The following is a 280,233-nucleotide window of genomic DNA, read 5'->3' as shown; positions in this document are numbered from 1 at the left end:
CCCCGGCCCCAGAGCCCCGCTCCCAGCCCAGCCCAGCCCGAGCCTAGCCCCGCCCCAGACGTCCTAGCCACGCCCCCACTCACCCGAGCCCCGCCCCCGGCCCCAGAGCCCCGCTCCCAGCCCAGCCCAGCCCGAGCCTAGCCCCGCCCCAGACGTCCGAGCCACGCCCCCACATACCCTAGCCCCGCCTTAGCCCCGCCCCCTAGCCCTAGCCCCGCCCCCGGCCCCACTCACGCTGGGCTCCCGTCCCCGTGGTGCTGCGGCCGCGTGCCCGGGAACCTGGGGTAGTTCCTCACGGGGCGAGCGCAGGTGCATCCGCGGCTTGGCGACCCCGGCATCCAAGCCCTGCGGTCCCGCGGGGCCCAGCTGTCCGGGGGCGCCCCCTCCCCTCCAGACCTGCGTGGGGGAAGGCCTGGGGCCCAGGGGAAGCCCCGCGAGTCCAGCCCAGCCCCCCCTCTCCCGGGACCAAGTTCCTCACTCTCCTAAAGCGCCAGGTGTCCGCGGGAGAGAAAGCCGCGTCGGTATCTACGTGGTCACGGGCTCCAGGAGCTGTGCTGCTCCTGACAGCTCCCGCGCCCAAGGTGCACGCCCGGGTGCGCTGGGGAGGACCCCAAAGGGCCGGCTCGCAGCACGACTTCCACACCTCCCCCCCAACACACACACACACACACACACACACACACACACACACACACACACACACACACCACTCGCCTGGCCTGGCCTCTAGGTTTTTTACTATATGGTTTGGGGAGTTTTCCTTTGTTATTTTTCTACCATGATTCTGATTTGGGCAGCAGCAAACTTGCCTTTTTTTGAATAAGCAAAAACCAAAAAAAAAATTTAAAAAGAGAGAGAAAAGCAATCATTTGAGGTGGGAAAATGTATAAAACAGTTCACTCTTTATAGTAAAGTACATTAAAGAATGACTTGCTGGGGAGCCTGGGTGGCTGGGGTCATGATCTCAGGATCCTGCGATGGAGGCCACATCGGGCTCCCTGTTCAGGGGGGAGTCTGCTTTCCTCCTTCTTCGCCCCCTCCTAGTCTCAAATAAATAAAGTCCTTAACAAAAAAAAAAAAAAAAGACTTGCTTTTCATAAAAAGTTAAATCTCCAAGGGAAGATAGGAATAAATGGTGCTCTATATTTCATCAAACAATGATGCAAATAACTAGCAGCCAGTAGTCAAAAAGTAAATCCAGAATTTTTGTGAAGTAAATGAAATGTACACATTTTAACATATAATTTTGACTAAGAAACAACCGCTTTTAAGAACAAAGTTATTTCACTGACTCCTTTTCAGCATCATAATGGATGGGAGTATTCCGGTTATATTTACAGCTTTTGACTTGCTGCTGTCATCAGTGAACACTCTGAGAGACCTCATGCCTCATGATGAGGAAAGGGAAAATAAATGCTTATTTCATCCATCGCAAGATAGACAAATTTATGTGAGTTGAAGGTTAAACCAGGACACAAAATATCCAATATGTCAGAACAAACCACACCTGGACTTTGCTTGGACCTGAAGAAAAAAAGAACCACTTCCCTTGTCCAATAACGTGTTGGCATAAGGCTTCTACATGGCAAAAAGACATTTGTTTTTAATTGCGCACTTACACTTTTAATACATATATCACTCTAGGAGAAAATATAAATAGAAAAAGATACTTAAAATCCCACTCTGGACCACATAATAATTATCAACATATTTTCTTCAATGCTTTTGGTGTTTCCTTTTTCACATTTAAATATTTTAATCTACTTCCAACTTACTTAGGTGTAAAGTGTGATGTAGAGATTTAACTTTATATTTCCTAAATGGCTAGCCAATATTCTAAAATATCATTTAATCAAGGCACCTGGGTGGCTCAGTGGGTGTCTGCCTTTGGATCTGGTCATGATTCCAGGGTCCTGGGATGGAGCCCCCATCGGGCTCCTTGCTCAGTGGGGAGTCTGCTTCTCCCCCTGTCTCTGCCTGCCACTCTGCCTGCTTGTGCTCCCTCTCTCTGTCAAATAAGTAAATAAAATCTCTGAAAAATAAAATAAAATAACACTTAATTAACAATCGATAGGGATCCCTGGGTGGCTCAGCGGTTTAGCGCCTGCCTTCCGCCCAGGGCATGATCCCTGAGTTCTGGGATCGAGTCCTGCAACAGACTCCCTGTGAGCAGCCTCCTTTTCCCTCTGCCTGTCTCTTCCTCTCTCTCTGTGTCTCTCATGAATAAATAAATAAAATCTTTTTAAAAATCAACAATCAATAATAGTCCATCTTTTCTCTATTGGTTTGAAATGTCATCATTCTACACTTGCCTGTCAACCATCAAGATTTTGATAGAGTTTGCATCTGAATTATAGAATAAGTTAGAATATTATTTTCCTTTGTGTTTTCAAAAAAGTTTCTACATTTAGGTCCTACATTTTTATTAAGTCTCAGATGCTTTATAATTTTGTTTCTGGGGTCATTAGGATAGTTCTCCCTTGATATATTTTAATTCATTGTTTTTGCTATGTCATAAAATTATTTTTCTTTATTTTGAAACCAGCAACCTTAACTGACCTTTACCAAAATTATTTCTAATAGTTTTTCTGTTAAAAAATCTCTGCTTTCAGCAATGTAATCATAGTACTACACAAAATTATTAATTTCTTCCTTCTTCTTTAAGAGGTATGAAGCATTGATGTCTAATTACCTTGACTAAAAATTCCAGAACATAATATGTAAAAGTGTTGATTATCATGATGCCTAGTGTGGTTTTGCCTTTATAAGAATATTTTTAGCATTTTACTCTTTAAAAAAATTGATTTATTTATTTGAAAGAGACAGAGAGCACACCCACAAGCAGTGGATAGACAGAGAGAGAGGGATAGAATCCTCAAGCAGACTCCTCTGCTGAGCGCAGAGCCTGCCATGGGTCCATCCCAGGACCCTGAGATCAGGCCCTGAACTGAAATCAAGGGTCAAACACTCAACATACTGAGCTATGCAGGCACCCTAGTATTTTACTCTTAAGCATGGTGCCAACTGTTGGTTTGATAGAAATGTTTGATTCAAGTTAAGGAAGCTTCCGTTTATTCCTATTTTACCAGGTTTTTTTAATATTAAAAATTGGAATGACTATTTTATGAAAGGCTCTCTTGTTTTTATAGAAATAATGATATTTTTCCTTTTAATTTTTCCTACTAACATGATGAGCTATATTAATAAGTTACCTTAATGGTTACTGAATAAACTCTTCTTGATTATGGTAATTGCCTCCTTTCATATACTATTGGACCCTAGCTAATATTTTATTTTAAATTTTTACATTAAAATTTTTTGCATTGTATTAAAAGGCAAAACTTGTAGTTTGTGAAAGGGTTTTTTAAATACTAATTGTTGGTGTTTTTAATATACTCCAAGTCTTTTGGTATCACTGGATTGTTAAGAAGGCATCTGAAAAGAACTAAAGATTCTTCTTTTTGAGAATTCATTGCTTTGCTGGTTTTCCCAAACAGGAATCTTGAATCAAAGTTTATGAATCAAAGGGCAGCAACTGCTTTTACAAAGTAAGTTCCAGTTTTCATTTTTAGCTAAATCACAAGGTCTCACTTAAGTGAGGCTATAAAAAAAAAACTGCACAAAGATAAAGCAAAGCAAATAATTGGGAAAATATTATGGACAGTTCAGGCCAAATTAACTTGGAACATGAGCTATGAATGCCCAGGAGGCCGTCCACTCTACTGCTTGACATCAGGCTCTAATTTGGGCTCAAATCCTGACTCCATCACTTACTAGTTGAATGGACTCAACTGAGTTTTTTTGAACCTTATTGAACCCCAATTTTAACATCTATACAATCAGAATAGTAGTATCTCTTTTATATCAAATAGCAGAAAAGATATGCTGTGCACCCCCAGTTGCAAATCCACACATACAAACATAATGAACTATGCAGTGATGGTTCAGCGAATTTAGGGAAAGATACCTATGAAACTTGTTTAAGATGCAGATACCAGGGCCCTGCTCTCAGAGTATAAATGAAGTATGACTGGGCACATGACTCTACAATTTTATCAAGCAGTGTAAGTAATTCTGTTTCAAGTGATTCCTGAATCACCTTAAAGAAATATGGGGTGCACTACCCCAGCCATATTTTGAATACAGTAGTGGGAGAGAGAAAATAACTGTCAGGAGCCTTTGCCCAAGGTTGATGTTACCTCTCTGACATTTCAGATCTACAAATCTGAAACCTTTAGAATCAATTCCCGAAGACAAAATCCACAAACAACTAAGATAACAAAAAGCCAATTTCATAGCTGAGGGAGTACAGACTTTAATTTGAAAACCAGTCTGTAAAATTCACTATATTGATAAGGAAAAAGATGAGAAAAGTCATATGATCGTTTCAACAGACAAAGAAAGGGTGTTTGACAAAATTCAACATCGAATCATAACACGAAACTTTAGCAAATTAGGAATAGAAAGTAACTTCCTCAGCACAATAAAAAAAATATGTACAAAAAAACCTGTTGCAAACAACATGCTTAATAATGAAAGACTGAACATGTTCCCCCTAATGTCAAGAACAAGACAAGGATATTTTAGAGGCATTCAAAATTGTCCTAGCTCTCTTGCACTAAGCCCCAGAAGTATTTTAAAACAAAGAATAAAAGGCATCCATATTGTGAAGAAATAAAACTAATCTTTATTTGCAGATGACATGATAGTGTATTAGACAATCCTAAAGACTCTACAAAAAAAATTAGAATAGGTAAGTTAACTTGGCAAGGTCTCAGGACAAAAATCAATGTAAAAATTTCATTTTCTTTCTTTTCATATGTTAGCAGTGAATAATTAGAAAATGAAATAAACATGAAAATAAACAGAGCAAGCAATTAATGTCTGTGTCCATTTCAATAAATAAATCCTACAAAGTTCTCTAATAGATGCTATAAGAAGGAAACACCAAGATGAGTATGGTTCTAAAGAGCTTACAACCAGTAGCAGGGAAGAAGACAAGATGACCACACTACACACATGGTTTGGACCCATGAAGGGAACTCAAGTAAGTATTCATAATTGTCGATCACCTCTTCAATGTCCAAGATTATTTCTTCTTTGTTTCAAAAACAGTAGACATTTTAACAGTGTTATAAGAAAAAAAAATGATAGCTGGAATAACAGATATTTTTTAAACTCGGGGGGAGGGGGTGTTTAAAACAGAAACAACAAGAAAAAACCCTTTCAACTAGAATATGAAGAGGTTCATGAGGAAGATGGTGTGGTACAGGACCACGGCCTACAATCAGTGTCCGGTCAGAAAAATGGTGAAATTGGATGGTTAATAAAGAGAAATAACATCAAGGCATTAGAAAACCTAAACAGGGAAACCAAGAAAACCCAGAGATGCGCAGTCGCAGGGCCCTGCTACCTGTCCTAGAGCAGGAGACATGCAGGGAAGAGGGAGATACTAGAGCCTAGAGCCAGGGCAACCAAGCTGGAAGACAGACCCAGTGGGAGACGCCTCGAGAGGCAAAGAATGAGTGGGAGAAGTGACTTCACCTCTGACTTCACCCCTCCTCTACCCTCCATCTTTCACAAGTGCCTCCCAGTGGCTGAATCCAAAACAAAGCAGTGCAGCCTGGTTGCAGGGAGGAGGAGGCAAGGATCTAAGTCCCAAACCAGAAATGAGTGCGTGAGTAGGTAGAATTGAGCAGGTGCAAGTGGGCTAGTGAAAACACCTTTCTTTCTGGGTAACAGGGAATTCATGAGAAAAGTCATGGGGGTGGGAAAGATGCTGTCAGGAGAGGATAGATTCATCTAGTTTAACTAGAGGACACAGAGAACCTGGGGGAAGTAAAAGGATTTTGGCAAACAGGTGCTCATTCTTCATTCCATGAGAAATAGTCATTGAAGATTTTAAGGCTTGGAATGACACTGTCCCAAAGTACTTTAGCACGATTAATCTGGTCCCAAAGTACAGGATAAATGGGATTAGATGCCATGGAGTCTCAGCTTGGCCCTTAATATGGCCCATCAATCCTCCTCCTATATCCACAGAAGCTGTTCAGAGCCTCCGCCGTTAGTCTAATGCTCTACTTCCACCTGCACCCCCAACAGACATCCCCTACTTTACTGAACTCTGGCCACGTTGGTCCATTCTCTGATAAAAACTGCTAGAGGAATGATCCACATTTTAATTACCAGCACCCCCACCCCCGCCCCCACCCAGCACCTAGTGAAGGTGTCAGCACTGAGCAAGCGCACAGAGAACGGCTATAGAGTTGACTCAGAGTCTGGGAGAAGAAACTGAGGCTGTCAGAAAACTAAAGGAAGATGAAAAAGCCACTTGGTGTCTACAGTCCTTCCAATGCTCCTTCCCTCCCACCAAACATGTTTATTCAGCACCTACCAGCAGCAGGAAATGCGCTATGATACAGAGATGAACGAAGCAGGGGACACGCCTAAAGAAATGCACCCAATAGTCAATAAAACAAGTAAGAGGACGCCCGCGTGACTCAGTGGTTGAGCATCTGCCTTCGGCTCAGGGCCTGATCCTGGAGACCTGGGATCGATTGAGTCCCATATCGGGCTCCCTGCATGGAGCCTGCTTCTCCCTCTGCCTGTCTCTGTGTGTCTCTCATGAATAAATAAAAATAAAAATCTTTTAAAAAATAAAATAAAGCAGATAAGATACCTAAAGCGGGGTAATTCCTTAAGAGGTTTATTTCCCAATGGATTGTCCACAAAGGTGTTCATGGAAGGGAAGCACAAAGCATAGTGCAGTAACGGGGGTGGGGGGTAAGAGGGGCCAGTTACCACCCTTAGGCTCCAAACACAGGCAGAGGGAACACTCCTCAGCCCTGGAAGGAGAGGGAGTTGTTCAGAGTAGTGAGTCATGAGGCACCGCCTTACCACTGAAGGACATCGCCCAAGGCAAGCCCACAGGAAGGATGCCTCCAGGGCACTCAATACTCTGACCTCAGGTCGCCCTGCTGCCCCATCCCCACCCCCGCCCAATTTCCTGCTGGGATTCTACACTGGGTGCCCTTCAACAGCATGTAGACGCTTCCAGAAAGGGCAGTTCTCTCCTCCAGGATATGGAATGGAGAAAGGATGTGCTATGGATTGAATAGTGTCCTCCAAAAGTCCTAACCCCCAGTACCTTAGAATGTGACCTTATTTGGAGATTGGGTCTGTCTAATTAGGTCAGTCCTAATCCAGTGTTACTGGTGCCTATATAAAAAGGAGAAATTCAGACACAGACACACACACACACAGAGACACACACTCTCCTCGTATCTGGAGATACATAGAGAAAACATTGAGGGGGTGGAGGGTTGGAGTGATGCATCTACAAGCCAAGGAATGCCTGTGGCTACCAGAAAGTGGGAAAGGGGCCTGGAAGCTTCCCTAGTGCCTTCAGAGGGAGCATGGCCCTAATAATACCTCGATTGGGTACTCCTGGCTTTAGATACTACATTTCTGCTGTTCTAAGCCACCGCATTTGGGTTAGCTCATTTCAGCAGTCCTGGGAAATCCATACAGGGTAGAAAGGGATCTGAGGGTCAAACAGCCAATTACCCCGCACGTAGAGGTAGGTCAGGGTCAGAGATGCTGTGGCACCTAACCCTCTGCAGGGGCCTGAGGTAAAGCTTCCCCCAAAAGACAAGGCCAGGGCAGTCTAGGACACAGAGCAGACATCTGCCAAGCCTGTGATGACATGGAACAAGCTTCTAGGCAGAACCAGGAGCAAGTACAAAAAAACCAAGCATGTGAGCGAGCACAGTGCCTTCAGGTAACTCCAGCAGGGCAAACGACTTTTTCACACCCTGGTGTGACAGATTGGGGCAGGATGACAACAGGCAGGTGAGAAAGAACTGTGTGTTGTCCGCCCTCCATATCCCTGGACCGCTGTCAGGTCGTAGGGACTCAGAGAGAGAAAGAAGTGTGTACTGGGTGTCTGCTATGGGTCAGGCCTTATGTCGGGTCAGCACAGTTGTTCCACGTAAGAATCCGAGGCTTGGCTTTCCCTTCTTCATTTTATAGGGGAGGCTATGAAGCTCACAGAGGTTAAAGGATTTGCTCGAGGTCGATGACTTTAATTGTAGAGGTGTCCACATCTCAGAAAAGATGTGAGGGCACCTGGGTGGCTCAGCGGTTGAGCGTCTGCTTTCAGCTCAGGGTGTGATCCTGGGGTCCCGGGATCGAGTCCCGCATCGGGCTCCCTGCAGGGAGCCTGCTTCTACCTCTGCCTGTGTCTCTGCCTGTGTCTCTGTGTCTCTCATGAATAAAGAAATAAAATCTTAAAAAAAAAAAAAGAGGCATGATATGGGTACTCGGTCACCAGTTGCCCCCAAGTGATCCTTGTTTGGCCCGCATCACTCCCATCAGTGTGGTCTCCTCCGTGAGCCCTGTGGATGCAGGGCACCAATTCTTTATGATGGAATTGACATAAATTCAAAAAGCATGTCTTAAAATATCAACTTAAGCAAAGAGGTTGCTTGGAGGGTTTTATCTTCCAATGATATCCCTTAGGAGCCCCAATCCACCCCCAAATAATACCTTTTAAAGAACACTAGATTGGATAAATAAATGTACCTTTAAAATAAGTGTCTGGCCCCCACTTCTCACCAGATGGTTGCTCCTAAGCCCCTTCTATATGGAACATCTGAATCCTGGGATGCCTGGGTGGCTCAAGTGGTTGAGCCTCTGCCTTCAGCTCAGGGCCTAATCCTGGAGTCCCAGGATAGAATCCCACATCGGGCTCCCTGCATGGAACCTGCTTCCCCCTCTTTGTGTTTCTCATGAATGAATAAATAAAATCTTAAAAAAAAAAAAAATCTGAATCCACTACTGTCCTTGGGAAAAATACCAGAAAGGAATTTCCTATAATTTCCCTCAACTGAGCTCCTTAAGGGAAGGAATAGTTTTTGTTTGTCTGTGTTTCATCTCTATATCCGCAGCACGTAGAGCCGTACTGAGCAAGTACCCCAGGATGTCCGTGGAAAGAAGGGCTGAGTAAATGAATAGATAAAGGCCAGAGGCTGCAGAGCGGAAAATGGTGATGGAATGGATCCGATCATCTTCTTTGCTTTGCCAGGACACCAAACTCTTTTTATTTTTAAGACTTTATTTATTTATTCATGAAAGACACAGAGAGAGGCAGAGACATAGGCAGAGGGAGAGGCAGGCTCCCTGCTTAGCTGATGCGGGACTCGATCCCAGGACCCTGGGATCAGGCCCTGAGCCAAAGGCAGACGCTCAACCACTGAGCTGCCCAGGCGTCCCCTCCAACTCTTTATTGAGTCCCCTTCTCTGTCTTCTCTCTCTATCTCTCCCTCCTGATGCACACAATCCTGGTGCCATGAGTTAGAGTTAAAAGGACACTTGGGTACCAGGATCCTGTGGCCATTAAAAAGATGCTGGGAGTGTGGATCTCATTTTTTCATCAATCCATAAGTTCTGAGCCCCCAAAGCTCCTGTGTGAACCAGACAAATACCATCTTGGACAAATTTGCCACGTTGACTGTTCTGTGACCTAAAAGCCTTCTTGTGCAGGCCCCTCAGCCCACATTCCTTCTTTGTGTTTAGCCACACCCTTGGCATAACGCCCATGATCTGCTCTGGAGATAGGACTATGACACACACTTATTCTTAAACATTCTCTTCCCAGTAGTCCTCCCAGCCTCCCAGCCTCCGGGGCTGTAAAAGCAGGTCTTAGGGGAGGTGGGGTTGTGGAGATGTGCTCGTCTTGCAACCACCCACGACACACTTCTGTCCCTAAGTCCCTGAAATAAGCCATCTCTTGTCAACCTGGGCTTGTCAGCCTTCTTCTTTTCTTGGTTTTATGGCTCCTTCTGCCTTTGGAAGTCATTTCGCAAGCAATTGTTTTCACTGTGTCCTTCCATCTGGGGTAATAGTGCCACATACAATACGTATCGCATATTATACATAGAAATTAGTGTCGTGTGCAGCCTCACACTCAGCACCCTGCACTGCCAAGGGGCAGAGGTGCTCAGACTTTCCTCCGTTGTCTTGCGTAGAGGTTCAACCTCACCTCTAGGTCAATGTCTCCCCATGCACCCGTCCAGCTCTGACCACCCTCCCTAGTTCCTCTGCTACTCCTCCTTCATTAACTCATTCTGAAGCTTTTGAACCCCTCCCCTTCGCCACACTCCTTTCATTTAAATTCGGAAGCATCCACTTCAGAGCCCTGTGTCCAGGCTACCTCCACATGGATTTTTGCTTCTTTCCCTATCAAACCAGCTCTTCTTCCTGACTTTTCCTAGTTCTGCTCGCAGAATTGCTGTTTGGAATTCCATTCACTCAAATTCACTTAGAACTCAGAGTTAGTTATCTGGGATTCTCTCCTTCCCATCAAGCACTTGATGGAGTCCTACGTACAGTATTTTGCCATTGTCCTTGCCTGCACTCCCACTGCTTCCTTCTAATTGCCACCAGGGTTTGTCAGGTGCTTGTTACCCCTTGTCTCAGACTAGTCTTTTAGCTGGTTTGTTCAACTCTAGCTTCGCCCTCCCTCCAATCCATCCTGCAAAGTACTGCCAAATTAATCCTATCCTATTCCATTCTAGAACCTTCCAGATTTCACCATTGTCTACTGGATTAATACCCTTTCTTTTGCAACAGCATCCCAATCTCCTTCTCCCTTCTTCTCCCTTCCTTCCTATCCTTTTATTCCTTCCAAAAATATGTCTTGTAGGATAAAATACTGTGCTGTCATTAAAATAAGAAATAAGTATTGAAAGTCTTCAATAAAAAAAGTCTTTAATATAATATACTGCTAGGTTCAAGAAAAAAAGGATATATGTATTCATGTTCGTGTGTGCAGAGAGAGAGGGAGATGTGCCACAAGAACGTGGTACCAGGGATTACCTGCCTCTAAGAAGGGGAACTATGGATGGGGCTGGGCAATAGGAGTGGAAGAGGTAATATTTTAGACTTTTTGAGTTTTGTGTCATGGAAATTAATTACTTAGTGGGTATGCATAGGGACCCTTATTTCAAAATGCAGAACTGTGTAAAAATTGCATCACCCCCCTAGTTCTACCACCAAAGTTAATTGTGACCTTTTATCTTTTGTCAAATTTGCATCCACACTCTCTATGGCATATGAAAAACAATAAAACTTTACATCTAAAGCTAATGCCCTGTAAGAAACCATCACATCCCAGTCACGTTCTTATTGTCACCTTCCCTCCCTCCCAGAAGCAACAACCACTGTAAATTTGGTGTATATTTTCCAGATCATCCCCGCTCCTTTCACGTGGCTACATAAGCATCCATAATTAGCGTGTAGGTTGGGACGTGGTGTTTGAGCCTATAGAGCAGTGTCTTCATCTGTGCGTAATTTTGCAGCTTGCTTTTTCCACTCAAAATTATGTTCTAAAAATTATTTATGTTAACATACATAGAGCCATTTCATCCTATTGTAATGTTTGTAAATATTGCAACCTATATATATATGTATATATAAATATATTTTGTTCCTTTTTTTCATATGTATTTCCTCTTTCTATTAATGAAAGATTGGTTCTTTGCAGCTTTTTGCTATTGTGAACAGTGTTGTAATAAAAATCCATTGCATGTCTCCTTAGACACATGGGCAAGAGTGATTCTTAGGTTTACATGCAGAAGTGGAATTGCTAATTCTAGTTCCAGGTGAGTGGAGCGGCAGCCAAACTGCCACCCAAAGTTGAACATCATTTTATACATTTTCCCATCTCTAGACAAACATGCCATATCCCCAACATCCTGGCCAACCCTTCCAACTGCCAAATTATAAGGCTTAACCCAATTTGATGAGTGAAAACTTATTTGCACTATGGCTTTTGATTTGCATTTACTAATAAAGTTGCAAAACTCTCATGTGCTTATTGGTCATTGGGATTTCTTTGTAAATTATATGTTTATATTCTTGGCTAATTTTTATCAGTTGGGTTCTTTCCTCATTCAACACGTAACATATATTTTAAAAATGCCTGCCAGGCATCGGGCACTATTACGATTCCCAAAGTGAATATGCACCCTAGGTTCTCTGACTATTCGTTGTATTTTATTTTTACCTTGCCGAAATCAAGATAAAATTCTGTCGTCTACTAATATTATTTATGTGCTTTAGTAATTTGTAAGTCCCTTAAATCACATGGCAACAAATATGTGTTTACCAGTTTATGGTTTACAAAGCAATCTGACTACTACTGTAATCTCATTTAACTACCATCACTACTGTGTTGTGATCTATAATAGGTTGTTATGTCACCCAAGCAGGGAACTGCTTCTGAATAAGACTGAAAACTGAATCGAGAAATTCATTTTGCAAGGCTGACATAGACTATAAAGCATCATCTTTTTTTTTAAAAGATTTTATTTATTTATTTATTTATTTATTTATTTATTTATTTATGAAAGAGACAGAGAGGCAGAGACACAGGCAGAGGGAGAAGCAGGCTCCATGCAGGGAGCCTGATGAGAGACTCAATTCCTGGACCCCAGGATCACATCCTGGGCCAAAGGCAGGCGCTAAACCCCTGAGCCACCCCGGGATCCTCTAAAGCATCATCTTTAAACAAGGATGGTTACGTAATACACAGAGTGGAGCACCCACACCACCTAATTATTCAAAGATGGCCAAAGATGGTTTTGCATGTATAAAGATTCTTCTATGTTGGTGATTTCTAGGGTGGAATTCTATATGAAGTCTCCAAAAGATTATTATAAATGACGTACTTGGCTTTTATATGTTATTTGTTATATTGACTTTAATAAGTAAAATAGGCTCCTTTTTAAATAAATGATGCTCTCTTCTCCACCAGGGCAAAACTTTTCTAAAGAAGGCGCTCTAATCTGCCAATGCAACTAGTAAAAATTCAGACTTCATAGAAAAGTGCAGAACTATATGGACTAAACTGTAAACAACAGTTACCTCTACAGTACTCTGTGTTGTTCTCTGTATTGTTCGAATTTTATACAAGAACATGTATTACTTTTCTAATAAAAGGATAAATTTTGATATTTTTTTCTCAACAGAACATTACTTAGCAGCTTGTAGAAATGTTCATGATACAGTCTTAAGCAGAAAAAGCAGATGGTTAAGCAATACTTATAGTATCATCTCATCTTATTAAAAATTGTGTCTATGCATAGAGAGGATAACCTTAATATGAAACATGTTTTTGGTGGAGAGATTATTAGCATTTGTACTTCCTTCTTTGTGTTCTTCTGTATTTTCCTCTAATTTATTTTTTTCCAGGGGAAAAAATGGTAGCATTTTTAAATGGGATTTTGTTCAATAGCAAAAGTAATTGATGTCAGCACTTTCTTTTTAAAATAATGTTTTCCAGGGGTGCCTGGGTGGCTCAGTTGGTTAAGCAGCCAACTCTTGATTTCAACTCAGGTCAAGATCTCAGGCTCCTGGCATCAAGTCCCACATCAGGCTCCATGCTCAGCAGGGAATCTCTCTCTCCTCCCCCTGCCCTTACCCCTGTGTGCTCTCTCTCGCTCTCTCTCTCTCTCAAATAAATAAATACATCCTTAAAAATAAATAAAGAAAAGAAAAATCATGTTTTCCAGCCCTTGCCCAATCTCACTGTTCAGTTGCAGAGCTAAGTTTCTGTCTTCACACTTAATGACGTTGTGTAACCATCCAGAACAGGCTTTGCTGGCTATGCCACAGCGAGGCAGCCAGTGCCTGGAAACAGCCACCTCCTGCTTGGCAAAGACACAGGTTCTAGCCACAGCTCTTCACTAAATTGCCAATGAGACCCGGGCAGAGATCTTTCTGAGCTTCAACTCCCTCTGCTGCGAAGTGGAGATGATAAAGCCTGCTCTGTTCATTGTAATGATTCTCTACAGGGAGCTGGTGAAACAACCTATCAATATACATAAAGCAATAAAAATGATAAAATATATACAAAGAAATATTGAAGGGTTGTACAAATGCAAGTTGATGATATTTATTATATAATCACCAAGCTCAGAGAGGCAACCATCAACTGTCTCATGGAGACAAAGAGAGTTAAATGATTAAAATAATCTTTCTTTAACCCGTACCCCCTTGAACTATCACTTTGAGAAATCAAATTGGTCAGAGCAACTATTTAATAATTATCTTTTAGGATTATAAGCAAACTGTAATTCCCATGAAAATGGAAACAGAGCTGACTCAACATTGTTGCTGTATCTGCCCTTAGCGTACGTGGGGACCTGTCAGGCTTGCTAAGTCACTTGTTATCAACTCATGAAAAAAACCACAATCTTTTCTCAGGGAGAAACAGTTTCACCAAGGAGAACATAATTGTCATCATCACCATATTCACAATCCACAGACAATTTATAAAGTAGCCATCATAAATAAAATCTCAATTGATCAAAAACTAAGAACAAAACTACTGAATAATCAAATACATCTTCCAGTACTTCTTTTCTTTAGCCAAAACATTTTACAAGAAAATAGTGATATAACAGTGATTTAAATACCAGAAAATGTAAGCATATAAGAGCAAAAAATTCTGTTTTATCCACTACTACATTCCCACCGGCTAGAAATGTTTTTCAAATAAACTTAAAGAATTCATTTTAACTATAAAATCATATATATTATTATGTTGAGGCATTGCAAGACTCTAGATCATTGAAGAAAGTTTTCCTTAAAGTCAATACTTTTACGGCACCTGGGTGGCTCAGATGGTTAAGTACCTGACTTGATTTTGGCTCAGGTCATGATCTCAGGGTCATAAGATCAAGCCTCACATCTGGCTTAGGATTCTCTCTCTCCCTCTCCCTCTGCGCCTTCTCTCTCTCACTCTCTCTCCTAAATAAATAGATGAAAGAAGAAAGAAAGAAAGAAAGAAAGAAAGAAAGAAGAAAGAAGAAAGAAAGAAAGAAAGAAAGAAAAAGAAAATCAGCTTTCTATTGATCGAGAGTAAGAACTAAGACTTTCTGTGATGGGTGAGGGCTTTAATGTGTTATCTTTCCACTTTCTTCTTTGAATCAGAAACTATTCAGAATTCTAAAAATTTACCTGCCCCAGATTAATAAATTCTGATTAACCAACGGTTTGCTTGCCTCTTCTGTTAGGATGTCTCACCCCAATATCTTTCACAGTGGAATTCCTCAGGAAATGCAGACTGATGAGAGGTATTATCTAAGTTATCTTAGATAATTATCTAAGATCATTATCTAAGTCTGACTTAGACTTCCATCTTCCACAAAATACATGTGTGTATATATACACACACTATATCTTAAGTCATTCCTTTAGTCCTAAGCACCTACTTCTTTGTACATAAATCTATGTTTACACGTGAATCTCCCACTTTCCCAGTGTTCTCTAAACTTCTTAAGGACAGAGAACTTCCTTTTCCTCTGTATATGTCCTGGGACAACATAAATACAAACACTTTATAGAAATCATAAAGGTGAGTAAACATATGTAAAGGTGAATAAATACTTAGAACCCAGCACTTGAGGTCTCCTGGACTCTAATCACATAGAGATTTTGTCAGTAACAATGAGTATTTGAAATTTAGGATGATTTTTTTCCTGTTTCTTACAAATTTACACCTTATACCCAAAGGGAACACATTAAGAGTAGCGAAGTTTTTACTTGCCAACAACTTGCGGATAACAATCTAATCTGTGCTTAATATTTTTGCTTCTCAACATTTGTTGAGCTCGTGCTATGTAAACAACAGCACCATGTAGCTTGCTGAAGGGTAAAGGGGAGAAAGAGAAGAAAAAGGATTGTTGAGTAAGACAGGGTTCCAGCCCTGAAGAAGTTAGTAAGAGAATTCTGTAAGTAATAAAAATCCAACAGGACAAGTTTGTGTGTGCACAGGCCAACTCTATACAGTTGGGAGATTTACAAAAAGCTTTCCAAAACAAGGGATATGTAAGGATGGATCTTGAAGGATGACTAGGAGTTTGACAGGCAGTAAAGGAAATGAGCATTCTTGGCAAAAGAAACAGTATGTGAAAAAGTTAAAGAAGAAAAAGAGCAAATATTTCTAATGACTGGAATTAGAATGGCTTGGTACTTTTGGTTCCCCTTAGCACTCACACAATATGGAGCACTTAGCATCAGTACACTGACCCAGCGTTTATTATAATCCACTAATAGATCCAATAATTCTTTTATTTTGATCTTTTATTATCCATTTATCTCAAGTCCCACCAGACTTGAAAACAGGTATCAATGAGCCCTGATTTTCATGTCTCCAACACTTTGTATAATATCTAGCTCATAATAAACAATGCAATATTTTTGTTACTTATTGCACAAACACTAGATCTCCACCAGTGTAGAAGTAATAAACATCTACACTCCATCATCATTTTAATGATATATTTAAATAACTATTTCTATGACAGTACAATGTGTACCTTTATTATTCTCAGATGCCTTTAGAATAATTTTATCATGTGTCCTAGAATACAATGTGCTTAAAAAAATAGATTTCACTAGATGTATGAATTAATTTGGGGAGAGTTAACATGCTTAATATATTAAAACTTTTAAAATCACATGGCAAGAGACACTTCATTTATTGATGGCTTTTAAAAATCTACTTTGTAAATCTGTAATTTTCTTTAAATGAGCTATGAACATTTCCTATTAAATACATTCCACATATTTGAATTTTGTATTTGTAAATAAGACCTATTTTTATTGTATTGACTAGTTATTACTGGATTGTAGGAGAATTATTAATTTACATATTTATTTTTATAGCCTATTAGTTACTGAACTTTTTATTAGTTTTAACAGTTTTTAATGAATCCATTGAGGTTTTTTGAGTAGATAATCATCTTATCCACAGGTAATACTAATTTTATCTCAGCTGTCTATTACTTCTTTTTCCTGTCTTACTATGTTGAATAGAAATCATAGAAAAATGTTAGGTAATAGATAGATCAGGACTCTTTGTCTTGATTTGGTTTCTATAATTCCTCCTATTTTTGCCCAGTGATTTCAGATAAAAAGGTTTTTTTTAAAAAAAACTAATTTCCTATATTATCAAAAATAGTTGTTGGATTTTATCAATTACCTTCTCATCCATGAAAGCCATATGAATTAAAGCTAAATTGATTTGTACTTTGGAACATTTGTACAATTAAGAACCATTAGGTATAATTATAATCACTTGTCCTACATATAGAGTGGCCAGAGAACATGGGCTGTGTTCTTTTTTGCCTATATTAGCATAGTTTGTAGCATAAATCAAAATCTTCACACAGAGGTTGTCTGCTGAAGGGGAGTTACATTATTACTTCTTTAAGGGGATGAAGCACCAGCTGTGGAAAGTTTGGTTAGTGCTACAGCCAAAATATAAAATATGGCAGCTCAATTCCCATGTGCTCTTACCCAAGGGTAAAGGTCCTGGCGTTATGCAGATTTATTCCCTGGACCTATGGATGGGGACACAATGCAACAATTCCTGGCATACAATAGGTACTAAATAAATATTTGTTGAATAAATAATAAGTAAAAAAAATATTTAAGTTACAAATGTTCCTTTTTTGGAAAAATCTCCAGGATCCTCCTTTCAATTTTGCCCATAATTTCTCATCAATTTAATTTTTACTTGTAAAATTAAATTCAGACATTTGTTCTTGTAGAAAATAATCTATTTTATCCAGACTTTTTACACATATTAACTTCACAGCCTAAAAAATTACCTCCCTGAAAAAGAGAAAGATATGTAACCTGTTTTGCTATCTTCACTTAAAGATGGATTTGATGATCCTTCCCTGTCAACCCTACCGCTGCTTTTTTTTTTTTCTTCCATTTCTAAGGGGGTAGGGTCTTTAATTTAATCTTTACTTAATATTTCTAACTTTGACTGTAGGTAGAGAATGTAGCCGGTATACTTTTTTTGCCTTACTGAGATTATTGTGTGATTAGGGTTTATAAATATTTCAAGTGTAGAGCAAAGTGAGTGTATCCTCTATGGCATATAATCAATAACTATCAGGTCTTTTATTTATGGTTACTCTGTGATGCTCCCCCTCTCCTTATCCTCTTGTTTGCCTGCTTGATCTAACAAAGATGTGAGTGAAAGATGTTTATGGAAAGAATACTAAGCAAAGGAATGAATGTAATTGAACAAATTAAGGGGTATATGAACAGAAAGATCAAAATCTAAAAAGCCAATTGTAAGACATGTGTTTATTGATAGAAACATTTTAAAAATGGTTTAATGATGTCTAACTTTCTAATATGAATGAAATAACAAGTATTTATAATCCTGTAGTCTTGGCACAATGAAAAATGATGAAGAGTAGGATTTTTAAAATATTTTATTTATTTATTTGAGAGAGAGAACATGAGCAAGGTGAGGGATAGAGAGAGAAGCAAACTCCCTGAAGAGCAGGGAGTCCCATATGAAGGGGTTGGTGGCCTCTACCCCTAGACTCCAGGATCATGGCCCAAACCAAAGCAGATGCTTAATGGACTAAGCCACCCACGAGCCCCTGAAAGGTACTTTTAAAATTTGTAAAAATAAAACGATAGTAATTACAATCTCATTTTTAAAAACCTGCCTATCATGGAGAATTAAAAGAAGGCAAGTGATTTCAATTCTGGCTCGGTTACGCAGCAGTAATATTTTGTCTTCTGGAACCCATTTACTCTCTTCAGACCACTTATTTATCTCTAAAAGGGAGTGTGTAAGTTACAATAATAATGCTTATAAAATACCTAACACTTAAGAAGTTCTCAGTAGGCTCATATTTTCAGGAGTTAATTTTTCATTGAGATTTATATAAATGTAATGGTTTTCAATCCTCAAACATTTTAAGGAGAAAAAAACAGTATATGATACTTCCATCTGCCAAGGTTATTATTTCTGACTTCTAAAAATCACCTTGGAAGTTTGCAAAAAGGAGGCAGTATTTATTGTGTTGTGGTATTCAGATTAGTAGAATCGTGTTACCAGGCCTTTACTTATTATTATTTTTAACTAAAAACATATTTTATTTTATTTTATTCTAAAAACATATTTTAGTAGAATAGTCATTTGTCTTTGAAAAATACAAGCACTCATCGGCTGTAAAGAGAAAGCATGTGTACCATAGAAAACAAAGGCAATGTTGATACTTTAATTAATCAAAACAGAGGTATAAGTATATATGAAAATACAACACTGATTACTACTGGCTTCTTACCTTTGGTTGCTTAGGCAATATCTGTGTCTTCTAGGAACGGAAGTCAGTGGTGTATCCAAAATAAACAGGGATATAGTGTAAATCTTGACATTGTGAAAATCCAGTCCTGACTTTTTTAAATAATAAATACGTTGATCTTTTTCCTTTCTTTAGACATGTGCAAATGGCTAGTTTTCCGAATCATTCCCAAGGAAAGAAACAGTTCTGTGGCATTGTCAAAGGAGGATTTTCATGTGTCAGTATTGGATTTGCGGATTTAAATATGGATGAAAATAACAGCAACCAAATCACCGTTATCCTTAGTTTGACCCCAGAGCTTATTAATATGCATAAGAGTTAGGGATAAAAGGAGGTTGCTCAGAACTACACCTCTCAACAAATCTGAAAATAAAGTCTGCTGGATTTTATTAAAGTTACACTATCATTCACCCAGTGTTATAAAGTTGAAAGAATTTTTACAAAGTATGATTAAATTTCTAAATACAGAACCATCATATTAAAAGCTATTAAAGTACAAATAGGGTGCATTTGTTTATTCATTGATCTGTTTATTGTGTATTTTGTGAAAGAACTGCATGTGTGAAACATACCTGGTCAAGAGATAAAATAGGATGAATCTGAGCCTGCCTGAAAGAATAATTCATACTTTAGCCATGCAAAAAAATTAAGATATGCTAGTTAGCACCTAAATGTTATTCTGATGGGCTAAAAATAATTTTCCCTATGAATTTTCAGTGCAATATTTGACAATTTACGTAGTCACAAAACTTTGGCTTATGACTGAACATTCATGAACAGCATGAGATAAATACTGTCTCCATTTAGCAAAACTGCTTTCATTTCAATCTATCAGTTCCAAAAATACATCATTCTTTCTCCAGGACTTGGGGTATTTGTTCTGCTGACTAATTAGTCATTAAACAACCCAAGAATGTTTACTGCTTCAGTTAAATGGCCTCAGCACCCAGTGGGCTCTGAGGCTCTCAAAAGGGGAGATACCCTCAGTGCCTGGCAGAGAGAATTAGCTAACTACTGAGTACTCTCTTCTTTTGGAAAGTTGGCTTTTGGTTTCTAGAATTTTAAAAGTAATATTTAATTTCTAATTATAAAAGAAAACATGTTTCATAAAATTTAGATATTATAGAAAGGAACAAAGCAAAACTGAAACATGTTTACCTTACTCATATTCTTATCATAATCAAGATGAACATTTTGGTTTATACTCTCCTACATATAGTTTTTATACACAATCATTCTGGTTTTATTTGATATTATATTATTATTTTTATATTACTAAACATGTACTTAAAATGTCCTTTTGAAGACTGCGTCATATTCTATCATATTCCACTATTACATAATTTATGGGTTGATTTCTCTTTCACTGAACATTTTCCTCTGGTCTAAATTTTTCAAAAGGAATGTTCTTATTTTTAAATTTTAGTGTACACCTGTGATTTTCTTAGTGAATGAGATTACTAGATTAAAGTGTATTACCATTTTTATTACTTCAAATTTGGATAGCCAGTATAATTTCCAGAAAATCTGGTCACCTATTTGACCCCATAACATTACGTAAATGACTATCATTTATAATTTGTTGACTTCTTTCAATTTTTCAATCAGTATGTTACCAAATATACTATTTTAATTTACTTTTCTGCAACTTAGCTAGTTAAACATATACCCTCTAAACTATTAGAATGAATGTTTTTGATAAATCCACCGTGTTACAAACTTTCTTCAAACTAACCCATGTAACCACTTGGGTCACAATTGAGTTTCATGCTAAAATGTTATTGTGTCAGTCTCTTTAAGCAGTGTTACATAATCTACTTAGGAAAATCAGCCCCTTGCTTTGCAAGACACTGGAAGTATCTTAAACCCATCTTTATGAAATTAATTATAAATAAAAGCATGAAATGGTAGTAAATGTTAAAATCACCCACATAAAGGACAATAAGTAATGATGAGATGCCCAGAGAGAAATCCTCAAGACAGGAATTCAACTTTTCTCAGCCCTATATAAATGTTTGAAATCCTCACAGTCCTATGAGGTAGAAACTATACCCACTTCATTTTACAGAAGAGGACATGAAGACTTGGAGATGAAGTAATTTCCCTGGGGACACAATGGCTAGCATCGTATCCGAGTTAGCTGGGATTTATACTGATAGGGCTCCCACAGTTAGCAAATAAAAACACGGTATAAGTATATCCCAAATATTGCATGAGACAAACTCACTAAACTAAAAACTATTTGATGTTCATCAGAAATCCAAATTTAACTAGATGTTCTGTTTGGGTTTTTTTGTTTCTTTTTAAATCTGGCAACCTGGCACCAAGTCCTATCTGACTCCAGAGCACCACACTGCCCTAGTGTCTGGAAGGTAAAAGCATGAAAAATCAGTGTAGATCACCCATTTTATCAATGTGTCTCTAACAGCAACAGCAAAAAGCATTGTATATAGGAAAGAAAACATGCATCTGTAAATCCCTTAGCATATTACCTGCACATAAATAGTGTTTTTAATTATCACTGTTTGTAGGCTTACTATGCTCTTCACATCTAAGAAATTTTCTCCTTGAAACATTTTGGTGGGTTTTTTTTTTTAAGATTTTTTAAGATTTGTTTTTTTAAAGATTTTATTTATTTATTTGACAGAGAGAGAGAAAGCACAAGCAGAGGGAGTGGCAGGCAAAGGGAGAGGGAGAAGCAGGCTTCCCGCAGAGCAGGGGACCTCAGGATCATGACCTGAACCTAACAGCAGATGCTTAACTGCTTAACCAACTGAGCCACCAGGGGTAGGGTGGGGGGGCCCTCCTTGAAATATTTTAAATGTTTTTAATCATCCAATGTAGAGCTATCATTGAGGAAGTTTCTCAGACCCTCTGTGGACCTTCTTAACATTCTCACTAGATACTACTTCTTGGGAGTAAGGGTTTTCAGAAAATTGCTACTAACGTAGAAGACTCTTTTGTTCTTAAATCTAGTGTTCACTTTGCCTCTGCCTTTTTTTATGTCAATTATTGCTACCCACTTTTGGGGGGAGGCGGTTTCTGTGACACCATGCTAGATTTAAATGCAGAGGTTTCGGATCACTGGCCTGAGTTTGAATCTCAGCTCCACCATTCACTGGCTCCGTGAGTGAAACATCTGAGCTTCAGTTTCAGTTTTCATGGAACAGACATGATAATATCTTGAAGATTTGTCACGAGCATAAAAATGAGCTCTAGTAATATGTAGAATTTATTTTAGACCCAAGGCATAATAAACACTTGATAAGGGGCTGGTATTATACTTTTTAAAAGACAAGTAGCAGAATTAGGGTTTATTTTATAATAGTTTGTTGTCATGAAGAATTAGGATTTATTTTATAACAGTTTGTTGTCATGAAGTTGCCTGGTTTCTCTTAAAAGTCAAAAAGACATTTTTCTGGGTAAGAAATATACTTGGTCTAATTAGAGCAATCTTTTTCTAGCCCTATGTCTGACGTGAAAGACAAAACTAAAACAAATACACCTAAAAATAAAACAAGATGACAAGATTAGGAATCTGTTCCCATATAGAGCCATGAAATATTCATTTCCTCATGGATTGTTTCTTATTTGAAACTTTCTTACATGATTTAATGAGTTAAATAGTCAGAGCAATAATTCTAATAAACCCTTCTTCCTCTTGCCAACTTGACTTCCCGGTTGACATCATGGAACTTCAGAGAACTTGTAATTATAAAATAGCTCTTGCCCCAGTGAATTTTAATGTGAGGTCGTCGAGCGCAACGGCCAAGCAAGAATTCTTGAGACATTTACGTGCCATTTCCTGAGTTTATGTAAGAGGTTGGGGGACAGGACCCTTGGACGTATTTTGCTGTGTGAGGCTGGTGGTTATGGACTCAGTAACCATAGGGAAGGTGGCCTCCAGGAGTATCAGATTACAGAAGTTTCTTCGAATTTCTTTGAATTTCTACTCCTAAAACGACTTTTGCAAGATTCCTCTGGTGCTTATCATTCGGTTCAATATTAACTATTGGTGAGATACAGAGGCAGTGGTGAGACCCTTAAAGAATGTAGCAAACAGCACATATTTGATCCTCATCCAAACTATGCAGGCCTTGGGTCAGCCCTCTAGGCTGAGATTAAACATCATCCTGCTTCTGTTCCTCATCAAAGCCCTCAGTCTCACCCCCTCTCTTTCTCTATCTCTTTCTCTCTCTATCTCTTTCTCTCTATATCACACACACACACACACACACACACACACACACACACTTGCACATGAAATTCTTTACCTCTTTGCAATGACTCATTTGTTTTATTTCAAACGCACCTCTCTTTACTGGCTCTCATACTTCTTTCTTGTGCTTTTCCCATTCCACAGCCATAATTAAGGGTAACTGAGTTATTACTGGTTCTCGGGATAATGCCCATTAGCTGTGTTGTCTAGAGAAAATGACTTAATCCCTCTGAGCTTCGGTTTCCTTATCTGTAAAATGAAAACGTAATGCCTACTTCGTTAGGTTTTTGTGAAGGTCAATGGAGCAAGGCTCTAGCGCATCACACACTTCTGATGCACATGGTAAATGTGCTCTCACTCTCCTTCACTTTCCTCTAAGCTCTTGGATTGCATCTAAACAGGAGCTTTGCAGCACATGGCTGAGGCCTCCCGTCATCCCTATGCTGTCACAGGACCCCTGGTAGCCAGGTACATGCAGCCAGTAAACAGCTAACTTGTGTAAAGCTGTAGAACCATTATTTACACCTTGTTTCTATTTTATTTTATTTTTATTTTTTATTTTTTTTATGATAGTCACACACAGAGAGAGAGAGAGAGGGGCAGAGACATAGGCAGAGGGAGAAGCAGGCTCCATGCACCGGGAGCCTGACGTGGGACCCGATCCCGGGTCTCCAGGATCGCGCCCTGGGCCAAAGGCAAGCGCCAAACCGCTGCGCCACCCAGGGATCCCTACACCTTGTTTCTAAATAATGTATCATATAATTCTAGGAAAGCAAGTGAAATAATTCATTGGTTTTATTTTTTAATGAAAATCTGTATTTTATGTATAGAGCTCCTAACACTGTGAAATGATAATCCTTTATAAAGGCATAGAAATTGTTCGAGTTTTGATTCGTTCATTCAACACATGAACGGCCCACACTGTGCTGGGTGCTGTTCGAAGGTCTGGAAGCACACGCAAGGCTTTCCCTTGAAGGCAGTACACAGGGAGGTGGGCCAGAGAAGGGATGTTTACAATACAAGGTGATCAAGAGCTGAGGAGGCACTTACAAGGAGCCCTAAGATTTAAGGAGAAAAGGAGCTGGACCAGAAGGCTGCCAGGGGAAATTATCTCTGCTGAAATTGAAGGTATGTGGGAATGTTATTTTTGCACCTAAAACATACATCCTAGGATATTTTTTTCTGATTTATTCAAGCTGGAAAGGGTTAAGAGTCTGTTTTATTTTGTTTGGTTTGGTTTCCCCCTCCAAAGTGTGATTAGCCTGACCTAGTCTATCTATCAATGGATTTCTTTTCCTGGGACCTGCAGTAACCTTGACTGGTGGAAAGAACATAGCCACATTGGATTATCTGTTTAGTAGGCTACTTTTAGTCTGGTTCTGGGAGTTGCTTTGTCAGCTCCCTCTAATCTTTATAATCCTATTTAAACTGCCTCTAACTATAAATGCTCATTTGCATGACATTGACTCCTGTATTTTCATTTCAAAAATCATGTGATTTGAGGGATTCTGAATCTCGACTTTAAATTACTAAATATTTGATATCCCTCTTCCAAACCACCAAGACTTTTAGCCAGAGTGGTCAGTGATGTCTCGTCAACATTTATAATCATAATAATCAGATGTTATGCAATTAACTGTTTAATGTTCACCTTCCCTGGAAGAACTGTACACTCCATGGAGGCAGCGACTGTGTCCATGCTGTTCATTCCTGTATCTCTACTCTCTACCGTCATTCTGTAGTAACTGAAATTATAAGGCCCCCTCATAAATTATTATGCAATTTAAAATAAATAAAATATCTATTATTATGTCCAAATTTAACTGGCCTCAAAAACTTATAGAATTTTGATTAATCCTCTTATGTATAAGAAGGTGAGTAAAAGAACTTTAACATCTATTGTTAATAGTTGCTTAGAATATCGGAAATAATAGACTTTGCAGTCAGACTAATGTAGACTTGCATCCTTGGTCTTGGGCAAATTATTTAACTTCCCTATGCCTCTGTTTTTTCATCAGCATAATGGGAAGATTTCTTTTTATTAGGTTATGGTAGTTAGAGATAATCTACATTAAACTTCTTCCCATAGTGTCTGACACAAATCAGGTCCTCAATCATGTAACTATTAAGATTACTACCATTTTACTGAGAAATAGTTCCTGGAGCTTACTATTAATTAATAATTTACTGTTAAAGGATCGAATATCTAGGAAAACAACATAATTAGATAAAGAAAGACTCAAAGGGATTCAGAGTAGGAATGAATTTCTCATGGAGAAGTGGATGGTTGTACCAGAAGATTTTAAGTCTTTTAGGCAAATATTAAAGCATTTCAAATATTGTAACTTTGTGCCTTCCATATGCTGGGATTTTTGCAGAGTCTACAGTGGAAATATTGTTTATCGCCCTTCCCAAAACTGGCTTTGGATTCAGCTTTCTCAGATAAGCCAAATAATCTATATGATACGTAACTTTTTAAATTTTTTTTTTAATTTTTTATTTATTTATGATAGTCAGAGAGAGAGAGAGAGAGGCAGAGACATAGGCAGAGGGAGAAGCAGGCTCCATGCACCGGGAGCCCGATGTGGGATTCGATCCTGGGTCTCCAGGATCGCGCCCTGGGCCAAAGGCAGGCACTAAACCGCTGCGCCACCCAGGGATCCCTAACTTTTTAAATTTTGTTGCTGTGCCACTTCTTCCACAGACCTACCCCTAACATCAGGACTGAGGCAAGAGAACAAATAGAGGCCTACATACCACATGCCTAAATACTTAAAATTGAGTTAATAAAGTACTAAATAAAATGTGTTTTGTTTTTACCTTGAAAAATGTAACTTTGGGGACGCCTGGGTGGCTCAGCAGTTGAGTGTCTGCCTTCGGCTCAGGGTCCCAGGGTCCTGGGATCGAGTTCCACATCGGGCTCCCTGCAGGGAGCCTGCTTCTCCCTCTACCTGTGTCTCTGCCTCCCTCTGTGTGTCTCTCATGAATAAATAAATAAAAATCATTTTTTAAAAAAAGGAAATAAAAATGGAGCAATGTAACAAAAAATAATGATCAAATCTGTAAGATGATTGTTTCAATGTGACTGAAACCTGGCAAAAAGTTGAAGACAACTAGATTTAATTATTGCACAGGTCTGGGTGGGTCTGTTGATGGGTCAGTTCATATTAGTAATAAGATAGAGATGTACATAAATGATAAGTTATTATATATTATATATAATTTTTCTGTCTTTTCAGAAAAATTACTAAATGTCATATAATAATCAAAAGTTTACATTATTAGTGTTCTATTGACAGGAGGGCCGAGTTAGATAATACTTCTTTTCTTTCCTTCTTTCTTAAAGCATTTACTTTGAGACATGATGGAAAAATCTTACAAGTACACATGGAAAAGTAAAACATGATTACAGTTAATAGTGAAGACGATCTAACCAGGAAGCTTTAACGTCTGTCGGCTAATGTGGAAACTAAAATTTTGAGTGTGACATGCTGCAGGGCTGAAAGGAATGGTAATTCATATTCCTCTCCTTCTTCTTCTCCCTCTCCTTCAACAGAATCCACACAACCTCCTCATAACCTTCTCAAGGGCAGCCATGCCCTCATGGGCCTCAGAAAACTTTCCTTCTTCCATGCTCTCACCCACATACCAGTGAACAAAGGCATGCGTGGCACACATCAGGTCAAACTTGTGGTCCAGGCAAGCCCAGGCCTCAGCAATGGCTGTGGTGTTGCTCAGCATGCACACAGCTCACCGTACTTTAGCCAGGTCTCCACCAGACACCACAGTGGGAGGCTGGTAATGAATGCCAACTTTGAAGCCCATGGGGCACTGGTCCACAAACTGGATGGTACAGTTGATCTTGATGGTGGCAATGGCAGCATTGACATCTTTGGGAACCACATCACCACAGTGCAACAGGCAACAAGCCATGTGTCTACTGTGGTGAGGGTCACATTTCACCATCTGATGGGCTCTCTCAAAGCATGCATCGGTGATCTATACTACTGAAAGCTGTGCAGGGTAGCTTTCTCAGCAGAGATGACAGGTGCATATATGGCCAGAGGGAAGTGGATATGGGGATAGGGCACCAGGTGGGTCTAGAATGCCATCAGATCAACATCCAGGGTTCCGTCACACCTGAGGGAAGCAGTGGTGGAAGAAATATCTGGCTAATAAGGTGGTTAAGGTCATTGTAGGTTGGGCATTCAACATCAAGGTTTCTATGACAGATGCCATAGATGCCTTCATTCCTACCAGGAAGGCTCAATCAGTGTTGCAGGGTGGGCAGTAAGGAGTTGCAGGGCTCAACTACAGCTGTGCAAATCTGGGGGGCTGGGTAAATGGATACCTCCAGCTTGGACTTCTTGCCATAATCGATAGAGAGATGTTCTATCAGCAGGGAGATGAACCTGGAACCAGTGTCCCCTCCAAAGCTGTGTAAAACCAAGAAGCCTTGAAGACCCACACACTGGTCAGCCAGTTTCTGAATTTGGTCCAAGACAAGGTCAATGGTCTCCTTGCCAATGGTGCAGTGCCTTCAGACATAGTTATTGGCAGCATCTTCCTTGCCTGTGATGAGATGCTCAGTGTGGAAAAGCTGGCAATCGGTGCTGGTGTGAACTTATCAATGACTGTGGGTTCCAGGTCTATAAACACTGAAGAAGGCATTGAAGGTGTGCTTGCCACCACCCATCTCACTGAAGAAGGTGTTGAAGGAGTCATCTCTTCCTTCAGTGGTCTTGTCACTTGGCATCTGGCCATTGGGTTGGATGTGTTCCAGGTACTAGAGTTCCCAATGGGCACTGCTTATCTGGAAACCAGCCTGGCCAATGTAGATGGAGATGTGTTCATGTATAGTAGCTGCTTCATAGCAGGTGTCGTGACAGGAGCAGACACCAATCCCAGTTATCATCTCTGACAAGATAAGAGTCACAGTAAGTAACACACTCAAGTTAGATCGTACTTCTTGAGTCATTGTAGAGTTTATATCATGTTATTAATTTCTGTGTGGGCAATATTTGTGCTGTTTGTCAATACAACTCATAAAATGATACTTATATTCAGAAATGAATCATAAATTTTAAATATCATGTTCAAACATTGCATTTGGCTCCTATAAATCACCTATACTATGGACTTAGCTTTGGTTCCTGACAATGTAGCTTGACTCCAGACTGGACAAAAGATATGAAACAACTGTCTTCAAAATACTAAACAACAAACAGCACAGACATGTGATACTTGAGAGAAGGAGAGAAAAATGAGTTGAACCCTGTCCAGAGGCAATTTCTGAACTGTGATGGAAGAAAAAGGAAATCAGGCAGAGCCTAATGGTCTTGCTTAGTTGAGGAGACTGAAATATGGTCTTGGAGACAAAACTGACTAGAATTTGCAGAACGGAGTTCCAGTGAGGAGGAAGCTATGCAGAGAAAGAGCTCCAGAAATCTGCAGAGGGGTCTTCTCAAGTCTTTGATGGAATAAAATAAAACATCTTTATGTCATTTATAAGAAATGGTTTTTTTAAAAGATTTATTTTTTTAAAAGATATTATTTATTTATTAAAGAGAGAGAGTGTGTGATTTGAAGAGAGAGAGAGAGAGAGAGAGAGAGAGAGAGAGAGAGAAACTAAAGCAGACTCTGCCCCATTTATAAGAAAGGTTTTAAATATAAAGATAAGTTAAAGGTAACGGGATAGAAAAGGCATAACATGTAAACTCTAGTAATAAAAGAGCTGGTTTTGCTATATTAATATCAGAAAAAGTAAATTCAAATAAAAAAGTATTACTAAAAATAAACAAGAACATTTAATAATGATTAAAGTCTCAATTCATGAAGAACATCTAACAATCCTACTTGTTTATGCACCTAATGACAAATCTTCAAAAATTCATTAATCGAAAACTGACATCATTGTATTTACAGACAAAGTCACAATTATAGGTGATTTTAACACTTCTTTCTCAGCAACTGATAGAACAAATGTAAAAAAAAATAATAAAGTAGATTTTGAGCAACAAATTTAACCTGACTTTTATGTAACACTATACCCAACAATGGCAGAATATAAATTCTTTTAAATTTTACTTGGGGATCCCTGGGTGGTGCAGCGGTTTTGCGCCTGCCTTTGGCCCAGGGCGCGATCCTGGAGATCCTGGATCGAATCCCACGTCGGGCTTCTGGTGCATGGAGCCTGCTTCTCCCTCTGCCTGTGTCTCTGCCTCTCTCTCTCTCTGTGACTATCATAAATAAATAAAAAATTAAAAAAAAATTTAAAATAAATAAATAAATAAATTTTACTTGGAACAAAAATAAATGAATAATTTAAATAAATAAATAAATTTTACTTGGAACATTCACCAAGATAGGCCATATGCTGCGCCAAAAGCCAAATCTCAATAAATTTCAGAGGACTATCAGTATAAAAAAAATATTCTGTGTTCAAAACAGAATTAAATTTAAAAAAAAAAACGAATTAAATCATAAATCAAAAGAAGGATATCTGGAAAATATCTCCAAATATTTGGAAATCAAGAAACATACTCCTAAATTGTCCATGATCAAAGAAGAAATCACTAGGAAAGTTTTAAAAATACTTTGAACTAAATGATAAAAACATAACATATCAAAATTTGTTGTATACAGCTAAAACAGTATTTGAAGGCAAATTAGTTTTCAATGTTTGAATTAGAAGGAATAAAGATTTAAAATCAATGATCTATGTTTCCACCCTAGAAACTAGAAGAGTAGCAGTTAAAGTCAGTGTAAAAAGGAAAGAAGTAAAAATAAAATAATAAATATATATATTAAATACAATAAGAATACACCATCATAATAATAGCAGAAGCCAATGAAATTTTTAAAAATCCATAAAGAAAATTAATAAAGGTAAGAGTTGGTTCTTAGAATAATTAATAAAATTGAAAATCTCCTAGGGGCCAAACTGGCTCAGTAGATAGAACATGTGACTCTTGATCTTAGGGTTATAAGTTTGAGACTCACACTGGGTACAGAGATTACTTAAAAATAAAATCTTTAAAGAAAATTTAAAAATTATTGAAAATCTTCCAAATAGACTTGGAAGAGTCTCCAAATTGAAAAAAAATAAGGGATCACAAATTCTCAGCCTTAGACTTGGCCTAGCCCACCAGTGGGCCAGTTGGGGATTTTTCAATGTTTTTTTGTGTGTGGGGGGGTTACATAAACACCATGCTTTTTCTTGGGAATAAAAATCCCCCAAATTAATGTCACTCAACACAGTCTATGGTGCTGTAATAGCATAATATCCAAAATCATCTAGAAATAGGCCATATAAAGTTCTGCTAGGCAACATTTAAACTGAGAAAACAAGGATCCTAAATCAGTTTAAGTATTTTTTCCTGAGTGTTTTTCTCCTTATTTTCAGAAATGAAAAACAAGAATTACAGCAAAGTGCCTCCTACCTAAAATAGACCCAAGTAAGAAACTGGAATTCAATTCTTAGAAGAAATGATCTGGGTGGTACGTTTTTAGTGTTGTTGTTTTTGTTTTGTTTTGTTTTGTTTTTTTAAAATGCAATCAGCAAATGGGTTAATGGCATTAGTTAGCATCCCAGCTCCACCACTTGCCAGCTAGGTGTCCATAAACAAGTTAATTTTTATGTGCCTCTCTTTCCTTATCTCTAAAGTAGGGATTAATATTCGTATTGTATCAATCCATAATGATGATTCAAAAAGCAAATATTTATAAGTGCTTAGAATAGTGCTTGCTCACATAAATGCTCTATCGCTGCTAAATCATAAATAATATTTTAGATCACATTTACTATCATCAACAATCATTTTTAATAAAGGCAAAATTTTCAAGCTTGATGTTCAAACAAAACGTTTAAATAGAAATCCAAGTTTTAAGGCTTATTATCCAAATTTGGCATAAATCTCCCTCCCTTCCAACTTTCACCCATTCTCCCTATGCTATTTCTTCCCCATCAAGCCATCCACATGCAAAAGCGTGTGCCTTGTTTTGTTGAACTGACTGTTCTTAACTCTTCGTTCATCAGCCTAGGAACAAGAAAAGCAAGATTGAGGCCGCTGCTATGAAACTCTTAGGTAATAAAGTTAATAGCACTGTTTATACCTAGAGCAAAGGCAAGGTGAGCCGAGGAGAGACTTTTTTCTCCTTTGTTGAAGTCCCAGAGCACAGAGGCACCTCCTTCCTGCCAGGAAGGTTTTAGCAGGAATGATACCCATTTCGCTTTGCATAAGGACCTACTGCTTAAACTAACTAGTTGGTTAAGTTACTTAACCTTCCCTTTGCCTCTGATCCCTCATCTGCAAAAAGTAGCCATTTATAGACTAGATTGTGAGATTTAGGGTTAATACAAAGTGCCTACGTATGCATGGCAAGGCAAGAATACCAGAAATGTGAGCTATTACTGCTTTGTGGGAATAAGCCGTTTGAACTTGAGCATTGCCTCTGCTTCAGGATTTATTGCAAATAACTGCATGACTTCAAAAAAGGGAGTGGGGGGAGGTGTTGGGGGACGAGGAGTTTGAAGCTGAGGGATCGCGGGGAGAATCTGATTGCACCAGGCGTGCAAAATCTGTCAAAAATAATGATAATCAATTTTAGCATGGTACCCAGAGCAAAAGCCAAAGGCCAGCCACGTCCCTAACGTCCGCAGCAGGGCCTCGGCAAAACTTTTTTGGACCGCGGGAGAAGCTAGAAAGGGGGCGGGGCCCAGCCGGGGCCGCCCTAGAGGGCGGGAGAGTTGGCCCCAGGACCTCCGCGGCCCCAGCGCGTCTCCCGCCGGCCCCGCCCCCGCAGCCCTGCAGCCCCGCCCCGGAGCCCGGCCCCACCTCCCAGCCTCGGCCTCGGGGGCGGGGCTAGCGCGGAGGCCACACCCCATTGGCTGAGGCTGCCCGGGGGCGGGGCCAGCGCGCCCCAGGCGGGGCCCCTGCAGCTCCGCCCCCTCGCGGGGCCGCGGGCCGAGCAGCCCCGGGAGGAGGAGGCGGAGGAGGCGGAGGAGGCGGAGGAGGAGGGAGCGCTGGCTGGGAGAAGCCCCGACCGGGGGCCATGGGGGGACAGGTGAGGCTGCCGCCTGGAGAGCCCTGCCGAGAGGGTGAGTGTCTGCCCTGCCCCGAGCCCGGGGAGCCTGCATCTGGGTGGCGATGAGCCCGGGGGGGGGCGTCCCGGTACCTGCAGGGAAGGGAACGACTCCCCCGACTCCCCCGACTCGTAGCGCATCACCCGGCGGTGCCCACACGCAGGTGCCCTGCGCGGACAAGACTGACTTCCGCGGCTCCCGCTCTGGCCCGGGGGGTGGACCCTTCTAAATGACAGCGTGCTGAGTGTCAGACGGGGAGACTTCAGGGTGCTGAGGCGGATCCCCGAGACACGCCTGCCAAGGACGCTGGCTCCGGCCCCCCGCCCCCCGCCCCCCGCCTCCCGCGGCGAGAAGTCACCGGCCGGCAGCGCGCGAGCCCCGGGGTGGGGTGGGGGGAATGGTCCCCGGGGGGGGGGCGGCGTGGGACCCGCATCCCTCCTGCGCCTCCAGACGCAAACTTTTGCGGCCCTGCTGGCCTCGCGTCTGACTCGCCGCGGGGTCACTTCTTGGCTCCTTAGGGCGAGGGACCTAGCGGCGGGGGGATGGGGACGGGGAATGGGGACGGGGGACGGCGGAGCAGGACGGGGGAGGGGTTCGGGGGATGGGGGACGGGGGAGGAGGACGGGGGATGGGGGACGGGGGAGGAGGACGGTTCGGGGGAGGGCAGCTCCGTTCCTGCCCGCGCGGCCCCGGCCGGGTCCTGAGAACTCGCTGGGCGAGGCCACCTGCCCTGCGCCAGGTGTTTACAGCCCAGGCGGACTTTCTGGAGTCCCAGGGCAGCAGGCGCGCGGGGGCCAGAAGGAGCAGGGGCGGGAACCCCTCCCGGGGAGCCAGGAAGGGTGTGTCTCAGCCGAGGTGACAGTTTTCGCCGAGCCCGGGCGGGGGCTGGATCTCAGATTTACCTAGTGCAGGACCAGGAGCGGGAGGGGTGAGGGGCGTGGCGAGAATGCTGGCAACTTCCCGGGTTTCCTCCCTTCTTGGGCTTCCCCAGATTGTTCTTTTTTAAAAAAAAAAAAGATTTTATTTATTTGTTCATAAGAGACATAGAGAGAGAGAGGTAGAGACCCAGGCAGAGGGAGAAGCAGGCTCCACGCAGGGAGCACCAGGCGGGACTCGATTCCGGGTCTCCGGGGTCACGCCCTGGACTGCAGGCGGCGCTAGACCGCTGGGCCACCCGGGCTGCCCCAATTGTTCTTTGATGCCTAAAAAAAAAGGAGGCCAGAGAGTTGGGGGGCAGGGTGGCAGTGACCTAGTCAAAACTTTGGCAGCAAGGGGGGGTGGTGGGGGTGGGGGGGACGCAAGGAGAAAATGCCTGGACAATTCAGGTGCCGCTCAAAAGCTGAGGTTTGGGAACTGGTTACTAAAGCGGCTGGATCTGGAATTATTTCCTAGATAGGTTGCATGACCTTTGTCTAAATAATTCCTAAAGCAGCAAGTCAGACTGTGGTAGCCGTCCACCCTGTTTACCCAGGGATCTGTCAGTAAGGAGGGTTTGTGAATTACAATTCACTCGCTTATTCCAACTTCAGTGTTTTTCCTGCTTTACTCAATGCATTTAGTTCCAACAAGATAGGCTCAGTGCTTAATACCTGTGATTAATTATAATTAATTGTGTGGGAAAGACGAGAGTCCTTATCAACAGTGGGAAGAGATTAGGCTTTGGCATCGATCTTCTCAGCTATGACTTAACCTTGGGCCTTCATCGAGATACGGGAGTAATTTGTACAGTTGTCAAATGACATGAAGCACATAGTTCAGAGCCTGACGTGGAGTAAAGCCTCGATTTTTTCATTTATTCGTTTGTTCAGATGACAGGAGTCTATGTGCCAGGCACTGACGAGCGTGCGGCTGTGGAGGGATCCTCAAGATAGTCTAGGCCTGGGATCCCTGGGTGGTGCAGCGGTTTGGCACCTGCCTTTGGCCCAGGGCGCGATCCTGGAGACCCGGGATCGAGTCCCACGTCGGGCTCCCGGTGCATGGAGCCTGCTTCTCCCTCTGCCTGTGTCTCTGCCTCTCTCTCTCTCTCTCTCTCTCTCTCTCTGTAGGACTATCGTAAAAAAAAAAAAAGAGAGAGAGAGATAGTCTAGGCCTAGGCTCTAGTAAGCTTCCCATGCAGCTTACTGTGTAGAAGGCAGGTAATATGCAACCAACGAATGAATAAAAAAGGATATTACAAGAGTGGTAAGTGTCATGGATAGTGTATTGAGAGAGTTGAGGTTGTTTGGATTGGGTACTCAGGGAAAGATCCCTTAGAAAAAGTTATGTTTGAGCTGATATCCAGATGGCAAGGAGTCCATCATGAAATCTAAGAACAGAGCATTCCAGTTGGGCTTCCATAAAGACAAAGTTAACCCCATCCTTTGGTTTTCAGTCTTAAAACCATAGATGCTTCAAAAGACCTAATCCAAAATTTTCTATAAAAAAGAAAAAAAATGTAACACATATAGAAGGTTTTTTTCATTTAGGTTTTTGATATTATGTCACATATTTCACAAATCTCATTTTGATCCAACAGCCAGTAGAGGCTTATTAATATGAAACTATGACACCATGAAAATACGATGTAAGAAATACACCCATCACCCATGAGGTACCTACTGCATGAAGATCATGTGCATGGGGACTGTACGGGGTTATGAAGGAAATGAGGGACGGGAAGACTAGGCTGTAAGGAGGACAAACCATATATCCCAGTGCATCTGCTTGAGAATTCTCACCTGGTGTGGCAGTAGGGAGAATAAAGTGGCAGTGGGGAGGGATCCAATCACTGGTTTTCAAAGCTTTCTTTGACCATGGGGACCACTTTTCCAGGGTGCAGCCCAGCCAGAAGAGCAAAAAATGACATAGATGGTTTTTAGAGTGGATCCAGCCTGTCATGGTTTTGGGAGGAAGAAATTGAGGAACTTCATTCTTTGAGAATTGGCTGTATCTCTCTTGTACTGATTATGATATGTCCCATACTCGTGTATATAATCTTAAATTTTCAAAATGGGTTCGCATAAAAATGTAAAAGCTTACCGTCACACATAATTAAATTCTGTGAGTTTTATTAGGTAGTCATTATCTCCTTTTTACAGAAAAACCAAGGCCCAAAAAATGGAATAATGTTTCATAATTTGTGATCAAACCAGAGACAAAATTACTTGTTTTTCAGCAGGTGCCCATCCCCATTCTCTGGCTTTCCTGTATGCAGGAGTATTCATTTTAATGATTCTGAGATTTTACTCTTAAAAACATCTGTGTCATAAACATTTCTCAAAATTCCATCAAATGAACACAACTTGTATTATCAGGAAAAACTTCATTTTTATGCATGATATATGGCTGCTTATCTATTGCACTAAAAAAAAAAAAAATCCTCCAGATTTTTACCAGTTGCTTTTCCAACTGTCCATAGATTTCCTAAGTGCTGAAGAGTTAAGGGTAGTTAGAATTCTCCACTAAAGGTTGTTCAAAAACCGGTATGCTAAAAGTAGTTTAGTCTAATATTTAATATGAACTGTACATAATTTTTTAAATTTATTATTTTTATTCTGGTTAGTTAGCATACAGTGTCATATTAATTTCAGGTGTACAGTATAGTGATTCAGCACGTCCATACATCACCCAGTGCTCTTTAATCTCATCCCCTATGTCACCCATGTTCCTCCCTACTCTGATAACCATCAGTTTGTTCTCTATATAGTTAAGAGTCTGTTTCTCTCTCTCTCTCTCTCTTTTAAGATTTCTTAATTTATTTGAAAGAAAGAGAGAGAAAGCATGAGTGGGGGGTGGAGGGAGCAGAGGGAGAGGTAGAAGCAGATCCTCACTGAGTGAGAAGCCCCACAAGGGGGCTCGATCCCACAACCCCATGATCGTGACCTGAGCCAGAGAGATGCTTAACCGACTGAGCCCCCCGGCCCAGGCACTCCAAAAGTCTGTTTCTTGGTGTATCTCTCTTTCTCTTTTTACCCTCCTTTGCTTGTTTGTTTTGTTGCTTAAATTCTACATATGAGTGAAACCATATGCTATTTGCCTTTCTGCAACTGACTTATTTTGCTTAGCATTATGCTCTCTAGATCCATCTATGTCATTGGAAATGGCAAGATTGCATTCTTTGTTACGGCTGAGTAATATCCCATACACACACACACACACACACATATATACCATACGTATATATATAATATCTATATATGCTCCTTTTCTATCCATTCATCAGTCAGTGGACACTCGTGCTGCTTCCATAATTTGGCTATTGTAAATAATGCTGCTATAAATATAGGGGTGTCCGTATCCCTTTGAATTAGTGTATTTATATTCTGGATTGTAGGGTAGCTCTATTTTTTACATTTTGAGGAACTTCCGTACTGTGTTCCGCAGTGGCTGCACCAGTTTGCATTCCCACCAACAGTGCAAGAGGGTTCCCCTTTCTCCACATCCTGGCCAACACCTGTTGTTTCTTACATTGTTAATTTCAGCCATTCTGACTGGTGTGTTATCTCGTAGTTTTGATTTGCATTTCCCTGATAAGTGATAATGAACATCTTTTCATGTGTCTGCTGATGATCTCGATGTCCTCTTCAGAGAAATGTCTGCTCATGTCTTCTGCCTGTTTTTAACTGGATTATTTGTTTTGCAGGTGTTGAGTTTTAAAATTTCTTATCTATTTTATCTTTAACAATTGAATAACTTTAGTGATATTCAGGTTGTAAAGTATGAAAAGAGCAGCAGTTTATGTAGGAAGTCTGATGGTCAGTAGTCCTAGAATACTTGGCTTCCAAACATGCTGATAGTGGTAAGACCTTGTTTATTTATTTTTTAAGATTTATTTGTTTGAGAGAGAGTGCAAGTGGGGGCAGGGAGAGGCAACGGGAGAAGGAGAGAGAGAATCCTCAAGCAGACTCCGCTTTGAGTGTGGAGCCTGACAGGGGGCTCAATACTAGGACCCTGAGATCATGACCTGAGCTAAAATCAACAGTCGGTTGTTTAGCCAACTGAGCCACCCAGGTGCCTCAGGAAGTGACATTTTAAAGTGAGACTCATGGGACACCTGGGTGGCTCAGTATGTTAAGCATCTGCCTTTAGTTCAGGTCATGATCCTAGGGTCCTGGGATCGAGCCCCACTTTGGGTTCCCTGCTCAGTGGGGAGTCTCCTTTCCCTCTCCCTCTGCTGTTCCTCCTGCTTGTGCTCTCTGGCTCACGCACACGCGCGCTCTCTCTCTCTCTCTTAAATAAGTAAAATCTTTAAAAATAAATAAATAGAGACTCAATGAGGAGGGGTTAGCTCTGCCTGCAACAACCAAGGCTTTGAGGTGAGAAGGAATTTGGCCTATGAAAGGAACAGGGCAAATTAAAAAAAGAAAAACCCACAATTGTAGGGAATGTGGTTAGAGAGATACCTGGAGGCAGGATTCTGTAGGCCCTTTTTGATTGTGGTGGGGATTTTAGATTTTTCCTAAATGAGAAGGGAAGCCACTGTAGAATTTTAGAGGGAGAAATGACAAGATTAGACCTACTAATCTAAAGATTCATTTCACCTGATCTTACCTCCTGTTATACTTTGACCTCATCTCAGGCTATCACCCCAGTCAGCCTCAAGCACATTCCTGCCTTAAGGTGTTTGCATTTACACATAGCACTGAGTTTGTCCACTTAATTTAAAAAAAGGGGGATCCCTGGGTGGCTCAGTGGTTTAGCGCCTGCCTTTGGCCCAGGGCGCGATCCTTGAGTCCTGGGATTGAGTCCCACGTCGGGCTCCCGGCATGGAGCCTCCTTCTCCCTCCTCCTGTTCTCTGCCTCTCTCTCTCTCTCTTTCTCTGTCTATCATAAATAAGTAAATAAGTCTTAAAATAAAAAAAATCTTTTATGCTACTTTTACTGCTTTCCATGGCACTCAAACGTTTTATATAGTTATTAGTTCACTTGTTTATTTTGTTCCCCTCATTAGAATAAATATGAGAGCAGGAATTCTATTTTATTTACCATTGTATTCTCAGTTTCTAGAAAATGCCAGACAGTACATACTCAATAATGGTTGAACCAGTGAGTAAGAAGACAGCTAATGTTATTTCAGAGAATGAGTGAGAAAGAGGTATCAATATGATGTCAGAGGTGAGCAAGCGTCAGTGCATGGAAAGCTTTTATTTATTTATTTATTTTTCATGGAAAGCTTTTAAAGAGGCCAGGATTAGTTTAGATTTTCTTATCATTGCAATGAAAAGAAACTAAGCAGAGGAGTGACATAATCTGATTCACACTGGCTGATGTTTGGAGAATACATTTCAGGAGATGTAAAGAGAGTCATTCATTTTTTTTTTCTATGCTAATAGGAATAGGCAGGTGTGTCAGTCAGCTATGGCTCCGTAATACACAGGCCCCAACTCAGTAGCTGAAAACAACAATCATATATTCTTGCCTATGTGTCTGTAGGTCAGCTGGTGGTTTAATGATCTAGCCTGGGTTCACCTGGGTGTCTCTGCATCGGGCTCCTTCGTGTGGGGTGAGCTTGGATCTGCTCCATGTGTTTCATTCTGGAGCTCGGGCTGAAGGGGCAGCAGCTCCTTAGGGAAGCTCTATTCCACAGGAGGGGTAAGGGAGTAACTATTTGCTGAATAACAAATTAAACAAACACATAAAATAGATGATGAGACAATGGTTTCCTCAAACTGGAAATATCTTGCAGTGATTAAAAATGCAGGTTTGTGCCATCATTGACTTCTTAGGAGTCGGCTTTCCTACCGTATGTAATAAACTGAAAAAAATTATTATTCTCTCTATATAGGCAAATCGTACTTGAAAAAAATTATTCAAAGTATTTCATCTTTGTATAAACATTAGTAATAACTTTTAACTGATTTTATTTGTACTTTATGTTTTTACCTTTCTGAAATAAAAAGAATACTGGCCTGGGAATTGGGTTGCTGCTTGGCTGTGATTTTGACAATTATAAGGGCTTAGGCATGTCACTTAATATCTTGGCATCAGTTTCTTTAAAACGTCTTTCAACTACAAGTGCCCATGAGTTTAAATCTGGTGTATCAGCAACATTTATGAGCCACTGGGATTGTAAGTAAATTACTCTGGGAACAGAGATAGCACATGATCAAATCACAGAATTATAGAAGGCATCTATGGAATCACTGAGTTACATTCCCTTATTTCAGAGATGAGGAAACTGAAATCAAGAAGAAATATTCAACTTGTCCATGATTATAGATAGTAACAGAGCTCAAGGTGAGGCAAGGCCTTTTATATGGACGATATGTATTAAGTTCAAACGAAGCTACTGTTTTTATGGAGTCAAAAACTGTCATGTATCATTAGTGCATGTGTTTCATCATAACGAAGAATGTTAGCAGTACTCCTTGTGAGAATAAAAACGTACATTACTCAGATGTCCACCAATCGTAAAATAGGAAAATCAGTTGTGAGATCATCATCCAGTGGAGCTCTGTAGAACAGTGGGCAAAAACAAATCCTACAGCCACATGCATCAATAGTGATAAATCTCAAAAACAAGCAAGCCCCCCCCCCAAAGAATACATACTGTATAATTTACATTTTATAAAGTGCAGGAGCAAAACTAAACAATTATTTAAAGATATAGCCGTAAAAGGGAAATAATTTTTTTTTAAGAAAAGGGATCTTATGCAGGAAATCAGGATAGTTATCACTTCTGAAAGGTAATATTTTATTTCTTAAGTTAGGTGGTTGACACATTGGTGTATATTGAATTATGTTTCTTTATAACTGACACATACTTCCTAAATATTAATTACTCAATATTTAGAAAAACTAATAATAACTATACCAAAGAAGTCTTACTTGCTCCCTGGTGGCAGGAGTATAAGTTGGGACAGCCACTTGGAGGGCTATTATAGTGTCTATTAAAATAAAATATAATGAATGTAAAAATATATATATAATGAATGTAATAGATTTTCTCTATGTTGAATAAAGTTTAAACTCCCTGGATAATAACTTTGCTTACTAGAATCTTAAGAAGCCAACTCCACTATCTCCTGATTCCTCTGAAACCCTGTGCACACATTCTACTTCACCCATCGGTTTGTACCTGGCCTCCCATTCCACAGGCCCAACCCATCCTTGTCTCCCCCACTCCCTCCTTCAGTCACATCTGCTGTAGCACCACTCCTCAACAGTCACCCAGAACATAAAACAATTTAAGTTCTAAGGTCAAAAACTCTATACAATTTTTATTATTTTTCCAGCCATAAAACTTGCAGCATTAATAGCTACTATTTGCAATAGGAACTTGCAAAATCCAACAAAGATTATTTGCTTTCCCTTATCACCCTCTGCCCCCACACCCCCTAAAAGGTTGGAAATAGTTTGCTATGTCAACAGCTTAGAAAGAATATTGTTCCACTGGAATGAGACCTGCCCACACTGTTTTCAGAGATGGAGTTTTGGAATGGTTATGTTAAATACATAATAAGTAACACCAGTGCAGTCATAGAATTCACTAGCAGGTCAAGTCAGATGTTTTCTCAGGAATGAATGTAATGGAAATTCTTACTATGAAAATCCATTCTTGGGTTTAGATAAGCTGGGCTAAGGGAACACGATTGCTAAGGGCTGGCTTATTTGAAAATTTGCAGCAATTCTTATTTTTTTTAAAGATTTATTTATTTATTTTTATTTGTGATAGAGAGAGAGAAAGAGGCAGAGACACAGGAGGAGGGAGAAGCAGGCTCCGTGCCGGGAGCCTGACGTGGGACTCGATCCCGGGACTCCAGGATCACACCCTGGGCCAAAGGCAGGCGCCAAACTGCTGAGCCACCCAGGATCCCCTGCAGCAATTCTTATTAAAACAACATGCCTGGAGATCCCTCAATGTTACTGAATATCCCTAAAGTCACATAATTCTCCTTGGAATATTTAGAAGTTTTGACTTAGAGTTTATTCTGTACCTTTGAAACAAAGTTGATTCATTTTCAACTAATTGAAATAAGTGAAATAATAATCATGAAAAGCTTGAATTCAATTATTTTACCTTTTTAGGGACCTGAACTTTATCATTGTTTCTTAACTTTGTAAGTGGTAAATTCAGATAACTGCATAATATTTTGCCAGGGAGGCATAGGTCCAGTTACCAAAACTTTGTCCCTAAGATATCATTTGATCAAACTATCTTTTGTTGATCATATGCCTTCTTAAGATTTTTGAGGTGTAAAACTATTTTTTTCATTGCATTCTAAAATTGGAGTTGATTCATTTTTCTTTGCCTTTTTTGTTTAGAATAATTCAGAATGGGAAAATGTGCTTTTTCAAGGAAAAAACAAAACTAAAAAGAAAAAGAAAAAATGAATTAATGTAACACTGTATGTTAATTATACTTGAAATAAAATAATGGGACCCCCAGGTAGTGCAGTTGGTTGAGCATCCAACAATCGATTTTGGCTCAGGTCATGATCTCAGGATCATGAGATTGAGCCTTGTGTTGGGCTTCATGCTGAGCTCAGAGTCTGCTTGAGAGTCTCTCTTCCTCTCCCTCTGCCCCTCCCACTCATGCTCTTTCTCTCTCTGTAAAATAAGTAAAAGCTTCCTTCAAAGGAAACACTTGATAAAGCCAAAAGAAAACCTACAGAATAGAAGAAGACATTTGCAAATGTCTTATCAGATAAAGGGTCAGTATCCAGATCTATAAAGCACTTATCAAGCTCAACCCCCCAAAAACAAATAATCCAGTCAAGAAATGGACAGAAGACATGAATAGACACTTCTCCAAAGAAGACATACAAATGGCCAACAGATACATGAAAATATGCTCAGCATCAGGGAAATATAGATCAAAACCAGAATGAGATACCACCTCACACCAGTGAGAATGGCTAAAATTAGCAAGTCAGGAAGCAACAAATGTTGGAGAGGATGCAAAGAAAGGGGAACCCTCTTACACTATTGGTGGGAATACAAACTGGTGCAGCCACTGTGGAAAACAGTATGGCCATTCCCCCAAAGAGTTAAAAATAAATACCCTATGACCTAGCAATTGCACTACTAGGTATTTATCTAAATGATACAAATGTAGTGATCTGAAGGGTCACCTGCACCCCAATGTTCATAGCAGCAGTGTCCACAGTAGCCAGACTATGGAAGGACCCCAGATGTCCATCAACAGATGAATGGGTAAAAAAGATGTGGTGTCTATATATATACAAAGGAATATTAGCCACTAAGAAGAATGAAATCTTACCATTGGCAACAACATGAATAGAACTAGAAAGTATTTGCTAAGTGAAATAAGTCAGAGAAAGACAATTATCATATGATCTCACTCATATGTGGAGTTTAAGAAACAAAACAAAGGATCATAGGGGAAGGGAGGGAAAAATGAAATAAGACAAAACCAGAGAGAGAGACAAACCATAAGAGACTCTTAGCTATAGGAAACAAACTGGGGGTTGCTGGAGGGGAGGTAGAGGGAGGGATGGAGTAATTGGGTGATGGGCTTTAAGGAGGGCACTCGATGAAATGAGCACGGGGTGTTATATGCAACTGATGCATCACTAAACTCTATCTCCAGAACCCATGATACACTATATGTTAATTAATTGAATTTAAACAAAACTTTAAAAAATAAAAGGGATAAAAAAAATGGTGAGAAGAGGGTCAGAAAATCTAGTCACAATATCACCTTGTTGACAGCTACCTTTTCAAGTGGAGAACAGATTTAAAAGTTCCTTATATTGTCTACAGTGGGTTCATTTTGCGTTTTAGGGGTTTAGATGTAAAATTCCAAGGCCTTTATAATAATGGGTCTGGTTCAGCAGATTTATATGTTTATTTGAGTCTTAGTCTAAGAAAAGCCTACCGATGTTTAATTCCTTTTTTTTTTTTTTTTTGCTGGATTTTATTTTGTTTAGGAGAAGGCAGATTAGGAAAGCTAAAAAAAATCATTCTTTTCAGGGAAAGTGGTATGGAAACCAAACCCACTTTTTCCCCCCCAAACCCCCTTTTAAACACATCTTCTGAAATGCACTATCACCCCACCAGATGGGTTAGCTAAATCTTCTGTTACATGCCCACCGGTGGATTCCCGTGCCTGGCCCTACACTCAGGCATCACGAACACTACTTTCCTGGAGCTGTGCTGATCATGTGAAGGCCGGAGGTGGGTCTCGGGGGCCGTGATGAATTAGCTGAGCCCACTTCAGGTGTAGACAGCTACATGCTACTCTTGCTATTCTCATACGTTGCTGTTTTGCTGGAACAAAGGGTCAAGCAAGTAAGGCCAGATTCTCCAATTTATAAGAGGAAGGGAGACTTTCAGGTGAAATCTCTCATTTTGAAATGATGACAACTGAACAATTTCTCAAACACTTTTAAGAACCTGTGTGAGCCAAACTGGATGTGTCCACAGGCGTGTGAACTGCTGGCTGAGAACTTTCCTCCACGTGGTTAAGCGGTGTCAGTACTGTCCACTCAGGTTTCTTTCTTGCAGAAAAGGAGTACATTCAGTGTATCTTTTTTTTGTGTTTGTTGATGTTTCCTTCTTTCCCTTTTTCCCAGGCTACGTGCTGTCTCTGGTCTGCCCCAACTCCTCCCAGGCCTGGTGTGAGATCACCAATGTGTCACAGCCGGTGGATTCTCCCATCCTCTACGAGGACCTGAACTCCAGCATAAGCAACTTGGGCATTTCTGCAAAAGTAGAAAACAAGTACAGTCTGTATGTAGGCCTGGGGCTGGCAGTAAGTTCCAGTATTTTTATTGGCTCCAGCTTCATACTGAAAAAGAAGGGCCTCTTGCAACTGGCCAAGAAGGGCGTTACCAGAGCCGGTAAGAAACGGATGCAACTAGCCAAGTCAGAGCTCGGCAGCAACTGCACAAATAATCCTGTTGTGAGACCTCAGTGCTACCATAATAATGCTTTACTGTCTCTCTCTCAGGCCTGTCTCTGTGCTTAGCAAATCTGCCCTGCAGCTTCCAGGATTGAGCCAGCTGGGGCTCCTTTCGGGTGAAACTGAAGTTCCTGTTTCCAGAGGTTTAGAGTGTGGTATGAGTTCTTCTTTCAGAGCTTTTGCGTGCAGTTTTCAGTGTTCAAGGCCAGACGCTGCCTTCCTGCTTAAAACGTCGGTGGCTTTTCTTTGCACTCAGAATAAAACCTTAACAGCCTTCAACAGTCTGTGCAGCATGGCCCTTGCAACCTCTCCAGCTGTGTCCTCTGCTACCCTCCCTGTCACCTCCTTTTCTGTGGTTCCTGGAGTAGACTGAGTTCTTTGTCGCCTCAAGGTCCTTTCCCTTTGCCTGGAACTCTCTTCTCCCTGCCTTCCTTTGGCTAACTCATCCTTCAGACTTCAGCTTAGGTATCATCACCTTCGCTGGTCTTCCTCTCTGGGGAGGTGCCCCTCACCACCATCCCCATTACTCTCTATCATGGCTCTAGGGGTTTCCTTCATGGTACCCGAAATAACCTGTCACTGTACATTTATTATTTGTTTATTGATAGTAGATGCACAAGAGCAAGAACCTTCTCCATGGGACCCAATAAATATTTGTTAAATCAATAAATGGATAGCAATAGAATTAGGTTGCTATTTATAGTGACATTTCACCTGCTGCTGAGTAACTCAGCTTGACTCCCTTTCATTAGCCATAAATTTCTACTCATTCTTTTTTTCCCATTTTATTAATGTATAGTCATAAATACTTCACATGTTTAACATATACGATTTGAGGAGCTTGGACATAAGAACATACCTATGATACCATCACCATAATCAAGATAATAAACACATATAACCTCTAAAAGTTTCCTTATCTCCCTTTTTTATTTTTTGTTCATGAGAATACTTAACATGAGGGCTACCCTCCTGTATTTTTTTCTCTTTCAGACATTTCTTTTTATTTACAGCTTATGTTCAATGCAAATCAATTGTATAACATGAAACATGAGAAGTTACAATGAATCATAGCATAAATACACAAACACAATATACAATCCAAGATAGATATCCAGCATCCAGGTGTGAAACGAAACAGAATTCACACACACAGTAGCTTGACATCTCTCGATAGGGTTGTTTCGGTGTGGATTCCTAAGGTGGGAAAAAAATGACTTTGGCTATCAAGACCACTGTGGCCATATTAGATATTAGAACATCTAAGCATCAGTGCATGACCATGTAAACAAAAGTCCTTACTGTGTCTATTTTTTTAAAAGATTTTATTTATTTATTCATGAGAGACACAGAGAGAGGCAGAGACACCGGCAGAGGGAGAAGCAGTCCCCCCCACCGCCCCCCCCCCCCCCGCCCCGCCGTCCCATGCAGTACTCGATCCCAGGATCCCAGGATCATGACCGGAGCCAAAGGCAGATGCTCAACCACTGAGCCACCCAAGCACCCCCAGTGTCTATTTTTTAAAAACTTTCTGTGCATCAAGGTAAACATTCAAGAATAGTTAAGAGATGATTTCTTTAAACGTGGCTTAAGAAGTATGGACGTGTAAAGTTCCACCTTGAAAATGAGAATAGATTTTATCTTACCTAGATAGAAAGGATGGGATGTGAACAGATTCATCAGTTTTCATTTGGTTCGTTAAATCCTTAAGGCCATGAAACAGGTAATACAAAAATCTTCCATGATTGTATTTATATGCACATTAGAAGGAACTTCCAGGTGTCACTGTAAATCTTCAATGCGTTGTTTCCACAGTCCCACCTTAATGCATATGTATTCCAGATAAAGGTTTACTTTGTTAAGCTCTCACTGTTTCTGGGGAACTGAACTCTTTCCTCTGAGATTCTGTTCATTCTTATCAAGAATATCATGAAAGAGCTAAGTATTATTCAAAGGTTCACATGGAAAAATAACTACAAGTTGCAAATTTATAAAAGTTCTATTGGAGGAGATTTGCACTATCAGAAATAAAACTTACTATAATGCTATCTTAATTGAAACAGTTTGGTACTGGCACTAAAAAAGATAAACAAAATAGTGAAAGACAATTGCCAAGTACATATAACAATTTAATATGCAATTTTTGAAAGCGGCATTTCAATCCACTGGAGAAAGGATGGAGTATTCAATCACAAGTGTTAAGACAATTGGCAAAAATTAGAGGAAAAAAATGTTAGGAGTTCTACTTCTTACCATTCAGGAACTTAAAATGAAATGACTTTTCCCAAAAAACCTAAAAGAAGGTCTTTCTAAGCATTCAGATAAAGGAAGAATCTGTTCTGTATAAAGGAAGAGACTACCTGGATTGATTAAAAAAAAATCCTACATGGAAACACCTTAACTGAAACCAAAAAGCAAATGACATATGATATATATGGGGGGGTGTTTCCAAAATATATGACAAAGGATATTAAGACCCACGGCACAGCATATAAAGAGTGACCATAGTTGATAAGAAAAAGATTAGTACCCTAAGATAAAACAGGCAAATACATAAACAAGAAACCCACAAAATAAGAAATACAGGTGGCCAATAAACATATATAAATAATTGTTATTTTACTAGTACCAAAAAGACATACTATCATATAACAATGAGCTCCTGGGGATGTTGTGACATACTATCATATAACAATGAGCTCCTGGGGATGTTGTCTACTATTTTTTTCTTTTTTTCCTTTTTTCTTTTTCTTTTTTTTTTAGGGAAAGTGAGGGCAGGGACAGAGGGAGAGAGAGAGAATCTTAAGCAGGCTTCACACCCAGCACAGAGCCGATCATGATCCTGAGATCATGACCCCAGCTGAAATCAAGAGTCAGATGCTTGTACGCTTAACCAGCTCAGCCACTCAGGCGCCCCTGTGGCCTACCATTTTCATAAGTTTTGCTTTTTCTTTAAAAGGCTCTATATTGGTAAGGGCCTTTGGGAAATAATTAGCCTTCCCAAACATTGCTGAAGGCAGTATAAATGGGTACAAACTTTCCTAAGAGCAATATGGTAAAGCTTAAAAATGTCAATGTCTTATAACTTAATAATGCCACTTCTGGTAATTTATCTTAAGATGTGAACAAGGATGCCACCTATAGTTGCATACCAGAATATTTATTTAAGGTTTTTATATAACGAGAACAAATGTAGACACTCAGTGTGCATGTGTGTGTATGTGTGTAGTTGCACACAGGTTAACTAAATAATGATATACCAGATTTTGAAATAATATTCAACCATTAAGGACATGAGAAACTATTTATGATACATCAAGTTTTTTATTTTTTATTTTTTTATTTATGATAGTCACACAGAGAGAGAGAGAGGCAGAGGGAGAAGCAGACTCCAGGCAGGGAGCCCAACATGGGACTCAATCCCGGGTCTCCAGGATCGCACCCTGGGCCAAAGGCAGGCGCTAAACCGCTGCGCCACCCAGGGATCCCACATCAGGTTTTTTAAAGACAGATTGTGAAATTGTAATACTCAAACTCCATTTTAATCATTTGCACATTCTGTAAGAAGAAAATCCTAAATAAACACTTTGCAAGATAATCTTCACCGCTAATACATCCTGTTTAGTTTAATTATAACAAAATCAGAGAGGTCAAATACATAGGATTAAGCGTATTAAAATTGGTGCGAAAATTCCATTTCCTATGGCAAACATAACAATGACTTTAGGTCACAGATTACAGTCCAGAGAAGATAACTCTTTAAATGCCTCAGGAAACCTTTTTGTCCTTGTCAGTGGACTAGAGAGAAACTCAATTTCATAATGCCAACCAAGGTAAGGAATAAGGAGAGTCCAGCTGGCTAAAGCTTGTTATTCTCCGGTTGACTATCCAAAATCTCAAGAGCTCTTATGTCAACTATCTTCTTCCTCCCTTTGAGGTCCTCATTAGGTACCGATATAATTTACAATTTATGGGTTTCTGTATTTAATTTTAACCATAGCTGAAATAAAGTATGATATTCTGTGTCCACACCTGTGGCTGGCATAAATACGGTAAGCCTAGTGATTAAATAAAATTTTCTTGCAAATGAAAAAACTTACTTTCTGTAGAAAGCAGTCCAAGATCTTTAGAAATGGCCAAGTAAGTAAGCTGAAGACTAGCTTTACTGAGTTGGCCTTACTGTGGGGGTCTGAATGGCGTGTCTCTCAATCAGATGGGGGCCCCCAGATGTGGGGCAATGATAGGGTGGAAGCCAATGGTGTGGGAGGTGAAAGGATCCACCTGAAGCTGAACAAAGGAGACAGAAGTTTATTAAATACACCTCAAGGGAGCAGCGGGCAGGACAGCAGAGGAGAGGCTGTCTGCCATGGCGGGGGGGGGGGGGGCTGTTTTTAAAGGGGGAAGATGAGATATGGGGACGTGTGGAATTCTCTCATTTTTGGTTAACTGTGCTTAGTTGTAAGTAGCCCAATGGTCACATGGGGCCTGTGGATGTCCTGAGGTGGGTCACCTGATGGGCCTTTTCAGGCTCAAGACTGCCTGAAAGTGGCTCCACATTAAAGTCTTGGCTTCTCCAACCATATTCCACGCCCTCTCCTAGCGATCAGTTCTGCGAGCATTCTCCCTCCAGTTTAGAACTTAATTGTAATTTTTATTATTTTCTTAGGACAAGGTGGACATTCTTACCTCAAGGAATGGCTCTGGTGGGCAGGATTACTCTCAAGTAAGTCCTTACTGGTGAGAATAGCGTGTGCTTGGAAAATTGATACATAAATCACCCTGGATTGTTCAAGATTGATTATCTTCCTAGGAAGGATGGCATGAAAGTCTAGAAATTTTTGTGTGGGCATAATATCTTACATATAAAATAAGTCATATATTTTTAGAATTAATTCCTCCTCTTTTCTCGCTGCATCTCCATGTTCTCAACACTGCCTTGGAATGCAAGGGGAAAAGTTAACATTTAAAATATCTTATCACCCACTTCTCCTTCAGTCTTCCTCCCCAGAGCAATTAAGGAAAATGCCTTCTTCCCACATTTCCCTGCTCCTAATTCGAATCTGTGACTGTTCTTGCTGCATGTCTTCTGAGGAATGGGTACATTTTCCTGGTCAGGACCAAAACATGGGTATATTAAAGTCCCCTCTGGCTGCTTAGCTCCGAACAAATGGAGAGAAGATGAAGGTTGTCAGCACTCCCTCCTCCCAGACTTGCCCTGAGGACTACATGAGACTGTTGGATGGAGACCACTCTACGAATGCTCAGATGGGGTGCAAAGGGAAGACAGTGTTCTCTCTCTCCCAGGCACTTTTGCAGATTTCTGTCCCTCCCCTAACTCCCCTGATTTCTCTTAAATCCCAAAGACAGGAGCTCATAAACTATAGTTTAACCTCACCACCCACTAGCCGACTCCCTCTGCAGCAAGAAGCCTTCCGACTCCCATTGATTCCCACACCAACTGACACAGTTCAGGACTTGTGTGGTCCTCTTATGCAACAGAATTGGATGACTTTAATGTTAGAATCTAAAAAGATGATAAATAAAAATATTTAGATTTAAACCTGTATAGCCCTTTCAGTTGTTTAGGTGTTTTCTGTTTTCTTACTTCATCGGGATAAAAGTTGACAGGAAATGTACTGAGAAGATTCCCGATAGATATTTTGGATGATTTCTTTTTTTCTCCTTTTCTCTCTCTCCTTCTTGTGTCTCCCCACCCTCTACCCGCACAATAGGATGAAGATCTAAGGAGAATGTTATGTGGCTACATTTACAGTTTTATTCTCATCATGTACAAAGTTCATGCTAGTATTGAAGAGAGAAATAGCAGAAGTCTACGACATTAGAGATTTTGCCTAGTGACAAACATACAGCACTTCAATCCTGAAATTAATATTTTCCTGGAAAGCTGTCTGTAGAGATAAAAATATAAATACTATCAAGTATTCAAGATAGGTTCATATTTGAAGAAAATTTGCCATGACTCCTCTTAGAAGAGCAGTCTCCCAATTGTTCTGTTCTGGAAGCTTCTATCTGTTTCATGATATTTTCCCTAAACCTGACTACTCCTGCAGATTTGGCCGGGGGAGAGGGAAGGCTGGGAGCATAGCAACCAGAGGGAAAAAGAAAAAGTATTCTGGTGTCTTTTATCTGTCCCAGAAGCTCTCTCTACAATGCTAGTGTCTTCTTGGCATAGGTTGCCCTCATGAAATACTACATTCTGTGGGCATATGTACAGTTGTGACCCATAAGAATAATTTAGCTCCAAGACAAGAGTCCTGTCCTTGGAGTTTCCCTCTAGAAATCATCTCACCAAAGTCTAGAGTTCCTCAGAAAAGACAAAGATCGCAGGAGCTCATCCCTATGACTTTAAAACAGCCCTTTGGATCTCCTTGATACTTCTAAGCACACTAAGGTGCTTCTGGATCATCTACAGTTCAGAGACGCCCGGCCGCCTGGGCCTGTGGTAGGCATTTCTCGCTATCCCCTGCCAGGTCAGTAGATCTGTGCAAAGCATTCTAATTTGCCAGCAGGTATGCTTGAGCAAATAGAATAGTTCTTTGCTTAGGCCCAAACTACCTCTAATTAGATTCTGTAGAAGTGACCAAATACGGTTTTGGTTGTGACATAACTAAAATCTCTACTGCAAGTCGCTTACAGCGTGTATTCATCCGTCACCCCTTTTTGCATCAGCTGAGTTCCTATCACCAGGTAATCACCATTTAGCTACATCCCTTAGTGCCAATCCTCCCCCACCCTCCATGACAAACAACGTCAAATGGTTCCTTTTAGTGGCCCCGTCAGTATCTCTGGGACAGAAGTCCACCACTTTGCCTATCATTCATTTTTCTCTCCTGACAAGTCCGTCTCTCACATGACTACCATGGCTTGCTTTCCAGTGGGAGCCGGAGAGGCGGTGAATTTTGCAGCTTATGCTTTTGCACCTGCCACCTTGGTCACCCCGCTGGGGGCTCTGAGTGTGCTCATAAGGTACGTGAGAAAAGAGCTCGGCTTCTGCAGAGGCGTCAGGGCCATGATGAATTTAAACCACAAGAAATACGTTGCTGAGCGTATCTCAAAATATCATGCAACTCATTTGAGAAGACACAAGAAAGAGCGGTAGGAGCGGGGAATAAATTGTGTTATTGTTATTTAGAAAACCAGTGAGAGTGGGCCTGGCTTCCTGCTAACATAAAGTAATCATGTGTTACGTTTGTGTTTATTCAACTAAGTCTAGTGGGTTTTTCTCTCTCTCTCTCATCTGAACACATGACCACAGTCCATTCAGTCCTTTCTGTCGTCATAGTGGTTAACGACCATAGTGATCAGAGGACTTTGAAAAGCATAGTGTTTGGGTTAAATTTCAACTTTCACTTAAAGTCTTTCATTATTTGCTGGATAGTTATGTTTGGAGACCTTTTCGTTTCTTTTAGCCCTGGAAACAGGAATAATTCTCATATTCATAGAGTGCAGATCCCATTTTTTTTAGTTGTCTTTATTATGATCCCAAATGAATGTGTTCAATGGGCACATGAACGCTTAGAGCTGAGCGACTGTGTTATTCGTTGTATTTTTCTCTTTTGTCTTCATTCATTATCCACCTGTAGTAGAAAGCCTATGACCAGGCCAACCCTCTTCACCTTCTTTGTAGGACTCTTGTGAGAAGTAAATGAGTCAGCACACCTAGAGCACTGACAGACAGAACCCTGTCTATGCGTGGAACCAGAACTCTTAGTAATAGCAGTGTTTTGCCTAAGGCTAGTGTCCTCACAAGTGGCCACATGAGGATGACTCTAAGAAGGTCCCAGGTAACGGACCACGGTCTCAGGTGCACATTGGTGTAGGTAATACCCTGGTGGGAGTGCCAGGGCATCAAGGGAAGGAGGCTGGTGTGCAGGAGCCACAGCAGATCTATTTGGAAGAACAGCAGGATAGCATAGTCTGGAGTCCATGGTGCTGCCAACAGAACTTCCTGGGGCCATGGCACAGTAGTGGGGACTATTGGATAAATGTAGGGATCAGGGCAGTAGCAGCTGGTAAGGAAATACTTCAATATTTTGACAACCTGCATGGTAGTGCCTTACATACTAGCTAAAGATCAGCCCTGAGCTGAGTGACTCTTCTTTAGACATGTATCTTCCTTTGAAGCTTTCACGAGCACACAGATTCTCAGTCGTGCCAGTAAAATGTAAAAGATCTTCCATTTTGCTTGGGTTTATGGGAGAAGATGGGGAAACTGGAAGTTAATTGAGTGGGACCTCTCTTGCGAAGATGCCATGGGTACAGAATGTCTGTTAAAACTCTTTTGATAGAAAAGCAATTAAGCAGATTTGATTGACCATCTCTGAGTATTAAGACTAATCAGGTTTTTCGGCGTCCTGGAGCATATTCTGATCAGTTGATTGGCAACTGGGGTAGAGTGGCCAGTACCACAGTGTGACTTCCGAGCTGCTATGGAATCCAATGTTGATTAAATGAGTGATTTTTTTTTCTTCTCCCAACAGTGCAATATTGTCTTCCTACTTTTTAAATGAGCACTTGAACATTCATGGGAAAATAGGCTGCATACTAAGTATATTGGGGTCAACTGTGATGGTTATCCATGCCCCACAAGAAGAGGAAGTCACTTCTTTGCATGAAATGGAAATGAAATTGAGAGACCCAGGTCTGTGATTCAACCAAAAGAAACACTCTGATTCTATTTCACTTTCTCTCCTCATCAAATGAATTTGTAATAATACTATAAAAGGCTCTCTTCAGGCCCTGTTGTGGGTTGTGAGATGCAGTAAGGTTTGACTGGATTACAAGTCTTGTGTAAAGGTGACACACAACTTAGCATTCCATCCATGTGCGTCCTCTACACAATAAAAGGAGATGGGAATAGGAGAGGCAAAAGCATGTACTCCAACCCAAACTTTGGCCACTTTCCCCCACTGAAAATAAAGTCATTCAGGGACACCTGGGTGGCTCAGTGGTTGAGCATCTGCCTTTGGCTCAGGTGGTGATCCCAGGGTCCTGGGATCCACCTGATGGGGTCCACATCAGGTTCCTCATGGGAAGCCTGCTTCTCCCTCTGCCTGTGCCTCTGCCTCTCTCTCTTTCTCTGGATCTCTCATAAATAAATAAATAAATAAATAAATAAATAAATAAATAAATAAATAAATAAAATCTTTAAAAAAAGTCATTCGGATGATACCTGCCATGGTGTTATCTGTGAAATTCAAATGATACGTTTGTAAAAGTCCTTGTAAAATACAGAGAGCCATGCAGTAAAATGTTTTGTTTTTGTTGTTCTAATTTAATCTCACTTCCCTTCCTGAAACACCTACGCTTCTAAACTCATGACTAACAAGATTTCTCAAAGATAGGATCCTATTAGCATTTTCTGAAGTCTAATTCTTTTCTCTTCCAAACAGGATTTATTTCCTTTGCTGTGATCATAACTGTGATCTCGTTGGTGCTGATTTTGATCGTGGCTCCCAAGAAGGGACAGACCAATATATTGGTCTACATTTCAATCTGTTCATTGATTGGAGCATTTTCAGTTTCTTCTGTCAAGGGCCTGGGAATTGCCATTAAGGAACTATTGGAATGGAAGCCAATTTACAAGCATCCTCTGGTCTTTGTTTTGCTGGCCGTACTTGTGCTTTCAGTGATGACACAGATTAACTATCTCAACAAGGCACTGGACACCTTTAATACAGCTCTCGTGACTCCCATTTATTACGTATTTTTCACATCCATGGTAGTAACTTGCTCCGTCATCTTATTCCAAGAATGGTATGGCATGAAAGCCGGAGATATCATCGGGACCCTGAGTGGATTCTTCACCATTATCAATGGCATCTTCCTTCTACATGCTTTTAAACACTCTGACATTACCTGGAGTGACCTGACATCCACTACTCAGAAAGAAGTCCTTTCTCTGAATGGTAATGAAGACAAATATGTCTTACTAGAGAACACAGAATGTTCGACCCTAGGATTCAGTGATGACATTACCTTGTTTAGTAGGACTGATGATCAAAGTCTCTAGAAACCTTGAATTTGAACCAATATAAGATACTTGGAGAGAACAAGGAATATCTGATTTCTTGAAGAAATATTAGGAGAGCTGGCATTTTTAAAGTTCTAACTAATAATCTAGATGTGAACCCCCACCCCTACCCCCAAAAATGCCTTCCTTTTTGGCCATCAAATTTCAAAATCAAGGTTTGGATCCTTCTCCAGAAGACCTCTACTGTTTCGCATGTCTACAAACCTGAAATATTCCCTAAGCACAAAAGAAGTTAAAGAGTTACATGAGTCTCTGAGTAATCTCTTCTGGTCATAATATTTTAGCCTCTGCCAGGTGGCTCTTCATTTCTTTGGCTGCTATTCTTAGTAATTCATAGATAAACTTAACTGTGTGCTGATAAGTAGAGCATCAACCATCATTCTCCGATGAGTCATCGTCTCAAATTATTAAAACTGAGAAGCAAGATTATTGATGCTTCCCCCCCCAACCTTCTATAATGTCCTTCTTTCTAAACTAGATAGCTAAAGAGTAGAGCATTAAAAAAAAAAAAATAGGCCTGCCTTGGAAATCTGCTCCTTGGTGGGCTAGAATGTGCAGGACACACAGCCCATGAAGGACTTATGAATTGTAATTTATTGCCATGTGAGAAAAGTTTATTACCAATTCAAAAGAGAAGAGTGGAGGAGGGAGAGAAATAGTTAAATGAAACACAGTGGGGTTTTTTGTTGTTTTCACAAAAACAAAGGCAAATGATTACATTCAAGGCTTCTTTTAACTCAAACCTGAGCAATGTAAGACAAAATTGAGTTTCTGGAGAAGTCCAAGTGATTTCATGTTTGGAGTTCCTTATATTCACTTTGTCCCTTTCTCTGTTATCCCAAAGGCCATTTTTCCTGTTGACAGAGAGACTTTTGTAAAAATAACTGGCACATTTACTTTAGGATTATATTGTACACTTCAATTTTTCTCAAATGTCTAATCCCCAAAGGGTTAAGTTTTTCACAGACTGTTTGGAAACAGAAAAATCTTTGCCAAAACCTGAATGAGTTATCATAATTGTTCTCTTGAAATTTGGCACTTTTCACATTTATTAAGGAGATTCTAGTTAGTCACTAACCTTTTTAAAATTATACATATCCTACCACAATAAGTGGCAGATTGTCTTTTTCTGTTGAATTTCATCCTGACTATATTCTCCATATGTTTTATTGATAAGCATTTTGGGAGAATAAGAAGGAACGTTTACTTCCTAGAATACAAAATATTGAGGCCTCAGGGAATGCTACAGGAAAATACCTTTCACATATAATTTTACCATCTCCAAGTGCAGCAGGAATAACATTGTTGGCGGGCTTTAATGTTTGTGGACACTTATCACTCACTGATTTCATGAGAAAGAAATTACATATTTCCAGGCCAAACTTATTTCTGCTAAAACAAAAATCCTAGCCAAAAAGTTACAACATTAAGGCAAAAACAAAAACAAAAAACTCTTCAAGTTGATTCAATGTTTCTGTTCCAGTATCAGATGTTATTAGTTTTGCTTGTTTGTAATCTAGGTAATAATAGTAAATTCTATTATCAAGAATCCTGTTAAACTGACTTTAGCATTTCCCAGTTCTGTTGAGCTCTGACTGATGTTCCCAGAGATGTCCTGAGATGACCGTGAAGTTGCAAAGGGCTGTCAACGTCTCTTCCAGCACAGCTCAGTGTTGAGTGCACTTCAGTGCGTTCTCATTTTTGAAAATTGATAATCCATGAAAGATACATGGGTTGATACCTCAGGTCAAGTACGTGTTTACTCTGCTGATTGCCGTTTCACTTTAATTGTATATCAGATATATAAGCTATGAACTCAAGTTTGTAGGAAAAGTGTTTTTGGAAAAGGTAGTGTTTAAAAATGATAGGAATTCTTTTAAGATTTTTTTTTTTCTATTGAAAACTTCTACTGATTCCTCCAGGACACTTTCATAGTGAGGAAATTAATGGCATCCAACCTGAGACTGTGGTGGTTCTCCACTCCAGGGAGATCCAGTGTCAGGTATTTCTTAAATGTCACCTATTACAAAGCTTTGCCCTTGGTATATTGAGCCCAGGCTAAAGGTTCGTGGAACACAAGAACTCATGTGTATCCTGGATTGGAAAATGAACCGGTGTTGACATATATGCCCAGGAGAAAGGCTGAGAAAGATTTAACAAGTTGAAACATGTTAGAGAAACAATGAAATATTTTTAAAAATCTAAAAATCCCTACTGGGTATATGCATTGAAAAGCCAAAGTGTTATCGTAAATCTAAAACTCACAATAAAAAAATAATAATAATAAAAAATAAAACAATAATTTTTCCCAAATAGGAAGATATGATCTAAGGAGGAAGAAAATGCTGGATCCCTGTATTTCAGACTATGTTAGTCTTGACTCACATAGATACGTCTTTGTCTCACATAGATATCTTAAGATTTATTATGTGAATATCTGCATATGGGCTATTAGGGGTTACAAAGCTGTCTTCACACAGCCAGATTGAAAGCGTTCCCTAATTCTGCGAATATCATGGTTTTATTTTAATTTTCAACATTAGGTCAATGGTCATAATTTTATTCTTAGGTCAATGGTCACTTTTAGTTCAGATTGCAGAGAATGTTCTTAAAAGTCTTTAGATTTAGCAGCATGCAGTTAACACCTTTAAGAGTACTTAGTGACATACATGGAAGGTATCCTGTATCATGCTTGATGTGTGAGGCACTTAATAGAATTTAGTTCTCTTTGAATCAACATTTTGATTCTTATAGTCTTATTACTAGATAAACACCGTTAGTTGCCAATTTTCATACAGTCTTCATCTTAAGTCGTGTCACATTAGCTTGTTTTAAATAATCCAGGAGAATATGAACTCCATCATTGTAACTGTCTCAACACCAAAACAAAATGAATCCAACAAAAATATTTTTTCTTACAGCCCATAAAACTGAACTGAAAATGCAATTGTCACCTTCTAACAAAACTTTGTGGAAACGTGATTTGTAGGAATACATATGAAGAAGATACGTACTTAAGAACACTTGACTGTTTTGAATAAACTCTATAGTCTTGCGATTTTCTATTTTTCAAATGTTTATACGTACTGTTCATTTTTAAAAGTTTATGAATTTTAAATAAATGTTTCTGTATATTTTTATTTGCAATAAAATGTGGTTTAATTATGCTTGTTGGAGTTCAAGGTTTCATTTATTGAAGTTAAGTATATGTAATGGCAAAAATATCCCCATTCGGATTTGAGATTCTTTTTAAGTTTTGAGGTTAAAAAAATAATCTGCACTTAGGTTAATTTTGCTGTCATTTTCCTTGAAATTGAAATCTGTCTTTTAGAGGAAGGTTCTCCACAAAACCATTTCCTGTATAATTGATTTGGCACCTGAACCAAAGGTAGGAGAAACGGTCTTATCTTTACATGATTATATTGAACAAGACAGGTGTTCAAAGCAGTCAGTATAACGAAATCTCTCAGTTCAGAAATTTAAAAGGAGAAAGCGTTATAAAACTACTTGGCACCATTGCATTTATATTAAAGTCATATTTGCAAACTCAGCAAATTGAAGAAGCAGAGGAAGAGGGAGAAGGCATTATAAAAATATTTGGTAGCATTGCATTACTTTAAAATTTACATTTACAAACCCTCAGTGAATTTCCTCCTAGCCCCGCCCTATGGAATGGGACACCCCCCCCCCCCCCCCCGCCCCAGGGGATGGCGTGTGGCTGGCTCAGTCCCAAGAACATGTGACTCTTGATCTCTGTGCTGTGAGTTTGGACCCTGGGTTGGGGGTAGAGTTTACTCAAACATAAAAAAAAATAAATAAAAACCACCTTCACGTATTGACCACATCACTATGACTATCAATTTTCCCTATTTTGATTTGAGCTCATGTTTAAGAACACCTCTCAGTTGTTTCTATGGAAATGAATGGTCTGGGGTACAAAAGGCCTCTTCCTCTGTCCCACCATGGTATAAATAAAGAAGTAACACGCAATTCCTTAAATCACACAGTTCCTTAGGGCCAGAATGAGGACCAAAATGCAGGCTTGCCAACACCTCGACCAACTCCATCTACTGAATGTAAGCATCTCTAAGGAGGGCTTGCTGGAGTTGGCTGTGTGTAGAAACACTGCTCTCAGCAAAGGGTTCATCAAATCTTCATCAAACATTTCAGTACCTGGCTTCGGTGTACAGGAAGCCTCTCAGAAGTAAGCAGAGGTCACAAAGAGTCTTAAATGTTATGTATTCCACCGGCCAATGTATTTTTCTCAACTGAAAGCTCTGATTGGTCGCAAAAAAAAAAAAAAAAAAAAACAGAAAGCCTTTTGCGAGAGTTGGCAGCTTGAACCACCCTTTTACCTCTTTAGCTACAAATCATGAAAGACCTCGCTTCTGGAGGGAAAAGTGCATCTCTGTAAATGCCACGCGTATGGGAGAAAACCTTTGAGTGGGAAGGCAGTTTAGTTTCCATCTGTAGAACTGCCCCTGTGGCCCAGGGGAGAGTAGGGCCTCTGCAGGCCAACCTCTCCCAGCCCTGGAAGACAAGTGTCACACCAGTTGTCTGTACTGGGGCACTCGGAAGACCTCGTCCTCCCTGCCACCCAGGCATGAGTAGATCCCAGCAACTACTTGACTAGCGGGGAAGCCGATGCACAGGGTTGGCAGCAGAGGTAAGGGAGCCGCGCTCTGACTGCTGTGTCCCTAGAATCCGCTCCCATTTTCTGCTTCTGTGATCCAGCCAGGAACTCCTGAGTGCCAGTAAACAGCACCCATGCACCCTGGCTGGGGAACTCGTGCACTGCTTTGCGTGGCTTCTCCAAGGACTCAGGGACCACAGAAAGCATATCCGAGGCCCTAGTCTCTAGGGAGAAAGCCTGTGGATCTTCCCTAGAATGGATTCTAGGGGAATCCTAGAATTGAGGCTACTCCTTATGACATGAGGCTACTCCTTGAGTTCATTGCACCTAATAAACGTCCAGACGGTACAGTCAAGGACATGCATGGTCTAAGTCCAACGAAACAGATTATTTCATAGACCGCGAACGGGCAAAAGAGCCCTCTGTCTGGCCCAGGAAGCCCTCCCTGTCTCTCAATGAGCTTCTGTCTTTGTTTTCACCATTCACATCTCATCATATCACTAGAGGAGTTTTAAACAAAATACACTTGGATAAAGGAGATTTCTCTTCTCCTTAACTCACGGAACCAGAAAGCTGGGTTATAATGGGTGAGCCTTGGCGGAAGCAGACACAAAAATCCCTATCAGTAGAATCAGATTTTATTTACCCCGTTACCTGGCTTGAACTTAATTCCTTCTGAGTAGTCTTGCGTGCACAGGGGCAAAAGGACAAGGCTTTCTACCAGTTTGGAGTCTAAGTTCAGGATCACAGGGTGCAGGCTTCGTAACGCAGCCGCTCAATCTTTCCAGCAGCGCTGAGGTGCACGGGCAGGACGGGGAACCAGCGTCTCCAGCTCCACGACCTGGTCTTACTGGGAGAACTGGGCCGGCTTAAGGAATCCAGTGCCATTCCAGGCTCACGGAGCAGGTCCGCTGCTGGGCAGGTGCCTGCAGATTGAAGATTAGCCCACGGCCAGAGGACAAATAAAAAGCGTGGAGGAACTGGTCAAACAAGGTCAAGTGGCACAGACGCCGCGGGAGTGGCCGGGCCGCGCGTGACCGGCCTGCGGGCAGCCGGCGAGCCCGGGAGCCGAGAGCCCACTCGCGCCCGACACACCCGTGGGGCCCGCGCCTCGGACGGGCCGTGACTTAGAAGCGTCGAGAAACACCAAGGATGAGCTCTGATACCTGTAGCTACGCAGAAACATGTTCGATTTTGTCACCGAGCGCACAAGACAGCGAGGCGTCCTTCGGAGTCCCAGGTGAGCTCAGCTCGCTTGCACCTGCGCCAGCAGGACTGCACAGCGCACGGTGTCCTGTGAAAAGAGCTGTCCTCGGGTCCCCCGGAGCTCACATGCAGCGGGCTCCCCCAATGGGACAGAGGAGAGCCCACCCCTAACCTGCTTCTTTCAGTTCTCCTGCAGAGCCCCCGACAGCAACGGGATCCTGTCCCCAGTGAGGGGACCCTGCAAGCTCCCCGCCTCTGGGTCTCGGGCTCTTTGCAGAAACGCACTGGGTTTCCTGGACCCCCAGCCCCGGTTGCACAGCTGCTCAGTGAGCGGACGCCGGCGCAGGTGAGCGAAGGCCCATGTCACATCGGCAAGGGGACAGCCTGTGGAACAGCCGTCCGCCAGCAGGCATCGAGGGGACCCCTCTCGTTCATTGCTCCACCCCTCAAAAGCCTTCGTAACAAGGCTTGACTCCGAGGAAACGCGTGCACCCACACATGAAGTATCTTACCCAGTGCGATGATTTTGGGGCCCGGCCTGCATAATTACTGACACTGAGGAGGCTTTTAAAGATTACCCGGGGCCTGGGCCCAGCCCCAGACCAATTAAATAAAACTTCTGGGGGAGGACACAGGCCACAGTGTTTGTTAAATGCTCCCCAGATTGTTTTAATAAGCAACCAGGGTGGGGAACCACTTAGATTGAAATCTAAGACCTCACCTATTATTATTATAAGTCACGTCCTGATTTCAAAGTTGTTGGGTTTTTTATTATTTATTTATTTATTCTTCAAAGATTTTATCTATTTATACATGAGAGACACACACACAGAGAGAGAGAGAGAGAGGCAGAGACACAGGCAGAGGGAGAAGCAGGCTCCATGCAGGAGCCCGATGCAGGACTCGATCCCAGGACCCCGGGGTCACGACCTGAGCAGAAGGCAGACGCTCAACCATTGAGCCCCCCAGGTGTCCCCAAAGTTTTTTTTAAATGCTGAAATAGACCCCTATTCTATGGTTGTTTTCGATGTCTTGGGCTGATTTCAACAGTCTTTGGAGTCGGTACCTGTAGCAGGTGCGCAATCCGCACGGAGTCGGAGCGCGGAGGAGGAGCTGCCCACGGAGCAGCTGAGCTGACCTTTCGGAATGCGCTCGGCTTCGGGTAACTGAGCACCAGGCTAGTCGTGGCTTAAAGAAATAAGGGTTCATTCGTGTCATCTAAGAAGTCTGGAGGTGGACAAATCAGAGCTGGAGCAGGGGTTCCTCCAACCCTAGGAGGGACCCAGGCTTTTCTTTCTGTGCCCCGGAAGGGATTGCCAGATTTAACACAAACAACAAAAATGCAAAGACGAGCAGTTAAATTCGACTTCCAGACAAACAACAAACAAATTTAAGATGCATATGTCTCGCATGAAATATTCGGGAGGACTTGTTGGGATGGTCTGACTGCGTTTTCTGATGTCTGCTGACAGCTCTCGAGCCCCCTTACTTCCCTGGCCTCTTACCCCCCTCACCTGAGCAGGCTGACAGGCCAGGCTGGCTGCTCCCCAGCTTGGTACCAGCCGGAGGTTCAACCCACAGCACCTCCAAGCCCTTCAGCTCAGCCGCACCCCCATCACCAGGAAACTCCAAGGAGTTGCCCCATCCTGCGCCCCCAAGCTGGTCTTGGAGCTGCTGGGGATGTCCCAGCAGATGTCCCCGGCAACCTTCATCATGGGAGTCTTTCGCCTTTCATACCCTCTGGGTACGGGTATGGTGTCAACGGCCTCAACATCTGAACCGAATTTGGGATGGGAGGGGCCCACCCATGTCTGGGGCTGACCGTGACAGGAGAGGTAATCCCAGCGTTCAGGGTTCAAAATTATCTGTTGTTGATCTGAAATTTAAGTTGGGCCGGACATCCTGTGTTTTATCAGGCAACCCCATCCACGGGCCCTCACCTTCACGCCTGTTTCCTCAGAGTCACTGTACCTTCAGGTCTCAAAGCCGTGCTCCAACAGAAAGGGACAAAGTCTTTTCTTTCTGATGAGCCTTGGCTTTCTGTTTGGTAAGGGAGGGTCTCCTCGCGCTCCTGGCTGCATTTCATTATGTGAAGCTTGCCCATGTGTGTAGGAACACCAGCTGCCGGAGAGCCTCGGAAGCTGCGTAATGTCCCTAACGGGGACAGTAAAGGGTTGAGGCTGGCTTTTGGAAGATAAGCCCACAGCACTACTGGGAAGTTGTCTGTTGCCATGTGTAATGGGTATATTGTCAAGACATCTTTACTTTTCCGTAAGTCAGTGTCCCTCTCCCTGACTCCTGTTAGCCTGCAGGCTAGGGGGGTGCAGAAGGATATGATCCAAGGAACTGTACCTCTGACATTGGCTAGGAGCTTGTAAAAATGCAGGATTCAGGACACCCGGGTGGCTCAGCAGTTGAGCGTCTGCCTTCTGCTCAGGGCGTGACCCCGGGGTCCTGGGATCGAGTCCCGCATCGGGCTCCCGCAGGGAGCCTGCTTCTCCCTCTGCCTGTGTCTCTGCCTCTCTCTGTGTGTCTCTCGTGAATAAATGTCTTTTAAATCTGAGGTCCCACTGAATCAGAACCTGCATTTTAACAAAGTCTCCAGGCCGTTGTCTATAAAGTATAAAAACAGAGACAGAAGAACACTGCAGAAGTGAGGAAGAATGTTTTCTGAGCTATTCTCAGTCCCCCCGAGATGTGGATGGGACCCAGAAGCTTCCCTATGTGCTCCAGGTGGGACTTGGAAAGCTCCTGAATTAAGACCCAGAAATGCTGTCATGGCACCTGCCATTCAAGAAGGGAGACGACCAGCAGCCTCCGCTGCGGGCCCAGCAGCCCAGGCCCTGGGACCAGTGGAAGCCACGGTGGAGCCCACAAGAGGCCACTGAGGCAGCAAGGCCAGGGGGAGGTCGAGTCAGCCAGGAAGGGATTCTGGGCCCTGACCGCTCAGGAGAGACCACCCCGCAGAGCCGCCAGCTTGGTCGCCAATGCCAGCAGGGCGAGCAGCCAGGAGGCTGATGAGAAAGATTGTGGAGACCAGAGGGACCAGGGGGCCCTGCTCCGATCCAAACAGGCCTCGCACCCACAGCACCAGCACAAGGGCACCTTCCCGGGCTGAGAGCCCCAGTCTGCACCCAGTGGGCCGGATGGCTGACTGGCGGACAGGCACCCTGACCAGCCTGGGCCTGGGCCAAATCAGTCGTTGAGTACTTTGCATATCGCCCCTGGACAAAGCCACCCCTCTGCCTTCTACACCCAGATACCACCTGGGCAGACCCAGAGAGAGGGAAAGGCAAAATCTGAGCCGCTACCCGATTCACTTATGGAGACTATTTCCATTGGCATACCGGGCTGAAGCTAGGCGATGGAGCTGGATTGAATTTCCCCAGCATAACCCAGCACGCGGGGGAAACTGAGGCAAACCAGGGAGTTGCAGACACAATAAAGTAGCTACACATGTCTGCATTTGGCAGTAGAGGGGGGAAATTTCCATCGCCGCCAGGGACATGAGGATAATCGACTTCCTCTATTAAATACGTCTCTATCTCTATGGGTTTCTATTTTTCCGTGGACTTATTCACAGGTGTCCTTTTTCTCGAATAATCAGATGTCAATCCCTAACATAACGTATTTTGTGTTTTTCTGTACGTAAGGAGGGGGAAGGGGAGGTAGAGAATTGTGTGCAAGGTAGATTGTTCTGGAGAAGGACACAAGAAGAACTGGTGACTCCCTGAGGTTACCCGGTACAACCAGAGGGGAAAGCAGTCCCGGGCCGTGGGGAAATGTCCCCGAGCCCCCAGCCACCCTGCCCGTCACGGGAAGAGCAATACGCCAAAGACAGGCTTTGATTAGAAAGGCACTTAGCAAAAAATAAATAAATAAAAATTAAAAAAAAAAAAGAAAGAAAGAAAGGCACTTAGCTGTGTTGGGGAGGCCACCTGGGGGAGAGGTGCAGCGCAGAGGGCGGTGCCAGCCCAGAGGACTTTAAAGGGGTGTAGTCAGTTAGGGGAGGACAGTGGTCCCCGATGCTTCTGGCTGCTGAGTGACTCGATGGCACCAGCTGCGGAGCCTGCTCGGAGCCCTGAGGCCGGGCAAGGAGGCCTGGGCCCCCGGCCCCCGGGGCTGCGCACACCACTGAGTTCTGCGGAGGAGGGCAAGGGCTGCCTGGGCAGGGGGCGGTCCGTAAAGTCGTCTGTGTGACCTGCGACAGGAGAAGCATGTTGCTGGGGGGATGGCCGGGCTCATCAGAAAGCTGCCGAGGTGGCTCGCAGGCCTCCGTGGCCTGGGAATGTTCAGGTCCTTTCCTCCCCAGGACCAGTGGTGTGCAGATCCCAAAGAAAGCAAACGAGTTCCCTTACAGATCGAGGGCCTTAGGTCATGGAGCAAGGAGGGTGCTTGAAGCGAGTGAGCCCTCCAGACCACGACGGGGCTCCTGCGGAGGGGCCGGGCTCTTCCAGAAGCCCCGAGGCCAGCGGCTTGTCAGACTCACCTCCATCTCTGGCAGATGAAGCTTCTGGAGAGGCAAGCTACTCTCCCCCCCCACCCCGGGTCATTCCATGAATATTTATTTAGCTTAACTCTGTGCTGGTCCCTGTTCTGGGACCCAGGGATGAAGCAGTGAACAAAACAGACAGAAACACCTGACCCGGGCAGCCCCGTGGCTCAGTCGTCTAGTGTCGCCTTCGGCCCGGGCCTGATCCTGGAGACCTGGGATCGAGTCCCACGTCGGGCTCCCTGCATGGAGCCTGCTTCTCCCTCTGCCTGTGTCTCTGCCTCTGTGTGTGTGTCTCTCATGAATAAATAAATAAAATCTTAAAAAAAAAAAAGAAACACCTGACCCCTGTTACCGCTGCCGAGGGTGGGGGGGGGGGAGGAACAGACAATAGGCTAATTAAATAAGTAGAAATATATGGTTTGTTATGTAGTGTTCAGAGGAATAGAGAACAATTGTGCAGAAAAGGGGGACAGGGAATGTCCACAGTGGGGTTATGATGTCAAATGGGGTGATTTGAGAAAGACTTGAAGGGAGGATAGCATTTGAGCAACAGCCTGCAGGCCTCGAGGACACGAGGCAGGTGCACGTGCGGAAGGAGCACCCCCAGTAACGGGGCTAGTAGGTGCAACGCCCGGGGGAAGCCAGGCCGGGTGCAGGTAGGGGGCCAGGTCGGGGGGCCCCAACCAAGCAGCGCCTTCGCCCACACTCTCCACCTTCCAGGCGACTGGTGGGACAGCAGAGGTCCCCGCCCGGCACCTGGCCCCACAGGAAAGCATCTGCGTGGGCTCTCCAGCTTCTTCCCGGGAGCGCCCCGTGTTGCTAAGCTCTGTCTCTAACCGTGAGAAAGCTTACTCGGGATCATTTCTAGAGGTTCAAGGCCTGGGGAAAACTCTTAGCATCAGCAAATTCCCCAGTTTTCTTTTCTTTTAAAGGATGTTATTTATTTATTCATGAGAGACACACAGAGAGAGGCAGAGGGAGAAGCAGGCCCCATGCAGGAGCCCGACGTGGGACTCGATCCCGGGACCCCAGGATCAGGCCCTGGGCTGGAGGCAGGTGCTCAACCACTGAGCGCCCCCAGGCATCCCTCCCCAGTTTTCTAACCACGTGGGAGCTGCTCTAGGTCTAAGAAACCCGGATCGTGGCAGGACGGCTCCAGGTGGCGACCGAGGCCAGCGGGCCACGCGGTGCACAGCAGGAAGCAGAGCCTGGGCCATGCGCGACTTTCGTGCCAGCTCTGTCTGCAGCCCGGCCGCCCTGCCCACTCCAGAGCCCACAACGGCCACCTCCGAGTGGTGGCGGGCGAACACATCCGTCCCTGGCCCTTGTGGGAGGCTGAGCCACGAAGCATTCCACGCCTCGAGCTGCAGGGATTTGTTCCAGGAGGCGTGTGGCCCTGAGCCGGTGCGAGAGACCATCGGGCTCTGGTACGAATGCTGGGACGAGGATGTGTTCTCCCTTTGGATGCTCTTGGGGGTCAAGGCGAAGCATGTGGGTACAGCCGCCACTTTTCATCCGGGGGTGGAGAAGGGAGGCAGCCTAAAGACCAAGCAGGAGAGCTGGAAGTATGATGACGTGATGACTTCTGCACCCCTGGACCTCACGTCAGATGGTCCGCTAACCCCCCACTCAACCCAGCACTATTGACCTGGGGCTGCATGATTCCTCTTTGTAAGGGAAGGTGCTGTGCCCTGGCGGATGCTCAGCAGCATCCCTGGTCTCTAGACGCCAGATGCCAGGAGCGCCTCCCTACCAGGGCTGATAGTCAAAAATGCCTATCTCTCTGGGATTGGGCTTTTATTTTCCCCCTCTTGTTTTGGAAGTAGAACGGAGCCACCCTGGCCTCCCGGGAGATGTAAGGCATTGACCTCTCTCCCTCCAGCTAGCGAGGTGTGGGAGCTCTGGAGGGGAAGAGAGCCTGAAATGCTCGCCTGGAGTTGGAGCCCATGGAGGTTGGAGGGGCCCGTTGCTGTCCAGTTTCCCTTTCTGTGGCCAAATGTGGGAGCGGTTGAGACTCCACTCATCGGCCCCCATCACACTCATCATAGGAGTAGAAGGCAGGTGGAAGAGAGGTCGTGCAAACCAGAACTGAGGACCAGCCCTGACAATGCCTGGGGGAGGGGGACAGAGACGGCTCTGAGGACGGAAGGCGCGGGGGGGGGGGGGGGGGGGGGAGGTGCACACTGGGGAATCAGCCCACAGCACCCGCCAAACTGAATCCTCAAGAGGCTTCTGTTAAAGCAACGATAAGCCGCTGGTCAGTTGTGTGTGGTCCAGCAAAGACCTTTCCAGATTCAGAGACTCAGTTCAATACAGGGGTTCTTAGCTTTTTTATGCTGCAGATCACTGTGGAAGTCTGGTGAAGCCTTTATACTCCTTGTCTGAATAAGGTCTCTAAATGCATAAAATAAAATTACATGAAACTAATAAGGGAACCAATTATATTGGAAACATTATGAAAATATTTCCAAAACACACTTGTCCCTTAGTAATATGTCTTTTTTACTGTGTTAATTCACCAAAAGACATGTAGAACGATGGTCATAGCAGCACCTACCCTATTAGCCAAAGACTGGAAATAACCCAAATGTCCACCAAGAGTAGAACAGATAAGTGATCCGTGGTGTAATTATACAGTGGAAGACTAAACAGACATGGGATTGGTAAGATATAACTATATGCAACATGGATGGATTAAACAAACATATCAAGTGAAAGAAGCCAGGCACTAAAGGGTGCATACCACAGGATTCCACTCACAGAAAGTTCAAAAAAGCCCACACCAATTAATCCGTGGTGTTGGAAATTAGGATATTGATTACTGTTGGATTAATGACTTGAAGAGGAAATGAGAATGGATTCTGAAACTCTGGAATGTACCATTTCCAGATCTGAGTGCTAGTTACGCCCATCTATTCGCTTTATGACAACTACGCCACATCCATGTGATTCGTGTACCTTATTACGAGCAAAGTGTTTGCAGCTGACCTGTATTCTTTTTCTCCCAGACCTAGGTCCACCCGGGAGGGTTTAAGGTTTGTCTTCTCCCAGCATTTGAATAGCACAGTCCCTTGACTATGTCCCAAGGTCAATCGGGAATGTTGGGTCCCAGGGCCAGGCACGTGTGTTGAACACCGTGAAGATGTCTGATCTGTGAAACGGCACGTGGGCTGGGAGACCTGTGAATTGCAGGCCTGCACGACGGGTGGGAAAGCAAGAGAGAAGCTTCCTTGGTTAAAGATGAACTGCACACACCATCGCCTCGCACCAGCAGTCGTACACACTCTCGCAGGTGAGGAGGGACCCAAGCCTCTAGGCACATGGACAACTGGGTGGCTTCTTTGAATCTGAAGGGTGTGCATGCTCTTTCCTGTCCTGAACCCCTCTAACGAGCTGAGCAAACAGTGCTGGATCAGATGCTATCGTGTCATGTGAGTCAAATGTGTTGCCAGCGCGACAGAGGGACCATGCATTGTACTGATAAAAAGTCTACTAAGGGAAAAAAAAATCCTATGACTGTTCTTGCCAAGTGGGTATTTACACTGAACATAGTTCATGCTTGGCTCCAAATCCTTTCCATTTTTCTGGGCTTCCCCTCTCTCCTTTGACCCCCCTGTCTTCTCTATTTCGTGGCTCTCACTCACAATCAACCCCTAAGCTTCCTGCCCATTTCTTTTTTTTTTCTTTTAAGATTTTATTTATTTATTCATGAGAGACACACACACACACAGAGAGAGAGAGAGAGAGAGAGAGGCAGAGACACAGGCAGAGGGAGAAGAAGGCTCCACGCAGGGAGCCCGACATGGGACTCGATCCCGGGTCTCCAGGATCACGCCCTGGGCCGAAGGCGGCGCTAAACCTCTGAGCCACCCAGGGATCCCTTCCTGCCCATTTCTTATGCAGAGCTGTGTCTTGCACTCTTTCACCCCAAACCATGTAAACTATCCACAGAGAACGCCAGCTGATCAATAACTAATACGAAGATTGGTTGCAAAACATAGTTCCCTCCCAGGAGAAGCTGTGTGAGTGCTTCTTTAAAAAATTTTTTTTCTCATTTCCTCTTTAGTCTTTAAGAGATTTTTGTATTTTGCCAAAGAATGCTGAATGTCTGTCTAGACAAAGACATTCCAAATTCACACATCATCTGGAGCCTCAGTTACGTACATGATGGCTCCAGTTACTCCTGTTTCTTGGTACCTCAAACTTTCTAGAAGTGTTACAACAGAAGGAAGAGAGCTTGCCTACCGCCACCAACGTACGTGCGTGGACTTGCCAGCGGCTGCCACTGACCTTCAGGAGTGACTCATCTCTGGACTCATTCTTGGCCTGTACTTTGTCTCCCTGCATTGCCTTGATGGCAGATGCTCTCTAGTTGACCCTAAGTTTCCAGTGTTTGGGTTCTCCGATTGTCATAGCATTTACCCTCCCCCGGCCTTGGCTTTTGCTGTTTGATAGTCCCATGCCCTCTTGCAATAAACTTCTGCATATCTTACTCGATCTAAGGTCTCAGTCATAGGAGCCTTGTCTCACCTCCCGTAGTCATGAGAGAAAGGGATATGATAGTCTCAGAAACACCACAGGGTCTCGTACAAATATTTCTGAGACCACTACTTGAATTACCAAAAAGCTGAACATTCTCGTGCCTGGTGCTCATTATTTCAGTGTACATTGCCCAAGTACCACTGATAGTCAACGATCTCATTTTTGGAGTGTGGAAATATGACTTAAAAGCCACAACTACTACCGGCCAGCGACTTAGACCATGATGCTGGGTGGATGGCATACAAACACGAGGCCGCCGTTGTGAGACCTTATAGTGAAAACATTTCTACTTTCTGCCACAACCTTCTTCCTCCGGCAATCCTGAAGCACTCTCAACGATAGAGATAAATTTCCAGTCAGTCCTACAAACGATGCATGAGAAGTTAAGATTGAGTTATGACGACTGGGTATTTTATCTTGAATTCAAAACCCTGGACTTCAGAAATAATGGAATGTAGGTGACATTTGGATTTCTCGGTTTTTCTCTCACTTGTTCTTATGGGAAAAAAAACAAGTCATCTTCTAGAAAGTTACTGGACATACTTTCTACAAGAAAAATGAGGTTTCTAAAAAAAAAAAAAGAAAAATGAGGTTTCTTACAAAATCAGACGCATAAATACAGAGAATGAACTGATGGTTTCCATAGGGAAGGGGAGGAAGGGATGGGCAAAAAATAGGTGAAGGGGAGTGGGAGATATAGGCTTCCAGTCTGGGAATAAATAAATCACGAGAATAAAAGGCACAGCATAGAGAACACAGACCATGATATTGTAACAGCATTCGTGGTACAGGGACAGCCGGTAGCTGCACTTGTGCTGAGCACAGCATAACATGGAGAGATGTTGAGTCACTACGTTGTACACCCAAAACTAATATCACATGTGTGTCAACTATACCCAAGAAAATTTTTTAAGAATTTAACTTAAAAAAGAGGACACCTCCAAAATGTAGAACATTTCTTTGCCTAACTGTGCAATAAGCATTCTTTTACACCATGAGAAAAACAAAAGATACACGACAGATGCTTTTTAAAAGGCTTCTGAAATTGTTCACCTCCACGGAACAGATTTTAGACTGAAATTCAGGTTCTGAACCAACCCTGACAATGGATATTACTGCAAATAGAAATGTCACCAGGGCCTGTTCAAAGAACTTTGCCTTCGCAATGCTTAAAACTGGAATGTGGTGGGGGCGCCTGGGTGGCTCAGCCCGCTAAGCGTCCAACTCTCGATCTCAGCTCAGGCCTTGATCTCAGGGTGAGGAGTTCAAGCCCCACGATGGGCTGGCTCCATGCCTACCTAAAAAACAAAAACAAAAACAAAAAACCTGCAATACAAGAAGCTATTTCCAAAGGAATCCGGTATGGGTAAAACTGATTAGTTAAATAACATAGAGAAGATTATAAAAGACAGTTTAAGAATGTTCACATTCATGTGGTTTGTAAAGGTGCATTTTCCATAAGGATCTGTACAGCTCAAAAGCATTATCTTCTGCAGGGGAGGCTCCTTTATTTCAAGAATTAGCTGAATTTCTTTATTTCAGCAAGTCGCTGAAGTAGCGAATATCACTCCTCTTCAAAAAAGAAATGTCCTCAGCCCTGTAATGGGTCAGGTCTTCATTTACCCTCAGGGACTCTCTGGGCTATTGTCACGAAGAGCACTGAAGACTGTGATGGAGCATTTTTCCATTCTTCGCGTATGGGACATGAAGAACATTACAGAAAAATCAGAGTTTAGAAGCCCCTCTCAAACACCTGTGCGGAAAAATTACTGCCAGACTCTTCTTAAGCCTTAAAGTTTGAAAAGTCTGTGATCTCTGCACTGTTTCCAAGAGTCAGCAGCTCTAAAGGAAGGTGTTCACCATCAGTGACCCCACACAGGATTTCCTCTTGTGATAATTTTGCAAGATGATCCTCCGGGTGGGCATTCCATTCAGGTCACCAGGTTTCTGCGATCTCCGTGAGAACCTGCAGTAGCTCAGCAAATGTGGGGCGGCTTTTAGGTTTCTGGAAAAGGGAAACAGAGATGGTCAGCTCAGCCTGAAGCTCACTCAGGAATCAGCTCTGCAATTTGCAGGCAGGGACCTGGATCAGGCTGGTTCTCCACAAAGGGAAGAGGAAGAAACCTGGGCTGACCCATGGGGTGTGATTGGTAGTTGAGTGAAAAATTCTAAGAGCAGAGAGTGCTGCCAAAATAAAATAACTTGAGCTGCAAACCCAAGCCACCTGTGGCCATTTAAATTTAAATTAATGAAAATCACATACATTTTTAAGTTCAGTTTTCAGTCACACTAGGCACTTTTCAAATCTTCAGTAGCCAGGCGTGAGCACCATAATGGATGCCACATTTCCATCATCACAGAACATTCCATTGGACCACACTGCCCTAGGGATCTAGGTGGGTGACTTGATATGCATGGGGTAAAAAGGAAGAGCTGGGAGAGAATGGGCCCCCAGAGTTCCAGGCTCTCAGGCTCTGCCCACTTATTTGCTAGACTTGATCTCCTGTAGAAAGAAGGATTTCGGTCAGAAAGCAAAAGGTGTGTTTTCATAAGGGACTTTGCAGGTCCTGGAGCACACACTGTGCTGTCTTAAAGGCTCAGTCAACAAAATCCCTGGTCACGGAGACGGAGACAAGGTTTGGAACATTTTTCCTATTTCACCATGGGATGTGGTTTGGCTTTGGCTCCATGAGGAAGAAAAGATGACACTGTTGGCATCTTTAAAATCCATGGGAAATAGGGCACCTGGGTGGCTCAGTGGTCGTGATCCCAGAGCCCTGGGATCGAGTCCCACGTGGGGCTCCCCGCAGGGAGCCTGCTTCTTCCTCTGCCTGTGTCTCTCCCTCTCTCTCTCTGTCTCCATTAATAAATAAAACAAGATAAAAAATAAATAAAATCCTCAGGAAATAGAACCACTTTCGTAGCCACATTCTCACAAAGATTACTGGCAGCAGGGTTTGTGGGGAAACACCACCCCCAGTGGTTTATAAACAGAGGGCATCACAGTGAAACGCCGGGACACCTGCACCCTGATGTTCATAGCAGCAATGTCCACAACAGCCAAACTGTGGAAGGAGCCTCGGTGCCCATAGACAGATGTGGTCTATGTGTACAGTGGGATATTCCTCAGCCATTAGAAGCAATACCCACCATTTGCTTCAATGTGGGTGGACCTGGAGGGTATTGTGCTGAGTGAAATAAGTCAATTGGAAAAGAACAAACTTATATGGTTTCATTCGTTTGCGGAATAGAAAAATTAGTGAAAGGGAATAAAGGGAAAGGAGACAAAATGAGTGAAAATATCAATGAGGGTGACAAAGCATGAGCGACACCTAACTCTGGGAAATGAACAAGGAGTGGTGGAAAGGGAGGTGGGTGGGGGGTTGGCACTGGATGACGGGCACTGAGGGGGGCACTTGGCGGGATGAGCACTGGGTGTTATGTTAAATGTTGGCAAGTTGAACTCCAATAAAAAAAATAAAAATAAATAAAAATAAAATAAACCAAAAATAAAAATAAAAAATAAACAGAGGGCATCAATAAAAAGGTCCGAGCAGAAGGGTGTGTAACACATTGGAGTTCTTGAGATGCCAGGAATAATTTCTGGAATTTTTTGAGGAGGCTCACGTTCTGCAGGTAGTAGAGCCTATGAGACACTATGTGTGTATCAGTGTGAGTGTGTGTGTGTGTGTGTGTGAGAGAGAGAGAGAGATAATATAATCACATTTGAATGTAAAGGTGCTTAAGCACCTAGGGTATTTAGATCACCTTCAAAAGTTGTAGGCAAATCACCTTTTGCAAACAAATATATCAGCATAACCAAAAACAATGTTTTAGTCAATGCTCTGACTACAATTTGAGACTCGACATCATTTACTCTACCCTCCTGCCAGCCACCCATTTGCTCCCTTTTCTGTTTCCTCTCCACAGATAAATAAAATCTCAAAAAGTATTGTGTTTTATGCACATGGACATGGATGCTGTTCCACATGCAATATATATTTCTGAGCCACTGCGTTGTTATTGCGGAGAAGCTCTCCCGTTTGCTACTAATGGCTCACTTGACACTTGCCTATGTTTTCCAAGGCCCCTTGCAGAGCAGTTCATCACACGTAAGATATTTTCATACATCAAGGATCTTTATAAGATTAATACTTCTCCGGAATGTGAACAACTACATTGTTCCTGAAATATTGAGGTTTTCAGGGTTCATGGGTTGCGGATCAAGTGACTTCTTTTTCAGCCAGGAGGAAACTCCTCACCCAGGTGTGGGTTTTCTGGACAGATACTGTCAGCTAGAAAGAGAAAGCTGTCAGAAATCACAGAGGAGTCTGATACGAAGGGGAGAGGTGTGTTGAGTCTGCGCCCAGAAAAGACAGGACGCATCTGACTTTATTTTTAAGCTTGGCATTTCAAGAGGAAGAAAAACTAAACAGACACCCTTCCCTCCCCAGAGAGAATTTCCTGAGTACAAGCTCCTGGCACACTTTCTGCCTTTATTCCTAATCTATCAGGAGTCTTGAGTGCCAAAAAAAGAGATGAAACCCATTACTGTTAGCCTTGGGAAAGCAAGACAAACTACAGAGGAGTCAAGTAAATAAAAACAACACCTTTCTCTTTCAATGTGGAAGTTTACCAAACCTGATTCTACCCTTAGTGTCCACCCACCAGTTTTCAAGGGGAGTAAAACATCTCATCACTGAGGCTCCACTAACATCAAGAGTTTCCGCAAGAGCCAGTCTCAGAAAAATAAGACTTGAAAAATGTGCTGGAAAAAAAAAAAAAAAAGAAAGAAAAAAAAAAAAGAAAAATGTGCTGAATTCCTCAGATGAAAGGAAAACAAAATGGGTTCATGACTTTGTAGTGCGAGTGTCAGATAGAAATAGCACTTCTGACCCTTAGCGGTCACTCTTCAGAAACAGACCCCTTTTCCTGCCGTGATGGAGACGTGGGGTCACGTTTGACCCTCAGGTCTGTTCTCAGTTGCTGGGACTGCCAACCTACCCAGGAAAGTAGGGGACACTCACCTCATGCCAGCAGCTGTACATGACTTCATATATGGACATTGGCGCCAGTTGAGGACGGTAGAGCCTGAAGCCTTTGGAAATGGCTTCCACAACTTGCAGATTCGACTTATTTTCAAACGGCATTTTTCCTTCTGTAAAAACTTCCCACATCAAAACTCCTACACACGAAATGCATGCAAACAAGAGGTTGCTTGAAAGAACGGTTTCAAACCACAAGGCCTTATTTTCCTCTTCCAGCCTTTGAATTATAATCATCCAGAATGAGAGCAGCTCTATCTAGGAATCAGACCATGTGCGTCTCCATTTGCGAACAGGCCTGACATCTGAAAATACTCCAAGTGAAAACAAGGCCTTTCTTTTCCAGGCCTTAACTGCCTCCCCATCGAAAGAAAATGCTGCCAGTGTTTTCATTTCTAAGTATGTTCATGTCTTCGCACCCTGAGATCAACAAGCCTCTCTTCCATCCCATAGAAAATGACTGAATTGTGCGAGCCTCTGATGCCTGCCCAGGCCAAGAGTTTACCAGCCAGTAGATGGCAAGTGTTCCCCTCTTCCCACTGAAAGGTTAGACAGCTGGGTAGAGCAGACTATCTAGCAGGAGCTCAGGACCCACGAAGGTGTTCTAAAATCACTGATAGGTTGATTAGTGAGACTTCCTCAAACTCCCATTTGGACTTCATTTCATTATTCACTTATTCTAAGATGTATTACATATTGATTAGAGGTCAAGCATATGCCAGAGCCAGAAGATTCTAAGAAAGAGGCCGATCCCTGTGCTCAGGAAGCTCACTGTCCAGAGAGAGACAGAGACAAGTGGTCGGATAAAACTCAGAAATTCTAAATTGTTCTGCAACCACTTGATGAGGTCCCTGTGTTGCTACATGTTAGTCTGATTTAACTGCTCTCCTGTAGAACTTAAAAATCTCACCTGTCAAAACCACCAAAAGGCAGGGGAGAGCTAAAGGGATCAATAATACACACTTAACCTTATGTGGACAATAAAAAATATTCACGCCCTTTTGAGGGTGCAGAGCTCTCTCCAAACCAAAGAAGCCATCCAGGGAGGTCTGGGCTAAAGAGAATAGATAGCTTATTGAACATTTACTGCCACCTTTTTGAAAATCAATTCAAAGAACGAACTCCACTGGAGATAGGTCTACAACATCTCTTTCTCAGTGAAGAACATTACACAATATAAACTCCAACTGACAGTTCCCAAGGAGGCCGACAACTAAATTCCACAAAATTTAAAGGTAATGAAGCAAATGCAGTTGGTGTTGCTTAGTAGTTAGAAATGAAGTTTATTAATGACATGTGAAATTCAGTGACACCTTAAGATCTATTTTCCTTGCAAGTCTCTGTGGTATAAAAAAGGTGGCTGCACCTTTTGCTAGATCAGTAGACTCTATGTTATGGCTTTACTGCCATACGTAGGTTCTTTGGGAAAGGTAAGATCCAAAAGGCAGACTTATATAAGAAGGTGTCTGACACCAGTTGCCAAAGACAGCCTGGGTATGTTTAGAACACCTTAGACAGTTACATGAAGACCTTTCTAGAATGCCACATCATGCTAAAAAAATCAAAGCTTAAAAGAGATTGGCCTTTTCTTAAATCAATCTCCAACAAATGAACATCAAATTTACTCACCAAATGACCAGACATCAGATTTGCTGCTGTACTTGTTGAAATGGAAAACTTCAGGAGGGGACCACTTGATTGGGAACTTGGCTCCAGAAGAACTGATATATTCATCATCCAAAACGTACCTAAGGTCATGAGATTCAAAGCACATTGTGCTAATTCCATCCAAATTCTACTTCATTCCAACTCCCTTCATCTACTATAAGTTCTAAAAGAGAAAGCAGGGGATGCCTGGGTGGCATCTGCCTTTGGCTCAGGACGTGATCCTGGAGTTCCAGGATCGACTCCCGCTTCGGGCTCCCACATGGAACCTGCTTCTCCCTCTGCCTATGTCTCTGCCTCTCTCTGTGTCTCTCATGAATAAATAAATAAAATCTTTAAAAACAAAATAAAAGAGAAAGCAGGGTTCCCGGGTGACGCTATTGGTGAAGTGGTCAGCTCTTTTGACTTTGGCTCAGGTCATGGTCTCCGGGTCATGGGATCAAGCCCCCTGTCGGGCTCCATGCTCAGTAAGGGAGTTAGCTTGAGGATTCTCTCTTCTTCTCCCTCTGTTCCTCCCCAACTCACTCAATCTCTCTCTCTCTCTTTCTCTCTCTCTCTCTCAAATAAACTCTCAAATAAATAAATGAATCTTTAAAACAGAAAGCATTTTTACCCCTGAAAATTTCTCTTCTTGTTACCAAAATGGGAAAATATCCTATATAGTGATTCCTCCCCAAACCAAGCCTCATTTGGGTTTATATGAGTCTCAGAAAACTAGAACAATTCTTCAATCCAAAATCAATTTGAGTCAAGAACCCACTGGTTATGTTAGTTTACAAATTCTTAATTCTGCAAGGAGAATGCTGAGTAGTCTAACAACCAATGTCATAAAAAGTACATAAAAGATAAATATATATGGCAAGGAATAAAGTCAAAGTTGGATGCATATGTGTTTTTTTCTTCATGCATATGTGTTTTATCAGGCAGAGAAATGAGAGTATTGAACATAATACATTTAATGTGAAAAATGTTCAATGCATTACCATGGCCCTATATGAAATCAGGAATAACTACCACCTCCTTTTAAAAACTACAACAATATTAAACCTCTCTCTTTTGAGAATTGTAGGCAGGAACATCAAGTATGAGAATCTAGAGAGAAGAGAGCCTGGAGTGGGCAGTCTGGTATTTTTGAATTATTTATTAGTGCTTCCTCACACCCTCTTTTTTTTTCCCACATCCCCTACCTCACACCACCTTTAAGCGCTTTATTGAGCCAGAAGCCATCCTACTAAGGAGGAAAAGTAAGTCATAGAAAACAAAAGGGAAAGAACTATTTTTCATAGCTTCTGAGTTTCAAAAGTCTAGGCTTTCCAGAGAAAGAGGAGGATGGAGCTGTTAATAAACTATTTGGGAGAATGGCTCATAAAATAAGAGTAATATCACCCCCACACACACACTCCTAACCACCACCATTCATCTCCCTAGAAAATGACCTTTGGAGCTGGGAGGTGGGAGAGGATAAAGGAAAGGTGGAGGAGTGTTAGACACCTGTGGGTGGCTGCGGCAGGGTCCTATATAGTCTTCACTCTACCAGCACTGCCCGGCTAGCATAGCAGGCAAAGAAGGCCCCACTACAAGTTGCTGGGATTTAAGAGCAAAACAGAGCCTATGCCTCTTCCCCAGGTCAAGCCCCTGGAAAGGCAAAAAAAGATTCCAGAAAACAAATAGCTGCAGATGTGCCTAAGGCAACAGGGCCTTGGATATCTCCAGGTGTTTTCTTAATCATGGAGAATGCCAGTGTAACAGCATCTTGCAGACAGAAATTGGAGATGAGTCAGCAGCCATCTATGCAGATGTTCAGCCAAGGACAAACAGGAAGATGGTGCCCGCAGGCTACCAGTTGTCAATGGGTAACAACAAGGACCAGACATGCCATCTCCAGTACGTGGCCCCATTAGACATACAGAATCTGAATTTGACCCTAAAATGAGAGTCTAAAATGAGTCAGAGAGAAACCCTGGGTTCACGGGCACTGAATTTTTAGCAGCCTGAAGGAAAGGGCATTGCATTGAGTTGCAGAGAATGAGGTTAGATTCTCCACACTTGAGTTGTCATCTTAAAGTCAACTGTTACCCTTGATAACAGAGTATGAAGATGACATAGAACAATCAGAGCTAAACCAACTTATTTTTTTATCTCTTAGAAATACACACATGTCAGAAAAGCTTTTCTCCTCAATCTTATGCATATGATGAGTAGATCAAGACATTTCTAAAAATGTTATGACTGAGAATGACCTTTTGAAAGAAGATAAGAGTTGTCTCAAGTGTCCATTTGCCTCACAGCTAACATGGGTTTGTGTCAAATACAAAGCAGGGCAACACACCAAGCAACCACATCAACATTTTCCTCACAGGATTAAAAAGAAAAGGAAAAAGAAAGAAAAAGCAATGCTATCAACATCTTAAATCTGTTAGGAGACAGATCTAAGATTCCCTCTTATGAGTAAACAAGAAATATTTATATATTATACCTCGTCATTCCAAAGTCCGATATTTTTACTATACTTGCAGCACTGACCAGACAATTCCTTGCTGCCTATAAAAAAAGAGAGAGAGAGAGAGAAGAATCCATATTTGAATATAGTTTTCTTTCAAGAGTTTCTACTCTCCTTTTCCTCAGTTTACCTGGACCCCCACACTACTTCTCTGTGTGAGCAGACATGTTTCCTTGGTAATACCCATCATGCTATATATGATCAATATATCTGCCCTCATGATGGATTGTATTGATTCTTCAAAGAAATAACAAAAAAAAGTAAAAAGCAATTTTAATACTTTTCCTTTTAAAAGTTTTTTAAACCCTCTCAAGAAGTATCTTTGATAAATTGGAAGACTACAGCAAAGAGATGTTAAACTATGAATCCTGAAATTTAAAAGTGTGCATTTTTAAATAATGCAGAGACCATGTATTTGATGCCAAAATAATCCATTTTCAGAGACCTTCGTCAAAGAAAATCATTGATTTGGTTATTAAGCCCTATGTAAGCCAATAGTTTTATAGATTCTGTTCTCTTCTAAGGTGATATGTGCTTCAGTTAGTCCAAAAACAAAAGCAAAGAACTTAAAAATGGTAAGCCAGGAGTCAGTTCAGAAGATTTTGACAAATGCTAGCAAGGATTTCAAAACCAAACCAAGAGCTAAGCCCTTGACAGGGGGAAGGCTCATGCTTAGCTGATATATTTTAAATGGCATGAAGGTGGATAAAATAGAACACAAAAGAAAGCAATCAAGGAAGAAACCAAGGGTAGGAGGATCTGAGAGGAGCCACTTGGAACAAATAGAATGACCAGAATTATCACTCAACTAGGTTTTGAATTCTAATCCCTGTCAGGAAATACTGACCTGCAGGGACCAGGAAAGTAAGCTAGGTGGGATTGATGCCACATTCATCCATTCAAAAATGTGTTCGATAGGTACTACATGCTGGAGACTGGGAAATGTGCCTTGACGGATACAGAACAATGGTCTCAACAACTGTGGAGTGGTCTCAATGGCTGTGGAATGGTCTCAATGGCTGTGGAACGGTCTCAATGGGTGTGGAATGGTCTCAACAGCTGTGGAATGGTCTCAATGGTTGTGGAATGGCTATTGCTGTGAAATACAAACTATTACTATTCCATAGCAATAGTTAGCATTGCTGAGCTCTTCCATATGCCAGGTACAATTGTAAGCACTTACACATGTTAATTCATGTGATCCTCCCAACAAGTCCACAGGAGGAAGGTGCTGTAATTGGTACCACTGTACTAGTTAGCGAGCTTGCCCAACATCCCACAGCTAGTAAGAAACAAAGGCAAGATTTCAACCCAGCCAGTCTACCTCTAGAGCAGTGGTTCTGAGTCGTGGCTGCCTATTGAACTCGCCAGGGCATTTGGGCTAAGACAAGCCTTATTTTTTTTTTTTTCTTAGGATGTAACGTCCTGAGCATTTCAGAACACAATGATTTAACATTTCCAGTCCTCCTCAGGAATGCCAGGAATGCTGCTGTGATACTATTGCAACCAAATCACCTCCACATGAAAGTATTTTCATCCCTGGATGGGAGCCAGTAGAGCTATCCTTTACTCCTGTCATCTCCAGCTCCTGGCAAGAGTGCTTGGCATGTACTGACATTCAATACATATTCGATTATTGTTTGAAAGGAAGAAAAGTAGAAGTTAATGAAAGAAGAGAGGGAAGGTAAGAGGAAAGAAAAGTAAATTAGTTTTGGTTAGTTGGTTATCATAGTAGTTAATTAGTTCAAGGCATATTTAGGGTAATACCTTATTTGGCCACAGCATCAATGGGCAATTAAAAATAAAGCTACATTTCCCACAGAATCACATGAATAGGAAAGTGTTCAGAAATTAAGCCAAAGAGGGGTGCCTGGATGACTCGGTTGGTTAAGTGTGTGCCTTTGGCTCAGGTCATGGTCCTGGTGTCCTGGTATCCAGTCTCTGCATGGATGGAGCCCCCATCAGGTTCCCTGCTCAGTGGGGAGCCTGCTTCTCCCTCCTGTCCTCGTCCCTCCCCTATTGTGTTCTCTCTCTCTCTTTCTCAAAGAAATAAAAATCTTTTAAAAAATTAAGCCAAAGATATTTTATTTTAAACACTGAAAGTCCTCAACTGTCATATTCCTCTGAATATAATGCATAAAATAATCAGCAAATTTGTATCATACTTACTAAATCCCTATGAATAAAGCAGTTCCTCTCCAGATACTCCATCCCTTCACAGATATCCTGGCACATGCTCAGCAGCATCTCCCTCGTAAGCGTTCCCCTCCGGTCTCTGAGATAGTTCAGCAGGCAGCCGTTCTCCATAAACTCCGTCACAATGTACAGGGGCTTCTGCTGTATGCACACCCCATAGAGCTGGACTAGCCTTGAATGAGATAATTTCCTGTGGAGGAAAAAAACACACCAGTGAGCAGGTTGGCTTTTCTGCACTTTCAAGTGCTCAGACTCAATGGGTGATATTCACCAACTCTATGTAATTTTCGACATCAAGATATGATAAAAATTAACCCAACCACAGAGAAAGTAGGACCGTTTCCTTTCCACTGTAGGCGCTGAACAAGCGGGGTCACAGAGTTCAAGCAGTAGTTCCCAAGTCACTGCAGATAAAGAATATTACGTGCTCCGTATTCTATTTTTTTCTGTTTGTCATCCTTGTAAGTCTTTTGCTTCCTTATTGTGACTTCTTGCTCAGGTCTTAACAGAGCTCCTGCTCCTTGAGTTTCAACTTTCCTAACTGCAGCTGCTCAGACCAAAATTCAGGACAGATTGAAGGGAGGAAACTGTGATTGGTGTATGAAGGAAAGGAAAGGAAAGGAAAGGAAAGGAAAGGAAAGGAAAGGAAAGGAAAGGAAAGGAAAGGAAGGAAGAAATGAAAATTAAATTCTAAAAAATAAAGGCATTAAAAAAGAAATATTTAGATAAAGTTGGAGACTGAAAAACACTAGCCAACTTGAAACCCTGCTTTATATTTAGCAATCACACACACACACACACGTCCTTGAATATTGTCTATTAAAATACACATGGAACCTTTAGTCATCTAAACTTCCAAAGTTTATTGTTCCTTCTGAAGTATAGCATTCAGTCCCTAAAGGCCTGTTATGCCAACTAGGCATCATGGAAAACAATATTCAAGTTAGTGTTTGTAATTTTTGAAGATGTATAATAAGCCAATTTCTGTTAGTCAAAAGTAACTTGAAATGTCACCTCTTTTCATTCATAGAGGCAAAATAAAATCAATGACTCAGATTATTTACCTTAAAATAATGTATATGAGTGATCAACTGACATGTTACCATATAGTTAGCATGCAAAAATGCTACCAGTTTGTGGGAAAGAGGCATTCAGAGAATCTATACATGATTTTAATCTGTAGATATATATCTTGTGTATTTTATCTGATTTATCTCTCTAGTGCATAAAGATATTTTATAAATTCGAAATTTATAAAGAAAAATTTATTTTCAGTTAAGAGAGACAATTCATATGTATACAGAATAATGGCAGGGAAATCACTCTTAACATAGAATATTGATTTGCCATGAGAAAACCATAACACTGATACCCACGTATAAACATCTGAGAACTGAAACATTACACTGTGTTTGCTTAGCAGTATCACCGGAGTAGTGACAAGGACGGCGAAGGAACTAACAAGTACAGTGAAGGTAAGACAGTGTGATCCAGTTGGGTATTCTTGGCAGATGGAGCTCAGTGTGTGTCAGCTAGGTAATTTTGTAAAGATGAATGGATTTGCAACAGGGAGTTAGAAGGAAATCCTTCTGCCTCACTTTCAAAAAAAAAAAATCAGCAAAAACTAGACTGTGTTCAAACCCAAGAACACAGTACGTCTATCTGAACTGATTTAAAAATAAGCCATTAGCTTCACTCTTGCCTCTGTAAACATCCAGGAGCCACTGATACTTCCACACTCTGCACGTCTTCCACCATCCTCAAAATATCATCCCTGGAAAACTGTGCCCCCAAATGCCCAATAAGGCTTGATCCTTTCAGGAATCCTCTCACCGTAACATCAGACATCTCCAATTCTTTTTTGTTTCATAGAAATTCCAGTATGGCTTCAACTTTCCCTGAAGCACGTTCTTATAACACCTATCTAATCAACACAGGAATATAATGATTTGTCTCTCCTTTAGATGTAGGAAAACTAGGGTCTGATGCAGGTGGTATCAAGGAATATAGGCCGGGGGCCACCTAACGGCACGAGATCATCTTTGGGAAACCGATATCACTGGAAAATTGTGTTTAGCATAACTTCCCTTGAAGCTCATTTTGTTGTGACTGGAAAGGGTATTTTAATAGGACATTTGGGGTACAGGTTGAGAGTCCCAAGAGATAGCATTGCTCTGCTGTTAAAGGAGAATGGGTCCAGTTAATCCCTTCTAGTTTTGGGGTTGTCTGTTTGTTGGTTTGCTTGTTCAGTTGACATCTGTATTTTTAGAACAGAACTAAATTTATTTGGATAACAGAATCTAGGTAATGCCATCTGGGGTTTTCATTTTTCACCACATTGCTGCTCCTTTAAGTGTTGAACAAATACTTAAAGAAATTTGATGGCTTTGATCTGTACCAAATTGTTGGCTTGTCCTGATCCAGCCCGGATTATAGACATACACCACGGCCACATATTCAGCTGAGTCGAAATGTTGATCTGGGAAATTACAGAAGTCATCCCATAGGAACGGCGTCCAAAGGGCCACAGAAGTGACTGTTAGAACTCAGGATTCTTAAATTTTCTGAAAGCAAATGCTTTATCTTTATATCACTATTTGGACAAAATCAACATTTTTGCTTCCAGGAAAAGCCAAAGAAGAAGGAGGAGGAAGAGGAGGAGGGGGAGAAGGAGAGGAAGAGGAAGGGAAAGGGGAACAAGAAGGGGAAGAAGGGGGAGGGGAAGAAGGGAAGGGGAAGAGGGGGAAGGAGAAGGGAAAGGGGAAGAAGGACAAGGACAAGGACAAGGCAAAGGAAGGAAAGAGCCCTGAAAAGAACACGCATGCTTGTCACTTTCGTGAATTATCTCATTTAATTCACACACTGATGCAGTGACAAGGTTACCATTATCTCCATTTTGCAGGTAAAGAAATCGAGGCTTGGCAAGGTGAAATAACTCACCCAGGTCACGCAGAGGTCATATAATTTGCCCAGGTCACACCACTAGCTTGGACAGAGTTGTGACAGAAATCCAAGTGTGACTGCCCCAAAATCCATGTTCTTTCCATGATACCCCAATGTTGTCTGCTATTTATCTGGGTATTGCTTATACTTACATCATCACTTTAGCCTCTTCGATGAAATCCTCCTCGGACATGGAGCCTTCACTGATGGCCTTGATAGCTACCTGGATGTGCGCTCGCCATTCGCCTAAATGGACCACCCCAAACTGACCGCTTCCAATCTCCTTTACAAAAGCCAACTCAGTGGGATCTATCTCCCACTTTTCTAGAAAAGTAAAACATCCATGTTACAAAGTAGGGAAAACTTTTAGAGCTAGAACAGATTCAGGAATTATCTAGACCTAAAAAAAAAAAAAAAGGAATTATCTAGACCTACTCTCTTCTTTTATACAGAGGTTAAAATTTTTATAAATGTAAAGGGGGGGAACTGTAACCATTTTCAACACTCTCATGGTGGAATTCCGTGTGCAATTCCAGAATTCAGGTTTAAAGATACAAACTCGACTTGCTTGGAGAGGAAATTATGGATATCAGAACATCCTTGCTCTTTCCAGAGAGACCCCACATGAAAGGCCTTTCGAAACTAAACCTACCTACCAGGACTAGACCTGGCCCCTTCCGTCTGTATGTCCCCATCGGTTTTTGTCCTGCCAAGTAAACTTGTGAGGCAGGAACATAAGGCCCCGCTTCCGCATTTCACTTCCTTCTATGCTCCTCTGCCCATTCCCACCCCTAAGGGGCTTTTCTTGCCTTAGTAGGGTCTTCTCCCTGGGGAAAAGTCTAACAAATTCATCTAATAACTATGTCCAATGCTAGGGTTCTAACTCGTATGTATCTAAGTGTACGTTTGAACTGAAATTTGTGTTATGGTATATATTTCACTTCCCTGGAAGCCAAATGAGGGGAAAAGAACTTTTTAAAATAACCCTCTTGGAAACACTTGTGAAGGAGCCTGATCCTCCCTCTTATATATAGTATGTCCTTTTCTACAGCAACACTGCCATCTGCTGGAAATTTAAATAATGCGTTTAAAAGAATTGGGACGCCTGGGGGTCTCAGGGGTGGAGTGCCTGCCTTGGGTTCAGGGTGTGACCCCTAGGGTCCAGGAATCGATTCCCGCATCAGGCTCCCCCTGGGGTGCCTGTTTCTCCTTCTGCCTATGTCTCTGCCTCTCTCTGTGTGTCTCTCATGAATAAATAAAATCTCAAAAAATAAATAAATAAATAAATAAATAAATAAATAAATAAATAAATAAATAAATAAATAAATAACGAAGGTTAATGACCTTCAAGCCAGCTTTGCAAAGGGCTCCCTCTCCCAATAATAGGTATGTTTTTAAAGCAACATGGGAAAATATATTCATGAATTTGATATTGGCATAAATTTATTCAGCAGAATACAACCATAAAGGAAAATATTGACAAGTGACGCTCCATCAAAATCCTGTTTGTCAAATATGCCCCATTAAGAGAGGGGAAAGGTAAGCTGCAGATTGGGCAAAGATATTTCTGAAACATGTAACCAGTAAAGCATTCCTATTCAAAATATGAAAAAAAAACTAGAAAAGGGCAGATTATATTTTTAAGGGTTGCAAAACGTGAATATTCTTTCACAAAAGAGAATATCCAAATAGCCACAAAACCTATAAAAAGTTGATCATAATTATTAGTCACCAGGGATATGCAAATTCCAAACACAGAGAGATACCACTATTACACACATCGGATTGTCTAAAGTGAAAACCAAAGAAAAGAACCCATGAGAATATTAAATATTGGCCAAGGCAAAGGCATGGGGCAGCGGGAACTCCCACATGCTATTGATTGAAGTGTGATTTGGTATAAGCTTTTTTGAAAACTAACTAAATCTGAGTGTGTACGCACTCTGTGACCTAACAATTCTACTCTCAGGTGTGTATCCAGCATTCCTGGAGCTTAAACGTGTACTGAACTTCATCAAAAGACATGTAGGAATGTCCATAATGATATTAATTATGAGGTAAAAATTGGTTACAACCCAAATGACCACCTAACGAAGGATGGGTAAACGGTGGCATTGTCAGGCAGTGTCGCACTACACCACAGTGGAGATGAACCAACCACACCAACAACCATGGGTGAAGCAGAAAAAGCCAGATACAAATGCATGCTGTCTTATTCATTTCTATTAAATAGTCAAGACCAGGCAAAACTAACTGAGTTGCGGGGTTATGAGTTGTACACCATTCTACATGTTAAAAATTGAGATGTTTATTTTTAAAAAATTTGAACAGGACCACGTGTAACTTAAATAAATTGTTAATGGCAGAATTTTATTATCCACATTGTCTTTAGGGGCAGAGGAATAACCCAGGACCCATGATATCCTGAATCATTCTCCCATTCCAATTAAAATAGAGCCCCTGGGGTCCTGGTTACCTGTTACACAACATAACTATGTTATCATTTTCTCAGAATTTTCTGATTCTCATTAATGAGAGAAATTTAAGGGAATCGGGTGTCATCAAATCACAAAACAGAATTCCTTGGCTCTTATTTGTTCTCACAGTTTGCAGGTATACATCTGCTAGAAGATAGTTCGGATTAAACCTTCTACAAGTTCTATTTTCAAAAGGAGAGGACGACACTTTTAGCAGCTCTTTAAAGCAGGTTCTCTTGGAGGGTGGTCATTTCCCAGCCACCTTTGTACCGGGAGAGCAACAGCTCAAACACCCAAATAAAAATGAACTAGGGGTGGTGGAAGGGGAGGAGGGCGGGGGGTGGGGGTGAATGGGTGACGGGCAGTGAGGGGGGCACTTGACGGGATGACACTGGGTGTTATTCTGTATGTTGGCAAATTGAACACCAATAAAAAATAAATTTATTATTTAAAAAAAAAGAATCCTAATTTATCAAGAGCTCCTGCTAAGGAACAAAGGGTAGTGGATGGGGAGGTGGGCAGGGGGATGGGATGACTGGGTGGCAGGCACTGAGGGGGGCACTTGACGGGATGAGCACTGGGTGTTATACTATATGTTGGTAAATTGAACTCCAAATAAAAATATATATTTAAAAAAAGAGCTCCTGCTAATGTGTAAGGAAATTTGAAGTCAAATTGAAACATTTCTTTCCAAAGTTGAAATTGCTGTTGTGAGATGAATATACTTAAGTATTTCAGAAGGAGGATTTAAACTTTGAGAGGAAACCTGTCTAGGCATCTCAGAAAAGTGAAGGAGTTAAAGAATGTAGAGGGAACTTGGGACAGGTTCTTTACTGGATTTGACATTGTACTTGGGTACGTGTGCATACATTACCATAGCTAAAACCAGCTGTGGCTGGCAAACAGCTGCCCATCAGTCCAACTGGGTAGCGGAGACGGGTCATGAGACCTGGGGAGGGAGAGAAATCAGCATTTCAAGTCTACTAACTAACATAAAAGAAAAAAACCAAATATACTAGAAGACAGTGCCAGGTTTCAAATAAATTAGGCGGAAAAATATTCTACAGTATTCTATTTACCTATTTTCCCCACTTAGCATAAAGCAACATTTGCTTATTGGACATACATTTTAAAATCCAAGAAAATTTAAAGACAAAGTAAAGGCCTCACAAAATCTCAGCAGCCAGAGATGCGCTGTTATCATTTTGGTGAACACCTTTGCAAAAATCTCTATATAAGTGTTTGAAAGCATATACACACCCAATAAGCTTTCACAGAAAAGTAAATGTTTTGCTGTAAACTTTTTACACTCAGTATGTCATTGATATATGTTAGTGACTATCAATAGAGCTTTAAGTTATTTCTAAGATTTCACTACTGTAAAATATGCTGTATGTTCTTGAACATAAATCTTTATGTACCTCTCAAATTACTCTCTCAGAATAAATTCCTTAAAATGTGATTTCTTGAGCAAAGCATGTATAGAAAAATTGTACTAATTCATTCAACCACCAACAGTGTTTAAGTGTACTCATTTCATTACCCTACTTTTTGAGAGTAGTTTTGTTTAGTTTTGCTTTATTTTGTTTTATTTATTTTTTTAATAGCGTGGTAGTGGGATGCCTGGGTGGCTCAGCATTTGAGGGTCTGCCTTCAGCTCAGGTGATGATCCCGGAGTCCCAGGATCGAGTCCCACATCGGGCTCCCTGCAGGGAGCCTGCTTCTCCCTCTGCCTGTGTCTCTGCCTCTCTCTGTGTGTCTCACGTGAATAAAAATAAAATAAAATAAATAGAATGGTAGAGTAAATGAGACTTCTTTTGATCGGATCAACATGTAGTATTTTGTTACATCAATTTCAATTTAGTTCAACAAGCTTTTATTATTTATTTCTTCAACTAATGTTGATTGGGGGTCCGCTTTGTGCCAAGCACTATCTAGATGGTGGGAGACAGCAATGAAGCAGTGAATAGGACAGTGACGGTCCCTGCTCCCATAGAGCTTACATTGTAGCAGGGAAGAGAAAATAAGTGCACACACACATACACACACACACACACACACACACAAGAAGAAATAGAAGATGATGAGTTGCAAGCAGAGTAGATAAAATATAGCTTCCAGAGAGTGGGTGCTCAGGGAAGGCCTTTCGGACAAGATGACAGCTCTGCAGACATTAACTGACAAGGAGCCATCCTACAAAGGTCAGGAGGAAGAGCATTCTGAGCAGATGGAACAGCAAGTGCAAAGGCTGGAAGACAGAAGCAAACTTGGCCAGTATAAGAACAGAAAGAGGCATCATTAAGTGCCTATTGTGTGCAAGCTACTCTTCTAGGTAGATCTCAAATATTCAGAAGGACCAAAGATGAATAAGGTGAGGACTCTGCACACAGGGGCTCCATCTCAGTGAGGGAAGACAGGCAGAGAAAGGCAACTGCAATATAGAAGGAATAAGTCCTGTGCTGGAGATACACAAGATGCTCCAGGACATAGCACCTTACACACTTTTGGATTCAAAGTAGTCTTCTAGAAGGAAATGATATCCGAGACGAATGTGACAAATGAAGTTAAGCCCTGAAGAGAATCTATGGAAAACACTCTAAGCAGAGGTAACAGATGAGATGATACCTAGAGGTAGGAAGCAGGATGGGCTATTTAAGCAAAAGGTGAGAGATAGAAGAGGCCAGAAATTATCCTTGAGAAGTAGGTCATATTCTGGTTACGATAGGCCTTCTAAGCCATGTTAGGGAACATTACACCATCCTGCAGGTAAGAAGGAGCCATTGAAAGTCCCCAATATGGGAGTGACATCATCAGATTTACACTTTTGGTAGATCATTCTGGCATCAGTGTAGAGGATGGATTGAAGGGAAGTCAACACTGAAGATAAGACCAGTTAAGAGGCCATTACAGTTGTCCAAATGAACAATGATTAGAGCAGCACTAGGAGACAGAGGCAGGAACCTATATGAGGCATACTTGGGATATGAAACTCTTTGCACTTGATAATGAATCAGAAGTTCTAGACCAAATAGTACTAAAATTTGTCTGGAATCACAAAAGGGCCTGAATAACCAAAGCAATCTTGAGAGAGAAAAACAAAGCTGAGGTATCACACTCCCTGATTTCCAATTATATTACAAAGCTATAGTAATTAAAACAGTATGACATTGGCACAGCAACGGATTGATAGATCAATGGAACAGAATAGGAAGTCCAGAAACAAACCCAAGCTTATAGGATCAATTAATCTTTGATAAAGAAGGCAAACACCTACAATGGGGAAAAGATAGTCTCTTCAATAAATGATGTTGGGAAAACTGGACAACTATATGCCAAAGAATTAAAGTAGACCACTTTTTTACACCATGTACACATACACACAAAATGGATTCAAGATTTAAATGTAAGACCAAAAAACCTCAAACCCCTAGAAGAAAACATAGGTAGTAAGTCCTTGGACATCAGTCTAAGCAATATTTTTTTCATCTGTCTCATCAGGCAAGGTCAACAAAAGCAAAAATAGACAAACGGGACTATATCAAACTAAAATGCTTTTGCACAGTGAAGAAAGCTCCCAATAAAACAAAAGGAAACCTACTTGAATGGGAGAAGATATTGGCGAATGCTATGACCAAAAAGGGGTAAATACCCAAAATACATAAATAATTCATACAACTCAATATAAAAAAATTTGAGTTTTTAAAATGGGCAGAGGACCCAAAGAGACATTTCCCCAAAGAAGATATACAGATGGTCAACAGACACATGAAAAGCTGCTCAGCATCACTAATCATCCAATACACAATGAGATCTCACCTCACACCTATCAGAATGGCTAATATCAAGCGGACAAAAATTAACAAGTATTGACAAGGATGCAGAGCAAAGAGAACCCTCCCCACTGTTGGTGGGAATGCAAAATGGTGTGGCCACCATGGAAAACAGGGTGGAGGTTCCTCAAAAAAATAAAAATAAAACTACCATACAATCCAGGAATTCCACTTCTGGGTATTTCTCACCAAAAAAAAAAAAAGTTTGAAAAAAAAAACACACTAATTTGAAAAGACATATGCACCCCTATGTTCATTGCCGCATTATTTAAGCAGCCAAAACACAGAAGCAAACTAAGTGTCCACTGATAGACGAAGGGATAAAGAAAATGTGGCGGGAATAATAAAATATTCTTCAGCCATAAGAAAGAATAAAGTCTTGCCGTTTACAACAACGTGGGTGGATCTGGAGGGTATTATACTAAGTGAAAAAATCTGGGAAAGAAAGACAAATACTTTATGAATTCACTTATATGTGGAATCAAAAAAAAAATGAAGCAAGCAACCAAAACAAAACTGAAACTTACTCGTAGAAGCAGAACAGTCTGATGGTTCCTGAAGTGAGGGGGTTAGGGGGTGGTAGGATGGGCAAGATAGGGAAAAGGGTTTAAAAGGGACACACCTTTTAGTAGGACATACAATTTTCTTGTAGGAGATACAACGTATAGCATAGGGAACATAGATAATAATCTGTAACGGCTTTGTACGGCAAGAGATGGTAGCTAGAGTTCTCCTGGTGACCCCTCTGTGACGTATATACATGTTCAATCACTATGTTATAGACCTGAATGTACCACTGTATGGCAACCACACTTCAATTTAAAAAAAAAAGTTTTCTAATAACTAAAGAAGGAGGAGAAGGAGGAGGGCAAGGGGAAGAGCAGGAAAGGAAGGGAGGTGAAGGGTGGGGAAGGGCGGGAGAGGCGAGGGGGCAGAGGAGGGGAAAGACATTATCCTTTAGGGACAGTGGAATTGTCTCTTGTGACTCCTATGTTTCCAGCCCCTGCAGCCAGCAGGATGGTGACACTCTTATCTGAGATGGGCAACAGGAAGAGGAGCGAGCAGGCTGGGAGGGAAAGCAGCGGTTAGGATGAAGAATTCCATTTCATCGCTGCGGTTCAGGGCCTGTGGGACTGCAAGTGCCTGGGACTCCCAGATGGAAGAGTCCTGCAAAGGGAAATGTCTAGGGCGAGGAGAGAAGAGATCGGGGACAGATCCCTGCAGCATGCCAACGTCTAAGAGTAGAAGTGAGGCCCATTGGGAAGAACTTCGAGGAATGATTTGAGTTCAAGAACAAGAAAAGGCAGTGTCAAAACATCTGAAAAGCAGGGAGCTTCAAGGGGTGACCCTGCAAATAGAGCAGAGAGGGCTGAAAATACAAGAACTCAAAAGCATCACCCCGTAGGTCAATTCGGGGGCCACCCGTAATACAGTGGGCGACGGAGGCAGAAGCCAGAGTGCAGACGTTTAAAAAGCAAATGGAAAATGAGCAAGTGGAGACAGGGGATGTGGACACATTTTTCCAAATGTGTCACTTGGAAGAACAATGTCTAAAGGAAGAAAGGAGGGCTTTGTGGGTTTGTTGGGGTTTTTTGTTGTTGCTGTTGTTGTTTGTTGTTTGTTTTGTTTTGTTTTTTGGCTTTTCTAATAAGAAAGTCTTAAGCATGTTTACAGGGTAAAGGGAGAAGGTAAGAAGAAATGGACAAGCTACAGGAGAGAAAGGGTGGTGGGTGGTCTCAGCAGGAGAGGAGTGGAGGGAGCAGGGGCCAAGGCTCGTCCTGGCTACTACTGGAAGGAGGGAGGTGAGGCTGAGAGCTTGGCAGTGGGAAGACAAGGTCGAGGGAGCTCATGTCAGGTGACTTCAAATTTCTTAATAAGGTGGATGCCAAGGGGTTTGCTGATAGGGACAGTGGACAACACTGGAAATGGGGTCTTGAGGAGAATGGTGAATGTCTGAAGAGAGAATAGGAAAAGCTACTTCACTAGTGACTCTGAAGACTTAGCTGAGGTTAAAGCCCTCATCGAGTTGGGATCCTATAATGCAGGATCCGAACGAAGAACAAAATGAGGAATTTCTTTAAGACCCTGATACTTTCTTCTAATTTTCCAAGTTCTTGTTTGCTCAACATTTTTATTCTGTGATTCTCTACCAGTGGTTTAATGAGAGTCTATCTCTCTGACAGAAGGAAGCCTGTCACCCTCTTGGCATTGTCCTTACTTCCGGGAAAGAGATGGATTGTCATGAGCTAAATAGACCAGAAGTCAAAAAGTAGACAGGATAGTCATGGGCTCTGATTCACAGCCTCCTGAAACTGGATCCCAAGTACCATCTACTGATAGGACGTGTCTCTTTCTGGAGGCTACAGCAGCCATTGAGTGCAGACTGGAGCCAGTGGGTTCAATGACTCCAATGGTCTCAAAGAGTCCTTGAGTTCCAATCTCAGCACAAACACTTTTTAACTGTGTAACCAATCATGCCTCAGTTTCTTCATCTGTAAGATGGAAATACCAACAGCACCTACTTCATAGGATCATTCTGAAGATTAAATAAATAAATAGACATAAAAGCACTCAGAGCAGGGTCTGGCCCAAAGTAAGTCTTCACTAAGCATCCACTAGTTTGGGGTCCCATTCCTTTCCTCTTATCATCTTCCCTTCTCATTTTCTTCTATCTTTTTTTATTTTCTTTTCTCCCTAATAAAGAGCAATTAGAGTTGGAAGGTTTTCTTCTGTTGTTGTTGTTTTGTTTTATCCAGCTTTTTCTTTTCTTCTTTTTTTTTTGTATATAATAACCTCACACTGTCTTCTTCTTTTTTTTTTTTTAGATTTTATTTATTTATTGGACAGAGAAAGAGAGAACACCTGCAGAGGGAGGAGAAGCAGCTGAGCAAGGAGAACCAATGCAGGGCTCAATCCCATGACCCTGGGAGATGCTTAACCAACTGAGCCACCCAGATACCCCTGATCCAGTTTTTTTTTTAAGTGATCTATATGGTATTTTATACATTATAAGAATAATCATGTATGCTGTAACAAAAAATATCAAACCCTAAAGCAATCTTATAAGGCAGAAAATATAATCTTCCCTTACCCCAGTGTCATCCCCCAGAGGTAAACAGTAAGTTTGTAGTATGCTATAATTTGATTAGTTTGAAAATTATTACCTATACTTTAAACAAAATTTCTCTACACACACGTGTGTATTTTTGTTTATAAAAGTGGGACTATATTCTGAGATATTGCTTTGCACTTTTTTCTCTTTACTGAACAACTTATCATTACCATCTTCTCATGTCAGCACATCTTGATCTACGTTAGTAATTTTTTTTAACCACACTAGCATAACCACTCTGTTTCTCATTTTTTTTTCTTTGAAGGGAAGGAAAAGAGGACTGTAGAGAAAAAAAATTCAGGACTGATCTGATTCTATTTCTATCTCTAGACACAAATATGTCCTCTCTAGCCCCACTCAGACTCACTGCTACTTCCTCTCTAACCAACCTCCCAGTGACCATCTGGAATATCTATTCAGATTCATCCCATAAATGTAGAAAAACTTCCTTTGATTTACTCTTGATATTTAGAACCTGTGTAGTGGAAAAGTGGCCACTTTCCAAAAGGATTTTTTTGTAAACAACTTTTCATGAGAGAAATCTAAAAAAGTATTGTATGGCAAAGTCAAAATAATATGAAAAGTTACAGTAGGTTCCAAATTCTATAATGTTGCAGTTAGAAGATTCCCCGATGGCTTCAAAGTGGTCGAGGGCTGAGTGAGGTTGAGTGAGGGCTGAAGGCTAAAGCTGTGAGGGTCATTGTGGTGAAACTTTCTAGAATCCTAGATCTTTCCATAGATGATACGTTTGCAAAATTATTGCTAAAGTATTGCAAACACTTGGGGAAGAGGTCAAATGATGATGCCTCTGCTTTATTTAAGTCAAATTCTGACTGTGAAAGGCTGTGTCCTCTACAACTTTTTGTGTTCACCAAACAAGAAAGAACAGAGAAGGAGATATTTAAGGGTAATTTTCCATAAAATTGAAGTAGAGAGCAAATTTTGGGGGGCAAAGAGAAGGAGGCATGATTATTTAGGACACTTGAAATTCCATTACACTTCACCCTACATAAATGTCAGACTAATGCATTGATGATTGCATTGCCTTTTGCTTCTCTGCCAGCTATCATTTTTCTAACCTGACAGAAATGTAAAAAATCAACCTACCTCTTGTCCCCTGACTAGAAAAACAAAGAAGCATCAATGAGGAGACCTGTTCAGATCACAAGTTGTATTTCAGGCTCTTAGGCATTTCTGCAGGGGGTGGGGTATTTGCTCCTGTTCAGTGTCTGACACCAAAGATGCATTGCCTGTCTGGGGCCTGGCTCCCTGCCTCTCTTCACCTGAAGCTCCTGACTTACCTGCCGCATTGTGCTGGTGATACCAGATTAGCTCAGGGATTGATGGAAAGAGGTGTCTTTCAGCCACGTACCACTGTCCCAACTCATTCTTTTTAATCTGATAATGTTTGATGGTAGCCTCCATATTTCTACAATCAATAAAATGTGAATTAGTAAACAAGCAAAAGATCACTTTGGAACTAAGTCAATTCGTTGAGCAATAGGATTCCACCTTTAAAACTTTTTATTCCAGTGACACTACACACTGCAGAGTGGGTTAGATTCAACTGGTGCCTCACAGCCCCTGAGTAAATTCCTTAGTTATCTTATTGGGTCCATAGATTTGAACATAACTTCAGCCAAACTTGTCTAGCTGACAATTCCAGTGTCCAAAAATGTAGAGCCCATTATGGACACATATAAGCATTTGAAGAATGCCAATATCAGTTCAGTGAGTGAATAAATGCAACCCAAGGGGTGTAAGGAGATATCAAACAAAGAGGAAAACTGATAGAGGGTATATGGATGAGCAGGTTTGCTATGAGCTACCAGGGCTCTAGGAAGACACAAGAGACTGTGGAACACATCTGAGAATTGTCCCACTAAAGTGCAAAGGAGCTGAGGAGGGGACCTTCCATTTCTCATTGATGGAGAGCTGCTCCTAGGGTGCTCTCAGGCACTCCCAGTCTACCCAGGGGGACCATGAGTTCCCACAGCCAGAGAACATCCTCCAGCAGAAAGGCACAGAAGCTTCCTGAGTGCAGGAGAACTCTCTGCAGGAAAACCCCAAGGTAAGCCAAGGAATGTGAGGAAAGCACCGCCACTGTCTACAACTAAGCCAACTTCCTCATGGTTAGGAAAAGGAGATGGCTAAGTCACTGCCCACACACAGAGCTGGTTAGGGATACAACTTGAGAGGATCAGATGTACTAACTTCCAGGCCAGCAACCTTCCATGCTAAGATCTCTCTTTCTCTACATGATGGTGTCTCCGTAAGAAGGACTGTCCCAAGGAGTGTTACCTCTAAAGTGATCAAAATCATAATTGCTTACCTTCTAGCTTTTATAAACACAGAAATTGTGTAGGATCCCAAATGTCTTGAATCTCTGACAATAAATGCACCTTCTTTAGACTGCAAAACAATTCATTGTACACATTTATTCCTTATTAGGAAGAAAGACAAATCTACATCTCAGGAATGAAAACCAAACCGTTACTAACTTACTATATGTGAATGAGACTGTTTTCACAAATATAGGCAATCTTATCTCCCTTATACATTAAGAAGTCCCACCTCTAAAAATACATAATTGGGACAAGAATTTGTAATATATGAGTATTTTTAAAACCTCGTTCCTGGGAAGCCTGGGTGGTTCAGCAGTTGAGCGCCTGACTTTGGCTCAGGGCCTGATCCTGGATTCCCGGGATCAAGTCCCACATTGGGCTCTCTGCATGGAGCCTGCTTCTCCCTCTGCCTGTGTCTCTACCTCTCTTTCTGTGTCTCTCATGAATAAATAAATGAAACCTAATAAATAAATAAATAAATAAAACCTCGTTCTTGATTTTTCTAACAATAATCTGCATTTTACAATCATGTACCCCACCATTTATTTTGGTTATTTTTAATTTTTAAATATTTTTTAAATTTATTCACGAGACACAGAAAGAGAGGCTGAGACACAGGCAGAGGGAGAAGCAGGCTTCCCACAGGGAACCCAATGTGGGACTCGATCCTGGGACCCCAGGTCACACCCTGAGCCAAAGGCAGATGCTAAACCACTGAGCCACCCAGGCATCCCCATTATTTTTGTTATATTGAGCAAGATAATAGATAAACATAGCTAATGAATAGGAAGCACTCTGAGACAGATTGGCAGGTTGTATTGTGGAAGAAAAACAACACAGAAGGTAGAGTGAGGGAGGCAAGGAGAAACATATCTGGAAAAGCAGGAAGTGGGGAAAGTGAGCAGAATCCATGCTAGGGATGGAGAGAGAAGCTTTGAGAAAGTTTGGAGAGAAGAGCGTTGGGAATCATCTTAGTTTCTCCAGAGTATAGGAGAGACAGGCAGAGAATTGCAGGACAGAAGAATATTATATGTTTGGTGTTAGGTTATGAGTTGGATTCCCACTGACATCCTCTGGGAAATTCCAAGAAAGCTGTGGATTGTTTTCAAAGGACGTTGAATGTTTGGTTTGTGTTAGTTGTTGATACTGTAAGAAGTTTTCATCTTTACTGAATATGTTTACACTTGTGGAGAGTGAAACACCTCAAAAGCTTGCCGAATGTGTGAAAGTTTACACTTAAGAAGTGCCAAGAAGTTAAGAACTGTCCAAACCAAACACCATGATGTGACCCTTAAAATGAACACCATACATTAAGCAGAGTCTTCTCTTTCTTCTAGATGTTCACCAAGGAACAAGCCTCATTTTCAAACCAAACTTTTAAGCCAAAAAAACCTCTTATAACCATTTAAAATAATAAAAATCTAGCTTTTATTGAATTCCTACCATGCACAAGGATTGTGTTACATACCATAGAGAACACAAGATGTAAAAGATGTAAAATACTAAGATATATAAAGCAAAGTTTTATGTACAGTACATAGTATGTAGTGTATATACATAGACACATATGCATCATGCATTTAGTCAAGTTGTATAAGTAGTGACCTCCTCTTCAAAGTGGAAAAAGTACAAATAGTCATGATCACAAAGCAATAAAAATGGAAATTAATAACAATCCCCAAAGGAGAAAGCTACTACTACCTGTATATTTTTAAGTTCTCTTTTATATAATTCAAGGAAATTCAAATAAAAATGAAAACATCTAGAAAATAATAAGGAAATGCCATATATTGGAAACTCTGCTATTCAGTCTTATTACTTGCATCAATAAACAAAGGAGATGCAAAGTAAATGTATCTACCTCAAGAAGTTAGGACAAGAACCAAGTCAAGTAGAAGAAAGAAATGAAAAAAGACAAAAGCAAAATAACAAATTATAAATACAAAAATATAATAGAGCTGGTAATTAAAATCAAAATCTTGTTATAAAGAGAAAACAAGGAAATAGGTAAATTGCTGACCAATCTAACCAATAGATAATGTGGCTTCAAAAAGTAAGCGACAAGGATCCAGAGAAAAAATGAAAGCATCACCTTGACTCTACACATTTGAAAACTTGAAAGAAATGAGTGATTAAGTAACAAAACATAAATTTTATCAAAATTGATTCCAGAAGATCTAGAAATGTAAATGGATCTACTACATGGGAAAATGGATATGGTTTTAAAGAGCTACAACATTAAAAACACCACAGAGACATACTGTAATGTTGCATAATTCCAGAGCATGTGAAATAAAGAGAAGCTTCTAAATTTTTACATAAAGTGGGTTTAATATCAATACCAACAACACAGCAAAGATTGTGCACAAAACGGAAATCTACTAATAAGTCTCATGTCTGTTCAAAAATCCTAACTAAAGGGGAACCCTGGGTGGCGCAGCGGTTTGGCACCTGCCTTTGGCCAAGGGTGCGATCCTGGAGACCCTGGATCGAATCCCATGTCGGGCCCCCGGTGCATGGAGCCTGCTTCTCCCTCTGCCTGTGTCTCTGCCTCTCTCTCTCTCTGTGACTATCATAAATAAATAAAAAATTTAAAAAAAAATTTTAAAAAAGTCCTAACTAAATATTAACAAACTGAATCCAGTAGCACAGTGGAAAAACAATATACTATGACCAAAAGGGATTGCAAACAAGAATGCAAGAGTAACTCAATATTAGGGATTTTATTATTAGAATTCCTTCTATTAATTGATCTGAGGAGAAAAATCCCATGAACATCACATAGACCTTGTAAAGGCATTTGAAAAATTTCAACTTCTAGAATCAGTTTTCTTTACATTCTCAGTAAAATAGTAATATATACGTGCTTCCTTAACACAACAGCCCTAATTTACATTTAGTCCCCAAGTCCAGCATTATGCTCTCTGTGGGCACCATCCCAACTAAAATCAGGAAAAAAAATGCCCACTGCCAGCAGTGGTATTTAATACTGTTCTGAGATACCAGTGCATGCAATTAAATGAGAGGCAAAAAAATAAAAGAAAGAAAGAAAAAAACACACCAAGAAATATTGTATTAAATTGTAAAAAAAAAAAAAAGCAGTTGAAATCATACTGTTTGCTGTTGATAAAATTCTACCTGAAACCCATGAGAATCAACTGAAAGACTACTAAAAAAAACTGTGAGTTCAAAGTCATCAATTACAAAATTAATTCACAGAACTCAAGAGCTTTCATAAGTAAAAAAAGATATACCCATTTATAATAGCAACAACAACAAAATATGTTAAAATAAACTTACAAATAAATGTGCAAGAGCTATACGAAGAAAGTTATAAAATGCTCCTAACAGGGCACCGGGGTGGCACAATCAGTTGGGTGAACACTTGGTTTCAGCTCAAGTCATGATCTCAGAGACTTGAGATCAAGCCCCGTGCTGGGCTCCATGCTCCTCCCAGAGTCTGCTTAGAGTTCTTCTCTTCCTCTCTTTCTGCTCCTCCTGCTCCTCACCTACCACATGCTCTCTCTCAAATAAATAAATAAATCTTAATAAATAAAGTGCTCCTAAAAGATACAAAGATATTTGTGTTTCTCATTAGGTTTTCAATCCATCCAAGATTTATTTTTGCTTGAAGCAGGGACCTAATTTTAATTTTTTCCATATAAATAATTAATATATGGGTTCCAGAACAAATTGGTCCCAAAACCCCACTGATTTTTTAATGTCCAAACAATTTCCCCTAGGTTATTCTGTAAATCTAATGGACCAGCGAGAAGCTTTTTAAAACTAGGCAAAGTAATTGTGAGATCTGCATGTATAAAGTATATCTCCAGAGTATTTCTGAAAAATAAGAGTGAGGGAGGCTAGCTGTACAAAAGAAGCCTCGGTATTTGAAATATTATAAAGGCATCACCAAAATGCACGAGCTGATTAATGAAACCAAGTAGTGAGGCCAGATGTAGTCCAACATGGGAGCTGCATTTATGATGAAAGGGGCACCTCAAATCAAATATGGAAAACATAGACACTTGGTAACCATCTAGAAAAACAATAAATCAGATCCATACCTCACTCTGCATCATGAATAATTACAAATGAATCAAATATGTATATGTAAAAAATAAAACCACTAAAGTAATAAAAAAAATAGGAATTTTTCTTTCATCAGCTCAGGATGGGTAAGACAATTCTAACCTGACACAAACCCTAAAGGTTTACAAAAATTTGTATGATAAATTCAAACATATAAAACTCAAGCACTATTCACAGCAAAAAAATAAAATAATAAATAATAATAAATAAAATAAAATAAAATAATATATATGACAATTGAAAAACTGGGAAGAGTATTGCCACATATCACAAAGAGCTAACGTCCTTAATGTCACTATGTAGTCCTACAAATTGTGAGGAAAGCATTTAAACAGAAAATTTGCAAAGGATATGAATAGACAGCTTACAGAAAAGGAGATACAAATATATAAAATTTCCTATGCACAGAGATGCTTAGCACTCCTGCGATAAGAGATGTAAACGAAACCCACACTGAGGCGAGATGTCAGAGAGCAAAGTGCCACGCGTTTCATTTAATACTTGCTGGACAGGTTGTGAGGAAATGAGCTCTCTTACACTTTTAGGAGGGTTGTAAATTGTACAACTTCTATAGATGGCATTTTAACACCTATCAAAATTAGAAATGTACATTCCCTTCCACCCAGAATATCTACCTTGGGGAATTTATCCTACATATATACTAACATAAATGGGAAAAGCTGTGTAGATAGGTTACTGATGGCAGCACTGTTTTAAAAGCAAAAGAGTATATACCATATAAATTCCCATGAAATTTCTTTTTTAAAAAGATTTTATTTATTCTAGAGAGAGACAGAGAGAGAGCACAAGAGGTGGGAGGGGACGAAGAGGAGGGTGAGAGAATCCCAAGCAGCCTCCGGGCCAAGTGCGGAGTCCCACACAGGCGATCCCAAGACCCCATGATTAAAACTAGTTGGAAACCAAGAGTCCAACACTCAATGACTGAGCCACCCAAGCCCCTGTCCATTAAATTTCTTAAATAAATTGTGATATGTCCAAAGTAAGAAATACTATGCAGATGTAGACTGAATAAGGACACTTTCTGTGTACTGACATGAAAAGTTTCCTTTCCAATACATATTGCTAAATGAAAAAAGTAATGCACACAAGAATATATATAATATGTTACCATTTGTGTAAAAATAATGATATAAGAAAATATATTTCTATTTGTGTGTGTAGTAAGCATCTCTGAAAGGGCACAAAATAAACTAATAATAGAAGTTTGTCTCTGGGGAAAGGAATTGGTGTCTTGGGGACAAGGATGGAAAAAAGCTCCAAAATTTTTTGATTTTTAAACTCTATGAACATACTGTTGAAATATGAATTGAGGGCAGCCTGGGTGGCTCAGCAGTTTAAGCGCCTGCCTTCAGCCAGGGCGTTTTCCTGGAATCCTGGGATCGAGTCCCACATCGGGCTCCCTGCATAGAGCCTGCTTCTCCCTCTGCCCGTGTCTCTGCCTCTCTCTCTCTCTCTCTCTCTCTCTCTGTGTGTGTGTCTATCATGAATAAATAAATAAAATCTTAAAAAAAGAAATATGAATTGAATAAAATTATAAGATACTTCTATAAAAATTAATGCAATAAATTTGAAAATAACTATAAAGTAGGTAATTCTTCATGTAAATTATTGAACATCTCAAGAAGAGAAGAAAATTAAATCAGTAGTCAAATATCTATTTGAAAAAGCAGCACATCCATACTATTTTATGAGAGATATATATTACTTCAAGGAGCAAATAAATTCTATTCAATATAAACTATTTTAAAGATTGGAAAAAGAGACAAAACTTCATGTCAAAAACAAAAAACAAAAAACTTCATGTCCCAACTCATTTTACGATGCTAATATAGCCTTTATACTAAAACTAAACAAAGAGTGTAGGAAATTAGAAGCCAGGCCTCCTTGTGAGCATAATAGGACAAATGCTAAATAAAATATTAGAAAACTCAAACTAGCAATATATATGTTTTAAATGCCTCATGACCAAGTAGGGTTCAATCCAGATATTTCTTAAGAAATAGAAAAAAGTAGAAAATATATAAATTACAAAAATATGTGAAGATATATACAGGAAAAATATGTATATTTTTAAAAATCCCAACACGTAACATACATACATACACACTTTAGACAGATTAAGACCTAAATATGAAAAGTAAATCTTTAACCATTTAAAATAAAATATAAACTTCCTTCATTACTTCAGGAGAGAGAAGAATTTATTATACTAAAAGAGGAAAAAAAGAGAGATCACAAAAATTGAGACATTTGACATTAACGTATTTCAAAATTTAAAATAAGAGCAGAAAAAAAAATTTAGGGCCAAAACTCAGAAGAATATCCTGGTAGCATGTAACTGACAAAAGATTCAGGATATACTTTAAAAATACATATTAACCAGTTACAAAGGCAAACACGCTGTAGAAGATTAAGCAAAGGGTGTCAGCAGAGGAAGCCCGACGGCCAACACTCATATGCGAGGTCACTCGACTGAATGAAGTAAGTCAATCTGAGAAGGACAAACAGTGTATGTTCTCATTCATTTTGGGAATATAAACAATAGTGAAAGGAAATATAAGGGAAGGGAGAAGAAATGTGTGGGAAATATCAGAAAGGGAGACAGAACATGAAGACTCCTAACTCTGGGAAACGAACTAGGGGTGGTGGAAGGGGAGGAGGGCAGGGGGTGGGGGTGAATGGGTGACGGGCACTGAGGGGGGACACTTGACGGGATGAGCACTGGGTGTTATTCTGTATGTTGGTAAATTGAACACCAATAAAAAATAAATTTATTATTAAAAATAATAATAATAAAATAACATTAGAATCCTGAAAAAAAAAATGAAAGGCAATTGTTTCTAGTTTTTGGCTGCAACAAATAAAGCTGCTACCTATGTAAAAAAAAAAAAAAAAAGCTTTCCTTAATCAAGGAAAATGCACATTTTTATATATTTTTATAAATATATAAAATATATTTACAGCGTCTCAGAGAATCAAAGAAAAGTATGAAGCTACCAACAGTTGGCAGGAGAGTAGGGGACCAGTCTTCCCTTTCCTTGTATGAGTACAAATTAGCACAAGTACTTTGAATCACAATTTCAAAATATCTAGTAATGTCAGATCTGCGCGTAGTTTCCGACCAGGTCATTTCTGGGCCTAAGCAGAAGAAATCCTGGCCCCTGTGTACAAGAGGACGTGTGCAAGAACGTTCTCTGCAGCGTTGCTCGTAAGGCAAAGCGGTGAGCAACAATTCGAATGTTTATCAACCAGACCCGGTTTACTCCTGTAATCAAGCACAGCAGCTAAAGCAATGGGTTGGCTCCAGGTGTATCCATGGCAATTAAATGGAAGTACAATGCTTCATTCAAAATCGACACACCAAAAAAATAAAGAAAAAGAAATCGACACACCTATGATCGACCTCATGTCAGAGGTTAAAACACGTAACCCGGTAGGTGGCTCACGCACCTCTGCATGAGAAAAGTATAAGCACCTGGCCATCTCACCTGTCCCTAGCTTGCTCACCAGGCACCTAGTGGAGAACTTTCCTTCTCTAGCTCTGCCTCCTTGGCACAACCTCTTTGTCCGTTCCAGGCCTACTAGCGTCACTTTACAGAAGGCCACCTGCTGGCACCATGCCAGGCGGGCCCACCTTTCCTCCCAGGCAGGTGAGACCGGCTCTGGGTCCCCCTGACTCCGTGTGACCAACCTACTTGCCGCGCACTGACCTCCTCCGGTGTCTTGAGCCGTTACTGGCATTGACTTCTTAGCTACAGAAGCGATTCTCACTCATATTTCTAGATTTCCTCAACATCCGACGGCAGTGCAAAATGACACACATACGTCTTACCTAGTTTCTAGGTTTGACTCTATGTTTACCCACAGATCATATTTACCGGCCGTTGGAAACTGTATGCAGTTTTGTTTTGTTCTGACCTAAAAGAGCAGTTTTGATCTGAGTTTGATATGCTGGCTACCCTCCTGTTCCTTTGGTTTCCAAAGAACAAAGAAAGCGCAGCCCTGGGCTTGGGTCTGTATCTGTGTCCCTTAGCCCAGGTCATGAAGACAGAGTGCAGACTGTATGGTCTGTGATGCAAGGTGCACGGGCCGGTCCCCCGCTGACTCGACTGCAAAGTGCACTTTGGGGGCACGGGGAGTTTCGGTAGGTTGGATCTGAAACCGGTTCAGGAAAAGCGCGCCTCTGAAGTTACAATGAAAGTCAGTGAAAAACACGATCTGATACTAATACATCTGGTTTATAACTTCTCGGAAAATGTGCGGTACAGAGAAAGTTGTGATCGTATTTTAGGACTGAAAAGAACAGGAAGTAATAAACCTTTTCAGTTTGGTCGTATCTTTACAATGCATATCTCTGGGAAATTTCGAAAATACACGCAGGATATTCGTGAACAAACTGAATTACCTCTTGTCTCAAAACACGTTCTGCTTGATTTCTGGTAATGTTTCTGTGGTACCACCTGCGAAAGCCGTAAAAAGTCATTTTAAAAATTTATATTCCATTTTTTTCCCCAAGAAAAAAAAAAACCCTTGCTTTCATTTCCTTCATTTGTAAGAACTTTACTCCAGAACTGATTTCAGAAAGTTTAGTGTTTTTTAATTCTGATAGACAACAAATGGATTATTCTGTGTCATTAATTCTGCATAATACAGTTTAATTAACTATAAGCCCAATACCTGATTTATTCTATCATATCTGAATTCAACTTTCTGACACACACTTAGCATATGATTTGGAGTGGTTTGATCCCCTAAAAATTTTCATAAAAGGTATGTGGTTAAGAAGTCATCATCTTCAAAAAAAAAAGAATTCATCATCTTCAATAAAAATTTACCGAGCTTTGGTAGACAAACCAAAAATGGGTAAAAATTGGGTTAAAAATGGGTAAAAAATACCCATTTCTTTCTTTGCTCTCAGGAATTTCCTATCTGCATGCTTTTATATGTGCTGTGTTACCTTTCCAAAATTAAAACCCACTCTGACCCATCTAACTCCCCCAAGAATGTCACCTTGTAGTAAAGTTAGTGGTTTAATAACTAGCATACACCTTGCTCCCAACACCCTCTTATCCTTCTGCTTGTTTATCCCTCGTTGCTAAGCTCCAGCCACACTGGAGTTTTCCTTCCTCAAATTCACCGAGCCCCTTTCTGCCTCCTCTCTTGCTGTTTCCTCTGCAGGAAACGTATCATTAAATGACTTCAGAATATCAGAACCACGTATGCTAAACATAATTAAATGAGTATAATTGAAAACTATAGTTTGGTCGGACAAGATCTAGTCAGTAAGCAAATATCGTACAGGAAAGAGAGAGGAAATGATAGAACAAAGGGGACAGAAGACAAATGGAAAAGCTTTCATTTCAAAATAAGATTTTAAAAAGGAGTTAATGTAATATTACCAGAAATGCTATTCTTGTGAACAGTGAAAGGAAAAATGCATATATAACCATACGTTGAGGTCACAGTGGGTAGGCCAGAGAGCGGCTACATGAAACTCCTATATCTGCCTCTGAGGATGGAATCTATCATATCTTGTGGACTTCGCCTTCAGTAGTAAAAGGCTGCCACTAAATTAGAATGGTCAGGTATTAAAAACACTAATGGCCTCAAGTTAAAAATGAACTTTTAAAAAGATAAGCATAGAGGATGATTACAGGTGATTCTAGATGAAGTCATTGGACTACCCATCACTTGGTGGGAACAGGACTTAATTGTGATGTTGGACTGTGAATATCAGTATTTTTTAATGAATGTTCACATTGAGGGAGGGACTTTCAGAATGAGTCTGAGACCTCTTGTAGAAAGAAGAAATTCTTTCAAAATAAATGAGACAGTTAAAGACATGGGTTACTAGTTTATTTATTTATTTTTAAGATTTTATTTATTTATTCATGAGAGACACAGAGACACAAACAGAGGGAGAAGCAGGCTCCCTGTGGGGAGCCCAATACGGGACTCAATCCCGGAACCCCAGGGTCATGACCTGAGCCAAAGGCAGATGCTCAACCGCTGAGCCACCCAGCTGCCCCCAAAGGGACTAGTTTAAAGATGCTCCCACTCGCCAAGTTGTGAAATGTAGGTGCTAAAAGGAAAAAAATGATTACCTCTCACTAAAATATACAACAGGCTGTGAAAAGCCTTGACTGCATATTGATACACAGAAAGTTCATATATGAGGCACCTGAGTGGCTTGGCCTGTTGAGCGTCCAACGGTTGGTTTCGGGTCAGGTCATGATCTCGTGGATCTGCGAGATTGAGCCCCATGTGGGGCTCCGTGCTTGGCGGGGAACCTGCTTGAGATTCTCTCTATATATATGTTTCCCCCTACTCATGCTCTAGAGAGAGCATGATTCTCTCTATATACCCTTCCCCTTACTCATGCTCGCTCTCTCTCTCTCAAATAAATAAATAAAACCTTTTTTTAAAAAGTTCAAAAAATAAAAAATAAAAATAAATAAAAATAAAAAAGTAGTTCACTTAAATTGTTTTTCTCTAAATGTTTCTCACCTGCACTCACACTGGTGTTAATTGTGTTGTTTCGTACTTATTTACTGTCATGATACATAATACAAGCAAATATATTAGTTTTGCCTAAATGTAAGTTAAAAATCCATCCATATGTGGATGCCATTAGAACGACTTCAAAGTAGTAAGAGGAGAACCAGAGACAAGCATATGATGAATTTAATATCCTTTAAAATAATGCAGAATTTCAACAGGCAGAAAAAAGAATAGAGGGATATGATATAGGAGAGATGGGAGCATGGTGTTTCAGAATTTCACCCGGTTAAATCAGATAGTGAAAGAAGAATTTTGTGGGGTTTTTCAGTAGGTAAGCCTGCAACTCTTAGACCTAGACGACACTGATAGTAAAGCTCACACTGAATGATGTGGACAGAGGGCCTGGAGCGGGGCTGCTACTGGCGTATAAAACCATCCAGTATGTACGGAGAGTACAAATGTCTTGTATACACGTGTGCCTCAGGTTCCCAGTCTGTCTTAGGATCAACAAGTAACAGTACCATGGCCTTGAGTCTTCAACCGAGAAACCCTATTAGATCTAAAACGGTAAATCTGTATCTCTTTAGTCATTTTCTAATCCTGAGAAGATGGAGTCAGTATAGACATAATACAACAAATCAGCCTCAGACTTCTGTAAAATTCAGCATAAGCAATATGTTTGATATTTAAAGTATTTTTTGGAACGCCTGTGTGGCTCTATCTGTTGAGCATCTGCCTTCAGCTCGGGTCCTGATCCCGGGGTGCTGGGATGGAGGCGTCAGACTCCCTGCTTAGAGGGGTGTCTGCTTCTCCCTCCCCCTCTGCAACTCCCCCTGCTTGTGCACTCTCTCTCACTCTTTCTCTAAAAAAAAATCTTTAAAAAAATAAAATATTATTTTAAGAGAATCTGACATATTAGGTTTTTGCCTCTGATTTTAAATGCATAATTAATTTTAAACTTATAATTGGAAGTTTAAGGGAATTTGACTTTTAAAATATTTGTATAGTTAAGAGAATTTGGCTTACCACATCTAAGTTTAATTTATTAGATTTCTGGGATCACATGTGGACTTACAAAGGGCTATTGAAATTGTAAATTTGCCCTGCCAGGCATGTAAAATATTTAAACAGAAAATTGAATTCATTGAGTTTATTAATGCAAGTGAAATGTTTCAGGAAATTTAATTAACTGAGCTTATAAATAGGATTGATTGTTTAAGGACACTGTCAAGTTTGAATTAAAGTAACTGTTCTTATTTTTTTAGGTTTATAAACAGACTATCAAGATTTGAAGGCTTACTGAAAACCAGATTTTCATGTCGTAATGTTGATAATTTGGACATTAATTTAAAACCAAAGTAGCCGGGACGCCTGGCTCAGTAGTTGAGCATCTGCCTTCAGCTCAGGGTGTGATCCCGGGGTCTTGGAATCGAGTCTCCTCGGGCTCCCTGCATGGAGCCTGCTTCTCCCTCTGCCTGTGTCTCTGCCTCTCTCTGTGTGTCTCTCATGAATAAATAAATTAAATATTTTTTAAAAATACAATAAAACCAAAGTAGCCATAAATATTTCCAAATATAAAGGTTCCCCTGAGTGGTCAGAAGCCTATGCTATGACATAGCATTCCCTCCCCATCGACCCCCTGACTACCTCCTACTACCTTTAGGCCTCAAGTCACTTCCTCAGGTCTTCCCCATCCCAACATCCTCACCTCTGAGCCTTCCCCATTGATTTCTCCTAGTGTCCCATCCTGTTCCTTTATAACACCACAATTTAAAATTTTACATTTATTTGTGAATTTGAGGTTAATATTTAAAGTCTATTTCCCCATGAAGCAGAAAGTTCCATGAAAACAGGGAGTGCTTCTATGCATTCCATGTTGTATCCCGAGTACCTAGAACAGCTAATACCTGGTATACCATAAGTGGACAAGAAATAAAGACTGAACAGATGAAGTGACTCGGGCTGAAGTAACTATGAAATGTGGTACATCTGTAACGGCAGGAAAACTGGAACTGCCCTTCCTGTTAGCTTCACAATTCTAGAATGCATCAAATATTTACTACGTCCTATGAGATGGGTATCATAGTTCCCAGTTTTCATATCATTTACAGGTTTGTAGATATTCGGTAATTTTGCCCAGAGCCCAATAATAGTCAATGGTGATATCAGGATTTGAACCCAGATTTCCCCAATTTCTAAGCCACATTCTAGTATTTCAGTGGAGGGCAGTAATTTCTACACAGTCATTAGAATGGTGCTTGGAACATAGAAGGGGTTGGTATATTTTAGTGATTTATATTGATAATTGTTATATATTTTAATGAACCCCTTTAAAAAGAAACAGAAATAAAAATTAATTTTCTCACCATTAGATAATTTTAAAAGATGACTTTTACAAACAGTCAAGAAAATGAGATGATTGTTCTAAATTCAGAGTAGTTTCATTCAAACTACCCAGTATATACAGTATGAACAAGCTCTTAAGGGCAGACTACAAGCGTCATCTAAACTAAGGAAGCAGCAAGCAAATTAATTGATAATGAAAGGAAAGAAAGTCACATTGTTGATTAGTGAGCAGAGAGACAGAGACACAGGCAGAGGGAGAAGCAGGCTCCCTACAGGGAGCCCGATGCGGGACTCGATCCCAGGACCCCGGGATCACGTCCTGAGCCGAAGGCAGACTCTCAACCACTGAGCCACCCGGGTGCCCCTTAATGGGAGATTTTCAAACCAAACTTCTCCTGACTGGCCTTCAGAGAGACCTACTGTGTTGTGCAGCTTCAGTTGGGGGCAGTGGTGAGCCCTCCAAGGGGTTTGCTGAAGTCACAGTAGATAATCGTGAAACTTTTCTCAGGATGGTGTGTTTGGCCACAAGGGCCTTCGTCCTACTGAGTGGAGACTAGAATTTTGGGGCAGCTGAGCTAAATGACTCAGGTCAAGAGAGGGGGCATGACAAGCTGAGTGCAGGAGAAAAAAAGGGTACTGAGGAGAGAGCTTTGGGACAAGGAAGAGAGTGGCTAATAGAGAGGCCTGGCAAAGTCACGTGGAGGTGTCATGTGTCTTGTAGTCATCCCTTTGCCCTCTTCAATAAAGTCTACATTATTCACCAATGCTTTTAAAGATTTATTTGAGAGAGAGAGGGCATGTGTGTGCATATGAGTCGGGGGCAGAGGGGAGGGAGAGAACCCCAAGCCGACTCCCGCTCAGGGCTCCATTGCACAACCTGTTAGATCATGACCTGAGCCGAAACCAAGAGTCAGGTGCTCAATGGCCTGAACCACGCAGGTGCCCCTCACCAACACTTTTAGAATTGGATTTGCTTTAGGGGAGGGATAGGCTGAGTCTGGCCTCCAGGTGGGGCTTAAATTAGTGGCAAGGGCAGACAGACACCTGGGGCTGGGAGGGAAGGGTTGGTTCTCATTCAATTGCTATTTGCGGCCTGGTTCTCTGAGAAGCACCTGTTTTAATGTTTCAACCCGCATCACCTACCTCCTCACGCTGGAAGCCCGTGCTAATTGCAAAGCAAGGACCTTAATTGGGGGAGGAGGCCCTCAAGTGCTCAAACAGCAAATCTGAATTTATAAGAGACTGGGCCCACTCCCAGCTCTGGCACTCTCTACATGCAAATTATTCTCACAACCTCAGTTTCTGATCAGCAGAATAAGGGGCTAGAGGAGGAACTGCTAAGATCTCCATCTTCCAAACCTATCATTGTAACCAAAAATAGGTTTCTAAGCAGAACCTAAGCAGGGGATGCTGAAGTGAACACGCCAAAAGCTCCCCCAACTAACTACAATCATTAGCCTACTTCTCATCTTCAGCTATTTCTAAAACATTTCAAAACATGAGCCAAAATACAGTTGTGTGCCTCTATTTGCTACTCGTTAAAAAACTAAGGTCATTTTTGAAATAATTATTTCTCCATTTAGGACATAGAGTCAAACAAGAGCAAATGAGTGTTTGGTTTCCATGTGGCACTGTTAAACCAAAAAAAAAAAAAAAAGTCATACAAAACAAAAACAAAAGGAAGTTTAAGAAAAAGAAGTTTCTGAATCAACCATCCAAAGGATCAAAGATCTCTTGAACTCAAGCAGCCAAATGTGTTACTTTCTTTTCCTTTTGTAGACCCACACCAGCTTCTCAAATGTGCCTGATTTTCATAGATTAACCATAGAGCATATTTCGGAGGAGACTTACTCATATATTTCTAAATTGGTTAGTTTGTTTTCAGTGACATAGTTGCTGGGGATTAAGCCTTCATTCCTACAACAAAAGACAAAGCAAAAATCAAAATGCTTGGCACATTTGCGGCATCACCGTGACAACAATCCTTTTAAAACCCCAAGGACATAGAGGGGAAGCAAATTCGTTTCACTGATTTAATTGCTAAAAAGAAAATAATAAAATAAAATAAAATAAAACAAAAGAAGCAAAGGGTTTTTCATTTCCATATTTAACCAGAATTTCTGTATGAGAAATACTAAGATTCCGACTTAAAATGGAAGTAATCTAGGATGTTTTGTGACGTCAAAATTTTTCAGAGAGGAAAGGTGGCACTTATGAGATCACCGAGGTGTCATAGTAACTGGATGAAAAAGCGCAGCAATTACAAAGACATCAACTTCTTTCTTTGTAATTGCTGCAAATAGAATAGATACTTGAATTTAGCCATGTCCCTGTTATAGCAAGGAGACGTGAACATGCTTTCCTGGGCACAGAGAGAAGTATTTCTCTAAGACAGATACCAAGCAGGGAAATTGCTGGGTCACTAAATATGTGCCTCCCTCAGGAGATGCAGCAAATTGCCACTGAAGGAAAATATATCAATTTACACACTGTCAGTAGGGCAGGGGTTTCTCTTTTTCTATACCTTCACCAATGAAATTTGAAATTATAAAATAACAAAAAGATCTCTGTGACATTACTTGTGAAATCCGAGCAAGTTTCGGGACAGTGCATAAATCATGGTAAGAATCAGGTAAGCTAAATCTGCAAACAATAACGTATATATCAATATGTGCATGAAAGCGCACTGAAGATTTTCCAGAAGAGTACTCACTCAGTAAGTGAGTAACGGTGCTTGGGTTTGGAGGCATTATTTATCATGGTTGCATATTATAAAAAACAATACTCACTTATTTTGAAATGAAAATAAATCAGTTTTTTTTTTAAGTCTGAGCAATACCAACATCCACCTGCAGGAGGACAAATTACATGGTCCTGAACTACTCATACCTCTTTGCCCACTCAACAGTCTCCATCATGTTAAGTCCAAACTAAAAACTGGTAAAAGAGACAAATCAGCAGGAAAATATAATTAAAGAAAGAGATATTTAATCTAGATCCTTCTAATACTTAGATACTTCTAATCTCCAAATCATCACAAAGAATAGAAATCAAATGCCAGTGTTCTCTCCCAGGCAGCCCAGATCCCCCTCAGGATTGTCTACCTCGGACTCCAGTCAGGTGCTACAATCTGTTGTCAACAATGACAATCTATTGCCCCTGACATGATGAAGTCTGTTTGCATCCCAAGGTCTTCTTTTACCTTTGGCAAGGACTGCAATGTTTACCTCCAAAACTAGTCACTGCAGAAATACGAGATACTCTTTCTGTTCCCATCTTAGAACTTAACCAAAAACAAACAAACAAACAAACAAAAAAAAAACCTGAATACTAAAAGTATCAATCAGAAAAAAAAAAACCCTACTATATGGTAGAAATTTTTTATCTCCAATTTACAAATAAAGAAGCAAAAACTCATTAAAAAATAGAACTACCGGGGATCCCTGGGTGGCTCAGCGGTTTAGTGTCTGCCTTTGGGCATGATCCTGGAGTCCTGGGATCGAGTCCCTTATCGGGCTCCCTGCATGGAGCCTGCTTCTCCCTCTGCCTGTGTCTCTGCCTCTCTCTGTGGGTCTCTCATGAATAAATAAATAAAATCTTTAAAAAGAATAGAACTACCATATGATCCTGCAATTCCACTTCTGCTATTTATCTAAAGAAAATGAAAACACTAACTCAAAAAGATGTGTGCACTCCCCATGCTCATTGCAGCATTGTTTATAGTAGCCAAGATATGGAAACAACTTAAGTGTCCATTGATGGATGAATGGATAAAAGATATATATATATATATATATATATATATATATATATATAATCAGAATATTAGTCCTAAAACAGGAGAAAATCTTGCTCTTTGCAACAACATGGTGGACCTCAAGGGCATTATGCTAAGGGGAATAAAATCAGACAAGATAAAGGCAAATACCGTATGATCTCATATATCGAATCTTAAAAATTTTTAATTAAAAAAAAATCCCAAGCTCAGAGATATAGAGCGCAGACTGGTGGTTGCCAGAGGCAGGGAGGGGAGGGTGGGTGAAATAGGTGAAGGGGGTCAAAGGTACAAAGTTTCAGATATAAAAGAAGTCATGGGGATGTCATGGACCCCAGGGTGACTAGAGTCAATGATACTATATTGCATAATCAAACATTTCTAAGAGAGTAAATTGTAAAAGTTGTCATCACAAGAAAAAACTTTTTGTGACTATGGGTAGTGATGGAAGTTGACTACACATATTGCGGTGATCGTTCCCTAATCTATATAAATAACAAATGATGATGCTGCACGCCTGAAACCAACATAATGTTACATGTCGGTTATACCTCAATTTAAAAAAAAAAGGAAGGAAGGAAGGAAAACTCAGGGTAAGTGGCTTGCGGAAGGACACACCACAGCAAGTAAGGGCACTGAGATGTGAAGCCAGGTGGGTGCAGCTCTGTGACTGCTGAAATCAGGGTGCTGGGATGCTCTCACACATGGGAGGTGTGGGGACAGCTTCTCCTCTGTGCAGGGGGAGGGATGACAAACTGAGAGAAGTCAGGCCAAAAAACAGATTTTATGCTTCAGGAGTCCTCAGAGGATAAAAGAAGGGGAATTTGGTGAGGACTGTGGCACCAGGCTTACCCCAAACGGTCTCTCGCCTTCCACCAGTGCGGGTTATACTTCTCCAGTATCAGGTACTCCTCTGCTCTCTTCAAAGCTAAATCACATGGCTCTCTGGGCACAAAATCATAGAGCGCCTTTACTTGGATCTTCTCTTCAGTGACCTCAGAGAGCGGGAGGGGAGGCAGAGGCTTGCGTTTGGATGGCTGCGTGTGGCCTCTGTTGGACTGCAAAAACCAAGGAGTGGTTTGTGGTACTGATGTTCTAGTAATCTGCACGAAAACAGACTAGGGACACAGTACATTTCCCTGCTGCCCCAATTCTCCCCTCACCCCACCCTGCCCCCCAGCTGCACCAAAGCAAAAACCAGAGTAGGATCAACATAGGAAATGACTACAAAACAGCTTTTGAATCCAGCAACACACTCATCATTTTGTATGTTTTCAAGATCGCAAATTGTCTTGCCAACATTGCATTGCATTCTTTAAAAAAAAAATTATAAAAATTTTTTAAAAATTTGAAAAGCTCTATGCTCAATATGGGTCTTGAACACATGACCCTGAGATCAAGAGTCTCAGGTTCCATGATGGAGCCAGCCAGGGGCCTCCTGGATGTTTTTTAAGCCACGATTCTTAAAATTTGATTTCACCCCAAGAGTTTCACTTTGTTTTATGGGTTTTTCTCTCTTGAGAAAAGAAAAAGATCCCTTCCCTTTCACAGGCTGCAAACTTGTGTTTGGGTTTATTGCGCTTCTTAAGAGCAATGTTGCCTCCAACACTGAACTGAAAATGAATCCTGGGTTCAAAGTGGCAGTAGCCAGAGTACATTTTCCCCCCATTCACTGTCTAGTTTCAAGTTCTGCCAAAACATCGCCCAGTCGGCTATTGAAACTGGTCTTTTTCTCTTGGGCTTTCCTCTAAGGCATTTATTCATGACGTGTTTATTAAGCACTTGTTACCAGCTGAGCAGGACACTAGATTCTGGGTTTGGCAGCAAACAGTACCCCGAGGAGGGCAGACCCTAAACACACAAGTCTCCTCCGTTCCTTCTCCCCCATCAAGACGATACTCACTCGCTTCTTACTTGGCAATTCCTTGAACCACAGCCTGCGACGCGGAGTGTATTTTTCTGAAAATTCTTCATCTTTGCTCAGGCTTATTTGTGTTCTTACTTGTCTGAGATTGAAAAACAACCATGTTACCAGCGATTATCTGAATTCAGGGTATCCACACATTCACCACATTGTCATGAATCTTGTCATGAAAGCTCCTGGTGTCTTTCTAACATTTTTCTTACTCAGGAGACCTTCCATGGGCAACTTACCTCCTGGAACTGCGTTTTCCTTATTGAGGAGCTAGAGGTGCTAAGAGCATGTGGAGTTGTTATGGGATAAAATTAGGAAAACATATGTCCCATGCCCACACCAAACCTGGTGCATATTGAAGTCATAAAATGATGATCATGATCATGGAAAACTCACTCGGCAGCATGCACAGTGTTGATCATTTTACATGCATGACCTCAAATGAGATATTTGATGGTATCCATTATTAGAAGGAGACATGGGGTCACGATTAAGAACATAAGTTTGAATCTCTGTTCTACCATTTCAAAGTGTGGCCTAGAGGAAGCAATTAGAACCTCTCTAGGCCTCTATTCCCTCGTCTGTAAAATGGAGATTATAAAAACCATAGGTGTTTTTGAGACTTTGAGACTTACTTGAGCTCAAAAATGCAAATCTTTGAGCACAGTCTTACACAGAGGACACTCCCATTAAATGCTAGCTGTCCCTATTATCACAGTACATTGCATTTATTCTATACAATCGTTTGCTAGGTGTCGAAGTGCAAGAGACCCTGATCACCTGGGGGAGACAGTCAAATGAATAAAACAGGATTCTCATCCTTAAAGTGTAAAAATTATTGAGCAGAACACAGATAGGCAAAGAGCACACACAAAATAATATATTAAATACAGACCCAAGCCACATGCTGGGGGAAGGCAATGGAAGGAGCAACTCATGCCAAAGGGATCCAGGATGGGTCGGGGAAGACTTACGAAATTTGACTTATGCCTTTAGATCAGTGGGCACTCGGCAGGGAGGACACAGGAGAGGGGTTTTCTGTGCAAAGGGAACAGGAGATCCAAAGAGACACGGAGACTCAATAGGCAATGAAGAAACTGGAGGAGTTGATTCCCAGGAAGTTGCCCTGGGAAGTAGACTTACCGCTTCTGCAAGGAACAACAGCAACAGCAACAGAAAATGGACTGGATGGTGTTATCTGAAAAGCAGATCATTGTGAGAGGCCTGTAAGTCCATGACATTGGGTAGATGAGGCTGGTGGTGCTACCCCAAAGGAGGAAATTCCCAAGGGAAATTCCCAAGGAGTGTTGGGAATTATGAAGCAGAGACTAGGTCTTGACTCTGCCCTCCTTTACTCCAGTGGCAGATGAGAAACTGTCACAAAAGCAAAAAGAAGTTACTGGCACCCTGGCTGGTGTGGTTTCCCTTCGCAGACTCCTCTAGCCGGGTCTGGTTATGCATTTCCTCTGTCTGTGAATGACAAGTGACCACTGTATTCGACTCTACCGTGATCAGAGCTAATGTCAGCTCATAAATGTGCCAAAATATAGGATTCCGAAAGCAATGTTCTCCCGGGAAATCTGTTAGGGATTTTGAGTTAGGTCCATCACATTTCTTTTAAAAAATATTTTTAAATATTTTGTGAGTTAATATGTTGTGTTCCTTAGGACCTGGATTTCCCAGCCAGCTCTTTCTCATAAAGACGGCTGACAATGACGCAGTAAGGACGCAGAGTAGGTTAGACACAAGTTCTGAGGTTAGACAGACCTAGCTTTGGATCCTCACAGTGCCGGTTACTATATCTGGGACGAGCCCCTTTACTTCTCTAAGTCTTTGTCTTCCTACCTGCAAAAATAGGACAATCAGACCTAACCTCTTCTCTTCTAAGAGAAGCCTGAGGAAGCAGAGGTTAATCTCTAACTTTGTGGGTTTGAGGAAGTTACTGAACTGTTCTGTGTTTAAGTTTCCTCGTCTGTAAAATGGGAATAATTGGATACTTAGCCCATAAGGCTACTGGGTGGATTAACTGAATCAATTCTTGGAAAGCACCTAGAACGATGCCAGGTATAGGGAGGAAGGTAATCGAGAAGACCTGTTATTCCTCTAGGGTTGATGAGAAGACTAAATTCAACATCATTTCGAACGTCCCAGGAATATAGAAGAGAGCTGCAAACAGAAGATGCGCAGTACAGTCTACTCCCCAGCATCCACCCTGTGCCCCCAGAACAGGGGATGCAATGGAGTTTCATCAGCCGTCATGTCAGCACCAGGTGATGTCAGTGTGGTCATACTGCCATCTGAAGCTTAGTGCATTAACCATTAGGATACTTTAAGTAAGGTTAAGGGGCCCCTGAGGGGCTTAGTGGTTGAACATCTGCTTCGGCTCAGGTCGTGACCTGGGGTCCTGGGGTCAAGTCCCAGGAGCCTGCTTCTCCCTCTGCCTGTGTCTCTGCCTCTCTCTCTGTGTCTCTCATGAATAAATAAATAAATAATCTTAAAAAAAAAAAGTAAGGTAGGGAAGGAAATAAAGAGAAAAGAAGAGTACATAAAACATAGCTGCTACAATCCCCACATCTACAGCTGTCCCGAGTCCTAAGCTGGTGATCACAGATGCCTCTGTCACTATCCAGCCTATGTTCCCCTTTGCCTTTGCCAACAAAGGTAAAGAAGAAGGTGCTCTATCTGATAGAATAATGTGTGTTCCTGTGGGATCCTTGTTTTTGGTCTTGTTTTCATGAGGCTTTTATAATTTTCCACTGGCTGGAACTATTTTGAATATTTGGAAATACAGCTGGTAAATTCTTGGAGCTCCAAAGTCCTCTTTGTCCTCTCTGTGAAGAACCAACCCAGTTCCTTCCTGGTAATCAGGATACTCATCCCAGCTGCACTGACCCCTTTCTGGTCCTATCAATTCAATGATACAGGAATCTCAAAATTGCCAGAGGGCAATCTCAACTTCCAGTATTCCCTAAGAAAGGGATCCTTCTCCAAACCCACTGAACCCAAGGTCACAGATAAAAAGATCAAGAGTATTCCAGTGGGTTATTAGATGAAATGGTGAGGGGGCCACTCCTTAGTTCCCCAACTCACAAGTGCTAGCTACACATTTGCTGCTGGTTTAAGACATTTATGTATGTGGGGGCACCTGGGTGGCTCAGTGGGCGATCCCGGGGTCCTGGGATTGAGTCCCACATCTGAGTCTCTGTTCAGTGGGAGACTGCTTCTCCCTCTGCCTATGTCTCTGCCTCTCTCTCTCCACCTCTCTCTGTGTGTCTCTCATTAAAAAAAATGAATAAATGAATGAATAAATTAATAAAAAATTTTAAAGAGACATTTATTGCATCCTATAGGATACCACTCCAACAGTGCAAGATGTTACCTCCTAGCTGTTATAGTAATAACCGGGCCTTTAGCAGACTCTCTGTCCTCTATCCTGTTAAGCCAACTGCTTCTAAATTATGCAACATCATGGTTAAGAGTATTCAGAGAACCACCGAAGAACAAATAAAACTGAGAAAAGGCTAACAGAATGGATCCTCGTGTAGACTTCTGATTTTTATCTTCCCATTCTGTCCCCATTCCAAGGGTTTCAGCCATACCTCTCCCCGGATCTTGTCACAAATCCCCTAACCTTGTACTTTCCATGTTCGCAACTAGCAAACCAGCTTTTGTTTTTTTTTTTTGCCATTGCCCAATAGTTGTCATAGATCAGTATCTCAGACTATCTTTTCCTAACGAAGTATAAACAAACTAAGGCATGTTTTGAAGTGCTGGGAAGATTTTATTTCAGCACCGTCTTCCAGGAGACCTATGAATGTGGCGTAGCACAATGGCTGTTTATTTCCCATTCACATGTGCTCAGGATGCAGATCTGTCTACACATCAGGCTTGTTGAGGAACTCCTCTTGCAGCCTCGCATGTGAGTTGAAGAAGCAGAAAGAACAGGTACTATGTGAAGATAAGTCACCTGCTCAAGAACTATCTTGAGCCCTCTGGATCTCCTGGGGCCCACTTTCAAATATACTGCTTCCCTATTGTAACGGATTACTGCTGTTCGTGGCTAATTTAATGGTTCATTGAATCAGATAACATTCTGTTTATGATAGGCGGTTTGAATCCCATAAATGTTTCATGATCCGTGGTTGACCATTCAGTCTTCACCAGTAGCAAGCCAGCAGCTACTTTTCAAATTAAAAATAACTGTCAGCACAGTGTCAAGGCATTACTCCTAATTCCTGGGGATTGTGCTATGATTTTCATCCTGAGACTTTACAGAAGCTCCACACAGCTAGCGTTTTTGCCCTTCATTCCAGGCTGCGACCAATGATAATTCCAGTAATTGACAATTGAGTTATTTTCCCCAACAATGAGGTTTCCTCTAAATATATGACCAAATAAATCTGAGATCCAATTTTGACTCGTTTTCCTGGGGCCACTTCTGATGCCAATTACTGTATCAGTCAGGGATCCAATATGACACATGACATATTTAAATTAGAATAATTTTTAAAGGGTTCATACACAAAGGAAGGTGTGTTCATGCACATCGACAAAGGTGTCGATGGGGGTAAGGGAACCACAAAGGATTATAGGAAACTGGGTCTAACAGTAGTGGAATTGTCACCATCCCTTGGTCCAAAGAAGACCAGGAAAGTGAGAGAGAGTGAAGTAGATCCAAGACCTCTTTGATAGGAGCAATGATCTGTCAGTGAGGGACATGGCCAACTCAAGGCAGCCTCACCATAACTTCCTTCCAGGACTCCCCATTAGTGTAATCCAACCAGAAGCCAGGGCTTGGAAGCATGTTGATCCAACCTTTCCAAATTAAGTTCTCCAGGTGGAGAAGAAGGAATACCAAGAGACTGGGCTCATTGAGCCATCTTGGAAGCTAGCCACATATTTAATCCCTGTGGATCATCTTTCCAGGGTAATAGGATAGAAAAGAATAAAGATACTTAACACTGTTATAAGTGTATGTTAGCTCCATTTCCTTTCACAGAATTTGACCTTCCGAATCCAGATCCATGCGTTAGTTACTTGCCTTTCTCTAATTTGGGCTACAGAAACAGTGGTGGTCCAGTGGTAAATGTCTCATTTCACCGTGGAGACATAGTTTCAGTGCAAGCCCAGATAAAGACTCATCTCTCCTCCCACTGCTGGCTTATCACTCATCCCTGACTTCATAACTTTCTCACTTCTTTTGCCTGCACCCAGAAATCACCCATTTTCTAAGGATCATTCCAAGGTTTCTAGACATGAAAATAAAAAAAAAATTACTGAGCCCCCCAAATCTGCATTATGTTGTGTATTATTAGGTTTGGGGATTTCAACTGCTTTTGTCAATTTTCTGGTAGTGTCTGCCAAATGGCCAGATGACCAAAACGCTCCAGAAAAAGAGGGTACATTAGCCCTAAGTGGCTCTATTTTGGCGGGACTGTGTCTAATTTACATTCTGGTCAGTTGATCCCAGTATTGTTTTAGAGCCCCGTATATAGATCTGTATCTAGCCAGGCCAAGAGATGCAAAGTCAAATGTAGGTTACACAAATGAGTGAAGTGGGTCAGAGTATGGTTTAGAATGTGGCAAAAATCGCCTCTCGGCCTCTTGTCTAAGATCAAGTATAGAATGTGGCAAAAACACTGTGGCCTCACATAGGGGTATTCACATTCAAAGTTTTAAAAAATACTTCTCCCTTCATCTTTCGATGGACACTTGAGGCTCCTTCCACAGTTTGGCTATTGTGGACATGGCTGCTAGAAACATCGGGGTGAATGGATAAAAAAGATGTGGTTTATGTATACAATGGAATATTCCTCAGCCATTAGAAACGACAAATACCCACCATTTGCTTCAACGTGGATGGAACTGGAGGGTATTATGCTGAGTGAAGTAAGTCAATCGGAGAAGGACAAACAGTGTATGTTCTCATTCATTTGGGGAATATGAATAATGAATAATTATGAATTCATAATAATAATATGAATAATAGTGAAATAGTGAAAGGGAATATAAGGGAAGGGAGAAGAAATGTGTGGGAAATATCAGAAAGGGAGACAGAACATAAAGACTCCTAACTCTGGGAAACGAACTAAGGGTGGTGGAAGGGGAGGAGGGTGGGGGTGGGGGTGACTGGGTGACGGGCACTGAGGGGGACACTTGATGGGATGAGCACTGGGTGTTATTCTGTATGTTGGTAAATTGAACACCAATAAAAAATTAATTTATTAAAAAATAAAATAAAATAAAAATAAAAAATAAAAAATACTTCTCCCCTCTCTGGTACCACCATTCCCCTCTCCACTGCATTCTTGCCATCAGCATACGCATATGCTGTGACTTCCCCATTAAAAACAAAAGAAACTACTCTTGATCTTATTTCCTTGATCATGTTTGTTCCCCATTGACAGTAAAATCTAGAAATGAGTAGTCTACTTGCTGCTTCCAACTTCCAGTTCTTCTCTCATTTTCTCTTAACCCATTCCAGTCAAGTTTTTGGGCCTCCCACTTCCCCCAAACTGCTGTTGTTAGGGTCACCGGTGACCTATGCACCACTCTATCCCATGGTTAATTCTTTGTCCTCAACCTTACTTGACCTCTCAGCAGCACTTGACACTCTTCTCTTGATTTTCTCTTTTCTTGGTCTCTTTTGCCGCTTTCTTCTCTTCCTTCCTACCTTCTCGGCCTGCCTCAAAGCTTTTGATCTTTTCTCTGTGTCATTCACTTCTTTGATTATCTCATCCCTGTCTGTGTCTTAAAAACCATCTGTCTGCTGATGCATCCAAAAGCATACCCAGTTCCACAGCATTCCAGACTTGCATACTCAAATGCAGTCTCGTTTTCTGCACCTGGATGTCTAGTGGACACCTCCAATTCACATGAAGAAATCTGAACTCTTTCTCTTCCTTCTTTCCCAAACTGGCTCCACCCATCCTCTCCATTTTGTCAAGAGCAATTCCATTTTTCCAGTTGCTCAGGTCAATAATCTTGGAGTCGTCCTTGACTCTTCTCTTTCTCTCAACCCTAGTCCAATCTGTCAGCAACATGTTGACTCTGCCTTAAAAAAGTATTCAAGAGTTTCAGTTTGGGATGATGAAAATGTTCTAGAGATGGATAATGGGGATGGTTGCATGATAATTCAAACGTACTTAATGCCACTGGACTGTACACTTACAAATAGTTAAAATAGTAAATTTTGTGTTATGTATATTTCATCATGGTTTAAATCTCTCTCTCTCTCTCTCTCTCTCTCTCACACACACACACACACACACACACACACAGAATTTTACTGCTTCTCCCACCCTTCTGTTCCTACTATGGTCTAAGCCATCATTCATCTGGATGATACCAAGAGCCTCCTGACTTCTTCCTGCTTCTGACCTAAACTCTCTATGGTTTCTTCTCAGCATAGCGGTCAGAGTAATTAATTTAAAATCTAAGCCGGATAGTGTTGCTCCCTGTCTCCAAATTCCACAGTGATGCCTCATTTCACTGACAGTTACAGCCGAATTTCTCTTACTAGCCTATAAAACCATCTGTGATCTGGCCTCTGGTTGCCTCTCATTTCTGTCCAATATGCCCTTGCTCACGTCACCCAGCCACACTGCCCTCCTCGCTGCTTCTGAGGCACGCCAGGCCTGCTGTCCCCACATTCTTTGCTTTTGACCACTCTCCCTTCCAGGCGTCAACCTTCTTTTTTTAAGATATTTTTTAAATTGAAGTATAGGTGACATAAAATATTGTATTAGTTTCAGGTATGCACCACACTGATTCAACAATAACATACATTATGTAATGTTCACCACAGTAAGTGTAGTCACCATCTGTCACTATACAGAGTCACTACAATATTATTGACTATATTCCCTAGGCTGTACTTTTCATCCTTGTGACTTATAACAGAAGGTTTGTACCTCTTACCCCCTTTTACCTATTTTACCTATGTCCCCATCTCCCTCTCTTTCTGGCAACTACTAGTTTGTTCTCTGTATTTATGAGTATTGCTGTTTTTGTTTGTTCATTTGTTATGTTTTTTAGATTCTACATGTACGTGAAATCACATGGTATTTGTCTTTTCTGTCTTGTTTCACTTAGCATAATTCTCTCTAGGTCCCCTCATGTTGTCATGTTGCCATGAACAGCAAGATTGCATTCTTTCTCATGGCTGAGTCATATCCCATTATATATATTTACCACATCTGCTCTATCCAGTCACCTATCAATGGACACTTGGGTGGCTTCCATATCTTGGCTGTTATAAATAATTTTGCAATAAACATAGGGATGCATATATCTTTTCAAATCAGTGGCTGTTTTCTTCAGGTAAATATCCAGAAGTGGAATTCCTGGATCATATGGTATCAGGAAAGGACCAAAAAAAAAAAAAAAAAAAAGGAAATCACTGGGACTATATCAAACTAAAAAGCTTCTGCACACCAAAGGAAACCATCAACAAAATAAAAAGGCAGCCTACCGAATGGGAGAAGATATTTGTAAATGATTCATTGGATAAGGCGTTAATACTCAAAATATATAAAGAACTCATATAACTCAAATCAAAAAACCCTCACATAATCCGATTTAAAAATTGGCAGAGGATCTGAATAGGTATTTTTCCAGAGACCCATGAAAAGATGCTCTCAACATCACTAACCCCAGGGAAGTGCAGATCAACACTACAATGAAATGTCACGTCACACCTGTCAGAAGGGCTATTATCAGAAAGACAAGAAATAATAAGTGTTACCGAGGATGTGAAGAAAAGGGAACCCCGGGCACCATTGGTGGGAATGTGAATTGGTGCAGCTATCATGGAAAACAGTATGGAGGCTCCCCAAAAATTAAAAATAGAAATACCATCCAACTTCCTTAACTCTCTCCACTCCTACCTTCTCAATGAAGAGTAAATACCTTGACTGATTATGGCTGCCACCTGCACTCCCTGACTTGGCTATTCCTTACTTGGCTCTACTTTTTCTTTTCTTTCTTTCTTCTTTCTTTCTTTCATGGCATTTCTTACCTTCCAACATACTATGCAATTTATTTGTTTGTTTGTTTGTTTAACTATCTGTCTCCTCTACTGGAATGTAAATGGAGATCTTTATCTATTTTGTTCAGTTATGTCTCAGGAGGCTAGAACAGTTGACATATAATATGTATCCAGCAAATATTTGTAGAGTAAATGGATACATTTAAAAATTCGTTTGAAGGAGCATCAAATTACACACCTTTTCAGAGCCCCCACCCATCTTGATTCAGTCCCAATGGGAAAATGAAAACTGTATTTGAGGACAGAATAAGCAGGTACAATAGGAAGTAGTGAACAGTTAAGAGGGGTGATGTAGGATTAGATCATGAAAGTCCTTGAAATAAGGGAGGATAAGACCCCAGGTGCCCTGAGTAGGAAGTCTTTTTAGATACTGAAGATGAGAACAATTTAGCCATGGACCAGAGCAGAATAAACTCTGTACTCCATATATAAACCTTTGTAAGATGGTCCAGCAAGGTGAGCGATGACCATCTATGGCCTCATGCTCTAATATAAACTAAAACCATTTCGTATTGTCAAGGCCAGGAAGGGTCTATAATGGTCACTTTACTCCTTGAATAGTCACTAGCATGCTATAGTATTCTCTTTATTTGTCCAAATGCTTGAAATATCTCAAAACTAAAATTTATAGATTAAAAAGAATTATAGAAAATCAGATAGGTCTGTGGTTCAATAGTCAAGTGCCTATTTCAGGACTGAGAACTTTTTACATGTACATGATTTTTAATAATAGTTGAAAAAGTCTTATTTCTCTAATTCAGCCACTGACTCACCATTTGCACAACCCAAATTCTCGTCCTCCCCACGAGCTCCAATAAGAAATCTATCCTCCCCACTCCCCGTGCCCCCGTCTCTCTTCTCTGCACTGGGAGCTGCTCTCCTGCCACAGCCCCTCATCTCCCGAAGATCCCCTCTCAGATGTTGAGCCGGTCACTGTCCACAGTGGTGCTAAAACCGCCAGAGACGCTGATAAATGAGGGTGTCAGCAGCCTGGCAGCCCCACGTCACCTGACCTCACTTATTCCCAGCCACAGCTTCTGAACCAGTGCCATTTCAAGGGACACTGATAAAGCAGCCAAGTCCACGGGGGCTGGTGGGGCTGTGGTAGGAGTGACGGGCTCTAGGACTGGTATTGGGCCTGTGTTTGACAGCCTCACATTGGTCATGCCAAGAACCCTCTCTGGAGCAGCAACTCTTCTACCCCATTCTGGGCTCTGTCCTCTTGGCTGTCATGGGGCTCCTTTGCTTGATGGTGGCCTTTCTCATCCTCTTTGCCATGTGACAGAGCCGTCTCCACCTCCCCATAGGTCTTTTTCCTGTGTCTCATCTGCCCTATGTATCCCATTTCCTATACCTCCCCAGGCAGGCTGGGGAAAGTGGTTGGCTCAGGGTTTGACAGAGAGAAGGCAAATAAATACTGTATTAATAGGGAAAGAGAAAGAAAGAAAAAGAAAGAAAGAAAGAAAGAAAGAAAGAAAGAAAGAAAGAAAGAAAGAAAGAAAGAAGAAACTAAGAAAATAAGGAAAGAAAGAAAACTACACTATTGATTCTCCTTTCTAATCTTCCCAAGTCTGAGTATGATTCCACCACAGAAATCTTTTTTTTTTTAATTTTTTTTAAATTTTTATTTATTTATGATAGTCACACAGAGAGAGAGAGGCAGAGACACAGGCAGAGGGAGAAGCAGGCTCCATGCACCGGGAGCCCGACATGGGACTCGATCCCGGGTCTCCAGGATCGCGCCCTGGGCCAAAGGCAGGCACCAAACCGCTGCGCCACCAGGGATCCCTCACCACAGAAATCTTGAATTATTCCTAGCCCCATCCCTTATATCCAATCTGCCACAAATCTCTTCAAATTGTTTGGTTGTTTACTTCTTCTCTTGTAAGCCCTCATCGGCCCACACCTGCATTTCTGTGAAAACTCACTTAATCCTCATTTAACCCTGTGAAGTAGGTGCCACTTAACAGATGAAGAATCTGAACCACAGAGGGGATCCTCCCTGCCGAGAGCCAAAGCGCTTTCACGTTGACAGCCAGGATGGGACCCAGGCAGCCCGACTCCAGAGACTCTGCTCTCAACCTCTGGGCACCGTGTTCACTCCATGACTGAATGAATGAAAGTCCCTGCCTCTGAGCCCTGCTCTTGAGTGTTCTCTCCTTCACTCCGCCCTCTGAGTTCATTTCCCTAAAACTCTGTCGCAGCCAACTGCTCTCCATCCGCAGCTCCTAAAAAGACTATCAACTACACATGGCATCAAGATTATACTTTCCTCTATGTCCCTCATGTCCATTGCCTGCCATGACCTGGCCAACTTCCCTCCTACTCTCCATGTTCACTGTTCCTCTTGCACCAGCTTCCTCCACTTGCTCCATTCTCACAAACATCTTGAATAGTTGTGCCTCCAGCCTGAAAAGGACTTCCACTGCAATGCACTCCCATCTCACGGCCCTCTGGGCTCCCAGAGCACAAGTGATCGGTCCTGCCCTGTGGCTCGTAATTGGGTGCCATGTTAGATGGCCATTTAAATGACCGTCTTTGTGTAGGCTCCATCTCTCATTGGGTTTCTCAACCACACCACAATTGACATTTTAGATTGGATGGTTCTGGGGGGGTTGGGGGATGCTGTTAGTTGTAGGATGTTTAGCAGCACCTCTATGCACTAGGTGTCAACAGCAACCCCTCTCACCCTTTTCACACCCACCCACCCCCTTCTCAGTCGTGAAAACCCAAAAAACTCCTAGGCATTGTCAAATGTCCTCCTGGGGCGAGGGAGGTAGCAAAATCCTTTGATTCTGAGAACCACTGAGCTACACTGTAAGCAATTTGATTTCAGTGCTTCCCCAGAGCGTCCAGCATTGGTGCCTGGCCACACAGCAAGAACTCAAAGAACAGGCCTCACCAATACCTACACCACCACATGACACCTCTACTTTTCAGTAGCTCCTTCTACCACAGGACATCTCATGGCTCGATGCCGGCCACAGAACAAGCTAGGTTGACCACAACCTTTTGACTAAGTAGAACAGCAAAGTTGAAGAAAACAACTTCCGGAGCTTTGGCTAGTACTTGTAGGTCATAAGTCCGACGTGCTGTCCCAGAAATATTAAATTAAAGAAGTAACAACCAAAATCAAGCACCCATCCCTGAGATGAGAAATGAAAGAGTGAAAACCTCTCTGGTGTTCGACTGTTTTTTCCATTTAAGGACAGTGCATGGGGTGGAGTGGGTTTTAGGGTCAGACCACCCTGCAGTCAAATCATGGCTCCATTCTTTTTGTGGCCACAGTGTGATTCCTGGGCCATCGCTCAGCAGCCTTATCTGAAAAATATAGGGATGAGACCTATCTCCTAGGAAAGGCAGTTCCCCAACACAGCCCTTACTGTAAGCGGGCGCCCTACTAAGATCTCACCATACTAACTCAGGCCCTGAGCTGAAGGCAGACGCTCAACCACTCAGCTACCCAGGTGCCCAGAAACTTATTCTTGGTAAGGTAAAAATGACATCATAAACAGATATAATAGTAAACAGGTTGTACTACCTTGTGCTTCTTTTAAAGGCATTTTCGTGTTTGTAAGCATAGCACCTGTGTTAGGGGGAACGGAGAGGTTCATTTGCAAGGGATTGGTCCACATGACTGTGGGGACTGGCAAGTGCAAAATGCAATGGGGTGGGCCGGCAGGCTGGAGACTCCGCGAAGAACTGGGTTTGGGGCTAAAAAGGCACCGCTGCCAGAGTTCCTTCTGCTCAGGTGAGGTCAGGCTTTGTTCTTCAACTGAGGAGATAAAGCCCACCCACACTGTGGAGAGGAATCTGTTTTACTCAAAGATCACCGGTTTAAACCTCGACTTAACTCCTCATCCCCCAAACACCTTCACAGAAGCTTCCAGAATAATGTTGACCCACCATCGGGGCCACATGACTCAGACAAGTTGACCCATAAAATTCCCTGTCTTGATACTTTGCATTTAAATACACAGAACCTTCCCGGAGGAACTGCGGGTGTCATTCCCGGGTAGGAAAGCTACCTGGGCACTAGGATAAGGCCTTCCCCTACTCCCTGGAAGGACTACATGCCCGCAGGGTGGATTATGGACCCCACAACATCCCCAGGGTTACTTGTGCTCTCTTCTGCAGTCTGGGATTTTCAAAAATACTTCATTTTCCAGATTCAGTGGCGAAGACAGTTCCCTTCAACTAAAGGTGCAGACCCTCTGCCGCCACTGATTTAAGTATGAGAAGGTTTTTCTTCTCCCCTCGGAGACCGAGAGCCGCTGTGGCGGGAAGGCCAGCCCTGCCTGGTTCCGCTCCAGCCTCCTGCCCAGCTCAGCTGCTGTCCAAGACACAATTGTTGAGCAAATGAAAAAACAAATCGTGACCCCTGAGCAGCTCCCCGGTGGCCTCTCGTTTGGCACGACTTTGCAAGCCCCTAGGCATCTTTTTTTTTAATAAATTAATTTTTATTGGTGTTCAATTTACCAACATACAGAATAACACCCAGTGCTCATCCCGTCAAGTGTCCCCTCAGTGCCCGTCACCCATTCGCCCCCAGCCCCCGCCCTCCTCCCCCTCCACCACCCCTAGTTCGTTTCCCAGAGTTAGGAGTCTTTATGTTCTGTCTCCCTTTCTGATATTTCCCACACATTTCTTCTCCCTTCCCTTATATTCCCTTTCACTATTATTCATATTCCCCAAATGAATGAGAACATACACTGTTTACTTATAGATTGAAATACCGATGCCCTCCAAAGCAGGCATCCACTGTAGGAGACTCGCCGGCGTCTTCAGTTTGCAACAGCACACAGGTCTTGAGGTCCGTGAACACGCGGGAACCCCTCGGCCCCCCTGATGACAGAAACCCCAGCGGGCGAGCGGGCCGCCTGCAGGAAGAGAACCCCTCGGTGCCCTTGGAAGACGCCCAGGTTAGGCGGGAGCTCCTGAAGTCCCAGGCCTCTGCGAGCCTAAGATGCCCCAGAGGCCGAGGATTACCTGGGAGGCAGCGTTGCCGCCTCTCTCCATCTGCGCGGACCTTTCTCACCTGCTCCGTATTCCCCAGCAGGTAGCTCTAATTGCACATCGGTATGGCCAAGGCAGGAAAAGGGCACCGCAATCCCGCCTAATCCCTGTGACCTTTCCAGACGCTGGCTCTGCTTCTCGCACCCCTGCAAGGTGCGGCTCCCCACCTCCCCTGGGGGCTGGGGGGAGGGGGGGTGGGAGGGTTAGGCTGTAGGGGAACGGGCTTCCAGCAGGGGGCAGTGGAAGGGAGCAGCTGAGAGCAGCTCCACCTGTCAGGACAGCTCCGAGGGAGGACGCCTGTCCCTGCCTGGCACCAGCACCTGTCCTGCCCACCAGCACCTGTCCTGCTCACCAGCACCTGTTGGGCACCAGCACCTGTCGGGCACCCGCACCTGTCCTGCGCACCAGAACCTGTACTGCGCACCAGCACCTGTCCTGCTTACCAGTACCTGTCCTGCACACCAGCACCTGTCAGGCACCAGCACCTGTCGAGCACCAGCAACTGTTCTGCCCACCAGAACCTGTCCTGCTCACCAGCACCTATTGGGCACCAGTACCTGTCGGGCACCAACACCTGTCCTGCACACTAGCGCCTGTCGGGCACCAGCACCTGTCAGGCACCAGCACCTGTCGGGCACCAGCACCTGTCCTGTGCCCCAGCACCTGTCCTGTGCCCCAGCACCTGTCGGACACCAGCACCTGTTGTGCACCAGCACCTGTCCTGTGCCCCAGCACCTGTCGGGCACCAGCACCTGTTGTGCACCAGCACCTGTCCTGTGCCCCAGCACCTGTCGGGCACCAGCACCTGTTGTGCACCAGCACCTGTCCTGCGCACCAGCACCTGTCGGGCACCAGCACCCGTTGGAGGAAAGCTGTGGCCCCACCGTCTGCGAAGCAGCGCCGGCGCCTTCCCTCCATTTCTAAGGCTTGAGGTTTACACCAGCATCACCTCGCCCTCGTCCCCCGGCCTTTCCGACGTCACTGTTGCATTTTGAGCCAGAGCCTCAAGTGAAATTCAGTCCCCCCGAGTTTGGTCATAACTGGCAGGTGGCTGCCGACCTTTATTTGAGAACGTGACTAAGTGGCTGTGCTTCAAGAGCTGCCTGGAACCAGGGACCAGGCTGGCGGCCCGACGCACACGGCTGGCCATGGTGTTCAGGCAGGAATGCTGGTGCCCGCGGCCCTCCGCTCGGCCGGGGAGAGGGAGCCTGTGCTGTGGGCCCGCATGGGGGCCTCCACCTGCCCTTCAGGACGTGTGTCGCCGTTTCCAGAAGGAGAAGGCCAGACTCCGGAGGATCACAAATCCCCACCAGGAGATCTGTTTCTTAAGGGCCTTTTAAAGTCAGACACATTGTGGGGCTTTTGGGGGGTGCCGCGGTTTAGTGTCTACCTTGGGCCCAGGGCGTGACACCAGGGTCCCAGGATCGAGTCCCACGTTGGGCTCCTGCATAGAGCCTGCATCTCCCTCTGCCTGTGTCTCCACCCTTCTCTCTCTGTGTGTCTCATGAATAAATACATTTAAAAAATAAATTATTATATCAGACACATTTGAATTGACTGAAGTGACGTCATCTGGGAGGTGTGACACCAGCTAGCTTTTCCTTAGCGTGAAGTTCCACCTCTGATCAGTTACCACAAAAGGTTTTCCAGATGCCAAACCAAGAACCCACGCCAATGAGGGAGAGGGAGGGAGGGAGGGGGAGAGGGAAGGAAGGAAAGAAGGAAGGAAAGGACGGAGAAAGGACGGAGAAACGGACAGGCAGGAGGGAGGGAGGGAAGAAGTAAGACACCCGAGGATTTCACAGAGGTGATTATTCGATTTAGAAAGCAATCCTTTATCCCGGGTGTACACTTTATATACCTGAGGTGTCAGATTATCCCTGTTTTGTGCATACACATCCTCTTGATATTTTTTTAAGGTTTTATTTATTTATTCATGAGACACAGAGAGAGAGAGAGAGGCAGAGATGGGCAGAGGGAGAAGCAGGCTCCATGCAGGGAGCCCGACGCGGGACTTGATCCTGGGACCCCGGGGTCACGACCTGGGCCCAAGGCAGGCGCTCAACCAGGTGCCCCTCTTCTTGATATTAAAAAGACGCCCCTTCTAGGGCAAACCCTCTAAGAACACCCCAGTGTGTTGCCTTTGGACATTAAATTGTCCCTGCTCCTAAGAAATGAGGGTCACCAGAGAGGTCAGCGCTTTTGAATGTATTGACAAAACAAGCTAACAACCCTACGTGAACCCCCAAACCAGTGGTTTGACATCATCTCGGCCGACCTTGAAGGAGGACGAGTAACCACTCGAGGGGGTTCGACGGTCACTAACAGTTAGTGGGTTCGGAGCTCACGGGACCCTAAACTGGCCAATCTGGTGGAAGACAGAAGGGGCCCTCGGCCCGGCCGGGGGAGGAGGTGCTGGCGCGGGCGAGGCCTGAGGAGCCCGTGGAGGCCTGAGACGCTGGGTGGGCGCCGGGGCGGGGAGTGAGGGAGGCTGTGCGGGAAGGCAGCGCCCCGAAGGCCGCCCGCTGCCCCCAGCCCGGCCTCCCAACCCCCCTGTGCGGGAGCACCCAGCTCTCCCCGGACCGGCTGACGGAGGCCGGCCCTGGTGCCCAGGGCCCCTCCCGGCCCCCACATCCCAGAGCACTTTCTGGAAGACTCACGCCTGTGACCTCCAAACTCAGGGCGAGCTCACAAATCCCGAGCCAGCCTGTGGGGCGCCGTGTTGAGCCCCCAGGCCCCCGCAGGGTGGCCCGGCGCGGGGGCGGGAAGGGGCAGCAGGGCGGTGGCCGCCGAGGACGCCGCGGGGACCTGAGCGAGGCCGGGAGGGGCGGCGACGCCCGTGGCACCGGGACGGCTCTCGGCGGGTGGGGGCAGGAGCGCGACGACTTACAAGCCCAGAGGCACCTGGAGAGTCCGTGATGAACACCAAGCGGCTGTTCCCAGGGCACCGGCCGTCGAAGCGGCCACGTTTGACGGTGGCCCGTGGCCCTCGGTCCCTGTGCGTGGGCACCACACCCTGGCGGCGGGGACAGACCACTGGTCCCCCGGGTCCCTGGGGCGGGTGCAGGTGCGGCCGAGCGGGGCTGCAGTGAAGGGCCGGAGGGTCCTGAAGGCCGGTGCGCCCGGCGCATCCACGTCCTCGCTCGGGGCAGCGTGGCCCCAAGGCCCGGAGCTGCCAGCCGAGCCGCGCCCCGCTCCCCTGCGCTCTCCCCTTGAGAAGGGGGTTCAGCTCAGGGACTCGGGGACACGGGCTGCCCAAGGGCAGCAGCGCTGGGGCCTTCTCGGGGGAGGCCAGGCAGCTGCCCCCCGTCTTCATGCTAATGAGAAGGTAACGACAGAAGACGGCGGCTTGTAGGGTTGGTGTGGAAATCGCATACAACGAGGAAGGAGAGAGGGCTTTAAAAATAGGGGCCCTACATGGGGCACCTGGGGGGCTCAGCGGTTGAGCATCTGCCTTCGGTCCAGGGCGTGACCCCGGGGTCCCGGGATCGAGTCCCACGTCGGGCTCCCTGCATGGGGCCTGCTTCTCCCTCTGCCTGTGTCTCTGCCTCTCTCATGAATAAATAAGTACAGTCTTAAAAAAAAAAATAGGGTCCCTAGAAAGGCAGTCAGGGGTGCTCACCTCACCCCCAGATCGAACCATGGAGGGGAGTCTGGAAACCGGCGTTTTATCGGGATGCGTGCACCCTCCAGGCACGCTCAGACTTAAGAATCACTGACACACATCAGTATCTTTTTTTTTCTCCCCTTCTACTTTATAAACAGAGAAGAAAAGATAGGCAAGGAAATTAGGTGAAATGAGGTGGAGGGGAAGGAAGCCGTGAGTCTTCGAAGCCCCCAGTTCTTCTCCCTGGGCTTGGTCTTCCAGATAACTGCTGGGCGGGGTCTGTCCCCAGGGCCGCCGTAGGGGGTAGAAACCTTGACCGTACCCCACTGTGCTTCACCTACTGAACTTCTCCGGCACAGGCCCCCGAGGGCTCGCTCGGGCTCTCCCACCACTCAGGAGGGCAGCATCTCACCTTGCCCACCGTCTCCTCCTGCCTACTGCAGCCTGTCAGGGTCCTGGGGCCCTCTTTTTTTTTTTTTTTTTTTTTTTTTTAGGGCCGCTCTTAAAACAGCAAACACGTTCGCCAAATGACCCTGGCCTGGCAAACACACACAAACCTTTGCTGATTAGCACTAATACACCTGGAAGCATCTCTTGGCTTTCCCTTATCAACGGGAAACACTTCGTGTCTTGACCCAGAAGCAAGTAGGGCCATGTCTCTGTGTGGTTCACGACAGGAATGCAAAAATGATTCTCACATCGAACAACTTACCAGAAGCTGGAAGGAATGGTGAACATTCATCAAACCATGCCCTTCCAGGCCAGCCAGAATGATCCTCAAAACTGTCCCACCAATAGGCAGGTTCCTATTTAATCCCCTGGGCCAAGCAATCCTGTCTCAACCCTCACGATCATTTATTTTACGTATAACCAAATCTTTCCTGTTAAAATTTACAGCCTTTTCTCTAGTTCTGACCTCAGGGGAAATGAAGAACAGATGCTCACTTGGCTTTTAATAAAAAGGTTATTAAGTCACTGCACACCTTTGTTCTACCATTGGAGGCGGTAGGGACACAAACTGTCGCTTCTTAGCTCCGTTTGCTTGGCTCTGGTTCACCATATTTCTTTTTTTTTTTTTTAAGATTTTTTTTATTTATTCATGAGAGACAGAGAGAGAGAGAGAGAGGCAGAGACACAGGCAGAGGGAGAAGCAGGCTCTATGCGGGGAGCCCGATGCAGGACTCGATCCTGGGACCCTGGGATCACGCCCTGGGCTGAAGGCAGATGCTCAACCGCTGGGCCACCCAGACGTCCCAGGTCACTGCATTTCTTTTAACAGGCAGCCCCATTTTGTCTTTGAGTGGATCAAAACTGTAAGTTATACTCAGGTCAGCACAGCTGCAAGAGCCTGCTTTATTTTTTTTTATAAATTCTACCAACAAGTGTTGGGTCCCCTGAGGTGATGTGGCTTAAACAGATGACATTTAAAAAACTGCCATCAGTTTCTCCTATTGCCTCTTTAAAGATCAGAAATGTAAAAATTTTGCGAGCTGGTCCCCTGATTGCTTTTATCTGGTATGGCCGAGCTTCGTTAAAGCTGGGTGCTATAGTCGTTCAGAGCTAAAAGCAAAGACAGTATTTTCCTTCCTTATTTTGTTAAAGGAATTTTGCACCTTAAGGCACTCATACAGAAGTAAATTAATAAGCATTTTCAAAATTGCACATGGAACTGAACAGTCTTCCAAAGCAACTCCAAAATTACGCTCAGGAAGGATGCGTCATTTTTTTAGCTCCTGTTTATGGTACCTTGTTGGGAGGTGGGCAGAAAGAGGGCACCACTTTACAGATAAGGACTCGATAGAAGAAGTTGCCAAAGGTTGACCCAGCAAGGCTGCTGCAAATCCAGAAACTAAAACTTGGTCTCCCAGCCCTCAGCTCCTGAGTTCTTTATGCACAATATCCTATCCCTCTAAAAACCAGCACTTTTCAAACTGCAGTTCCACGGAGAGATTTAAGGACACGGTTTTGTCTCCCTTTGCATTCTCAACGCTGAACACTAAAACTGCCTCGCTGCGATGGTCATCTCGAACACAAAACCCTGTCATTGCATCTGGGAAAATTATCCGCAAGGCTCCACAAGCCTCAGCTCAAGAGTAAGTAACACCCCCAGAACCAGCCCTGAAGGTGCAGGACAAAGTCATCTTACTTACAGGTGGAAAGAATCATGGCTGGGCTTCTGCAGGGAGCAGACCAAACAGCCTTCAGTTCTCGAGCGGCGCTCCAGTCACAAAAACACATCTTTTAACTGAAATCATAGCTCGCCCGAGATGTTTCTCACGAGCAAAGTTAACCCCACCTATTTTCCTGTTCTGAAAACCTCAGAGAAGTGTGTGAATGACAACCCGATGGCCTATATAAGAAAAGCTCAATAATCTACATCCAGATCTCTGAGGGTAGTTGCTATGGGTTCCTCATTCCCAACTGTGTGGGTGACTCCAGCAAACAACATTTTCAAGAAATCACAAAAATTTTCATGAAAGGGACCTTAAAAAATAAAAAATAAAAAAATAAATCAAATCCAACTGCCCTCTCTGGACAGAGAAGGAAACGGATGCGCCAATAGGACAAGGGACACAGTGGCAGAAACAGGACGAGATTCTAGGTATTGAAATCTAAAATCTAGAATATTCTGTCCTCCCACTCAGTACTGACAGTTCAAGGACTGTATTATGAAACTTCTTTGTGTGCGTGTGTGAGGATGGAAAGCCAATGCAACAATACACCTAAAAGGGGAGTGAGCCATGGCTGGGAAATGCAAAAACAACATCGATAAAAATTGCACTTACGGGTTGCACTTCATCCCCTTGGAAAACACAACCAAAAATTGAAACTAAAGGGAACAATTCTAATAAGCGCATAGCATCTTCGTATTGCTGCCCTTCCTATTTCCTGCTTTATAGATTAAGATCTCTTTAAGCATTCGGGGTGGATTCTTCTATTTTGACTTCACTGTTTGCCTTCGTTGTGCCTTTAAACGAAAATGGTTTTTAAGTCTTGGTGAAAAATGGAGAGAGTTTTGAGGACCATGTGTCCCAAATGTTGCCAGGTATTGTCCATCTCGTGTCCACATCAGTAGTGTACGTAACAATTAGTACAAGGACTATCTTTTGGCCCCGCTTTCTCCAGTACCATCCGGCACTCTGAATGCAGCTCCTCCAGGTGAAAAGGGAAGTATGGGACGGGACAGGGAGGTGTGGGAGGAGGCAGGATGAAGGAGAAGAAGAGGAGAAAGACCTCATGGATGGTACTGAGACTCCAGGCTAACGGGACTGAAGAACTCCAACGAGTCAGTTAAAAGGTGCGTATGTTTTTGCGATGGGGGTACAGCTACACAGGAAGGTGAGGAGGAAGGTGGCAAACAGACTGTAACAAGCCCTAAGATAATTTTTTTTTCCATTATAGGGAGGTTAAGGAAGGGTAGACGATAGTTCTCGGTGGATGGACAGGCCAGGAGGGGAAGAGATGGGTCTCCAGGGTCGCAGGGAGACACTGCTCAGAGCAGCCAGCAACAGCTCTATGTTCACACAACAGCTGTGCTACAGGGGACACCACGGCGGTCTCCAGAGCAGTTCAAACTCCAGAAGAAAGGCCCTGCATGTTGTGTGCACCTTGGCTTCCTACCCCCCAAATACCAAGAAAATGTGTGGGGCCGTGCACGGCCTTGGCTACTGACGGCAGAGGCTGTTTCTTTCTCCTGGGCTCAGGGGGAGAAATGAAGGTTCCAGCTTAGCTGGTATCTTCGTCAGCGACCGTAAGGGTCAGAAACCCACTCAAACTTGACCACAGGGTCTACCATGAGGCTCTTCTAGGCCATCTCACGGATTAGGAACCTAAGTCCATCCAGATCTCCCTAAAGCCATCCAGGAGGCAGCTCAATAAGCCATGCTCTCCATTTTCCCTCTCTGCCACAATGGGAGCTTGCTCCTGGGTCTTGCTGGCAGTGGAGGTGGCTTTGTTGGGAACATCACCTCATCATGCTGCCCCAGAGCCCAGCACCTCCACTGATGGCATCTATGTCCTGGGGCAGATTCTTAAGATGTAGAAAGTCACTACTGGTTGGGACGCTTGGGAGGCTCAGCGGTTGAGTGTCTACCCTTGGCTCAGGTCATGATCCCGGGGTCCTGGGATCAAGTCCCGCATCGGGCTCCCCACAGGGAACCTGCTTCTCCCTCTGCCTGTGTCTCTGCCTCTCTCTGTGTCTCTCATGAGTAAATAAATAAAATCTTTAAATTAAAAAAAAAAGAAAGTCACTGATTGCCCCTCATTCAATTTTTTACCTAACTCCAATTAGTTATGGATACTAGGGGTAGGGTCACTCAGCCCAAACATGGGGCTGGTTGGGGACACCCCCAAACGTGTCTGCCTAAGTGGGGAGGAGGCACTAATGGTAGAAGGGTCCGTCCGGGCTTCTTTCTCTTCAGTATGGCATATTCGATCCCTGGGGGAAGAAAAATTGACAGCTGCGAGGCACAGCCCCTAATCCTAAAAAGGTAAACTCTTATGTTACAGAATTATAATTTTTAATTAAAAGACAACTCATGTTTCTTATAAATATATATCTTTATATATTATATATATTTACAATATATACAGCATACAAATATTTTTTAACGTAATACTCATGGCAGTCTTGAAAACAGATGTTTTCAAAACAAAGGATGAGTTCTTATCCAAGGTGGGTTCCTGATTCACCCAGAACCCACATTCTAGACAATGCCTCAGGCCCAGATTTCTGTAGAAGTCGAAGGAAAGAGAAAGGCTGGTGGAATAAGATTCGAATTCCCTTTTCCTTCCCAAATAGCCTGACCTTCCAGTGTACCGGTGTACCAGCTAACGTGGCCCTCCATACACCCCTAAAATGGGCAAAGCATGGGGCCCGGGCATAGTACCTAGCACACGGTGGGCACTCAAGTACTTGTGGGATGGATAAAAGCGAGTGTTCTTAATCACCCTCCCTAGGCAGCATTTCCATAGTCGGAAGGATTCAGTCCCAGAGCTCCCATTTGGGCTAGAAGCAAATGCTTTAGGTGTTTCCACTTTGTAAGTAAAACCGTCTACATGTCCAAGTACTAAATAAATTAAAAGTTAGCCACAAAGGGCCATCTCTTCCTCATGCTTCGGAAGCTGGATGCCACGGATCACACCACCACTCATCGTCCAAAAGTTTCTTCGCACTCGACTAGTTCATCTATCGTGCGCAGCAAATCTTCAAAGGAAGGCCTTCCCTCTGGTTTCTACAATTAAAAATCAAAGAGAAGCTGTGGGTTCCAGAATTCATCCCCCAAATAATTTCTCACTGCTCAAACTCATGTCACATAGCACACATTGCTTCGGGACTAGAGCACTCCAGTGTCTCCAAATGGGTCTACTCTACCCCGCACGTACTGTGGCGAGTGGCGAGACGAACCTTTCCATACGCTGCTTGTGGGTCTCCGTTCAAGGTCTGACAGATCTCCTTACTGCCTGCAACACCAAGACCTGCTGACCTGCAGCGCCCTCTATAACTTGTCCCTCCTGCACCCTCTTGCTGCCCAATTTCATTTCCCACGAGAACCCTCATGTGGGCTCTCTGCTCACTCAGACCAATCTGTACACACCCTGCACTCACTACCACCATCTGACCTTTGTTCCCACTGTCCTCTCCCACCCCCAGCAACACTTCCTGCCCAGGTCTCTCCATCCCAATCAGTGTTCTTTGGGGACATTATAGCAAGAGTTCAAGAGCACGGGCTCTGCTTCTCTATAGCAAAGTGGCCTTGGGCAAGGGTCAGCTTCAGAAGCCCTGGTCTTCTCATCCACAAAGTGGTCACAGTAAAAATCTCTCCACCTCAAAAGGTTCTTCTGAGAGAACGAAATCTAAAGCACGTAGTACAGTGCCTAGCACACAATACACGTGAGCTGATATTATAACCTTTCCACACAATACACGTGAGCTGATATTATATAATCTTTCCAAAATCATTTTGGTGTCTCATCTATGAGGTGACGTTTCAAAACACCAGGAAGGAAAACTTCCAAAGGCTGTGAGGAAAGAGACCTGGGGGAAGTCGACGTTTGGTGAAAGAAACCCTCTCTGGTCGAAGAGTTTTATACTTCAAAAATCCAAGCAGTCCGGTGAAAGAAGAGCTACTGAGTCCCTAACTCGGGCAACTGTGACAGGATTTCTACTTGGGCATGGGGAATTGTTGACTGAATGTCCACAGTTGACTGAATTTATGATCGTAATTATTATCGTTTTCCACTTCTTCACCACCTTCTTCTCGTTATTCAGAACTGGCTTTCGACCTAGGGTTTGAAACCATATACACCACATACTAACTCACCAGGCTGCAAAGACTATATACACTCTTAATCCACCAAGCCCAGATCCCTAAATGTTTTAGAGATTCAGAAAGAAAGCACAAAAATTTTTCTACCTCCTGCCAACATCTCAGCATCACCTCGTATACATATTTGGACGCCAACTTCGGCCTGTAGAGTCGGTGGCCCCGGGTAACCATGGTTACCACTTCATAGTTGGTGTTTTTCTCAAAGGGCATCTTGCCTTCAGTGAATATTTCCCACATTAAAACACCTAGGAAAGGATAAGGATTACAAAGGATGCATCCACTGTCTCATCCGAGGAGAGCTGAGGAAAAATGAACCGTGTTCTTACCAAATGACCAGACGTCCGATTTGCTACTAAAGCGGCTGTAATTAAACACCTCAGGTGGACACCACTTCACTGGAAATTTTGCACCAGAAGAACTTGTGTATTGATCATCCAGGACATACCTAAAGTAAGACAAACCATAGGTTTACGCCTCTGAGTTACGAATTACATGTTGTACACGTTCTTTACATTTTTTTTGTTCCTCTTAGAATCAAAAACACAGTTGACTGAAGTCCAAGAAGCATCCGGTTGAAGCTAAATGTTTGCCTCAGTGGCCACGCCTGGTGATTTCCATCTTCCTCTCAGCTTCACTTACGTGCTTGAGATGGATGCCCTGTAACATCAGAATCTACACTTTCATTTTTCTGTGCGTTTTTCTTTTTTATAAGGCGATAGGGGCAGAACACATTTAAAGAGTTAGCAAAGTTTTTTGTTGTTTTTTTTGGGGGGGGAGAGGGGAGGGGTTAAGCAATTTTGTTCTTTAAACAGAATTTAACCCAAAGGCCCCACATGTAAAACATCTAAAGCGGAGCTGCTCTAAAGGAAGTGGTGCAGGGCGTTTGGGGAGACACGTGCTTTGGGCCCCCACGATTCCACAGAGTACAATTTACACCTACTGCAAATGAAAAAAGCAAATTGCAAAATGACATATGTCAATGGTGGCATATATATTTATATACCATGACATCCCTCCCACACACACACACGCACACTCACACACTCACACTCTCACATACACTTTCAAAACAATACTCTGTGATCTTTGCTATGCAAGCACACTTACATCTTTCTGGAAGGACACGCGCCACCTGCAAACTTCGGCTACCTCTGGGCAAGACCCGTGAGCAGGTGGGAGATACGGAGAACTCAGCCCTTCCTGTGATGTGCTCAGTATGTATTCACAAGAGGAATGCGTTTACGTAGGATCGGAATGTATAAAGCTAATTTCTAAAACCTCTGTGAGAAAACATTCAAATAATGGCACAAACTTCCTTTGCTGCATGGTAACCACGCTGCCACGAGTTGGCTTAACTTGCCTGTCCGTCGGGGTGGGGGGCGGTTCTGAATTTAATGTCTAACGAGTGTTTTAGAGGGGCTGGTGCAAAAGCACACATTTTCTGAAAGCCAAACACATAAAAAAAAAAAAATCAAACGTGAAACTAGAGGACTGTCAGGAGCTAAACGTGGCCTGTGTGTCCTGGGGCCGACGTGCCTGGCCCTGGACCAGCAGCCCTGGCCCTCTCTCAGCTCCTTGAGTAGGCCATGCGGGCCCCAGATTTTAAGCTTTTATACTCACTGTTTCTTCCACCTGGAAGAGTTTATCCTCAGATCTCCACCTAACTGGCTACTTCTGTCTTTTTGGTCTCTCTTCAAGCATCCCAGTCTCGAAGGGCCTCCCAGAGCTCCAGATCTGAAGCAGCTGCTGCTACCCCGCCCTGTACCATCGCTCAGCACTGCACCACCCCCCACCAGCCCCATGTGCCCCCTACCTTTTTCTGTAAAGGGCCAGACGATGAATATTTCCTATTTCTCGGGCCATACAGTCTCTGTCACCACTATCCAACTCTGCCTTCGTCGTGTGAAAGCAGCCACAGACAACACCCAACGAGTGGGGCTGGATCCCGATAACATCTTATTTACGGACACTGACACCTGAATGTCATATGATTTTCAATGTGTCCGAAAATTCTTTTCATTTTTGCTGACCATTTAAAAATTGGCAAACCACTGTTGGCTCACAAGCTGACAACAACAACAACAAGGTGTTGAGTCACAACCTGGGCCAGAGGCCTTGGTACACTGACCCCCGCACCGGCACATCACTGTGTTTTTCCTCTCTTGGCCATCTCTCGGTTCTTCTGTCTCTCTTTCTCCTCCTGAATACGAGCTGCATAGGGGCAGGGGCTCATATGCCTTATTCTCTGCTACGGGTCAGCCTAACACCTGGGTACACGGTAGGCACCTGATGTTCTTACAGAGGGATGCAGGGATGAGTGAATAGAGAGGAGGGAAAGGACAAACAATACTTTCTAAAGGTCTCTTCTAACACTCTTTTAAAAAATGACAAAAATTAAGAGAATGAAAACATAACAGACTTGGGGATTCTAAGAACGTTTACCCCTAAACACATTTCTGTGAAAACAAAAGACTCTAGGAACCCAACTCAGGCCAGGGAGAAATAAAAGTAGTATATTTACCAGGCTCTGCTACCACCTAGTGGAGACAATTATTAACATCGCAATGTATATATGCCTTTTTTTAAAAAAAACAAATTTATGTATTTCGCAGCAGCTAACAAGATTTCCTTGCTACTTCATCAGTGCAGATTACCCCCCGGGCTTATTAATTCTACAAGCTAATGTGACTATTACCGGACGCCACATAATAAAGCATAAAGCAGTTATTATTTCTCAACAATTTGTTTACCTGAGAAGCAGCCCGTGGTAACAGTCAAAACAGATACATTCAGCAAATAAATTTTTCAAAATACAGATCATCTAATTTATTTTATTGCCCTACATCAAAAACACACGAAGAAGCAGAAAAGTCAATTAGTTTTCCCATGAAAATGACGGATCCTACAAATATTTTGCTAACAGAACAAAAGATGTGGTTTAAAAACAGCTCTTCGGCAGCCCTCAGAGAAAGAAGCTGACACAGTCAAACTGCCAAAAAAAAAAAAAAAAGGTCGGCTTTCTGTGCCTTCAAAGGTTATGTATTAATTTAATCCAAAATTGACAGAAAATATTCACATAGACTCAGCCTTACCTGGCCATTCCAAAATCTGACACTTTCACAACTCCTGCTTCATTTACTAGACAATTTCTGGCAGCCTGGAAAGTAACATTTCAATGGTGTATTAGTTACAAAGCTTTACAGGGTAGAAAAATATAAATTCTGTTTATATTAAATTTAGTACATCCCAGCCAACATGGACAGAAGGTGGAAATGTCCCTTGATAAATTGGATTTATCGCTATGGAAATGTCTTCAACATATATTTGAAACAATGGGTAGAAAAATCAGAAAGACATAAGTGCAATAAGACTTGATTACATGACTTTACCAACTATCACATCTAAACGAAGACAAACCTGCTTTCCCCCCCTCCCATTTCTCTTTTTACTAAATTGTCAGGTTTTCTTATTGATGATGACATCTCTTGAAGTCCTTACTCCAGGTTCTCACTAGGTGAGTTTAATAACACACAACAAAGTGATAGGTAACTGATCTTTTACCCAATAGGTTTTGCTCAGTGATTGATCATCCTGATCTCAGTCCAAAAAAAAAAAAAAAAAAAAAAAAACGCCAGCCACATGTAACATAGTTGCCTTGTCATTAAATAATCCAGTATATTGTGATATGAATACGAAATTAGTCAAATGTAATTCTGGATTATTTAATGTATATTTTCTTACCCATTCTTTAAGGTTACAAGACTCAAGAAAACAGTTTGGTAAAAAGACACAGTATTTCTCAGAAGGAAAATAATATCTTTAATGCCATAACCTATGGACTAAGACACATTTTTTATTCCTGACACTTCTAGCATTTTACTCTCTGTAGGTGGCAATTCCACTTATATGAGATTATTCCTGCTGAATGTATTTTAAGAGTCTCTTCTCAAGTTCCCCAGATTTGTCCCCTATCTTCCTATAGAGATACCTTATAATTACTTCATTTCATGGTCAACAGCATTCTTTGCCCAAAAGGAGCATCCAATCCTCCCCTCAAGGGCGATACAAACTTACTATCGTGATGTCAGTATAATGAGTGCAAAATTATCAGAACTGCTTCCACCAAGATATGGTCTGTGTGGACAGATGCAGTCTACCATACGCAGGTAGGCATTGGACTTTCAGCAGTTTTGAAAGTACAAAAAAAAAAAAAAGAGGAAGGTGCTCAGTTCACAACTTCATTATTTTTTTTTTTTAAAGATTTTATTTATTTATGTGACAGGAGAGAAAGAACAAGTAGGGGGAGTGGCAGAGGGAGAGGGAGAAGCAGGCTCCCCACTGAGCAGGACCCTGGGATCATGACCTGAGCGGAAGGCTAACACTTAACAGCTGAACTACCCAGGCGCCCCAGTTCACAACTTTCAATATGACAAAGAGACATTCTTTATCATCACTGAGCATAACAACAATAATGAATGTTACATATATATCACATCTGTTTTACAGACTCTTTGCCCCAATCACATAGTTCGATCTTTAAAACAGTCTTGTACAGGAAAAGCCCAGGGCCAGATGGCTTCACTGGTGAATTCTATGAAACATTTGGAGAAGAATTAACAGCAAACCTTCTCAAGTTCTTCCAAAAAATTGAAGAGGAGAGATTATTGTCAATCTCATTTTGTGAGGTAAGCATTACCCTGACACTAGAACTAGATGAGGATACTACCAGGGAAGAAAAGTACAGGTCAATATCCCTGATGAACACAGATAAAAAGAAATCCTCAACAAAATATTTGCAAACGCAATTCAACAGCACATTAAAGGGACCATACATCATGATCAAGTGGGACTCATCCTCAGGACACAAGGATGGTTCAACATATGCAGACCAATAAATGTGATATACATACCACATTAACAAAATGAAAGATAAAAATCATATGATCACCTCAATAGAAGCAGAAGAAGCATTTGAGAAAATTCAACATCCATTTATAAAAACTCTCAACAAGTCAGTATAGAAGGAATATACCTCAACAAACTAAATAAAGGTTATGTATGACAAACCCACACCTAACGTCATACTTAGAAGCTAAAACCCTTCCTCTAAGATCGAGAACAAAACAATGATGCCCACTTAACCACATCTATTCCACATTACTGAAAGACCTAGCCAGAGCAACTAAGCAAGAAATAGGAATGGCATCCAAATTGGAAAGCAAAATCAAAGTTTCTGTTTGCAGTTGACATGATCTTAGGTATTGAAAACTCTAAATACTCCACCACCAAAAACAAACAAACAAAAAAAAATAGAATAGATGATCTCAGTAAAGTTGCATGATACAAAATGAACACACAAAAATCAGCTGCATTTCTATACACTAACAATGAAATAGCTGAAAGAAATTAAGAAAACAAATATACTTAAGATAGCATCAAAAACAGTAACATACATAGGAATAAATTTAACCACAAAGGCAAAATCCAGACCCTGAAAACTATAAGACTTCTGATGAAAAAACCTGAAGACAACACAAATAAATGGAAAGCTCCATGTTCATGGGTCGGGAAAACTGATATTAATGAAAAATCTGTACCACCCAAAGCCATCTACAGACTTGATGTAATCTCTTTCAAAAATCCTTTGGCATAGTTTACAGAAATAGAAAAAACAATCCTAAAATCTATATGTAACTACAAAAGACCTCAAGGAGCCAAAAACAGTCTTGGGAAAGACTGAGAACAAAGCTAGAGGCATCACATGGTCTGATTTCAAACTGTATACAAAGGTATAGTAATCAAAACAGTATGATACTAGCAGAAAAACAAATACAGACCATTGGAAAAGGATACAGAGTCCAGAAATAAATCCATGCATGCAACTAATCTTTGACAAAGGGGCCAAGAACACACAGTGGGGAAAAGACAGTCTCTTCAACAAATGGTGCTGACAAAACTGGATATTCACATGCAAAAGAATGAAATTGGATCTTGATCTTATACCACACAGAAAAATTAACTTGAAGTGGATTAAAGACTTAAATGTAAGACCTGAAACTATAAAACTCCTAGAAGAAAATATGGAAAATACTCAGACACGGTCTGGGCAATGAATTTTTGGTATGACACCAAAAGCACAAACAACAAAAGCAAAAATAAATAAGTGGCCTACATCAAACTAAAAACCTTTGCACAGCAAAGGAAACCGTCAATAAAATAAAAGGGAAAATATGGAATGGGAAAACATATTTGCAGAACCATATATCTGATAAAGAGTTAATATATGGGATCCCTGGGTGGCGCAGCGGTTTGGCGCCTGCCTTTGGCCCAGGGCGCGATCCTGGAGACCCGGGATCGAGTCCCACGTCGGGCTCCCGGTGCATGGAGCCTGCCTCTGCCTCTCTCTCTTTCTCTCTCTGTGACTATCATAAATAAATAAAAATTAAAAAAAATAAAAATAAAAAAAGAGTTAATATATAAAATACACAAGGAACTCATACAACTCAAAAAAGTAAATAATCCAATTTTTACAAGGAGCAAAGAACCTGAATACACATTTTTCAGTAAAAAACCCACATATACAAATGACCAAGAGGAAAAAAAAAACAAACAAACAAACAAAAAAAACAAATGACCAAGAGGTACATGAAAAGGTGTTTAACATCATTAATTATCAGAGAAATGCAAATCAAAATCACAATGAGATACTATCTCACACCTGCAGGATGGCTATTATGAAAAAATGCAAGAGATAACAAAAGTTGGCAAGGAAGAAAAAATGGAGAAGGGGGAACCCTTGCATACTATTTGAAGGAATGTAAACTGGCACAGCCATTATGGAAAACAGTATGGAGTTTATTTAAAAAAAAAATTGAAAGTATGATCCAGTAACTCTACCTCTGAATATATACCAAAGGAAATGAAATCAGAACCTCAGAGAGATCTCTGAACTCCCATATTTATAGGAGCATTACTCACAACAGCCAAGCTAGGAAATAATCTAACTTTCCATCAACTGATGAGTGAATAAAGATGTGGTATATCTATACAGTGGAATATTATTCAGCTAAAAAAACCTTAGGGCAACATGGATGAACCTGGAGGGCATTATGCTAAATGAAATAAGCCAGATAGAAAGGCAAATACTGTATGATACCATTTATATGTGAAATCTTAAAAAAATATAGAAGTCAATATGTTCTGAGGATCTAATGGATAGCATGATACCTATAATTCATAATACTTTATTGCTTACTTGTAATTTACTGAGAGTAAATCTAAAGCATTCTCACCATAGTGAGGTATGAATACAATAAATATGACTATGATAATCATTTTACAATGCATATATATATATTGTTATTATGTTGTTTACTTTAAATATAAGCAATTTCATCAATTATATCTCAATAAAGCTGGGGGGAAAACAGTCTTGTGAGCAAATGAATATTATAACCCACTCACAACTTATAAATACAGAAACAGATTCTAAGAGACATTCGATAACTACACTAAAACACATCAAGAAGTCAGGCCTTCTATTTACAAACTTTCAGCTCTTTATTATGCCCTAAGTTCAGAGAAGAAAAAGAGAGGAAAAAAAAAAAAAGAATGGAGGAGATAGGGAGAAAGAGTAGGAGAAAGGAAAGATTGTCTCCACCACCATATTTTAGAACCAATAATATTCCTTTCTCTAGTATTCTCAGCAGTTAACATGAGCCTCCATGTTTACCAAGTGATTTGAGAAATCAGAAAAATAAACCAAGGATTTCTGTTATAGCTTCTGCTTACATTGTGTGAGGTGGAAAAGAGGTCAGGATTTAGTGAAAGGATTTATACTCCCACGTTTATCACCTTACACAAGTCATTTCACTTCTCTCAAGCTAATTTTCTTATCTGTGAAACAATGATGATCAGAAAGCCTGTTGTGACTATCACATGGGATTCTTTTGGAGACCAAATAGTTAATATATGGTTAAGTTGCTCAGGAACAGTGACCTATATAATTATGTATTCTTTATACAACTGCCTATGTAATTATGTATTATACGTATTAGATTTAATCAAGATTTTTCTGTCAAAACTATGAGGTGAGTTAAATTTCCCAAGTTTAAAGATAATGGTGAAACATTGTCAGAAACAAATTGGAGGGGAGCCTGGGGTGGCTCAGTGGTTGAGCATCTGCCTTCAGCTCAGGTCACGATCCTGGGGTCCTGGGATCAAGTCCCACATCGGGCTCTCTGCAGGGAGCCTGCTTCTCCCTCTGCCTGTGTCTCTGCCTCTCTCTCTGTGTCTCTCATGAATAAATAAAATCTTAAAAAAAAAAAAAAGAAAACAGAAATTGGATATTAACACGTCACTGCTCATTTGCTGCCCCAGTGTGACGAAGGACTTCGGCCAGGGATGAGAATACAGGTGGTTATGATTACCAGATCTCTGTGGATGAAGCTGTTTCTCTCCAGGTACTCCATCCCTTCACACACATCTTGACACATGCTCAGCAGCACATCTCTACTCAAATGACCTTGTCTCTGTCGGAGGAAATTCAGAAGACAACCCCTTTCCATGAACTCAGTGACGATGTAAATTGGTTTCTGCTGGGTGCACACACCGTAAAGCTGCACTAGCTTCGGGTGTGTCAGCTTCCTGGGAGGGAAGTCATGCATACATACCGTTAACTATAGGAAAAGAAAACCGCAGGCCTATTAGGCTGGTGAGGGGCTACTTTCTGATGCAAAAAGAGGAATCAGAAAGCACGTGGTCACTTACATCATCACTTTAGCTTCTTCTATAAAGTCTTCCTCACACATGGCACCTTCCTTGATAGCTTTGATCGCCACCTTGTACTGGGCTCTCCACTTGCCGAGCCTCACCACTCCAAACAGTCCGCTCCCCAGTTCCCTCATAAAGGTCAGCTCTGAAGGGTTGATCTCCCATTTTTCTGTCAGACAGAGGGGGAAGGTGATAACGTTTAATAAGGAGAACACAGCGTGAATCAGCGGGAAGCAAAGAAACTACAACCAAGGGCCATGTCAAAGTTACAGGATAATGCAATTAGCAGTAAAACATAGACTTGCAACCTGCATCTAAACTACAGAAGGTGGCTTTCCACCCCCTGGGGAGGATGCGTCCTTCAAAGCTGTCACAGTTCAAGTAAAGCAAACAGGAGAAGGCAAAAGATGCTGAGTAACAGGCTAATAATAATAGAGCTTAAAGGTACTTAGGAATAAACCTAAATCAAATACTACCTTCTTACCATTCTTCCCCCCCCCCGCCCCCATGACATCAGCTTGGAAAGAATTTAATCTTCTGTTTAAAAGGCTTTTTGCTAGAAGCAGCAAAGACAATCAAGCTGGATGCCTTCTTTATTACCTTCATCCTTACTTTCCTGTGAATAACCAATCAAGCTGGTGAGAACCACAAAAGGATTTGATTTATTTTAGAAATGACATGGTAATGCTTATTCTTCACCCAGAGGAAGTTTTCTGCTGCATTATGAATAATGATGAAAACAGAAAACCTAGGGTTACCATAGCTACTAGTATAATCCCCTAAAAACCCGTATTATAAAACTATAAAAGCAGTTCCACTTACGTGGAATTCTAAACCTCTAAACTGGTCTTGTGGTAATGGTTTTCCCCCCCCCCAAGGAAAATCAGCCAATGCAACTAAAAAATGAGTTACCATAGCTGAATCCTGCAGTGGTTGGTGCATTCTTCTCCTTTGTACTAACTGGGTACCGCAGCCTTGTGACAAGTCCTGGAAGTCAGAGAAAGCACTGTGATTGAATTCATTCTAAATCATTCTGCATGGAAATGCACAAACTTAGATGCTCATGTATAAAGGTCATTCATTTATTCACTTAGTGCTCGTCCACTGTGTGTACACACAGCACTCTGCTATATGCTAACAAAATATGAAAAGAGCAGAAGGCAGGCAGGAAGAAGATGATCCTGTTCTTTGAACTGACAATTTCATATTTTTATGGAATATAAAAAACTTTTTAAAATACATTTTTATTCACCCAACAAACATGGCCTTTTCAATACTAAGTGTTTATCGAGCACTCTGCTAGCATATTCTCAAACATTTTAAAATTCTTTCACGTTCTTTTCCAATGTGATCTGAACTATGAAAGGGAATTACAGTAGTCTCAAAAATTAACATGAGCCACCGTGAGTAACTCAACACTAGCAATCTTATCATAAATATGGAGCTCTAAGATATCAACAGCAGGGACCCCAAGTCGCCAAAGTAATGCTGAAAAAGAAAAGCAAAGCTGGAGACATCACGATTCCACGCTTACAAACTATATTACAAAGCTATAATCATCAAGACAGTACGGTACTGGCACAAAAACCAACACACAGATCAATGGAACAGAACAGAAAACCCAGAAATGAACCCACAACCATATGGTCAACTCATCTTCAAAAAACAGGGGAAGAATATCCAGTGGAAAAAAGACAGTCTCTTCAACAAGCGGTGTTGGGAAAACTGGACAGTCACATGCAGAAGAATGAAATTGGACCATTTCCTCATACCATACACAAAAATAAATTCAAAATGGATAAAAGACCTAAATGCAAGACAGGAAACCATTAAAATCCCAGAGGAGAACACAGGCAGCAACCTCTTTGACCTCGGCTGTAGCAACTTCTTATTAGACATGTCTCTGGAGGCAAGGGAAACAAAAGTAAAAGTGAACTACTGGGGATCCCTGGGTGGCGCAGCGGTTTGGCGCCTGCCTTTGGCCCAGGGCGCGATCCTGGAGACCCGGGATTGAATCCCATGTCGGGCTCCCGGTGCATGGAGCCTGCTTCTCCCTCTGCCTGTGTCTCTGCCTCTCTCTCTCTCTCTCTGTGACTATCATAAATAAATAAAAAAAAAAAAGTGAACTACTGGGACTTCATCAAGATAAAAATTTCTGCACAGCACAGGAGACAATCAACAAAACTAAAAGGCAATCTATGGAATGGGAGAAGATATTTGCAAATGACATTATCTGGTAAAGAGTTAGTATGCAAAATTTATGAAGAATTTATCAAACACATAATCTAGCAAAGTAATGGGCAGAAGACATGAATAGACATTTCTCCAAAGAAGACATCCAGACGGCCAACAGGCACATGATAAGATGCTCAACATCACTCATCAACAGGGAAATACAAATCAAAACCACAATGAGATCACACCTCACACCAGTCAAAATGGCTAAAATTAACAACTCAGGAAACAACAGATGTTGGCGAGGATGTGGAGAAAGGGGAACCCTCTTGTACTATTGGTGAGAAAGCAAACTGGTGCAGCCACTCTGGACAACAGTAGGAAGTTTCCTTGAAAAGTTAAAAATAGAGCTACCCTATGACCCAGCCATTGCACTACTAGGCATTTACACAAAGGACACAAAAATACCGACTCAAAGGGGTACATGCATCCTGATGTTTATAGCAGCATTATCAACAACAGCCAAACTATGGAAAGATCCCAAATGTCCACTGACTGATAAACAGATAAAGAAGATGGGGCGTATATATACAATGGACTATTACTCAGCCATCAAAAAGAATGAAATCTTACCATTGGCAATGACACAGATGGAGCCAGAAGGTATTATGTCAAGCCAAATAAGTCATTTGTCAAGACAAATACCACATGATCTCATCCATATGTGGTATTTAAGAAACAAAACAGATGAACACATGGGAGGAAGGAAAAAGAAGGAAACAAACCATAAGAGACTCTTAACAATAGAGAACAAACTGAGGGTTGATGGAGGGGGTGAGTGGGGAATGGGCTACACGGGTGATGGGTATTAAGGAGGGCACTTATTGTGATGAGCACTGGGTGTTGTATGTAAGAGACGAACCACTTAATTCTACTCCTCAAACCAATACTGTATATTAACTAAGCAGGATCAAATTAAAATTGGGGAGGGGGAAAGGATATAAAATATCAACAACTGGGAACACCAACTACTGGAAATCAGTGAGGTAGGTTAGACACACAGCACTAAACATGAAGAAATGGCAGGTATCTCTCCTATAAGCACCCAGAGCACTCTTCGGTTACGACATATCTCACAGTAACTTTAAATTGTTCTATATTTCTGTGTCTCCCTCACCAGATGGTGAGGAGATGAGAGACAGGATCCTACCTGTGAGAGTCACCAGTGACTCCACCATAATCTCCCTAGAGCCAGGCAACAGTTCCTGGCATGTAATGGGCACTCGATACATGTTTGCTAAATGAGTGAATTTAGATAATGAAGAAAAAAATTTATACAAGAACACAGACACATAAAGAAATAAAGAAATGTGAACTGTAAAAAAAGAAAATAACAGAATAAGAGATCACAAAAAGTTCTTTGGGGGGATAAATTGATATATAAGTAGCTCCCCACATGTTAAACACAGAATTAACACATAACCCAGCAAAATCAGTCATAGGTAAGCCACCAAGAGAAGTGAAAGATATTTCCATGCAAAAACTTGTACACAAATGTTCACAGCAGCATTATTCAGAACAGCCAAAATGTGGAAACACCCCAGATGTCCACCAACTGATGAATGATGACAAAATGGATAAACGAAATTAACACAGTGGATTCTTATTTTTCAATAAAAAGGAATGGAGCACGTACAGAGGCTACAATATAGACAAATGTCAGAAACGTCACGTGAAGTCACACAAGCCAGTCACAACAGACCACATATTGTATGATTCCATCTATATGAAATGTCCAGAATTGGCAAATCTGCAGAGGCGGCAGGTAGATTACCGGTTACCAGGGGCTAGATGAACGAAAGGGGGACAAGAGGTGACAGGTGATGGGTACAAGATTTCTCTTGGGGATGACAAAAATGTTCTTAGATTACGGTGATAGTTGGCACCACTCTAAATATACTAATGACCATTGACCTGTATAGTTTAAATGGGTATATTTTATGATATTTAAAATTTTGCCCCAATGAACTAGTCCTATCATTAGCTAAGGAAATGGGCACCAATGGGGTTTCTGTTTTTTTTTGTTTTTTTTTTTCTTTTTTTTTTTTTAATTTATGATAGTCACAGAGAGAGAGAGAGGCGCAGAGACATAGGCAGAGGGAGAAGCAGGCTCCATGCACCGGGAGTCCGATGTGGGATTCGATCCTGGGTCTCCAGGATCGCGACCTGGGCCAAAGGCAGGCGCCAAACCGCTGCGCCACCCAGGGATCCCGGGGTTTCTGTTTTTGGTGTTTGGTTTGTTCCCATTCTGGTAGTGAGTATAGCAGAGATTCAAGAAGATGGAAAACTTCATGTCCAGGACATGATGACTCCAGTCTTTGGAAGCCAATAGCATAACCCTAAACCCTGAGCTTGTCTGGCAGCTTCAGTAACAACTCTAACATGGACATATCTTGGGTGTTCGTTTCATACCGCTGAAGAAAGGAAACTAGTCAACAACACTTCTACAGGCGGTAAGGCACATTTTATTCAGGACCACTGTGATTGGAATATGGACCACTGCAATGGGGTTTTAGAGCGTGACAGAGATTGGCCTCAACTCCAAAGCATGGACAAATGGGAATTTATAGCCAAGGAGCAGAGTAGGAGTCAGTGAATGGAAAATTACTAAGAGAAATGTCAGTAGGGGTTTCTGGGATACACCAATCTAACAGGATCTTGCTGAAGATAAGCCAGGGTGACCAGACATCACCTGGTGGAAAATAAGGAACCTGATCAGATATTGACAATGAGCGGACATCAGATGTCAAGGTGGGAGTTCTGGTTCAACTGACTTAGCAGAATTATTTTGAAAAACTGGATTTTACAAGAAAGCGCACAAATGGGTCAGGCAAAGAGCCTTTGTCAGCACCAAGGGTATAAATCACAGAAATGTGAACATTTATCATATACAACAAGAATAACCCATGTCCTAAGGTCAAGACAGCTTTTTGTGGGATTTAATATTACTTCCATTTTTTCTTTGTGTGTGTGTGTATATATATATCTCACTTCCTTAATATGCAATGATTTTTAATCACATTCTAAAATTAACTACAAACTGAAACTGCTCAAGGCAGAATTCATCACAGTGTCTGTTCATTTTAATCACTACCCTCTATTTGAAAAATGTTTTAATAGATCACTTACCTGCTGCGTTGTGCTTATGATATTCAATAATCTCGGGAATTGAACCAAAAGCATGTTTTTCGGCCAGATAATACTTCTTTGGGGATGTTGTTGTTTCCTTTATATGATAATGCCTGAAACCTGATGAGCCCTCCCTGAAATGGAAATCCAAATGTGTTAGCACCAAGCTGGAATCACTTAACTTCATTCTTAAGATATTTTCCACCAGGCAGCCACAGGTCCCTACATAGAGTCCCTTCTATTCTCTGTACGACTTTATTTTTCCCCATGTTCTTCTTAGCTTCGCCTTTCACATTAACAGATGGAAGTTTTTAAAGTGGTCACTGATAGTGTACTTGGCCCTTGCGTGAGATTATGAAAGAAAAGATTTACCAATTCCATTTACCAACAGTTAAAAGTCTTAAAGTCGCTATATTAGCTGGCTACTGTTCTTTGCCTTTGCTATTTTTTAAAAGATTTTATTTATTTATTTGAGAGAGAGAGAGCACGAGTGGGGAGAAGGGCAGAGACGCAGAGAGAAGCAGACTCCCCACTGGGCAGGAAGCCCAACCCGGAGCCGATTCCAGGACCCCAGGATCATCACCTCAGTGGAAGGCAGTCACTTAACCAACTGAGCCAACCAGGTGCCCCTGTCCCTGCTATCGAGGCAAACCTGCAAACATCTAGAAGACCTATACTTCTAAAAGTGAAAAAACAGACTTATAAAAAGTGTACAAATTCTATTTTAGAAAGCTTTCTAGAACACAGATCAAGTCATCCCTGGCCAAAAATCCTTTCAAGAGAACTGCCTCTGCTCTTAAAATAAAGCTTTTTGACATTGACGTGACCTGACCTCTACTTTTATCTCTTCGGGTTCTCTTTCCTCCCTACCCCACCCCTCCCATTCTGGCTATAATATGTTTTTGTCAGTTCCTGGAACTCACCATATTCTCACTCAATTCTGGGTCCAAGCAGTTTCCTAAATCAGAAACACTCTTTCCCCTCCCTCCGACTTCTGCCTGCATCACCCATCAGGTCTGGCTAGATGTCTTCAGAGAGCATTGGAGACTGACTGGGATACCTCTGGGCTATGGTACCCCAACCCCCTCCTGCTGCCACATACACACATTCTCTCCGAGCATAAGACTTTATGTACTACCTTAAGTGCCTGTTTGCTTGTCTGAATCCCCCACTAAGCTATTGGAGGGCAGGGTCTTGTGTCTACTTTGTTCACTGTGGTATATTTAGTGCTTAGTGCAGCACACGGTAATTATTTCTTGAATGTTGCTAAAGTTTCTGTAGACATTCTCAACAGATGAATGGAAAACCATAAGAAAATTACCAGGTATAGGAAATATGGATATAAGGAAATATGAATATAAAAAATAGGGAAGACTTTAGAAACCAAGTTTAGATTTCCTTGTTTAATGCTGAAATACAGCATATTTTTAAAAAATTAGGAATGCATATAAACTATATAGGAATTTCATACAAAAACACTTAGAGAGAGATGATTGATTGATTGATTGATCACTTACCCTCCAAACTTTGTATAAAGGGAGACGGTGTACATGCCTGGTTGACTGGAATCCCTTACCATAAAACCACCTTCTTTATCCTAAAATCCAAGTTAAGAAAATTTTTTCAACCCAATAACAAGTATCAATGCCATAGAGAAGATTCAAGAAACCAATCTTACAATTTCACGATTATTCTTTGCCTAGAAAATCTGCTTTGGAGAAGCACAATTTACAAACAGGGTGCATCTGCATGACTTTCCCCTTCACGTTACTGTGCTACGAGATTAGCTAAAGAATATACTCTCCCGATTCCCCACAATCACAAATCTTCACATACACCAGCATGAGACATTCCATTAATAGATCTCTCAGGGCCCTTCCAGAACCAATAGACAAGATTTTGCAATTCTTTTAAGTTGTGGACATGTGGGGAAACATTTACTAAAAAATGCATTTCTTAATAACAGGGTTTCATTTCATATACTTTTCATGTTTGCTATAAGCTTTGAATCCTCACTCAATATCATCTTCTATCCACATAGCATTTTCCCTGTAAATATCTCAGTGCTCTTTATAAGAATATTTTTAAAAAAATCCCTAATTCCCCTGGAAATCAATGTTAAATATCACTGTTCGGAAAAGGAGAGATGGAAGCACAAGTAAATCAAGCAGAAAAAGCCAAAAGACAAAACAACATGGAATGACTAAAAGAGAAGTCCTCATCAGGTTTGAAGCCAAAGAACAAGAAGCAGAAGCTAGGAACCTCCCATAGCTCTCCACCAATAACACCACAATCAGTCTCCAGCTCTGCAATTGCTTTAAGATGAGTGTGTTTAATAGTTGAAAAAAAAATAAATTTTATCATTCAAAGGAAAGACAATGAATTAAAGCCCCACAAATAAATCTGATGAAAACAATTAGGTGCAATTAATGATCATAATAGTTTACCGATCAGTAAAAAAGCGTAATAGCTACCATATATTTATTGAGAGCTTACTATGCTTTGGTGTATGTTCTAATATGTGGATCTATTTAATCCTCATAAATGTCCTATGAAACAGGTATTACTATTAACCCCGCTTTACTTCACAGGTAGGGAAATGGGGCACAGAGAGACTGGATACCTTGCCCCAGATCACACGGCTAGTAGGTAGCAGAGCCAAAATCTGGACCCTAGGCTTTCTAGCTACCCACCCACCTACAGCTGCTTCTCATTGTGCGGGGTCACAGGCAGGCATATAAGGGGAGTAGGTATGATAACATATCATTTGAATCAAGTAGTCACCTGCTTTTGCTCTCTCTCTCTCTTTTTCTTTAAAGATTTTATTTTTATTTATCCGAGAGACACACAGAGAGAGGCAGAGACACAGGCAGAGGGAGAGGCAGGCTCCCAGCAGGGAGTCCAACCCGGGACTTGATCCCAGGACCCCAGAATCATGACCTGAGCCAAAGGCGGATGCTCAACCACTGAGCCACCCCCGCTTTTGCTCTCTTAACATAAACTACAGATATAAGTGTCTAGCAAAACCCTGACTGGTGGTAATAAGCAGGAGATAAAAAGAGAGCATGGGTTTAAAAAAATTGAGAACTACTAAGTAGAATAACAAGATCATAAATGCAGATAATTATACAGATCATCATCTAATCCAACCTCCTTATCTTACAGATGGGCAAAAGAGACTAGAAAAGTCACAGCTAGACTCAGGTCTCCCGACTTGGTCCACTGTAGCTTCCTCTATACTATATCTTACCCTTTCATTTATTTATTTTTTAAAGTGTAAGAATATTAAAACATTATTATTATTAGGCATATTTATCTCTAAAGGTAACTCAATACTTATTAAAACTTTATTTATAAAAGATATCAGGTAATACTGATGTAAATTTTTTTTAAAAAGTAACTTCAGGGATCCCTGGGTGGTGCAGCGGTTTAGCGCCTGCCTTTGGCCCAGGGTGCAATCCTGGAGACTCGGGATTGAGTCCCACATCGGGCTCCCGGTGCATGGAGCCTGCTTCTCCCTCTGCCTATGTCTCTGCCTCTCTCTCTCTCTCTCTCTCTCTCTCTCTCTCTCTCTGTGTGTGTGTGACTATCATAAATAAATAAAAATTTTAAAAAAAAGTAACTTCAAACAAAAGGGAAAAACACATTTAAGTACTAACATCAAGGTAGCAAATAATAAATCGGTGAGAAGGGAAGTAATGAAAATGCTACCAATGTATTAGCTGGTACCTATTTTTCGAATGTTGGTCATTACGCTTTAATTAATTAGCCCAAATATATTAATTCAATTAACCTACTAGGTATAACAGTATGGGTTCATTTCCCCCTCAAAAGAGGTACATTGGAGCCCTAACCCCTAGTACTTCAGAATGTGACCTAATTTGGAGATTTACAGGGGGAATAGGGCTGAAATGAGATCTTTAGGCTGGGCCCTAATTCAATGGTGGGATCCTTAAATGAAAGGGAAATCTGGACACAGAGACAGACATGCATGGAGGGATGAAACACAGGGGAAAAGGCAAGAAGCCTAGAACAGATCCCTCCCTCACAGCCCTCAGACAGAGGAACCCTTCTGGCATCCTGATTGCAGACTTCCATCTAACTCTAGAACCATGCAACAATTCACGTCTGTTGCTTAAGCCACTCAGTTTGTGGCTCCTTGCTTTGGCGGCCCCAGGAAACTAACACTATACCGATCCTCCATTTTAAATGATTAAAAAGAACCACTTACATCACAGTGTTTTTTAGGCTAGAGAAACAGTTGTGTGAAATCATTTCTCAGAGATTTGTCATAATTATTTTGTGCTGAAACCAAACCCACAAAACAAGTACAAAACACTTACTTCACTTCTGAGAAGCTGCTCTGCTTTGCTTCTGTTCGTGTTTCTGCAATACCACCTGAACAGAAAAAGGATGTTGAAAACCTCGGGTTTTTAAAATTATTTTTTATTCTTTGTAGGATTAACAAGGTAATACTGCTCATCAACAAATAAAATTAATAAGAACAGAATGTTACTCACAAGCTCAATAATATAAGCAACCGCTAGTAACATTTGGATACATATACTTTCAGACTTCTTCTACCCACCTCTTTTTATGAGGATACACACACATGCCAACATTTGTATTTTTTTTATTAAAGTGGGATCAAATGATACTTGCTATATCATAACCAGAATTTTTTAAATATAACAGTATATGAGACATTGTTGGAAAGCAATCTAGTTTTCTACATCATGGTATGGATATGCCATAATTTATTTAAGCTATTCTTTATTATTTAAAACAAAAATCATTTCTAATTTTTCACTATGGTAGGGATAACAAGAACAAATTTCACTGCACAAATTCCAACATGTAGGAAACATTACCTTCCTTTCATTATTGTATTTAATTCAAAGTAAATCTTACCCAAGCCCCCATCCCACCAATAGGCTGTAGATTTCATCTGAAGTCTAAACGGAGGCTCCTCCATTGAATTTCACAAAGGTCCCAAGTGCCAAAAGAAGCAGAGTAAATAGAAGAGTACGCTTCCTGGGTCTTCTAGACTTACTAGTTGCAACACACCCCCCCCCCACCCCTCGGAATATATACGAGGCTCTACTGTAGGGATCGTGCCATAGCCACGCAGCAATGCCTGCCCTCCCGCCAGTCCTGCCACCACTCCATGCGACAACCCCAAACCCTTGCATCTCAAAGCTCCTTCTTAATCCTTGGGAAATCTTTTCCAAGGAAAGGTGGAAACTGCCATGGCCCACCTCATCCTCAGAGACGCTCAGCCCTCTCCCTGCTTCCCCAGCCCAGTCTTTCCATGATATTATAAGTCGGCCAAAGAACATGAACTCAGACCGTCTTTTTTAGCTTTCTGCTTTAAACTTTTTATTGTTGTTTGTTTTGGTCGGCTTGCTTTAGATGTCCTTTAGTGAGCAGAGAACCTTCCACCACAGTCCAATTTCTTGAGACTTCCAATGTTATGAAAACAGAGTGACCCCTCTGGACATTTTTGTTTCCCATCACTGGTTCAGCCTTTTATAAAAGAACCAGCACCTGCCTTTGACCCAGCAAGCACCCTGAGACAAGTGAAAATAAAGGCCTTCCCTGATTGTGGAAGGGAAAAATACAAAGAACAAAATATAAGATCTTTTTTTGGCCTAGATTCTTTATGCACTTGTAGCAGTCAAGCTACAATCTCAATACAGTAACTCTTATTTTATTTGGAGCCTGAGGTGATTAACTGGAGTTGTGGGCATTAAGATCTCCTTGTGGTGGACCCCACTTTATGAACTGAGACCGAGTTTAACAAAAGTGCAGCTGTAATCAATCAATTTCTGGATGCAACAGAGAGATACAGTAAATGAGGAGAATGGAATGGATTCTGTCCCTAAGCTTTTCCACTGATACAAGACACATTTATCAGAATGTCAAAAAAGTCATAAAAATTAATTAAGGAAAGGCAACTAGAGCTCTCACAGTGTATTGTAAACCAGCAGGACCTGAAAGACTGGGGGAAAAATTATCTTTATAAATAACAAAGACCCAAGCCCGTATTTTCACAGCAATAGTAAGCAATGGAGGTTTAGTCTCGCATTCAGATGGAAGAAATCAGTAAGCCTATCTCAAGAGGAAATTATATTTAAGATATTCAGAGACAGAATGAGGTCCTTTCCCATCTAGTACATTCAGCTCTTGGGAAGGACAAGGGGATATAAGAAAGAAAAGGAGGGACACCTGGGTGGCTCAGTGGTTGAGCATCTGCCTTTGGCTCAGGTCGTGATCCTGGGGTCCTGGGATTGAGACCCACATAGGGCTCCCTAAAGGGAACCGCTTCTCCCTCTGCCTATGCCTCTGCCTCTCTCTCTCTCTCTCTCTGTGTCTCTCATGAGTAAATAAATAAAAATCTTAAAAAAAAAAAAGGGGGGGGAAGAAAGAAAAGGAATCCATGCCACAAAATACAGGTAGGCTTTTTAAAATCCCAAATAGGATCATTCTTTACGGCATTTGCAGATTCCCTGGAGAGGGTATTTTTCCCTTCCTAGGATATAAACCCAGACCTTTGAGAATATGTTGAAGGAAGGAAAGGAGGAAGGGGTGATAAACAGATGAATCAATTCGTGGTGTTTCCCAATGGCCTGTTGTGCATTCCCTCCCTCCTCTGTGATACTTCTCACTAGGGGAGAAGGGAGGGACAGTGGTGCCTCTGCGGCACTCATCCTGGTGAGAAGAACTCTACACAGAGGTAATGGTGAGGGAGCCCACCTGGTGAGCAGGAGCCCTGGCGCAGATGCCAGCCCACCTCCATCTCTCCTCGCCCGTCGCAGAGACGCCTCTCTGAGAGAGAGTGTAGTGAGCTCCCCCTGATGAAGGAACTCACTCTACACCTAGAAAGAATAGCCTAGGATTTGTAAATAACTTGTCAGTCCGTCCGTCCCTAGATGCCAAAACCTGATGTGAATGAGGTTTTCAGATTGGCTAGTCATTTCGAAAACATTCTAGAGGATCAGGACTTCACAGTGGTGTTTGAATAGAAAAGGAGATGTGGGGAAACACTCTGTCTTTTCTGGGAAGTTTGGATGCTTGGCAAGCTTCTTGGGGAGGATGTGTTGAATAAATTACAAAAGGAAGACAACCAGTTTAAATGAGGGAAAAACAGAAACCAACAAACCAACCAACCAACCAGCTATAAACCTTTGCTGGTTCTCTAATTTGACCCTTTCCTCCTGAGCCACCCACTCAAAAGCCTTATCCTAGATTTTGCCCTGTTCTAAGGCCCTTTCCTGTCTGTCACCTCCTGCCTTTAACATCTTTCCATCAAAAACATGTCATGACCATCACCAAGATCCCACTTTTCTCCGGCAGCAGCTCCTCTGACCCTCTGCTCCTCAAACAGGAGGAGCCTGGGTGTTGCCTCGGTGTGGAGGTCAGAACTAGACTCAGATAGCCCTGAAAGCCTCGGGCCTGGCAGTCCTGTGTCCAGCCCTGTGGACAGTCTGTTGCCTGGGACTCCCAGGCCCAAACAAACAGCAGAAGAACTCTTGATTCAATAGCTGGCAAAAGGTTTTTAACCCTGGGGACATTCAAGACGTGTTACAGCAGGGGCTGTAGCGAAGAACAACACAAATATTGGCATGGGAAGGGAGTGAGAGAAGACTGGGGATCTCCGATGGTCTACTCTGAGAGGAGGTTTCATCTTTCTCATTGAGCGAGGCACGGCACATGCCATGTGGAATTCCTGACCCTGGGTGGAGGGCTGCGGGGATTCCCACGCCAGACCCTACACAGCAAATTCATTTAGTCACACTGAGGAAGAGGGGAGTCCCTTAGAAGAGAGGAAATTTCCAAACTAAGATAAATCCAAAAAACTCATGGCGATGAATCATAATCTCCATAAAATCCTTATTTGTAATCCCATGAGTCCAGGGAGTTCTCACAGTTAGATAAGGATTATGTGGCTTCCCCAAGCACAGCCCAGAAACATTATTTATTTTACATATTTTTTGTGCTGTTACCTATTTCTTAAACAACTTCCAGGGAATCACATCACTGAGCGCTATTCATCTTTTTCTAGATTTTAAGGTACACTCACATTACAGAAAGTGCTATGGACGGAAGACACAGCTTTTTAGTGCTGGTGGTGGTGGTGGTATTTTTTTTTTTAAGATTTTATTTATTTATTCATGAGAAACAGAGAGAGAGAGGTAGAGACACAGGCAGAGGGAGGAGCAGGCTCCCTGCATAGAGCCGGACATGGAACTCGATCCGGGGACTCCAGGATCATGCCCTGGGCCGAAGTCAGTGCTAAACCGCTGAGCCACCCGGACTGCCCGGTAGTAGTATTTTTAAATAAGTGAATGAAGCATCAGAATGACCACAAAAGTCTATTTGGTGTATATTAGCCTCTTCTCATGTACTACTAGTGGGTATAAAAATAGTATGCCCATTACTTTCTCTGGAAAGTAACTGGACAGCATGTATTAGGAATATTTTTCTTTTTTTAAGATTTTATTTATTTATTCATGAGGGACAAGGAGGCAGAGACATAGCAGAGGGAGAAGTAAGCTCCTTGCGGAGAACCTGATGTGGGACTTGAGCCCAGGACCTTGGGATCACGACCTGAGTCGAAGGCAGACACTCAACTGCTGAGCCACCCAGGCATCCCAATGCATTAGGAGTCTTAACAAGTTCATAACTAGCCTTTAGCCCAGTCCATAAATTTTTAGAGATCAATTTAAAACAATAAGCAGAAAGAGGTTATCCTGGTTATTATTACATAGCAAAGATGCCAAACACCACAATACCGTACAAATAAGGAAATGGTTACACAAATTATTGCACAAGCATGTGCCATGTGCCTGGTTGTATCTGCTAAGGCCTAGCACAGTGCCTCAGACATCCTAAGACCTCAGTAAATACTTGATGAATTTATGACTGAATGAAATATAATGCAGTCACGAAAACATTTTTGAAGACTATCTAATGGCATGAGGAAAATTCACATTCCATATACTGTGAAGTAGAATAAAGGAGATAGGACACATACACAGCATGATTCCATAAAAAATTTGAAATGAAATTTTCATGTTAACAGAGGTCAACTCTAGTTGAGTTAGGGGTAATTTTTCTTATTGACATTTTTCATATTTTGAAACAATTTTAAAAACAGTACTCATATATTGCTATTATAGTTAGAAAAAAAGCAACAAACTTTTTTTTTAAAGATTTTTTTTTTAAGATTTTATTCATTTATTCATGAGAGACGCAGAGAGAGAGAGAGAGAGAGAGAGAGAGAGAGAGGCAGGCTCCATACAGGGAGCCTGATGTGGGACTCGATCCTGCGTCTCCAGGATCACGCCCTGGGTCAAAGTCAGGTGCCAAACTGCTGAGCCACTCAGGGATCCCTAAAGATTTTTTTAGTAATCTCTATACCTAATGCAGGGCTCAAACTCATAATGCCAAGATCAAGAGTCGCATGTTCTACTGACTGATTCAGCCAGGTGCCCCCAAAACATGTTTTTTTTTTTTTTAAAAGGCTACTCTTGGAAACTGTATTCTGATTTCTTGAATGAACAACAATCTGTATTTCAAAGTCAGCTAAACTTGATTTGTTTACAATCGGTTCAATTGTATTTGCCCGTGTAACTCCATTCATACACAGTTCCTTCAGGTAACATGTATTGCAGGAACTAATTCTCACATCTTTTACCAATCTAGAAAACTGAGTTAATGGAAACTATCCATTAATCTCCCAAATGCCTTAAATAACTAGGAAAATTAAAACATTTTTTGGTTCTCCACATTCACAAAACAACCATTTACTTACTCATATTGGTCTAAGTTGTTTGATTTCTTTCCTGTTACATAATTACTTGGGATATATCCTTCACTCCTGGAAAAAAGGAAAATGCTTTAGGTAAACTGAAACTATTTTACTGAGAGGTTATTAAAAGAAAAAAATATTGCTCTTATGAAACAATTAGAGCATTATATTGCTTAAAGCTTTAAGTAAAACTAGTCAATTCCCAAGAATTCAATATATCTGTAGCATTTGATGCTTTACAAAGTATTTCCTCATTTGACCTTCCCTACAATTTGAGGTAGGCAGGCACTACTGTCCCTACTTCCTGGTGGTCAAATCAAGGCTTAGAAAGATTAAGGGACTTTCTCCAGGCCCCAAAGCTAGCCATAGGGCCAGAACTTAAAATCTGAACTTGTGACTAGGTATGGAGCTCTTCTGAATATTCCATGATGCTTCTCTGGAATTTACAATCTCTTGGGATGTTTGAAAGAAATCACTATTTCAGAAACATTGAAGTGTCAGATAAAAACACCCATTTTGCCAATACTCCAACAAGTGCATGTAGAACACTATTTCATAGAGGGTAGTCCCTGGCCTCTACATCAGCATCATTTGGGACACTTGCTAAAAAGACAATTCTTGAGTCACACACTAAGAAAATTGAATGAGAAGGTCAAGGAAACTTCAGTTTTACCCCAGATGACTATTACACACGTTAGAGTTGAAGAAGCCCTCATACTTGAAACTTGCTAGAGAAAAATCTCAAATGCTCAAATGAGGGCTCTTTTCACTTGATTGTGCAAATCATTTCGCAATGCATACATACATCAAAATGTCATGTTGTACACCTTAAATACATGTAATTTTTATTTGTCAATCTTACTTCAATAAAACATAACATTTTAAAAAATTAAAAAAGAAGCAATCATAATAGGTAGAATCTTGGTTAGCAGTCAAGATTGTAGTGTAAAAGACATACACGTATAAAATTTTAAAACTGAGTAAAATCCTTGTATTCTTAAATTTGAATTGGAACTATTAGTAAGAACTCATAATACACAAACACACACACACACACACACAAGTACATATATGTAGCTCTGTTGTACTGAGAAAGGCCTAGAAACAATGACAATTCTAGGAGTAATTAGAATCCTAGCAATCCAATTGTTGTCCAAACACTATCTCACTAAAGAAAAGCCAGGATTCCTTGGGAAAATGGCACATTGAAGGTCTGGCCAGGCAAAATACAAGATGAACTTGAGCTGTTTCATTTTACCCATAAAGCAAGGAAGCTAAGAAAGATCAAAGAGGTCCCAACCAAAACCAGCTATCACTGACCTAAGATAGGTCAATTCAAGCAAAAAAGAATAACGACCACAATGGTTGCAATATGCATCCATAATAATCCTTAAAACAGGGATCCCTGGGTGGTGCAGCGGTTTGGCGCCTGCCTTTGGCCCAGGGCGCGATCCTGGAGACCCGGGATCGAATCCCACATCGGGCTCCCGGTGCATGGAGCCTGCTTCTCCCTCTGCCTATGTCTCTGCCCCCTCTCTCTCTCTGTGACTATCATAAATAAATAAAAATTTAAAAAAAAATTAAAAAAAAACAAAAAAACAATTATTGGTTACCACTGTTATCACTAGGGGAGGCTCAGTCATCAACTGATTATCATTTTGAAAATTGATAAAAGGAAAAAAAAATCAAAAATTTTTCTTGCCTTTGTTGCACAAACTAAATAAACTGGTTGATGAGGCAGTTCTTTAGAGAGTCAATAAATGCAGACAGAATGACAAAGCTAGAAAATTACCATTTTACAACCCCTAATGAAATAATGGATCTAAGCACTAATCACTAATGAATGCCAAAATCATTAGGTGAAACCCTGATGAAGAACTTTATCATCAGCTGGACCACTGAGTCATCTTCACCTCATTAGAAGTGGGACAACCAGATATCAACTTCTAATGATCAAGCCTCTAGATTACAAGTTATAGGAAATAGAGGCAGAGACATAGTAAATGACACCATGTGAAAGCAATTAGCTTAATCTAGATTGTGGCTCATTTTGTAGGGTAAATGACCTGGTTTCATCAATAAGTCAAAAATGGGGGGGAAAAAAAAGGATGGGAACTATTGTAGAATAAAAGACAAATCAGCCAAAGGCAACTTTCATCTTAATTAAACTAAATAAATATTTATTAGAGCTAATGAAGGGGAAATGGAATTACATAATCAGTACCATCCTTAGACCTTGACCAGAAGGTCCCCTGCCATGACCTCACACTTTCAAGAGATGCTAAATTCTGTGTTCTCTCAGCCCTTTTCTAGATCATCATCTGGGTAACGAGGACCCCCAAATTCTCTGTCCATTGCTAAGGCCAACGCAGACCTTTCCACCTTTCATACTCTGAAAAGCAAATTATTCTGGTTATGTGCAACTCCATCTAGCCCAAGTCCAAGGAGTGGCCAAGCTGGGAAGTGGATTCTACAAGAGTTGTGGACAGAGCTTGGATATATGGCTGGGAGATCCACATGGTGCATGGGGGTTGGTGCTGGGGAAGAAGGGAACAGGGAAGGAAAGCACCCCAGAGAGCCAGCCCTCCGTGCACAGTCACATTCAGGCATGGGACTCCAATTCAAACCTTGCTTTCTTGTCATTTGGAAGGTACATTTGTCAAGTGAAAGGATAAATATTATTTTATTTACCAGTTTGTTAGCCTGACTTAGGGTTTCCAAATATTTAGATATATGACATGCGGACTTTCATTTGTATTCTTCCCCCAATCCTGAAAATGTTAGGGGAAAATCTACAGGTGGTATTTATTTAATTATTATTAAGTATGATAATGACATAGCAGTTGTTTAAAAACATCTTTAGTGTTAGACTTAGGGGTGAAACGACAGAATGATTTGAATCTACTTTTAAATACTCTAAAAAAGGGCAGCCCCGGTGGCACAGTGGTTTAGCGCTGCCTGCAGCCCACGGCATGATCTGGAGACCCTGGATCGAGTCCCACGTCAGGCTCCCTGCATGGAGCCTGCTTCTCCCTCTGCCTGTGTCTCTGCCTCGCTTTCTCTCTCTCTCTCTCTCTCTCTCTCTGCATCTCTATGAATAAATAAAATCTTTAAAAAAAATAAAATAAAAAATAATAAAAATAAAAAATAAATACTCTAAAAAAAAAAAACCACCAAAAAACAATTGGGAGGATTGGGAAATAAGTCCAGAAATGAAGTGAGGAATAGAGAATTATAATTGGGGGATGCAGCAAGGAGGTGAGAAAGCAGATTTGGAGGGAGGGTATGCTCTGGCCAGGACAAAAGAATTCCTCCTTTTTTCATCCACAGGAACTCAGAATTTAAACAGGATTATATTTCAGAGATAGGCACAGGATATTGTTTCTTTAATAAAGCCTAAAAGATACCCATCTCCTACATTTATCCATATTTACTCATCACTTACCAATGCTAAGGTTGAAATGACTGTTCCCTTAAATCCAAAATTATTTTGTACAAATAATGCTTGTTTTTAAGCATTTCTTTCTCTTTTTTAGATTTTTAGATTTATTTGAGAGAGAGCAAGGAGAGGGAAGAGCAGAGGGAGGGGAAAGAAACTCAGACTTCACCCTCAGTGCAGATCCTGATGCAGGGCTTGATCCCACCACCCTGGGATCATGACCTGAGCTGAAATCCAAAGTCAGACACTCAACAGACTGAGCCACCCAGAAGCCCCATTTTTAAGTGTCTTGCTTATATGTGTATATATGTATTTTATACAAACACACAAATGCACGTATGTGCACACACATATACACATACACACATTCTCTATCTCAGAAAAATGTAAGATTACTTACCTCAGGTGAGAAAAACCTACAATGTCACTCCTCCAGGATCAAAATAATCGATTAAACATATAATGAATGAGAAAGAGACAAATGTAATACATTCTAATTTCTAGAAAGAAGTGGCTGATCCATTTACATTTATTGAGTCATGACTAAGAATACGTTGTGTTACTGCAAATTAATAACGTGTACTTTCATTTACCTTTGGCTGAACTAGTCTCATTACATAATAGTTACAGATGATCCTTTTCTCACTCAGCACTTAACTTCCAACCCAACCCACCCACTGCGTGTCATACACAGAGAGGAAACCCTTACCCGTATTTATCTCTTGCTCTCCACCAATGAACATCATTCTTTTCTAATATAATATACTCTTGTCCTCTCTCTAATCTGAGATCATGTGCCTCTGTTGCTTGGAAATCGTACATGGCTACAACGATTTCTTCACTATTATCCTCTTCTTCAGGTGGAATTGGTGGGGGAGGCCTTCGCTAAAGAAAGACAACAACATATGAAAATTTAGTCATTCTGTTTGAAACTGGGTGTGAAGTAAAACATTAAATGACTCACACACCACCAGAGAATAAAGCAGAAACCTCAAGTCTACCTAATACAATTTGGGGAACCCTCTCATGACTTTGATGATATGGGTGCTACTGGGTTTCAAAATATAGGACATGAGTAAAAACCCTCTTTAAACATCAAAAAGCCTTTGTTCGGTGTCAGGGTAGCCCTCCCAGGACAGCAATGCACAGTATGTGAGTAGAAACCAGAGGACTGGGCAGCCCCGGTGGCTCAGCGGTTTAGTGTGGCCTTCAGCCCAGGGTGTGATCCTGGAGACCTGGGATCGAGTCCCACGTTGGGCTCCCTGCATGGAGCCTGTGCCTGTGTCTCTGCCTCTCTCTCTGTGTGTGTGTCTCTCATGAATAAATAAACAAAATCTTTAAAAAAAAAAAAAAGAAAAGAAACCGGAGGACTAAAGGTAGACCCACCATTCAAATGGCCTGCAAAGGGGAAAAGGTACACTGGAAAATGAGTCTTTCATCAGGTCTCCTCTCTCAGAGCAATCTGCATTTCTTTGTGCCTACTATGTGCAAGACATGCACTTAGTACCTAACACACTTTTTCTCATTTATTCTTAATATTGATCCTATGAAACAGAGCATATAATTCCCATTTTACAACTGAGGAAATAGTGGTTTAAGTAATCCACCCAGAGTCACTCGTACCACATCACATTGGATCAGGTGCTATCTGGGTCCCAAGTACATGTGTTTCCAACCCTCCCCCACTATTCAAAGGCATATCGTTAAATCACTGAAGTCACTTCTTTGTCATAATACTGTGGTCTTAAGACTGAAATATTCCTTTGAAGTCCCACACCTCTTCTACAATTCCTGAGGCCAAAATACAAGCAAAATGCCAGATGAAGAGAGGGCTCCAATGATAATCTCTGATATAATTAAGTTAATATTATTTGATACCAAAAAAAATCAACAAATCCTTAGTATATCTGTTTCTGATATGATATGTGGGGGAAAAGGGGCAGAATCATGTGAATGAGTATAAACTTAATTTATTCAAGCTGCAAATACTTCCAAAAGGTAAAGACCACCTACCTTCTTTGTTTCTGGTGCTGGAGGTAGTGCTTTTTTTATACCTGAAAATGACAACAACAAAAGTAGGTTAAAATGCCAGCTACCAACGACTGAGAGTTTTAACAAAAAATGAAAATGAACACATAGACAAGAAATCGACTTGGAATCTCTCACTCTGGTGCACGTTGCTTGTATCACTATTTCAGAGAAGAATTTAAAATGCTATAAGCTTGTCTGTTTTCTGCCTTCCTGAATGGGCTAAATGCCAGAGGGATCAGGGCAACATTCTATTCTTGGTAAACAAGTGAGAGTGCGACAAACTAAAAAGCTTCTACTCGGCAAAGGAAACCATCAACAAAATGAAAAGGCAGCTTAGAGAGGAAGAGAAAATACTTGTAAACCACATATCTGATACAGGGTTAATATCCAAAATATACAAGGAAGTCATGTAACTCAATAGCCAGAAAACTCAAGTAACTCAATTTAAAAATGTTGCAAAGGGCCTGAATAGCTATTTTTCCAAAGAAGACATTCAGATGGCCAAGAGGTACAGTAAGAGGTGCTCATTGTCTGTCATTCATCATCAGGGAAATGCAAATCAAAACCACAATGGAATGTCACCTCAAACCTACCAAAACAACTACTATCAAAAACACAGGAGGTAACAATTGCTAGGAAGGTGTGGAGAAAAGGGAAGCCTCGTGCACTCTTGCTAGAATGCAACCACTATGGAATACAGTATGGTGGCCCCTCAAGAAATTAAAAATAGAGTATCATATGACTCAGCAATCCCACTCTGGGTATATACACAAAGCGAAGGAAAGCAGTAACTTGAAAAGATATTTGCATTTCCATATTCACAGTAGCATTATTCACAATAGCCAAGGTATGAAAACAACCTAAATGTCCATCAACGGATGAATGGATAAAGAAAATGTGTGTGTGTGTGTGTGTGTGTGTGTGTGATGGAATGCTGCCCAGCTTTTAAAAAGAAGGAAATCCTGCCATTTGCAACAGCACGGAGGGCATATATTAAATGGATAAGCCAAACAGAAAAAAAAAAAAAAGACAAATATCATATGGTATCACTTACATGTGGGATTAAAAAAAAAAGTCAAACTCATAGTAACAGAGTAGAAAAAGTGGTTGCCAGGAGATTGGCGGTGAGGGGAGGGAAATAGAGATGTTGGTAGAGGGCACAAAGTTTCACTTTTAAGTTGAATCAGGTCTGAGGGTCTAATGCATAACTTGGTGACTTGAGTTGACAACACTGTAGTGTGTAACTGAAATGTACTAAGAGAGTAGAACTTAAATATTCTCGCACAAACACACAAAAAGGTAAAAACACGTAAGGTAATGGATGTCGTAACTAACTCCATGGGAAGAGTTCTTTCATGACACATAAGTATACCAAATCATCACACTGTACACTTTAAATAGCTTTTAATTTTATTTGCCAATTAGACCTTAATAAAGCTGGGGGGGGGGAGCTGCTGATGGTGCCACACTAGGTTCACACTTTAATAGGGTCGCTTTGAGCAGGCTTCCATATTGTGATAAAAGCTCTAGGGGCACCTGGGTGGCTCAGTCGGTGAAGGGGTTGCCTTCAGCTTAGGTCATGATCCCAGGGTCCTGGAATCAAGCCCTGCACTGGGGCTCAGCAGGGAGCCTGCTTCTCCCTCTCCCCCTACTTGTGTTCTCACTCACTCTGCATACTCTTCAATCAATCAATCAATCAATCAATCAATCAATCAATCTCTTGAAAACAGACCTTTTGATTCCATGGAGACAGCCCCACTGCTAAATAAACATAATTATTCATACAAAATACACCCACTGGGGATCCCTAGGTGGCTCAGAGGTTTAGCGCCTGCCTTTGGCCCAGGGTGTGGTCCTGGAGACCCAGGATCAAGTCCCACGTCAGGCTCCTCACATGGAGCCAGCTTCTCCCTCTGCCTGTCTCTGCTTCTCTCTCTCTCTCTGTATCTCTCATGAATAAATAAATAAAATCTTTAAAAAAAAAAAAAACACCCACCCTACACTTACACGGTGCTATAAGGTGTAAAGGTCATAGTTAACCAACATCAAAATCAAAACCAAGCCACTTTCACACTATACCAATGGTATGTATATCCTGCACACGTATAATTACAAAATAAAATAAATACTTACTACTCTCAAAAAGATTATATTTTTCACATCCAGGGGCTAATTTTTCAGTTTGTCTGCAACACTGATAACTTCCGTCTGCCCAGAATTTAGGATGATATTTAATCATGATATTATTGTTGTTCTTTATTTCTGTAATTCACAGACACATTAAATGATTAGTGATGTAAAAACAGAAATGACAGAGTGTTTTGTACATAACACTGTCGATCATTCTCAATTTCTCAGATGCTACATTTATTATGAAAACACCTCATACCATTATACAGCCCCACATGCAGAAAATCTCTATGCTTCTCTTTGACCTTCTTATTTTCACAAAGCCCCCTGTTAGCAGAAGTGACCTCTGCTCTACCATGATGGATAAACACAAAAGTCAGCCCACACCATTCTGTTCAGCAGAAGAAGGGATGGGGCCTGCCCAGTGCAAATCACCCATTTAGACACTCTACACGCAAGTCAATTCATCCACACTAAACGCTGACTACATATTTCTTAGAAAATAAAATCCTATTATCTTAAAAGCCCAGGGCTTTCTCATCTTTAAATGTATTAGACATTAAATGAAAGCAGGCATTTTTTGGAAGCGATGTGTATACCCCTAGAAAGAACCAGATTAAAAAAAGGAGGTTGTCTTCAACATGCATCAAAGTTGCAGGATGTCCTCAAGAGAAACACTTATTATGGATTAAAAGATTATAAATGTAAGATACATTAGCTGTATTTCTCTTTTAGTGGTAACAATGTCATATTCTAAAATTATGTGCAGTTAATACTTCATTATGAGTTTTACCTTCTTTTAACTTCTTCACCCACCGGTCCCTGCTTTGTGCACTAGGTGCAAAAACGTAGAGTGTGTTGGCATCGTGAACCACCTAAAGTAAAACAAACGATGGGATAGGTGAGAAATACTTCGACACAGCACTACTATCTAGCACAGAGCCCCTGGAACAAAGGCATCCATAAATGATTCTGAAGTGATCAAATACAAGTGACTTACCTCGGATCCAGAGAACCTACCTTCCTTTCTTACGAAAGCTATCTATTCTTCGTGTCTAGATCAAGTGGGAAACACATTTTGCAAGGGACTGTGTTTTTATAGAAAAAAAAAATATATAGAGGCCAAGAAGCTTCACTAATCTTATTTCTTACAATCTGATTAACTGAAGATCCTTAAGTTTGATGTAGCCTGGCATTATTCTAATCTTGTATTTTTCTGAATAATATTTTACACAAATGGACTACTCTTTCAGCGTCACTGCTATACCTCCCTTTTGCCACTATAAATAATGGCAGTAGCTAACTTTATTAAACACTATCCCGACTCTATACTATGTGCTTTATAGGCATTAATGCAATTAATCCTACCAGTGAGGCATCAGTATTTACATTTTACAGAGGAGGAGACTAAAGCTGCCCCCCAGACCTTCCACTGCTGTCTAAATCCAGGCACCATTCATGTACAATACACTGCACAGGGTGCCCCCTAATGTTGTGCTACTTAACCTGGTCCATCTCATCTGGCTAGTAATCCAGAAAACCAGGATCCTGACTGCACAGCCCACTCTGTGAACCACAGTACCTCTTTTAGAGGTAACTCCTGATGCGAAAGTCAAGTTTTATTCTTAATATATATTTTTTAATATTAGTAATAAAATTCAGCCTGGGAAACTAACCCCCACATTTTGTCTTTGGTCTGTCACTTTACGCTTGATCACAGTCACAAGGCAGGAGCACCCTGACTGGCTAACAAGAAATACAAGGCTAGAAACCCCCTCCCTTCTGACACAGAAAGACAAATACTACATGATCTCACTCTAGGTGGAATCTAAAATAGTCAAATTCATAGACGCAGAGTGGTGGTTTTCAGGGACAGGGAGGAGGGGTAAATAGGGAGATGTTGGCCAGAGCATACAAAGTTCCAGTTAAGGAACACGAGTGAGTTCTAGAAATCTAATGTACAGCATGGTGACTACCGTTAATGGTACTGTATTGAATATCTGGAATCTGCTAAGAGGGTAGGTCTCAAGTGCTCACAAACAGGAAGGAAGGAAGGAAGGAAGGAAGGAAGGAAGGAAGGAAGGAAGGGAGGGAGGGAGGGTAATTATGTGAAGTGATGGATATGTTAATTAGCTCAACTGTGATCATTTCACAATGGATACATATATCAAAACATCAAGTTGTACACCTTAAATATATACAATTCCTATCTGTCAACTGTACCTCACTAAAGCTGAACAAAAAAAATGTTTTTAATCAACCAACAAAGCGATGGCAGGAAACTATAATGTCAAATAGTAAGCATGACTAAAAGCCCAGAATTACACTGTGGCAAAAAAAAAATTTAAAAAAATAACATGTCAGCTCACCTGAAATGGGTATTTGTTTTGGCAGGGAATAACAACATCATCATTCTTCACTATTTCCACACACTTGATTTTTGAAACATCAATAAATCCCTTCCTGTATTTTTTCTGTTAAAAGAAAAAAAAAAAGAACTATTGCAATCATAACATCTAAGAAAAAATGTTATTAATAGAAATGTTTGTTAAAGAAATCATGGATTCAAAATATTACAATTTTCTCAATAATTACCTAAATCATGTCTCCATTTATTGTAAAACTGTTCAAAATACTAACATTGTCAGAACTGTAATAAAAGAGATTTTTTTTTAAAAAAAAAAGCGATTATTTTCATTTATTTCTAAAGATTAAATTTTCCTATCCTTGCCCCCCAAACACTCTAGAACACAGGAATGGACTCCTTTTTGTCACCTTCCCCTCTTAATTCAATGCCTTGATGACAGCACTCCATCCCCACTGCCCCCCCAACACTGAAGACCAAACCAAGCAAAACTCCAGGTACTTGCAGGGGCGCCTGGGTGGCTCAGTTGGTCGCATGCCTGACTCTCGATTTTGGCTCAGGTACAGATCTCATGGGTGTGATCTCAGGACTGTGAGGTCAGGCCCTACCCTTGGGCTCCATGCGCAGTGTAGAGTCTACATGAGAGTCTCTCCCTCTCCCTCTGCCGCTCCCCCTGCAACCCACGTGCTCTCTCTCTCTCTCTCTCACTTGCTCTCTCTCAAATAAATAATTTAAAATAATAGGGATGCCTGGTTGGCTAAGTGGTTGAACATCTGCCTTTGGCTCAGGGTGCGATCCAGGGTCCTGGGATCGAGTCCCACATCAGGCTCCCCACAGGGAGCCTGCTTCTCCCTCTGCCTGTCTCTCTCTCTCTCTCTCTCTCTCTCTGTCTCTCTCTGTGTGTGTGTCTCTCATGAATACATAAAATCTAAATTAATTAATTAATTAACATAATAGTAAATCTTAAAGAAAAAAAAACTCCAGGTACTTGATCACAGATGCAAATTCTAACTAGTTACATCTCCTGCAACACACAGAACTCAGGAGGATGTGAGGTGGACCTGGGATATTCACAAAGAACTTCCATTCAGATTCTATTGTTGGATGTTCTACTTTACTTCTCTATTGCCCTCTTTCTGCTCACTGCAATTCTACCTGCATCAAATAAATAAGGACATATCAAGACCTCCCTCCACCCTTAAGCATACTAATTTCACACCAGAGAACTTATCAAAGGGAAAAAAATCCATAAGGATACATAGTAGCATGTGCAAACATAAGTTGATAAAATACACCCATTAAAATCCCATTACAAACACAATGTAGAAATAAAAAATGTTTACTGCACAATAGTAACTGATATATTCCACACACACACACACACACACACACACACACACACAAACTGTATAAAGACTAAAGTTACTTTTGGGAAGAGGGTAGTAGATATTCACATGATAAAGAATAGAAGGAAAAGTAGAGAAAGGAAGATCCCTGTAATATTTGGGGTAACCCAGCCACCCCCTGGCACTAGTCATTCAAAATTGCTTCACTGAATATTCTAAAATTGTTCTCTGGTCACAACCTTTGGGCCCCCTATCTGGCTCCCAGGAACCTGCTCTGGCTGGTCACCCTAAGACTTTCAGAACTTCCCACTCTCCCAGAACACCAGCTCCCATCTGACTGACTAGACGATTCCAGAGGTCATTTCATCATTTCATCTTTCTCTCTCTTTCCTCCCTCCCCCACTCCCTGCACAAATCCCATATATCCCTTGACTATTTTATCAGTGCCTAGTTCTACCCACACCGTCCTTATTCCTTCACACCTGATTGCAGAAGGTCAATGATAATCCTAACTTTCTTTTCTATGCTTACCCAGGCCCTCAGTGCTGCTCCTCATCTCCTTCGTCTATCTCTAGCGGAGAGAACCTGGTGGCCTCCATGGAGAACACCAGTCTTATCAGAACTACAAACCCTTCCTATTCCCTTTGTCCCAGCAGATGAGCTCCCTCACTGCTTTATGGGGAAGAGAGCAGCCATCCCACAAGCACATCCTCCAACTTCTTTCATCTGGAGATCAAAAGCATTCTAAGATTTATCTTTTTTCTCTCTCTCTCTCTCTCTCTCTTTTATCCTGTCTCTTGGAGAAGTTAAGGAAACTGCAGCTCAGACCAACTAAATATATTACCCAAGAACACCAGCGGACTCCAAAGCCTACTGAGCCCTAGCATATCCCAACTGCAAACAAGTAACAGCACGAATGGAGCCAAGTCCCCAGGGAAAGGCAACAAGGATTCTGAGCATGGACCAAGCTTCAGCCAGGGTAGAAAGAGGAACATTCTCCCCAGCTGTGCTTTTCTGAGGAACTTCCTTCTACCTATAGACACATTTGGGCCTCCCATCCATACCAAGAACCCTTCTTCTGGCCCTGCTATCGCCCTCACTTTTCTCTTCCCTTCCTGAAATAGAAGACGACTACACCCTAAGCCTTCATTTCCTTCCTGCCCACTCCTCCTCCTTAGCCACTCACAATCTACCTCCCACCTCACCACAGCCTGCTAAGCCAGTCTCAAACACATCACCAGTGATCAAACCCAACAGCCTTTGCTTGACTGTCACCCACTCACATGAGGTCTTTGAAAGTGCCACCACTCTATTCTCCCTGAGTGGCCTTGACTTTGAGTCATCCTAGGTTTTCCTACTCTCTCTTTCCTTCTGTTTCCCACATGACAACACCTGTCCTGTGTCAGCAACCGTGTCAAGGAATACACAGCCTGAGGGGGGGCTCACTTCCTGGGCCTGTAGCTCAAATATTATGCCATTTAGTCCTCACAAACTCTGTGAGGGAACTATTACTAGACGCATTTTACAGAGGGAAGGAACTAAAATGAAGTAACTTGCCCAAGAAAGACAGTACTGAGTATACCATGTTGTAAGTACTATATATAAAAATGATGCACCAAAAAAAAAAAAAAAAGATGTGCATGGACACAGAGGAGCTGGAGCTGAAAGGCCAATTCTGGAAGAGAAATGCTGATACGACAGGGAGGGACTGAACAGCACATGACAAAGAAGAAGTAAACAGCACCTACGAAGAAAAACATAATCCAGAATGACCTCGGCTGCCTCATATGGAAAACAGGAATAATAGCAGCTAGGAGAATTAAATGACTTAGTATTTACCAAGGGCTTAGAATCGTGTCTGGCTTAGAATATGATGTCTATAAGTTTGCTCCAGGAAATAAGTAAGTAGCAAAAAAAGGCCAGCGTGGCTGAAGTACAGGGTGCATGAGGCAGCATGGAAAGGTGAGTAGGCCTGGTTTGTGAAAAACCTGAGACATGGCGTTAAGAGGTCTGGTCCAACAGAGCCACCCACCCTGCTCCTGGGGCCTGTGCCGGGCAATGGGGTGGAAGCAATTGCCAGAGCATCATCCTCCTATTAAGAAATCACATGTGTTCACTGTAGAAACCTTAGAAAATACTAACAGCCTGAAGAAAATCAAACGGCCCTTAGTCTCCCAACCCTGGAGAAAATCACTGTTGACATCATGGTGTTTTTCCCGACATTGCTCTCAGGGGTCATTTATCACCTAACAGCCTCTTCACCCTTGGGCAGCAGGCTATATACGGTCTGTTTCTGAGATACTCATCTCCACCCACCACCTGCCTTTGCAACTAAACACAGCTGTTAAATGCAGATCAATCTATACCAGAAAATTTAGGATGGCCTGTATATTGGGCTGACTTATGCCCCCTAAATTCATGTTCTGTGATATACAATCTATTCACGTACTGCACTAATATTGGGATTTGCAGATAAAGGTTCAAATGTAAGCTGCTCATCCATGATTTTAACTACCGCTCCAGCAAACCCTGATCAGACACCAAGCATGACATTGTGTGCTGGAGCTTCAAAGTTACGGAAGAGGGTTGAGGGTCTCCCTAAGAGGGGTTCACAGTAATATACTGGGTGAAAGGAGAAGAGACAAATGATTCATATCAAATAATGACAAACCCATGTGAACTCATGTGTTATGGAGTGGGCCAGTGATTGGGCCAAGAGAAGTTGGAGAAGTTTCAGGGGGGAAGTATCACTTTGATTTGGTTTCTAAAGGATAAGTAGGAATTTTCCTGTAGAGAAAGTAGAGGAGGAAAAAAAAAAACTTCAGGCAGAAGCAAAAAAGCACTCATTTAGGGAACAGAAAAAAATTCATTGTGGTGCAGGGTGGTTGAGGGGAAGTGTAGGAAACGACACCAAAAAGGTTATTTAAGACCAAATTAGGAAGATGCCTACATGACCAGCCAGATGTAGGAGTTTGGAATGAAGAATGCTGTGCTGAGGTTTGTTTTTGAAATGGCAAACGTTACTGGCAAGGTGACAAATGGATGGAGACAGGGAGGCTAGCCAGGAGCCTGCTGTGGCAGTTCAGGTGATAGATGGTGAGGTCACAAACCCAGTCAATGGTAATAAATCGGCTGAGGAAAGCAGGGACACCCGAGCATTAGAAGAGAGAGTCCACAAAACTCTGGCATCAATTAAGTGTGGAGATTAAGTGAGAGGAAGGAGGCAGGAAACCTCATGGATTTTGAGCCCGAGTGACCAGTAGACACCAACACCATGAACCACCACAAGGAACACAGAAGAGTCAGATTTGAGACAACTTTGGGACATGTTGTCTGAGTTGACTATTGGACAGCCCACCGGAAATGTTTGGAGGGAATTGAAAATATGAGGCTCGTACTCAGCAATGCTTATCAAAATCTCTACAGTAAAGAGAATTCTCAACACATATGTTGTATATATAGCAGAACCTTTTTCTAATCACACCTCAGGGAACCCTGGGAGGTTAGGTTAGGTTGAGGAAGAAAAGGTTTGGAAGGATTAGGAGACCGACCTGCCTTAGGGAACCCTAAGAGTTACTGAAAGAGCCATGTGCCTGCCCTCTTGACACCTGGTCTTCACACTCTGGTGAACCAGAGTTTACACTGAGAAGAGACATATAACAGATTTTTTTCTCCATTCAGACTATTTATCACTGCTTCGTGATTACTGAAGTATGCTATACAGTATTGTTAATATTGTGGCCCAAGGAGAAATACCCAAGGTCGTTACAAGTTTGGTGAGAAGTTTCCCTTTTATTTCTATACCCTTCATGCTGCCCAGATTGAAAATCACGATTAAGCTAACATGTCACCTTACTCATGTTTGAATCACGCAAGCTGAAAAATCTATCTGGCACTTAGCAGATGTTCGTTAAACGTGTGCGCTAATCTAGTGTGCAAAGAAGTCTGCGTGACACTGTGTGTGTGTGTGTGTATGTGTGTGTATAACACAGGATATATGTATCTCCTCTCTTGCGTGCATATCCTCTATATACTTTACCAAGCTTGAAAATGAGTTATGTAATAGCCATTTTACACATTTCTAAACTAGCACAAGTGGGGAAACTAGATCTAGAGATGAACTATAACTTGCTTCAAACTATGCATCAACTGAATGCCAGAACTAGGAGGTAAATGCAAGAGATCCTGTCCCCCAGCCAGTCTTAAAGGTATTCTGTTTCCCTCTAATTTCCAGAACACTCAGTATTTTAAGAATATCAATCCTAACTTAATGAAATGACATTTTTTTGAATGTATGCAAGCATCCAGGGCTGGCTCCAGGTATATTTGGGAAGTCAGCCATTTATCTTCAGGACACCCTTTGTCCTCCCTACTCCCCAGGTATTCGAGTCCCCATTAGGCACAGTGAAATACCCAACCAAAAATGTCCTCCCATCTTACAAATGATCCCTCCTCTTTTCCCATCACAGCTTTTATTCCTAATGGGGCTATTCTCAGCTGCATGCCACAGAAGAAATGTGCTGGATGAATCACTCTCACATTGCCATAGGATCTCAGGAAGAGGGCACGAGCTATGGAAACAGGGAGACCCTGAGAGCAGGCTCTGCTTTGCCACTTAGAAGCCGTATGGCCTAGGGCAAACTCTGTCCCTCTCTCTCAGTTCCCCTGTCTGTAGGAAGAGGACACTACTATTCACTTTGCTAAGCTTTTAGCAGGAATAAAGTTAATGCACATAGGTGCTTAGTACAGAGTATGGCATATGAAGTCATTCCCCTAAATGCAGCATTTACTATTAATTAGTTTTCACAACTCTGGGAAGTTGTTATGAAACTATGAGCAGTTACAAGATTGGCTAAGAGGTGAGCCACAACTGAACCCAGAGCTCTCAAAAACAGGAATGCGTTTACTTGACTCCAGGTCTCTCAAGCTAGAATATTTTTGGACTCTTATGATAAAAATTAAAATTATGTCAAAATCTAACAATTGTGGAGCACTCACTATGAATCAGGCACTTGTTAACCTCTTCACAGCGATGATTCAATGAATTTTCACAGCATTATTTGAGAACTGTTGTCACCGCATTTAACAGATGAAGAAATCAAGATTTAAAGGGTATAATTGCCAAAAGTCACACAATGAACCAGGATTTGAACTCTTGTTTAATTTCTCATCTTGTCACACACTTGAGTAACTTGATATCACTTTACTAACTACACACATAAAATAAGTGGAAATTTCTTATGCTTATGGCTCTTAATGCCTTTAAGACCAAAGCTAGTTCATAAATTAAATACAAACAAAACTACACAAAAAATAAGATTTAAATTACCATTACTTGAATGTGATGCATGGATGTTTGCTGGAGTTGAGTTTCTGTCCCAAAGCCAGTTCTTTTGGCATCTACAAGCTTGCATTACTATAGCCTGTGTGACAACCACCTCCACCCTTTCTCTCAATTTCAACTATGGGAACCTCTGCTTATACACACGCTGCCATCCTGGGATTAGGCCTCCATTTGGCACTACTAAATTGCTTAGTGTTCAATCAGCCACTGTTTCTTTCTCAATAGGCCACAACAATTAAAACATCATAAATACAAACCCAAAGATGGGCTGCTGACATGGCATATTCAGTGACAAGGAACTACCCAAAAAATACAGACAAAAAATGTAGACAAAATACAGACCAAAAAATTTTTTTTATTTTTTATTTTTTTTATTTTATTTTTTATTTATGATAGTCAGAGAGAGAGAGAGAGAGAGAGAAAGGCACAGAGACACAGGCAGAGGGAGAAGCAGGCTCCATGCACCGGGAGCCCGACGTGGGATTCGATCCCGGGTCTCCAGGATCACACTCTGGGCCAAAGGCAGGTGCCAAACCGCTGCGCCACCCAGAGATCCCAAAAAAATGTTTTAGATATATGTGTGTGTGTGTGTGTATATATATACACACGCGCGCGCGCGCACACACACCTATTATATTGCTGGGGGAGTTGTATAAAATATTGCCATCAAATTAAGAAAACAAAATTTTAAATTCCTAGAACCTGCGGTCCTCAGCAGATGGGTAGCACGAAAGCTGCTGTTAGCACTCACTGCATTCCATCAGGAGGGTGCTTTCATTTAGCCACATTCATCAAAGACAGATTTGGCTTCCCCCTACCACCCGCAAGGCACAGATACCGAAGAACCATGATAGGAGATGAACAAGTATAGAATCTCTTGGTTTTAAGGCGTTTACAATCAGACATTTGCTAAAGGTCAAGAAGAACAACAGTTGTTCACAATGAAAGTCCAGATGAGTCAATATTACATAGCTAAAAAATTCCTGTCAACTCTTAAAAAGGAAAGGAACGGGGCGCCTGGGTGGCTCAGTCGGTTAAGGGGCTGCCTTTGGCTCGGGTCATGATCCCGGGGTCCTGGGATGGAGCCCCACAGTAGGTGCCCTGCTTAGCAGAGAGTCTGCTTCTCTCTCTACCCCTCCCCACTGCTTGTGCTCTCTCTCAAATAAATAAAATCTTTAAGAAAAAAAAAAAAGGAATGAAAATGACGTAGTCTACTAAAAATCTCCAATGAGCAAGGCCTATTTTATTCATGAGGGTAGTTCTTTTCCCTTTCTCCTCAGGACACAGTTCAAAGAATGGGCCTAAGAGCAGCAGGACGCATTAATCATGAGAAACAAAGAAAATCTCAGGATAGATTTGACTTTTGTGTGTATGTGTGTGGATACTGAGAACAATTTGAAGTAGATCTCTATGGCATCAGGAGAAGTAAAATAAATAAAATTTATGGCATTTCTGACTTGATGGCTGTATGATAAAATGCCTCCTTCTTTACCAAGGGCTGAATTCTATTGAAAAATGAAAAAAAAAGTAAAAATGAAAACTTGGCATCCTTTTTTTCCCTCCCTTTTAAACAACATATAATAGCAATTGACCTAAGTGCCTCACATTTTGTAGAGTGCTTTTAAACACACACACAACACAACAAAACAACAACAAAAACAACAAAAAAACCCCACAAGGTTCTGGAGATACTATTTTCACCGTATTTAAAAAGTTTCTTTTCTTTTCTTTTTTTAAGATTTTATTTGTGAGCCTGATGTGAGACTCGATCCCAGAACAGGACCCCAGGATCACGACCTGAGACAAAGGCAGACGCTCAACCACTGAGTCACCCAGATGCTCCCCAAAAGTTTTTTTTCTTGAATAGCCATTTCCTCTTAGGACTTTTCTATATTTCTGGCAACCCCCTTCCCAAATCACTTTTGTGACCCAAAAACATTTCTAGAAACTATTACCAGCTAGGTTTATTACAGTTGAAAGCAAAACTTATTAACATGTGTGTTTTGAAATAAGTCTAAAAGTGATTTTACTAGTTTAATTTTTTTAATAGGCAAAAATTAGAATGAGTTAGGTAGAAACCAATACATATGGATCCTTTAGTTCATAAATTTCCTGTTAACAGACTTCAGAATTCAAGGAATTCCAGACTTCTAATTCAATCCAAAGATTCTAAACCCCTGGGAGCAGAGAGGATGCCAATGATCTCAGGTCATCACATTTTCTTCTTTCTGGGTGCCCAGCTCCACTGCATTTTCTCATCATCATGCATTTAGGTGAGGGCATAGAACTGAACTCTAGCCAGGGGAGTGCACGTGGAAGTGATCACTACCTGTCCTCTAAAACCTTGCATACCATCCTTCATGTTTTATCACCTCCTTTGTGATCCAGTTGGATGAGAAAATCCAGTGGAAGATTCAGGGGACCACAAGACAATGGAGTGCTGACAGGCATAAAATTTCTTTTTAAGGGGGGCGTGCCTGGGTGGCTCAGTCAGGTCAGCATCTGACTCTTGATTTCAGCGTAGGTCATGATCTCAGGGTCCTAGAATCCAGCCCTGTGTCTAGCTCCATGTTCAGCCAGCAGTCTGTTTGAGATTCTCTCTCTCTCCCTCTCCCTGTGCCCCTCACCCTAAGCACACGCATGCTCTTAGCTCGCTCTCTCTCTCTATAAAATAAACAAATAAATCTCAGCTACCTCTCTCCTCAAAGATACACATTCCTACACAATTCCCAATGCCTACTTGTTCCTATTCCACCGAGTTTCAATAGTCCTTACTGATTACATCCAGAAAATGCAGAAAATAGAGAATAGGTTTTTACAGCAACATTTGAATCCTGGGGCAGTTCTCTTGTTCGGACACATTTACTGCTGAGACTGGTGCACAGGTATATCTTTTAGTGGGAAGTGAGAACTTATCTGAAACTCGGTGTTAGGATTTGGGTTCTGAACCTGACAGCATAGGTGTGAAATGATGAGACGCCCTGGGTGAATAATTGCATAATAAACACAATAATAGGTTATTTGAATAATAAACATATTTGAAAAATGCAATAATAGGTTGACATGCAGAACTATGTGCCAGCAACTGTCCTATGAATTGATAAAGGCAAACTCAGTTAAGCTTTGTAATAACCATTAGAATAACCATTTTTATTATTATTATTATTATTATTATTATTAACCATTATACTACTCCATCTCTCCAAAAATGTCAAGAGCAGAACACTGGAAAATCTGCAACCGGGCCACAGAGGCAGAAAGGGCTCTCACATGGCAGAGTGGTCAGAAAGGACAGCCCATAGCCAGTACCTAATATATGAAATACCATATGTTTGGCGTGCTAAGCTAGATACCACGGGATTCAGGATGCTTACTACCAGTATATCCTTCAACATTTAGGCCTGTAAGCACAATATCATGGAAATAGTTCACCTCTCCTGACTATTTGAGTATATATGCTGATACCTGGAGCCTTATATCATACAGTCAAACAGTAGGTAAGTGTTAATCAGATTACAACCATGAATTTTCCAGTTTTTAAAACATGAATAAATTCTATGAATTGGCATACCTAAACACTAGGCTGTCATAGGCCTCCTTTTAAAAAGAGAGAAGCAAGGAGTCACCTTCTACACTAGATTCTGATTATGTTATTACTCCCAAATTAACAAAGCTCTCTTACTCTCACTCTACAGTGTTCCTCCCAGGTGCATGTGAAATCTTACTGGGAGATGACCTCTGTAACTCCAGGATTTCCAGCTAGAGTGATGTCGAAAGACTCTTTAGCAAGAACTAAGAAATCTGGGACGCAGGATATACTTCCTACCTGCAGAGACCTTATAATCTAGGTAGTAAGTAACACACACACACACACACACACACACACACACACACACAAACACACATTTTGATGCCCAACTGGACTAATGAGGGTTCTCAGCCAAAACTCACTTTAAATTTTGGGCAAGAAATAGAACAGTAATTACAGACAAAACATTATCTTGGGTCTGTTGGATCTGCAGGTGCCAGACAGCCACAAGTTCCACTGCTAGAGAACAAGAGACTGGATATTTCTGTCCACCTAGAACTCTGCCTAATAGGAGGTGATCAGAAACAGACTGCCCAACGCAAGTGATGAGGAGTATAAAAAGTGACTTTAAATATAAAGTCAGAAGTTATGGGGCACCTGAGGGACTCAGTGGGTTCAGCATCTGCCTTTGGCTCAGGTCAGGATCCCAGGTTCCCAGGACTGAGTCCAGCATGGGGCACCCTGCTCAGTGGGGAGTCTGCTTCTCCCTCTCCCTCTCCTCCTCCTCCTGCTCACACACTCACTAGCTCGCTCTTTCTCAGTCCCTCTTCCTCTCTCTACCTCTCAAATAAATTAAAAAAAAAAAAAAAGGAAGCATCCAACTCTTGATTTCAGCTCAGGTCATGATCTCAGGGTCATGAGATGGAGCCCTGCTGTGTATCTGGCTCAGGGGAGAGCCAGGAGCTTAGCAAGGAGTTTAAACATTTAGTTTAAATGCCAGCTCTATGGCTCCATGCAAATGAATTAACCTCTTTTAGTTTCCATTTCCTCATATGTCAAATGGGGATATTAAAATGACCCAACCTAGATTATCACGAGGACAAACTGTGATATGCTCATAAACCACTCAGCATAATATCCAGCCTGTCATAATCATTAATAAAGTTTATTTTTGGGCAGCCCCAGTAGCCCAGCGGTTTGGCGCCACCTTCGGCCTGGGGTGTGATCCTGTAGACCTGGGATCGAGTCCCACGTCAGGCTCTCTGCATGGAGCCTGCTTCTCCCTCTCCCTCTTCCTGTATCTCTGCCTCTCTCCCTCTCTGTCTGCCATGAATAAATAAATAAAAAAATCTTTTAAAAAAAAAGTAAAAAACACTTTTTAAAGTTTATTTTTGCATAATTATTTTTTGCCTTTAAAAGTAAGATTTCTAAAAAAAATTTAAAATTCAAAAAAATAATAAAAATTAGATTTCTAAAAATGTTCAGCATTGAAATTCTTTTTTCCCCCAAAGATAGTCTCTATTTTTGTTACAGATTTCAATAAGAAAAAAAAAGATTCAATGGAGATCTTTTGAATATTTTACTGGCTTTTACATTATTTCTTTGGGTAACATACCAATATTTCTCCACTTTCTCCATTGAGGAATTCAGTAAATAGTCCAAGAACTTCAAAAAAAATTTAGGAGTAGACAATTAAGCTTGACTATAGTGTATAAAACACCACAGAACATACTAGGGAAACAGGACAATAGCAGAACTACTCTTTCTCTTGAAACAAAAAAAAATATTTTAGGTAGCAATTTTTAAAAGTGCGTGAGTCTTAACCTATCAATTACCATAGAAAAGTAGGAAAAATCCAGCAAACTCTTAGGACAACATTTGCTGGTATCTACTAGATGCTAGATAATGTGCTAAGCACAAGAGATATGGAGATTAATGCAATACAGTCATTGTATTAACTCAAGATAAATGAAGGCATCTGAGCGCACAAAGATGTGCACAAGAATATTCATAGCAGCTTATTTCTAATAGCTGAAAACTGGAAACAATCCAAATGCCCATCAACGGATGAATGGATACACAAATAGTGTCACATCCATACCGTGGAATATGACTCAGTAATAAAAAATATAATACTGACACAACAAAATAGATGTATTTCAAATTAATCTTCTGAACGAAAGAAGCTAGTTTAAAAAGAGTACATGGTAAATGACTTTGTTTATTATAGAATACTTGTACATGCAAACATGCAAATCTATAGTGTCAAAAATCAGATCTGCAATACCTAGGGAAAGTGGGACTACAAGGAGAGGTAATGAATTACAGAGGGGCACGAAGAAGCTTTTGGGGATGATGGATGTGTCCATTATTTTATTACAGTGATGACTTCACAGGTGTGTACATATATCAAAACTCATCAGATAATACAATTCAGGGATGTGTGGGTGGCTCAGTCAGTTAAGCGTCTGACTTCGGCTCAGGTCATGATCCTAAGGGTCCTGGGATCGAGCCCCATGTCGGGCTCCCTGCTCCGGAGGGAGTCTGCTTCTCCCTCTCCTTCTGCCGCTTTCCCCTGCTTGTGTTCACTGTCTCGCTTGTCTCTCTCAAACAAAATCTTTTTTCATTTTTTCAAATAAAATCTTTAAAAAATAGATAAATAAAAAAAAAAGAAAAACCAACAAATTCAACAAGAGAGAGGTGTCAGGATGAAGCAAAACAACCTCACTTTGGCATTTATTCCAATTTGCAAACAACTCATCTGCCCGACTAATTCATCCAGCATTAAATGAATTCCTGATGGAGAAGTAGGATTGATTTTACATCTTCCCCCAAAGTTGGTACCTGGTCCTACCCCTTTATTTCTTCTTTCTTTTCTTTCTTCCTTTCTTTCTTTCTTTCTTTCTTTCTTTCTTTCTTTCTTTCTTTCTTTCTCTTTCTTTTTCCTTCCTTCCTTCCTTCCTTCCTTCTTCTTCTTTCTCTCTCTCTCTCTCTCTCTCTCTCTCTCTCTCTCATTACTCCCCTCTTTGAGGCAGGCATGGTAAAGGCTACCAACCGGAAGCTTAGAGGGGACAGGCACCCTGCCCCATAGCACCTACGCGATGCTGGCCTATGAGCCTGACACAGGGCAGGTGCTCACTGACCCCGGTCGAGCAAGTCATGAGCCAGTGAGGACACACATGAACAGCAGGGCTGCAGTCCTAAGCAGGACTTCCTTGGGTTGAACTTGCATTATTCAGCCAGAACCACTACCGGACTCTCCGAGTTCACAGGACAGTTGGGCTGCCTGTCTTTTGGCCATGGCTCTCTCGGGAGCCGGCCAGGCAGCCGGTCCCAGATGCCCTGCTCCCTCGGCCCCTTGCCCAGCCCGGCGAACGCTGCACCAGTGAACACCAGGTGCACAGTGAAGGTCCCGTCACCACCATCAGAGGCACTCGTCTACTGTCAAGGGATCCGTCCTCGACCACAGATGGTGATCACTGGCTACGTCACTGCAAATCTCTCTGCTTTCTGGTTTTTTGAAGCAGCAGAAGAGAAGACTCTTCAACCTAGCTGTCGGTTCTTGCGTCTTGGGGGTTAACACCGACCAGCAGCACTTGGTGTCAGGACTAGGGATTCTGAGAGCCGTGTGTACGTGCTTGTGTGTGCGTGTGCGCGCACGCACAAGGCTCTCCAGCAGACACGTCACATGTGCAGGCTTTTTTTAGTGACACTTTTATCTATATTTAATGACAGCGGAAATACCTAGAATCACACAAACATGATCTCTTGTTAAAAGGCACTTGCGAGAGGGAAGCTTTGGGAGCTTCATGCAGGGGAGGGTCAGGTAGCCGACGGGGCAGGACAGAAAGTGCAATTTCCAGGATAGGTGGCGGGTGGCGGTGGCGACTGGCAGACACGCAGTGGCACCTCTGTGGCCTCCACCTGCAGCACGAGCGGCACGATGCCCACCTGACCCCGTGCCCCCGTCACGGCCCAGTGGGCTGATGAAAGCCATGAGCAGAGAAGGGCGGCCCTGGACATGGGAAAGCCCTTGGCCACGCTGGGCCTGAGACGCAGCACCGTGTTTCTGCACAGGTGCAAAGTGGGGAGGCTTGCAGGCCCCCCAGGACGTTCCTTCCTCACTGCCCACACCCGAGCAGTTCCTCCACTAAGAGCCCCCCCACCCCGCCCCGCCTGACATGAGCAGAGAGGGCAGAGCTGCCTGCACACCCATAGAAAGTGGAAATGCGAATTATTTAAAACTGAACTGAGCTTTGCTAGGATCCCCCCAAAACAGAACATTAACTTGGTCTTTAAATCAACTTCTCTACACTTCTCTAGTTCTCTCGAGTGTTAAGAGGATCACTCTGCAGTTTGTTTTCTAAATATCTCTCAAATGTTAAGCTGCACATATTGGCAGCTTCTCTACACAGGGCCAGTCCCTTTTCTTCCTTTTTTTTTTTTTTAATCTCAGTGAAGACAATCAGCCACGTTGGGAACAATACCTTCCTTTTGCTTCTACCCAAGCCTGGGGGGTGGGGATGGGAGAGAGGAGAGGGTGAGGGGAGGAAGGAAGATGGGGAGGGAGGTGTGGAGAAGAAATCACCACAAGAACAAGGGCAAGAAAGACAAAACATCAGTCCTAGTCTGAGGTCTCTAGTAAGAGAAGAACTGCCCGTCAACTCTCCCCTCTGAAAGATATTCAAAGAAAAATACAGAATGGCCTCACTATGGGTTTCTGTGGCCTAATGGGTACTAATCGTTCCTTTACTATGGTTTCTATAGGAATATTCACTTTGTGTTGCAAATAATTTGCAGAAAACTTTTGTAATACAACCTCTCAACTGGGAACCCTCGATAAATAAAATTATTTTTTAAATAATTTCTTCCAATGACTGGGTGCGTAACGCCATCAAGGAAGCTCTGTTGATATGTTTTGGGGTGAGAGTATTATAAGGTTCTATGTAAGATGGATGCTGCCTGTCTTCTAGAGATGGGTACTGAAGCATCTGTAGAAGAAATGACATGACTTCTATAAGGTAATGGGAGCAGCAGGATTTGCTACAAGGCGATGATGGTGGGGTGAAGTGTGAGTCAGGGCTAAGGTGGCTGGGTTCTGGTACATGGGGGTCACTGTGCCACTCTGCCTATTCGAGTACATTTGAAACGTTCTGTGATAAAAGGCAAAAAAATACTTTATTCCATCACATTTTTCTTAAAAGCCTTTTTTTTTAAAAAAAAAAAAAAAAAAAAAAAAAGGAAGCTCCACACAGGGCTTAAACTCATGACCTTGAGATTAAGGCCTGAGCTGAAATCAAGAGGCGGATGCTTAACCAGCAAAGCCACCCAGGCACCCCTACATTTTTGAAAATCATGATCAAAGTTGTAGGATCTTCTAATGAAAAATTTTTTTGTGAGAACACAAGCAGCACCCACTACGAATCGGTAAAACGGCAGATATCATCACATCATTTCGTCGCCACTAATAAACCCTGGGCTACATTTGTGGTAATGGGTACACTGGGATTCAGAAGTGGAAACAATCCCAGATGTTCACACAACTGCTCTCGAGGTCACAGGTACACAGCTTCCTGCATCCATCAATCTGAAAGGGCTCAGCAATTAGTTCTAGAACTGCTGACCCTGCTGCAGTAATGAGTTATTTAGCCATCTGCTTTTTGCAACGGAGTAAATAAGGCACTGAGGTCAAACAACTGACCAAGGGCAAATGGAGACACAGAAGTCCAGCCAGGCCCTTCAGTGGCTATCACAGCTGGGGGCCATCGTTACACTATTCACCCCTTCCTACTTCGCTATTGCTAATGCAATCAGCTCTCAAATACTCCGGCAAAAGTTCATTCGTGTCGCCAAATGCATTCTAAGAGATTCTCCCAATGCCAAATACAGGATCCCCGTGGCCCAAGTAGCCAGTCCACTCTCTGCGAGTCCACCAGCACCTGCAATGGGGACGATATCTGCTTGGTTTTCTCCTCTTCATTCCCTTATGTCCCTTCTGGAAGGACAGAAGCACATCACACCACCCAGACACCAACCAGTCTAGGGAGGCTTTCCAGGAATGCGTAGGAGTTTAACTACAGTAACTCCAGTGAGTAGATCTGAAACCTCCATATTACCATGCACGGGCTTTTAAGTGGATTCAGAAAGAGAGGTGGCATTTCTCATCAATTCACTAAGGTAATATATCAAACCATAAGAAACTGCCAGTCCAAAACGATAAGAGTAGTGATTCCTGATTGTTCAACTTAATTACATTTCACATATTTAATACACTTTGGTCCTACTCACACACCTCACACTCTGAAATACAAGCCGTTTGTACTGTTCCTAATTTCTACTTAATCATAATGGTAGTTACGATGTGTGGGGCTCTCAGTAGGTACTCGATGCCCATAACAGAACGAGCAATGCATGAGAATGGGAACAGTGCCCTCCTGTAGTGATCACCACCAGCACTCAGAGCAGTCAGAACCCAGTCAATAATTCATATTGACGACCCAGGAAAATGTTGGAATTTGAATTAGGTTTAAGTTAGACAAATTTTAAAAATCAGTTCATCTAGAAAAACAGCAGTTCTTCTAAATCATACACTATTTTGATCACTTGATAGCTTTCACCGTTGCGTGTTTCATGGCTACCGCGACTATGAACTTTGCAGTTTGCAAACTTTTTATTTGTTTTTTAGATTTTATTTATTTATTCATGAGAGACACAGAGAGAGGCAGAGACACAGGCAGAGGGAGATGCAGGCTCCCCGCAGAGAGCCCAATGCAGGATTCGATCCCAGGACCCAAAGATCACAACTTGAGCCAAAGACAGATGCTCCACACTGAGCCACCCAGGTGTCCAATATGCAAACTTTTTATTCCCAGTTACAGATGGAAGCAGGTCACACTGAATAGTTTATGTCCCCAAATCAAATATCTTATATGGCCCATAGACAAGATAATAAGTAAAGTCAGAAACTAACTGAAATAGTCTCATGCCTTCTATTGTCTCCCTGACGCCACCACCTTACCCTTTTCACTCTTCTGGACAACATTTATGGAGCATCTGCTGCTCTCGCCCTCAGGAATTTCCAGTGACTGGGAAGAAATGATTACTCATAAGGAAATGAAGAAGAGGTTAATTCCTCCAGAACAAGAGTCAGAGAAGGCTGCATCAGAAGGTGCCTCTTTGAGCAGAGCCTTGAATCACAAATAAGAGTTTTCTCAGCAAAGAAAGGAGAGAGGATTGTACAAAAAAAAGCATCACAAGCAAAGGCCTGTAGTTGCAAAAGAGCGTGGCAGGTTTGAGGACTGCAAGCACGTCAGGGTGTGGTGTGTTGAGATGCACTGAGGGGCAGGCCCGAGAGGCAGGAGAGGAAATCGAGAGGCTGAATCGGGATCATCTTATGAATGGCTCTGCATGTGGTGCTAAGGAGTTGCATTATTAATCTTCCAGGCAATGAGGAACTGTGGCCTCATGTGATTATATTTTAACTACTGCCAAAGAAGGAAAGCTAAGCCTGGCTCTGTTATTTGGGGTGCTGCTATTCTTCAGAGAGAAGAAAAACTGGGTAGCTTGTTGACAAAATTAAAGGATGAACCACTTTACTTTGTCTTACATATCCTATTATTTCCTTAGACTAAGAACCAGCAGGATTCTGCAACAGAGCTCTTAACTGCTTAAGGGCAAAAACTCTGTGGCCAGACAGCTTGAGTTTACATCCTGATTCTGCCACTTATTTACTTGCTGTGTCTCCTCAAACAGGTTACTTCACTTTTTTTTTTTTTCACTTCACTTCTTTTTGCTTCAGTTTCCTTAGCTACGCAATGGGAAGGAATGATAGCAAATAACTTCATGCATTTGTCACAAGAATTTAAGAAGACACGTCATGTTCAGCTCTTGGAACAAAATGGACAAATGGTTAAGTGCTCAATAAATTTAGCTATTAGAATATTTTTTTAATTTCTTTTTAAAGCTTTTATTTATTTATTCATGAGAGACAGACAGAGAGAGGCAGAGACACAGGCAGGGGGAGAAGGAGAAGCAGGGTCCATGTAGGGAGCCCAATGCAGGACTCGATCCCAGGACTCCAGGATCACGCTCTGGGCTGAAGGCAGGCGCTAAACTGCTGAGCCACCCGGGCTGACCATAGAGTATTTTTTTCAAACCATATTAACTGTAGGGAAAATAAAGGCAAAAGCCATTAGTTTTGTTTAAGGCAAGTCCCTCATACCCACCTTCTAGGCTCCAAGAAAGATTTTCTGGGAATGATATCAAATTTGACTTATAAAATAAAATGAGTATGAATGAGATTATTCCTTGGGCTTCGACAAATATCAGTACCCTAAAATGACAGAACACAATAGAACCGACCAGTATCTATCAATATCTACTCTTTCCAACCAGAAAAAAAAAAGAGAGAGAGAGAGAGAGAGAGAGTAACCTTTACTTCTTTGGTTTTACAATTCTGTTTTTAAGAAGGACGGTTGATGCTTCATGTGACTGTGCTATTTTTACTCTTTGAAGGTGTTATTTTAGTTCTGTCTTACAGTATGAAACTAATACTGAATCAGCAAGCGACTTATATTGGCACTTCCTTTTTACGTTAGAAACAGTTAATCTCTGGTAACTCACAGCCTTAACACACAACAGCAGAGAGCACATCTGGTCAAAATTTGATCAAAGTTTTTCTTCCTACAGAACGTAACAGTAGTTTTATAAAAACACACGTTTCCCAGTCATCAGGCTTCCCTAGAGGCTAATTCATTGTCTAATGACTATAAAGATTAATATGGGTCTGATCCTTATGTAAATACACATTAAGCTAGCCAGAAAGTCACAGAATCAACCCAGAAGCAGTGCAGTGTAATAGTTCAGAGTCTGAGAATCAGACAGCCTGGGCTGGGGTCCTGGCTCCGCCTCGTAGTGGCTGCTGTGAAACCTGGAGCAAGGTGTTGGACCTCTCAGGACTTCAGTTTCCTGAGCTATAAAATGGGAATAACTGTATCTTCCTGACAAAGTTAAAAGGATCACAGTTAATGACTAGGAGGCCCAAAGACCCTGCAGTATACGTGGTAAGCACTAAGGAAGATCTTGTAAATTAAAAAAAAAAAAAAAAAAAAAAAAAAAAAACAGTGAAAAAAAATTAAATTAAATTAAATTAAATTAAAAAAAAAAAAGCTTACAAAAATCTCCAAATCCCTTCTCCTCCCAAGACCAAACAGCAATCTTTTATGTTCACGATGCAAAAGGATGTATGCTCAGGAGCACCAGAAAGTGACAGAAGGAATGCTCTCATTGTCTCTGCTTTTAAAATAGGAATATCTTCCTTCTTAAGGTTGGTGTTTGTTTTTTTTTTTTTTTTAACCAATCAGACAGAAAAATTTGCAATATTCCCACCTGCCAGATACTCACATACAAATGACCTTGCAGGCCAGGTATTTTCTCCAATGGTAGACAAAGAAAATGAGACTCAGAGGGTTTTATCAACTGCCCCATGTCACAGCTGGTAAAGGACAGATCAGGTTCGTAGCAGATCTGTCTGGCTTCAAAGCCCACTTCACATCCCATCAGGAAGCTGCCTCCTTGTGGGACAAAGGGCACTAAGCGGACTAGATCTGATGATTTCAGATTTATTTCTCGAATCCCACCTTCTTACTTGTGCCTGATTCTGAGCATCTGACTCTATAGCGGATACCTGTCCTTCGGTCGTTCTCTTCCCTCTCTGTAGCGCGATTCAAAATAAACCTGATATACACATCCTTAAACCTAAATCCCACTCAGTCACTCAACAACCAGTGATTACTCGCCACAGGTTGCTACGCAATGCCCCCCCACCTGCCCTGTGAAATTTACAGATTACAGAAAGACTGAAAACAATTTTCTTTTTTTACATAGAAAGAGGTGATAACAAAGTAAAAGTGAAAGATGAAATAATACAGGGAAAACGGATCTAAACTGGAAGATCAGAAAGACTGTACAGAGGAAGTGATATTTAAGTTGAAACCTGAGGATGTCAGCCAGTCGAGGGAGGGGAAGCGTGCGTTCTCGACAGAGGACACAGCAAATGTACATGCTGTGAGGATGGAAAGGAGCAGGATGCCTTCCAGGAACAGAGGCACTGGTGAGCTGGCAGGCTGCAGCGAGGAGCAGAAGGGACAGCCGATGACCACCAACAGGCGGGCAGGCCGCTGGACCACAGGCCATGTTGAGGACTTTCAAGATTTGACCTGGGGAAATGAGAAGCTCCCAAAGGGCTTTAAAAGCAGGGGAGGGACATGATCATATTTGTGTTTTTTAAAGATCACTATGGCCTCTGGGTACAACAGACCAGAGAGGGCATGCATGAAGAGAGGGGCCTTTTAGGACGTGGCAGAGATTCCCAGTTGCCTGCCTCCAGTACCTCCTTCTCGTCGATAATGGAACCCCGACTTTTTGTTGGGTACGCTGATACTGAGACTAAAAGATACTGACACTGTTTCTCAGCTGCCTTTGCAGCCAGGTACGGGCCATGCGGTTACACCGTGGTCACTGAGCTCTAGGTGGAAGTCCTGTGTGCGGCATGAAGCTGGTAAAAAGGGACTTCACTCAGAAGGGAGGAGTCTTTCTTGCTTTTCCGTCCGTCCTTCCTCCAGCCTGCAATATAGTCGAGATGGCTGGAACTCCAGCAGTCATCTCGAGCCAAAATAAAATCTATAAGCTAAAGATGATGGAAGGGAAAGGCAGGATCCAAGATCCCTGGGTTAGAGCCGCCACAGGACAGCCTGCTTCCAACGTTCCCACCAACAGCAACAACCCCCCACCCCACCAATATTGAAAAAGAAAAGAAAAAAATTCTGTTTTGTTTAGGCTACTATAATCTAGGGGTCCTATGTGCTCTCTAACCTCAATCAAAACTAACCGACACAGAAGCTGCTGTGTTCACTCAAGAGGAGGCAGTGGCAGCTTGGATCGCGGTGGCAAAGAGATGAAGAGAAGGGCCAAAGTGAGATATATTTGGGAGATAGAATCGGCAAAGCCCGTCGAGGGTCCAGACGTGAGAGAGCGTGAGGGAGAAGGGTCAGTTCAGACCAACTCCCAGGTGTCTGGCACGAGCGACTGGGTGGACAGGGTACAGTCACTGAGCTGGAGACGGCGGGGACAGCTTGAATTTCTTTTCAGATATTTTGAATTATTTGAGATGCGAAGAAAAAAAAAAAACCCACCAACCTCTTAGACCACAGAATAGCTATCAGGCTGGGAGATGCAGACTGGAGAAGTCATCAGCACACACTGGCCGTCCCCAAAGCCACCGGAAGGGATGATGCCACCCAAAGCGAGTCCAGAGCGAGAGAAAAGGCCATGGAAATGCACCCTCGAGGGAGGCCAACTCCCGAAGGAGACAAGAACGAGCAGCCGAAAGGAAGCCCGCATTAGGAAAGAAAGGTCAGCTCCCCGTGGCACGAGCAAGAGGGCTTGGGGCTCTCACAGGGGCAGGGGATCACTTCCACCTGCGGCCCTAAGAGCGCATCAGCAGGATCTAGGAGACACAGGCAGCCGGAGGAAGGAAAAGGAAAGAGGAGAAAGGAACAGGGGGCACCCGGGTGGCCCAGGGGTTGAGCGTCTGGCTTTGGCTCAGGGCGTGATCCCGAGGTCTTGGGATCGAATCCTGCATCGGGCTCCCCGCACGGAGCCTGCTTCTCCCCCTGCCTGTATCTCTGTGTCTCTCCTGAATAAATAAATAAATCATCTTGGGAATCCCTGGGTGGCTCAGCGGTTCAGCACCTGACTTCGGCCCAGGGCGTGATCCTGGAGTCCCGGGATCGAGTCCCGCATCAGGCTCCCTGCATGGAGCCTGCTTCTCCCTCTGCCTCTCTCTCTGTCTCTGTGCCTCTCATGAATAAATAAATAAAATCTTAAAAAAAAAAAAAGTTTAAAAATAAATAAATAAATCATCTTATTTTTAGGAAGGAAGGAAGGAAGGAAGGAAGGAAGGAAGGAAGGAAGGAAGGAAGGAAGGAAGGAAGGAAGGAAAATGTTCTGAGTCTGGTCTGGCAGGAGGGGGCTCGGAGACTCGAGACTGGGAGAGGGTGGCACCGCGGGGCAAGGGGTGGAGAAGTGGCCTCCTTTCTCCGCCAGAAAACCGGGAGCCTGGTCAGGGGCTGCCCAGCTCCCAGGGCAGAGCCGCAGGCGCCGTCCTGGCCTGGCCGGTTCCAGCACGTGGTGGCTGGTTGTCAGGTGAGCGCCCTGGGAGCTTCTTTCAAACAACAATCTTAGGGTTTCTGTTGTTAATTCCATAAAGTTTTAAAGGCGTGTGGGGCCCAGGGTAAGGGACTCAATGCACTCAAAGCAGCAGAAGCAGTCAAAAAGAGCAGATTTTTACATACCCCGAGGGTCTAACCCTAACAGCACCATCACCAACTTTTCTTCCAGGCCCACTCCAGCAGGTTCTGTTTTACATTCCCTTAGTGCAGGTTTTAGATGCATATCTCAACTGAGTCCCCTAACCGCCCTAGGAGGTGGTAACCACTATGGTCCCCATGTCACGGAGGAAACTGGGGTGCAAAGTACTGAAGGTTCCCTTCAGTCTTGACATATACACTAGTGAGTGTCAGAGCCTGGGATTTGGACACCAACGAGCTAACATCAGAACCAATGCTTCTGGTTTTACTCAGAAAACTCACTTCTCATGGGCCCCCGGGGGTCTCAGCGGTTGAGCGTCTGCCTTCAGCTCAGGGCGTGACCCCGGGGTCCTGGGATCAGCCTGCTTCACCCTCTGCCTGGGTTCCTGCCTCTCTCTGTGTCTCTCATGAATAAAGAAATAAAATCTTTAAAAAAAAAAAGAAAGAAAGAAAGAAAATTTGCTTTTCTTAACTCTTAAAAAAGAACATTTCCAACCATTATATTAAAGAAGTTAGTGGAAAAATAATTATGCAAAACCATAGGCAAGAAAATAATTTCTACTTCACTTGAAAACTGAGAGAACTGGCCAAAGAGAAGGTAAGTTGTTTTTCTTTTCTTTAAACGGTCTGTCTGGTAACCCAGAAAAAAAAAGGAACCTGGGTCTTAGTCAGCTCATGGTATCCTGGTCTGCTCTTCCCCAGATCTGTTCCTCCAGAGCAAAGCCCCCCCTGGAGGTGCCTGTGACAACCAGGGACCGTGCACACAATTCGGTCACCCCCCGCCCGTGGGAACAGGAACGTGTGAGCCCATTGCGGGACCCAGACGCGGAGGAGGCGGCCAGGTGCAGGAAACTGTTCCACTTTTAGCCAAAGTACACCCATGTAAAAGTGAGTCTGAAGCAGTGTGTCTGGGGCACTGGAACAAAAGAAACGATGTTTCCACTGGAGACCCAAATCGCAAGGCTCGGTGTGTCCAACGAAGGCCTCCGTCTCAGGGCAGAAGAGTCGCTGAGAGCTCAGAGTTGGGTCACCAGGCCACAGTGTGATGCCGGGGCTACGCGGTCATAACTGGGCATGATGTGGGTCAAGGCAGAGAACCTTGCAGGCAGCACCCACACATGCACACACACACACAGAAGCAGAGTATCAGACTGAGGATGTGCACAGCTCCATGAGCCATTAGTAGAAACCCACCACACGTCGAGTTGTACGCAGGCACTGGGAGGGGGAGGCAGAGGCAACAAGACACAAACAGGCCCAGTCTCTGGACTTTTCTCAATCTTCTATTTTTGCATTTAGTTAGCGTGCTGAGAAGAGTTAACGGTGCAGGCTTGAGCAAGACTGCCACTCTTAGAAAGGCCTCCTTGTGTTGCAACAGCAGGCCCTTGGCTGGCATTGGGGGACGCAAGCCCTGAGAAGCTCCCACCATTCCCAGCACTGGGAGCACAGCTCACTGTGCCTAAACCAATGCTACAGACAATGTGGCTTATGCTGAGCACCTGCTTGGCCTTTGTGACTCTGGAATTTTGGTACACGCTAGTCAGAGGGTGCACCTATCACCAACCAGTCCCCAGTAAAAAAAAGCCTTGGGCACTGAAGGAGTCTCCAATGAGCTTTCTTGATAGACAATATTTCGCACATTGTCACAGCTCCCTGCTGGAGGTTTTAAGCATGTCCTATGTGACTCCACTGAGGAAGGGCTCTCACAGGCTTGCATCTGGTCTCCTCTGGACTTGACCCCCTGTGCCTTTTCCCTTTGCTGATTTTGTGTTTTCTGTAATAAATGATAGTAATACAGGGAGTCCTGTGAGTCCCCCCAGCAATGAATGGAACCTGAGAGTGGTCTTGGAGACACCTTCTCCATCCCTCTGAAGCCGTTGACGAACTGGTGTAAGTTTTAGAGTAAGAAAGACCTGATTTAAATCCCAACTTGGGGGCATCTGGGTGGCTCAGTCGGTTGGGCGTCTGCCTTTGGCTCGGGTCATGATCCCAGGGCCTGTGATGGAGGCCTGCATTGGGCTCTCTGCTCAGTGAGGAGCCTGCTTCTCCCCCTGCCCCCGCCTGCCGCTCCCCCCTGCTTGTGTACTCTCTCTCCCTCTCTCTCTCTCTCTCTTTCTCTGTCAAATAAATAGATAAAATCTTTACTTAAGGAAATAAGATCCCCCAGGGTGATGGGTGTTAAGGAGGGTACAGGACAAGCACTGGGCGTTATACTCTATGTTGGCAAATTGAATTTAAATTAAAAAAAAATAAATAAATCTTTAAAATAAATAAATAGATCTTTAAAATAAATAAATGAATAAATAAAGAACATCCCAACTTTGATGCTTATTCAGTTGTGAATCATCAGTTAATCAACATGTTCTCTAACCCTTGGATTTCTCTGACAGTAAGATAGTAAAATCTGCTTCAAAAGACTGTGGTGAACATTAAATATGTGGTAGATGGTCTATGTATACAATGGAATATTCCTCAGCCATTAGAAACGACAAATACCCATCATTTGCTTCAACACGGATGGAACTGGATGTTATGCTGAGTGAAATAAGTCAATCGGAGAAGGACAAACATTATATGGTCTCATTCATTTGGGGAATATAAAAAATAGTGAAAGGGAATAAAGGGGAAAGGAGAGAAAATCAGTGGGAAATATCAGAAAGGGAGACAGAACATGGAAGACTCCTAACTCTGGGAAACGAACTAGGGGTGGTGGAAAGGGAGGTGAGCGGGGGGTGGGGGTGACTGGGTGACGGGCACTGAGGGGGGCACTTGAAGGGGTGAGCACTGGGTGTTATGCTATATGTTGGCAAAATGAACTCCAATAAAAAAAAATAAAAAATAAATAAATATGTGGTAGACACTCAATGACACTATATCTTTTCCTCTTGAGACTAATGTGAATGGCAGCCCTACAGTTGGGAAGTGTCCACCCTGCACTATACCAGGGAGCCCAAAGGAGGCTCACTTTGCTCCAATGATGCACTAGTCAGCTCATGCCAGCTAATGAGAGCCTACTGTGCATACCACTCCCCTGTTCCACTCTCAATGTCCTGTTGGTGGCTGGCAATCTGCCACGGTGGGAGCATAGTCTCTGGACTATACTATTTTCAGCAAACGCTGAAAATCAGGGCTTCTCCCTGTTGCTAAACATTGCTAAACATTTACTAGGACACCACTGTGCCCTTCATTCCTGCCAGATAGGTGGTTTTGTGTGTGTGTGTGCGTGTATTTTTTTTTTGGGGGGGGGGCCTAACCAAAGATGGCAAGCATATATGCATTTTTAAAAGAAATAGGCTGCATGAAAAGATGTTCAACACAATTAGCCATAAAGGAAATGCAAATCAAAACCACAACAAGCTACCACTTCACACCAAGTAGGATGGCTAGAATCAACAAGACCAATAATAACAAGTATCTCACCGAGGATGTACAGAAATTGGAACGCTGATACACGCCTGGGGGCGGGGGATAGAAAATATTGCAGCCCCTTTGAAAAACAGCCTAGCATTTCCTCAAAATGTCACACATAGTTAGCCAATGGCCCAGCAAAGGAAATGAAAACATAGGTCCACGCAAGAATGTGTACATGGATATGCAGAGCAGCTCTAGTCACAACAGCCAAAAGGTGAAAACAATCTGAATACCCATCAATGGATGAATGAAAATATGACAGAATATTATTTAGTCATAAGAAAGAAAGGGGTACTAATACATGCTACAATAGCTACAATATGAATGAACCTTGACAGCATTATGCCAAGTGAAAGGAGCCAGACACAAAAAGTACCATATGAGTCTATTTATATGAAATATTCAGAAGAGGTAAATCCATAAGGACAGGAGGCAGACCAGTGCCAGGGGCCGGGAGGAGGGGGAAATAGGGACTGACGGCTTGACGCATACAATCGAGCTTTCTTTCTTTTTTCTCCTTTCCTCTTTTCTTTCTTTCACTTCTTTCTTTTCTTTCTTTTCTTCCTTTCTTCTTCTTAATCCATTGCTTTCCTCTCCTGGCCCTCATTGTATCATCTTTAGGATTCTATAATGTTTAGTATATGTGTTTACATGGGCAGCTCTTCCCTTTGAATATTTTAGTCACCTTCTAGATAGCTTCCAGCTGTTTTTTCTTTCTTTCTTTCTTTCTTTCTTTCTTTCTTTCTTTCTTTCTTTCTTTTTCTTTCTTTCTTCTTTCTCTTTCTTTCTTACTTTCTTTCACTTTCTTTCTTCCTTCTTTCCTTCCTTCCTTCCTTCGTTTTGAGGAATGATCAAAGCTATACGTAGTTTTTTTTCAAGTGTTAATTATGTAATTTTGTGCCATCTGGATTTACATGATCTAATATTTTCTGACTTTTCAGATGATTGATAGATAATGGCAATCAAATAAGCATTAACAAAAACTATTTTTTTAAGATGCAGAATATTCTCATCAACATTTTTTAATACAATTTTCACAACTGTGTGAAATAGGTAAGGCATATGTTACCCCCCCCCCCGCCCCCGCTCTTTAGGTACAAATGATTGAGGTTCAGAGTAATCATGTGACTCCCTGGTCCCAAAGACCAAACCAGCATGAGACCTCAAGTTAGCTGACTCCTGATTCTTAAAATTGATAATCATAAAGACTCTCAAAAGCTAGAGGTAAAAGGGCAGAATGTTATAAGTAGAGCTTAATAATTTAAATTGAGGGACTAGAAATAATTAGCAAGAATCTATACCTCTTTCTAAATAAAAACAAAAAATATTTCTGGTGATGGGCAGGTATCACCGATAAAGGTGAAAGCTACACGTTGACATGCTCAGGAAGCCTCATTTACTCTTGTGCAATGTTTGTGAATCTTAGTGCTGAGAAAATTTTACTGCAATTTAGGAACCAATGGATCATCTCACAGAATGTATGGGAAGCGGCTCGTTTTTACTTTCAAAAGATGCTTTAATGAATCCTTTATGTAAAACAAGAGAAACTATGAATTCTAAGTGTGGGTGTGAATTTTTTTGCTCCCGATCACTTTATTTTTAAATGATTTTAAATATCTCACCTCCTGCTCTCCTTCACCATTTCTCCCACCCCAAACTCCCACCTTGGGCAACCACCAATCTGTCCTCTGTAGCCATAAGCTTGGTTTTCTTTTCACTGTTGGGTTTTGGGTTTTATTTTTAGATTCCACATATAAAAGAACTCAGACAGCATTTGTCTTGCTCTATTTCACTTAGCACAAAGCCCTTGAGGTCCATCCATGCTGTCACAAATAGTAAGATTTCATTCTTTTTATGGCTGAAATACTCCACTGTATATACATACCACATCCTCTTTAGCCATTCATCCATTGATGACTACTTAGGTTGTTTCTTTACCTTAGCTATTGTAAACAATGCCGCAATGAACATGGGGGTGCCTATGCCTTTTTGAGTTAGTGTTTTTTCCTTCAGGTAAATACCCTGGAATTGCTGGGTCATATGGTAGTTCTATTTTTAATTTTTAAAGGAACTTCCATATTTGTTTCATAGTGTCTGCACCAATTCACATTCCCACCAACAAAGCACAAGAGTTCCCATTTCTCCACATCCTCATTAACACCTGTTACTTCTTGTTTTTGTGATAATACCCATTCTAACAGGTGTGAAGTGATATCTCATTGTGATTTTGGTTTGCATTTCCCGATGGTGAGCATCTTTTTCATGTACCTGTTGGCCATTTGTATGTTTACTTTGGAAAAATACATTTTCAGATCTTCTGCCTATTTTTTTAAAAATCAGATTGGTTTTTCTGCTACTGACTTGTATGAATTATTTATATATTTTGGATATTAACCCTTTATCATCTATATGACTTGCAAATATTTTCTCCTATTCAGTAGATTGCCTTTTCATTTTATTGATGGTTTCCTTTGATGTGCAGAAGATTTTTAGTTTGATGTACTCCCCTTTAGTTTTGATTTTGTTGCCTTTACCTGTGGTGTCATATCCAAAAAATCATTGCCAAGACTATATCAAGGATTACTACCTATGTTTTCTTCTAGGAGTTTTATGGTTTCAGGTTTTATGTTCAAGTCTTTACCTATTTCGAGTTAATTTTTGTGTATAGTATAAGAAAGTGGTCCAATATCATTCTGTTGCATGTGGCTGTCCAGTTTTCTAAGCACCATTTATTAAAGAGACTATCCTTTCCCCACTGTATATTCTTGCTCCTCTTCATAAATTAATTCACCACATATGCTTAGGTTTATTTCAGGGATCCTATTCCCTATTAATCTGTATGTCTATTTTTATGCTGTACCATACCGTTTTGATTACTATAGCTTTATAATATAGTTTGGAATCAGAGAGGGTGATGCCTCCAGCTATGTTCTTCTTTCTCAAGATTCCTTTGGCTATTTGGAGTCTTTTGCGTTTCCATATAAATTTTAGGATTGTTCCATTTCTTGAAGAATACCATTGGAATTTTGATAGGAGTTGCACTGAGTCTGTAAATCACTTTGGGTAGTATAGACATTTGAAAAATATCAATTCCTCCAATTCATGAAGATGGAATATCTTTCCATTTATCTGTATCTTCTTCAACTTTCTCCATTAATGACTTATAGTTTTCAGCAAATAGGTCTTTTACCTCCTTAATAAAATTGATTTCTAGGAATTTTATTCTTTTTGCTGTAATTTAAATAGGATTGTTTCCTTAATGTCTCTAATAGTTTGTTATTAGTTTGTAGAAATGCAACAGATATTTTTATTGATCTTATGTCCTGCAACTTTGCTGAATTCATTTATCAGTTCTAACAGTTTTTTCATATACTCTTTAGAGTCTTTTACACATAATGTCATGTCATCTGCAAATACTGATAGTTTTACTTGTTCCTTTCCAATTAGCATGTCTTTTATTTCCTTTTCTTGTTAATTGTTCTGGCCAGGACTTCCAATATTATGTTGAGCAATATTGGTGAAAGTGGACATCCTTGCCTTGTTCCTCATCTTAGACGAAAAGCTTTCAGCTTTTCACTACTGAGTATGATGTTAGCTGTAGGTTTGTTATATATGGCCTTTATTATGTTGAGATATGTTCCCCCTATATCTGCTTTATTGAGAGGTGTGTTTTTTTTAAGATTTTATTTATTTATTTGAGAGAGTGTGTGCATACACACAAGACTGGGGGTAGAGGGAGAGGGAGAAGGAGACCCCCCCCAGCTGAGCAGAGAGCCTGATACAGGGCATGATCCCAGGACCCCGAGATGGTGATCTGAGCCGAAGGCAGACTCTTCACTGACTGAGCCACCCAGGCACCCTGTTGAGAGTTTTTATCACAAATGGATGTTGAATTTTGTCAATGCTTTTTCTGCATCTACTGAGATGATCAAAGATTTTTATCCATCATTTTGTTAATGTGGCATATCACATTGACTGATTTGCAGATGTTGAACCATCTTTGAGTCCCTGGAATACATTCCACTTGATCCTGGCATATAATACTATAAATATACAGCTAAATCAGTGTACTGCTATTTGGTTGGGGATTTTTACATGTATGTTCATAGGGATATTGCTCTGTAATTTTCTTTTCTTGTGACATTCTTGTCTGGTTTCAGTATTAGGGTAATGCAGGCCTCATAAAATGAGTTTGGAAGAGTTCCTTCCTCTTCTACATCTTGGAAGACTGAGAAGGCAGTTTAGCGCCGCCTTCAGCCCAGGGTGTGATCCTGGAGACCCGGGATCAAGTCCCACGTCGGGCTCCCTGCGAGGAGCCTGCTTCTCCCTCTGCCTGTGTCTCTGCCTCTCTCTCTCTCTCTCTCTCTCTCTCTCTCTGTCCCTTATGAATAAATAAATAAAATCTTTTTAAAAAATTGATAGTATATAATTGTTCATAGTAGTTTCTTAAGATTCTCTGTATTTCTTGTTTTTACTTATTAACAGCACTTTTGTTTCTCATTTTATTTCTTTGAGATTTCTTTTTTCCTGATGAGTTTAGCTAAAGCTTTGTTGATTTTATGTTTTCAAAGAACCAGCTCTTCACTGATCTTTTCTATTGCTTTTTGAGTCCTTATTTCCTTTATTTCTGTTCTAATCTTTGTTATTTCCTTCCTCCTAACCTCAGGCTTCATTTGTTCTTCTTTTTTTAGTTCCTTAAGGTATAAAGTTAGGTTGTTTGTTTCAAACTTTTCTCATTCTTGAGTTAGACATTTATCACTATGTATTCCCTCTCAAAACTTTTTTGTTGCATTCCATAAATTTTGGTATATTTTTATTTTCATTCATCTCAGCATATTTTTCATTTCTCTTCTCACTTCTTCATTGATCCATTAGTAGTTCAGTAGTATTTGTTTAATCTCCTTATATTTGTGCTTTTTCCAGTTTTCTTCACGTAACTGATCACTACTTTCATACCACTCTGGTCAGATGCCTGATAAGATTTTAATTCTCTTAAATTTATTTAGACTTGCTTCAGCAGTTTGCAGTTCATAAGAGAGTGGCACGATAAAATCAAAGAGCTGAAAGAAAAAAACTTCCAACCAAAAATATTCTACCCAACAAAGTTTCTCAGAATCTTTGGAAAAGCCAAAGGAGTTCATCATCACTAAACTGGCCTCAAGAAATGTGGGTTTGTTTGTTTGTTTGTTTAAGATTTAATTATTTATTTGAGAGAGAGTGAAAGTAAGAGCAGAGGAAGAGGGAGAGAAAGAGAAAATTTCAAGCAGATTCCTCCACTAAGTGCAAAGCCCAATATGGTACTTGAGCCCAGAACTCTAGATCATGACCTGAGCTGAAATCAAAAGTTGCTGCTCAACTGACTGTGCCACCCAAGCACCACATGGCCTTACAAGAAATGTTAAAGGAACATCTTTGAGCCACAAAGAAAGGGTACTAATGAGGAACAAGAAAACATATGAAAGAATAAATCTCACTGGAAAGGTACATATATATTAAAAGTAATGGGTTAATTACTTACAAAGGTAGTATGAAGGTGAAAAGACAGGAGTATTAAAAATAACTACTTAATTGTAATAATTGATTACAATTACTAGTAAGGGATACATAAGATTAAAAGAGTAAAATGTGACCTCAAAAACATGAAGCATGGGGGAGAGTAAAAATGTAGAGTTTTAGAATGTGATCAAACTTAAATTTTTATCAACTAAAAATATGTAAGTTGACATATGTAAGCCTTGTGATAATCACAATGCAAAAACCTACAGTAAATACATAAAAGATAGAAAGGAACATAAGTATACCATTAAAGAAAGTCATCAAACAACAGAGAGAAAAGAAAAAAAAAAAAGGAACAGAAAAGGAACTACAAAAACAGCCAGAAGACAATTAACAAAATGGCAATAAGTACACACCTATCAATAATTACTTTGAATGTAAATGAACTAAATTCTCCAATCAAAAGACACAGAGTGGCTATTTGGATTAAAAAAAAAAAAAACAAGACCTATATATATGCTGCCTACAAGAGATTCACATTTTTTTTCTTGGCTCTTTTCTGTTTATTGCATGAAGGAGTTACACCATTCCAAGTTAAAAGCAGATCCCAAATGGTAAGAGTCTAAAAGCTGTGAAGTTTTTAAACTTGTGACAAGAGACAGAAGGGAAATTTGACCCATTTCAAGGAAATCCTCACTTAAGCTTCAGTGAGCCAAAAGCACTTAAAACCATGAAGCTTCAGCTGGTTGTCCTCAGCAAGTCCAATCTCTGTGAATTAGCATATGTTCTTGTACATTGATCATCTTGGAGCTGAATTACTTCTCCATATTCTGGATGCTCAATTACAGTACCATTACATTACAAGCAAATTTCTTCTTAAATACCTTTTTATGGTAATCATAATGGATCCCTTGGACAGTAGTAAGGGTCTTCTGCCATTTCTCTGTTGAATTCGTATATGGATATAGTCCTCAGTGTCAGCAGGAAGCAGATCATCACCCTTAACTTGAATCAGAAAAAAGGTCAAGAGAGTGGAGAGTCCAGATAGCAGACATAATATATGACTCATTTTTCTGGATAGAAATGGCCTGCAGAAGGTGGTGGCAGGAGAAGGCCAGCATGGGGGAAGAAGCATCAAGAAGTAAGAAAGCTAAAGGGGGAGGCTGCTGAGTCCTTGGAAGTGGCTCAGTGACTGGGGCCAAGAGACTCACTTCAGATGTAAAGAAACAGACTGAAAGTGAAGATATGGGGGACGCCTGGGTGGCTCAGTGGTTGAGTGTCTGCCTTCAGCTCAGGGCATGATCCCGGGGTCCTGGGATCAAATTCCTCATCGTGCTCCCTGCAGGGAGTCTGCTTCTCCTTCTGCCTACATCTCTGCCTCTCTCTCTGTGTCTCTCATGAATAAATAAATAAAATCTCAAAAAAAAAAAAAAAGAAGAAGAAGAAATGGAAAAAGATATCCATGCAAATAGGAACCAAAAGAGTGTTGGGCTAACTATACTTATATCAGAAAAAAGACTTTAAAACAAAGACTGTAATAAGAATCCAAGAAGGCCATTACATAATGATAAAGGGGTCATTCCAACAAGAGGATATGATATTTGTAAATATTCATGCACCCAACATAGGAGCACCAAAATACATAAAGCTCCTACAAAATACAAATACAAAATACATACTAATCGACTTAAAGGTAGAAATACAGTAATAGTAGGAGTCTTGAATACCCCACCTGCATCAATGGATAGAGCATCTAGACAGAAAATCAATAAGCAAATGTCAGCTGTAAATGACACGTCAGACCAGATGGACTTAAGAGACATTTACAGAACACTCCACCCAAAAGCACCAGAATACACTTCTCAAGTGCACACGGAACTTTCTCAAGGTTTCTGTTTGGGGTGATGAAAAGCTTTGGAACTAGAGAGGGGTGATTATCGCACAACATGATGAATGCACTTGCTGCCACTGAAGTCAAAAATGGTTACAATGGTAAATTTTATCTGTATTGTACCGCAATAAGCCAAAAAAAAAAAAAAGGCAGTAGGAGACTTCAAAGACAAGCCACAAAGTGGAAATAAGTATTTGCAAAGCATATATGGGCAAGGAGAAAATAAAGAAGAAAAAGTAGAAAGTCTAATTGAAAAAAGTAGGAAAAATACCTAAATGGGCACTTCAACAGAGAGTACATACCAATGGACACTGAAAATATGTAGACTTGCTCATCCTCTGAAGTAATCAGAGAAATGCAGGTAGAAAAGAGAGTGAAACACCACTATACACACACCCATACATGGTGGCCCAGAGGCAGGGGTGAGGCTCAGGGCTGAGAGCAGGAAAGTTCCAAAGTCTGAGCAGAAAGTAGGTCTTCTATTCCCCATAGCCAATAACTACTGCCAATATAGTGGACACTTAATAGCTATTTAAAGATCTGAGAATCATATTTGGCCATGAAAAAGATTCTGGTGACTATTTGCATAATCCAGAATCCTTATTTTAAGGTAGAAACTGGGGCACTGAGTGGATTAATGACCTCCCTCAGGTCAAACTGGCTAGCAGAGCTGAAACTAAGCCTCAAACCTTCGCACTGCCAATTCATCTCCCCCTGTGCCACAGAGTCTTGATGTGCAAGGGCCAAATTTTGTCACTCCCCACTCATAACCCTCTAAAATCTTCCTATCACATTAAAAACAAAAAAACCCAAAGTTTTTTCCGTGCCCACAAAGCCATTCATGCGTGGGGTGTGGTGACTGGGGGCCTCCTCCTCAACACATCCCACCCCACCCCTGTTCCACTTCAGGCTCTCTGCTGTTCCTTGAGCAAGGAAGCACCTGCTGACCCTCTTGAGGTCTTGCATTCCTGGCTTCCCCTCCCCCAGGGCTTCCATGTGGCCTGCCTTGCTCTTTTTAAGATCTTCATTCCTCCCACCATCACCTACAAAAAAAAAAAAAAAAAAAAAAAAAACATGCATGCAAGGCTCCACCTCTCCAATCCTGCTTTGTTTTTCATCACAGCAGGAGATATTTATTGGCTTCTTTTGTGCTATCTTTCTCCTCTAAAATTTAAGTCATGGAGAACAGGACATATGTCTTATCTACTCCTTTGTGGTCTCACAGCCTAGAGCAGTACCTGCCACAAAAGAGGCATTTAAAATATTTTTGTTAAATTAATGTTTTCAAGTAAGAAGTTTTGCTGTTGTGGTGGTTGTTTTTAGCTAGAAAATTAGGGTAGAGGTGTCTGGGGAAATGGCCCAGGTTTGAATCTTATTACCCTACTAATTGGTAGTGATTATGAATTACAAATCTAGATTTCTCTGCCTTTACATTTTATATTTCAATCGATTCAGAAAATTTGCAGATATCGGTTATGTACATTCTTCCACCATCCCCCATCAATCTTTCCCTCCAGCATACACCGTTTATAGCTTGCTCAGCAAAGAAATATTTAATCCCACCCACCCTTTTGAATATTTGTACTTGGAATTTAAGATGCTTTTATTTTTGTTAACTTTTTAAAAACTGTTTTCTTCTCATTATTTGGATTAAATGTAACAGAAAATAACCCTTTTCTTTTCAAAAGATTTTATTTATTTATTCATGAGAGACACACAGAGAGAGGCAGAGACACCAGAGGGAGAAGCAGGGTCCTTGCAGGGAGCCGGATGCGGGACTCAATCCCAGGACCCCGGGGTCAGGACCTGAGCTGAAGGCAGATGTTCAACCGCTAAGCCACCCAGGTGCCCCAAAAAATAACCCTTTTATAGCAAAATTGGCAATAGAAAATTGTGCCTCTATGTCATATTTAGAAATAGCACAGTATACTGGTTAGTTACACAATAGATTTATAAAGATCCAGAGCTTGATTATATGTTCACAATACCTAATTCAAACATTCTATGAAGACCTATAACCATAAACACTCAGGAATTCATTTAACAAGAAAAGTACAGTACTTTAAAAAACAACTCTGAAAATATTAAAGAGAAATAAATGTAAGAGAGGTGGACATATATCACTCTGCTCTTGAAAGGAAGACTTTTAAGAACATAAGCTAATTAGAAATGTGCTTGATTCCTTAGTGATCATACAGCAGAGACGCCTGCAGGTATTTCACTGACAGATTTGTAGACACGGTCAGATATTAGAGCAAATAAACCCGTCTATGCTCTGCAGAAACAGATCCAGGGTTTGTTATTTAAAAAAAAAAAATTTTATTGAAGTTCGATTTAGATCCAGATTTCGAGTGGCCTGATGCTTATATAGGTTAAGTAGAAGGCTCTTTTTTTTTTCAAGTGCAAAATTATGAGTAGAAAACTGCTAGGATCTTTCCAGGACCCTGAAAAAGGGTTCTGGAATTAAGCCTCTAAGGTTTGCTTTTCTCTAAATTCATAGTAGATCCACCTGCGGTATACGAAAATGTCAGACTGAAGGAACAGTACATCTCTCACAAGTACTACACTGTCACGTGCTCCACCAACACACACACCCAGGGGAAAACATTCAGAGCAGACAGTCCCAGATGAGAGTCCTACCAACACAGGCCCCGAGATGCCTGGAACGTGAAGTAGCCCTGCTCTGCGTATGCATTTCCACCAGTTACCCCAGCCCCAAAATGCAACTGAGATCAATGGGAAGAGTGGACCCCCTGCAACACCAGGAGAACGGCACAGCTATACTTACTGCAAAAATGTCTGGATCTGGGAAAAGTCAATTTCAAGACCAAAAACCCTGAAATGCATTCCAAAAAAGGACAAAAGCAAGTGACCGGGCAACCTGCCTTGTGTGTATAGCTATTACAGCAACTGCAGGTGATTATATGGCACTTACTGTATGCTAGGAGCTGTCCTGACCATTTCACTTGTAGTGACCCATTCACTCATCAAAACCTGGGGTGGGGTACTACTTTCTCCCCAGTTTGAAAATGAGAAAAGTGAGGCATTGACCTTAAGTAACTTGTCCAATTATACAAGCTCAAAAGTAAGAAATTTAGGATTTCAATCCAGGTAATCTGGCTCCAGAGTCCATGGTCATAATCTCTCACTTGCAAGCACAAAGAAATTCTTGTTAGCTTGGAAATGGGCTGCAGAACACTACTGAAGTTCCCTATTATTAAGAGGGAACAGAAAACTGCTGATAGCTGATTCCAGAACCTCAGGAAATATACTGTTTCATCCACTGGATGTTGGTTTTGTTTCCTGTAGATATTTCAGTCACAACCTCTATCCTTAGAAAGTGATTAAATGTAACATGTGAAAATAATGACCCTGTTAAAAAGAAATTCTGAATTACATATTTGACCTTTAGCATAAAGCTACTCATTCTTTTTCCAAGAAAATTCAAATCTCTACCATTTATTTTGATGATGTACTATAATCAATCCTAGTCAGGACTGAACTAACCCCAAAATCTGCTTACTCTTGTAAAAAAATGTTAAACTTAATAATCTATTATAGAAGATTTAGAGGAGGTCCTTCTCAGTGGTGACACTGTTCTCTCCTGTTAGGGTTGACTATGAATGTGAATACATTCATACTGAATTGAGTTACTTGAAGAACAGCTTTAAGTATTTCTGCAATGAACTATTTAACCAAATTCACTTTAAAGTTCTTAAGAGTTACCATCTGAGTATAACCCTTTTTTTAAAAAAAATTCCATTTATTTATTCATGAGAGACACAGAGGCAGAGACACAGGCAGAGGGAGAAGCAGGCTCCCTGCGGGGTACCCGATGTGGGACTCGATCCCAGGACCCTGGGATCATGTCCTGAGCCAAAGGCAGATGCTTAACCACTGAACCACCCAGGTGCCCCTAAGTATAACCCTTTTCAACTTCTTTCATATAACCATTCCCAAAAATATTTTCTTCCTTCTCTTCCACAAACTCCAATTTACTTGCCTGCATATAGACTCCCACCACCTCACAGTGGAACAGTGACGAAAGAAGAGACACAAACCAACAATATTAAAAGAACTCCCTTTTCAAGGGCTGATACATAAAGCCAAAGCAGGGAAGGAGGAAGGAAACTATGTATACAGGTGGTCAGTGGAGTTATGTTTAAGGAAGTCCCCCTTTGCGGTCAGTAGCACAATGTGGTTTAACAGATAGCACATTAGCCAGAAAGATAAAACATGTTGGTTCACCTACTCAAGTGGGATGTCGATTCAGAGAAGGTGACCTGACTTTGTCCCCCAGTTTCTTCACTTGTAAAATAAGTGGTGGGTAAATGGGTTGGTTATCTACAGATACACTTAATGGGGAGGCTACAGAGAACAGAGCATTGCAAGCATGCATGCAAAACCCTTGTACTTTTGTGAAATCTACAGAAAAATGGAAAAACAGAAGGAAACCCTGAAATCCTGTATGTGTAACTACACCTGGAAACCCAAGGGCAAGTGAAGTGAAAAGGTCATAGGCCAAGGCAAACAATGGGTGGAGCAGAAGGATGAGAACTCAGCTCCAAAGTAGAGCAGATACAGCATACGAAAGTTGGTCAGGGGGCACCTGGGGGGCTCAGTGGTTGAGCGTCTGCCTTAGGCTCAGGTCATGATCCTGAGGTCCCGGGATCGAGTTCCGCATCAGGCTCCCCACAGAGCCTGCTTCTCCCTCTGCCTATGTCTCTGCCTCTTTCTGTGTCTCTCATAAATAAATAAATAAAATCTTAAAAAACAAAAAAGTCAGTCATTATGAGCCTATAAAAGTAGAACTATCTCTTACCCAGACTGTAAGCTTAACAAAGCCAGAATCGTGCATCTTTTAATTCCCCAGTCCCTAGCATACTGTACATAGTAAATCTTTGTTGTACCACTAATGAATAAACTAAAACAAATGAGGTGAGTCCCACATAACAAACAAAAGTGTATGGACTTATGGCCTCTCTTCTGCCACAAAATATAAATAAAAAGCATATTAATATATATTTAAATAAATATATTTAATAAATATATAATTCTTTGATATATAAATTCTGTAACTTATAAGTACACATTTCTATATATAATTTATAAATATACAATTATATATGTAACTTACATATCCCTCTAAAATAAGAAAAATTCAGGGGATCTTGGGGTGGCTCAGCAGTTGAGCACCTGCCTTTGGCCCAGGGCGTGATCCTGGAGACCCAAGATTGAGTCCCACATCGGGCTCCCGGCGTGGAGCCTGCTTCTCTCTTTGCCTGTGTCTCTGCCTGTCTCTCTCTCTCTTTCATAAATGAATTTTAAAAAAATCCTTAAAAAAATAAATAAAAAATAGATAAAATAAAATAAGAAAAATTCACATTACAATCTCATGAGCCAGGAATTATACCCATCCATGTTCCTTTTTTGTGGCAAATAAAATTAAGGCACAGCTGTACCTATGTGGTTATGTGGAATCAAGACAGAATAGGAAAAACATTTTCTCATACAACTAGGATAATGAGGGGGAGGGGATAATTTTTAATCTATTAAAAATCTTGAGAGATTTAAGTCTCTTACTTACACATTTAATTTTATTTAACAAGCAACTATATTCGGTACAATTTTTCATTTTAGGTGTTTAGTAGTGTGGAATCATGTAAGCATTATAGACAATTTTCTATGATTAAAAATTTTTAAAGTAAATGGCTTTAGTAATAAGACAATATCAATGTTTTTAACCATCTCAAGTAGTAATCATCAAACTTCAATATTTTATCTGAGAAGAACACTATATTCACAAAACCTAAATGCCAACAATGGCAGGAGTTCTATTAGTCAGAATTAATTGCTGAATAACACAGGTGTTTCTAAGCTCCCTTCTGCAGATAATCCTCTACAGGCACCTGACCAGCATCGACCAATGGCTAAGACTTATTAGCATGTCCTGAACAGCCCAGAAACAACAAGCAGTTTCACTTTCTTATATTGCTGTATGATTTCTTCTGACAGTGAACACTGTTAGCAGAGCGTCATGAGACTCTAGTTGTTTAAAATAATGTCCACATTTCCATTTGGGGGAGAGGATAACACTAATAAATACCAAATTAAGAAAGAAGTTTTGTTTCTACACTTAAATAATGCATCTCCTAACTAAAACAACAACAACAAAATTGAATGAGAAATAACTATCACAACGTCTCTAAAGATCTCTTTGCTCCTCAGAACACTAACGGACCACCACCATCATAATTATTGCCAACAAAGACTTTTCTGAGAGCCCAATGGGTACAAGGCATTGTGTGATATGTTTCAATTATGAGGCAACAACCTTTGCCCTTGAGAAGATTATTATGTAGTTCATGAGGGGGGAAAAGGCTATAATAATAAAAATATAAAGAAATTTAACAATAATTTTAAAAGGGCAAGACACTTTCAACTGATGGGGGTGGTACTACAGTTACAGGAAAGAAAACTATTATGTGCAGCAAGAGCCTTTGCTCTTTCTCTGCAAAGGCAGAGAAGCGATCAGTATTTTTAAGCAAAGGTACCTGAAGAATCACTGGATAGTGTCTAGTCTGTGAATGACCATATTGTACCAGCTGTGTAAGTGCTCTCACCTACTTGGGCAACCCAAGCACATCCCTTCCCGAACTAAGGAAGTACAATCAGAGGCTAACTCAGGAACATTCAGATCTGGGTCTTGGTCCAGGCTTAGCAATCAGCTTACTGGGTGAACTCGAGCAGATCACTTCCTTAACCTCAGTTCTCACAAGTGAAAAATTTGAGGATCATTCTTTAAAATACATTTTCAAGCTCTAAAATTATATAATTCTTTATTACTAACAAACCAACTATCCCCTTGTATGGGCAACTGTCAGTTACAGAAATCTATATAGTTCTAGAACAGAGCAGTTCTACAAACATACCAAATCCCCTTCTACCCCATGGCCTTTGCACATGCTGCTCCCCCTGCATGGAAGAGGCACTCCTGGCCAACATTGCTCATACTCCAACCCTTGGCCAAGTAGAGGCCTTCAACCCTTCCCCAACCTCCGCCACCCCCTAAAATCTACATTTCTGCCACCTCCACACATATAATTTAATAATTTAGTAATATAACTTAATATAATTTAATAATCCACCTTCAGCTTCCTCCACACATATAATTTATTTGGCCTCTTCTTTGTCTCTCAGGATAATACTTATCTTCATCAACAAACACTAGAAACTACTAATTACAGAAGTAGCTTCAAAGACTTCTAAGAATACCCAGCCCAGTAGTTCATGATGCAACAGGGAAAAAATAAAACTCATATGTTACAAAATTCATGATGTCAAATATAGTTTTCTTTTTCAAAAACTGCAACAAGTTTGACACACTTCCAATGAAGAGAAGTTTCTTTCAAGATAGGCAGGTGGGAAACCAGAGGTGAGAAGAAACACTATGTTTATTTCAACAGTGATGCCATTTCCAAACATTCTGGGACTTGGTCTTTTCCCAACTGCCTTCAGTGCCTATGGCACAAGTCTTTTGAATACATTCAGTGGGAAAGTCGCTAAATAAAACTTTGAGGGAAATCTGATTTTTTGATATCACTAAAAAATGCTGAGAGCTAAGTCTTTTTTGAAAGATTTATTTATTTATTTTAAAGAGAGAGAGTGAGAGAGAGTGTGTGCACATGCGCGCATGTCGGAGAGGGACAGGGAGAGACAGAAATCTCTAGCAGACACCACACTGAGCACAGAACCAGATGCGGAGCTTGATCCCACGACCCCAAGATCATAATCTGAGTCAAAATCAAGTGTTGGACACTTAACCAACTGTGCCCCTCAGGCACTCCGCTGAGAGCTAAGTCTTACAAATAAAATTAAACTAGGTAATAGCCTATCTGAACAAAAATACTGATTTTCCTTATACTCTGTCTCAAATAATCAATGAATAAAATACGGCGAGGATAGCCAGATCCAAGAATGTTTTGCAAAATATGAACTATTTTTATTATTTCTACTTTTAAGTAGCACAAGCACCAAACCTCTGATTAAACTCCCACTTCACTGACTAATAATTATTAATACTATACGGTCCTTCATAATATGCCTTATGTGCCTAACAACTGTTTTAAGATGGAGGAATAAAAACTTAAAACTGAAGGTGGGAGGAACATATGGAAACAAGAATAAGTCATTTTTACTCATCCTAATGGACCAGGCTAAAATAATCTCTTTGTCAGGAGGGGGATCTTCATCTCCTAATGATGACCATGAGAATGAGAGAACAGACTATAATGGTTTTTAGATCTGATTTCATGTTTATGGACGTTCACACATAATCACTGAGTATTTGAGATAGCTGGCATTCCATAGTATGTAACCAAAAAACAGCATTTCTTTTATACAACTCTTCTCCTTGCACCACGGACATTTAAAAACTTTGTCTTGACCAACAAAATGCAATATGTAAACTGGGATTGGATCTTGAACTTGGCAAGGGGAGGAAGTTGAGAAATAGCTATGAAGTCATTAGTGGCATGATGAAGGAAATTTGACCACAGACTCTGGATTTGATCAAAGTGTTGAATCAGTGTTAAAAGTCTTGACTTTGATCATCATACTGTGGTTATAAAAAAGAATGGCTGTGTTCCTAGACAAAACACAAAGACTGTTTCAGTGGTAAAAGGGGCAATGTCTACAACTTTCTCTCAAATGGTTCAGAAAACAACACACAAAGAGAAAGAGACCAAGGGAACGAGAGAGCAAATGGGGCAACTAGAGACCATTCATGAATCTCAGTAAAGGATACTTGAAAATTCCTTGCACTATTCTTCCAATTTTTCTTTAAGTTGAAACTACAGCAAAATAAAAAGTTACCCAAACAATTTCACCAGTGGTATTTTCCCCCTCTTCTGTCTTAAATAAGTTTCAGGATGCCTGGGTGGCTCAGCGGTTGAGCATCTGCCGTCGGCTCAGGGCGTGATCCCGGAGTTATGGGATCGAGTCCTGCTTTGGTCTCCCTGAGAGGAGCCTGCTTCTCCCTCTGCCTGTGTCTCTGCCTCTCTCTCTCTCTCTCTCTCTCTCTCTGTCTGTTTCTCATTAAAAAATAAATGAAATCTTAAAAAAAAAAGTATTATATAAGTTTCCACTTCCTAGAGAAAAAAATAGTAACTTATGACATAAAAATAGATTAATTTGGCAAATTAAGGTGGTAAAGGACTTCAGACCTGCATCTTCCCCCTTTAACATGACTGACTAATGATGAGGAAACTCAGATCCAAGTCAGTAGAATATAAAACAGATACAACCGAGAAGTAGGAGAAGAGACACAAGAAAGGAAACTGAGACACAAGACATGGAGCTGCTACAACCTAATTTCAGAAACAAGGAAGCTCAACTGCCAATAAGAAAATGAGTTTTCATGGGATAACATAGCTGAGAATTTCCAAAGTCAAAAAAAAAAAAAACCCTAGTACACTAACTATTATATTGTCTGTGGAGTATTTAGAGCTGTCCCATTTTTTACAAGCTGGTTGAACTACCTAGTAACCTCTAAAGTCTGATGCAAATGCTTCCAATTGACCTGTAAAAGAAATGATTTTCCCCACTCCACACCCACTCCCTGGAATCCTAAGAAATGCTAGAAGTCATACATGTTCAGATAGTTACTAGAAGGGCCCTGTAACGCTATGCTTCCCACTGGGAGGTCTACCTCACTTAAAGATAATAAATAACTAAAAAGGAAAACATCACATCATCTCAGAACCTTAATAGGCTCTTATCCCTATATCACTAAGAGTCTCCAGGTTCCCAGGCTTGGTCAAGAGAATAACCCTATATGACCCAAAAGACAGAAATATCGGCGGCTGACCAGGGTATTCAAGAAAAGTGTGTCATTGTAATTATATAACTCATTGCCTCCACCATCCTAACAGTTAACCTGTGTAAAAGATTAAAATTTCAATAATCTCATTACAAAGGGTGTGTGAATAAAGCACGGGAAGCACCTGTGCATTACAGGAGAGCCTCAAATCCTGTCTCTTCTACATATGAGCAGTGTGACAACCTTTCTGGTTGATCATGATGTATGTTTAAGATAAACCTGTCCTGCCTGCTTCTAAAGGATGAGGCTTGCCCATTCCTCCTTTGATCCATCCAGCCATCCACCATGTACCGAGTAGTCAGCTCTACACTAGACTCTCAGAAATACAAAGATGGAAAAGCTACTAGCCCTGCCCTCAAAGAGCTTCAAGTCCAATGGGAGACACAGATATGTAAATAAAGTCGGGTAACCAAGATGCCAACAACAAAAGTATGTACACACAGGGTGCAGAGAGCTGAGGTGGGCGGAAGGGATTCTCCCTTTGGTGAGAGGGATACAGGAAAAAAATTTCCTGGGGCACCTGTGTGGCTCAATGGTTGAGCATCTGCCTTTGGCTCAGGTCATGATCCTGGGTCCTGGGATCAAGTCCTGCATTGGACTTCCCTCAAGGAGCCTGTTTCTCCTTCTGCCTGTATCGCTTCCTCTCTCTCTCTCTATCTCTCATGAATAAATAAATAAAATCATTAAAAATAAATAAAATAAATTAAAAGTTCCCAATTTCTTAGCTAATGATAATTGATTTACACACCACTTGAATTTTTTTATTCCAAATCTCAACACCTAGAAATCTCTCCACCCCTTGTTTTCTCACCATTGTTTGTTTGTTTATTTTACCATTGTTTAATATACCTTTTTCTTGATTAAGCTCCAGCTCTGCTCTTCCCTGAATTCCATCTCAACTCCACATGGAGGTTCCCCTATCATGTCAGGGGGTCTAACAATATGTCATTTAGTTCTCTGGCCAGAGAATAAGATCACTTACAAAACCCCTAAACTTACTCATAATAACAGCTCTGGGTGTTATGAGTAAGATCAAACAGCATCAATGCCAAGAAGATCTCTTATCGGTTCATTAAAAAATGCAGAAACACGAGCTAATTGAGGGCAGTAAGAGCAAGGAGGGAAAACCAAGAACAGCCCACAGCAGAAACACAACTTTGCCAATATCTGACTTGGAAGAAACAGCTTGGCTGAATTTCTCATCATCTAGCACAGAATTCCTTAGCATACTTTGAAAAGCACAATAAAATATATTTAATAGGAAGAAAAGCTTGTTGCCATCATGTTGGAGGAGCTGGGTTCAGAGAACTAGGGGAGCATGGATGTCTGAGTCACAGTATGATTAACTGAGAGTTTTCATAAAGCATTAATGGCACTTAATTGCCACGAAGACACTAGGAATCATAGTGACTAGATCAATCAAGAGCCTACCACTATTTTTCTTTTAAAAACAGAACCACGAACAACTAAAACATCTCTAGGGCTATTTATCCTCACCCCTGAATGACACCCAGGATTTTGGGGGGGGGGTAAGATTTTATTTATTTGACAGAGAGTGCACAAGCAGGGGGAGCAGCAGGCAGAGGGAGAGGGAGAAGCAGACTCCTCGCTGAGCAGAGAGCCTGCTGCAGGGCTCAATCTAGGGACTCCAAGATCATGACCTGAGCCAAAGGGGACACTTAACCGACTGAGCCCCCCAGGTGCCCCTCCCATGGTTTTTCTAATCTACCTCTAGTCTTACATGTTTCAAATACCTATGATTTTTACATGAGTTACCTACATCACAGCCCCTTCTGGGTCAGAGCTTCTAGGGCTGGGAAGATGGAAACCAGAACATTCGTCCATGGAGGATGAATGAGAAAGAAGAAAGAAGAAAGAAGAAAAGAAAGAAAAGAAAGAAAGAAAGAAAGAAAGAAAGAAAGAAAGAAAGAAAGAAAGAAAGAAAGAAAGAAAAGACATTAACTGCAACTAGGAAGGAAGAAACACGACACTGGAGCACTAGGGGGCTTACCCAGAAGCCAGGCCAAGAGAGTTGTCAAGCAGGAACTCAGTCCACTTTTGTCAGACTTTCATCTTTACAAAAATTCGAATACTTATCTTAAAATTCCTTACCTTTTTAATATGGACAATGATTTGTTTTTAACTCTGAGAGGCAAACAAATCTGCAACCCTGTTTCAAGCTGAAAGTCCTAAATATATTAGTGAATGTCTGTCCCTGAGAAAAAGTAATCCAGGAGGATCATGGGAAGAGAAAGGGTTAAAACAGGACTAGACTCCCTGGGCTAATCAGGTCAGAAAGGAGGTGGATCCTGATGCTAGGTGTCAGAAGCGGGGTATTGTGACAACTTCCTCCTCCTGTCCTTTCTGATTCTCTTAGTGGCTAAGGTTGCTCCTAGGCAAGACAGTAGGCCAGGTTCTGAAATAAAAAAAAGGTTCCACTGTTCTCTTTATTCCACTTAATCTAAAACAATTAGGGCACTTTTAATTTCATATATTTACCATTTTCAAAGTGACCTAACAATTGAAACATCTCAAATGTATCAGTCCATATTTCTAAGCAGGTAATATTGGCTTCTGAGGTTTTTTGGTTAAGAAACTATTAGGCTTTACCACTTCCACAGTTATATTTCTATTCTTTTCTTAGACTTGGTACATTAAATTCAAATTATAACAAATAATTGTCATACAGTAAAAACATATTGTTTTCCCTTAAAATCTATACTAGATTTTAAAATAATTTTATTTCTGTTCTTATATGAAACCCTTTTGGAACTCTAAATTTTTCAGATTTAATAAATGAAATATAGCATATAGGGGCACCTGGGTGGCTCAGTGGTTGAGCATCTGCCTTTGGCTCAGGACGTGACCCCAGGGTCCTGGGATCGAGTCCCGCATAGGAATCCCCCTGGGGAGCCTGCTTCTCCCCCTGCCTGTGTCTCTGCCTCTCTCTGTGTCTCTCACAAATAAATAAATAAATAAAATCTTAAAAGAAAAGAACTATAGTACATATACCATATACGTATACTCCCAGTGGGGACTGGGATAGCCCCACATAAACAAACACATTAATATTTCTGCATACATACGTGCAAAAAAAAACCCAAAAAGTCCCGGTGACTAGGATAAATTAAGACCAAAAATAGTTTTACAACTAAAAGAGTTTTTCCAGTTTGTGTCTTCAGCATTTCAGGGATTTAGGAAGTTTCATAATTATATGAACCTAAAGAATTCCACAAGTTGGAATGACAAGCCGCAGCAGAAATTAATTTCAGGACAACCAGAAAGAAGCAGATGCCATTCTCCCTGAAGTAGGAGAACATAAATACAGAGAAATCAGTGGGAGTTAAAAAAAAAACAAACAAACAAAAAAACAAACAAACAACCAAAAAAGCAAAGCAATTTCTGAGGAAGGCACTCTTAGGTTTAAAAAAAAAAAAAAAATCAGAATTAAATAAAACCAAAGAATAGGATCACCAAAAATCCACTGTAACCAACCAGACAATAGCATGTGGTGAACGAGGACAGCACATTCTTAGTCATTCCCTGGAATCCAAGAATATTTGTGGTAGGGAGGAGCATGGCTGGACTTGTGGTCCTAGATGCTGCACTCCCAAGATGTCAGGAGAAAAAAAAGGTTGGCCAGAGGCAACTATACATTCACATGCCTCCTCTAGTGGTAAAACCAGAGGCTAAAACAACTAAAAAGCAAGGAGCTGAGTGACAACTTGCCCTCACTATGCCACATGCTCACTGACCAGGCTTTCAGCAAGCCACTTCTCCTTCTCCCATAAAAGGTACTTTGCGATAGCTGCTTATCACAAAAAAAAAAAAAAAAAAAAAAAAAGCAGTTCTGCTTTAGCTCAACCTCAGTAATGTGCTGGATCCACCTAATCACTAACCAGTTTTAAATAATTTCCACTTAATAATGAAGAACTATTCATATAAAGTAATGGACACACAGTGTATATGTGCTAAAGAAGACTTTGATACCAAATACAGTCATTTATGGGAAGGAGCCATGTGCATACAATATACTTAATGAATTCCACGAGGATCTAAAACCAATACGGAAATCTGTATCCTTGAACAGATTAATTCAGTAGGCTGATATAAAATGTAGACCCATAACTACTAAACCATAAAAAGAGACTTAGGAATAATTTCTCACCACACTCTAAGTTCTAAGCTTTATCATTCAGATCCAAATGATAACAAATTATTACCTTAACTTCTTTTACCTACAGCTTATTCCATAAGATTTGGGGGGAAGGGGGAGATATGATAAAATATTACCCACATAGAAAGCCGCAAAGTAAATTTTTATTGTCTCCTACCTCTGCTCGACCCTCATAGTAGGTTAACATGGACTTTGTTAGCACAAAAAGTCTCTCTTTGTAGTTTAAGGGCGATGTCTTCTTTTTCTGCTGTGACCTTTTAATAAGAATCTCTTCTAGAATAGTGTTAAAATTCATCTCGGTCTTCTGATCACTCTGTCTCCTGCCATTGAAGATCCCAGTATTCTAAAGTGAGAAAATAAACAGTTGAAATAAAATGCAACATCTTAATTTTCCAAAGCTGTTCTCATTCCAAATTACCAAACTAGAATTTACCCTCACCACAGCTGGAGCTAGTGAATGTTAGTCTATGAACCAGGACCAAAACTGCCCAGGGCACAGAAGCTCAACCTCCTCTTCATCCCCAGGCTTATCCTGTTCTTCCATATCCAAGCATCTCACAAGAAAATCAAATCACGGATTGCCATGATGATGAGTCACTCCTTTGTACCTTCCCAGCATCCCTTAGGTTTCTGACACATTCTTCTGCTATCTGACTACAAGGAAACAAGCATCTCGGATGAAAAAGTACATTTCATCACCTGCTCAGCTGATTTAGGCTGGTATTTAAATTCCCTCAGGATCCTGGTACACAAAACAGATGAGCACATAGACCCAGTGGACGTGTGAACACAGTGAATTTCCACAGTGGTAGATATGAGTCAATCTCCAGCTCTGATAAGAATGTAATCTTGATCAAACATCCTAGTTGCCAGAGCCATGAGAATGTTCTCCAGTGTCTACACCATGCTCCATAGTTCTCCTTCCTATGGCTCCTGTCTCAATCACAAGAGAAAAGGAAATCCACCTGGTCACGGCTAACCTACTCAGAGAAGAACCTATCTGGACAAGGTCCTCAGCCCTATATTTGGATCCCCACACGCCGATGAAGCCTTTTAAATTCAACAAAATTTAGGTATCTGAAAAACCCAAAAATACTCAGAAAAATACATTAAGATTCTTATTTGGTAGAAAATGAATTGACAACAGCCTTTCTTTTCTTCCTTTCACCACACATTAGAGTCACTGTACATCAAACCATACAGGTAATAGGAGTCACACGAAGAACACAAGGGGTTACCTGGGAGCACAGCTAGAGCCTTGACACCGAGTTAGCCACTAGAAATGCTACCATCTCCACATCCAGCCTGATGCCTTGGAAGAACCCTGCAACTCCCTATTCCCAATCTCTCATATCCAGTCAGGACCCCCATTTCTGTAAGGTTACTTCACAACAGTTTAACCTCTGTAAGAAAGAACTTGCTTATAATGAAAACTCTATACAAACGTTTACTATATTATTTTTTTTAATTCCACTACCTTTTTCCTAGCTCAGAGCATTATAGTCTGGACCATGGTAGCAGCTTTCCAACTGGTCTTTCTTTTCACAAGCTCTTGCCTCATTTTGTTCAAATGATTATACCCCTCATTCCCACTGGATCAATCTTCAAAGACACTGCTTGCACCATGCCAGTTCATTCACCAGAAATCCTCAATGCCTCCTCAGAAGCCTCCCTACCACCTGTAGGATTAAGTTAAAATTCCCATACTGACACAGACAATCACAATCTGTCTATAACCTATCATCTAATCTTTTCTTCCACTGCTCTTCAAACAGTTCCACACCCAGTCAAAATAGTTGGCATGAAAAGTCCACTAGCTCAAAACTCACTTCCTCAATGAAGGGTTTCCTGATGACTCCAATTAATTAAATGCCTTCCAATTCATGCCCCATGATCTCTGTATCACTTATCATAGAGCTCACTATAGTCTTCCATATTCTACAGCAATTAATGTACAGTTTTTAACTTTCACCTAGATTTAAAGCTCCTAAGAAAAATAGTTCTCAACCTTAAGTGAACATTAAAATCACCTAGGGAGGGGCACCTGGGTGGCACAGTCAATTAAGCATCCAACTCTTGGGATTCAGCAATTCGGTTCAGGTCATGATCTCAGGGTTGTGAGATTGAGCCCTGGGGTGGACTACACACTCAACACGGAGTCTGCTTAAGACTCTCTCTCCCTCTCTCTGTGCCCTGCCCTTGCCCTCGAGCACACTCTCTCACTCTCTCAAATAAATAAATCTTAAACAAATAAATCACCTAAGGAGATGTTTTGAAATGTTCAGGCCCCACCCCAGATATTTTTATTCAATTGGCCTGGGGTGGGGCCCAGGATATTATGATTTAATGCGCAGGTGGATATGAGAGCCACTATCTTAAAGGAAGAGATTGGGCTCTCGAACTAACTATATATTTATACAAAGCACTCTTTGTATTTATGGTAGCCTCTCAGTAAGCAGCTGGATAATGGACCCAATGAAGCCATCATTATTCTAAGAAGTCATAGAAAAGCTCTTACTTCAGAGAAAAGCTGTTGTTCTTTTGCATCTCAGTTGGTCCTCCTTATTGTAAATTAAAATTTTCGTACTTTTTTTTTTCTGAGACACTGGTTGACATGTAAATACCACTTCGGAAATCATCTTTTCATCTTTGTACAACACATTTTTAATGCAGGTTGAAAACGACAATTCAAAGAATGGATTGTAAGCGAAAAGCAGGCTATGCCCTGGAAAACAGGCCATACGCAAACATGTAGTTCCTAGGCCAGCGAGTAATACCAGCGTTACCAAATAGAAGGTAGATTTTTGGAAGGCGGATATAGGGTGCGGTTCATCTGGAGTTTTAGAAGCAAAAGATCTCAACATCCAGGAGCAGGAGAAAATACATCATGTTAAATGCATTGAAAAAAAAAAAAAAAGCCCCTTATCTGACTTATAGGAGATATTAGTAGTCTTACAAAGAACACACTGTTTGAGTTGAAATAAGTGTTAGCCATCATCTATCTTACTCATTTTGCAAATTAAGAAGCTGAGGTTTAGAAAAGTTTAGCAACTTGCCCAAAGTCACACAAACCAAGACTAAAAGAAAAGTCTGGGCAGCCCGGGTAGCTCAGCAGTTTAGCACCGCCTTCAGCCCAGGGCCTGATCCTGGAGACCTGGGATCGAGTCCCACGTCGGGCTCCCTGCATGGAGCCTGCTTCTCCCTCTGCTTGTGTCTCTGCCTCTCTCTTTCTGTGTCTCTCATGAATAAAATAAATAAATAAAATCTTAAAAAAAAAAAAAAGAAAGAAAAGTCTCCTGGCTCCAAGTGAAGGGATCTCTCCACCATTTGATACCATACAATTAAAAGCTCACTGTTGTTTTAATAATTCATTGTTTAATGGTAAATCCTGGCTAAAGGAAATTATTGAGGTCCACAGAGGTAAAAACAAAGGAAAATTCTCCTCATATAGACTTCCAGCTAAAGATAGAGGGTTGTATGTGCACAGTAGCATTAGCTCCCTTCTGAAATCCCATTAAATCAGTCCTTTGTTGTTGTTGTTGTTGCTGTTGTTGTTGTTGTTGTTGTCATGAAGAAATTAACTCTTGTGGAAATAGAAAACAGGACAGGAGATAACAACAAAGTTTGGGAAACTGAAAAGCAAATAAACATGTGGTAGTTCCAGCTGCAAGGAAGCCTAGAAACAACCCAACTTATGCTGCAGAGCCTCCAAATAATTCAAGAATCAGCAGAACTTGGTATGTCTGTAAGTGGTGGTGAAGAAGACTTTCAACAAAAGGATTGCTTTCAGGTCTGTATAAGAAACAGGCTCCCCTCTCCCGTGCCACATTATAGCTAGGTGACTAATCCTCCCCAATCCTAGGAGAAAATTGCAGGGTTATTTTCCGAAGGCTATAAAACAGAAGGTCTCTATCCTGGGAGAAACTACAGTTGAGGTGGTACCTCACACTGCAAAGGGGGACTTAAGGAAACCTGTACAAGCATATATACTCAATGTTGAGACCACTCAGCTCTCTTCTTCCACCTGACTCCACAATACTGGATAAGGACCAGACTAAGAGGAAAGCCCTACAGATACAGACACAGGAGAGCTCCTGTGGCCAGAAATGGCCCAGCCAGATCACCCTATAGGAAGTCAGCAAGTGCCACCCACAGCACAAAGCTTCCAATAGACTTTTGGAGCCCAATTCTTGAATGAGAGAAGGCCAAAAATCACCAAACTAAGGAAAGATTCTAATATGAATTCAAGGTCAAACAATAAAAGGCAGGGGGAGCAACTTGTAGGAAACAAAGACTGCAGAGAAAAGAAAATGCTTAAAAAAAGAAAAGTAATAGGGGCAGCCCAGGTGGCTCACCGGTTTAGTGCTGCCTTCAGCCCAGGGCATGATCCTGGAGACCTGGGATTGAGTCCCATGTCAGGTTCCCTGCATGGAGCCTGCTTCTCCCTCTGCCTGTGTCTCTGCCTCTCTCTCTCTCTCTCTCTCTGTCTCTCATGAATAAATAAATAAGATCTTTAAAAAAAAAAGTAATAAGAGTTAAGGGAAGATACTGTGTACATGAAATGAAGTGAGGATACAGCTAAAATAAAGAAGAGAGAACCAAAAAAGAGGAGCATTGGCAAAAAAAAAATAAAAATAAAAATAAAAATAAAAAACTCAATAGAAGGAGTAGAATATACACTGAGCAAATCTCCCAAGAAATAAAACTAAAAGCAAAAAATATATATATACAAAACTGGAGAGGGGATATAATAAAATTAGAGGACCCATCCAGAAAGTTCAGCAATTGAAAAATAAAATAAAAAGGAGTTCCAGAAAGAGAAAGCAAAGAAAACTAGTGTGAAAACTAATCAGAGAAGAAATTTAGGAAAAATTTCCCCACAGGGAAGGTTATTTTCAAATTAAAATAGAACCAATTCAAGGCACAACTCAAAAAATTTAAAAATCATGGAGACAGAAGATTCAGCAGGCTTAAATATAGGTTTCATGGAAAGGCTCACACTTCAGAATGGCAATCATCAGGCAACATTGGAAGCTGGAAGATAACAGAGAAAAATGCCCCTCCAAATTCGATCTCTAACCTAAAATTCTATGCTCAGCTAAATTATCAATGTGGTAATAGGAGAGAAAAGACACTTTACAAATATGCAAGGCTTTACAAAATTTCTCTCTTTTTGCCCTTTTTAAAAAGCGACTTGAGGGGTGCCTCTGTGGCTCAGTCGGTTAAGTGTCTGCCTTTGGCTCAGGTCACCGTCCTCGGCTTCCCCTGCTCGTGCAAAAAAAAAAAGCTACTTGAGAATGTAGTCTACCAAAATAAAAAGTAAACCACAAAATACCTGGAATCCAGGAAACAAAGGGTTCCAGCACAAAAGAGAGGTTAAGGAGGGGGCACCTGGGTGGTTCAGCCAGTTAAGTGTCTGCCTTCAGGTCAGGTCATGATCTCAGGGTCCTGGGATTCAGCCCTGCGTTGGGCTCCCTGCTCAGCTGGGAGTCTGCTTCTGTCTCTCTACTCATGCGTTCTCTCTCTCTCTCTCTCTCTCTCTCTCAAATAAATAAATAAATAAATAAATAAATAAATAAATAAATAAATAAAATCTTCAAAAAAATTTTTTTAAAAAAGAAGGTAAGAAGAATCTCCTGGATGATGGTGAAGGGACATCCTAGGATGACATTCAGCTGCAGGCCAACAGAACACTCAGGCCACACTAGATCAAGTTAGAAGGTTCTCGAAAAAAATTCTTCCAGGATATGAACTTGAAAGCACTGGGAGAAGATCTGTAATGAATTAGTAAAACTTAGCCAACTTAGGAACACCTGGGTAGCTCAGTGATTGAGCATCTGCCTTCAGCTCACAGTGACCCTAAGGTTCTGGGATCGAGTCCCTCATTGGACTCCCTGCAGGGAGCCTGCTTCTCCCTCTGCCTGTGTCTCTGCCTCTCTCTGTGTGTCTCTCATGAATAAATAAATAAAATCTTAAAAAAAAAAAAAGCTTTGCCAACTTAAAAAAAAAAATCAATGCATCCCAGTGAAAACAAAAAAACTGCAGAAATGGAAAAATAATCATTCTCCAGAGTTCATAATAATGTAAATAATAAACAATATTCTTCTTACTGTTATAAATATATTGAGGGTGAGTGCAGGAAATGTGCTCGTGTGTGGGTGGGAGGGTAACTATGAAAGAGCTGTATTCTCCATGGTACTAGTAGGAAGTTAATAGATCATACCTCAAACAGAAAAAGCAAGAAGTAGCAACTTACATATGTTACTTAGAGATGGACAGTACAAAAATATTATTAAAAAATAAGAGTGATTGCCTCTTAGAATGATTGGAAGATGGCAGTGTAAAGGCATGTGTTCTCTACTCTCTTCCCCTAAAAAAACTCTATTAAAACAATAAAACATGAAAACCAGAGGAAAATAATCCCATCGTCCAATGAACAAAAAGACGGTCTTAACTCCAAACTTCAAACTGTGAATACATATTCCTGAAATACTCTGAAAAGTGGACAAAATTGGGAAGACAGCTACATGAATTTCCCTAAAAATAAACTAACTGTCCTAAAAGGTCAATCTAATGAAATTTTCACAAGATCAGTGAAATCCAGAGAGATAAGCAGATCATGGGAAAATTAGGAAGTATCCCTACAGAATGACTATTTATACAGAAAAATAAATAAAAATTATTATAATCACTATTATCAAGCAAAATAGTATTTTGCCATGTGTTAGTGCTATTCTAAGCACTAAGCATTTGTGATGGATTAAGTCACTTAATTCTCTCAACAAACCTTCTCCAGTAGGTACTATTACTATTTATATTTTACAAGTCACATTGTTTTGTTTTTTGTTTTTTTTTAATTTTTATTTATTTATGATAGTCACACAGAGAGAGAGAGAGAGAGAGAGAGAGAGAGGCAGAGACACAGGCAGAGGGAGAAGCAGGCTCCATGCACCAGGAGCCTGACGTGGGATTCGATCCCGGGTCTCCAGGATCACGCCCTGGGCCAAAGACAGGCGCCAAACCGCTGCGCCACCCAGGGATCCCTTACAAGTCACATTGTAAGAATAAGAGCCAGGTTTTAATACAGGCAGTCTAACCACGGAGCCTACTATTAACAGAAGGAGAGGGAGAACCCAAGGAAAGAGCATAGTTAACAAGTCACTTCTAGCCTCCTAGTTTAGAGAGATTGCTAAAAGTAAATTACTTCAACAGAAATAATTTATGACTTCCAAGGCATCACTAAGAGAGAGTGCACCATCTACTCAATTCCAAAAACTGAAGGGAAATGTTCTGAGTGAAGGAAATAATTGGTTTGATAGTCTAAATTAGAAAGCAAAGATGAAACAAAATTTCAGAGTTCCCCAGCTTACTCTCCCAGCTATTCTCCACAAGACAAAGAGCTGACCCACTCAGAAGTAAGAATCACGGGGTGCGTGGGTGGCTCAGTCAGTTAAGTGTCTGCCCTCAGCGCAGGTCGTGATCCTAAGGTTCAAGATTGAGCCCCACGCCGCCGCCGCCACCACCACCACCACCACCACCACCACCACCACCACCACCACCGGGTTTCCTGCTCAGCAGGGAGTCTGCTTCTCCCTGTGCCTCTCCCCTACATTTGTGCATTTGTGTGCACATACTCTCTCTCTCCCCCAAATAAATAAATCTTTTAAGAAAAGAAAAGAAGAAGAATCACGAACCAACGCTAGGTTACAAATATCTGCTTAAATACAAGGCAAGGCAGAGCTGCAACATAAGACCCTTGTAAATGTCCCATTGGAGATGAACAGAAGAATGCTATTCTCTTTACCCTGGTTGCTAACGATTAAAAGTTTAGAAGACTTAAAGAACAATTCTAAAATCTCTGTGGAACCATAAAAGACCACACATAGCAGAAGCAATCTTAAGAAGAACAAAACTGAACTCATCACACTCCTTGATTCCAAACTGTATCGCAAAGGTGTAGAAATCCAAACAGCATGGTATTGGCACAGAAATAGACACAAAGATCACTGAAACAGAATAAAGAGCCCAGCAATAAACTTACACAAATAGGGTCAATTAATTTACAACAAAGAAGCCAAAAATATACAAAGTGGAAAGGACAGTCTCTTCAACAAATAAATGGTGTTGGGAAAACTGAAAGACCAGATGCAAAAGAATGAGATTGGACCACTGCCTTACACCATACACAAAAACTAACTCAAAATGGATGGAAAACTTCCACATAAGATCTGAAACCATAAAATGCCTCAGAGAAAACACAGGCCCTAAGCTCCTTGACATAGGTCTTGGTGATTTTTTGGATCTGACAAAAGCAAAAGCAATAAAAGCAAAAACAAACAACCAAGACCACATTGAACTAAAAAACTTCTGCACAAAAAAGGAAATCTTATCAACCAAAGGAAAGGGCAACCTATTGAATGGGAGATAATATTTTGCAAATTGTAATTCCAATAAGGGGTTAACATCAAAAATATATAAGGAACTCATACAACTCGGTAGGAGAAAATCTAATTAAAAGCATGGGCAGAAGATCTGAATAAACATTTTTACAAAGAATACATACAGATGGCCAAGGGGTACATGAAAAGGTGGTGTTCAACACCACCAATCATCAGGAAAATGCAAATCAAAATCACAATGAAATATCACTTCACACCTGTTAGAATGGCTATTATAAAAAAAATGAAAATAACAAGTACTGGCAAGGACATGGAGAAAAGAAAACTATTGTGTAGGAATGTGAATTGGTTCACTCACTATGGAAAACAGAATGTTGGTTCCTCTAAAAATTAAAAACAGAACTATCACATGATCCAGCGATTCCATTTTTGGGTATTTATCTAAAGAAAACAAAAAACACTAACTCAAGAAGGTATATGCACCCCCATGTTCACTTCAGCATTATTTACAATAGCTAAGACACCAAAACACCTAAGTGTTCACCAAATGATGAAGAGATAAAGCTGTGGCGTATGTATATATACAGTGGAATATCACCCAGTCATAAAAAGGAATGAAATCTTGCTACTTGCAACCACACGGATGGACCTCAAGAGCATTATGCTAAGTGAAATCAGGCAGAAAGAGAAAGATAAATATCATATGATCTCATTTATATGTAGAATCTTAAAAAAAAGAAAAAAGAAAAGAAAGAAAAGAAAGAAAAGAAAAGAAAAGAAAAGAAAAGAAAAGAAAAGAAAAGAAAAGAAAAGAACCCATCCCAAGCCCGTAGATACAGAGAACCCATTGGTGGGGGATGGGTGTGGGCAAAATAGGTGAAGCGAATCAAAAGCTACAAAGTTTCAGTTATAAAATAAATTAGTCCTCAGGATATAATGTACAGCATGATGACTATAGTTAATAATGCTCTATTACATATTTAAAAGTTGCTAGAGAATAGATCTTAAAAGTTCCCATTGGGGAAAAAAAATGTGTAACCATGAATAGTGATGGATGTTAGCTAGACTTATTATGGTGATCATTTTACAATGTGTACAAATACTGAATCATTATGTGGTACAGCTAAAACTAGCACAATGTAATGTACTCATTACACTTCAATTTAAAAAATTTTAGATAAGTATATTTTTAAAGTTTGGAAAACTTAACACATCACTCATTGAAGACCAATATTCCAAAGTAGACAACAGGACCTGTCACTGTGTCACAAATGAGAAACCCAAGCCACCAAGAAGTTATATTTTTTTGTCCAGTGTTGTAAATCTGAGTAACAAAGTAATGGCTCTCAATTTCATGGTCTGGTAATTCCAGCCAAAAGATCTTAGAACCTTTTTCATCATGAAAGGTTCTGTCTGAGAAAAAAAAGGATTTTTTTTTTTAATTTAAGTAAGAATGTACTAGGACTGGCCATCCTAATCCATACAACTTTTCATAATATTTTTAGTCAAAGAACAGAGCTGCTAACCCAGAAAGGTAGTCAGAGACAGACGAAAACAAAGGTGATTATGAGTTATCAAATGATAGGATGGTAAAGAGCCCAGGAAACAGGAAACAAATAGCCTAGTTACCAGAGGAGGGAAAGGATGCACTCTTTACAGGGAAAAGCAAAGAGTGACTTAAGGTCATTGAAATTCTCATCTTATTAGGTTGAATCATGAAATGGCCAGTATCCAGCAGTATTTCATCTACAAAATCATCAATATGATGCAATTCAATCTAATACTCGCTGATGCCCTAAGGTTAGTAGAGCACTAACCCCCCTGGTTTCAGAACTTCATCAGAACACATTGCCTATTACATATCTCCTCGTAGGTTTGTGACAAGGTTTCTATTTGTGACTTTGGGAAAGCAGCATGAATACACATCACACCAACATCATCTGAGAAATCAAATACTCTGCGCCTGCCAACAGGATCTGTAGGTTTTATTTCAGTTCCAAAGTACCTAAAATAGGTAGCTATTATACAAGAACCAGTGTAACCATGTTCTCTCCTGCAAGGTTTCATCTCAGCATAAGCCCTGATTTCCTTTTGTAAAAGGAGGAATAAGTAGAAGTAATACAAGCAGAAGGAAAAAAAAAATGTTAGGGACGCCTGGGTGGCTCAGCGGTTGAGCATCTGCCTTTGGCTCAGGGCATGATCCCAATTCGGGGATCGAGCCCCACACTGGGCTCCCTGCAGGAAGCCTGCTTCTCCCTCAGTTTCTCTGCCTCTCTCTCTGTGTCTCTCATGAATAAATAAATCTTAAAAAAAAAAACATGTTAGGATGACTTCAATCAGAATAAAGAGTACATTCTCGGCTCCCCATTTAACAAGACAAATTGGATCTATTCCCAGATTAGGAACACTTGAGCTCTCAGAAGAAAGCAACCCTCTGTCTTCCTAATCTATTAAAAGAAGGCCCCCAGACAACCTGTATGTTCTTAAAATCTTAACTATTCTCCCTTTCAGCCAGCTGACATGTAGTAGACTACACAGTTTTGAGTACTTGACCTACTGAAGCTGAACCAGTGAGGAGGAATCCAACCATCAAGACAACTAGCAGGGGTGTCTGGGTGGCTCAGTCCGACTCTTGATTTTGGCTCAGGTCATCATCTGAAGGTCATGAGATGGAGACCCCACTGGGCTCCGCACCGGGTGTCGTGCCTGCTCAAGATTCTAGCTCTCCCTCTCCAACCCCTCCCTTCCTACGTTCACACTCTCTCTCTAAAAAACAAAACAAAACTAGTAAATCCATAATCACCTAGTACTAACAACATCTAAAAGGAAGGTAAGAGGAGACTCGATGGGTGAGAAGGCAAGAGGCCAGCTGACTTGCCTCATCTCTCCTGGCAATCCCACCCCAGCCCACTGCCATGTGGTGGATGATTAAGGCACCAGACTGGGGCAAGGGAACCCAGAAATAGACTAAACAGGGCCACACTAAGGACAGTTCTTGCGCTCTGTCCATATCACACTGATATATGCATTGATCTAACACGCACTCCTTAAGAGAGGTTTGGATCTCACGTTGTAGTTTCCTCTTGTGGTCTTTGGCTGTAATGAGGTGGGGAGCCTCCCCACTGGAAAAAAAGAAGGAAAAAAAAGAGATAAAAGGAGTAATGAATAGAGAAAGACGTCTTGAGAAAAGAAACCATGTGCGATACCTCTAAGCACTGAGAACTATAATTACTACACAGGAGATTCATAGTTAAGTGGTTCTAGAGAGAAGGAAAAATTGTCGGCACATGAAAATATTCATTAATCAGCTTGCCCATGGGCCTCAATCAAATAGTCCTTCCATGGTACCAGGTTCTGCTTCTTTGCTGGTCATTCTGTCTCACTGAATGAGGAACTGCAACAGTCAATAATATCAAATATTCGAAAGATGGGGGTCTTCAAGAAGTCAATAATGGGAGTGATGGTGGAGAATTGCTTTTTTTTAAAAGATGTTTTTATTTATTTATTCATGAGAGACACAGAGATATAGGCAGAGGGAGAAACAGGCTCCCCGCTGAGCAGGGAGCCCAATGTGGGACTTGATCCCAGGACCCCAGGATCAAGACCTGAGCAGAAGGCAGATGCTCAACTCCTGAGCCACCCAGGTGTCCCAGTGGAAAATTGCTTTAAACATACTCAATGCCACTGGCAAATGAGGACCTTGCAGTTATAGTTAACTTGTAAAAAATGAAATGAAATGAAATGAAATGAAATGAAATGAAATGAAATGAAATGAAATGAAACAACAGAAGTACCAATACATGATTTAAAACTAAAATGCTAAGATACACCGTGACAGGCTATCTCTTGCATCCTCTCTGCCCTACTCCCTCGCCCCCTCCATTCCATCCTTCCTGGACAGATGGGCTAGAGGTATTTCCCAGCCTTCTCTGTAGTCAGGTGCGGCCATCTAAGTTACAGCCAAAGGGATGTGTGCAGAAGTGGTAAGTGGGCCATCTTCAATTTAAACACAAGCTACTTTCCCTGGATTTGGAGCATTCTCTACCTTCTTACAAGCTGGCACATGCACATAACAAACTCAACTCTCCTGAGGCATTCAAGACATTTTGCAGGTCCTTAAATGACTCCATGGAGCAGTGCTGTCCCACCAACCTAGATTCACTAACCTACTTTGGAAAAGAGGAATATACTTCTATTTTATCTTAGAAACTATATATAACGATTTCTCTGTTATGGTGGCTTAACTTTGATTCTACTTCACAGGCATACCTTTGTAAAAACCAATAAAGCTTTCTCATGCTTTTTTTTTTGGGGGGGGCGCCCTCCTTAGAACTGTGCTGATGAATTCAAATATTAAGTGGTCAAATTTTTGGGTGTGCATTTTCATCGGATAAATTATCTCAAGGAAACAACTAATACTTGATTCACACTTTGTTCTAAGAGTTAGCAATTATAATCTAAATGGTGCCATGCTTTCACTTTATTTTTCAGGAAAAAGTCTGAATCATAACAGTTTTTTTTTCTTTTACTACTTACTATGTTATGTAACTAGTAGATTCACTATAAGAGACAATACTCTGGCACTGATTCTCCTCCCATGAGGCATTTGCTGATTCCCAACAAATGTTTCTCTTTCTGCTTCTTGCTGCTTCAGAGGGAAATAATCACCAGTAGAAACAAGCCATAAAATAGGTAGATGATTTTTAGCACCTTTTACTAGGAGAAAACATGAGAATTCTTTTAAAAAGTAATTTGGAAGTTATATATAAATACTCAAATACCAATATGTGTTCCCTGGTTGTGGTATCCTAAATTGTTTTTACTATGAAGCATACATCTGTGTCAATTTATTCTTTTCTTATTGCATTCAATGTTTTTACAGAATGAGAAAGTTTCTTAACAGAAAGTTTCATGGGGGCACCTGGGTGGCTCAATGGTTGAGCATCTGCCTTTGGCTCAGGGCGTGATCCTGGGGTCCTGGGATTGAGTCCCACACTGGGCTCCCCACTGAGAGCCTGCTTCTCCCTCTGCCTGTGTCTCTCATGAATAAACAAAGTCTTTAAAAAAAAAAAGTTTCATGAGCAAAAGCAGAGAGAGATTAAGGAGGACCCAAGAGATTTTAAAAATCGGAAACATCTTAGCCAGCTGAAATGTAAAGGATGACTGTGGCAATGGTGATATGAAGCTTTGCTGGTAAGATCTGTCTGGTGACATTAGGAGTTGATAATATTAAGATAGTTAGGTTGTTCTAGAGTTTTCTGAAGTGTGGTAATGGTATTGCGATTGTATTTTTAAGAGTTCTTATCTTTAAGAGACACATACTAAAAAATTTGCAGATAAAATAATGTCTGTGACTTGCTTCATAATCGAAGGGGAATCCCAGGGTGTAGACAAAATAAAATTGCTCATGAGTTGCTAACTATTGAAGCTGAGTGAGACATACGGAGTTCATTATGCTATCCTATTTTTGTTTGTGTTTGAAATTTTCCACCATAAGACGTTTCTAAAATATTCTTAAGGAAATAGCCCGGTTTTCCATGTGCCTGTTATCCAACACTTTGCAACCGGGTAAGAAAGAGAAGAGAAAAAGGTAAAAAAAAGGAAGAGAAGGGAAGGAGGGGGGAGAAAAATAAGAACCAAACACACAAATAGAAGCCGAAAAAGGTGAGTGGGCTCTTCTTCCTCTAAGATGTTATTGCTTCCTATAGGTAGCTCATCACAAAAGCTCTTCCACTGATTCCTTGAGTCAGCAGGGCCCCACAATAGTATAACGTGATACCATTTCTTCTCTGAAAAACAGGAATATGTGGTCTGCAGCAGCCAAACATAAAACCACAGTCCACGCAACATTTGTCTTTGTTATAACTCCTCTCTCTTCTCTATTTCCACTCCTTTCCCCTGTTCAAATTTTTTTTTTAGTGGTATCTCGTTATTTTTTCCCCCATTCAAATTTCATGGAGGCAGAAGTTAGCTTTCCAAGTCTACTGCATGATAAGAGAAAATCCTGTACAAATTAATGAAGTACCAAAGCACAGCAAGCAGTCAGGTGAGTAAACTCAAATTGCAGCCTTTTTGTAAAAGAATCCTCAGAGGGGCACTGGGGTGGCTCAGCCAGTTAAGCCGTTAAGCAACTGCTTTCAGCTCAGGTCCGTGATCCCAGGGTCTGGGATGGGGCTCCACATAGGGCTCCCTCCTCAGCAGGAAGTCTGCTTCTCCCTCTCCCTGCTGCTCCCCCTGCTTATGCTCTGTCTCTGCCGAATGAATAAATAAAATCTTCAAAAAAATTTATTAGGAAGATCACAACAGTATCACAACTGAAACACAGAGCACACTAAAGGAAGAAGGCAAATTTGACCAGAGAAATATCTACCCTTGGGGGGTTGGGGTGACTGGGTGACGGGCACTGAGGGGGGCACTTGATGGGATGAGCACTGGGTATTATGCTATATGTTGGCAAATTGAACTCCAATAAAAAGAAATAAAAAAAAGAAGAAGAAAAAAGAAATATCTACCCTTGCTTCTAAAGCTTGTGGAGCTCAGTTAATGGGGAATTCCCAAAACTGAAATGCCAAGTACTCTACACTTGATCTCTACAAGGAAAATTAGTAAACCGATAAAAATGCTAATTTCAAAGAAAATATTTTCATACATCACTTGTAACAAATAAAAATTATAAACCACATTCAAAAAGTATTGTGAATATAAGTCATGTTCTAATGATTGTTTGAAAAACGTCCAATGACCATTTTCATATGTCCTATCTCTAATAAATTGATCACTGATAATATACTTTCCTGTTCTTTGCTTTATCCAACGTCATCATCATCTGGCCCATTTGTGATATTGTAATGAGGCAGTTTTAGAAACAGATGCAGATTCATTGACACTCCTCCCATTGAGAGTCAGGGTCTACATCTCTTCCCCTTGAATCTGAGTGGGCCTTTGACTAATATAGGACAGCAGACAGGATACAATACGATCCCTGAGGCTGGGCCAGAAAAGGGCAAGTACCCGGTCTGGCTCTTTTGGACTTCTTACTCTGGACAGTTCATCTTGGAACGTAGCCACCATACTGAGAGAAGCCCCTGCCAAGTGGAGAAGCCACACGTAGGCGTTCTAGTGCTTACTTCCCACTGAGCCCAGTCTTCTAATCATCCTAGCCCAGGAGACAGGCAAATGAGAGACATAATTCTCAGATGATTCCAGCTCCAAATGGTCCAAATCAACCCCAGCTCTCAAGTTTTCCAAGAAAAGAGATATTATGGGGTAGACCCAGGACATTCCCACTGCACTGTCCAATTCTTAACCTACAGAATCCACCCATGTGATGGAACGGTGGTTGTTGTGTGTCTGTACAGTTCAAGTGGTTTGTTATATAGCAACAGTTAACTGGGACATATATATACCATATCATTCTTGACTACCCCATTCCCTCATTCCATTCATCTCTAATCTGTCAGCCTTCTTCCTTCCCTTAGAATGTTTCCTCTTCCTCACTCATCCATCTTTTTACCATTCTCGGTTCATGAGCTAATTTGTTCACAGGAACATTCATGTAATCATGCATTCTAACATTTATAGCATAGTCCTAATGTATGAGGAACTATGCATTACAAAGATGAACAAGACATGATCTTTGCTCTAGGGAGGCAGGCAGGCATAGGAACAAGTGACTTGAAAACAAAAAGCCACAATATAGTCTGTTAAAGGCTAGAAAAGTGATATGGGCAAAGAGTTTCAGGACACAGCCCCCAGAAATCGCTAATACATGATCACTGAAGGGGAAACCATTACCCCTCTTCTAAGTATTGTGGACCACTTCAATAAAGAAATGACATACGAACAGGATTTTGACAGTTGGCTAGAGATACATCAAACATTATGAATAGAAGTAGATACTAATGTTTGGCCTTTATGATGACTTTCACATATAAAGCATATAAAGATTCTTTCCTAAAAATAGTTTGACGTTAGGGTTGCCTGGCTGGCTCAGTCAGTAGAGCATGAGATTCTTGATCTCGGGGTTATAAGTTCAAGCCTCATATTGGATGTAGACATTACTTAAAAAATCTCTTTAAAAAGTTGTTTGATTTTGATAACAACTATTAAGAGGAAATACAAGTTAAAAATGGCAGGTGTATGAGTGGCTCAGTCAGTTAAGCATCTGACTTTTGATCTCAGCTCAGGTCTGCATCTCAGGGTCATGGAGTTCAAGCCCAGTGCTGGGCCCCATACTGCATGTGGAGCCTACTTAAAAAAATTTAAGGGACACCTGGGTGGCTCAGTGGTTGAGAGTCTGCCTTCCGCTCAGGGTATGATCCCAGGGTCCTGGGCTTAAGTCCCACATCGGGCTCCCCTCGGGGAGCCTCCTTCTCCCTCTGTGTGTCCGCCTCTCTCTCTGTGTCTCAAATAAATAAATAAATAAATAAATAAATAAATAAATAAATAAATAAAATCTTTTTAAAAGATGTTTTAAAGTTAAAAATGGCACGTGTTGGGATCCCTGGGTGGCGCAGTGGTTTAGCGCCTGCCTTTGACTCAGGGCGCGATCCTGGAGACCTGGGATTAAATCCCACGTCGGGCTCCCGGTGCATGGAGCCTGCTTCTCCCTCTGCCTATGTCTCTGCCTCTCTCTCTCTCTCTGTGTGTGACTATCATAAATAAATAAAAATTAAAAAAAAAAGAAAAAAAAAAGATTTAAAAAAAAATAAAAAATAAATAAAAATGGCACGTGTTCACTATGTCATTCTCAAGTTTTATAGTGGCTCTCCACCATGAGTTTTAATTTGGGGTATTTTGTTAATGTAGAAAAGAAGTTAAAGAGAAAATAGCCCTAGTTATGGAAGAATGACTTTTTTTGAGTATAGATGGAATGCAATGTTATACTAGTTTTAGGTGTTTAACATAGTGATTTGACAAGTTTATACATTATGCTATGTAAGTATAGCTTTCATCTGTCACCCCACATCACTATTACAGTATCACTGACTATATTCCTTACACTATGCCTTTTATTCCTATGACTATTCACTCCATAAGTAGAAGCCTATATCTCCCACTCCTGACTTCACCCATTTTGCCCAAACCTTCATTTCTCTCCCCTCTGGCAACCATCAGTTTGTTCTCTGTATGTTCAGGTCTGATTCACCTTTGGTTTGCTTATTCATTTTTTTTAAAGATTTTATTTTTGTTAAGTAATCTCTATACCTGACGTGGGCCGCAAACTCACAACCCCAAGATCAAGAGTTGAATGCTGTACCAACTGCTCCAGCCAGGTACTCCCATTTTTGGGGGGTTTTTTGTTTGTTTGTTTGTTTGTTTTGTTTTGTTTTTTGGTACTCCCATTTTTATTTTAGATTCCACTTATGAAATTATATGGTATTTGTCTCTCTCAGTCTGACTTATATCACTTAATATAACATCCTCTAGGCCTGTCCATGTTGTTTCAAATGGCACAATCTCATTCTTTTTTATGACTGATAAGGAATGACTCTTAATTATACAGATTCTTCCCTTAACAGACCAGATGCCTTCCAAATACATGGCTGAAAGATTAAAATAAAATTTAACTAGAATAATTTTCCTATTTGGATTCAACTACATTCCCATAGGAAAAAACATTTATTCAGTACACATAATAGAAACCTTCAGAAAGAGTAAATAATGTTGGAATCCAGTCCATCTGCATGTTAGAGAATTGAGGAATGGTTTCAGAGAACTTCTAGGATTTGTCAAAGGCTTAAACCGAAATCTAGTATTTTACAGAACTTTCACTTCACCACCATCTGACTACTTTCTACTACATTCTCCAGAACAAATATTTCTCACTCATAAATATCACGTAACCATACAAAGATTTTCAAGCTAAATACTTTTTTAGGGTGATATCTGAGTATTAAATTTCAATCTTACGTTTTGCTAGCAGAGGATCACATATTTCAGTGAGCCTGGAAATTTCCATTATTTGGGAAGCCATCTTCTATTAAAAAAAAATTAATGCCCAATTTTTTCCAGTGTGAGATGAAATTCTGAAAATCAAATTTACCTAAATAAGCAGCACAGATATTTAGAGAGCCCCACAACACAACTAGTTAATACCTGTATATACGTATGTGTATACCTGCATTACATACACATATAAATCATTGTTTCCCAGAAATTTCTCAAAAACATATTTCCAAATTGTTTTTTCCCTCTGAACACTCTTACACAAATCAAACACAGGAAAATATAATAGTTGGCATGATCTAGCAACCAGTTCACTACCTGAAACACAGCATATATTCAGTAGATACTGGAGGACTTAATGATTTCACTTCATTTACGCCTCGATGGTATTTACTTCAGAAGCTAAACCTCAAAGGCAACGGAAGGATCTACTTCAGACCCTTCACTATTTTTAGTTGCTCTTGTTGTCACTGGACAGACTTGAAAGAAAAACCTCATATCAAAAGTATATCCATCTGCATTTTAAATCAGCAGGGTCATAGAATCACAAATGATCAAACAATCAACAGGATCCTTTTCCTTTCGGACAGGCTCCTGGGGATGAATTCTGTCCCAGGCAAGAGGTTCTCTTTTCCGAAGGGGCTGACAGCTTCGAGCTCACATGTCACAGAGGCCCAGGCCTGAGTCCCCTCCATCTCCCACGTGTCAAGTGGCAGTGTGTCCATCAAGCTTTCCTGCTCTCATCTCCTGAATGTGACAGGTCTTTGTCCAGCCCTATTCCAAATCCCCTGTTAAAATGTAAGAGTACGCCTCATGGTGTAGAGGAAACTTCTCTGCCCTCAATTGAAAATGCAATCGAGAGCAACCGCACAAACTGGGAGGGCCCTGCGATGTCATCTGGGAGATTAATGTCCTGAAGCTGATATCTCTAACAGAGTCTCTGGCCCTAGACATTCTAGAAATCCACCTGTTCCCCATACTACTACTACTCTCTGAAAAACAAAAAATTCGACCATTTAGAAGATAGGTCTATAACCTTTCAAAATAATGAACTATCCAAATTTTAATTAATCATCTGATAGAGCTGGAAATACATAAACAGTGGTTCTATCAACATGACCCTAAAGATGTCTTTCCCTTTGTCACCCTCCATGATCTTATTTCACCAATTACTTATGTTGGAACTCCTGGCTGAACAGCAATGAGTTAGTGGAAGGAACCTGAAGAACCTGACAGCCTGACCGACCTGGCTCTAAATTGTAGCTTTGCCATTTATTAGCTGTTTAACACTATGCAAGTTACTTAACCCCTCTGAGATTATTTCCTTATCTGTAAAATGAGGACAGTGGTACCAACCCTAAAGGAGCATCAAGAGGCGTAAATTAGAAAACTCACTTAAGGCTTCCTACCCAGGGCAAACACTCAGGAAAGCTGCTGGCCAGTTGGTGGTTGCCTTACCTTTGTTCTGAACTCATACACATTTACACACTCAGCAACTATCAACTGAGAATCTGTTGAGTGCCAGACACGTTATCAGGCTCTGGGGCACAGAACGAAGCATGAGATGCCCACAGCCTAGGAGAAGGAACAGATATGACAAAGCTAACAATTTGTTACCATGTAATAAATGCTGTATCATAGATGCATAAAGCTTCAACTCTGTCTGGAGATGGGAAATGGTTAAGATCATCAGAGAAGATGATGTCCAAGTTGGGCTAAAAGGCTGAAGTAGCCATCACCCGTGGAAGATGGTGAGGCAAGGGTACATCACAGACCAAGAGCCTAGCGTCACGAAATGCAAGGTGAGTTTAAAGACAAACAGTAAAAACAGCTTCTATTAATTGAAGTTTATCCTATTTCAATAATCCTTCCTCTTTCCCACACCCACCCAAAGACACACAGATACTCTCAAAGGAAAGAATGCTTGTTTCACTATTAAAAAGAAATAAATAGTTGCCCAAAGGTTAACATATAACCCAAAATTATTCATTTCCAGCCTGTGTTTATCTGTTCATTCATTTTTTGATGTTTATTTATAATCTACTCAGTATCAAGCACTGTGGCGGGGATACAATGGTGTAAAGGAAAACACAGGCCCTGCCTTTGTGGAGCTTATACTCCAATGGGGTTTCAATCTGATGTCTTAAAGAGCCTTCCCCTGCAACATGCTTCTTCTCAACTCCCACACAGAGGATAGGGGAATGTATCAAATCCAGGTCATTTGATTTCAGAAAATGAAGTTGAGGCACTCTAATAACCAGAGATCACTGCTCCAAACCTCTCAATTGAGAGAAAAATTAAAGTCCAGAAAAGGTGATTGGATAAATACTACCTCCCACTCTTTGTTCATTAATACTATTACCAATATCTTACTTTTTAAAGATTAACTGTTCACCATTGCTATTTTTTGAGAACCCTGGGTTAAAATTATGCTTTTTCTCCCAAATGTCACTCAAAAGGTAAGGTTTCACATACATACACACACACACACACACACACACACACACACACACACACACCACATAGTCCTTTAACTTTTAAAACTATACCCACTCAGTATTTAATTTTATTAAATGAGTTAATAAACATAAAACACTCAGAACAGTACCTGGCACATAAGGCACATCTGCTATCAGCCTTATCATTTTAATTTCCATATTATCACTACCAATCACTAACAAATTAAAATGTGAAGGAGTAGATGATACCTTGGCAGGTACCATTTTATAAATGAATAAATAAAAACAAAGAGATTGTAACTGAAATAATAATAATACCTTTGAGACCAGAAATCTAGTATCCTTACTCCCAGATTTCTGGAATAAAAGTCTGGCTACATTAAATAGCTGAAGAGTTACACACACACACACACACACAAAAAAAAAATTTATTTTTATTGATATCTAATTGTACCTTGTATACATCCAGAGATAAACTGAAATACCTTATGATAAAAATACATGAACAAAATTTAACCAAGAAAGTGCAAGACTTGTGCATTGAAAACTACAAAAAATTGCTGAAAGAAATTAAAGAAGACCCAAATAAGTGGAAAGATATCCACATTCATGGATTGAAAGATTTAATATTGCTAAAATGGTAATCTTTTCCAAATGGATTTACAGATTGAGTGCAATCTCTATCAAAATTCCAATGCCTTATTTTTTGTAGAAAATGGACAAGCTGATCCCAAAACTCATACAATAATGCTGAACTGTCAAATAAATCTTGAAAAAAAAGAACAAAAGCAAAGGACTCACACCCCCACTTTCAAAACTTAAAACATTACAGTAATTCAAACAGCATGGTCCTACATAAGGATAGATGTAGAGGCCAACAATATAGAACTGAGAGTTCAGAAATAAACCCATGCATCTATGCTCAGTTGATTTTTGACAGGGGTACCAAGACCATTCAATGAGGAAAGAATAGTCTTTTAGACAAATGGTGCTGGGACAAGAAGATGTGAATGACTCTGGATCCCTACTTTACACCATATACAAAAATGATCTCAAAATGGATCAAAGACTTAATATAAGAACTGAAATTATAAAACTCTTAGAAGGAATCATAGCTGTAAATTTTCATGACCTTAAAATGATCTCAAAATGGATCAAAGACTTAATATAAGAACTGAAATTATAAAACTCTTAGAAGGAATCATAGCTGTAAATTTTCATGACCTTAGATTAGGGAATGGTTTCTTAAACATGACATCAAGAGCATAAGCAAGAAAAAAAATAGATAAATTGGACTTCATCAACTTAAAAAGCTTTGTATGTCAAAGGACATGATCAAAGAAGTGAAAGACAATCCACAGGATGGGCATCTGTCTTCAGCTCAGGTCATGATCCTGGGGTCCTGGGATTGAGCCCCACACTGGGCTCCCTGCTCAGCATAGAGCCTGCTTCCTCCTCTCCCTCTGCTGTTCCCCCTGTTTCTGCTCTCTCTCTCTCTCTCTCTCTCTCTCTGTCAAACAAATAAATATAATCTTTTATAAAAAAATAAAAATGGGAAAGAACTTAAATAGACATTTCTTCAAAGAAAATGTACAAATGGCCAATAAACACACGAAAAGATGCTCAACATCATTAGTCATTAGGGAAATGTAAATCAAAACCACATGAGATACTACTTCACACACACTAGAAGGTCTGTAATTTTTTTTTAAGGGGAAAATAAGAAGTACCGGCAAGAATGTGGAGAAAACTCATACATTGGTGGGAATGTAAAATGGTATAGCCACTGTGAAAAATAGTTTGGTAGTTGCCCAAAGGTTAACATATAACCCAGCATTTCTACTCCTAAGTATAAACTCAAGAGAACCGAAAACCTATTTTCACACAAAAACTCATACATGAATGCTCATAGTGGCATTACTCATAATAGTGAAAAAGTGGAAACAACCCAAATGTCCACCAACTGGTGAATATATATATATATATATATCCCTACAGTGGAATGTTACTCTACCATAAAAAGGAATCAGGTTCTGGTACATAATACAATGTGGATGAACTCTGAAAACATTATGCTAAGTAAAAGGATCCAGACACAAAAGGCCACAGATAGTGTTAATTCCACATGTATGAAATGTCCAGAATAGACAAATCCATACAGACACAAAGTACATAACTGGATGGGAAGAGGGGAGAACTGGCTATGTAGGGTTTCTTTTTGGAGAGAAATCTTCTGGAATTAGTGGTGATGGTTGCACAACATTGTAAATCTAAAAACCACTGTGTTGTACTCTTTAAAAGTGGTTTAAATAGTGATTTTTATTCTCAATAAAAAAAAATTTAAGGGGACGCCTGGGTGGCTCAGCAGTTGAGTGGCTGCCTTTGGCTCAGGGTGTGATCCTGGATTCCCAGGATCGAGTCCTGCATTGGACTCCTCATAGGGAGCCTGCTTCTCCCTCTACCTATGTCTCTGCCTCTCTCTGTGTGTGTCTCTCATAAATAAAGAAATAAAGTCTTAAAAAAGAAAAAGAAAGAAAGATATTTAAGAAAAAAAATGCACTGCAACATGTCAACAATATACAGATTAAGAATTAAAAGCAAAAGGACAAACCAGAAACCAAAAGGCAGGAAGACACCAGAGTGGAAGCCAAGCTCATGTGGGAGTTGATTCTCGCATAAGCACATATGGCAAAAACTGAATACAGTCAGAATTAGCCTTGACTATTTCCCAGAAGATAGCCACACTGGAGACTGACACATGGTCTCTGCAGATGTCCAAGAGCATCAGCAGAAATGTCTACTAGGACTGGAAGTTATATCAGCATTGGCTTTTGAGAAGAACAACTGCCCAAAAACCCCATTCCATAATTAGTAGCACAAAAACAATAAAAAGGTCTCATTTCTCATGATTCTGTAGGTTGGAGGGGCAATTCTAACCTAGCTGTCTAGAATGGTCTCACTCCCATTTCTTATACTTGCAGGCTATCGGCCAGGGCACTTCAGTTCCCATCTATGTGGCTTTTCAACAGGACAACTTGGGTTTTTTTTCTTATAGTTCTCAGGAACCCGTGAGCAGTAAGAGGGAGCAAGCCCAGTGCATGACACATTTCACATCTCTGAATGCTTTGCCTTTGCTACTGTCTCTTTGGCCAAGCCCAGGGTCAGTATTAGAGGTGACCACTCAAGATGGAGTAGATATGGGGTGGGGAATTATGGAGGCCTTTTTGCAAACAATCTAGCACAGAGAAAAGTAGATTTGGGGGCTTGGGGTTTGCATTGGATAAATTAGTTGGCTTGAACTTAGTGGAGAGTTGGTGTGAAAAAGTACTTATGTCTAATTACTGAAATCACGTTCAACACTGTGAGATGCTCATAGAAAAACCTTTGCAAATTATGACCAAGAAGGGAGAAGTAAGCGCACACATCTTCCAATGCTTGTTGAGTAAAATAGACTCATCCATCCTCTTTCAATTGTTTCTTTGCTCTCTTTCCTTTGTCGACCCACACAAAGTTGAATTCTCTTAAATCAAATGTACATGTGCTAACAATTCTGCTAAACACACTGATATCTGGAAGTCTGAGACATCTAATGCAATTGTGCGTTAAATTTGGAGCTTCTCGGATCCCTGGGTGGCGCAGTGGTTTGGCGCCTGCCTTTGGCCCAGGGCGCGATCCTGGAGACCCGGGATCAAATCCCACATTGGGCTCCCAGTGCATGGAGCCTGCTTATTCCTCTGCCTGTGTCTCTGCCTCTCTCTCTTTCTCTCTCTCTCTCTCTCTCTGTGTGACTATCATAAATTAAAAAAAAAAAAATGAGCCAAAAAAAAAAATTTGGAGCTTCTCAAAATCCAGGAAGCAAAGGATAATATAAAGCCACAAAGAATTGTATTTTTTTATAAGAGATATTGTCCAAAAGAAAATTTTTCCTGTGATTAAATTCTAAGAAGACATGAGTTTGTGGAATCGTAAAATGAAAGATATTACATGCTACATCTTCAATAAGTTTGGGCAGAAATGATAATAATATTCCTCACCTGGTTATTTCTAATATTAACACCTGATAATAGCTTAATAAATAAATCCTTGTAAAAGCATTTCTTTGTGGGCCGAGCTAGCTAGGTTATGCCCTTATTAACTCAAGAAATAGGAATAAAGTATAGAAATAGGTAAATAATGATCCTTGGCCTGTATCTGTTAAGTATTATCTTGAATGGAATTCAGTTTAATATTTGTTCTCCAATATGTGACAGAAATTTTAATATTATGTCAAGAACAGATAAAAATAGTATATTTATTGTGAAATGTTTTAAAGACTAATATGTATCTTGCCATGTATTTTCAGATGTGCGCTTCTGAACGACCCATTATAATAGAAAACGCCAACAGTTCCAAAGATCTATAGCTTCACACGAGAAGCATTTACATTTTAAGATTCTGATTTTATCTGATTTAAGCCCTGCTTCTTGACTCCATGGTATTTCTATGAACACTGAGCCAACACTCGTCAGACTGCTATATATAAGAATTATTAAGACTCTGGCAGGTGTCCTTTTCAGTATTATTTCTGCCAAGTCAGAAAGCTCTAAAAGGCAGAGTGGCAACAGATGTGGTTCTCAGTTCACAATATGAATTGCACAAGTGGATACTAATATTTTAAATGAGTGAAAGAGCAAAGCAGACTTGAAGCAATTGAACAAAAATCCTCCAAAGCTGTCAAACAACTCTAAGGGTTCTGCATTTTTTCACACCACCATCCTCACCCACTAAACACAGGCCACATATCCCAGGAGGGTTGATGAAAATAGTTCCTTAAATACCACCAAATGTATTACTGAACTTACACAAAATACATTTTATTTTTTTATTTTTTATTTCACAAAATATGTTAATTACCACTTCCTTAACACATTTGCTTTACATGCCCCCCCCCTTTTTTTAGATTTTATTTATTTATTCATGAGAGCCACAGAGAGAGAGAGAGGCAGAGACCCAGACAGAGGGAGAAGCAGGCTCCATGCAGGGAGCCCGACGTGGGACTCGATCCCAGGTCTCCAGGATCACGCCCTGGGCTGAAGGCGGCGCTAAACCGCTGGGCCACCCGGGCTGCCCTACATGACCCTTTAAAATTGAGTTTACACAGCTTAAAAAACATAAAAAGCAACATTTCTATCACTCAGCTAGAATTCCAGAAGGCATGCCTTATCTAGGATCTACCGAATGGCATTAGCCAATCACCCTAAAGTCTGCTAGTTTATCCATTAATGGTAATACCTATATTGGTGGGTGTAATTGGTTCTTATACCAGTATTCCTGGACAAGGAAATGGCTCGTTAATTTACATTCCCTTCTGAGCTCTGCCCGGGACCTGCCTAACCTGCTACCCATCTCAAAATCTAAGAAACTGAATTGATGGATTTCACTATCATTATAAGAAACATTGAGCACCGCCTACAGAGACAGAATGATTCCAAGGAGGTCTCTCCTCTACAACGGTACCTGAGTGAGCCTGATACAGAAATATTCAATCTGTCCAGTATGACAATAGAACTCATACTTCCCGACCCTGGCTGATGGCTGGAAGTGTTCCAATAGTGGATATACCCTTCAGTCCCAAAATTAGAAATAGAATATGGAACCCAAATATCCCTTGAAGAAGGTAATGCAGGGACTCAAGTTCATTATAATTCTCAATCCCATCCTCTCTTACCATCTCAAACACTTCTGGGCTGCAGTTACCCCATCCCTACAGTGAATAGGATCCCCTCTTGGGTCACCCCCTTTGGCATAGTTGACATCACTTATGTTCCTGAACAGAAGCTATTCCCTTGACCCACATTATCCTCCAACAACCACATTGCTTCTGAGTCTCTACAGCAGAAATTCTTGTAAGACAAGATTAGGGTTGCTCTCACCCCATGTGCTTTCCTCAAATCACTCCTGTTGGGCTTCTGTCTCCATTATTCTACTAAGACTGCATTTGTCAAGGTCACCAAGGACTTCCTTGTTGCCAAACTCAGAGGTCACCTCTCACTTATCTTACCTCCCAGGAGTGTTGAACATAGCTGACCATTCTCTCCTTGAAATGCTTAGTTTCTCTTGGTTCTCTATGAAACCAATAGAGACTTTGGACTTTTTTTTTTTTTTCCAATCTTAAAGGCTGCACCTTCTTAGTCTCTTTTGCCAGCTTCTTTTTTTCCATTTTACTTCTAAACACTGTTATGTACCAGAGCTCTATCCTGAGCTTGCTCACCTTCTTCATCCATTCTCCTCAGGGGTGGTTGCATCCAGTTGCATAGCTTGAAAGGCCATCTACATGTTGCTAACTCCAGAATCTACAACTTTAACCCCGTCCCCAGGAACCTCAGATTCATTTATCCAACTGCAAACCTGACATCTTTATTTGAATATCTAACAGGTATCTCAAACACAACACGTCTAAAACAGAATTCTAGATACTCCCCTAAAACTTGCTCTTTACCTAGTCTTCGCCATCTAAGAAAACGGCTTCCCCATCTCCCCAGCTACTAAGCCAAAAATCTAAGAGTTATCTTTGATTCATTCCTCTGTCTCACACCTCAAAATTAATTCATGACCATGTTCTTTGGACTGTACCTCCAAAATATCCTAAATCTGAATATTCAAGTCTTTACTTTTCTCCTCATTCATGCAATCTATTGCACTAATGGCCCTGATTATTCATACCTCTTGGTACCTTTTCACACCTCTCGGATGCTTGCCCCTTTGGCAACGTCCTCCCACACTAGCTTTGGGTGCACCCACAAAACTTGACCAATGGGACAGTAACAAGCTTGACACAAGCTAAAGTGTTAAAATCTGCTTGCTTCTTTCTACTCCCTTCTGCTTCTTTGCAATCACTATGAGATTATGACTGGGCCAGCCTGAGAATAAGCCCAGGCTTCCCTACTAGACGGGCATAATATAAACGCAGAAGAAAGAAGAGTTGTCACAGCCATCTCCACTGAGGCCATGCCACACAGCTGGCAGTCTGACAGCCCTCGCAAACACACCAGAGAACCAAGGCAATATTGCAGAGCTCCCTAGCTGACTCAGCGATCAGCTGAGCCTGACCCTGAGCCATATCAGAACTACCCAGTTATTCCATCACCTCCTTACTCCTGTACGCCATTGAGTTTATGGGATGTTTGTTACATGGGATTACTGTGGCAATACCTGATAGAGCCACCATCATCCCTTGTCGAGACAACTGCAATATCCTAATAGATCCCCTATTTCCTGGTATGCCAGGGTGGTGCCATCAGTTAAGTGCTCCACTCTTGGTTTTGGCTCAGATCACAATCTCAGGATCATGAGACTGAGAACTGCGTCGTGCTCCATGCTCGGTGCAGAGTCTGCTTCAGATTTTCTCTCCCTCTGCCCCTGCCACTCATGCTCTTTCTCTCTCTAAAATAAATAAATAAATCTTTAAAAAGGAAATGGTAAAAATAAAAAAAAATTAAAAAAAAAATTTAAAAAAAAAAAAGGGATCCCTGGGTGGCGCAGCGGTTTGGCGCCTGCCTTTGGCCCAGGGCGCGATCCTGGAGACCCGGGATCAAATCCCACGTCAGGCTCCCTGTGCATGGAGCCTGCTTCTCCCTCTGCCTGTGTCTCTGCCTCTCTCTCTCTGTATGACTATCGTAAAAATAAAAAAAAATTAAAAAAAAAATTAAAAAAAAATAAAAATAAAAATAAAAAAATAAAAAGGAAATGGATCCACTACTTCCTTCCATATTTTCTTATAACCCTTTCTCCACGTAGCAATCAATGCAAATGTTGAAAAAAATTAAATTAAAAGATAAAAAGCATAAATCAGCTCATGTCCCTCAGTACTTTTTTTTTAAGATTTTATTTATTCATGAGAGATACACAGAGAGAGAGAGAGAGAGAGATACATAGGCAGAGGGAGAAGCAGGCTCCCTATGGGGAGCCCGATACGGAACTCGCTCCCAGGACCCCGGGATCATGACTTGAGCCAAAGGCAGACACTCAACCACTGAGCCACTCAGGTGCCCCCTTCAGTCCTACTTAAATCCTCCAATAGTTTCCCCACCCTTAGGCCAAAACCCTGTCTCCTTAACCACGTACCACTTACTTGTCCAGCTGTATCTGGTACCACTCTCCCCTGACCCACTATTATTTAACCACATGAGCCTTCTCTTGCTCTTCAAACACAGCAAAGTCATGGCATGGTGGTATCTTTGTACATGATGCTCCCTCCACCCAGCAAATCATTCCACCTGCCCTCTGTTGCCCTCTCCCTAGTTAACAACTTCCTGTAACTCCCCTATCAGCTTAAATGTCACTTTTTCCAAAAAAGACCTTCCCTTGACAACCCAATCTAAAGTAGATAATCAGTCACTTTCAGGTCTCTATTCTAATGATTTTAACGATACTGATCATGTCAACTGTACTCAAACAAATGAGAGAATAAACAAATGAAACTTATCTCTACATGATATTTTTGATTATTTAAGAGCATGTGCTCTCCCCACTGATTGTTAAGTTCCACACAAACAGAAACCTAGTCAGTGTATTCATCACTGGATCCTCACTATCTAAAATAGTTCCCTCACATAGTAGATACTCATTAAATATCTGCTGAATGCTACCTGACTTATGGAATAAATGAATGATCAGATCCTTTCTGAGATTAGGTGTTAATAAGGGAGAAGGAGCGAGGTAAGTTGAAATATAGAAAATGAAGGTAAGAGTTTGGACTCTGGGCATCTGGGTGGCTCAGTTAGTTAAGCATCTGCCTTCAGCTCAGGACATGATTCCAGGGTCCTGATATTGAGCCCTGCATGGGGCAGGCGGGGGGCAAGTGGGGGGGTTGTCTTGCACCATGGGGAATCTGCTTCTCCCTCTCCTGAGTGCTTTCCCAAGTAAATAATTTTTTTTAATCTTTAAAAAAAAAAAAAGAGTTTGAACTCTGAAAATAGCCTAGTATGGAAGGTTGGCTCTGTTCCTTTGTAGCTGTGTGAACCTGGACACCCTACTCCCCAATCTGAGGTTGTGTCTTCATCTACTAAATAAGGTAATAATTGCTACTGGACTGATATAAAAATAAAAAAATATATAAAATGCTTAGTATGATACATGGATCACGCCAATTACTCAATATTAGTGATAAAAATGGTGGTAGTAGTGGTAGTGATACTTAAGTCAGCCCTGCCATTATTGATTAACTTGGCATCATCGATAGCATCTCACTTAACCTGTTCAGTCTATCAAATTTTTTTTAATTTTCAGGCATTTCAAATTGTTATTTTCACCAAGATTGGAAGGAGCATAGAACCTAGAGCCACAAAGCTGGGTCCTAGTCCTTGTTCTGCCACTTACTAGCTGGATGACCTCGGCAAGTCACCAACTTCTGAGACCTGAAGGTGACTTTGTCATCAGTTCTGTCCATGCCCAAGGCAGGAGATGTGCAGGAAACATTCTGTGGAGAGGTGAAGGAACTGGTGTAACACAGAGACATGGAGGCAAAGAGACAAGCAGGCAGCCAATCACTCCAGTCCGTTCCACAGCATGAACAGGAATACATAAGCACCTTAACTCCAGGCTTCCCAAACTGTATTTCTCAGAACACTAGGACCTATCAGGTTACACCAGACCATAACCTCATAATAGTAGGGACACTGGCTCATCTTATCCTCTGCCACAGGACAAATGGCAGTGCCCAGAGCATACTACCATATGGCCAAGACACATGAAAGATGTTCAACATCATTAATCATCAGGGAAATGCAAATCAAAATGACAGTGAGATATCACCTCATACCTTGTCAGAATGGCTAAAATAAAAAAGACAAGGAATAACAAGTGTTACTGAGGATGTAGAGAAAAGGGAACCCTCCTGCACTCTTGGTGGGAATGTAAACTGGTGCAGCTGTTGTAGAACAATATGGAGGGCCCTCAAAAAATTAAAAATAGAACTACCACACAATCCAGTAATTCCACTACTGGGCATTAATCCAAAGAAAGCAAAAATACAAATTTGAAAAGATATCTATACCCCTGTGCTAACTGTAGTATTATTTACAATAGATAAGATATGGAAGCAACCTGACAGATGAACAGATGAAGATAGGGTATATATACATATCAGTGGAACATTACTCAGCCACTAAAAAAAAAGAATGAGGGGATCCTTGGGTGGCTTAGCGGTTTGGCACCTGTCTTCAGCCCAGGGCGTGATCCTGGAGTCCCAGGATCGAGTCCCACATCGGGCTTCCTGCGTAGAGCCTGCTTCTCCCTCTGCCTGTGTCTCTGCCTGTCTCTCTCAATCTCTGTGTGTCTCTCATGAATAAATAAATAAAATCTTTAAAAAAAAAAGACTTAAAAAAATAAAAATAGAAAAAAATTTAAAAAGAATGAAATCTTGCCACATGTGACAACATGGGTGGACCTAGAGGGTATCATGCTAAGTAAAATAAGTCAGATAGAGAAAGGCAAAGACCATATGATTTCACTTACATGTAAAATCAAAAAAATAAATAAAACAAATGAACAAAAAAAAAGCAGAAGAAGACCCCCCTCCCCCCATAAATACAGAGAACAAACTGGCAGCTGCCGGGGGGTGGGGTGTAGATTGGGAAGATGGGGAAAATGGGTGAAAGAGAGACGGACATACAGGCTTCCAGGTATGGAATTAATAAGTCACAGGAATGAAAGGTACAGCATAGGACATACAGTCCACAGTGTTGTAACAGCATCGCATGTGGACAGATGGCAGCTATTCGAATCCGTGGCGAGCACAGCCTAACACAGAAATGTCAAACCCCTGGATTACACACCTGAAGCTAATGCGACATTGTGTGTCAACTACACTATAATTAAAAATAAATAAATAAAAATGAGGTTATTTCTTATTTATAAATAAATAAATAAATAAAATATTTAAACCAAACCAAAACACGTTATCATAAGATGTGCTTACTGCAGGCCTGTTGAATGAATGAACAAATATATTCGGGCAAAGCTGTATTACACAATGTCGAACTGGTTTCTTTTTTTTTTTTTTTTTCGAACTGGTTTCTTAACGTGCGTTCCTCGTGGCCTTTTCTACACCAACAGGCTCCGTGAACCACAGAGAATGCAGCCTTCCCAGCCCTACTTGATCACAGAACTCACTCTCCATCCCTTAAACCTCTTTAACAGCTCCCAGAGTTGTAGCATTCCATAAAACAGTTTGAGAAACACGTTAAGCCTACATAATTTCAGTCATTTTCGCCATCGTAAAACATACAAGTTCTCTCACTCTTTACACACAGCAATCAAAGGCCAGCTGATCTGACTCAGATCTGGTCTGAGCTGTTTCCTCCACCTTCCAATCTCGCACCGCCCCGCAGGGCCTCCACGCCGCTGCCCCTGATGCTGCACGTGGCCTGCCCAGTTTCTCTGCCCTGTTGTAACCAGTCTGCTCTGCAAATCCTTCCACTTTTTTCTTTCACTATCCCTCCTCTCTACATCCCCCGACTTCTTATGAACTTTCTTAAACTGCTTTCAATTTACTCTTCTCTTTTTCCAATCAGCCCAATGTCTCAACCTTGTAATTTAGAGTATCATTCCACCTCTGCAACTTCTCCAAGAACTTCTCCCTTTTAGAATAAAGGCTGTTCCTTCCCTTGCATTCTCTACATTGGACTCTTTTCAGGGCCATTCCTTAATCGTAAGCAAACGTAATCATGTCAGATCCAGCCTGGGTTCCCCCCTTCCTTTCCTAACATTTATTTCCAAGAGTTTGAGAAAGCAAATACACTAGGCCTTTTCACATCTCCATGCTTTTTTGCTTGAGTTGTTCGACCTGCTGAAATGCTATTCATTTTTTTAAGGCCCTGATCACAGGTAGTCTCTTTCATGAAGTGTCCCTTATTTTCCACTCATGCCATAATTAGCTATTCCCTCTAACCAGCCCAAAGGCAACTGGATAACTCATCACAGACATATCAAGCGAGTTGTGTATATGAATGCAGAGATGGCAGTTTGGAAAGATCATGAACCAAGAGTCTATCAAGAGGTTGGTGGCAAAAGGAGAGACCACGAGGGTGTCTGCATGAAGGGCTCTACCTCTAAAAGGGAAAGCAGCAAAGGGACACCAGAAGGCTACAGCAGAGAGAGCTACAGAGAAGGGAGTGTTCTCATCATGTGAGGAGGCTGGGGTGTGGGAGCGTTGATTCACAATGGAACAATGCCCTCGGAGGCCGGGAGGAAAGATTGGGAAGGAAGCCAGCAGAAGAATGGAAGTTCAGAATCATAGGGAAGTTGAGAGTATTTAGGAGAGAGCTGATCAGAAAGGCTAGGAGCCAAAGAAACTGGGGTTAAGAGGCAGAGCCTAGGCCTAAGCTGGCTGAGATCCCAGATAATGTCAGAGGCCAGATGAGTTAAGCATTCAACAGTCTTTGATCAGCATTCAAAAGTAGGTTGATGAGTAATTTTGTAATGTCTACAAAAAACAGATTTCTCCAATGATATACCCATGGCATAATACTTATCCCTGTGTGTGGGCTCTGTAATGGGGGGGGAAGAGCTGAGGGGGGAAGGGGGTGGGTGTGGTATCTCTCTTCCTTAGGGCAGAGCTCAGAGACCTAAAAGGGAAAAACCAAGATAAATACTCAGAGTCTCCAGGGATCAAAGGACTCCAGGCGAGGTACAGGCTACAGTAGGCACCAAGGCCCAAGAAGCAGCGGGCTCATCCAAAGAGTAGATCAAGAATGACAATGAGGAAAGAATCTATTTATCTTCTGGAAAGTCTGTACATTAGGCAGGGCTTTGTCAATTGTAAATAACTTGATTTAAGTAGACAGCAACTAAAAAGGAATGTACTGGCTCACAAAACCAAGCAATCTTGGGACACTTCAGGCACATCTGAATTCTGGGTTGGTTTTTTCCTTTTTTCTTTTCTTTTCTTTTTTTTCTTTTCTTTTCTTTTCTTTTCTTTTGAGAGAGAAAGAGAGCACCAGGCGGTGGGAGAGGGGGCACAGAGGTAGAGAGAATTTTAAGTAGGCTCCATGCTCAGCACTGAGGCCAGTGAGAGGCTCAATCTCACAACCCTGAGATCATGACCTGAGCAAAAAATCAAGAGTCCAACGCTTAACCGACTGAGCCACCCAGGAGCCCCTGAATCCTGGGGTTTAAACAGTGCTTTCCAGCACTACTGGGTATTACTCCAAAGATACATTTGCAATGAAATTCCGGGACACCTGCACCCCAATGTTCATAGCAGCAATGTCCACAACAGCCAAACTGTGGGAGGAGCCACGATGTCCTTTGACAGATGAATGGATAGAGAAGATGTGGTCTATACATACAGTGGAATATTACCCAGCCATCAGAAAGAATAAACATCTACCATTTACATTAGCATAGATAGAACTGGAGGGTATTATGCTGAATGAAATAAGTCAATCAGAGAAAGACTTGGTTTTACTCACATGTGGAATCTAAGAAATAGTGAAAGGGACCATAAGGGAAGGGGGGTAACTGAGTAGCAAAAAATTAGAGAGGAAGACAAACAATGAAAAACTCCTAACTCTGGGAAACAAAGGGTTGTAGAAGGGGAGGAGGGTGGGAGGATGGAGTAACTGGGTGACAGGCGTTAAGGAGGGCACATGATGAGATGAGCACTGGGTGTTATACTATATGCTGGCAAATCGAATTTTAAAAAAATAAAAGAATAAAAATAAATGGCACTATCTGTGCTCCCACCACTGCTCAGTGCTACGCCTCACTGCATGCCCGCCTCATTCATTCTCTATTACTTCAAACAGCTTTCCCCAAAGAGCAGGCAAAGATGGCCAGCAGGAGCTCCAAGTCAAATCACTCTAGCAGGGGGAAAAAAAAAATCCCAGAGGAAAAGAATGCCTCCCTTCCTAGCAGAGCAGAAATGGAGCTTCATTGAGCAAGGCTGGGTCATGTGCTAACCTCTGAACCAATTACTTGGTCAGGTGCAGGCTCTTCTCAGATAGGCCAAAACGAAGTCACATGGCCACCCCTGGGGTCCACCCCACCCAAACCATGTTAACTATGGACGGAGAAGTTCCCCCAAAGGAAGGAAGTCCGGGCAAACAAGTCCACCAAGGTGGAGTCACTTGTGAGTCAGGCCCCAGATAACAAAAGAGATGCACAGTCCTGCTACTTGAAGCATAAAAGGATGCAGGGAACAAAGGCAAAAATAAATGTAGATAAAATTAAATGTCCTTAGAACCTGCAACTCTGACAAATAGTGGAGGCTGGCCCAGTACAGCATTCCTCCAGGAACTCCCAATCTTAATGGGAATGCCTTGCTAGAGGTAAAAACAACCTTAGCTGGACAATAGCTAGGCCTCCAAGATCCCATGTCTTCTTCAGCCTGTGAAAGTCATTCTGGAAACTTCCCTTTGTCTTTACCTGCTCTGACTCCATAGTGTAAAATCAATGACTCCTCACATTCCACGGGCAGCCCTTTCTACCCAAGGGTCCAGTCCCCAGGCTTTACTAACAATCACTTTTTTGGCACAGAAGACATCTCAAGAATCCTTTCTTGGCCCTCGGCTCTGAACCCTAACATTTCCACATCAGAAAGGCTTTGAAGTCAGACAGAACTGGTTTTACATTTCAGCTTTGACACTTACTAGCTGTGTGACCTCGAGTAAATGACTTAATTTCTCAGTGTCTCAGTTTCCTCCTTATAAAATGGGAATAATGAGAGTACCTACCTCCTAGAGATGTTTGGAAAGAGTAAATGGAACAATGCACATAAACTGCTGGATACAACGCTTGACACAAAGTGATCAATAAATGGTCGCTATTATTAGTAATAATAACAATAATGACAGTTATTGTTTAGAACCAGGGTACCACATGAAGGGTGAGCTGTGACTCGGCAAAGAGAGAGCCATGTCAGCACCTGGAAAATCAGCCCTGGGTCAAGTTTCATTAAGAGCAACTCAGGACACAAGATAGGGGCCTGAGTGACACTGAGAGAACCACTGAAATCACTAAATGTGTTGAGCACCCACTGTGTGCCAGGCACTGTGGACACAATCATGAATAAGACACAGGGCTCGGAGGTAAACTACCTCGAAGACTGCAACTTGGTGACATTACTGGGGAAGGCAGGTGGGAGAGGCCCACCTCATTGCTTTCAGCCACAGGCTGTGGGCACTGGAAAGTGCTCAGCACACAACGGAGCAATGCCTGGGCCCAACTGTTGGAATGCCAAGAAGGAATGACGTGAGTGACAAACAAAGGCAGAAGAAAAATGATTAAATTAAAATTTCTTTACTACTTACGACCCATTGACAAATCCTTGAAACAGGCAGAGTGACCTTCCTCTGGGATCTCAGCTGCCCCCATGTTAACACTTGCCAAGGGCAAAAGGCAATCATAGGCTGACCTCCAGGATCCTGTAAGTCTACTTAACATATAAAAATTCCTTTGGAAGCTTCCTTTATCTCTACCCCCCAAGGTACATATTGGCCATCATCCCCCAAGCACATGACCCACCGATTTACATCTGAAGAGTCTCATGACTGAGTTTTTTACTAAACAGTAATAAATGACCTTTTCCTAACAATAGCTAGCCCCCCTCCAGGTCCTGGAAACCTTGTTTCCAAAATAATCTGGGAGGCTCACGCTATCCCTAACCCTCTACCAACTTGAAAGTATATCATGGGCCACTCCTCATGACCCCACTGCAGCTCTTTCTGTCCGCAGGTCCTGTTCCTGTGGCTTTAATAAAGCCACCTTTACACACCAAAGACATCTCTGGAATTCTTTCTTGGCCATCGGCTTCTAGCCCTAGCATCTTTCCTACATCAGGAAATAAGAACTACAATTACCTCCCCCCCAAAAAATGCCTTTGCATGAATTAGAAAAACTGTCTCTTCCTTTAAAAACTTTACTTCCATCTTCCCATAACCTGTCACAGTAAATAAACAAATCTCCTACATCTGCAATGCGAATGACACCCCAGAGTTTTACAGTGCATAACCTGCACAACTGTACATGATGGCCCTGGGCAGAGGCAAGCAAGTTGAGCTGGGGACTGAGAGGGGTCAGGGCACAGGGGTGGGGATGGAGTATCTGGCATTCTTGGGGCCTTTGAAAATAGAGAATAACTTTGCTGCACCAATCACTAGGGTAGCCACTTGCCACAAACAGCTACTGAGCCCTTGAAATGTGGCTAGTGCAAACAAGGAGCTACATTTTGAATTTTATTTAGCTTTAATTAACTTTAATTTAAAATTTAAAACTGAAGCAGTATGAAATGTTTCTCTCTTAGCCGCAGCTTTATTGTTTGGTAGAACAACATTTTACATTATCCACTGCACTGCACAAGACACTGTCTTGCACTGCATTGTACTGCTCATAAGCAAGCCCCCAAGTTGTTTCTGGCATCTCATTAATAATCACTGTACGATTAAACCGTGAAATTAGAATGTTTCTTAGCTACTGAGCTACACAAAATATCCTATTAAAGTGAACTTCACCTAGTGTGTTTGGTTTGTTTCACGTGGCTGCTAGGAGCTTTCAAATCACAGAGTATTTCCGTTCAGCAGTGCTGCTGTGAAGACATCTCAGAATCTTCAGGGTTAAGGGGCTCGGAGGGATACCCAGACCTGGTTGCTTTTGCTTTGTTTGATGTAGGCTTTTGTATTTTCTTCTAGAAAATTCTGTTTCGTTAATGTTTCCATGGCGGGAAATCAGAAGAGAGGAGGGTCGCTCAGCGTAGATCCTCAGTAGAGCTATAAAAGGACCCTCTGGAGTCAGACTGTACTGTTGCCGGGCTCCACCACTAGGCCACATTTCCTGGAATCTCCAAGCTTCACGCTCTTCATCTATAGGATGCTGAAAATAATCTTGCCCGCTTCGTTGGATTGTAAGGTGGGTTAAATGCACTAATCCATGTAACGAGCCCCACGTGGAGGCTGGCACATTTTATGGGCTCAGAAACAGTAGGGAGACTACAGGGGATCCCTGGGTGGCTCAGCAGTTTAGCGCCTGCCTTTGGCCCAGGGCGTGATCCTGGAGTCCCAGGATCGAGTCCCGCATCGGGCTCCCTGCATGGAGCCTTCTTCTCCCTCTGCCTGTGTCTCGGCCTCTCTCTGTGTCTTTCATTAGTAAATAAATAAAATCTTAAAAAAAAAAAAAAAAAAAAACCAGTAACTATGGGTGGCAGGTGGTATATTATTTGGGACTAAAGAAGGCGCAAATGAATGGTCTCTCTGTATCACCGAGCTCTGCTTGCCGCGGTACAAGAAGGCACGCCTGTCCCTATGTCTCCTCCCCATTTATGCTTCTGGACTGAAGAATTCAATGGGAGTATTTTACTCAATCTTCTCTGCCACCAATAGATGTTTGCTTTTCTCAGCATCTAATATGACTTTAAGGTACACTGATGAAAAGATCTCAGATGCTGAAACTTGAAAATGAGTAGAATGAATTATTTGTAACAACACCCATGATTTAATTAGTGTTTTTTTTTTTTGCTCCAAGTCATACACTTAGTGAATCTCTTCAGTTAAGAGCTCACAGTCGTAGTGAATCTCTTTTCTTGCGTAAAAAACTGGAATGTCCATTTGCATATATAGATGGATTCATTTGACCTAAATGCATTCTTCACCACTGAAGCACCTGAGACCAGCAGTCTGGCTTTTGGGTGCCCCAATATGTCCATGTTGACTGTCAACTTGGGAGTTTACACTGTGTACTCCCCCTTCTACATCGTTTTTTTTTTTTGTTTTGTTTTGTTTTGTTTTGTTTTGTTTTTCATAATACTGAGACTAGTTTACTCACATTTGTGTTCTAGGAAATGTCCATCTATGCCTACCCTTCATGATATCCTTGCCCCCCAACCTCCATTCCTGATTTATAAAAACATTTTTCAACTACTCCTACTGACTCAATTTATTTAACAGCCTTTGTGTCCATCCAGTCTTTTCAAAGTTACTTTGAAAATCGCAGTTTATCTCTAGTTTCCAAAATTATCTAATGCCCTTTAAGAACTCCAGTGGATGTGTCAAACAGGATCCCCCCCTTACAAAGGAGTAGCCTATGCCTATCCCCGCAGAAGGTTGTACTTGCTTAAAAAGTGCAAAATCCACTTTCCCAACACATACACACGCACTCACACAGAACTTATTTTAGATTCCACTTGTTCCACAAAGTTCAAGAAAAATTTCATAGACAGTACATGAAAGTTGCCCTCTGGTTCTCAGCAAGCTATTATCCTCTCAGGCTCACTTTTCTCCTCTGTAAAATGGGCAGACTATCGATGCCCTCTGCTAAACAGAGCAAGTCATCTCATTATTCATAAATGTGTATGAAACACTCAGAGAAACTCAAAGTCCTTTACAAGCATTAGGCCATGAATCTTTCTGAAGTGGACTGTTAATTAGGTGTCATTATGCTTTGTTTAATAGGTGGAAACCCTGAGGCATGGGAACATAATACCAGTTAATAGCCAACTTAGAAATCTAACCCAAACTTTAAACATTACACAGGAAGATATCAAGGGAAAAATCTGAATAGGAATCTACTCTGCTCTGGTTCTTTATCAAGAAAGGATATTAATGCAAAATTCCCTAAAGTTGCTGGCTGACCTGTTCCTCCTACTTCCTCTTACAGTCCAAGAATGGGGAAATGGGTGGGAGGGCTGACGTTCCTGTAGGCATATAACGCCTTCCCCTGCTTACACAAAGGTTCATGAACCCTAGGCCAGGTACTGAGGTCAAATGCTGTTTCACAGATACCATAACAACCCCTCCACCTTTTGTTACTGATCCCTGGAAACTTTTCCTACCACATCCAACAAAATGAAATGCTACAGACATGACCAACCAGCACACAGCCTCTGCAAAGGGACCTGTTGGGTTACTCCGACTTTTTTATCTGGCCTACAACCTAGTCCATAACATGGCCTGAGTAGCTCCAGCTACACTGTATTTCTTCAACAAAGTAGATACTGTTGATCTAAAAGGCCAAAAAAGAGGATAATGGAACTTTAGATAACTTGACATACCTCGTGAGCTTTTTCAAATTATTATTTTGTGTCCTTCTGACAATGATTAATAGAAACTAGAAATCCTTAATCCCAGAGTGGTATTTTGAGAAAAACTCAGCAAGAAAATAACCCCCCAAGGAGAAAAAGGGATAACAATACTACTCACTTAAAAAAGAGAGAGAAAGAAAGAAAGAAAAAAAGCAAAGAACCTCAATTGTCCAACAATTGAGGAATGGTTCAAAATACCATTGTACATTAACAAGACAGTCACCTAGCTATTAAAAATGATCATTATTGCTACAAGAAAATGCCTATATGATATACTGTTAGCCAAAGAACCTTATGCCAGAACTGACTATAATCTCAAAAAGTAACTGCAAAAAAATTAAAAATTAAATAAAAAAGTAACTGTATATATAGAAATAAATATATACACAAAGTATAATATATATATCTTTTTATATATTGCATGTATATAAAGATGATGGAACTCAGTTACATTAACAGCTGCACACAATACTCCTTAAGCTAATTATTTTCTAGAAAGTTGTGGAAGATTTTTAACAAGTCATAGGATGATAGAGATGACTGAGAGGGGTTCACCAAGATTCTCTCCGAAATGGTTTGGGGTTGTTTTAATTTCTTCGTAGGCTTCAGCACTGTTTAAATTTTTTAACATTGAGTATATATAAGACAATATTTTTGGGTGGCACCAGGGTGGCTCAGTCAGTTAAGTGTTTGCCTCCAGCTCAGGTCATGATCACAGGGTCCTGGGATCGAGCCCCACACTGGGCTCCACGCTCAGTGGGGAGTCTGCTTCTCCCTCTCCTTCTCACTCTCCCTCTATGCTGCGCACTCTCTCTCTCTCTCTCTTCTCTCAAATAAATAAAATTTTTATATAACTAAATAAATAAACTATTTTTTAAGGGATGGAAGAGAGAATCCACAGAGCACGCTGAGAGCTGAGGAATCTCTGAGGCATCCAGGGATTTATCCGTAGTCTAGGTGAGGCAGGAGGGATGTGTCACCAGCTCTGAACCCCAAAGCCCTTTCAGCTACGACTCCAGAACCTGTGAACAAGGATTCTTTAAGGCAGTGCTTCTATAACTGGTTTAAATGTCTAACAAATTACGATGACAGTCCTTCAGAAAACAAAATTAAAAAGCATTCATACCTAAATTTACATATCTTTTTCATTCATAACTCAGTTAAGTTGTATTTCTGCTTATCTACATGGCTACAAGATCACGCATTTTTACCAGTCAAGGCAGGAAAATAAGAAAGCTAACCATCTTCTATGAAACAAAATAACCCCAATGGTATAAACCAACTCGATGCACACTTAAATTATACCCACAGAAAAATAAACTTTGAAATCACTCCTTTGTAAGGAAACAAAAAAAACACATGATTTCAGGGACCCTGAGTGGCTCTGTCGGTTGTTGGACTCTTAATTTCAGCTCAGGTCCTGATCTCAGGATTGGGGGTGGACAGTGTGCCATGTTGGGCTCCTACTCAAAGGGGAGTCTGCTTCTCTCCCCCTTGGCTCCCTCTGCCCCTCCCCCCACTCATGCACCTCTCCCTCCTTCTAAGATAAATAAATAAATCTTTAAACACACACACACAATTTTATTTTGGGATTTTGGGGGCAGTCCTGTGGAGAGTCTACATGTTCTGATGGAATATAATATTGGGGGGGACATGAGGACATGAGAGTTTCTAAAGAAATAGTAACAGAAAGAATTTGTTGGAACTCTATTTGGGACAAAGAGAAGTTAAAATATTTTCTTATGAAATCAGGCTAGAATGGAGTAGGATATTAGAGAGTTCTACATTAGAAGTATCTTAGGTAGTAAAAGACAATTTAAAATCTGTTACTTTGGGGGCACCTGGGTGGCTCAGCAGTTGAGCATCTGCCTTTGGCTCAGGTCATGATCCTGGGTCCTAGGATCTAGTCCCCCATAGAGCTCCCTGCGGGGAGCCTGCTTCTCCCTCTGCCTATGTCTCTGCCTCTTTCTCTATGTCTCTCATAAATAAATAAGTAAAATCATAATTAATTAATTAATTAATTAAATCTGTCACTTTGATACTCTGTAGCCAATCATTTCAAAAGCTTTTAACCTTCAAAAATAAATGACATGTAGTTACAAAAGGATATATCTATACACTGCTGAAATCCAAAGAGATCTTCCTCCTTTAAAAATGTAGAATTCACCAGTCTAAACAAGCTAATCAGCATGTATTCCCTCCCTCCTTCAAAAGCCACTCTTCTTAGAGATAAGAACCAAGACAATCATAATGCTATGCTAAGAGAAAATAAACAGGTGAGAAAAATAGTAGTAGTAGTAGTAGTAATAGTAATCCGTGTTGTCCTTTTAAGAATGTTTTCAATGAGGGGTGCCTGGCTGGTTCAGTCAGTGAAACATGCGACTCGAGATTGTGAGTTCAAGCCCCACACTGGGCATCGACATTACATAAAAAATAAAATCTTTAAAAAAAAAAGAATGTTATCAGTGAGAACTATTTCTAAGGAATACACGAAACAATCCATGTGAGAAAACCTATACTGAATGTTCTATGTTTCAGTCTATACAGCAAAAATGAAGTGAAAGTCTAATCCAGAATTTAATGAATTTAGGCTATTGGGTCCAACTTCGATCAAGTATCTTTTTTCTCCTAACGGTCAAGTGTCCACAATTATCTGGAAAAGTCATTCACTCGGTATTTATTAGGCGGTCTCCTCTCCTAACTGTCTCCTAGGACAGTTTACAATCCTGCTGAGAATTTAGGGGAAGCACTTAGCACAACAGAGAAAAATATACCGCATGGAAAGAGAGGTTGCAATGGTTTCAAAGGTTCTATTAGAAAAGGGAAGGGAGCTCCGAGGGAAGGATGAGCACTTGCAGGTATTTCCCCAGGGGCCAAGTTTCCATTCATCATGATACCTAGCGGGCTCTAGTGTTTCTAACCATCTTATTATTTGCTGTCACCCCCCAGAGAGCAAGTCACTCCTACACTCACTCCAAGGTAGTGATTGCCAGCCCTGGTGCTCTGTATTCCCAGTGCATACACATCACCTTGGAGCTAGAGCTTTGCTTTCTCTGCACAGATAAGATGGTTTGAGAACAATGCTCCTCCGACGGTGGAAGGTGACCCTCATCATTCCTCCACATGTGAGCATCAAGTCAGGTGGATGTTGCCAATCTACCTGCAAGATCACACTGAGTTACAGACGCCTAAGGAGTGATTCACTCAGTAAAATGGGGTTGGGAAAGTTGTGATCATCCACGAGGCACTGGAGAGACCAGTCACCGCTGGTCAGCCCAGCCAGAAACAGGAACTGGGTGCACATTCCAAGAAAGACATGAGCTTTGAAACAGGAAGTGAGGATGCTTCTGCTGGTTAAGGCAGTGGTGTGATAAACTGGCCTCCAGAAGGAAACAATGATAACTTCCACTGAGGCCGTGTGGCCACCAACGACTCCCGGCCTGCCTTTCAGATTAAGATATGAGACCTACTGACGACAAGTTTCACCAAAAGGTAAGACAGTCAGAGGTCAAGGTGACAGAAGGAGTCCTCCCAGACTCGATGGACTGGAGAAATAGGAACAGGGAAGGGCTCGATGGCCAGAGAGCTATAGATGGTCCACACGAGGTCTAGAGGCTTGCCTCCCATGACGACTGGAATTTGCTGGAAGTGGATGCTTAAAGTGGTAGAAGAAGAAATCTGAGGTCCAATCTGGTCAGAGCGTGCTTACTGCTGGTAAAGGCAGGCAAAGAGCAGCACAGTGCTGAGCCACACACATCTCCCAGCCAAGGCTGGTTAAGGCCCCAATGGCAGATTGAACAAAACCTTTCTCTCCCTCCTGAAAGCCCAATAAAATGACAACAAAGGAATTTTTTTTTTCCTCCTCTAATGTCTAAACCCACAAGGATGGAGGGAATGGAAGAAGAGAAAATAGTAAAACATCTTGGTGGGGAGATAGCCCCCCTGCCTATCCTTGCAAAAATACCTGGAGTTTTTTCCCCCACCTGCTCCCCCAGAGAAGGTCCTGGAACGGGGTACATCAGGCACAGCTCAGGGGCTCGACTGGAAACACCGTGGAGGGGTTGCCTGAATATGTGGAGGCTGAGACTTCCAGCCTTCTTCTCCACCTAGTTCCCAGATCACTGGCAGCCAGGCTCCCTTGCCACCACCCAGGAAAAAGAGTGGAAGAGCATTTTCTGAGGACTCTCAGAGTTTCTCCAAATAAAAGCCCCAGCCATATCACCAGACAGTGACGTTCCCAGCCAATAAGCCCATATACACATTTTCAGCTTTTAAACCCCCACTGAAATGTGAGCAGACCCCACAGGGTGTTAGAAATATGAAGCAAACCTCGAACATGAAAGATAGAGACCTAAACAAATAAACAGACAAAAGCAACTTGGGGAAAATGAGTCTGCGAAGGAAGAAAAAAACTTTCAAAAAAATGAGACTCCTCAGAGAGGAGACAGATAAGATACTGAAACCATAAAACAAAAGCAAGAAATAGATATTGACGGGGCCAAGGGCAGGCCACCTCAAAATGCATCACTTTGATATGCTGATTATTTTTTCTTTTAATATTTTATTTTATTTATTCAGAGAGAAAGAGAGAGAGAGGCAGAGACGCAGGCAGAGGGAGAAGCAGGCTCCATGCAGGGAGCCCGATGTGGGACTTGATCCCAGGACTCCGGGATCACGCCCTGGGCCAAAGGCAGACATTCAACCACTGAGCCACCGAGGTGCCCAGCATGTTTTTTTTTTTTTAATTTTTTTTTTTTTATTTATTTATGATAGTCACAGAGAGAGAGAGAGAGAGGCAGAGACACAGGCAGAGGGAGAAGCAGGCTCCATGCACCGGGAGCCCGATGTGGGATTCGATCCCGGGTCTCCAGGATCGCGCCCTGGGCCAAAGGCAGGCGCCAAACCGCTGCGCCACCCAGGGATCCCCCAGCATGTTGATTATTTCAAATAAAAGTTACCTAAGAGACAGATGCAAGAAGAACACTCAGATCCTCCTCTGTCTCCTGAAAGCAGGAAATAAATCTCCCATGTGAAAGGTGTCCTCCCTGTACCAGGAAGTAAAAAGACATCCTTATCGCCAGAGATGGGAAATTTAGGGCTGAGAAGGTTGTATAAAGAACCCTTGTTAAGGGATCCCTGGGTGGCGCAGTGGTTTGGCGCCTGTCTTTGGCCCGGGGCACAATCCTGGAGACCCGGGATCGAGTCCCATGTCGGGCTCCCGGTGCATGGAGCCTGCTTGTGTCTCTGCCTCTCTCTCTCTCTCTCTCTGTGACTGTCATAAAAAAAAAGAAAAAAAAAAAAAAAAAAAAAAAAAAGAACCCTTGTTACTTTTTACTCTTTTACTACCACAGCCCAAATTCTGTTTAGAATTCTTTACTAATTGAAGCTCCCAAATTTTTCTTTGTCCTGTTAATTCCCCAAGATTTCTTGTTTCTTTCTCCAATCTATATAAAAACTGCCTGCTTTAGTTATTTCCTTAGGTCTCAATTTCATAATTGGGCCTCTGTGCCCTTAGAATAAAACTAGGTTTTTCCCCTGTTAATCCATCTCACTTAAATTTAATTCTTAGTCCAGCTAGAAGATCTTGAGGGTAGAGGAGAATTATTCCTTTCCTTTAGCACACCACACACAAACACACACACACACACACACACACACACTCAAAAAACAAAAAGAGCTTTTAATTTAAAATATTGAAAATGTGATTATACTTATTAAAAACTCAGTGGGAGGACTGGATAATAAAATTAAGACAATCTTCCCAAAAGCAGAACCAAGATACAGAGAGAGGAAAGAAAATATAAGAAAATTAGAATATAAGAAATATTACATAAGAAATACAAGAAAATATAAGAAAATATCTAATACATGAACAAGAAGAGTTTCTGAAAGAAACATCATAGAAAGTGGAAAGGAGGAAATCATCAATGAGTAATTTTAAGAAAATTTCCCAAACTGAAGGATATAGGTTTCAGGATCCAAAGAGCCCAGAGCAGTAAAAGAAAGTAGATCCATACCAAGGTACAGCATCATGAAATTTCAGAATTATGGAGACCAAGAGAAAATTCTATAAACTTCCATAAAAGACTCAGAAGCCTTGTAAACTGTACACAAAACACAGGCAAAATTTGAGGAATCAGAACAGTTCTGAATTTCTCAACAGCAACACAACCTGAAGGCAAGGAAGCAATGCCTCCCAGATTTCCATTCTAAAATTCTAAACTGTACATTGTCTGGTCGAAAGCAGCTATTTCCAGGCATATGCTGTCTCAAAAAAGTTCATATCCCATGCATCTTTTCCAAAAAGCTTCCTGAAGTTGTGCTCCACCAAAACAAGGGAATCCACACCAAGATAGAGGAAGACATGTGCTTAACAAGAGATCCAACACAGGAGAGAAATATGGGGATCCTCAAGATGATGATGGACATCTTCAGGGTGACCGCTGGGCCCCACGTGTAGAGGGCAACTGTTCCAGATTAGGGCAAGCCAGGAGACTCACCGACCTCTTCAGGACAATGAAATTGATGATACTTGATGCGTGTGAAGCAAGTTTCAGAAATCTGGCCAAAAATTTTGGGCCAAATTAATAAGGACATACGAAACTAAATAAATGAACAAAATAATAGCAATTATTAACTCCAAAGAAAACAAAAAGTTGTGCTTGGCTTAGCTATGAATATTGATCTAACCAAAATTACTGTTTAACTACTATAAGGATGGTAAAATAAGGAAGCTGTGGTCAAGATGGGGGCGAGAGGAATAAAGGCAGCCACGTCATCATCTTCCACGGTGGGAAGTCAACAGATAATACTTCAAACTGCAAAACTCAAGAAGTAAGAACTGCAAGCAACAGATACCAAAATAACCAGCTCAAAGAATTACAAGTGGTTGTTTCCAGAGAGAGAGCAATGTAATTTAGATTAAAAGTTTATAATTTTTTTAAAAAAACTATATTGACTTCTGTGCCCAGGCAGGTTTACATTTATTTGCTTTCACTTTGTCTCCCTAATAGCAATTTGGCAAAATTCCATCCTTGTTTTTCCCAACAAAAGAAAATGTAATTCTCTACATCTATAGCTATTGTCATCTGAGCTCTGAGCAGTCAAATGTGGTGGGAAAGGCAATAGTTCTAATCCAACCCAAGGAAGGACTGGTTGAGCTAGGGCAGAAACAAAGACAAGTCCAGGTCAAGACGACTAAGCCCCTCTCTTCTGGGGTTCTTTTCAACAAAGCTATTCTCACCGCATAATCACGTGGTACAGGATAATCTTACAATTGCCAACCACCATGAGCCAATTTCACTCCTATCTAATGGATTCAAATGTCCCCCTTTATGACACTAATCCAACCAAGGCAGCTGGCCCCTACACCAACTGATCTGAGTTCAACTTCACTCCTCTTTACCTCTGTAGTCTGAATAACAAGAGAGAATAAGGGGCACTTTCCTCAACAGACATTTACTAAAGCATCCAAGGGGGACCCAGCACCAGGCTGGATCAACATCCCTGTGTCAACTATGCAGATCTCATCTCTCTGTCCTGAAAAATAAGTTGCTTCTCCCTAAGGGTGGGAATCCAGGGAAGGGTGGAGTCGGGGTGGAAGCCACAAAACTGGAAGAGCTGGGGCAGGGAGAGGAGGTATCAGCTGGCCAACCTGGAGTAACCTGTAAGCAGAGGTGTGCTTGGAGGCCCAGGACTCAGGCTCCTACTACTCTGGATATGCAGAGGAAGGCAGGGAGTCCCACAAGTCTTCCCCAAGCATAAAAGTAGACACAACCCTTCCAACCACCTATCAACGGTCAACTTTCCAGAGTGAAGGTTACCATTCTCTGAGCTTTACATGCTTTGATAAAATATAGCCCCTGCCTTGAGTATCTAGCTGCTGAGAAAACACGCTTAGTACAGAATAATTAAACAGGTTGAAAGTGCTAGAGCATACATTAACATTCCATATTCTTTTCTATTTGGGAAGATGTGAAATTTTTAGTTCAAGGAACAATGTGGAGCTAAGGTTTTGCCAACTACAGCAGGGCACTGATGTGCATGAGTCTACAACACCCGCCCTGTACAGTTCCAAAAACCTAAACATATACACACCCTTGTGGGAAGAATCAAACTCAAAAAAAAAAAAAAAAAGAATCAAACTCATTAGCATAAATACACTGCAGTCAGCATCATGAATTGGCAGGACGAGTAATATATTGATCAGATTAATTGGCGTACAGGGAAAGTATAGGTCTTTCCTAAACACTGAAAACATAACTGAACTAAAAACTGCTTTCAGGGATGCCTGGGTGGCTCAGTGGTTGAACATCTGCCTTAGGCTCAGGTCATGACCCCGGGCCCTGGGATCCAGTCCCAATTCAGGCTCCTCACGAGAAGCCTGCTTCTCCCTCTGCCTGTGTCTCTGCCTCTCTGTCTCTCACGAATAAATACATAAAATCTTAAAAAAAATTACTTTCCAATACACAGTAAAAAATTTCAACATACTTTCTTTTTCTCTGTATAAGTCATGATATTCCATACCACATGTGACTCCTGCTGGCTGAGCTACCAATGTCACAAACCCATCTGTTTAAACCTAAACTTAATTGAGAAAACCACTGGTTTGTTAAGGTTGTTTTTTCCTCCTCAGCACTTTAGGGCAGAACCATCTCAAAGAGAGTAAATTCTCAGAATTTCCTAAGAGGAAAATGGGCACTCATTGGAAAAATACAGGGTATACGCTTAACGATTTTGGATAACCTTCAAACCCACTTAGCCACCAGCCCATCCTGTTGTTCCCAACCCTTCTAATCAAATATTCCAGTTTCCAAAGAATGGCAATAGACGAGGCTGTTTCCGAACCTGGTACAGAGAAATGTGTTATTATTCTTTCTTGGGGCGGGGTGGGGGGGTGGCGGTGGGAATCAGATCAAAAAACAAATTTAGGGGATCCCTGGGTGGCGCAGCGGTTTGGCGCCTGCCCTTGGCCCAGGGCACGATCCTGGAGACCCGGGATCGAATCCCACGTCGGGCTCCCGGCATGGAGCCTGCTTCTCCCTCTGCCTGTGTCTCTGCCTCTCTCTCTCTCTCTCTCTCTCTCTCTCTGTGACTATCATAAATAAATAAAAATTAAAAAAAAAACAACAAATTTAGGATCCAAAGAAAAGTGCACACTCCAGTCAAGGTCCTAGTGTTTCCAATGCATACATTCACCGACTCCTATTTTCAAGATTCAAACTATTTCCCAGATTTAAAAAAACAAAAAAAAAAACCACCTGTGAGGTTGGTGGGGTGAGGCCCTCGGGCACGTACGACTGTGGAATGTCTCTGCGGACTGTGCCAACTTTCAGCGGAGCCTGCGCGGCCGCCCAACCGGAGGGGGGGACCCCACCTGGCCGCGCCGCCGGGAGGTGACCCCAACGTCGAACCCCGCGCCAGGTGGCCTCGGCCCCGGACCCGAAGGAAAAGGAGGCGGGTGCTCCCCGGGAGAGGCCAGCGCCTGAGCCCACAGGCGGGCGGCGGGGAGGCGGCGGCCGCGGGAGCGCGCACCTGTCCCTCCCTCCCGGACCCGAGGGCCCTGGTCCCTCACCTGGCGTGGCGCCCCCGTGCGCGCCGCGCTGGGGAGAAAACCCTCCTCCCGGGAGGGTCGGCTCCGGGCTCGTGGGAGCCGCCTCTCGCCTCGCGTCCGTCCTGCCCCGCCCTGCCCGCAGTCCCGCAGTCCCCGGCCGCCCCTGCGGACCCGCCGCATCCTTACCTGGCGGGAGCGCGCGGGCTGCGCCGAGCCGCGGACACTGCGAAGTCCCGCGGGCCCCGCCGCGTCCGCAGCCTGGAGCCCGCAGGCCCCGCCCCCGCCCCGCAGGCCCCGCCACGCCCACGCCACGCCCACGCCCCTCAGGCCCGCCCCCGCCCGCAGGCCCCGCCCTCGCCCCGCAGGCCCCGCCCCCGCCGCGCCCCGCAGGCCCCGCTCTGAGCCCGCCCCTCCCGGCAGGCCCCGCCCCCTCAGGCCCCGCCCCCGCCCGCGGCCACCGGTTCCCACGAGCCCTGCCGAGGTTTTGAGCCCGGAGGGGGGAGTCTCGGGTAAGTGGGGAGCGTCCCTTGTGCTCCCGAACGCGGCGCTGGGACTCCCTAGGCCTAGGCTTCCTGCCCCAGGAGGACCGCCCCGCGGGCTTGGGACCACCCCGGCCCGGGAGAGCCCCGAGCAGTGCCACCTGCGGGTGACTGGACCGCACCTCCCCTTCCGCTAAGGGAAGCGGGCCAGGCGGGTGACACGGTGCAGTGGAGCGAAGCCAGAGTTTTACGAAAAGAATAAGTCTTTTTCTGTCAAGCCTAAGGCATCGGAGCGTATCTGATACACCTATAGGGTCAGGTGCATTCCCTATTAGTATATTAATACTTCGTTCACCCACTGAAGAGTGGCAAACAGGACTTGTATAAGACTAGGTGCCCCGCACTGTTTCCATACTTTACAGGTATTCACATTTCTGCAAAGTGTACATCAGAATCCCCCATTTTACATGTGAAAGTGAGGCACAGAGAAGCTAAATAACCAACCTCATGACACCCGACTTAGTAACCTGAAAAGCTGGTATTTCAGTCCGGGTCGTCCTCCCCGGGAGTCTGCCCTCTGAACCACTGCTACCCGGACTCACCAAAATCTGAGCGTGCACCAGGCCTGGTGAACAGTTACAGGCCTGGGGGACACAAGGGCTCTGTCCTCCAAGGGCTTTTTATTCTAGTCTGGGGAGAAAGACAGTAAGCAAGTACAAAATGGAACCACTGCACCTACGAGAAGTGTCCCGACTATAATGGATAGTGATGAGGAGAGAGAGGTTACCTTACACCCAGTGTCCTGGAGACTTCACTGAGAAGGTGACAGCAGCGCTCAGCACTGAAGGAGAGGACAGTCCACCTGAAGATGAAGCTAAGGGAGTGGCAAGTACATTAATAGTTATTATAGCTCATGCTTGTTTGGGACTTTAAAACATATATTATCTCTCCTTTGACCATGCAATCACCTTGAGAAGCAGTCTGACAAGATTCATTTTACAGGGGAAAAAAAAAAAAAAAAAACCATAAACCTAAGGGTTGGGAAGTTTAATGACTTGCCTAAGTTATTAGTTAGGAAAAGGGGGTTGGGGGTGGGAAGAGGGCACATATTTGAACCAAGGCCTGATGCCAAATCTTTTCTCACTCTGGTGGAGTCCTTGAGTATAATGACCTGTACTTGGGATCTACTGTCTCTTGCCAGCCCCATCTCTCCTGCCTCTTATCCCCATCCAGAAACTACTGTTGACTCATTGACATAATTTCCCCCAGGGCAGGTGTTATTTGAGGGAGCAGAGGTGAAACTATAGGCAAAAAAAAAAAGAAATAAGAAATAAAATTGTGTGTATGTAGAGAGAGAGTTATAATTATTTATTATGGTGATAAAGTTGGTTTTCTCCCAAGAAAAATGCTCATAAACATATAAGTGAGAGGACTTAACACTTCCATCAAATTGATCCCAAAAAAGGTAGCAGAGCCACTGTCTTAAAGGGTTGGTTGATATTGTGGTGATTAAAAGTTCTCCAGAGGGATCCCTGGGTGGCGCAGCGGTTTGGCGCCTGCCTTTGGCCCAGGGCGCGATCCTGGAGACCCGGGATCGAATCCCACATCGGGCTCCCGTTGCATGGAGCCTGCTTCTCCCTCTGCCTGTGTCTCTGCCTCTCTCTCTCTCTCCCTGTGTGTGACTATCATAAATAAATAAATAAATAAAAATTTAAAAAAAAAATAAATAAATAAAAGTTCTCCAGAAAACCAGAGACAACTGATCTGTAAACAAAATATCTAGATAACAGAATTCATTATCAGTGATAGTTGAGGTAGCTTCCATGATGTTATACTGTTTCCTAAAGAAGACATTCATCATATTATCAGCGTAGGTAGGTGGTTGCCACAGGTGTATCATGTCCAAAGCATGCAGTATAGAGTACTGGCAATTGTTTTCAGCAGAAGGTTGATAAGAAGAGAAACAGAGATAAAGACAACAGGAGAAACTTTTACAGAATTTCAGCTACACCAGTGAAAAGGTGTAAAACTGAACTCAGGATGTGGTGGGCTACAAAAACCATTAAATCTTTATTATTTCTTATGTGACAAGTTCAGTAGCTTTAATAGAAAATGGAATACAGTTTAGGCCCATATAACTCAACTTTTACACTGGGCCCTCATGGAAAGAAGGAATCTGGTCGTGCCGGACTTTAAAAGACTTCTTCTGCCATCAAAGAGAAGATTCCAACAATATCATTACTGTCTTCTTTATTTTAAAATAACATTGAGGAACAGGAAAAAAAGGCATTAATGTAGACTTCTTGGAGGCGGGGACTCGCTCCTTACAAGTTATCGCTGTGGCTTCTATAAAATTTGTATGTTAAGATGAGCAGTATCAGGTTGACATCATTTTGAGTGAAGTTCATCATTCTTTGAGCGAGGAAAATGGCTCTTTTTAACTTGCACACAGATTCCACATTGTGCATTAAAAGACACACTCAATCAATGTGGAAGGTTTATAAATAAAATGATGTTTGTATTTGGAGCTCATCACACTTTTTTTGTCTTTCTTTTATAATTTTCTTCCTACCCAAAAAAGACCTGACCCACCCTGCATGAATAATTCATGTTTGTTGAATGAATGAATGATGATGACAATGATGAAAGTAGTATAGACCTTATCAGTCTTTTATCAACAGTCTGTTCCTAGGAGAAAATGATGACTTCACTGTGGTGGTATGATATGTCTGCTTCTCTTTCCATCATGTACTGAAAGTACTTGTTTCTTTGAAACTACACAGAAGGAAAGAAAGTTTTTTTGGTTGTTTGCTTTTTTAAAGTAAGCTCCACACCCAACATGAGGCTTGAACTCACAGCCCTGAGATCAAGAGCTGTACATTCTACCCACTGAGCCAGCCAGGCACCCCCTGTAGGAAGTTATTTTTTAAGATTTTATTTATTTATTTATTTATTTATTTATTTATTTATTTATTCATTCATTCATTGATTCATTCATTCATTTGAGAGAGAGCAAGCACAAGAGTGGGGAGAGGGGCAGAGGGAGAGGAAGAGAGAGAATCTCAAGCAGACTCCCCACTGAGCATGGAGCCTGATGTGGGGCTTGATCCCACGGTGCTGAGATCATGACCTGGGCCAAAATCAAGAGTCAGGCACTTAACTGACTGCACCATCCAGGTGCCCCAGGAAGGAGTTTTAAATGTTGGGTGCAAAATTAAGAATTATACTCCTGCAAACAGTTGCTAAATAAATCATTCAAAAGAAAGAAAAAGCATCAGATACAAAGTATGTTCATAAGATCATCACTAATAATGAGGCAATAATTAAATGCTCAATAACAAGGCAATATTTAAACAAAACATCAATAGTATAGTATGTCAAGCTGTCACTAAAAATAGTATCTAGGTTAATAAAATAGAAATGAAGAGAAAAACATGAACATTAAGTGAAAAAGAAGTAGAACATAATGCTTTATGTATCCTGTGATTGCAACTGAATAAAAAATCATGTGGGAAGAAAATCGTTGGGTTGAAAATAAGAATAATGATGAATAGCTATTGAGCAGGTTGCAGTGTGCCAGCTTCTGTTTTCAGTACATTAGATTAATTCGTCTAATTTTCACAACAGCTGTGTGAGGAAGGTACAGTTGTTATTTTTGTTTTACTGATGAGGAAACTGAAACAGGAAGATGTGAGTAATTTGACCAAAGTCACACAGTTAGTGAGTGGCAAAGCTAGGATATGAATATAAAGCAATATGACTCTAAAGCTTGCACGCTTACCCAGGCGAATCTGGCAGAGAAAATAATGTTTGAATCATGGATCATGAGTTTTGGGGTGTTTTTTTTTTTAAGATGTATTTATTTACTTTAGAAAGAGTGTGTGAAATCATGCACCCATAAGGTGGGGATGGGCAGAGGAAGAGGGAGAGAGAATCTTGAGCAGACTTTTTGCTGAGTGTGGAGCCTGATGCGGCCCTGAGATCATGACCTAAGCCCAAATCAACAGACACTTAACCAACTGGGCCACCCAGGTGCCCCAGATCATGGTTTTTTTGTTGTTGTGTGTTAATATTTTCCTTGTATAATATTTTTATGTTGATTCAATCATAAGCAAAAACTTTAAATTGCAGAGTCAGAAAAGAAAGCATAGAGGCTAGACCAGATTACACTCAGAAGAGAGATACAAAGGTAAAAATGAGAAACATACTGAGTGAAACCCTCTGGGTTGGGCCAGTTTATGTTTTGGATTAGGATCTAAATAGTGTTTTCAAATGGGTACAATATATCAATGACTTGATAGTTTATGAGAATTGAGATAAAATGAGCTATGAGACAACAAATGTTATATTCATTATTATTGGTATGAATAAAAAGTATATGCTGGCCTGATGTTGTACTTGCTTTTCTTTCTGCCTAGGATGCTCTACACCCCGGACTTTTTGAAGCTACCTTCTCAACAGTGACAGTCATAAAAATGTGACCATCACTGCATTAGCAGAAAACTGAGAAAACCCTGGTGAACAATCCTGAAAAAAAATCCCTATTATGGTGGAGTGTACATTATAGGGAAAGGTCAGTCATTTAAAAATTGATTTACGGAGTACCTGGGTGGCTCAGTTGGTTAAGGATCTGCCTTCAGCTCAGGACATGATCCTGGGGTCCTGGGATCAAGCCCCAGATCAGGCTCCCTGCTGAGCAGGGATTTAGTTGCAAGTAAATGATTTCCCCTCTGGTAGGCGAATAATGGCCTCCAAAGATATCCACATCTTAAATCCCTGGAACCCAGGAATATGTTAATTTACATGATAAATGGAACTTTGTAGATGTAAGTAAGTGAATTATCTTCAGATGGGGAGATTTTTGGGGACTATCCAGGTGAGCCTAATGTAACTACAAGAGGGAGGCAGGAGCTTCAGAGCCAGAGAAGGAAATATGATAAGAGAAGCAGAACACAGAGAGCAAGAAAGAGATTTGAAGATGCTATACTGCTTGCTTTGAAGATGAAAGGACCACAAGCCAAGGAATGGGGGCAGCTTCTAGAAGCTGGCGAAGGCAAGAAAACAGATTCTGTCCTAGAGCCTACGGAGTCAACCAGCCCTGCTGACAACTGGATGCTAGCCCAGAAAAATTGATTTTTGACTTCAGACCTGAAGAACTATAAAAGAACACATTTGTGTTGTAAGCTAGTAAGTTTGTGGTGATATGTTCCAATAGCAGTAGGAAACTAATAAAACCCTTAGTAGGAGTTTATTTTTCTTTTATCTATAAGAAATCTATGTCAGACTGGCATGATGTCCATAGTGTCAGGGCCCCAGCTCTTTCTGTCTTTTCATGTAGGTGAGAGAACATGGACGGAAATATGAGTATCTCCAGAGACTCATGATTTGGGCATCAAACCTTGTAGTTACCCACATCAGTGTTTCTCAAACTGGTATATGGTATAAAGACCTCTCAAAAAAAGAGAATTATTGACTTTAGAGAGATAGAACATGAGCAGGAGGGGCAGAGGGAAAAGAAGAGAGAGAAACTCAAGCAGACTATATTGAGCACACAGCCCAACACCAAGCTCCATCTCACAACTCTGAGATCACAACTTGAGCCAAAACCAAGAGTATAAAGCCCTTTTAAATAAAAACATTTTCATTTTTAGTCAGTTAACTACATGTAAATATAAAACTAGTCATGCATTACTTATGTTTATAGCATTTTATACATATTTAAAACCAAAATAGATTTACACAATAAATTCAAACAAGAATACAAAACCAATTATTGAGGCCACCCACATTCCCACGCTGTAGTCACTGAAATTCACATAAGGAACAGTAACAAGAAGTTCCTATCCCTCTCAGCCAGGGAGGCATCACTGAAAACCTAGGAAAGAGCTGGAACTCCCAACCCCATTAACAGAAATGGGGAGTACCTCCCTTGATTGTCAATGGAGGAAAAATGAAAGTGGGAAACCTGAACTTATAATTCCAACTGGCCTCTCACCGTCCTCTGCCAAAGTAGTGTGAGAAGAAGCCGGTTACAACAAAGGCTTAAATCTAATCCAGAATATCATAACATAATTCCCCAAAAGTCCTGGTTTCAATTGGAAATAACTTGCTATATTAATAAACAAGATCTCAAACTGAATGAAAAAAAGGTAACTAATAGACACCAACACCAAGATCACAGAGAAGTTAGAATCATGTGACAAAGATTTTAAAGCAGGGGCACCTGGGTGGCTCAGTGGTTGAGCATCTGCTTTTGGCTCAGGTCGTGATCCTGGGGTCCTGGGACTGAGTCCCATATCAGACTCCCTTCAGGGAGCCTGCTTCCCCCTCTGCCTGTGTCTCTGCCTCTTTCTCTGTGTCTTTCATGAATAAATTTTTTTAAAAAAATCTTAAAAAAGAAAAAGATTTTAAAGCAGCCATCATTAAACCAATTCAATGAGCAGTTACCAACATGTTTGAACTAATTTTTTTAAAATAGAAAAATCTCAGCAAGGAAATAGTCTCAATAAAGAAATAGAAGACCTAAAAGTTGACCAAATAGAAATTTTAGAACTGAAAATACAAAAACTAAACATTTGTAATGCCATGGATAGGCTTCAGCAGAATGCATGAGATATAGGAAATTAGTGAACTAGAGGGAGCAATACAAGTTATTCAATCTGAACAAACAGAAACAAAACAAAGCAAATCTGTGAACAGTCCTATGAGACTCTAACAAAGAATCTTGCATTTTTATCTTCAGAGTATTAGAAGAGGAGAAAGAATAGGGCTGAAAAAGTACTCAAAAAATAATAGCTGAAAACTCCATATTTTACAAAATCTATAAACTTACAGATCAAGAAGTTAAGCTAACTTCATGTAGGATAAAGGCAAAGAAATCCATACTAAGCCTATGTAAACCATACATCATTATCAAACTTCTTAAAATTAAAGAAAAAGAAAAAAAAATCTTTAAAATACTGGGAGAGTCATAACATCTTACCTATGGAAGGAATATAATTCAAATTCAGAAACCATGCAGAAGGAAGTGGCACAACAGTTTTGAGTGCTTACATAAAATAATGGCCAGTCAGCCCACAGTCCTATACCCAGCAAAAATATCCCTTAAAAATGAAGGAGAAATCAACTCATTCTCAGATAATGGAAAATAAAACCAACCTACCCTAAAAGAATGGCTAAAGGAAGTTCTCCAACCAGAAAGGAATTGGAAAAAGAAGGAATTTTGGAATATCAATGAAGAGAGAACACAGTAAGTAAAAATATTTGTAAGTGCAATAGACTTTCCCTATTCTCTTCCTTTTTCTAAATTATAATGTATGGTTGAAGCAAAGATTATAACATTGTTCAAGTAGTTCTAAAAATATGTGAAAGAAATATTTAGGACAATTATAAATAAAAAAGGATAAATATATGTAAAGGGAGTTAAAGTTTCTACATTCTCTTCAAACTGGTAACACAATGACACCAGTAGAAGTTGTGTATATATGATGTATAACCTAGAGCACCCACTAAAAAGCTCTACAAAAAGATAAATACTCAATATTTAAATTGAAATGGAATTGTAAAGATGCTACTTTCTTAATAGTTGATAGAACAAACAGACAGAAAACTAGCAAGGATGTAGAAAAACTCCCAATACCACCATCAACTGAGAGATTCTAAATGATACTTGCAGGATGCTCCACTCAATAGTGGAATACACATCCTTTTTAAGGGTCCATGGAACATATACCAAGATAGATTATATCCTGAGCCATAAAACAAATTATAACAAATTTAAAATAATTGAATCCATACAGAATATGTTCTCTGACCACAATAAAATTAAACCAGAAATCAGTATCAGAAAGATATCAGGCAAATCTCCAAACAAATGCTTGGGAATTAAACAATGTATTTGTGAATAATTCATGTATCAAAGAGAAAAGTAAAAGGGAAAATAAAAAATAAGTGGAATAAAAATGAACAATGTATCAAAATTTGTAGGATACAGCTAAATAGTGTTGAGAGAAATTTATAGCAATAAATGAATACATTAGAGGAGGAAAATTCTCAAATTTAAGCTCCCTTTTTAAGAACCTAGAAAAAGAAGAGTAATATAAATCCAAAGCAAACAGAAGGAAACAAATAAAACTAAATCAATGCAATTGAAAACCACAAAACAATAGAGACAGACCTGGTTCTTTAGAAAGATTAATAAAAATGATAAAACACCTAGGAAGACTCAAAGATAAAAAGAAAGAAAATCCAAGTTATCAATATCAGGAATGAAATGGAAGTATCATTACAGACCACTCCAACATCAAAAAGATGATAAAGAAATATGACAAAAAAACTCTATACATATAATTTTTAAGTGAAATATAATTGATATTTAACATTATATTGGTTTCAGGTATACAACATAACAACTTTGTATATATTGTGAAATGATCACAAAAAGTCTAATTAATGTCCATCACCATTACATAATTACAATTTTTTGACAAACATAAATTTGACAATTTAGATGAAATAGACCAGTCATTAAAAAGTACAAATTATGGGATGCCTGGGTGGCTCAGTAGTTGAGCATCTGCCTTTGGCTCAGGTCATGATATCAGGGTCCTGGGATCAAGTCTGGTAGCAGGCTCCCTCTGCCTATGTTTCTGCCTCTCTGGGTCTCTCATGAATAAATAAATTAAATCTTTTTTTTAAGTGCAATTTACTACAAATCACCTAAAAGAAAATAAGTGGGCAAGCCTATAACTATTAGAGATTGAAGATATAATTTTAAAGCTCCCCAAAAGAAATCTTCAGGCCAAATGGTTTTGCTGGAACATTCCAACCAATATTTAAAGAATTAACACTAATTCTTCATAATCTCTACCAGAAAATAGAAGAAAGAACAATTCCTTGTTAGTTTTATATAAAGCAAGCATTACCCTAACGCCAAAACTAGAGAAAAACAGTACCAAAAAGAGAAACTGAAGACCAATATCGCTCATAAATATTGACATAAAAACTTTTAACAAAATAGCAAAGAGAACTCAGTTAAAAAGAGTTATACACGATGACCAAGTGTGATTTGTTCCAGAAATTCAAAATCGCTTTAGTATTTGAAAAACAAAAACAAAAACTTTTGTGCCATGGAAAACATTTTGCAGTTTGTCAAAAAGTTAAACAGATAATTATAAGACCCAGGAAAAAAAAAAAAAGACCCAGCAATTTCTTCCTAGATATCTCAGAGAACTGAGAACAGGTTCCCAAGTAAATGCTTATCTACAAATGTTCATAGCAGCATTATTCAAAAAAGTGAAGACCACGAAAATGTCCATCAGTTGATGAATGGATGAACAAAATCTCATACATATACCATGGATTATTATTATTCCACCATTAAAAGAAATGAAGTACTGATACGTGCTACTACATAGATGGGCCTTGAAAACATGTTAAGTGAAAGAAGCCAGACACAAAAGGCCACATGCTGTACTCATTTCATTTATAGGAAATGTCCAGCATAGGAAAATCTATAGAGACAGAAAATAGATTACTGGTTGCCAAGGGATAGAGGTAGGGAGGGAATTTAGGACAAACTGCTAATAGGTATGGGGTTTCTTTTGGGGGTGATGGAAATGTTGAGGAATTAGGTAGCTCTGATGGTTGTACGATAGTGTATAAAATTTAAAAGACAACCTGAAATCTACATTTTAAAATGGTGAATTTTGAGTTATGCAAATTAGATCTCAATTAAATAAAACTTGGGCTTTGTGGAAGTCCCTGTTAAGAGGCTGAAAAGACAAGCTACACACTAGGAGAAACTGTGTGCCAACTGTATATCTGATAAAGTCTAGTATCTAGACTATATACAGAGCTCTAAAGACTCAACAGCAAAAAATCCCAAACAACCCAATTAGAAAACTTTCTAGGCAACCAAAGACATGAAGCGACATTTCACCAAAGAGCACACACAGATAGCAAATCAACACTTGAAAAGATTTTCAACATGATTAAATGCTTGGTAAAGGCAAATTAAAATTATAATGAGGTATCACTAAACAACTATCAGAATGGCTGAGATAAAACATACGACACCAAATGCAAGCAGGATGTGGGACATTGCTGGCAGGAATGTTCAATGATACGGCTCCTCAGGAAAATGGTTTGGCAGTTTCTTGAAAAACCAAACATCTTGGTATCATACGACCCAGCAATTGCACTTAGGCATTTGTCCCAGAGAAACAAAAGCTTAAGTTCACATAAAAACCTATATTCAAAGTTTATAGTAGTTTTCTTTATAATAGTCAAAACTTAGAAAAACCTGCCTGTCCTTCAATGGGTGAATAGTTAAACTGTATATTATACCAACTGGTCAACAATGAAAAGAAACAAATTATACGCTCGTTTGACACACTCAGCCAATCTGGGAAAATCTCCAGCGCTGTTATGCTGAGTGAAAAGAGCCAATAAAAATGATTACATACTATATGATCCCGTTTATATAACATTCTAGAAATAACAAAGTTATAGAAATGGAGAACAGATTAGTGGTTACTAGGTATTATAAGGAAGTGGGGGAGGAACAACACGAGTATGGGTAGAAAAGGGCAATACTAGGGATCTTCCTGGAGATGGGAATGTTATCGTGACTGTATCAATATCAGAATCCTGCTTGTGATATTGTAGAGAAACTGGGAACTGTGAGACCTCTCTATAGTTTTGTCTTATAACTACATGTGAATCTATAATTAACTCAAAATGAAAAGTTGAATTAAAATCTTAATTAACTGCTGATAATGACAGTAGCCAACAATTACTGAGTATTTAATACTAAGTGTGGTTCTAAGCACTTGATCCTTCCCAGAAACCCAACAATATAAACATTTTGGCTAAACTTGTCTCAAGAAAAGCCAATAACTCAAGAGGGTCTGGAAAAGAGAAGGAGAGAAATTTATTTAGGGTGCCAGGGAGCCGG

At 41.4% G+C, this 280,233-nt stretch overlaps 3 protein-coding genes and 2 pseudogenes across 4 annotated transcripts; 1 reads left to right on the top strand and 4 right to left on the bottom strand.

The window, feature by feature from the left end:
• Positions 1–26,849: 26,849 nt before the first annotated feature.
• Positions 26,850–28,384, bottom strand: LOC129519427 (tubulin alpha-1A chain-like; annotated as a pseudogene).
• Positions 28,385–32,421: 4,037 nt separating this feature from the next.
• NIPAL1 (NIPA like domain containing 1) lies at positions 32,422–57,557 on the top strand. The gene is made up of 6 exons (XM_055339405.1): positions 32,422–32,506; positions 44,008–44,274; positions 49,003–49,059; positions 51,233–51,323; positions 52,838–52,998; positions 53,750–57,557. The coding sequence occupies exons 1-6, from the start codon at positions 32,461–32,463 to the stop codon at positions 54,367–54,369; spliced, it is 1,242 nt and encodes a 413-aa protein (XP_055195380.1). The 5' UTR covers positions 32,422–32,460; the 3' UTR covers positions 54,370–57,557.
• Positions 57,558–70,301: 12,744 nt separating this feature from the next.
• On the bottom strand, positions 70,302–115,243 carry TXK (TXK tyrosine kinase). The gene is made up of 14 exons (XM_055339393.1): positions 115,173–115,243; positions 114,018–114,120; positions 112,967–113,172; positions 110,191–110,256; positions 103,898–103,952; positions 95,367–95,446; positions 94,336–94,463; positions 86,967–87,041; positions 83,768–83,939; positions 80,646–80,862; positions 78,453–78,517; positions 75,941–76,059; positions 74,294–74,451; positions 70,302–71,271 (listed from the first exon to the last, which is right to left on the bottom strand). The coding sequence occupies exons 1-14, from the start codon at positions 115,241–115,243 to the stop codon at positions 71,203–71,205; spliced, it is 1,584 nt and encodes a 527-aa protein (XP_055195368.1). The 3' UTR covers positions 70,302–71,202.
• A 21,005-nt stretch (positions 115,244–136,248) lies between these two features.
• Positions 136,249–270,117, bottom strand: TEC (tec protein tyrosine kinase). Of its 2 annotated transcripts, none has more exons than XM_055339380.1 (18): positions 270,064–270,117; positions 219,545–219,730; positions 171,950–172,054; positions 170,374–170,455; positions 169,584–169,712; positions 167,433–167,473; positions 166,129–166,304; positions 161,984–162,049; positions 156,510–156,564; positions 153,684–153,763; positions 152,167–152,300; positions 147,715–147,789; positions 146,800–146,971; positions 146,460–146,676; positions 141,123–141,187; positions 138,357–138,475; positions 138,118–138,275; positions 136,249–136,935 (listed from the first exon to the last, which is right to left on the bottom strand). In XM_055339380.1, the coding sequence occupies exons 2-18, from the start codon at positions 219,680–219,682 to the stop codon at positions 136,852–136,854; spliced, it is 1,896 nt and encodes a 631-aa protein (XP_055195355.1). In that variant the 5' UTR covers positions 219,683–219,730; positions 270,064–270,117; the 3' UTR covers positions 136,249–136,851. The 2 variants fall into 2 exon arrangements, with proteins under 2 accessions (XP_055195355.1, XP_055195346.1); XM_055339371.1 differs by lacking the exon at positions 270,064–270,117 and adding an exon at positions 268,984–269,059.
• LOC129520576 (eukaryotic translation initiation factor 1-like) lies at positions 204,137–204,494 on the bottom strand (annotated as a pseudogene).
• Positions 270,118–280,233: the final 10,116 nt, after the last annotated feature.

The sequence above is a fragment of the Nyctereutes procyonoides genome, unplaced genomic scaffold (assembly GCF_905146905.1).
Source record: "Nyctereutes procyonoides isolate TBG_1078 unplaced genomic scaffold, NYPRO_anot_genome, whole genome shotgun sequence".
Lineage (NCBI taxonomy): Eukaryota > Metazoa > Chordata > Mammalia > Carnivora > Canidae > Nyctereutes > Nyctereutes procyonoides.
The sequence above is the reverse complement of the archived record's forward strand: the minus strand, read 5'-3'. Positions and strand labels throughout refer to the sequence as shown.

Excerpts from the sequence above, each read along its gene's own strand:
- NIPAL1 (XM_055339405.1), top strand. The coding sequence starts at position 32,461 with ATGGGGGGACAGGTGAGGCTGCCGCCTGGAGAGCCCTGCCGAGAGG. Across the intron at positions 32,507-44,007 it reads TGGAGAGCCCTGCCGAGAGG|GCTACGTGCTGTCTCTGGTC; the intron begins GTGAGTGTCTGC and ends CCTTTTTCCCAG. Across the intron at positions 51,324-52,837 it reads GCTCTGAGTGTGCTCATAAG|TGCAATATTGTCTTCCTACT; the intron begins GTACGTGAGAAA and ends TTCTCCCAACAG.
- TXK (XM_055339393.1), bottom strand. The coding sequence starts at position 115,243 with ATGATCTGCTTTTCAGATAACACCATCCAGTCCATTTTCTGTTGCTGT. Across the intron at positions 87,042-94,335 it reads TCACCAGCACAATGCGGCAG|GTCTCATGACCCGTCTCCGC; the intron begins GTAAGTCAGGAG and ends CTCCCTCCCCAG. Across the intron at positions 78,518-80,645 it reads GCTTTATTCATAGGGATTTA|GCAGCAAGGAATTGTCTGGT; the intron begins GTAAGTATGATA and ends CTTTTTTTATAG.
- TEC (XM_055339380.1), bottom strand. The coding sequence starts at position 219,682 with ATGAATTTTAACACTATTCTAGAAGAGATTCTTATTAAAAGGTCACAG. Across the intron at positions 156,565-161,983 it reads AACAACTTAGACCAATATGA|GTGGTATTGCAGAAACACGA; the intron begins GTAAGTAAATGG and ends TTTTCTGTTCAG. Across the intron at positions 147,790-152,166 it reads TCATAAGCACAACGCAGCAG|GACTTGTCACAAGGCTGCGG; the intron begins GTAAGTGATCTA and ends TCTGACTTCCAG.